The sequence below is a fragment of the Microcaecilia unicolor genome, chromosome 7, assembly GCF_901765095.1.
Source record: "Microcaecilia unicolor chromosome 7, aMicUni1.1, whole genome shotgun sequence".
NCBI lineage: Eukaryota > Metazoa > Chordata > Amphibia > Gymnophiona > Siphonopidae > Microcaecilia > Microcaecilia unicolor.
Window position 1 is genome coordinate 239510513 of NC_044037.1, and position 288358 is coordinate 239798870.

Genomic DNA, 288358 nt, shown 5'->3' on the forward strand with positions numbered 1-288358 from the left:
ATCTGATAGGCAGCATCTCAAAGAGAGTCTTATGATGATATTAAGGTTATATTTGAAAATAATGGTCCCCCCATTCATAGAGAGGAATATTAGAGGTTAAATGTTAGTAAAGTAAATAAGATGGAAAATGACTAAATGTTGTCTTTACCAGATGCAGGAAACTGTTATTAGACATATACATGTTTGGAAGAGAACAGGGAAGTGAATGCAATGACAATGTCTGAGCATACAGATGATGTATGGAATAATGTATGATAGTTCCGTATTTCTATAAATGTTAGATTAAATGGTGGAACCACTAGCAGTTTTGGAAAGTACCCTGAATCACCTGAACTTGTAGATGTAAGCAGAGTATAATTTAGCCAATAATTTTTCAAAGTTTGTGTCCCATGATTTGTGATGTAACCAGTTAATTTATGATTTAATACATTCTTAATAAAAGAGCAGAGGACCTGAGGGATTTTGAGACAGTTCTGGGTGGCCTCACTTCCATTATGTGAGAGCCTCCGTTCTCTCTCTGAAAGGCCTTTGATCTCTATATTTTTTTATTTATTAGTGGTGTGCATGTGGATTTCTTCCCCTTGGTCTCCTAGAGTTGAAAATAAAGAGCCAGGTATATTCCTGTTCTGGGTGGGGTCCCAGGTAATCAGTTACACAGCCCCAGGCCTAACTCTATCCTGGACATACAAAATCAAGACTCTCATGAAAAAAGACAGTTCCTACCTTTGCAGTCTTCTATTCTTATATATACGTGTGGTGAAGGATTAGTTCCATTCTTCCCTGAGTTCATCTTTGGACACTGCAGCCTTTCCTGGGAATCTCCTAGAGAACCCTTCTTCCCTATTCTGGCTATCACTATTCTGTTCCCACTTTAGGGATTTTAACTGTCTCTGTGCCTGAGCCCTGCCCTCTTGATTAGCTAGCTCTGCATCCCTTAAGATGATCCTGTGATGGAGTGCAGTTAAGGAAACCTGGGCTTATTTCAGGCCCTTCATCGCAACCAGTATTCTAATTAATTATGTACATACTCAGTGCATAAATGTTCGGGCCTTCCTTATAGAATTACCTGCAAAATACCTATCCCCTTCACCTCCATTTCATTAAGGACAGACAGGACAGATATCAAGTCTGTTGTTGCTGTGTTCCAATGAATACTTCCAGTTCCTATTCCAAGGCAAACCTCTGGAGCTCACTCCCCCATCCCAAGTAAAGGGAGTGATGTCATCATTCTGTGGTGGTGCTACTTCCAAGGGGGGGGGGGGGGGGAGAACAGTACATAAAGCTTTTTAAGGGGGCAACTGTGTGCTTCCGTCATGTTCTTCCCTCTTTTTCCTTTTATTTTTGCATATATCCGGGCTGTTGGCAGCTATGAGTGTGCCAACGTTGAGCCTTCTAATTGTTGTATGTCTCCCGAAATTAGTGTGGAGACATACATATGTCACTACTTATGAGACTTCCAAAGGCTTTGCAATTGAATATTTAAATGTTATTTCTAAACTTGTTTGAATCTGTTGGGAACACAGAAACAATTCCACTTGTGTTCTGAAACCATACTTGTTAAAAATGCAGAGTAAATGCATTTCAGAATAAAATGTAAAAATGACTCACATACTCATCAGCTAACAGACTCAGACGTTAATATATGAGTATGTCGTTAGGTATATTTTATGTAGATGAAGAGGTTTTGAAAACTCTAGAATCCCTGGGTCACCAACAGTTCAGTCCAGCTCCAAGAACGCCTTGAAAAATCTGTTTTCAATTTCAGACTTAAAACTTGCAAAGTTTGCCAAGGTTTTTTCAACATATGTGGAGAAGTCTGCACTGGGCTTGGCTTATGACATCGCTGTATAAGCAGACTGCTCTTCCTTTCCTGTAAACTGCTCTCATTGATTCGGAGACCACCACCTAAAGCTCTCTTGTCTTTCATCCACCATAAAAAATGAAGGTCAGTATATTCTGCTTAAGGGTAGAAGTTTAAAAACATTTAGCAATTGTTTTAGGGTGTTCTATTGTCTATCGGTTCAACTGCAACCTGAACTACAACAATCGCTTCACAAGATATTCAGTGACCAGACTGTAAAACGTTTATTGTTTTATTGCTTCTTAGCTGAATCGGTGTTGCCAAGAAAGTTAATATTGCATGATAGGGGTAGGAAGAAAAAAAATTTAAAGTCATTTTCCTGTACTTAGTTCCAAGGAAATGTCCCTTTTTATGAAAAATCTACAGCAATGGCTTTGGTCTATACACATGGTAGACAAACAGCCATAGAATTTGTAATCTTGTGTGGAATGACTAAGAAACCTGAAAAGAAGTTTTTTTTCCCATTATATTTTGCAGACTCCACAAAAATTATTACTTGGTATAATTGCCCTTACTGTGATTTCAATTTCCATAGCATGTATTGTGCTACTGGCATCAGCAGGTAAGTTTGACTTAAGGTAACAATGGTGGTAAATCCAAAAAACTAACAGATCTAGTATTCTTGCTTTCAAGCTACATAAATGTGTTCATTTCTATCTCCCTTACATGGCACTCTACCAATCCAGCTATGCTTTATCACTTTGTAGGAATGTTGATTTGGCATGAGAATAACGCTGCAAATTACAGATCTTAGAAAAAAAAATACTGTAATGTGATATGCGTTACAGCCACAACTGAAGCATACACTTTGATTCACAGCATAAATAATGTCTTCTAACAGGGTTGAGAATGTATGTTTTCTCTTTCCATCCATCACTTTCATGTACTTTCCTTTCTTAATCTTGAATAAAGCTGATAGGTTATGCCAAGAGGCCATACAGCAGTTAGGTTTCCCTGCTTAAAATATTTTAATAATTTCCTCACATGATAGGAGAAAGGAGAAGGGGAGCGGCCAGGGTGCTGCAAATAGACTGGCTGGCATTCTTTGTTGACTGTTTCAGGACTGGTTAAACTGCTATAATCATTTTTCACTTTTTTTTTTTAAACTGCTTAGAAAGGGTTAGTGCTTTGATTTTTTTTTTTTTTAACTTTCTGATAAATTATAGTATAGAAGAAAAGGCACTGCTGTATGACCTCTTTTCTCTTAGAATTTCTACTGCTGTTCCCTGGGAAGATGGAAAGTGGCAATATCCCATATTATTGTTCTTCAGGAATCAACTGGGAGGAGGCTGTTGAACAACTGAGAGTCATGACAAAAGTTATAGCTGAGTCTTCCACCATTTCAGCTTTCTGGCAACAAGCAAGTGATGTATTATTAGTATTTCAAGGTTCAGTGTCAGTTGGTACTGCAGCAATACAGCTGATAAATTATTATTTTAGAGAAGGAGCAAGAAAAGAGAGTGGCAGCAGTCACCCTTGGACCTCTATATGTGGTTATTTGTCTGGCTACATAACATGGTTAATTCCAGGGTCAGTGCAGGGCATTATGGGCCAAATTGTATAAATGGTGCTCAAAATTAGTGCTGGAAAAAAATCGGCGCTAAGCACTATTCTGTAAAGGGCACGCACCCTTTATGGAATAGCGCTTAAGCGTAGATCACGTGCCTAACTTTGGGTTATGCCTGCTGAAATCTGGTGTAAATGCTGGTGCCCAAGTTAGGTGCACAGACCCAGTATTCAATAAGTACACTCACGAATTTTTGGAATGCACTGACATGCCTATCCTCCTCCTATGGCCATGCGTCCTTTTGAGATACATGCTGTGAGTTAGGCACCTTGCCTTAAAGTTTTTAGTTACCTAGCTGGGTCTGGGTCCGGGGTGGGTCCGAGTGCAGGATCGGGCAAAGGCTGTTGGTTTGAACTGAGGGGTCTGGTGGCAGCTGAGGGGTCCGGCGGCAGGCAGAAAGAGGAACAGGAGAAAACTTTGGGGTTGCGGAGTGGCGATGGTACTGGTGAGCTTGCTGGGTGTCGCCCTGCGCATGCCCATGACATCACCATCTTGGTGTGGTGGTGACATCATGGGTCGCATGCAGGTCATGCATTTTTAAAAAATAAAATAGGACCCGGATGCATTCTGGGAGTGAGTGAGAGGCATTGAGGAGCTGGAGAAGTACTGGGCAGTGCTGAAGAAAGCTTGGAGGCTTAGCATTGGCAGGACGTTAGGGAATCTGGAGAGCTTCCCCGAAGACTGGAGCGATGTGGGTCTAATAAGCTGTACACGCATCGCATCGCGTCGTGGGAGTGTCAGGTGCCAGTGGACCAAAAGTAAATAGAAGATGGAGAGTTTGCTGTTTAAAATATCCTGGCAAGGTAGGGGAAGATAAGGGGTTTATTTGTGTTGGTTTTGCCAGGGGTTTAGAAGTTCAAAAAGGGCAAAAGCAGCCTGCTGTAACTTGCAGCACAAGCTGTCCTGTGAGAAAAAGAACTCTAGGGCAGAATTCTAAACTGCCAAAATGGGCAGTTGGGAGGGAGCCATGATTGCGCGAAGATGTGGGTGAGTGAGATTTTATGAGAAAACTTTATCTACGAAGTCAGAATTCAGTGATTTGTGGAGCTAGTGGAGGGTTTAGTGACTATCAGGCTTATTTTTGAAAGAGAAGGGCGCCCATCTTTCGACACAAATCGAGAGATGGGTGTCCTCTCAGGGTCGCCCAAATCGGCATAATCGAAAGCCGATTTTGGGCGTCCCCACCTGCTTCCCGTCGCGGGGACAACCAAAGTTCCCGGGGGTGTGTTGGAGGCATAGCGAAGGCGGGACTGGGCGTGCCTAACAGATGGGTGTCCTCGAGCGATAATGGAAAAAAGAAGAGCGTCCCTGATGAGCACTTGGGCGACTTTACTTGGTCCATTTTTTGTTACGACCAAGCCTCAAAGAGGTGCGCGAACTGACCAGATGACCACCGGAGGGAATTGGGGATGATGTCCCCTTACTCCCCCAGTGGTGACTAACCCCCTCCCTCCCTGAAAAAACCAACTTAAAAAACTTTTTTTATCAGCCTTAAATGTCATACGCAGGTCCATCGCAGCAGTATGCAGGTCCCTGGGAGGGGAGGTATGTGTGTGTCAGTGGAGGCATAGCGAAGGTGTGGATGTCCTTCTTTCAGACATTTTGGACATCCTGAACTGCCCCCCCCCCCCAACAGGGATGCCAAATTTCAAGGGAGTGGAGTGGAGGAGTGGCCTAGTGGTTAGAGCACTGGTCTTGCAATCCAGAGATTGCCGATTCAAATCCCACTGCTGCTACTTGTGATCCAAAATTCAAATAAATAAAGGGGGTGTCAGAAGCATAGCAGGCATGGATGTCCTTCTCACAGAAACATCCAGCCACGGACGTCCTTCTCACAGAAACATCCACATTTTGGACGTCCTTCTCACAGAAACATCCACATTTTGGACGTATATTCTTAAAAAAAAAAAAAAAAGACATCCCTGACGAGTACGTGGACGTTTTCACCTGGACTTGTATTTTTCTAAGGTTGTAGATGGCAATTTATTTAAGGTTGTAGACGGCTATTATACCCGCAGCTTGTATGCATGTATGAAGCCATCTTTGGCATGCACAGAGCAGCCACGCATAATGCTTGGCTGCTCTGCCCTGGCTTCCCCTCCTTAGGAAGGAAATCGTGTGCAAATGAGCTAACAGTGAGCAGCTCATTTGCATGCGATTTCCTTCATGCATGCCCGTTCCTTTCCGAATCACTAAGGGATCGGTAAGGGAAGGGCTTTTTCCGTTCAGTTAGTCCACTGCAGTGCCCCCTAGGGTGTCCGGTTGGTGTCCTGGCATGTCAGGGGGACCAGTGCACTACGAATGCTGGCTCCTCCCATGACCAAATGAGTTGGATTTGGTCGTTTTTGAGATGAGCGTCCTTGGTTTCCATTATCGGTGAAAACCGAGATCGCCCATCTCTAAGGTCGACCATCTCAACATTTTTAGGTCGACCATCTCTTAGGTCGACCTAAATATTGAGATTTGGGCGTCCCCAACCGTCTTATCGAAATGAAAGATGGATGCCCATCTTATTTCGATAATACAGGTTTCCCCGCCCCTTCGTGGGACGTCCTGCGAGGATGCTCTCAGGAAAACCTGGATGCCCTGTTCGATTATGCCCCTCCACGTGAAATGTTAAGTGAGTGGAGTTTGACTGTGAAATACTTTTAAATGAGCTATATCTGTAACTGCTGAAGAAATGGTCTATTGTGAGTTGTAATAATTAATGAGAGATACTGCTGGGCTGTTGTGGGCTGGGATTAATTAAGGATTTATAGGGATTTATAATCAATTGTTTATTTTGAAAGGTTAGTTAGAAACACAAATAGTAATAAGCCAAGGCAGGACACATTTAGAATGCATACACTAGGGAGACCTTGGACTAAAGCTAAATAGTACTTGCATTAAAGATTGTAATATTAAAGACATGTAAAGAAAGCAAAGAACAGGAAGATAGAAAGAAAACCAAACTTACATGATTCTGGGGATATCCTCCAGTGGAATCAGATGAACCTAAAAAACAAAATATTAACACGCAGAATTGTGTTCAGGGAAAGAAAAGTTAACTTTTGAAGATTACCTACTGTGCTTTTTTGTTAGACTTAAGAAAAAGAGGGGCCCATTTCGGGGCAAGGCCGCCTCCCCCCCCCCCCCGAGATCGCCGCCACTGCTCCCCCCTCCACCCCCCAAGGTTACCACCACTCCCCCACGAGATCACTGCAGCCACTGCTCCCCCCTCCACCCCCACGAGGTCGCCACCGCCGCTCCCCCCTCTGCCCGCCACCGGGCCGGGCTCCCTGCATTGAAATCGCAGTCTCACCTACGTGAAAGCAGCGCTGCAGGCAGCAGAACGCCTCCCTTCGGCCCTCCTTCCCGCCTTGTGTCCCACCCTCGCGAAAGTTACATCAGACGAGGGCGGGACACAGGGAGGGAAGGAGGGCCAAAGGGAGGCGTTCTGCTCCCTGCAGCGCTGCTTTCAAGGAGGTGAGACTGTGATTTCAATGCAGGGGGCAGACGGTCGACGACGGAGGGCGGGTGGGACTGCGGTGCCGGGCCCCCCTTGGAGGCGTAGGCCTGGGGAATTTTGTCCCCTCTGCTCCCCCCTCTCGGCGGCTATGCACACATGGCCATGCGATGGAAAGCCCTTACTGTCACCTGTTGAGGTAGGGTAATAAGGGCTCCTGCGCTAACCTGGGATTAACCGGGTAGCATGTGGCGATGTCCAATTACCGCCGGGTTATCGCCGCACAAGCCATTTCTGGGGGTTTTCTTTTTCCCCCAGAAATGGTGCGCGCTTGGGATTGGACTACCGCCGGTGGCCACGTTGGGCCGGTGGTAGTCCCGAAATAGCCCCAGAGTTACTTATTTGATGTAGGTCCAGAAAATTGTGAATTGTTCAAGAATGGTGCTGTAGGATATCTGAGGATTCTGTGCAAGGAAAGATGAGTAAACACTGGTTTTAGTTTGCTTTAATGATAATTTTCCTGGTTTGGTGTAGAGATAATTTTGGGGGAAATGCCGTGACATATTTTTATCATCAATGTAATACCTTGCGCAAATATTAATGACTGCCAATTAATATCAGTAATTGGTTGTTAGCACCCAATTATTGATGTCATTGAGCTTGTTAAGTAGTTACTTTGCATGCATATCTTGAGCATGTGCACAAATTTGGGTGTGCAAATCTGGGCACCATATATAGAATTCAGCTACTAGTGCCCTAGGTGAATCTTCAAGCCTACTGCCCCTCAATTACCTTTCAAGCCCTTAGCCCAGTGCTTCCCAATTTTCTTGTACCTGTGACCCCATTATTGCAGTCAAAGAAAATTGTGTGACCCCCTGGAGGTGCAGAATAATGATGTACCTACGGAGAACTCATCTAGATCGTGACCTGAAAATCAGGTTTTGAAACCTCATTTGGGGTCTCAACCCACACTTTGAGAAGCTCTGCCTTAGCCCCTCCCCCCATGATTTTGATTATTTTACTGCTTTAATTGTGTGTTGCCTATGTCCAGGTTACTATTGCTGTATACTGCCTTGGGTGAAATTCTTCAAAAAGGCAGTAAATAAATCCTAATAAATAAATACATTTAAAAGGTCAGTGCCGAGTTGTGCAGTTTTACAAAATTGTTTGTGGAATGTTTTCATGGAGAAGGGTAGTTAGTGGGGTTCCCCAGGGGTCTGTGCTGGGACCGCTGCTTTTTAACATATTTATAAATGACCTAGAGATGGGAGTAACTAGTGAGGTAATTCAATTTGCTGATGACACAAAATTATTCAAATTTGTTTAATCGCGGGAAGATTGTGAAAAATTAAAAGAGGACCATACGAGACTGGGAGACTGGGCGTCTAAATGGCTGATGATGTTTAATGTGAGCAAGTGCAAAGTGATGCATGTGGGAAAGAGGAACCCGAATTATAGCTATGTCATGCAAGGTTCCACGCTAGGAGTCACGGACTAAGAAAGGGATCTAGGTCTCGTCGTTGATGATACGTTGAAACCTTCTGCTCAGTGTGATGCTGCGGCTAAGAAAGCAAATAGAATGTTAGGTATTATTAGGAAAGGAATGGAAAACAAAAATGAGGATGTTATAATGCCTTCGTATCGCTCCATGGTGCAACCGCACCTCAAATATTGTGTTCAATTCTGGTTGCCGTATCTAAAAAAAGATATAGTGGAATTAGAAAAGGTGCAGAGAAGGGCGACGAAAATGATAAAGGGGATGGGACGACTTCCCTATGAGGAAAGGCTAAAGTGGCTAGGGCTTTTCAGCTTGGAGGAAAAGGCGGCTGAGGGGAGATATGATAGAAGTCTTTAAAATAATGAGTGGAGTGGAACGGGTAGATGTGAAGCGTCTGTTTACGCTTTCCAAAAAAACTAGGACTAGGGGGCATGCAATGAAGCTACAATGTACTAAATTTAATACAAATCAGAGAAAATGTTTCTTCACTCAACGTGTAACTAAACTCTGGAATTCTTTGCCAGAAAATGTGGTAAAGGCGTTTAGCTTAGCGGAGTTTAAAAAAAGGTTTGGATGGCTTTCTAAAGAAAAAGTCCATAGACCATTATTAAATGGACTTGGGGAAAAGCCACTAAATCTGGGATAAGCAGTATAGAATGTTTTGTTCTTTTTTTGGGATCTTGCCAGGTATTTGTGATCTGCATTGGCCACTGTTGGAAACAGGTTGCTGGGCTTGATGGACCTTTGGTCTTTCCTAGTATGGCAATACTTATGTGCTTATGTACTTGAGGATTGTTGAGTTTAAATAACAGAGCACACTTGACATTGGAAGTAGCATACTATGTTATAAAAAACACATATTGAAACTTCTTAAAAACAGCACAGGGGGCTATACGAAGGTAGAGCAAATAGGGGCCCTTTTACTAAGCTGCACTAAAGTACGGCCAGCGCTATCATTAGCGCAGGGCTTTCTCACTCACTGAGGCCACTTTTAGCATGGCTATAAAAGGACGCATTTTCCATTTTCTCAATGGCCCTGCTGTAAAGTAATTTTCTCATTAGCGTGTGGCCATTAGCGCGTGAGTCCTTACCAACACCTAGTTTCTAGGGGGTAAGGGCTCCTGTGCTAACCACACGTTAATCGGTTAGCTTGCGGCAATGTAGCTGTGCTAATTGATTAGTGCTGGGTACGCTTAGTCCCCGCCCCCAATGCTAAAAAATATTTTTTATTTTTTAGCAAGTGGGAAACGTACACTTAACACAAAAGTACCATAGAAAGCCAGAGCACAGCACGTGATCTTACAAGGTTAAGATGAAGAACTGTTTATCTGATGAGTGGAGTAATCTTCGTGGTGTCCTATGGGGCTCCCCCCTTTATTGCCACTTTTATTTAATATATACATACATTCACTTGGCTTTGAATTAGAAGAAACATGGTATTTTATCTTACAGCTGTTCCAACGATATCAGTCCTTATTCCTGTTTTACTTCTGTTAATGTAGAAACATTTACTATTTGCAAGGCCATCAATATTTTAGAAAAATGGATGTGTGATCATAAGCTAAAATTAAATACAGAGAACATAAAATTCTTATTCATCAATAACTCTTCTGCCCCTAATGTTGCTAGTATTATAATAATTAAAAAAGAATATCAATTTTTTTCAACTATAAATATTTTGGATATATATTTAGATTCTACATTTTCTTTACATCCACAAGTCAATATGGTGACTAAAAGGGCGTTTATACTTATGCATAAAAATATTTTGAGGAAGATCAATTTTGTTTAATTGTGCGTGCTTTATTGTTGAGTCTTTTAGATTATTGTAATGTAATTTACTTGGGCAGCCCTTCTCAATAGTTGGAAAAAAACTACAAACAGTCCAAAATGCTGCTTTACGCTTGATGTATTCACTGAAAAGTTCTGACAGTTTGAGTACTGCATGTTAAGTAGAGGAGTGTGGTAGCCATGTTAGTCCACTCTTAAGGTTATCAATAGAAATCAAACAAAATAAAACATGGAAAAGAAAATAAGATGATACCTTTTTTATTGGACATAACTTAATACATTTCTTGATTAGCATGTTAAAACACCTTGGCTTCCTATACTGGCAAGAATTCTATTTAAATTTTTGTGTTTATTGTATAAGGTATTATTCAGGTTGGCATCTTATTATTTGATGAAACACTTCATTTTTGCAGAACCTACTAGATCAGTGGTTCCCAAACCTGGTCCTAGATACACCTCAGCCAGCCAGTCAGGTTTTCAGGATATTCAATGAATATTCATGAGAGAGATTTTTATGCAGTGGAGGCTGCAGGTCTGGAGGGGTCCAAAGTGGGAGGCCCAGGCCCCCAAAGTCCACCATGGCTACTGCACTGGACTAACCATCTAATTGGCTATAAGTGGTGCTAATTGGCAGTAATTGGCAGTTTCACACATAACTGCCTTTAGTCGGTACTCTATAAGTTGCATGCTCAAATTCTAGAGTACACAACTCCAAGAGAGGTATGGACCTGTGAGTAGACCCAAAGTCACATCATTTTATATATGGTGACGGAGTTCATACCCTCCTCATCATAGGTCACAGATGATAGTTTTTTATACATTTTTTATAAATTTATATATATATTTCTTATAATTTTGAAAAGCTATAAACATCAGTATCCATAAAGAAATGGTGTGAACTTACTTTACTTAGCTTTTATAGAATCATGTCAGCTGAAAAAGTAGGGCTGTGCAACAGCTTATGTAGGTTCTTATGAAGCTGATAAAGGGCTACACACTGACATGTTGCTGGTGAAACCTACATAGACTTCTTGGGCTTCGAAAACAATCCAGTTCACAGCATTTTTCTCTTTCTTCACCCCTGGAATTTGCATCATCCTTTTCCACACAGGATCAGCATCCATCTCTTAAGTCATACTCAACTATCCATCTTTACATTTAGTTATCTATTCTCCAGAAGTGGGTGGAGGAGAGGGATGGAGCGATATGCAAGGAGAGGGAAGGGAGAAAGAGGGAGATGTTAGATCCAGAATCAGTATAGCACTCTTGGTTTCAACTATCTACAGCAAGTTTCTTGTTGACTATTTTGTAATAAGTAGTTGGAAGTTAAGAAACAAGTCTTCTCTTTGGATGTTGAACTGGTTTAGCTTACTGTTACAAAACAACCACAAAAGTGGAAAGAACACAAAGTTCCCATGTTGTGGATAGAATCAAATAACATGGAGTGGGAACTGGATCAGGCTCTTCAAGAGCAGACTCAGGATGCCGGAATGGAATTATGGATGCTTATTTAAGCTGACTCGCCATGGAACCATGTTTCGGCACATGTGTGCCTGCCTTAGGAGTTTTGATACTTATACGTATGCTATTCTAAAGACCAGCTCATGGTCTTTTCACTAGAAGCATCATCAACGATAAATGTAATTATCAAGTATATGTATCAAGACTCTTGAGGCAGGTACGCATGTGCTGAAACATGGTTCCATGTCGAGTCAGCTTAAATAAACATCCATAATTCCATTCCGGCATCCTGAGTCTGTTCTTGAAGAGCCTTAGCTTACTTTTAAGCAGTGCACTATGAAAACAGTAGGTGCATGGGAGTTCATCACCTGTTTTCCTACAGTTGGGATTAACACAACAATATTGTACTTTCAATATTGTGGGGCAAGCTAGTGTTATGGGAATACCAGGTGACCTCCTTGCCCCCTGCAATTGAGCATATGATATGGCTACATCATTCCTGACAACAGAAATATAGGCCGGTATCTCATATCTTAGATGGAATGTTGTCTGTAGTCATCAACAGACGTGCAATACGTATGTGAAAAGGTTATTGAAAGTTAGTGTGTAATCATGTGCAGGTATTTTATTAATGATTTTGCAAAATTTCATAGGCAAGATTTATCTTGGCAGGAAATCTTTGCTTAGTCTGGACTGATGCCCAGATTTTTCCTTTGTCAAGGAATACTTAAATTGTTTATAGGCAGAAGCTAGTTGTGTGGATCTAATTTTTTATTGGAAGTGAAATAACTTCTGTTTTGTTCAGATTTCAGAGGACAAGTAATCAAATTGTCTAATCCAGGCAGCTTAATAAAGTAATAACATGGTCTCTGGTGTGAAAAATTCATTAAGGATAGATCTGACTTTGAAAAGTTAATGCTAGATTCATGGTCAGAGTAGGTAATTCTTCAAAACAATGTGAATCTCAGTTATACTCCACTAGATAAGGCAGAAAAGAAGTGGTAATGATGGGCAGCTAAAACAGCACAGGGAGAAACACAGTATTGGGAGAGCCACTGACTGTCATATAAGTCTTCATTACCTTCACAAATGTCTCTCATCAAAGGGTTGCTGACAGAGGCAGCGATTCCCACATGTTGGCCTTCGGCTAACCTGAAGTCTCCTCTCTGCTGCGTCCCACCCTCATTTGACACAACTTTCTGTTTTTGCCTGGGTAGCATGCAGCAGAGGGGATGCTTCCAGGTTAGTCACAAACAGCATTTAGGAATCACTGCTGGGGCCAGCAACTCTTTGTTGAGAAAAGTTTGTGAAAGTAGAATGGGGGGGGGGGGAGGTAACATATATTTTTAAACCTTTTTAACGTGTAATTGTACTCAAAATGCTGGCTGGTAGTGGTGGGCTTCTGGGTGGGGTAAGCACTTCACTGCCTACAGGGCAAAAAAAAGTATATTTAATGATTAAATATACTTTTTTTTGTTTTGCCCTAGGCAGTGAAGAGCCCACCCCCACCCAGAAGCCCACCACCTTTTTGATGCTCTTGTAATCAAAATGATGGCTCTGGTGATGGGCTTCTGGGTGGGGGTGGACTTTTCACTGCCTAGGGCAAAAAAAGGTATATTTAATCATTAAATATATCTCTTTTGCCCTAAGCAATGAAGAGCCCATCCACACCCAGAAATTCACCAACAATGAATTTTAATAGGTTAATTTTTAAAATGTCTATTTTTCATGTTGGTGGGTTTTTGGGTGGGGATGGTCTCTGCAGTGCTTAGGTAAAAATTTAAAAATAAACTTGTAGGTGGTTTTCTCTGGTTGGACCAGTGTGGTGGAGGTGGGCTCTGCAGTGCCCAGGATATAAAAAAAGTCTTATAATTAATTTCATGGGGGGTGGGTAGGGAGCAGGACAAGGCTGATGCTAGGCTATAGGGAAGGGTGGGGTGATAGGATAAGGCTGATGCTTCCCTATGGGATGGATGGTAGAGAAGGGAAGGGCTGATGCTGAGTTACAGGGATGGATAGGGAGTAGGGAAGGGAAAAGCTGATGCCAGGTTGCTGGGATGGATGAACGTCTACTACAAGAGTGCCAGATTTTTTAGATTTTTTTGAAAGAGACAGTTTTATACAATAAAAAGCAAGAATGCCAGAATTTTAGAATTTTTTTTGCATGTTTGAGGGTTTCACTTTTTTTTTTACTACACCAAGCTCTTTCTGAGATAATAGACCAGCATTTAAGAACATTGTTAGAACATAATCTGTAGAATATAAGTAACGTATAAGCTGTTAATGGTTAATGCTCCATCTGGTTACAACATGTCAGCATTTTTCTTAATTTTCTTATCTGTTAATAGATAATTTGCAACAAGTGGAATGCTTCTGACAGATGTTTTCCACAATATATTTTCTAAAGATTTCTCTAGTGGAAATTGCTACTTTTTAAAGTAAAGTAGTGTGGTAGCCGTGTTAGCTTTCAAAGGTAACCCTCCTTCTTCAGATGAAGGATTACCTTCAAAAGCTAATGAAAAAAATGTATTAGTCAAATAAAAACATATCTTCTTATTTTTTCTGTTTTGTTTTATTTCTATGTATTACCTTTTAAATAAAATTTAAAAGGTGGGGAAGTTTACTAAAGCTTAGCTTGAATTATTTGCAGCAGGGCCCATAGGAATAAAATGGGCCCTGCTGCAGATAACTCGAGCTAAACTTTAGTAAACAACCCCCAACTGGCAAGTCTCAGAGTTGTCACTTTTTGATTTTAGAGCCAAATTCTTTTTCATCAGACCATTGTTAACCTTCTCAGCCTCTGTAGCCTGATATTCTTTAATTTTCTAATTTTCCAGCCAAGGTCCAACAAAATAGAATCATAAATCATTAATGTAACATAAATCTCCTTGGAGAAAGATAAAGTTTCATTGAAATGTTTAGAGACTAATTTCCTAAAGTTTCAAAAGCTAGTCATAGAGAGGTAATTCTGTAAGTGGGCACCCTGATGCTATGCAGTGAAACCTACACTATAACAGCACCCTGATTCCTTTATAGGCTACTAGAGAAAAAGGCCCGTTTCTGTTAGCAATGAAACGGGCGCTAGCAAGGTTGCATGGCCCCCTCCCTACCTCTCTTCAGGACCCCCTCCCCCTGCCGATGACCCTCCCGCCGCCAACCCGCCGTCGTCTACTTTTGCTGGCGGGGGGACCACAACCTCCGCCATCCGAGGTCGTCTTCTTCATGCAAAAGGCTTCTACCTTCTGTTTCTGACGTCCTGCACGTTGTACAGAACGAAGATCAGCTCAGCAAGCCTTTGTTCTGTGAAGGAAGAAGACGACCTCGGCTGGTGGGGGTTGGGGTCCCCCGCCAGCAAAGGTAGGCGACGTCGGGTTGACGGTGGGAGGGTTGTCGGCAGGGGGGGTACAAAGTTGGTGGTGGCAGCGGGGGAGGGTATCGTGTGAAGGGCGGGGCTGTGGGCGGCTGTATGAGTGATGCTGAGTGAGGTTACGAACACTACAGGGCTTCAGTGGAACGGAGTGAGCTTCAGAATGTTGGAGTTGCGAATTATGTGGGGGTGGGCGGGACTGAGGGCGGGGCTATGAGTGGTGCTGAGACTGTACGAACACTACAGGGGGGGCTTCAGTGGCACGGAGTGAGCTTCAGAACGTTGGAGGTGGAAATTATTTATATAGATTAGCACAACCTGGTATTGGAGCATCTAAAATCTACACCAGGCAATGGGATTTGATATACCACCTTTCTGTGGTACAATCAAAGCGATTTGCATTTATTACATATGATGTGGTTGTGCGCATTTCTGGTCTGAAGAAGGTGGTGTTGCCTTCAAAAGCTAATCAAAAATGTGTTTAGTCCAATAAAAAAAGGTATCATTTTCTTTTCTATGTTTTGTTTTATTTCTATTTATTATATGCCTAGTGGGCTCATAATCTAACTTTTTGTATCTGGGAAAATGGAGGGTTAAGTGCCTTTGCTCAGAGTCACAGAGACTGCAGTGGGACTCAAACTCTTGTCAGGCTACTACATTGACTATTATGCTTCTCCTCCACTCCCAAATACTAACTCTATTTGTTCTGCCCCCATATACATGAAGGCAGTCTGTATGTTGTTTGTATAAAGTATTCAGTGCTTGAGCCTTTAACATATGAAATTATACCCTTGGACTACAAATCTATGTAATTTTGTAGTTCTCTCTGATGGGCGCCTTCAAAGCATATGTACAGCTGCCTGTTTTTTTTTTTTTTGGGAGGCTTCCCATTGGTTGCTTGCCTTCTAAGCATGCTGGGCTAGTAGTGCCCCCCTCTTTTATCTCCCCCCCCCCCCCCCCCCCGGAAAGCATGGTAGAAGCAGCTGTCTGAACTAGCAGCAGTGCATGCCTCCAAAATCACAGTCTTTTTACCACAACCTACTAATTTATTATACAGCATTACCTCTCAGCATGTGCTGAAATTACTCTCCCAGTTCCATGAGGCTACAGTACACTGGTTGAGATGGACTCTGATAACAGAGGCTACAATACTTTTCAAACAACAAAAATGTAAGTTATTTTCTCCTTGTTCAAGTTACTACATTAAAGAAGGTTTGCTTAAAAACTGAGACTCCATCCTGGTGATGTTGAATGCTTACAGTACTGGGTTTAAATTGCCGGATACTCATGACTTAACAGTATTTTGTAAGTTGTCTGCATAAGTTGCTGCTCTACCCATGTGAACGCTCTGCTTACATTTATGTGCTATACCACTTTTACATACACCCTTACATAATACTGCTTAGCCGCATTGCTACTCCTACACTTTAAGTGTACATTTACCCACAAAAGTGATAAACGTCTGTGCATTAATGTGCTCAAGTGGTGCATAAATGTTGGTGCCCAGTTATAGAATTGCCCTGAGGGTAGTTTTAGAACAGTTTGCCTGGATTGGAAGTCAAATCAGCACCTTCTTGGGGATATTTTATAAAGACAACATAGGACAAACCGGAGGCCTACCGACCAATTTCATTATTGAATGTAGATATAAAAATGTTAGCAAAAATCTTGGCCACCAGGTTGGCTCAATACTTACCAGATATAAGTGGGCCTGAACAAGTGAGCTTCGTGAAGGGCAGACATTCTTCTACTAATGTGTGTAAATTGCTGATGGCAATGAGCTACAGCCAAGTAAATCATGTACCTGCAGTCCTCCTCAGTCTCGACGCCGAAAAGGCATTTGATAAAATAGGATGGGAATTTTTGTTTGGGGTGTTAAAGTATATGGGCATGCATGGCTGGTACCTTCAGGCCATACAGACATTATACACTAAGCCGACGGCCTCTGTATTAATTAATGGAGTGCGAACAGACCCTATAGTCATAGAACGGGGTACTCGTCGGGGGTGCCCCCTCTCACCCTTATTCTTGCTGTCTATTGAGCCACTGCTCCGCATGTTGAAGACGGATGAGCAGATAAAGGGGCTAGAGGTGGGTGGAGAGGTAGTGCAGACTTTGGCATTTGCGGATGATTTGTTGGTGGTGATGAGGGACCCCCAGAATTCATTGAGGCAGCTCTGGGCACGGATAGAACAATACAGTGCTCTTTCAGGGTTTAAAATAAATGCACACAAATCACATTGGCTCACCATCTCTCCTGGGGTGGGAGGCACAGGGTTAGAGGAACTGGGAGTGGAAGAAGCTGAAGAGGCAATCAAGTACTTAGGAGTCCAAATCCCCCAGAACCTGGCTCAAGTGTGTGCCCAAAATGTGAACAGGCTATTGGAGGATATGGCGGACAAGTTGAAGCTGTGGCAATCCCTCCCGCTCTCTTTGCTTGGCAGAATAGCGCTATACAACTTGATGATTGTACCCAGATGGTTATATGTGTTCCAAACGCTCCTACTTTATCTTCCAAGGAAAGTGGAACAGCAAATAAACAAAATATTGCAGAAATTCCTTTGGAAAGGAAAGAAAGCAAAAATTGCTCTGCGGATTCTGCAGATCCCAAGAGAATACGGGGGCATGGGTCTCCTGAGTTTGCGATACTTAACGGTAGCCTGTGGAATCAGGCACCTAAATGACTGGTTTCGAAAGACAAGTGAATACTCTGCTACCACTATGGAATTAGGCTTGTTTGGCCCAGACAACTTTACAGGATTTCTGCATGGTAGCAAGCAACATCCCCCAGCAGTCCTACAGAAGTCACATATTTTGCCTACGATGAAAGCGGTGTGGAAATGGATCTGCTGCATGCATGGCTTTTTGCCTAAAACTACCCCCTACCTGTCGATTTGTGGCAACCCGGGGTTCGAGCCTGGGACAAGTTATACTGTATTCAACAGATGGAAGGAAAAGGGGATAGAATACCTATATCATGTGCTCACAGACGAAGGGCGTATCAGAACGTTTCCAGAACTGAGAGCTCAGTTCAAAATAAATTCAGCGGACTATTTCCATTATTACCAGCTGAGGCACTATGTGTCCAGTCTGACTTGGACAGACCTCACCGAGGACGTGAGGGAAGAACTGGCTGCTGATATGTTGCTGGGGGTGCAATTGAAAGTGCCTATGGCCTACCATCATCGCCACATCCGAGATACAATGCCAGAATTGGATTACAGGGGCTACGCGGCAAAATGGATCCAAGATCTGGGAAGACAGGTAAGTGAGACTATGTTTAAGGACCATGTGCAGTCGCTCTGGCAGACCACAAAACTGGCAGAGCACTGGGAAATACAATATAAATTCGCACTAAGGATATATGTGGCGCCTAGAAGAGCTTTCCATATGGGAGCATCACCGGATGAAGCATGTGGGAAATGCCATCAAGAAGGGGCTACATTGAGGGGCATAATTGAACGAAAACGCCTATCTCCATGGGCGTTTATCTCCGAGAACGGGTCAGTGAAGGGGCGGACCGAACCGTATTTTCGAAAAAAATAGACGCCCATGTTTTATTCAACAATGTGTGAGCTGGGCGTTTTTGTTTTTCAGCGATAATAGAAAATGAAAGCGCCCAGCTCAAAAACGAATAAATCCAAGACATTTATTCGTGGGAGGGGCCAGGATTCGTAGTGCACTGGTCCCCCTCACATGCCAGGACATCAACCGGGCACCCTAGGGGGCACTTTTACAAAAACAAAAAAAAAGGTCAAAGAGCTCCCAGGTGCATAGCACCCTTCCCTTGTGTGTTGAGCCCCCCAAATCCCCTCAAAACCCACTGCCCACAAGTCTACACCATTACTATAGCCCTAAGGGGTGAAGGGGGGCACCTACATGTGGGTACAGTGGGTTTGGGGGGGTTGGACGACTAATAAGCATTAAGCAGCACAATTGTAACAGGTAGGGGGGGATGGGCCTGGGTCCACCTGCCTGAAGTCCACTGCACCCCCTAACAACTCCTCCAGTGACCTGCATACTGCTGCCAGGGAGCTGGGTATGACATTTGAGGGTGAAAATAAAAATGTGTGAAACATCATTTTTTTGTGGTGGGAGGGGGTTAGGTACCACTGGGGGAGTCAGGGGAGGTCATCCCCGATTCCCTCCAGTGGTCATCTGGTCATTTAGGGCACTTTTTGGGGCCTTATTCGTGAAAAAACAGGGTCCAGGAAAAGTGTCCTAAATTCTAGCTAAAAACGCATACTTTCTTCCCATTATCGCTGAAATGCGCCCATCTTTGTTCGGCAGATAACCACGCCCCAGTTCCGCCTTCGCCACACCTCTGACACGCCCCCATAAACTTTGTCCGCATCCGCGACAGAGTGCAGTTGAAAACGCCCAAAAATCAGCTTTCGATTATACCGCTTTATTCGTTTTTGTGAGATAAACGTCCATCTCCCGATTTAGGTCGGAACTTGGGCGTTTTTCTCGTTCGATTATAAGCTGGATTGGCTCACATGTTTTGGACAGGCCCAAGAGTGGTTTGGTTTTGGAAAAGTATACTACAACAAGTGAAAGAACTCTGGTCCCGAAGATGGACATATGATCCAAAGTTGCTTTTTGGATACCCAAGGCTAAGCAAGCCAACGCCGAAGGGATTCACAGACTTTGTAAAAAGAGCTACAGTAGTAGCGAAAAAAGCAATCCTGCAGGAGTGGCTGGGGAACAAACCACCATCACTGCAATATTGGCGAACTCAAATGATTATACTTTTACGTACAGAACATCTGGCAATGCGGAACCAGCCACAGATAAGAAGACAACAATTTGAATGCAGATGGGCACCCTTTTGGGAAACCTTGACCCCAATGGTCCGGAGCCAGATATTGAACCTATAATCCCCGTTGCTGCTGCTCCTGTAACCTCTGCTTGTTAATGGATATATAAGGGAAAAATGGGGGGGGGGGAGAGGCTTTGGGGAGGGAAGGGGGGTAGGGAACAGGGAGGGGAGGGGGAGTAGTTTAGGGGGGGAAATACTAATATCAATAAAAATACAAAATGTGAAGATATGCCAATTGCTGTTATGGAACTTGCTTATGTAATGTGAAATGTTACAGCTGATTATGTTCACTTAATAAAAATGATTGAAACATAAAGACAACATAGATGCCTATGGGGCTCATTTTCGAATGTCAAGGGTCATAAAGCACCATTTGGATGGATTTCTTCTCAAAACATCCAAATCGGTATTTTCAAAACCTGTTTTGCAGATGTCTGTCTGAAGTGTGTCTAAATCACAAGGGGGTGTGTTGCGGGTGTTTTGAAGGCAGGATTAAATTGAGCTTAAAGTGTTCCAGTATGGCTGTAAAACGTCCAAGTGTTGGACGTTTTACAGCCATAATGGAACAAAACCAAAACATCTAGGGTGAAAACTTTAACATTTTGGTTTAGACCTGTTTTTCTAATGAGTAAGACACAAAAAGGTGACCTAAATGGCAGTGGCGTAGCGAGGGCGACTGCCACCTGGGGCGGTTTGCCGCTGTGCACCCCCCGGATGCAGCATGACACCCCCCCCTCGGCGCATCACCCAAGCCCCCCCCCCCCCGAGTGCATTCTTGTCTGCCGTGTGCACGCCATTGGGGGGAGGGGTGTCGGTTCCACTGGTTCCCTGCTCCCTCTGCCCCAGAACAGGAAGTAACCTGTTCCGAGGCAGAGGGAGCAGGGAACCAGCGGAGCCGACACCATCCCAGCGGTGTGCACCCGGGGCGGACTGCCCCCACCGCCCCGCCCTTGCTATGCCACTGCTAAATGGCCAAATGACTACTGGAAGGATTCAGGGATGGACACCCCCCACCTTACTCCCCTAGTGGTTATTGACACCTCCCACTCCCCAAAAATGTGAATAAAAATAGTATTCACCAGCCTTTGACAGCTCAGATGGTATAAACAGGTCCATTATAGCAGCATGCAGGTCCCTGGAGTAGTCTAGTGGTGGGTGAAGTGCACTGTAGACAGGTGGACCCAGGCCCATACCTCCTCTTACCTGTTACACTTGTGGTGAAGACCGTGAGCCCTCCAAAACATATTAAAAGATCACTGTACCCACATATAGGTGCCTCCTTCACTCATAAGAGTTATTGTAGTGGTGTACAGTTGGAGGTATTGGATTTTGGGTGGGTTTTGGAGGGCTCAGCAGACTAGATAGGGAAGCAACGGTGAGATGTGTACCTGAAAGCATTTATATGAAGTCCACAGCGGTGCCCCCTACGGTGGCCCATTGCTCTCCTGAGATGTCTGGGGGCCCAGTTTGCTAAAAATCCTGGCCCCTCCTACTCATCCCAGTCTCTTGATTTTTCTACGTATTTCACTTATGCGTTTTGTTTTGTTTTTTACGAAAATGGCCTGAAAAGATAAACACAGAGCACAAAACCTTGTTACAAATGGTATTTTCGAAAAAAAAAAAAAAAAGATAAATGTTTTGCTTATTCAAAAATGGTTATGTTTGCTATTTGGATTTGGGACGTTTAGCACAAAACATCCAAAGTTCGACTTAGATGTCATATCAAAAATGCCTCCACATGTGTCTTTAGAAAATGTACTCACAAAATTAGTCCCCTTATTTTCTTACTCCTGTTACTCTATCTTATCTATCTATATGTTCTATCTTTCCTTGCAACCTATGCTGTCAATTAAATGTGTTAACATTGTAATATAGCATACTATGCCATACTTCGTATTGTTATTTGAATATTTTTACTTCTGTAATTGTCTATGGCTTATATTTGACTTATTCTTGCTGTACACCACCTTGAATGAATTCCTCCAAAAGGGCAGTAAAGAAATCCTAATAATAAATAACAAGCTGCAATAATTCCATGCATATCTTATAAACGATGGAGGTAATATTCAGCCAGTGCTACTGCTAAAATTATGCCCAGATATTCAATTCCAGGCCATATTCAGGTGTGTGTGAATAGCCAGCACTTAACCAGATAATTGCTGCGATTCAGACCTTAACTGCTTAAGTTAAATTGGCCAATGATAGGACTGCTATTTATGAGGTATAGCTGGTTATCAACAAATATGAAACCAATGGCTACAAAACATCTTTGAATCAGTACTGAGCCATGATGTTCAACATAATTTTTAAACACTGGCCACTGTGGCTAAAAAAAAATGTATTTATTCAGGAAAGGGCAGTCCATGCCAGCACCATCTAGATAGTGACACTGTTGTGTTTAAAATCTAATTTATTGTCCTGCAAGTATTACAGTACATTGATTTTGCATAATTCTAATCCTTTTAGTAAATAGAAAAGTTCTACCAGCCTTCTAGAAGCTTCTCTCCACTTACCTTTATAACCTACTCTGGGGCCAAAGCAGAAAGCCATGCATTAGAGCCACTGACTGAATGGCTTTTAAATAAAGTTCCCTGCAAAAACATTTACCAGGTGATGCAGTAATCAGTGAGCATACAAATTAGTGCCATGTTAAAATCACAGCAGTAATCTACAGCTCATTGTGAAATACCATGCTTCCTGCAACTGCATGAGCAGTGATTGACTCGCACACTGACAGGAAGGGTGACATTAAAAAAAAAAAGAAGTTGCTAGTCTGTATTGGCCCCAGATCCTCTAACCTGAAGGTTGTCAACTGAATCCCCTCCCTCCCCAACATCCCCAGTGCAGAGCTGCCAAGTTACCCATTCCAGGATGGAGACTATTTGGCCAGTTCTGATCTTAAACTTACATCCCAAAGCAGTGTAGTACTTGAAGTCCATGATTCTATCCATTGAAATCAGTGCTGCAGGTACCATAATGCACCAGGATGAAGTTGACAGAAATCCAGGACCGACCAAAAAGTCTCCCTCCTGGAATGGGTAACTTGGCAGCTCTGTCAGTGGTCTAGTGGTCCCTGATCCCCCTACCTCACCACACTATTACCCCAACATTAAAAAAAATAGCATACCTGGTAGTCTAGTGTACCCCTTTCCCTTCCTAAACCTCCTCATACTTGCCTCACATACCTCAAATCTGGCCAGGTAGGAATGATGCCCACTCACTCGTGCCTTTGGCACCAACATGGTCAATCAATATAATGCCTTATTTGGTAGACTGGCCCATTACAATGCACATCTAAGGGATAGGGGGAGAGATCTGGTGGAATTTTGAGATGGGAGGGGGATATACTAGACTAATAAGGATGCTTTTGTTTTAAATTCTGGGGTAGGAGTCAGGGGCCACAAGACTAGGGATTGTTGGAGGGGGTTGGATCAACTACCTTTGGGTTGGGTCCTGTCAGAGGGAGGCTAGTGGTCAGGTCGGGTCGGTCGGGTGTTGGCTGATGTGAAAAACTACTGGGAAGTTGGTCTGATGGGTCTCCTATGCTGCCTCAGACCTGATGGTATTTTTTAGTATTGTGTTGGTGTGGTAGATATCAGCGCACATCTTAACATTGCTGTGGGTTACTAAAAAGCCTCCTTACCATACATTTTTTTTAAAAATTCTTTTATTTATCAATTTCAATTTTTTTCACAAGCATTTACATCTTGAATAAGTAAAGTAGTACATATTAATAATATAACCATAATATACTAAAGCAAAAATTGTATCACTTGTATTAGTGAAGGGAAGTCTTGCCTCACCAATCTAATGCATTTTTTTGAGGGGGTAAGCAAACATGTGGACAATGGGGAGCCGGTTGATATTGTATATCTGGATTTTCAGAAGGCGTTTGACAAAGTGCCGCACGAAAGACTCCTGAAGAAATTGCAGAGTCATGGAATCGGAGGTAGGGTATTATTATGGATTAAGAACTGGTTGAAAGATAGGAAGCAGAGAGTAGGATTGCGTGGCCAGTATTCTCAGTGGAGGAGGGTAGTTAGTGGGGTCCCGCAGGGGTCTGTGCTGGGTCCGTTGCTTTTTAATGTATTTATAAATGACCTAGAGATGGGAATAACTAGTGAGGTAATTAAATTCGCCGATGACACAAAATTATTCAGGGTCGTCAAGTCGCAGGAGGAATGTGAACGATTACAGGAGGACCTTGCGAGACTGGGAGAATGGGCGTGCAAGTGGCAGATGAAGTTCAATGTTGACAAGTGCAAAGTGATGCATGTGGGTAAGAGGAACCCGAATTATAGCTACATCTTGCAAGGTTCCGCGTTAGGAGTTACGGATCAAGAAAGGGATCTGGGTGTCGTCGTCGATGATACGCTGAAACCTTCTGCTCAGTGTGCTGCTGCGGCTAGGAAAGCGAATAGAATGTTGGGTGTTATTAGGAAGGGTATGGAGTCCAGGTGTGCGGATGTTATAATGCCGTTGTATCGCTCCATGGTGCGACCGCACCTGGAGTATTGTGTTCAGTACTGGTCTCCGTATCTCAAAAAAGATATAGTAGAATTGGAAAAGGTACAGCGAAGGGCGACGAAAATGATAGTGGGGATGGGACGACTTTCCTATGAAGAGAGGCTGAGAAGGCTAGGGCTTTTCAGCTTGGAGAAGAGACGGCTGAGGGGAGATATGATAGAAGTGTATAAAATAATGAGTGGAATGGATCGGGTGGATGTGAAGCGACTGTTCACGCTATCCAAAAATAATAGGACTAGAGGGCATGAGTTGAAGCTACAGTGTGGTAAATTTAAAACGAATCGGAGAAAATTTTTCTTCACCCAACGTGTAATTAGACTCTGGAATTCGTTGCCGGAGAACGTGGTACGGGCGGTTAGCTTGACGGAGTTTAAAAAGGGGTTAGATAGATTCCTAAAGGACAAGTCCATAGACCGCTATTAAATGGACTTGGAAAAATTCCGCATTTTTAGGTATAACTTGTCTGGAATGTTTTTACGTTTGGGGAGCGTGCCAGGTGCCCTTGACCTGGATTGGCCACTGTCGGTGACAGGATGCTGGGCTAGATGGACCTTTGGTCTTTCCCAGTATGGCACTACTTATGTACTTATGTACTTATGTAGACCACCATAAGGTGGGGGGTTAAGCAGTTACTCAGGAGATGAGATTCAAATTAAGAAAAACAATACAACATAATCTCTAACAGAAAGGCTTAGCCTAATTTAAACCAGTTATTACATTATGTTTCTTTAAATCTATTACTTGAGGCAAATTATACCTGTTAGTCACAACATGTATTAAATTATCTTTTTCTGAGCAATGAACTGTTTTAAATGTTCAGGATTTAAGAAAACATATTTAACCCCAAGATATTTGATGTTGCATTTACATGGGTAGTTCAGGTTGAAAGAGGCTCCTAGAGCCAATGTTGCAGATCGAAGTGCCAAAAACTCTTTTCTCCTGGCTTGCGTCTGCTTTGTAACATCTGGAAATACCCAGATTTTGCCCCCATAAAATGGGGTTTGTAAGTTTCTCAGCGCAATTTCCCTAACGTTTTCCAAATCCTGATGAAAAATAAATGATACCAGAAGAGTTTGGCGTTCAGTTAACTCTGTCAAAGAAGATTCCAATAGTTCTGATACGTTAAGGTCTTTTCTCTCTTGGTGAATATCACATTCTTTTTCCTTCACTTTTTTCATTGGAAGATAATATATTTTGTTCAGTGGAGGTATATTATCTTCAGAGAATTTCAAATTTTCTATTAGATATCTTTTGAAAATTTCATGCGGTGGGTAGATTGGAGTCTTGGGGAAATTCAAAAAGCGTAGGTTTAATTTCCTATTAAAATTCTCAAAATATTCCAACCTTCCATGTATCAAAGTATTATCTTGTATTAATTTTACAGTGGTTTCCTTCAGCTTAATATTTTCTTCAGATAAATGTTTTATCTTATCTGCAACATCATTTTTCATGGTAGTAAAGGAAGAAGTCAAAGTCTGAACATTTACTACTAAAGATTCTATCTTACTTGTTGATGCCAAAACAGTCTGGAGCGTCCCCCATATTGCCTCAAGTGTTACCGGTGCAGCTTGAGCCTCCGATGGTAGAAGGACCTCGGGAGAGGTTTCAGCTGTAGGGGGCCCAGATGAGATACCAGTCCTCCACTTTCGTGGGTTCGTGATTCACCTCTAGAGCTGATCTCTGCCGGTTGCGGCGGAGGAGAACGCTTTGGGGGGGACAACGATATGTCCTGTCCCTGGAGTATGGCTTCTCCTTGCGCACATTGCTCAGCGGGAACTCCCAACGCCTGACTGGTTCTCGCGAGATATCCTTCGATTGTTTGCTGGGTTGGTGTCGATGTGAGAACCATACATTTTAATATGATGTGTGCTGATGTTTACCGCATGAGTCAACTTCAGCACTGGGACTAGGGTTGCCAGCTGGATCTGGACTCGCCTGGCAGGGTTGATTCAATCCTGGGTTTACCCCATTGCATTCAGGGACTTGTAGGTTTACTTTTCTTAGGGAACGTAATAGGAAAATCAAAACTACAAGTCCCTGCATGCAATGGGGGTAAATCTAGGACTGTTGAGCAAATCTGGATCAGTTGTCAACCCTAACTGGGACACGTCCTGCATCCTGTGGCCACTAACAAGTGCTTAGACTTCTCGTTAACTGTGCGCTTCTGCCCAAAGTATCTTTCGGCATGAGCCCTTCTGTGGTGACCACATATATGTCCTCAGTTACTCTAGAAAACAGGTTGGCTGATGACACTGGTCTTTGGCTGCATAAAAGCCATCAGGTAAAGCAAGTGTGAATCAGAGTTAATGTGTAAAAACACATCCATTTGAAAACAAATATTGACTCTGGTGATAAGCTCAGATAACCTCTATAAAAGTACATGAAGAACTTATGCAAGTCACCATTGTGAATGGGATGTTAACCTCTGAATAGGCATTTTAAAATCTTTTTTCCTTTTTCCTTGTGTAGTTTGCGGACTTTTAGTGATGTGTATATACCGTGAGACACACGGAGCACTCTCTAGCCAGCAACCGCATCCAAGGCCATTGTGCCCCAGATGGCCAGTTTGAGCAGTGTGAGCTGTTATAACTATAATTTTGCATTGGACTCTGATATTTAACTGTCTGATACTAAGCAGATGGGCCTTTTCATCACCTTTGATGATGGGCATTAACAGTAAAAAGAACAATATGGAACACTATAGATCATGTTCCAATAAAGGTCATTTGTAAGGACATTGGAAACGCGCCAAATCTAGAGTAACTTGGCATTATCAGAAAAGTGATCTGAGAATTCAGCTGCAGTGAAAATAGATTTTTTTTATACACATTCTCAACTGTGACTGACTTTTGAAACATGTGGGGGTGGGGAGGGGAGAGGAGGGAATTGGCTTCATTTCCAAGTATAGGTTGTGAAAGTATAAACCAAAACAAGCAAGTAAACATTTTTATGACTATTCATTAACTGTTTTTTTAATGAGAGAATGTTTTTTCTCAACCTTGCTTCTAACTTGCTATTCAAAATTTTGCATAAAGTTCGTAGTTGACATTATGGGGAAGACAAAACTGTCGACTATCAGTTGAAAAGTTAATTTATTGTAGATTAGGTGCCCGGATATTTGAAATGAGGAACTATTGATGGATCATTTTTTAAATGCCAACTGTTACGTTTAAATAAATAAATATTCCTTGCCACTGTATGGATAGATGGCATATGTGTAAAGTGGTCACTGCTTGCAGGCTATACCTAGAATGAGAAATTCTATCTCTGGTAACCCAGAGAGAATTGCTGCTATTTTACAAACCAAAGATATTTAACCCTATGTTTACCAGTTTTACAGCACAAAAGGTAGGCGCTGGGAAGAGCCACGTTAAACTAGTATTCTGCAAAGTTTAGTATAGATCTTGTGCCTAACTTTGGGCGTAGCACTTAATGCCTGCAGAAACCTGTTGTAAATGCTGACGTGCCACTAATAGCAGTTGGGCGCATAAATAATCCTATTCTATAGCATTGCACCTAATTTCTGGGAATGTCCCTGACCCACCCATGCCCCTCCCATGGCCACACCCCACTTTGAGTTACATGCTATAAAAATTTAGGGCCCTGTTTACTAAGCCGCGCTATAGGCATGTTAGTGTCTTTAACACGCGTTAAGCTTGTACGCCTGTTAACCGTGTAGGCATCTACAATATCCCTATAGGCGCCTACATGGTTAATGTGCGTGCTAATTGTAGGCGCATTAAAAACGCTAACGCTCCTTAGTAAACAGGGCCCTTAGGCACGCATGTTAGAGACTAACACATAAACCCAAAGTAGTGCCAAATGAACACCAATTATTAATTAATTAACAACTCAATTAATTTACATGTAGATCTGAGATCCACGCCCAAATTTAGGCGCCCAGGTTTGGGTGTCCAATATAGAATACGGGGTATAGTGTCAATATTCAACTGACATATGAATAGTTAAGCAGTTTAATGTAGGACTGCTTTTTTGCAGGCTTAAATTAAACTATGAAATCATATGAATCAAGGCTGAATGCCATTACTGTTCGCATAGTTGGTCATTCCACCCTTGCTCCTTCCTCACTCCTCCTTGGCACTATAAGGGCAATTCTGCAATTGGACATCCACGTTTACATATCCCTTACATTCATAAAGTTATGGCATTGCATGTAAATGCATAAAATACATGGGTGGAGCAAGGGCAGGCTATGGATGGAGCTCTCATGCACATAACTTATAGAATATTATGTTATACATGTCCCTGCATTATTTACTTGACTGCAGTTAAACCAACTCTGTCAATATCAATCTAATGCTTATAGACCGCTAATTCCCCATGATGAGGATTTAATGCAGTGTACAGAGTCAGCAAAATATAATTTACAACAACATATTCTGAAAACATAGTTACAAAGAATCAAAATATCAACAAGCAATTAAAAATTAAAACATAGATCTATGGTGACTCAAACATGCAACATCTTAAATGACTGAAACATTATAAAAGCAAAAGAAAGAAACACCTTAAGATTGGCTGAACAAAAAAGTTTTCATGCTTTTGTGAAATGACAATTTCATTCAACTCAGACAGGAAGGGAATTCCAAAGCAATACTCTCATGGCTGAAAAGATAGTGCCAACTGTTAAAAAAAAAAGCGAAAATTAGCAATATTAATTGAGTGTAATACAAACTGATTTTGAAAATGGGAAAACTGACTAAACAGAAATCAATAATTCACAGGTGCAACCATATAAAATCTGAAAAAACAATTTTAAAAGAAATGCATTTATGTATCAGAATCAGTGAAGCCTAGCAACATTGGAAGAGATACTACTGAATTTACTAAGCCTGTCTAGCAGATGTATTTTAGATAAGTTTTAATTTTTTAAAAAGTTTGCCACCAAGTCCCAGATGCAAGACATTAGAGTAGTCTAGTTGGGGGAAGGATAGTCATCTGAACCAAGAGAGCAAAGACGTGCTAATCACTACTACTACTACTACTATTTAGCATTTCTATAGCGCTACAAAGCATACGCAGCGCTGCACAAACATAGAAGAAAGACAGTCCCTGCTCAAAGAGCTTACAATCTAATAGACAAAAAATAAATAAAGTAAGCAAATCAAATCAATTAATGTGAACGGGAAGGAAGAGGGGAGGGTAGGTGGAGGCGAGTGGTTACAAGTGGTTACGAGTCAAAAGCAATGTTAAAGAGGTGGGCTTTCAGTCTAGATTTAAAGGTGGCCAAAGATGGGGCAAGACGTAGGGGCTCAGGAAGTTTATTCCAGGCGTAGGGTGCAGCGAGACAGAAGGCGCGAAGTCTGGAGTTGGCAGTAGTGGAGAAGGGAACAGATAAGAAGGATTTATCCATGGAGCGGAGTGCACGGGAAGGGGTGTAGGGAAGGACGAGTGTGGAGAGATACTGGGGAGCAGCAGAGTGAATACATTTATAGGTTAGTAGAAGAAGTTTGAACAGGATGCGAAAATGGATAGGGAGCCAGTGAAGGGTATTTAGGAGAGGGGTAGTATGAGTAAAGCGACCCTGGCGGAAGATGAGACGGGCAGCAGAGTTTTGAACCGACTGGAGAGGGGAGAGGTGACTAAGTGGGAGGCCAGCAAGAAGCAGATTGCAGTAGTCTAAACGAGAGGTGACAAGGGTGTGGATGAGGGTTTTGGTAGAGTGCTCGGAAAGAAAGGGGCGGATTTTACGAATGTTGTAAAGAAAGAAATGACAGGTCTTGGCGGTCTGCTGGATATGAGCAGAGAAGGAGAGAGAAGAATCAAAGATGACCCCAAGGTTTCGAGCTGAGGAGACAGGGAGAATGAGAGAGCCATCAACAGAAATAGAAAACGGGGGGAGCGGGGAGGTGGGTTTGGGGGGGGAAATGAGAAGCTGCCTGAGCCTAGCAAAAGTCTTATACCATAACCGATGAACTTGGAAATTGTAGGATAGAGCAGAATCAAGCAACACACCTAAGACTCTGGATTCCAGTTCCACAGACAAGATCTTATCATCTGACAGGACAATTGAGGATGGTACCGTAACATTAGAAATTTTAAACCACAATACCTTAGTTTTCTTTGGATTTAATTTCAGTTTGTTTTTTTAATGCCCATTCTTGGATCTTATCCAAACATCTAGAAACTTCATTAGTAAAGTTGGAATAGTCAGAAGAAACCGGCAACAAAAGATAAATATCGTCCCCATATGAAAGTAGTAACTCCCTCTATGACTGGTGTAACTGTGAGTCACTAAATGTAAGGCGTGCAGGATACTGGGTTATGCTAGTATTCTATAATGCCATTATAGAATAGGACCTCATCACACATCCCCAGAGCACTTACATGGAGGTGTCCAGTTGTAGAGTAGGCTCCTATTTTTATAGTGCTATGGTGGTTAGAAGGATTTTGAGTGGCACTACCACTGAAAATCTATGAATAGGTGACATATATTTATCTTCTCATTCTATAACAGGTCACCTAAAGTTAGGAGCCAAAGGCATGTGCAAGTTGTAGAATTCTAGCACTTATACAAGTGATTGTTGCAGATACATGCTTAAGTGCTAGGTGTGCGCTCAATGGTATTCTAGAATATAGGTGCACAACTCGCTGAGCATGTAAATTGCAAAGGGGCATACGTTCAAGCAGGGAATGGGCAGGTCCCACATTTATGCACGTAACTTACAGGCTACAATAAATTACATTCTAATGTGCCACATTTAGGTATGCACTTTTATTGACATGGCATAACTGGACGCACCTCAACGTGGATGTATAAATGCTAATTTAAGCTAGTATTCTATAATGGAATCTGGGCACCCAGATGCTGCATCTTGGTACCTAACTTTTGGCAACTGTACCCTCAGTGGGAGCTGCTAAATGAGTATGGTATGGGTCATGTAATTCATCAACTGGTAGAGCCAAAACAGTTTATATATTACACACAGGTACTTTCATATAAGTCCTCTTGAATAATGAGCTCTGAGTTTTTGACTGAAATATTAGGGATAATGTTTTTTAAGTAATTGGGTCAGTAAACTCTCACTTCTCCAGTGAGTATCTCCTTTCCTGCTGAGTTAAAAGTGCTGGGCAAATTTCAAAAGCCCATTTCTACATGTTTCTCATTTGAAAATGAGCTTCATTGTTTTAACACGTGCTTGTCTCTGTTTTGGAAAAAAGGTCAGATGTCTGGTAACAATCCAAGGATGTTCACATTTGAAGATGTTTTCAATTCTACCTTTTATTACAAGCAATATTTTCATCAGTGGATTTCAGGTATTTAAGAGTTACTGTGTTTTTCTTTTGGACATTCAAGAATATTTCTGTGTGATAAGACTCTACTTTTTCTTTCTTGCAAGCAGACACCCTAGTGTATTTTGTGTAACGCAGTCTTTCAGTATGCATCTTGTTCTAAAAAAAAAAAAAAACCCTCCTTTTAAATATACTTATACTTCTTTAACTTTTTCTTATCCAAATGATTTGATGATGTCTTTAGCTCTGTTTCTATATCAGCCCCCTGATCTATATTGTATAAGATGGGTGGCAGATAAATAGAAATATATAAATAAACTGCTCTTTTTAATTTTATATTTATGCAATTTTAACAATATCAACAGGTATACTAATGTACAAGCTTGAAAAGAAGCATTGGGTATTACAAGAAAATCTGTATAGAGTAACATTGAAACGGAAATAATGTAAATTCCAAATAAAGTACTCTAACAGAGGTTCTACGTGCGTGCAGCATGTGCCAAAATGAGACTACTGTCAGGCTACCGCGCCTCCTGGCAGTAATTTCAGATGTACTGCATGTCCATAACGCCTAGATGATTTATTTCCTCCCATGCACGGTGTTTCCGGCGGTAATCGGCAGTTGGAGTGTGCCGACTGGTCACTGCACGTGAGCCCATACTGCTAGATCAATGGGTGACGTTGATGGCTTGGTCTGGTTTTAGGCGCGCGCTGGTTTCAGTTTTACTGCATGCCCTTTTTCTGTCCCATTAAAAAAGTCCTTTTTTCCAGATGCGGTAAAAATTGGCCTGGCGCGCACCTAATACATTTGTCCACACTACCGCAGGCCTCTTTTTGCCGCAGCTTAGTAAAAGGGCCACAATGTTTCTCAGGCTGATCTTTGTGCAATTCCTCCCCCCACATCTATTATCAATCAGCCTATTTTTCAGATATCCACACTTAATATGCACGAGATAGATTTGAATACACAACCTCCTTTACATAAAAATGTTATACATATTCCATGTGAATTTCCCAGACTGGGTAGGGGATATGCCAGGACTGGCTTGAGAAAATCTGTCCAATGGTATTAACTTAAGTGTTTATGTCTTAACCGGCTGAATATACCCAGATATTCAAAGTCCACACAGGCTTTGAATATTCAGGAATAATGCTTTTATGCAGCCCCATTTTTGCGGTAAACCTGGCCGCTTAAGGACTGAATGTCAGCACTTAAGTGATCAAGTGCTGACTCCACCCCCTGAACACCCCCAACATAGTTCAGCACTAACTGCGATATTCAGCTGGCTAAGTGCTGTTAAAGATTAGCAGCTAGTTCCAACCAAGCGATTTAACAGTCAGTGGCTGGCTAAATCACTTTGAATATCGGGCCCAAAATCTTTAGTAAAAATATTTGAGAGTGCCATGGAAACAAAAAAATGTGTATGCTGGCACATACAATGGCATAGCTACTGGGGGCCACGGGGGCCTGGGCCCCCCAAATTGGCTGGCAGGGGTCCCCAAACCCTGCCAGTTGAAGCGTTTGTCCTGCGCTGGTCTCACCGCATTGCCTGCCCTGCTCTGCTCAGTTGCACCATGCACGTTCGTTTTAGTGAAACTGAGCATGTTCAACACTTCGCGCATGCTCAATTTCATTAAAACTGGTGTGCATGGTGTGACTGAGAACAGGGGATGACAATAGGAGAGATAGTGCTGAGTAGATGGGTGAAAATGGGATCAGAGGAGCAGGTAGTCAGTTTGGAGGAGGAAAGAAAATGTGCATTGAATATCCATGGATATTGCTGATGGTGGCTAAAAAAACACTAACCACAGCCTGTTGAATATTGATCCCACTACTTTTAACTTTTAGAGGTATATCCCCCAAAATATCACAATAAAATGCATTTACTTAATCTATGAAGATTTCACTTATTAACACTTGGATAAGTACAAAGAGTCTGAACTTGCAAACAGTGCAGGGTAATATGAGGCTCATGCACTGCAGCCATGTTGGGCTGAAGGTTGCAATTTATATTCAAGCAAAAGATTCTGGAACTTTTACAGAGCATATTGGTTGTGGCTGGTACAAGTTTCAGCATCTCAACAGAGGTGGATTTTTCAGGGCAGGGAGCCAAGAATGGAAGCTTATCTGGCATGAAAATCTCACTGTGAAGTGTTCCATCTGCTCTTCACAGAGAAAATGATGCCACAGGAAAAACTAGGCCTCACCCTTCTTATGAAAATGTTTGACACAAAGCCTTTTGGGTTTTGATATGCAGAAACACATACAATGAAAATACATTCCATATGTGAGTTTTGCTAAAATTTTAATGACTTGGGTTTAAATTCACAAATTACAGATCCTTAGCAGAACAATGTCTTGTTTAACAGCAGTCTAAATCTCAAAGGGGCATTTTTCTAGGCATAAATGTTCAGCTGTTAAGAAAGTAACTATTCCCCATCAAAGTTACTTGACACCATTTGCCCTCTGTGCACTATATAATATTTCAGAAGAGTACATATAATACAACAATACCCATCTCTATAGCATTTTATACCACTTTCAAGTCATTCCTTTATTTATAATAATTATATCCCATGCCATCCATCATTCTGAGCAGGTTACATAAAACCAATGTAAAATTACCATAAAATAAACACAAAATGAAAACACAATAGATGGAAGAGGAGCTATAGGAGCTGCCCAGTTATCCTGTATATCTAGTATCCAAATTTCTATATATTTTGTGGTGTGGAGGAGTAGCCGAAATGGTTAGTGCAACAGCCTGAGGTCCTGGGGAACCAGGTTTGATTCGCACTGCAGCTCCATGTGAATTTAGGCAAAATAAATACCTGTATATAATATGTAAACAACTTGTAATCACAAAAGGCAGTATATCAAATCCCATCCCCTTTCCCTTTATAACAAATGTTTTCAGATGCTTCTTAATGCACTCTGTATTGGTCAGTGTTATCTCCACTGGTAGCCTTTTCCATTCAACCAGGGTTATCAATGAAAGTGTATATGTCAATGTCTCTGCTAGGTGGATTTCAAAACCAGATTGGACAATTTATGCAGGAAAAAGGATTTTGTGAATGTAATGATGCAATTGAATTCTAGAAAATCTAGCAGCAGTGGAAATAAAACTTGATGGACTACTGGTCTTTTCATTTAACCAACTATATAACAGTTACCTATCAGCCATATTTGAGAATGGTGTCATCAAACTAATTCATGAAATTGCTGTGCTGCTATGAAATTTAAATGATAAAATTAAACCAAGTGTGATAATATATCAGAGTATTAGAGGTTATTGACAACAGATTTCAAAGGATGGATTTTATAGTTTAACCACAGGGTTCCACTATTCAGAGACCCTGTTTACTAAGGTGCGTTAGTGTTTTTAGCATGCCGACACTTAGCACATGCGCTAATCATGTAGGCGCCTATAAGGGATATTGTAGGCACATACATGGTTAACGTGCATGCATGGTTAATGCATGATAAAATGTTAATGCATCTATAATGCTGCTTAGTAAACAGGGACCCAAGGGTTATACAATAGTATACTATACTAAAATGCTTCTAGTCTGCCTTATCCCCACCATAGTAGATTCAAGGTGGATATCAAATATTGTAGATACATACAAAGAAAACCCCTAAGGATGATGGTTCTACAACTTCATAAATTTCTTAAAACAGATGTTTCAATAACTTTCAAAAACTAATATAGGTTATCTATATATATAAAAGACACCTCCAACATTCCATTGAAGCCTCAAGCCGGAAACTTGAGGCGTCCGAGATATCCGGTTTGGCCTGCAGGCTGCAGTCACTGTAGCTCCGCCCTCGCATCAAAACACGATGACATTGAGGGCGGGGCGGGTCTGCAGTCAGTGTACCTACGCCCTCGCGTCAACACGTGATGACGCAGAGGGCGGGGCGGCGAAGACACAACCGACGACTTCCACACATTCTCTCACAGCTGCTGGGAGAGCGCACCGAACTTCGCAAACTCGCAACCACGTCACTGAGGGAGGGAGAGGAGAGGAGAGGTGTGGAACTCGGAAGGGAGGCACGGAGGGGGGTCTGGAACTCGAGAGAGAGGGAGGGAGGGAGAACGGTGGGGGGGGGGGATTATCCTGCTAGCGCCTGTTTCATTTTCCCCCGAAACGGGCATTTCTTACTAGTAACTAATAAGCAACATGAATATTCAATGGTAAACAATTCCAAATTTTCAGTGCATAAAAGGGAAAAGATTTATCATAAATTGACATAATCTTAGACCTTTAATAGTAGGAAACGTCAAAAACAAACAGGCAGAATTTCTGCTGGTAAAAGAGGATCCTAGTAATGAAACCCAGGAAGCAAAAACTTCAGGGGCCTGGCCAAATAGAGATTTATATACCAAGCAACAAATCTTAAACTCAACTCATGGTGCCACAGGAAGCTAGTGAATCTTCATCAACAGAGGCATAGCGCGGTCAAATTTCATTTTACCAAATATCAATTTTGCAGCCATATTCTTAATTAAGCATAGTCTCGCCTTTGCAATTTAAGCAAGATTCCTAAATATAAGGAGTTACAATAATATAAAGAAGACAAAATCACCATCAACATCATCAACCTAAAATGGTCTTGAAGAAAATAAGAACAAACCGATTTCAATTGCCAAAGTTAAAACAAAAACCTCTTATAATGTGATATTGATCTGAGGTTCCATGCTCAGGCAGGAATTGAGAAGCATTGAGTCCCAGAGGTTGTCTCAGCCTTCAAAGACATTCAATCTGTGGAGAACACTGTGGAGAACACTCCTCAAGGTGGACACCAGGCCTGAGAAAAAACACCATCCTTAAGAGTCTGGTAGCGTCTATTTTTCAAAACTCCTTCAAACCAGTTCAAAATGCGACCTGAGATCCCCAATTCAGAAAGTTTACAAAGCAATATTTCATGATTTACAGTGTCAAATGTTGCTGAAATGTCAAATTGAAGCCAGACTGCTTGGTACCCTTTACCCAATTAATTTCCTGATGCTCAATGTTAAAGCTATTAGTAAAGTTTCAGTACTATAGGAATATGGGAATCTATGTTGGGAGGAGCTTAATAGATCAAATTTCAATATATTATTTGATGGTTGAGAACTGACCAAAATTTTTATTAACTTAGGGGTACTTTTACTAAGGTATGCTAGCGTTTTTAGTGTGCACTAAAAATGAGCATGTGCTAAAACACTAGATACACCCCAACACCACACAAACAGATAAAATCCCTCCCCCTCTTATAAATCTAACAATATCAAGCTCCCAACCTCTCTTGTGCCAAATCCAACCAGCTGATAGTATCCCCCAGTCCCTTCCACCTTCCCCTCTCAGCAACAAGCTAACAGCAAACAAAATTAACTCCAAAGGTGCCTGTGAGCTTGGCCAAGTAAAATGCTCATGGCCATGAGTGTCCCTTATAGGATTGGAGTAGAGGAGTGGCCTAGTGGTTAGGGTGGTGGACTTTGGTCCTGGGGAACTGAGGAACTGAGTTTGATTCCCACTTCAGGCACAGGCAGCTCCTTGTGACTCTGGGCAAGTCACTTAACCCTCCATTGCCCCATGTAAGCCGCATTGAGTGGGAAAGCACGGGGTACAAATGTAACAAAAATAACAAATTAGGAGTTTATGCCCAAACATTGTTAAAGGGTTATTGCACATGTGTTGGAATGAGGTGAGCTCTTTGAACCTTGGCTCAGCCAACCTTTCTGCCATTTATAAGAAAAGTAATGGCGGCATCTCCTTTGCTTCCAACCAATATGTCTCCTTCATATCTAGCAACTGGTATCCTGAACATGTTTGAAACTTGAGGGTAGGCACTTCCTGAATTTCATGAGATACAGGAATTGTTTGTCATTGCATTTCAAACATATTCACATTGCTTGCATATGACAGGTTCCTGCTGCTGTGGAGTAAAAAAGAATCAGGTTCCAATGCTTGGGTAGACAAAACAGGCAGGCAGATATTTGTGGGTGGAGGAGAGGGGGAGGGAGAAAGGCTACGGGTACACGCCACACGTATAGATACAGTATATACACACACACACACACCAGACAACATGGCTACAAATATATATATGGCTGTTCATTTTGGATGTTTTCAGCACAAGAATGTCCTTCTCAAGTATTTTCCTGTTTGAAAATGGCTGTTAGATGGACTTTTATTTTTGGATGTTATGAGCAGGACGCCCCTTGTGAAGTAACATGCAAGCCTGCAAAAATAATACTTGGAACCTGTATAGGAAACACCTTATCAAAAAAGCACTAACTCCTAGGACTCAAAGTGCAAGAACCCAACCTATGAAAAGACAACAATGCAAATGTTACATCAGGTCCTAATGAAAAGAAGAAGACTGCCCCCAAAGCACAACATAAGAACAAAGAAAAACAATCGGAGGAAACCAATGTAATTCCAATCAGGGGGAATAATTTATAATATTTAAAAAAATGTAAGATACTAAGGCTGATAAGTCCAAAATATCAAAAAGACTGAATAGACTCACAATGTAACATTAATCTGAAACACTATCAAAATGATGAAACAACAACATGTAGAAATTAGATCATTTATGTGCTCTTATGCTGTCTTTATTGACACATATACATTCTTATTTCTACATGACGTTGTGTCATAATTTTGAAACATCATTTCAGCTTTATGTTATATAGTGTGATTTAATGACTGTACCTGTACTGGAGAACCGCAGGAGCAGAGGACCTTGTGTCACTACATAGAGGGAAATGGGTGGAAGGAGTAGTGAAGGTAGCAGGGCTCTTCCACAGAAGGTGAGGAAACTTTGATATTTAGAACTCTCGTCTCCTTGTCTTCTGTGGAAGAGTCCTGCTACCATCACTACTCCTTCCGCTTGATATACCTGTACTGCCATTCATTGGCTATCAATTTTCAATTGTCAAATAGACTGGAATATCTCTGACTCTTGAGGCAGGAGCTTGCTGCGCCGAAATGCAGGATTGCGTCAAGTCCATTCAGTCTTCTTGATATTTTGGACTTCTCAGCCCTACTATCTTACATTTTTTCCCTTGTTTGGAATTACACCAGGTCCTAAAACACCCATATTCCTCCTATTGGGTCACCCATATGCCTATTGGGGTACAGCAGATGAGACTGCTACAGTTCCTTACACAGGAACTACTTATTAGAAGAATACCAGACCTCAGTCACAGAGCAAACAACAGACAGACCCTCAGCAAATAGAGAACATAGTACCGTAAGTTAGTGACAGATATGAAGGCCAAATTAAACTGGAAATCTCACAAAAGTCCGACTCTCCATGCACAGCAACACTGGAGAAATAGAAATGCATTTCCATTTGTATTCAGCAAAATGGAAGGACCTCAGAGATGCATATTTCCCAAAGCTAACATAGTCTAATTAATACATTCAAAGTAAAATACTCTTTTCTACCTTTGTTGCCTGGGTATTTTATTTTTCCATTTGTGTTGGTCCCAGTTGCTATTTTCTACCTTTCTCTGTCTTTCTTCTAACTCTCATTCCAAGGTCTGCTATTTGATGTTTTTTCTCTCTTCTCCTGACTTCTTCCATTCCTCCCCCATATCTGTCTTGGACACTGAACTTTTTCAATTTTTTCCTCCATTTTTCCTTTTAAGCCTCTCTATCCGCTCAAGTTCTAAATCTCCCTCTTGTGACTTTTCAGCTACATATCAACTTTCCATCTCACCTCCCTCCTAGTCCATGTCTTCATTCTTACCCTTTTCCCTAGCCTTCCCATATCCTTGTCTCACTTCATCCTCAGCTTCTTATTCCTTTCTTTCACTCTTTTTTGAATTACCATATCTCCACCCCCTGTACTCACCCATAACATCCTAGCCATTATATAGTTTCTTCTGTCTCTTACCACTTCACCATCCACAGCTTCTTCTCTATTGATCACCCCCTCTAGTCACTTTCTCCTGTCTCTTACTCCCACGCAGTCTCCAACTAACTACCCCATTTACTACTTTAGTTCCCAGGTCTATTGCCATTCTCCTCTCTTTCAACTCCTTGACAAACCTACATGGTAACGTCATCATGGTTCCTATCTTTCCTAATCCAGCATCTTCCCTTTCTTTGTCTATCCTCACAGCTCATCTCCCTATCTCTTCTGCTTTTCCCTCCACCACCATAATCTAGCATCTATCTGCCTTTTCCCTCTCTTCTTCTTCTCCTTTTCCCCACTCCCTCCCTTCTCCCATAGTCCAGTATCCCTCTTTGTAGTCCAAAATATTCCTGTTCATCCTCCCAGGTCCAGAATTTCCTTCCTTTCTTCTCCAAGCAGTCCAGCATTTCCTTTCTTTCTTCTTCTTCCCCCCCCCCCCCCCCCCCGCACCACTAGTCTGGCATATCTCCTTCCCTTTCTTCTAGGACAGTAAACATCTCCTTTCTCTCCTTTTCTTCCTCACCTCCCTGGTAGTCTGGCATCTTCCACTCAGTTCCCCTGCCTGCTCCCCTCCATGGTGTGGCATATCCCATTCCCCCCTCCCCCCCCGAGGAGTCTACTGTCTTTTGTTTCACTCACCTTACCAACGTGGCATGGGCCAGAAGATAGCAGAACAAACAGCTGCAATTCAATATGAAGGGCAGCAGTTAAAACAAGAACACAGCATGGAGGAGCCTCAGCCTCTGTGTGCAGTGAAGGAAGGCTGCATCTCCGCCCACTCTGTAATAAGAAGTCTGCATGGAGTGAGTGTGGAAGCAGCCTGCCTTCAGTGCACATAAAAGCTGAGGCCCTGAGCTGTGTTGTTTTAATTACTGGCCTTCCTGCTTAGCTTTGCTGCCACTGCTTACTCTAATTATGTGGACTTCTAGCTGCAGTGGCCCGGTCCCGGATTCCTAACGCTCTCCTCTGTGGCCACAAACTTGGCCCAGCAGCTAGTTTAGCTGGAGCTGCAGCCCTGGTACCAGCCACAGGTTGCAGACTCACATAGGTTCTTCCTTTTTCTTTTCTACAGCCTCCAGGCCTGCATGTTTGAACCATGGGGTTTTGTGACTCTGGAGCCCTATGCAGTTCAAATAAGTCACAAAATCCTGCAGTTCAAACACAGGTTTCAATCGCACAGGCCTGGTGGCAGTAGGAAGGAAGAAGGGAGAACCTCTGCATGTCTGTGACCCATGGCTGATTCCAAGGCTGCAGCTCAAGCCAGATCAGCTTGCAGGTAGTACTTGGGGCCTTGTTTATTAAGGTGCACTAGCATTTGTAGCACATGCTAAAAACACTAGCGTGCCTGCAGCGCAGCTTAGTAAACAGGGCCTTTGGTCTGGTTGGGGAGGCAAGACATTTTATGGGGGTGATACTTCCCACCCCATTTATTTATTTATTTATGGGTTGCTTATATCCCACATTGTCCCACTCATGCAGGCGCAATGTGGCTTACAGAAAGTTAAATAAGAATTACAAAGGTAAAAGCGCAGAAAAGCATACAAGAAGCAAAAAGGGGGAGGAGAATCTAACAGTGTGAGCTAGGCAGGGAAGGGACAGGGAGGTGCATCAATCTACAGCGGAAATTAGAGAGTAAGTCTTGGCAAAGAAGTAGGTCTTTAACAGCTTCTTGAAGAGGGTACAGTCCTCTTGAGTTTTAAGGTGGCGAGGTAGAGCGTTCCAGTGTTTGGGACTCCAGTAGCAGAAGGACAAGGTGAAGATCTTCTTGTACATGACACCCTTACAGCTTGGGAAGTGGAGGTGGAGATAGGACCGAGCAGCAGGGTTGGCATTTCTAGGCGGAAGGTCGATCAAGGGGAGCATGTAATCCAGGGCAGCCCCATAAATGATTTTGTGTGTCAGGGAGCAAAGTTTAAAGGCAATGCGCTCCTGTACTGGCAGCCAATGAAGTTTAAAGCTCAAAGGTTCGGCGTGAGCAAAGTGTCGTTCTCTAAGGATGAGTCTCGCCACTGTATTTTGAGCTGTTTGGAACTTTTTCAACAAAGAGGCCTGGCAGCCCGCATAAATTCCACTACAATAATCCAGATGGGAGAGGATGAGCCAGTGAACAAGGGTACGGAACAAATCTCTGGTAAGGAGGTGTCTTATGCGCCGAAGCCTCCACATTGCCTGAAACATTTTTTTGCAGACCAAATGCACGTGATCAGCCAGCTGGAGATGTGAGTCCAGGTGCACTCCTAAAAGTCGCAGGCTGTTAGCAATCGGAAGAGCAGAGCCCAATACTGGAAGCATTGTGTCAGATATGTGGGCGTGAGCGGACGAGAGGATAAGACACTGGGTTTTTTCCCTGTTTAGTTTGAAGCACAACACCCGGGCCCAATGCTCCAAGGTGGAGAAACAGGCATCAATGAGGTTAGCAACTTCTGATACAGTGGAGTGAAATGGGATGTAGACTGTAATATCATCTGCGTAGATGAAAGGGTTGAGGTCAATATATCAACCTGGGAGTTCTCCAGAAATTCAATCAGGTCAGTACTAGCTGAAGGACTCAACTCTTATGGCTCACCCTCATCTGCAGTGAGGGCACTCTTCTGATTATTTTCCAGAGTGTTTCAGATATGGCATATTTTAACAATAAAAAGCTCTTCAGGTACAGAGGATACAGATATTCCCTGATGTGTCTTGCAACATTCAATTAGTCTGGAAGATTTTTTGGCCTTGAAGGCTAGCGTACTTGCTATGGGGTGTATTTTTTTTTTATTTCCTTGTGAGTATCTTATTATGAGGATAAGAATTATGTGTTCTTTGATCCTTTACATTTATAAAATTTTGTCAGTGAACATCAACCAGAGAGTAGTGCTTAGTATGGGGGTAGAAAGGGTCTTAACTAATAGGAACCCTTTAACTAAAGGCCGCCAAGCCTTTAAATTGAGGTTAGTGAAAGAGAACAGAATACTGCAAACACATTAAAGTGTTTTGTGGTAATTTGTCTTGTCAGTGCGTGAGTAACCTGTGCATTTTTGGAGGGGGTGTGCTGTGGGCAGAGAGTGGGCATTCCTGCGTTAACCAGCTAGTGCATTATGATTAGTGTGCATTATTTGCATAATGCAGAGTTGATGAGGGAGCCCCTAGCACCTCACCTCCTGTGCTCCTTTGTTAATTTTTTGGAGGTCTCATGCACTAATGGTAACATTAGCACATCACCTACAAATATATATATATTTTTAAACCCTAAAAACATTGAGGCCAATATTCAGACTGAGGAAGGGAGCCTGGCTAACACCCGTGGTTGGCGGTCAGCCTGGATATTCAATGCTGGGCCATTTCTGGTGACTGGCATTGAATATCCAGTTTATTTTTAGCTGGTTTAAACTTAACCACCTAAGTTAATACGCGGAGATAGCCAGTTAAGTTTAAAACGGCCAAAGATATTCAATTTATTTATATGGCCTGATGTTGCCGCTTACAATAGCCGGTTATATGCTGAATGTTCAGGGATAGCTGGCTATACTATGTGATATAGCTGGTTATCTCTTAGACACTAAGCAGGAATATTCAGTGGAGAATAGACGGCTATCCCCCGCAGAATATTGCCAGATACCCAGTTAAGTACCATTCAACCGTACAGGTGCTGTTCAAGCTAGTTAAATGGTTTTGAATATCGGGGGGATTGTAACTTTCTTGGAGGCAGTCTCAAGATGGACTCAAACTAGACGGAAGAAATTTCTTTATTTATGACAGCAGGTTCTTGATCTTGGAGCTAAATTTTAGCATCACTATCCTTGTAAATATGTAGTTCTCCTTGAGGATAATTCCAATATATTTTATGATCTGTCTCAATTGCAACAATTTACTCAGGGTAAGGGGTCTCCAATACTGCCATCTGAGTTATGACTTATTATGCTGTCACCACTCAAGTCTTTTGATAAGAAAAAAATCTGTTAACCACTGTTTTTTCCTTGTTATTTATTCCATGTGTCACGAAACGCCTAGCCACCCATCTTGGGTTACCCTGAGACCACTTAGAGGGTCTATCCCCAGCACAGCTCAGGTCCACCTGCACCTGCCGCTTATGCTCTACACTAGCACCCTACTCCCACCGACTGGGTCACAACTGCCTCTGGGCGAGTCTCCTGCTCTCAAATTATTCCCAGTGATTTCTAGTTTACTGGAGCTACACTCACAGTGGTCCCACAGTTCCCAGAAAGTGCTCACAGACCCAACACAGAAACCACCAGGATTCTTTATCAGTCCAGACAGGCAGAGTCAACAAACTAAACAGGTTTATTGTCACACTAGAACAATGAACAAAAGAAATGTGCAATCAGCAAACAATAACAGGTACCTGAATTATGGATCAATTATAATGCTAACTAAACATTTGCATACTGTCTAAACAGTACCTGGGAAGATCAGGACATATAATTCACCGAATCTCAGAAAACAGATCTGCCTCTCTTTTCTCCTGGGCTAAGACTGAACTCAAAACCAGTAAAGTCCAAATGAGATGAGCTCCTGGGCCAATCAGAGCCCAGTCAACAATGTTTCAAATATGTACTGCTTCTTGCTTCCTGTTTGTGTCAAACTAAAGAAAAAACATAGTGGTCCTTTTACAAAGGTGCACTAAAAAATGACTTGCAGTAGTGTAGTTGCAGGTTATGGGCATGCGCCATCCATTTTTTAGCGTGCCTGTAAAAAAAAGGCCTTTTTAAAATTCTTGTTGAAAATGGATGTGTGGCAAAATGAAAATTGATGCACGTCCATTTTGGATCTGAGACCTTACCGCCAGTCATTGACCTAGCGGAGTAATGACCTATGCACACCAAATGCCACTTGACGGGTATCCATTACGCGCACCCGAAAATAAAAAATATTTTTCTGACATGCATATCATACGTGCGCCAAGAATGAAATTACCACAAGAGCCATGCGGTAGTCGGGTGGTACCTCCATTTGGCATGCATTGGGCATGTGTAGGTGCTTACACGGCTTAGTAAAAGGACCCATACAGCTTTACAGCACAGAAATACCACCTGCTGGCCAAATAGGAGAAATACACTTCAGAACATAATGCAGGAAAATATTCAGTACGTTTTAGAGACCCAAAACACTGTTTCTGCACACCATGTTCCTCTGGAAATTTGCCTTACCTTCATCTCTAAAGTGGAGTATTTAAGTGGAGTTATAAGACTTTCTTTTTGATTCATTGATTATTGCTATGTGTTAATTTCCATTTGATTCCTATTCAAAGTATGTTCTTTGATTGTAATTTAGAAATTTGCATAAATTAAAAAACCTAATAGAACACCATGTTAAATCCGGGTTTAGCACACAGGAAAGTCCCATGTTATAAAATATATTAAACCCAGATTTCACTGCTATAGTAGTAAAAGGGTCCCATAGTTAGATAGTGCTTTGTATTCGATCCCAATAATTTCTTTAACTTTTTGGGCTAAGGTTTTCAAACTGCTTCCCTTAATGTGGGTTTGTGCATTAAAAAAAATTATATATGTTTTGTATTTGTCATTTTTTTCTTAAATTTTCTTGATATTTTCTATGGACTATATACTTCTGAAATTCTAAATTAAGAAAAAAAAAAAGAGCAGCATCACTAGGGGTTTTGAACAGGCATGTCATGTCTATGGGAAAAACACAGTATGGCCCTATATTATGAATGCACAGTAACCTGACCATGTTCACTCTCCCTATTTTTTTCTGTAGAACATGAATATGTCCACAAAACTAAAGATGGCAATATTATCCTGTATAATATCGAAACTGGAGGCACTTCTGTCATCCTGACCAACAGAACAATGGCACGTATATTTCAAAGTATTAATACACCATGAGAGTGCTTTTCTATTTGATCCTTCTAAGCTTACAAGTGGCTTCTTCTAACTATCTGTATTGTTCTTTAATTTGAAGGATGATTTTAATGCCACCAATATACTGCTGTCTTCTGATCGAAAGTTTGCATCTTTGGAAAGCAATTACAGAAAGGTAATTATTATTTCATTCATATGCATGCTATCCTGTTAGTTAAATTGATATTTGGCAACTTATCATCATTTCAAGCGAGTCAGGTGAAAGCAGCAACGCAATCCAGCAACACAATCCAAATACAACCAAATGAAAAGTATAGTGTAGTTTGTTCCATCCTGGGCCTACTACACTCTTTGTTTGGTGAAATTATCATCATTTAACAAACTACTAGTAAAACTCCACTGTGATATCATAAAAAATGTGCCCAAATTCTTAAAATGTGTATAAGTTTATTAGTTTCAGCTGCATTTTTTCTTTCATGTTGTTTCTTTCATCAGAGCCCCTTCCCCCCAAGCTTTTAAAGAAGACCTCCAGGATTCTCTTATATCTCTCAAATGCCCATGCCCTCCCGTATCTTACCCTATCTTTGGATCTAATTAGGACAGGAACAATCATTAATTATACCTGCTCCTTCTATGCATATGGTAGTATGCATAGAAGGGGTGGGGGAAGCACAAGAGAAGCCCAGGGAGGCTTTTCAAAAATAAATACATTTGGGGGCTGATTGTCAGCTTTTAGAGGGTAATTCCACAAAGTGGGCACTAACATTTATGGATCAAATATGTTTAGAATAATAGCATATGAGCATATATTTCAAAAATTTGCCTAAGTGCTATTCTGTAAATATGCACACACGTTATATAGTACACTTATGCGTGTAACTTGTAGAATACTAAACATTATGCATGTGTCTCTGGCATTTAGGTGCAAGCTCTTACAACAGATCTATGGCATATACGTGGTCACATATGGGTGCCTATATATAGGAACACTTTTATAGAATTATCTCCCTAGTCTGTACCAGTAGTGTACCAAGGGGGGGGGGGGGGGGGGAGACGTTTTGTGCGTTCCACCCTTGGTTCAGGCAGCAAGGGGTACATTGAACAGTTGCATGCTGTCGGCTCTGCCGGTCCCCTGCCCTAGAACAGAAAGTTGACATCAGAGGGGGCAGGGGACCATCAGAGCTGACAGCTGCATGACTGCTTAGTGCATCCCTTTGCTTGGAGGAGGAAGGGTGGTGTGTGTGTGTCACACCTGGAGGAGGGGTGGCAACCAAACTAGGTACGCCACTGGAGATAAAAATGGTAACAGAATTTAAAAATGTGTGGGATAAACACAAAGGAATGGATCCAAAGATGCTTAGTGGAGATTAGGTAGCAACACTGCAAATTGAGAAGCAAAGCCAGTGCTGGACAAGACTTCTAAGGTCTCTGCCCTGATTGTGGCTGGATAGATTTGGGTGGACTGGAGTGAAGCTTTTCAGAGACTTCAACAACTTCAGAAATCTAGAACAAGGACAGTGCTAGGCAGACGTCTATGGTCTATGCCCTGAAAATGGCAAGTACAAATCAAGATCAGGTATACATATAAAGTATCACATCATCAACTCATTACATATGGTATCTTGTTGGGCAGGCTAGATGGATCATACAGGTCTTTATCTGCCATCATCCACTATGTTACTGTTATAAAATAGCTTATATTGAAACAAAATGTAACAAATTTCTAAAAATAAATAAATAATAAATTAAATAAAAACACTGATCAATGCAAGAGAACAGCCTGATTAGTTAGATTCCCTATGGTGAAAATTGCAGCCCTCAGACTGGTTAAACCTAGCAGGAAGATTTAATTGTAGCAAATATTGTCTGTTTTGGTGATGCAGATATGCTGAGATAATAAAACATACATTTCATTTTCAAATCTATTCACATATATTCTAGTATACAGCTCACCTGCAACTAATGCAAGTGTCAGTACTTGCTACCTATGTTCTTTACTTTTGAAAATTGGTTACAAGGTATGTGGTGCAAAAGTACTCAGAAATCTTGTACCCAAGGTTTCTTTGAAATAGCCACATGGAGGGCAATTCTGTAAAGGAGCACCTATATTTAGGAGCCTAGAAAGCACCCACTTAAAGTCATGGATTCTTAATTGCTTTACTAGATTGGGACAGTTTGCACAGAAGTCATTACTACAATTCCATCAATCATACAATTCCATCAATATGTCATCTGGTTTTCATTTTTTTTCCATGTCAGGTTTGATGGGTGTGGACAATATATAGACATTTCACAGATCTTTTGATTGCGAATTTGGGTTTGCTGCAAGATAGTAAATTATGCCCTAATAAATTCAGTTATCGCACATAAATGTGTATATATGTATTGGCTGCACTTTGTAGTATTCATTTATACATTTATGCATTAGTGATTGATGGAATGTAAATATTTGACTTTCATTTATTCGTTTTAATGGAACATATAGAGGGGCATAATCGAACGGGGATGACCATCTCTAAGGGCGTCCATCTCTAAGGACGTTCCGGCGAAGGGGTGGGGAAACCCGTATTATTGAAACAAGATGGACGGCCATCTTTCGTTTCAATAATATGATCGGGGACGCCCAAGTCTCAACATTTAGGTCGACCTTAGAGATGGTCGTCCCTGGCTTTTGGCCATAATGGAAACCGAGGACGCCCATCTCAAAAACGACCAAATCCAAGCCCTTTGGTCGTGGGAGGAGCCTTCATTCGTAGAGCACTGGTCCTCCTCACATGCCAGGACACCAACCGGGCACCCTGGGGGCATTGCAGTGGACTTCACAAATTGCTCCCAGGTGCTCAGCTCCCTTACCTTGGGTGCTGAGCCCCCCAAACCCACTCCCCACAACTGTACACCACTACCATAACCCTTAGGGATGAAGGGGGGCACCTACATGTGGGTACAGTGGGTTTCGGGTGGGTTTTGGAGTGCTCACATTTACCACCACAAGTGTAACAGGTGGGGGGGGGATGGGCCTGGGTCTGGGTCTGCATGCCTGAAGTACACTGCACCTACTAAAAACTGCTCCAGGGACCTGCACACTGCTGTGATGGAGCTGGGTATGACATTTGAGGCTGGCATAGAGGCTGGAAAAAATGTTTTTTAATTTTTGGGGGGGTGTCGGAGGGGGTTTGTGACCACTGGGGGAGTAAGGGGAGGTCATCCCCGAATCCCTCCGGTGGTCATCTGATCAGTTCGGGCACCTTTTCGAGGCTTGGTCGTGAAAAAAAATGGACCAAGTAAAGTCGACCAAATGCTCGTGAGGAACGCCCTTCTTTTTTCCATTATGGGCCAAGGAGGCCCATCTCTTAACCACGCCCCCATCCCACCTTCTGTACACTGCCAACACCCCCCCTCCCCCCCGTGAACTTTGGTCATCCCCGCGATGAAAAGCAATTGAGGACGCAAAAATTCGGCTTTCGATTATGCTGATTTGGGCGACCTCGGGAGAAGGACGCCTATCTCCCGATTTGTGTCGGAAGATGGGCGTCCTTCCCTTTCGAAAATAAGCTAGATAATGTTCTATGATGGTTCCAAATCAAGGTCTTACATTCTTCATATTATTGGTGATTACACTGGTGAACTGAGTACATTGCACTAAATATTTATAAACATTTTTGTTCCTTTATTATTTATATAATTTATGGAATTGTTATATTTAATTTGAATGATGAAATATGTAGGCACTGTTTCTTATTGTTAAGAATTTGTTAAGTACTTGTTTATTTAGATAGGTCTATTGCATTATTGTTTTAAGTTATCTGAGTGGCAGGCTGGATATCCTTGTTATTTGGATTTGTTCTGACACGCAACGCTTTATCTGGGTATTCTGATCTAGCCAGTACCTAGATAGTGATGGTGAGAGGTGAATATCTTGATAGGTTTTGGCTGTCATGGCAGCTGTTTAAGAAAAACTCTGACTATAATGATTGGTTACTGACATGAATAGATATTTCATGTTTTTACTATTGCTAGGTGTTATTTTTTGCCCTGTCTGAAATAATTTGTGCATAATTAGTGTAGAATTAAAATGCAGACAAACAAATTCCATTTACAGCACTGCATTAAGTGTTTTTAAATGACCAGATTTTCTATGCTTCTTGAAACACTGTTATGTTAATAACTCCTGCATTTGCCTTATAATAACTCAAATAAATCATAAGGACATTACAGCATCATTTGTGTTCATTCCAGAGTATTACAGGCAGAACGATGAAGGGCAACGGTCCTTGTAAGCCCCAGAGCTTTATATTGCTATTGTGAACAAGCTAAAATGACAAACAGAATTTAATATCTGTGAAATGCCCTGCAAAAATATTTGTCTACTTAAAGTCAATGCATCCTTCCTAGATTTTACATGTGGCCCCCAGACTGAGACTGTCTTACCATGTCATTTGCACCCTTATCATTTATCCGGGCAACTAATATGTCAACAAGGGGTTATTATTGCTCTTGAGACAAAACATATTCTTTTAATTAATATAAAACAGAGAAACAAGAAAATGCCATGAAAACGGCCACTGTTAAAGCATGATGAAATCAAACCAAAGGCTTTTCCTTGTGCCTGTCACTAGTTATATCGCAGTTAACCTCTAAAAGAAGCTCAAGAGGGTATATAAGAGTTCTGAAAAGAAGTGAGCTCATGGATATACCCCTAGATGATTCTATATAGCGTGCCTAGCACTACATGCCAAAATCCAAGGGTATTCTATAACAATGCATGCAACTTAATTGGCTTAACAAACCATTCAGTGTTGCTAACAGCACTTAACAAGCAATATTGAGCACTAATTTGCAATAATTAGAATTTACGTGCACAACTCACTAAGTGTATTCTGTAATGCACTGTGCCTACATTATAATGCATGCAGGCAAAAAGGCGAGTGGTTATGGGCGGGGAAATGGGCATTTCATTGGCATTCCAAATGTATGCACGTTGTTATAGAATATGACCCTCTGTGCCTAAATCTACACACCAGGATTTATGCCACATTTTCGCTGGTGTAAATAAATGCGTGTAGTTTTGGGCACTAGGATATCAACTAAGCATATTCAATTTACTGTGCCTAAATCTAGGCTCCGCTTATAGAATAGGTGGAATTATTTTCCGTGCAGATTTTTTAAGCGCCATATATAGAATCTGCCCCTTAATCCATAAGGGGCTAATTCTATAAGAAGGATGCCAACATTTAGGTGCAAAGAACACGTTTAAATGACCAGAATTTAGATATATACGTGTGCATGTGAGCACATACATATATTCCAATATTCTGACTACCTGCAATTTCATAACAAGCAAGCCAGAGTGAAACAGCAACACAAATCAAACAACACCACTGCACTTTTGCATTTGGTACCCACTATTGCATAAAGTGGGACCTGTGCTAAAACAGCACGCATTAATGATAAAATAACATGTCTTAACGGTAGCCCACGTTGACAGCTATGCCTCTGAATGTGTTATTGGACCTCACACAAAGTAATTTCATTGCCTGAGCAATGAACACAAGTTAACTAATTGGAATGATACCAGTAAGAACTTACAAAAGGGAGCAATAATGAAAGTATAGCTTCAGCTTTTCAGCTGCTATACCATCCATTCACTGGGAACAGGCTAAAGGTATCCTAAACCTTACAGGAAGTTCTTCCTGTGCAACAGGAATTCTAGCTACAGTGCAATGCAGACAAATTATCTTATTTTATGATACTTGTTTCTACTATTCCATCATGAAGCAATCTTTTACAATAACTTGAAGCACGATGATCAGCACAAGAGCCTGGTATGTGGGATACTCACTTACATTATCAAACTCCCCCGTACCTCTTCCTCCAAAGTACATAAAAAAATCAGTAACAAAACAAACAGGAAATACTGGTGGAAACAAAATGGCTGATGAATGTGACATGGTGGTCCTTTTTTGTTATGCCACAATCCGTAGAATTCACTTTTGTTTTGTTCTGGGAGCAAAGTATGTAAACTGCAAGTATCACAGAGGCCCTGAATAGCTTCTAGCTGATCACAATTACACATTCCTCATCATATTTCTATCAGCTTTTCCAAGTGAGGGATAATTTTGTATAGGTTGGGTAGGAAGATGTGTTTACCAGGGAGCAGATCCAAGATCATGGTATAAAGGTGTGTAGGTTCTGTTGAAATCCTGAGAGATCAAAATTCTGGCTGTGGGCATAGGCGCCCGATATAAGAGGCTTGGAGAGGCTAAGCCTCCCCCCTGCTGCAGCAGAATGGATCAGCTGTGGAGTCCAGCTGCTCTGAGGGGATTAAATTGTTGATTTACCTCCATCCTCACAGCAGGAGCTGCGGTGAAAGCCCTCTAGCAGTTGTAGAAATTGGTTTATGGTTTGTTTACCTTACTGCTGGGAAAGCAGGGGGGGTTGGCTGGAGGTGTCCTGGATTGCCAGGGAGATATTTAACGAGGATGACTTCCTGACCTGCACTGAGGACAGATAGCAGCAGAACGAATACTGGGCCAGCATGATCAGAAAAATTCACCAGACAACAAAGGTAGAAAAGATCATTTTATTTTCATTGTAGCGTTTGAAATATGTCCACTTTGAGAATCAGGTGCTCAACATTAAAAATTTATATTTATTTACTTATTTATGGCATTTTATCCCACATTAAACATGAATTAGGGTGTTTTGTGGCTCTACATGAGAATTGTGATGATATGATCCCTTGTTTCATATTGTTGACAGTCTGCATTTTCCGTATGGGTGGTATATTGGTGTATTAGGTCTGCTCAGTGTAATATTTATGGTACAGTAAGGTTCTGAGTGTGTTTTTGGACAAAGTTGTTCATAGTGTTTTGCAGTTGAGCGATTGTGGTTAGAATATGCTTTGAGCAACCACTTTATTCTTTGACATATGATACATATCTAATATCTAAATTTAATAAAAGGTATTAATTGTGACTTTTATTTTTATTTATTTATTTTTTCTGTGTGTTATCAGACAATTATGGATTTAAGCTCCACTCCTGGCCCCACCCCTAACCCCGCCCCCTTTAGCCTCCCCAAACAGTTGGGCCACCGACCGTCTATGGCTGTGGGGAAGTGTAAGACAGCCTGTGGACTTACCTCTCTCCTCTGTCAGTGATAGTTTCCTTGGTCCTTAGTTAATGATTGTGGTACAGTTGGAAGCCTGTAGGTTATAGGATCTGTTGGAAATGTGGCTTAGGAACAGCATCTCCACTGAAGGAAATATTATCCCTGAACTCAGGTGACCATTCTGCTCCTACCCATCCCCCACCCACCCATCTGATGCAACCAGCATTCCAGGGGTTTTGGAAATGGAGATGGTAGGTGTGCTTCCCTCTCTCCCCATGGAGGGCAGCATCTGGTGTGGATAGATATACACTATGTCTGGAATCTGGAGAAAAGTGAACCTCCTAAACATTTTGTAATAACAACCGCAAACCTGCACCAAATTAATTAAAATTTTACAACCTGACCTTCTCTTGACAACATTTTGTTTATCAATGCACAATGACATCACGGATATTCTCTTAGCCATTTCAGGGAGTAAACAAAAATTCTGCATGTTAAGCACACATTATTAGAAGGTTTCATTCATTGGACCACTTTACTTTATTTTATCTAGGACTTTTATTCCGTTGACACCCACAAATGCTTGAAATGGATTACAGTCTGATAATTCAGTAACAAAAACTGGGTCAAAGTACAGTTGTCTCAATTAAACTAGCAAAAATATCCTAATGTAGCAATACATGATTCTCAGGTAGTCAAATTTTTATACCTATAGCAGTACATTATTCTTAGATAGTCAAGTTTTCATATCTATACAGGACAGAACAAGAGTAATAAATATTACAACTTCCACTTTAGAGATCCATCATACTTGTGTTCCATCCTGAACCTTCAGCCACTATGGCTACCACTAGGCTCCTACAGTTCATTAAAAGACATCACTAACAAGGAAAGTAAAGAGAGGTGCAAAGGGCTCTGTCTAAAGAGTATCAAACATTTAGAGCGAGCATTATATCTGGTCTCCAGAGATTCCCATCATTTGCCCATACCTAGATCCTCTAAGGAACAATATTTCTCCGCTATACAAATCGTACTATCATCACTGTAATGAGGTTACACTACTGGCATCTAGTTCAGAAGCTGCAGGCAGTACAAGGCAACACAAGTGAACCACTTAAAAAGGCTCAGGAAATACTATTGACCTTCCACTACTACTACTAATCATTTCTATAGCGCTACCAGACATATGCAGCGCTAGCCACATGGTAACCATGTGTGCCAACATGGGCACACTGCTGGTTACCACCAGGAATGCTCCCCCCATGCGCCAAAATCAGATTTTCAACCAGGCACATGCGCTACCCCAGCGGTAGTGCCTATTGGTCGTTCACTATCCATGCATTAGCCCTTCCATGCCTTTGTAAAAGGGCCCCTAGGTGACTTGCCCAAGGTCACAAGGAGCTGCAGTGGGAATCAAACCCAGGTCACCAGGATCAAAGCTCACTGCACTAACCCATTAAGCTACTTGTCCAGGCACAAGCAGATGAGATTTTAAAAAGATGGAGTTGGCAGAAGCTAATATGGAGATAGCAAATACATGGCACAATTATGCATGCAGCAGACTAGAAGAAGCACATAGACCCAACTGGACAAAAATAAATGTTACATCTATTTTATAAATTAGGATGTAGCATAAAGAGAGATGCCTAAGTTCTACAAACAATATATAAGAAAATGACAGGGTGTGCACCAAAGAGCATGTGTCATGCAATATGTATGTTTATATTATCCTCCTCTCAAATAGTGCTGAACCATACCCCTGTATAAAATTACCCTCATAGCCATCACTGTAGCAGTGGGCATTATGGTTTGGGCATGTGGCTGAGCTGCTCTGAAGTGGTTATTTAAAAATCAGATGCAGGCCAAACCAGGTCGAAACACCAACATAATGAAATAGCAGTATCTTAACCAATAAGTGGAGTTCCTGTGTCTGATTTTAAGATTAATATACAGAAAGGGGTATAGGCTAATGCAATACTATCTGGATTTTCATTTATTTTGATATATTCCAATGATCGGGTTTCCTTCTCTGTCATCATTTGTCGATATAGCACATGATATTGCATGGTAATAATGTTTTATTTATCTTTGTCTTTACAGCAATGGCGATACTCATACACGGCTTCATACTACATTTATGATATCGAGAATGGGTCAGCATTGAGATCTTCTTTTACCATGCTTATTACACGCTGTTGTGTAACACTGCATGTCCAATGACTTTTATTCTGTTTTATTTCAGTGATGTTGTGAGAAAAAATGAACTGCCACATGGTATTCAGTGCATATCCTGGTCACCTGTAGGGCATAAGTTGGTCAGTGAATTGTTATTACAGTGTTGAAATAGCTCTGCTAAAAAATTATGATGTTTTGGTACGGTGTGTTCATGGGGGTGGGGCAATGGTCACTGAAATTGTCTAAGGGGCCCTTTTATAAAGCGGCGGTAGAACTACCTCTGCTTTGCCATTTACCAAATTGGGATTACTGCCAGTCTACCACAGGAGTCCGACGGTAGTTCCTGCCCCCTGCGCATAACATTTCTGGCACAACAAAAATATTTTTTAAATTTTTGTAGTGCCGGGGCTTACCAGGTATGGAGCTGCCCAGTTAGCGTGGGAACCCTTACCGTCACCTAAATAGGTGACGATAAGAGCTCCCCCCCCCCCCCCCCGGAAATGGCCTTACACCAATCTCTGTGATTAGCACAGTGCCATTTCTTTTTTTGGGCTAAAAATGACCTTTTACTAGCTGCGGTAAAAGGGGGCCTTGGTGCACAGCAAATCCACATGCCGACGCCACTGCAGGCCCCCTTTTACCACAGCTTGGTAAAGGGGCTCTAAATGATATATTTTATAATCTGTTAATGTCATGAAATATGATTATATGATTGTACTGTTACTTTCTCAGTGAAATGCTTAAATTCAACACATGCACTAAACCAGGCTTGTCCAACCTATGGCCCTTGGGCTGGAATCTGGCTCACAAAGTGCTTTTGTTCTGGCTCTCAGAAGCTTGTCCGTTTTCATGGTGTTAACAGTGAGATTCCTGCTTCCCCACCATTACTCAGCTCCCTGTAAGTTTCAGCCACCTGGTACCAGAAGTTCAGATTGGTCTTGCAGTTTCAAGCCTCATAAGACTTGAAACCACAAGACCAACCCAATCTTCTGGTACCACATGGCTCAGTCATGTAGAGAGCTGTGTCATGGTGATGAAGCAGGAATCCTGCTGCTTATTTTGCAGCTGAAGCCAAGTGAGGGGAAAAAGACTGTTTGAAGATGGGGAGGGGGATTACATGAGAGAGAGAGAGAGAGAGAGAGAGAGAGAGAGAGAACAATGCGCCTTTGTATTTTACCACTATTTGACAAAAGATGTGGCAAAATATGATGGTGAGTAGGTTTGGCCCTCTGAATGTAAAAAAAATATATAATGTAGCCCTTGATAGAAAAAGGTTGGACAAGCCTACACTAAACTATGAACTATATCTTAAGGTGAGGTAGATAACGAGAGAGAAGGGTAAGTGTAAGAATTAATAAGTGTAAGAATTAAAGTGGAGAATAGATGCAGAATGCTGTGGGAAATCTCAGATTATCCCATTCTTAAAATGTGAAAGCTGATTTTAGAAAAAAACATATATACTGGGACTGAGACAAGTTGAGTTGTGTCAATTTCTGCTAGTATTTTAGAAAATGATCTGCCAACATAGAGCCTTTTCTAACATACATGCAGGGATAGACATGTATGTTCTGGCTTCCTATGATGTCAGCATCCATTTTGCAATTGTTAACATCTATAATATCTATGAGGTCAGTATGGCAAGATACACTTATATATCTGCCATTTTAAAAAATATAAACATGTATGTTTCCCAAAGCTTAAAACAGTGCCAGACAGAATTTGCCTTTAGGGGAGGACAAAAAAAAAACATTGGGAGATTAAGGGGGCAACTTCTCTTAATCCTTCTAGAGCTCTACGGTCTCAAGATACACAGTGTCAGACTATGCTAATGAAATGTAAACCATATCTTTCTGCTATGTTGTTGGGGGGTCTTTTCTGTAGCAGGTCTGCAGGAGTGAAATACTTTGCCATTTGAGCTGAGTGAGATTAATCCCAACAGAGTCTGTACTTAAAAAGCATCTTAAGGCATATCTTTTTACGCAGGCCTTCTCTTAATTTGATTGATTCATGATACTTGTTTTGTTTTTATTTCTCTGTTTTAACTGAAGGATTATGTATGTATTTTGTGATTTGCTTAAGCAAAGTTTAAGAGCCCAATATTCAGCTGGTGGCAATCAGCATTTTGCTGACCTTCTGGCATTAAAACAACAGGGTAACCGATCTGCAAACTCCAAGATGGAAACAACAAAAAAAAGCAGATAAGTGGATAAAAAAAACACTTATCTGCTTTTTTTGTTGTTTCCTTCTGGCATTAAATCCAGAAATGCAATACCAGGCCATGTCCAGGCACTGGCATTGAAATTCCAAGTTTCCGGAGCCAACTAATGCATAGCCAGTTAAGTACGATATTCAGCACAAAACCAGCTATGGGTTAAATCATAAGATAAGACTGACTTTTATGCAGTTTTATTTATGTGATTAACATGGCTGGTTAAGTGCTAGATACTGGCACTTAACCAGCCAAGTTCCCACTCTGCCCCCGGAAAGCCCTCAAAATAGCTGGTTTTCAGTTTGGTGCTAACCTGTGGTGTAGCTAGGTGGGTCGCCAGGGGATTGGCTGCTTCCCCAAATGGACTTCTGATGGTACTGGCACCTATTTTTGTACATGGTCCCACCGGTCCGTCATGCCTATGCATGCCTACGCAGTCTGTTCTCGCTCCCCCCGACGTCTCAACCTGGCTACACTTCTGGTGCTAACGGGTTATTTTCAGTGGTATTAACTAGTTAAGTGCCGCTAAAAATTGACGGTTAGCCCCAAACAGGTGATTTAACCGGCCAGGAGCCTTTTCTGGCCAGTTAAATCACTTTGAATATTAACCTGAATATGTTTTTGATGAATAAATTAAATAGTAGGGCATTGCACAAAACGAGCACCTTTCTACAACCTAGATATCCAGTGGACATAAACATGCTTTTCCCTTCTGAAATGGGAAATGCATATCTAATGGGTAATTCTATCAACTAGGTACTAACATTTATGTGCCTATCGTGCATGTAAACATTAAGGGGTCCTTTTTCTACGGCGTGAACGAAGGTCCATTTTTAAGCGCACCTGCAAAAAAGCCCTTTTTTTCTTGGCTGAAAATGGACCTATGGCAAAATGAAAATTGGCACACGTACATTTTGGGCGTGAGACCTTACCGCCACTTAGCGGTAAGGTCTCACGTGTTAACCGGGCAGTAATCATCAGTGCGTGTACAATGCTGATTACCACCCAGTTAGCGCCGTACGCTGGAAAATAAAATATATTTTCTGGCATGGGTACTTGTAAAAAATGCAAAGTAAACAAGCCACACAGACATCCCACATGGTAGTTCTGAATTGGTGCACATTGGGTGTGTGTATGCACCTATGCTGCTTAGTAAATATGCCCCTTAGAGTAGTAGCATATCTGTGCATATATGCCAGTATTTATTTAGATTTTGCTCACACCTTTTTCAGTAGTAGCTCAAGGTGAATTACATTCAGGTACACTGGGTATTTCTCTGTTCCAGGAGGGCTCACAATCTAAGTTTGTACCTGAGGCAATGGAGGATTAAGTGACTTGCCCAAGATCACAAGGAGCAGCAGTGGGTTTTGAACCGGCCACCTCTGGATTGCAAGACCAGTGCTCTAACCACTAGGCCACTCCTCCACTCCTGAATATGCTGCCTGAGCACTATTCTGGAAATATGTGGCTATCTTGCATAGCACATATTTGCAAGGGGGCATACACATGGGCTGAACATGGGTGGCGCTGCTGCATTTAGGATGTGGTAACAGTGGTTAGTGTATCTGGGTTTAAAAAAGGTTTGGACAAATTCATAAAGGAAAAGTCCATAGTCTGCTAATGACACAGACATGGGAAGCAACTGCTTGCCCTGGGATTTGTAGTATAGAGTGATGCCATGATTTGGGTTTCTGCCAGATACTTGTGACCTGGCTTGGCCCTGTTTGGAAAACAGGATACTGACCTAGTATAGCTACTCTTAGGACATAGGTGCCTTACTTATGCCAGCTCTATAGCTGGTGTAAGTGTGTGTGTGTGTGTGGCGGGGGGGGGGGGGGGTCTAAATGTTAGGCACACTGATACTGGATTCCAGTAATATTCTATAATGGAAGCTAGGCATCTGAGTTTCAGCAGGCTCCTTCCACCTGCCCCCAGGGCATCTAAATGGAGAATACCCAGTTATAGAATTACTCCCTTATGTTTTAGCTCTACCGTAGTCCTGCCCAAACTATGCCCACACCATGCCTCCTTGCAATATTCATGTATTTGTGATTTGGATGTGCTTACATGGGTTTCTAAAATAAGGATTTATACGTGTACACAATAAACACATCTAAATGCTGTGCTAAATTGTGGATAGGGCTTCCAAAATAATCAGTATACTGTCTTATATTCCCACTCTGCCTATTGCATAACATCAGTAAAAGAAAAGGACAGTATGCCATTATAGTTGCCTTTTTCAGGAAATTTGTTTATTACCTCCCATCATTAGGTTTATGTTTTGGGAAATAATATCTATCTTAAATATGAGCCGATGGAGCCAGCTATTCAAATTACTTCCAGTGGAAAGGAGAATGAAATCTACAATGGGATTCCTGACTGGGTTTATGAAGGTAAAACATTTCTTAAAGAAAATATTATTTGGTTAGTGCAGGATTTACCTAAGATGTGTTAGCGACTTCAAAGAGGGGCATTTTTGATATTTATTTTTTATTACATTTGTACCTCGCGCTTTCCCACTCATGGCAGGCTCAATGTGGCTTACATTGGGCAATGGAGGGTTAAGTGACTTGCCCAGACTCACAAGGAGCTGCCTGTGCCTGAAGTGGGAATCAAACTCAGTTCCTTCTAAGTCCAACTTTGGACATTTTGCTAAAAATGTCCAAAATTCAAGTGGGAAACATAGTCATTTTGAAAACAGTAAAACATCTATCTTTTTTTTTATTTTTTGAAAATGGCTATTTGCTAGATGTTTTTGTGCTCTGTGCGTGTATCTTTATGGTCCATTTTTGAAAAAGAAATGTCCAAGTGAACACACAAAATCAAGCCATTGGGATGTATGAAGAGCCAGCATTCTTAGTAAACCAGCCACACAGGAGAGCAATAGGGCACTGTAGTGGACTTCAAATAAATGCTCTCAGGTACACATCTCACTGATGCTCCCTTACCTTGTCTGCTAACCCCCCCCCCCCCCCCCCCCCAAAAAAAAAAGAAAATCCATCCCAAATGGTACACCTCTACAATAGCCCTTATGGGTGAAGGGAGCACCTATATGTGGGTGCAGTAGGTTTCTGGTGAGTTTTGGAGGGCTCACAGTTTCCACCACAACTGTAACAGGTAGGGGGAGGTATGTGCCTGGGTCCACCACCTGTCTTGAGTGCAGTGCACCCACCGCTAGACTACTTCAGGGACCTGCATGCTGCTGTAATGGCCCTGAATATAACATCTGAGGCTGAAATCTGGTCATTTAGGGCACTTTTTTTTTGTGGCTTATTCATTAGTAAAACAGGTCTAGACCAAAACGTCCAACTTACAGCCCTGGATGTTTTTGTTTTATTCCATTATGCCAGAGAAATGTCCAAGTAGTAGGAACAACCAGATTCTGCCCCTGACATGTCCCCTTGTGATTTGAACACACTTCTGATGGAATTTATAGAAAAATGTCTAAAAATTGGTTTTGAAAATAGCAATTTGGACATTTTTGTGAGGAAAAATGTCCAAATGCAGATTTATGCCACTGTTTGAACATTTTTCTCTTTTGAAAATGAGCCCCATTGCCAACTACTCTCTGCTAAAAATCCTCTCCAAGGGTATAACAACCTCTGTGAGGGGTAAACATAGTAAGTGACAGCCGATATAGATGTGAATGGTCCATCCAGTCTGCCCAACAGTCACATTCATTATCAATTCAAAATTAAATCAACAATGAACGTGATATTATATCCTTGATCATGGTCTTTCTTTGGTGTTTCTGGGACATAGACTGTAGAAGTCTGCCCGGCTCTGTTTATGTGTTCCAACTACTGGAGTTGCTGTCAAAAGTTCACTCCAGCCTATCCAAATCCATTTTATCATTTGTGGGATACAGACTGTAAAGTCTGTCCAGTACTATCCTCACATTCCAAATTGCTGGAGTTTCCATCGACACTCTCTCCAACCCATCCTACAGCCGGATTGCTATATGTGTGACTCAGATCATACAAGCCCAGCACCGGTCTTAGTCAATACAGGCAGAGTTACTATCTAAGCACCACTTGACATGCAAAGTTTTGTTTTTTATACCATTCATTTTCTAATTAGAGATCCTCTGTGTTCATCCCAAGCTTGAATTCTGCCACAGTTTGTTTTTCTCCACCACCGTCCTCAGAGGGCATTCCAGCCATCAACCACCCTCTCCGTGAAAAAGAATTTTCTGACATTACTCCTCATTCTACCACCCCGCAACCTCAATTCATGTCCTCTAGTTTTACCAGTTTCCCTTCTCTGGAAAATATTTGTTTCAATATTAATACCTTTCAAGTATTTTTAACGTCTGTATCATATCTCCCCTCTCCCTCCTCTCCTCTAGGTTATACATATTACTACTACTACTACTACTACTATTTAGCATTTCTATAGCGCTACAAGGCGTACGCAGCGCTGCACAAACATAGAAGAAAGACAGTCCCTGCTCAAAGCGCTTACAATCTAATAGACAAAAAATAAATAAAGTAATCAAATCAATTAATGTGAACGGGAAGGAAGAGAGGAGGGTAGGTGGAGGCGAGTGGTTACAAGTGGTTACGAGTCAAAAGCAATGTTAAAGAGGTGGGCTGTCAGTCTAGATTTAAAGGTGGCCAAGGATGGGGCAAGACGTAGGGGCTCAGGAAGTTTATTCCAGTCGTAGGGTGCAGCGAGACAGAAGGTCTTCCAGTCTCTTCTCATAAGATTTTCATGATAAACCATTAATGACAAATGCCGGTCCTCAAGTGTCTCAGCACTGATATAGTTTCTGTTTCTCAAACTAAGCAAATACAGCTGGTTCTTGGAGCAAATGTACACAGACTTATCGCACAAATCTTGGAAGCCAGACTTGTTTGTGGAGTTTCAGGACTAGAGTTTGACATCCATGGTATAAACAGTAGAATTCAAATTTCTAGTTTGCACTACAGTGTATACCTGAAGGACGCTGAGGATAAAAATACCGTAATTTTAAAGGAAATTTTGTTACTCGATTTGGGATTTGTACAAGCCAGGAAACTGTATTTTCTTCTTTTAGCCCTTTGATTCTTCTCAGTAGCTTACTTTGTATTCTGTGAACAGCTGACCTTACAGTTCTAAGCAGGTGCAGAAACTTGACCCAAACCTTGAACTTAGAGAAATAAGAGGTAACATATCATGAAAATGTTATGTTTACCCCTCACAGATGTTGTTATACCCTTGGAGAGGATTTCAGCAGAGAGTAGCTGGCTTTTGTTCAGCTGTGCTGCTTCAAGCATCATCTTAGGCTTTAATTAATACATTGAATATCAATATTTAATTTTAGAATAAATATTTATATTGAGAGAAATACAAACTGTTAACAATTAATGCAGAATTCAAGTCTGATATTTTTCTTAATCATATCTTGCAGTTTTTTTTCTCAGTCTGCTGCTAAATATTGCTTGAAACACCAAAAAGAAGGCCATTGCTTGTAATTTTGTGCTCGCTTCCTGTGTGTGTGCTAATTTGTTATTTACCAGTTTTCTGGTCATACAGTTCAGGTGCGAAAGCCAAGACCATATACCGTATTTTTGCGTATATAACCTGCACCATGTATAATCTGCAAAATTCCTTTTAGAGATGAACAACATAATGTTTGAGACACTATGAAGAATTAATAAGAAATATTTTATGCAAACCTTTTGGGAATTAAAAAAAATACAACATATATTTTGTCACAAGGACATTATATAAATTATATGATGTTTTTAGAATGACATGTTGTATTTTTTCTAGACTTTATTACTTTCATAGTTTGAGGATCGATCCATGTGTTCCCTTCAATTGTACTGTTACACCATTGGCACGAGCCACATTTATTATACTGAGCATGAAGTCCATTGTCGAATAGCTAAGCTCTGGAACTTGTTGCCAGAGGATGTGGCGGTTAGTGTGTCTGGGTTTACAAAAGGATTGGACAAGTTCCTGGAGGAAAAATCCATAGTCTGCTATTGAGATAGACATGGAGAAGCCACTGCTTGCCATGGGATTGGTAGCATGGAACTCTGCTACTATTTGGGTTTCTGCCAGGTACTTGTGACCTGGATTGGCCACAGTTTGAAGTTGGGGCTGGATGGACCATTGGTTATTCTTATGTTCTCTCTTGCCTGCTTAAACCATGCTGAATATTGACCCCTTTATTTATTTATTTTTACTGGATTTTGTGATTGTTTCATCCTATTATTCCAGTTATGAGTTTATCAGAATAAGGAAACCCAAGCTGAAGTTCAGGATAAATCCTGTTTTTAGGATGGTTGTATGTTTTTATATGGGGGTGTTTATATGTGAGTGTCTTGATCTTAAATGTATTGTGTCACGGAGTTTAACCTACTATGGAATGTTTTGTAGATTAGTAGGACAAAGATGTATTTTACTGTATTAGTAAAAGGTTTAAAATTCAACTGAAATAAAAGATGATACAATAGAAAGCATGTATAACTTAATTTGAGCTGCTACTTAACAGGACTATTTATTTTGTGTATCTTTAGAAGAGATGATGGGCACAAAGTATGCTCTGTGGTGGTCACCAAATGCAAGGTTTATTGCATATGTGGAGTTCAATGACAAAGGTGTACCTGTTTTGGACTATTCCTATTATGGTGATGAGCTATACCCAAGAACAATACACATTCCATATCCAAAGGTTGGTTATTTGTATTTTACATATTTTAATTACTTAACATTTCAGATTTCATTAATGATTTCCCTGTCTGATCTAGATTATATTCCATCATGTGTTATTTGTGACTATATTGATGGTTGCATATATGTTCAAAATAGCATACCACAATGATCCATCCTAAACACCAGACAACGAAACTTATACCAGGACTGACCAAAACTGAACTCTTTATACTTGACTGCTTAATTTACTCTGTCACTTATGATCCTTAATGCAACACCACTCTGTATTTCTCACTCTGGAAATGACGATCGCTATTAAGGCATCATGTAAGCCATATTGATCCTGCAAATAGGTGGGAAAATGTGGGATACAAATGCAACAAATAAATAAATAATAAATAAATATTTGTGTCATTTTTGTCCCACCTTTTTGCATCATTACTAATGACACTAATTCTATATGTAAGCACAGTTCAGTTCTTTAGTGTGCATGGTCCTTGTTGTAGTTAACTGCTAGCCTTACAGACACGGAAACTACAGTCAATCTTTTCTTCTTCTTAGTCACTTACTGTATATCCAGTAACAGAGATAGACTGCTATATCCTGTAATACTGAAGTCAATATTCCAAAGGTTTGTCCAGCTAAGATTAACATAAGAACATAAGAATAGCTATACTGGACCTGAGCCTTATCCTGTTTCCAAGAGTGGCCAATCCAGGTCACAAGTACCTTGCAGAATCCCAAAGAGTAGTAAGATACCACGTCACAGATCCCAGTGATAAGTAATGTCTTTCTTCATGTCAATCATAATAGCAGAGAATAGACGTTTCCTCCAGGAACTTGTCCAAAACTTTTTTAAACCTAGATATGCTAACCACTGTTACTACTGAAAAAGGTGTGAGCAAAATCTAAATAAATAAATTTGGGTTTCACTGCTCCTGTGGAGAGGATAACTCAGAATTCTGATTGGATGGATTTTCATTTGATTACAGATATGGATTTACTTAAATTGTTGCAAACAGTGTCTCTTACTGTCCATTAGATCAGTGCTTCTCAATACAGTCATCAGAGAATACCCAATCAGTCAGGTTTTCAGGAATATACATGAGAGAGAGAGGTCTGCAACACTGCCTCCTTAGTATATAAATCTCTTTCATGCATACTCGGTGTGGATATCTTGAAAACCCGACTGGCTAAGGGGCCCTTTTACTAAGCCATGTAGGCACCTACATGCGCCAAATTGGAGTTACCGCCCGGTTACCCCGTGGTCCTTGCAGTAATTTCAATTCTGGCGTGTGTGCGCTATGTGCATCTGAAAATTATTTTTTATTTTCTGACGCGCACCAGCTACACTCATCAAGTGGAATTTGATGTGCGTAGACCATTACTGCCCGGTTACCGTGTGAGACCTTACTGCTAGGTCAATGGCTTGCGTTAAGGTCTCAGACGCGTGGCAATTTTCAATTTTCAGCATGTCCATTTTCAGCAAAATTGTTTAAAAAGGTATTTTTTGTAGATGTGCTAAAAAATAATTCTGGGCGCGCCCAAAACACACGTCTACACTACCGCAGGCCATTTTTCAGTGCACCTTAGTAAAAGGACCCTTTGTGTGCCCCAAGGACTAGGCAGAGAAGCATTGCATTAGATACTTGCTCCCCTGCTGTTTTTTAAGCTTTGATGAGTTATGTCTTTTCAGACTTCTATTATAAACGCCTCTTTGCAGAATGGCATTGTTCCCAGTTTTTGAAATGTGTTTGTATTCATCCCATTCTGAAGAAGGAATCTTTGGAGCCTTCTGTTTTAGGACACTATCATCCAGTTTCCTCGCTTACTTTTTTTTTTGGCAAAGATTCAGGAGTAAGTTGTGACTCGTCTACAAGATTTTGTTGACATCATTTGTGTTTGGATCTATATTAAGTTGGTTTTCCACATGCACATAGCACTGAAACATTATTGCTTTCCAGCTTGGATGTTGTTCAGCATGGATTTGACTGAGGAATTGCTTCTTTGTTTGTTTAGACATCTCAACTGCTTTTGACAGGCTTTCAGCAAGTCTGGAAAGTTTGGACATAGTAGATACCTGGGGCAATGGAGGGTTAAGTGACTTGCCCAGAGTCACAAGGAGCTGCAGTGGGAATTGAACCCAGTTCCCCAGGATCAAAGTCTGCTGCACTAACCACTAGGCTACTCCTCTACTTATTTATTACCTTGTGAAGAATTTTGGCTGGACTTAATGTAAATTATAGGGTCTATGCTGATGGCATTCAATTTTCCCCACAGTGTTTCCTCTGAAGATTATGCTATTGCATGGTTTTGTTTTTTTGCTGTTCAGTCATGGATAGAGAAGAATATAGATTAGCCTTAAACCTCTCAAAAACTTAGGTTATGTTTTTAAGTTAGTTGAATACTCTTTCATATCTTTTAACAGTTAACATGCTGAAATGTCAGCAGAAAAGGATCTTTATAGTCTATCCAGTCTGCTTTAAAAGGCGGCCAGAACTGTCACTACCGATCTGTGCTGGTTACACTCCTCTGGGCCCTGTGTAAGGTTATTTAAGTTTTGTTGTGATTCCATCCTCTCTCCATTTTGGGATCCTCTGTGTTTATTCCACATGTCTTTGAATTCTGTCACTATTTTTGTCCCCACCACCTCCACTGGGAATGTAATCCAGGTATCCATTACCCTCTCCATAAAAAAATACATTCTGATGTTACTTGTTAATCTTGGTCAGGGCTGGCTCATGACATGGACCAGGAGGCTCAAGGCGTCAAGGCTCAAGGGTGACAAAAGCCTGCCTCACCATCCAAGCCTTCACAGCGGCAAGGAGAACATTTTCCTCTTATTGCTGTTTTTTTCATGTGCTGGAGGTGGCTGGAAGACAGCTGATATTGTTAGGTGGGTGGGGGTTGCTGGTTGGTTGGGATCCAATGTGGGTGGGTTCCGATGCTGGTTGGGGGAGTGCCAATGAAAAAGTTGTTTCAGGGCACTACAATTCCTTAAGCCGGCCCTGATCTTGGTATTTGTCAGAATCCAGATTTGTTTTTAGATTAGAAGTTTGGGGATAATACTGAACCCTGCTCTCTCCATGAAATCTCAAATCAATGATGCTGTCAAAAACAGCATTTTTAAAGTCACACTTATTGTTTTATGGACACACAGATGGCATAACTAATACAGAACACTTTAGAGTGCCTAATACAGCTTAATAAAAGGGCACCTAAATAATAACCCACCAATATAGCATATTGGTTCCTAACTGCGGATATTCAGTGGGAGATAACCGGTTATCTCCTGCTAAATATCCATAGCTTGAGGCTAGCCGCTGACTGGCTATATTGCATGACATAACTGGTTAAGGGCAGATATTCAGAGCTTAACTGGCTATATTCAGCTGTTAAAACAGAGTGCATAAATAGCAGGCCTATCTTTAACTGCTAAAATGTTTACTGGCTAGTACTGAATATTGGCATAACTGGTTAACTTTTTAGTGGTTAAAAGCCCTCCAGATATTCAATGCCGGTTGCCAGAAACAGCCCGGCATTGAATATCCCAATTTAATGTTGACAGTGGACAGCAAAAGCACTGCCCACCGCCAGCTCAATATCAGGCCCAAATGTATGGTTGGGTAGTTAGTTCTGTAAAAGTATTATGAACTGATTTGTTGAAAACCAGAAAAATGCAAATTGCAATGGAATGACATTATACTATTTAAACATTCATATCCTAATTAATACTACATATTTCTGTCAAGGGAATGCCTTAGAACAATGCACCTAAGGATATGTATTTTCTTTCCAGGCAGGGGCTAAAAATCCTACTGTTCGATTGTTTATTGTAAAGGCATCTGACCCTAGAGACTTAAGCGTTGCAGAAGTGCCTGTTCCTTCACAATTAGCATCAAGGTAGTGCGTTCTGAAATTATTTTTTCTCAGTATTTTTTGCCACATGACTACTGTATTTTGGAATGTTATTGCATAGTGAAGCACTACGTCCTGGAGTCATCACCTTCGCATTGACTTACTTTTCATTCATTGGCAGTGATTACTGTTTTGTCTGGGCAACGTGGATATTGGATGGGCGTATCTGTGTGCAATGGGCAAACAGATTGCAGAATTTTTCAATCCTGGCCATTTGTGACTTTAACGAACGAACAAACACATGGAACTGTCCAAAGGTATGTTTATAGTATTCATGTTTCGGACTTTTTTGGTGGAAATTAACCATTGTGGTATAACCAATGCTGTTCTAGAATTATCGGGCCTATAAGAAAGAAAAATTGCTCTATTTACCTTTCACCTCTCTTGTGTGAGTTTGCCTAATTTTATCTAGAGAACTAAGGGGTCCTTTTACTAAGGTGCACTGAAAAATGGCCTGCGGTAGCCTTTTAAAATTTTTTGCCAAAAATGGATGTGCGGCAAAATGAAAATTGCCGCATGTCCATTTTGGGTCCAAGACCTTACCGCCAGCCATTGACATAGCGGTAAAGTCTCATGTGGTAACTGAGCGGTAATGACCTACGTGCGCCAAATGCCAGAAAGTAAAAAAAATATTTTTCAGGCGTGCATAGCGGATGCGCACCAAAAATGAAATTACCACAAGGGCCATGTGGTAGCCATGCGGTAACTCCATTTTGGTGCGCATTGGGCATGCGTAGACGCTTACGCGACTTAGTAAAAAGGCCCCTAACATTGCAGTGGTTGAATTGTTGAGCTATTGGGTTTGAACTAATCAGGGAGGCATATCCTGTCCTTTAAATTTATTGGAAACTAGTATAAAAGGCCCGTTTCGGTAGGCAATGAAACGGGCGCTAGCAAGGTAATCCCCCCTTCCCACCAATCCTCCTCTCCACCTGCAGCCACCCATGTCCAGCGACCCTCCTCTCCCCCTGCCCCCCCTGCAGCGTCCGTTCTGTCTCCCCTGCCCTCCCCTGCAGCTACCCATCTGGTCTCAGGACCCCCTCCCCACCTCCCTCTTCCGTGCCCCCCCGCAGCCACCCATGTCCAGCGACCCTCCCCTCCCCCCTCGGCGCATCACCCAAGCCCCTCTGCTCCGGCGCATCACCCAAGCCCCTACCCCCCCTTCGGGCACATCAACCCCCTCGCCACCCGCAGCCGCCAATACTTACGCTGTCTGGCCGCTGCTGTGTCTCCTGTTGAGCAGCAGCGGCCGGTACAAAAAGAAAAAAGCCAAAAAAAGATTTTAAACCTGAAACACGGCTCCGTAGACAGCCATCTGGCATTGGCTGTCGTCTCTGCAGCCGCTCCTCCTCTCTCCTCTGACGTCGCTGCGCTCCTCCGGGGTCTTCCTGCAGGGGCAGTGACGTGGAATCAGCTGTCAGTGACATCACTGATGTCAGTGCATTCTAAACTGCCTAGCAGACCACCTCCGAGGGAGGCACGGTCCCAGGCACATTAGAATGTTGAAGGTGAGAATTATTATATAAGATGGGAAGGGCAATTTTCAAAGCAATTTTCATGGGTAAAAGGCATGATTGCTACTTTGGTGTGTATGAATATGCTTGTTCGTGGGGCTTATCGAAAAGTTGCAAAAGATGACAAGGACCATGGACTTCTTTAGTGGTTGATCGCCTATAGTTTGATACTGAAATATGTTCTTTCACCAGTGAAAGTTCTCTACTCAAATAGCATAGGTGTTTTGGTTACTGATATCTTAATGTTTATGAAATCCCGTTTGTTGTCTGTTTCTCTCTGTTGAGGATGTTTTTTGTATTTTGTATCTTGTTGTGGTAGTAATAACATATTTTAAAAGGGGACAGCATTTTGCTTATGAAAACGGGCTTTCTGAAAATTACTCACCTTGTATGCGAGTAAACAGTTGTACTTGCATTTACTACTACTACTATTAAACATTTCTATAGCGCTACTAGACTTACGCAGTGCTGTACAAATTAACATGAAAAGACAGTCCCTGCTCAACAGAGCTTACAATCTAAATTGGACAGACGAACAGACAGCTAGGGGTGGGGAAATTGCAGTGGTAGGGGCAGTGGCGTAGCAAGGGCGGGGTGGTGGGGGCGGTCCGCCCCGGGTGTCATCGGGTGGGGGGGGGGGGTGCTCCGCTCCTGCTGCTCCGGCTTAAAATTTTGTTTTCGAAGCGCCGGAGAGTGGCAGGCAGCGCGCCTCGCGTCTGCCATGCTAGTAAAGAAGATCTTGCTGATGTCGTCACCCTTCCCATATTGAGTCCCACCCCCCTCTAAGGCAACTTCCTATTACCAGTGTGGGAAGGACGACGACGTCGACGAGATCTTCTTTACTAGCAGGGCAGACGCGAGGCACGCTGCCTGCCACTCTCTGGCACTTCAAAAAAAATTTTTTTAAGGCAGGACAGGGTAGAAGCAGCAGGAGAATGGATCTCAGCTGTTGGGTTGGGGGGGGACTCAGAGGGGAGAAGGGGATTGGGGAGGGGTGGGGGAGCTCAGAGGGGTGCTTAAAGGGGATTAGGGAGGGGAGAAGGGGATTGGGGAGAGTGAGGGTGCTCAGAGGGGGGAGAGGAGTGCTCAGATGGGAGAAGGGGTCTGAAGCTGGAACTGGGGTCTGACAAGGGGGCAGGAGGGAAAATGGGTTCATGCCTGGGGCAGGTGGGAGAATGGGTCTGGGGCTAAAAGGGGGGATGCAAGGCATGTGGTGGATGAAGGGGGCTGAAACTGTGGGGACTAGGGGCTTTAAAGGGGAGGGACAACTGGCTGGGGCTGAAGCTCGGGACTGGTGAGAGAAAAGGGCTGGGGTTGAAACTAGGGGCTGAAAAGAGGACAGGGAGAAGTGGTTGAGGGCTGAAGCTCGGGACTGATGGGAGAAAAGGGCTGGGGACTGATGGGATAGTGGGGCTGAAAAGGGGGACAGGTGGGAGATGTGGGCTGGGGCTGGAACTAGGGGCAGGTGGAATAAGGGGGCTGGAACTGGGGGCTGAAAAGAAGGGGCAGAGAGAGAGGGGATAGAAGGGGGGAGCGTGAGGGAGGGCAGACCCTGGATGGATGGTAGAGGGAGGGCAGACGGATTGAAGGGGCAGAGAGAAAGGGCAGATGGTGAGTGGAAGGGGAGAGAGAAAGAGGGCAGACTGGGGCAAATAGTGGATGGAAGGGGCAGAGATAGAGGGCAGATGTTGATGGAAGGGGGAGAGAGAGATGGCAGACTGGGGCAGATGGTGCATGGAAGGGGCAGAAGTGGATGGAAGGGAGAGAGGGCAGACAGTGGATGGAAGGGGCAGAGAGAGAGGGCAGACACTGGATGGCAGAGAGAGAGAGCGAAGACAGATGCTGGATAGAAGGAAGACAGTGAAAAGATGAGGAAAGCAGAAACCAGAGACAACGAACTGTAAATATATATTTTTATTTTATTGCTTTAGGATAAAGTAGTATTGTAGCTGTGTTAATAAATGTTTATAATAGAACATGTAAATAAGGTAATCTTTTTATTGGACTAATTTTAATACATTTTACTTTCGGAGAACAAAACCCCCGTCCTCAGGTCAGGATAGGACACTGTAACAGTACTATACTGAATTGATCTGAGGAAGGAGGTTTTGGCCTCTGAAAGCTAAATGTATTAGTCCAATAAAATGATATTATTTGTTTTATTTCTATTTGTTAATTTGTAAAGTGGTGATTGGTATTTGTTAGTTTTTTCAAATTTACATCTGCTGTCTTTATATTTTGCACAGTACTAGAGGACATTTTCTGTTTCTGTGGTGTTGCATTGTATGCAGAGTCTGGCATCGGGGGTTCAGTTTAATTTTTGTCTAAATAGAAAGTTTATGATTACTTATTCTATAGTGGATTAGGGTGTATCTGTATTTGTGAAAAAGACATGGCTTTTGGTTGGCATTGACTGTGCAGGATCGACGATCTGTACTAATCTGTCTGTTTTCGTTTTACAATAGGTGAATTGATGTCCTAGTGCTCACTGTAGTATTTAAGATGCTTTCCTTTTCCTTGTGTGACTCGTACAAATTACTGCTTATGGTATGGTAGAATTGCTCTACAGGTCCTGAGTGTTTTGTATTTTCGGTATGCCTAGTACTGGATTTCGGGGGGGTGTTAAAAAATGACCGGCCCTGGGTGTCAACTACCCTAGCTATGCCACTGGGTAGGGGTGATAAGTGAGGGTGTTGAGTAAGAGAGTCATGGTTAGGAGTCGAAAGCAGTAGCAAAGAGGTGGGCTTTAAGCCTAGACTTGAAGACAGCCAGAGACTGAGCTTGACGTACTGGCTGTGGAGTGGGAACTGGGTACACAATCCAATTTTTTTGGTTAAGGGACCAAGGTCAGGACTGGAATTACTCCAGGAGGATGAATAAGCAGTTCAAACTTTTTTGAGAAGTAATGTTTCTTAAAGGAACAGCAATACTTTCCAAGAACTTAGAGCATAATAAATTTTAAACACATACCCAACACTCCAAACCCCTCTCCCCCTCCTCCCCAGCCCCCACCCACCTCCACTCCTTCACCCACAAGTAAATGAATACAAAAAGTCTTCCGGACCTGATGGATTCTTATCCAAGTCTGGAAGTATAGTATAAAAGTGGTTTGAGTATCAAAAGGAGAAAATAATAATTAACAATTCAGAATCAAACTACATGTCCTATGTGGTATAACAGTCTACAAAGGTTCCCATATCAACTGATATGTACGCCAACGAGCAGGATGGTGCCATCCAGTTTTATAATGCTCTAAGATCATAACAGCATATAATAAATTCAACCCTTGCGTCTTCTTAGGGGCCATATCACTCGACCATTGGGACAATATAGTTCTTCATGCCACTAAAAACATGTAACGAAACAATGTATATTTAAACTTGTTCAGTTTAGATCCAACATTATCATAACAATCGAACAGAAACACTTGAGATTGCAATGGTAGGCAAAAATTAAATATTTGATGAACTTTGGTAGCAACATCACTCCAAAAACAATGCATTGCTGGACAAGACTAGAACATATGGCCCAACTGTGCATCACTCTATGGGCATATGCAACAGCGGCCATCCAGGGCCACCCCACAAGGAAACTCAACGAGGAGATATGTAGGCTTTGCACATTAATTTATATAGCTGTTCTCGATAAATTATTAAGTTAATTTCACTAGGGGCTTACAGAGTAAACGATGAAAGAAATACGCTGAAATGGGGATCAGATCCCTGGACCATGCCTCCGTCTGGCATTGAAAACTCAAATGTGGCAAGTCATCTCTCAGCACTTTATAATAAAAGGATACCCTGGGGGTACTGTCACCACCCAGTACAAATGTTTCCTCCACATAATCAGTAGCATCGTCCGTTAAAGCTGCAGTTGGTAAAGAGAAAACATAGTGTTGCATTTGCGAATAAGCCAAGCAATCAGTTCAAGATAATTGGTATGCATGCATTACAAAGCTCAGCAAACGGTAGTGACATTTCATTATCGTCAACGCAATGCTTTAACAATAATCTCTTTTGAGCCCACAATTGAAATGAGCGGCTCACTGGAAAATCTTGATTACCCTGCAGAGGTAACCAGGATGTGAAACAAAAATATAATCAAGTCTTGAAGCAGTGTTGTGTGCTTGGGCCAGATGGGTATAGCATTTCTCAGTTGAGTGTAGCGCTTCCAAGTATCTACAACATCTAAGTTGAAGCTCGAATATGAAAGACCCCTCACAAAACTAGGTTTTTCCATTGAGAGGGGCAATTTATCAATAGAGGGGTCTATAGCCATACTGAAATCCCCAAAGAGAAAAATAGGAAAATCACCAGGTGACCAACATTTGTTAACGATCTCTAATAAAAACGCATGGCCACGCTGTCAAGGGCAATAATATTGGCTACCAATATATTGCTATGTTGCCACTTCAGTACCACCATGACATAATGATCTGAAGGATCAATATGAGTTTTTTTTTAACGGTATGAGGAAAAGATTTACCTATAAGAATGGCCACTCCTGATCCAGCTATGCTGAAGTTTAGCATGTTCAAAGTCTGTTAACCGCATCTCTTGCAAGCAGGCCAATTGGATCGTCTTTCTTTTTAATTCTGTTAAGATTTTATGTTTAAGCAAAGAACCAATCACTTCTCTCCTGTATTTAATGCAGCACTTCATTCTTGTACTCCTAGCCTCTACCACCAAGATGACAATGGTCAACACAGTTTAAGAACTAAGCAAGTTACTTCTCTCACTTTCTCTTATAATAAGATTATCAGTGCTGTTAATAGGTAGTCATCATTTACAGATTAGCAGGTAGTAAAACAGAGTGACTCTGAAGACAGATGTTACTTCATTAGAGGTCCTTTTAGTTGTAAGGGGAAATCTTGGAAAACCCTGCTTGTGTGATAAAGGTGGTTTCTCTCTGTATGTCCTTGGGTCACAGGTGCCCTATTAAGGTTCACAGCAAAGTCTAGTTTTTCCCCTTTATGGAGCAGAATAGAAGGGAATAGAGGGGTTCCCACACCCTATACTCCAGGCAGGGCAGTGATCCTGCTCACTTTGAACTGTCTCTTGACACAATTCAGCAAATGGGCTATGTAGCCCAGGTACCTTTGCTGGCAGGTCTCTCCCTGTCTTTAAGATGGTTATCTCAGAAAGGTTCAAACCCAGGCAATTGTACTCTTACTAGTTGATAAGAATATTGTCCTTCTGCTTTAGATGTTACCTGAACCACAAGGCTTGTGGACAGGGTGCCTGGTTGTTGATAACAATGTAGCTCAGTTATCCCATTCTCCTTTCTTGTAATTCTTTAGGCTGCAGAGGTTCCCTGATTTCTTTGTAATGTACAAGGCAGCAACTTTGCAGGTTCTGGTTCTTGCACTTCCCTATCACTTTTATGCTTTTATATATGTCAGTCTGGTGCCCCTGGTGCTCAAAACATAATACCATTCTAAAGACCTCAAACAGTAACTTATGTGGGGACTTTATATATATAATTTTAAATCCAGGGTCCCAAACACTTATTTTAAACGTTCCTCATCAAGCACATATCATAAATATTTGCAGCACTGCATTCAACATTTAACTTAGCAAAACTGATTTTTAGTATTAATTTAAGCATACAGTCATTTTTTTAGGGATCCTCAGAATATCCTGCAGCACACACCATTTGAAATATTCATTTCTTTGTATTCATGGCGTGGCGCAAATCATCATTGATCCACTGTTTTTTTCCCCGTTTTTTTCAAAATTCTTTTCAAAATGCTTTCTATCATCCTCAAAAAGGTTTTTTTTGTAACGAATCAACAATTACTTAAAATAAAGCTGTAATTCTATGCATATTGCATCACTTAACTGGCAGCATTATTCACCAGAAGAGGTGGAGGTTCTCTTCTGGTGAATTTTGAAAAGCATTTTGAAAAAAAACGGGAAAAAAACAGTGGATCAATGATGATTTGCGCCATGCCATGAAGGGTTTTGAAGAGCTCACATTTACCACCACACCACTGGGGAAGTAAGGGGAGGTCATTCCCAATTCCCTCCGGTGGTCATCTGGTCATTTAGGGCACATTTTTGTGGCTTGGTCATAAGAAAAAAAGGATCAGGTAAATTCATCCAAGTGTTCGTCAGGGATGCCCTTCTTTTTTCCATTATCGGTCGAGGACGCCCATGTGTTAGGCACGCCCCAGTCCCGCCTTCACTACGCCTCCGGCATACCCCCGTGAACTTTGGTCATCCCCACGATGGAAAGCAGTTGAGGACGCCCAAAATCGGCTTTCGATTATGCTGATTTGGGCGACCCTGTGAGATGGATGCCCATCTTGCGATTTGTGTCAAAAGATGGGCACCCTTCTCTTTTGAAAATAAGCCTGAAAGTATGGGAGCTATGTACCTGGAAGCAATTTATGAAGTCCACTGCAGTGCCCCTTAGGGTGCTCGGTTGGTGTCCTGGCATGTCAGGGGGACCAGTGCACTGTGAATGCTGGCTCCTCCCATGACCAAAGGGCTTGCATTTGGTCGCTTCTCAGATGGGTGTCCTTGGTTTCCATTATTGCCGAAAATCAGAAACGACTAAGTCTAGGGATGACCATTTCTAAGGATGACCTAAATGTCAAGATTTGGGCATCCCTGACCGTATTATTGAAACGAAGGATGGACGTCCATCTTGTTTTGATAATACGGGGTTCCCCACCCCTCCACCGGGACGGTTTGCGAGGACGTCCTCAGCAAAACTTGGGCGTCCCTTTCAATTATGTCCCTCCAAATAAACTCAATGGTCACCATTATCTATCATTGCACCATAACAGGAATGTTCATATTGACCATACAGACTCAGTTCAAAACAAAATGGAAGGCTTATTAAAATCAGAAACTTATTATCCTTCTTGACAGTCCTTTTATTCACTTCTGAAGTGCTCCACCAACATCACTTGTGATTCTCTTGTGGAGCACTTCAGCTGTGGATGAAAGGACTGTCAGGATAATAAGGTAAGTTTCTGATTTTAATAAGCCTTCAATTTTGCTTTGAACTGAGTCTATATGGACAATATGACCAATATGAACATTTCTGCTATGGTGCGATGATAGATATTGGTGACCATTGAGTTGGTTTGGTCACCATGTTTTTTCTGAGCACTAAAATTTTTTTTTAATTGGTTCTAACAAAGAGATTGATGTTTTTATGGATAAACTATAGCATGAGCATTTGTGAGTAAAACTTTAAGGAAGTCTTTTACTAAAGCTTAGCTTTAGCTAAACCATTATACCTGCATTCAGGAAATCTAGACTGCCCCAATTTGTTTGTCTGCACTTTTTGTCCTTTAGATTGTAAGCTCCTTTGAGCAGGGACCGTCCTTCTTTGTTAAATTGTCCAATGCTGCGTAACCCTGGTAGTGCTTTAGAAATGTTAAGTAGTAGTAGTAGTAAACTTTAGTAAAGACCCCCTAAATCATTTTCCTCAGGATTTGCAAGAGTATTTTGATATGTCCCGAATAGTGTTTTTTTGAGTTTTTCTATTATACCTGAGAAATGAAAGTAATCCTGCTAAACTTAAAAAGTTTGTCAAAACATATTATTTCAGTCTAGTTTTTCTGAATGCTTAGTTGGTTCTAGGAGGATAGGGCCTCCTTTTTCTTTTTGTACGTTGCCATCTCATTTTTGTATGTGTTTTTTGAATATGCCTTGTTATGAGTTAATTGCTTATGATATAAGTAACATTGTAAATTGCTTAGCCCCCTAATTCTATAAACTTTCTCACCCAATTTAATGCTTAGGACTAAATTCTATAAATGGTGGCTAAAAAATTAGCGCCGAAAAATTAGTTCTTAGTGCTACACGCGTCAACCTTCTCTCACATAAGCACGCAGTTTTGGAATACACTGCCGCGCAACTTAAGAACGATCCACAAACAAGCTTCCTTCCGCAAATTATTGAAGACCCATCTTTTTGAAAAAATCTACGGAAAGAGCCAAAACACATAAAGTCCACACTCACTGTTCACTAATGCATCATAATCCACTTCTGCAATCTCATCCCCATAATCTCACATCACTCATACCTCCACTCAGAGAAATATGTATACCATATGTCTTCATGCCTTAATATTGCCCTTTAAGCCTCCCATTGTCCCCTTCCAATGTTTCAATGTCTATGTTCCATCGTTATATTCCTTAACGTTACTTCGACTGTCTCGCTTAACTCTACACAATGTAATCCATAACCAAGTTGTAACAAATTGTATTTCCATCATTTATATCATATTGTAAGCCACACTGAACCCGCAAAAAGGTGGGAAAATGTGGGATACAAATGCAATAAATAAATAAATAAAATATTCTATAAATGCCACTAAAGTTAGGCACTGTTTATAGAATAGTGCGTAGTGCCGGGAACCACGACTACATTTAGGTGCGATCATATACACCAATGAAACCTTGGTGTAAATCTGGATCCCTTTTATTCTAAAAAAAAATGTGCATACATTAAAGGAACGCCCTTGATCCGGCCATTTCCTTCCCATAACCACACCCTCTTTTTGGACCCACACGTGGATCTTAGCACCTAAATTTATACATGTGATTTCTAAATGAAATCAATTAGCAAAGATAATTGTTAGGGCTGCTAACTGGCTTATTCAATTAAATTGCACGCGTCCAAATTTGCACTTGCAGTCTTCAGCGACTTAACGATTCAGGAGTTAGCATGCAAAGTTGCATGCACAAGATAGAGAATAGTGTTAGTTGTAAAATTAGCTGCTAATTGTCATTATCAACCAATAAATGGTGATAATTGATGCTACTTGGCAATACTGAGGTACACAAAATTTCTCCCTCTATCCAAATTCCAAATGAGAACTCTGCTGACAGTTATTGTGCATGGAGCAGGTTTAAATGCCTGTTTCTAAAACAGAAAATATATGGGAAGTAAGGCCAGTATTAGGCAGACTTTTCTGTGTCTCAAAAAGCAAAGGCAGATCAGGATGGGCTGCAGTGGACTTCAATGGCCTACCAACTGCCCTATTTGTGATGCTAGTGTTTAATCATAAAAGAGTATAACCTGCACAAAGTGGAGGGTGCAGCTCTGGATGCCTTGTTGGCAGACTGCACGGACCGTGCATGTCTTTATCTGCCTTCATTTACTTTGTAACTATGCTACTTTTCAGGTCTGCCAAACCAAGCCCAGAACATGCCCTTTAAAAACTATAAAAATAATTTGTTGCTTTGATTGCATATTATCCTCATTGGAATTCCCATATGCAACTTATATCATGTTATATTTTAGGAATATTGACTTAAACACAAGAAAAGATGAAGGCAGTCCATAGACCATATAGACTATCCATACTGCCCATCCATGCCATCTACTATCCCTTCCTCTCCCTTTGAGATCCTTTGTGCATGTCCTAAGCTTTCTTGAATTCAGATACAGTTTTTGGCGTTACCACCTCCACCTTGAGGCTGTTCCACGAATTCACCACCTTTTCCATGAAGTAGTATTTCCTCAGGCTACTTCTGAGTCTATCCCCTTTCACCTTCATCCTATCCCATTTCATTTCGGAGCTTCCTTTCAATTGAAATAGACTCACCTCCTGTACATTTATGCCACATAGGTATTTAAACTTCTTTAACATATCTCCCCTCTTCCGCGTTTCTTCCAAAGTATGTATATTGAGACCTTTAAGTCTGTCCCCCTACGCTTTATGACGAAGACCATGAAGACTTGCCTATAGAGTTGGAAATCACCCTAAAGTGTTTCAAAGTGTCGTGATTCAAAAGATCATACATCAAAACTGATAACTTACCTTGCTTTAGTGGAGCATGAGTAGACTCTCATTGCAAAGACCTTAAGACAATAAACGTGCCAAAAAGCTCACAGTAGCTTTGAAACACTTTAAAGCGATTTTAGACAATTTCACATTGGCCCAACAGTTATATTCTCTTGCCTTCCATATAAAACTAAAGGGAAAATAAGTTATATGATGGTCCTAAAAATTCTCTATAAATAGTTTATATTTCATCTGAGGTGTTTTTTGATGCTTTTATAAAAAAGGCATATTTTTGAAATTCACACATAGGAGTTTTGATATAAAGTGAAATTGATAAATAGGTAGAAAAATGATAGAGGAAATTAGGAATGCTGAACTCATTTGTTAGCATAAATTGCTTTCCTTGCATCTCTCTGCTTGCCTTTGATCCCAAAAGCTGCTCGTATTTAAAATTACCATCTGACTTCCATATATGTGCCAAATCCTGCTGTTTCTCTGTAGAGGTGTGAAAAATTCTCCAAAATACATTTATCGAACAGTTCCATAGACCTGGAAAACTTTAGATGTTCCATCAAATTGTTTCCTGGACCCTTTTTGTTAAAGAAAAATCTAAAACTAAATTTGAAAACGTGGATTTATTTTTTTTTTTTGGGGGGGGGGGGGGGGGGGGGATCTGCTTTAGAATTTTCAGTTTTCCTTAGTACCAGGAGAATTAAGTGAATATTGTCAATGGGTACAAGTGAAATTAAAAATTTCTTTGAACTCAGACTACTTTAAAATCCGCTTGCCTTCAGTTTGACTTCCAGTCACTCATGCGTTGCTAGTCCTCAGGAACTATTGAAAGGCTCCTTCTAATTGAACACTATGGGGTTGGGTTCTTTCACTAAAGTACAGTAGGGTTTTACACTTACCCCCTAATTCTGTAATCTTACATGCATGTTTTCACACTTAGTGCACAAAATTGCATTCTTAGGTTATAGACATGTTTACCAATAAACATGTGTAAGTTTATTGGTAAATTGGGCACTAATTAGTGCTGACAACCAATAATCAGTGATATTTGGACTTGGTATTAATTGGCTCTAATTTGCAGATATGAATGTAAGTGCACTTAGTCGCTATTCTAAAAATGTAGCACAACAAAGCTTCTGTGTGTAACTGCAAGGGGGGTGTGCATGAGGGAGGGGCATGGGCAGGATTCTAGAATACTGTCGCGCATTAATCTGCAACATTTAGTCACAGATATTTACATCAGCCATTGAACAAGTGTAAGGGGTAGTGCATAAATGATGACTCCTAGTATTCTATAATGTCAATTAGATACCTAATTAGAAACATAGAAGCATGATGGCAGATAAAAGCCAAATAGCCCATCCATTCTGCCCATCTGCAACATACACTATCTCTTTCTTTCCCTGAGTGATCCCATGTGCCTGTCCCATGTTTTCTTGAATTCAGAGGCCATTCCGTTCATCCACCACCCTTTCAGTAAAAAAGTATTTCTTTAGATTACTCCTGAGCCTATAATCTCTTAAATTCCACCCATGGCAACATCTCTGCTAAATGCAAGTACAACTCACATACAAGGTGAGTAATTTTCAGAAAGCCCATTTTCATAGGCAAAATGCTGTCCCTTTTTAAAATATGTTATTACTACAGCAACAAGGTACAAAATACAAAAAAAAATACTGAATAGAGAGAAAAAGACAACAAACGGGAGGATTGTATAAACCTTAAGATATCAGTAACCAAAACACTTGTGTTGTTTGAGTAGAGAACCTCACCTGGTCAAAGAATATATTTCAGTATCAAACTATAGGTGATCAACCACTAAAGAAGTCCATGGTCCTTGTCATCTTTTGCAACTTTTCGATTTGCCCCACAAACAAGCATATTCATACACCCCAAAGTAGCAATCATACCTTTTACCCATGAAAATTGCTTTAAAATTGCCCTCCCCATTTCCAATTAATTTATAGGACAGGATATGCCTCCCTGATTAGTTCAAACCCAATAGCTCAACAATTCAAACACTGCAGTGTTAGGGGTCTTTTTACTAAGCAGCATAAGCGTCTACGTGTGCCCAATGAGCACCAAAATGGAGTTTGTAATGAAACAAAATCTCACATTAGGCACCAGCGCATAAGCTTATTTATATGGTTGGTAAAGAGGCTATTAGCTATTCTGCTCCAATGTAGAGAACTGCTGCAGAAGACTTTAAGGTGAACACAACACAGAAACCTAAATGCCAGGTCAGAGGAGGTGTAGAAGACTCAGCTGACCCTTCTGCAGCAGTGCATCAGAGCAGAAAAATAATAGCCCACTCTGTCAGCTCTCCAGACCCCAGAACCTTCACCCTCATAAGGTGACACTCTGATCTGTCAACTTCCACACTTGCCAGCCCCCTTATCACTCACTGACTCACCCCAAGGAATAAAAGCTTTGGTGTCTAGGGGATTCTCTCCATCCCCAACCCCCCCCCCCCCCAACAGAGTCTTGGTGTCTAGTGGGTCCTCCCATCACCTGTCTCCCAACAACAAAATAGCTGATTTCTATGAGCATCCTCCACCCCCTCCTGTCTCCATCGGGACTCCCCATTCTTTCCCCTCCATGGCATTCCATGCCCACTGACTCCTGCCTGCCTGATGCTATCTTGGAAAGTGGCACTGCCTAACCTCACATATGCATCCTGGGATGCACAACATGGAGTCAACCCCCTTACTTGGTAGTCTGGGAGGAGACCACTAGACACCAGAGCTATGTTTTGTTTGGGGAGTATGGAGGGATTTGGGGGTCATTTCAAGTGGGAGGGGATGGGTTCTCAAGGTAGCTGGGGGGGGGGGGGGTCACATGTGCCACCGGACACCAGGGTTGTTTCCAAGCAGGTTGGAGTGGGGTCCACCAAACACCTGGACCTTTATGTCTCTCTTTTTGGAGGAGGGGTCGTGGGGGGGGGGGGGGGGTCAGAGGATTGGGGCAGTGTCTTTGGGTTTTGGATCAGTTGATCAGGAGTGCTATCTCAGATCAGGGTTGAGGATCATGACAATTTTTGCAACAACAGTTTTTTTAAAAATGTCTGTCTTCCTGTCAGTGCTAGAGTCCTGCGCACTTCAGATTTGCATATCGTTAGTTACTGCATCAGTGCTGTGTAATGAAGACTTTTTGTTCATGTTGGGAAATATGCACTCGCATGGCTCTGTCACACAGCTTTTTGCATTGACCCCACAGTTTGGGAACACTAGACCAAGCAATCAGCAAGCAGATAAATCAATGTATCCCTTATTAAACATGCAATGGCTTGTCTTATTTACTAGGTGCTTATTAGGCTGGTTTGCATCACTTGTCAAATTCCTTACAGCAGTCTTGCAACTGTCAATTTAATGAAAGATTTGAATTTAAAGGGAAAATCTGAGCATGACCAAATTCTAACTGTTACGTTGCTTTTATTTTCAGAATCAACAGCATATAGAAGAAAGCAAAATGGGCTGGGTTGGTGTGGTATGTATTGGTTTAAGTTTATAGCAAAAATTGCTATATTTGGAAAGTCTGTTTTGCTTTTCCATTCCAAGCTCTAGTGGTGGTGTCCTGCAGCGACAAGCAGGTTTCCAGTTTCTGGCTTGCATTTCTGATTCTGTGCAGTAATCTACAGGCTTAACCTTTCACAGCACAGACTTTTATTATTCTTAGCCTATTTTCCAAAGGAAAAGAAAACTTAGATTGTTGTGTCTTTCTGTGTGTTCCTCCCTCACAAATGCTTGTATGGTATCCTATCCACACCGCATTTGAAGGGCTCATCAGCGAGAGAAAAGGACTGTGAAAAGGGTGGATTTTTTGATCCATGCAAATGAAAACTGCACACATGGGTCCAGAAATATGCTCCTTGATTTCGGGATGGAACTTCTTAATTGTTTTCTTCCCCTGCTTGTAAGCAGCCAGACTAGAAAAGGTGGAATATTTTGTGTCCCAGACATTAACCCCAGAGTTTAACCCTATTTAGCTGGTTAGCAGGGAAATATTTTCTGAGGTTTGCCTGTGCAATTTATGAAATTAGTCCAGTAAATCATTTGAGAATTGACTTTTAAGAGAACACCAAGACATTATTGTAAATTTTCTGGAGTTAACAGTAAAATAGCATGTCTTAACTGTAGCCCATGTTGATAACTTCCTCCCCCTTAGATGTACAGGTTGAAGCAATAAAAAAGTAACTTCTTGAGATTTTTGCTGTTTTTTTTCAGCAACTGCTAAGAATTTCAATAAGAAATTTTACATATTACTATTAAATAACATTTAATTATCTTAAGCTATGTTGAAGTTACTGACATTTTAGAGTAACTAGTGAATTTTGCACATTAAATATGTTCATGCTAAAACACAGTAAAATAACGTCATTCAAACGATGCAGTTAACAATGTGTCAGAATTTCTCAGTCACTTTGAATGCTCAATGTGTTCACCCTCAGCATTAATAGAGGCCTTCAGCCACTTTGAGAAGTTCTTAACAGCCTTGTCAATCAATCCTTGTGGCGGGCTGTCCCAGGTCATCTACAGTGCTTCCTTGAATTTGGCAATTGTTTGCGGTTTTGGGTGGAGCTTGTGATAGGACTCCATCATTGTTTCCCAGACAAAAGTCTACATCACTATGATGCCATTGACAGTAAGCTGGTGCCCTCCCCCCCCCCAAAAAAAAAAATAATGGTGGTTTTACAGTACAAACATTTTCAAATGCATGGACATTGCTGGGTGGTCTGTAAATTCACTGTGTTTAAAGATAATTTCATTCCACTTGGAACATAAACATAGATAGTAACAACAAATAAAGCTATAAAATTTCATGTTGAAATTCCAAATGGTTGCTGGGAAAATATAAAAAAAAACAACTCTAGGGAGTTACTTTTTTTTTGCCTCACCCTATATATGTTGCTATATTGCCCCATTGATTTTTAGTTGTTGTCAATTGTAAAATGGCTGTTCTCACTATATATAGCTCACACATATACAGTACATTTATTCCTTCATGTATTTTAGAAGAGGATCTATGTCATCAAATCATTTTCTAAAATACTACTGGAATCTGAAACGTCCTGACCTGGATGTTTCAATTCCAGTTTTATCTAAAATCTGACTTCTCATTATTATTAATTTGGGGGGGTCTTTTACTAAAGATTAGCTTGAGTTATCTGCAGCAGGGCTCATTTATTCCTATGGGCCCTGCTGCAGATAACTCGAGCTAATCTTTAGTTAAAGACCCCCTTGGATTTAACTCACACCTTTACTCAGTACCCCTGGATTCTATATATAGCACCTAATTTGCACACAAATTGAAGATGTGCAAACAAATTAGCCATTAACTAGCAATAAATGGAAAATAAACAAGCAATAAATGGAAAAGGGTGGTGGATGCATGGAATGGCCTCCTGGTGAAGGTTATGGAGATGAGGACTATGTCAGAATGTAAGAAAGTGTGGGACAGGCATGTGGGATCCCTTAGGAAAGGAAGAGTTAGTGGCTACTGAGGATGGGCAGGCTGGATTGGCCTTTTGGCCCTTATCTGGAGTCATGCTTCTATGTTTCTAATAAATTGATGTTAACAATCAATTATTGCAGGTAATTCTATAGCCTGTGCACCAAAAGAGAAACACATATGGCTCTCAAGAATGGTACAAATGTGCTTTATTTATGACCTGACACAGGCCGTGTTTTGGCATACAACAATGCCTGCCTCAGGGGTTAATATCAGCAGTAATCACATGAGCTGTTACTCAAAATGTAAGCCCTTTGTGCTTCTTTTTTGGATTGTATGTACCGTGTACTTTGACCCTCCTCATTGTATCCTGATAACCCTGTGCACCTAAATCCCCTAGTGCACAACTCAAAAGGGGGTGGGGGGTATGGCCAGGGGTATGGTAGAGGCATTCCAAAAATCTATATGTGGAGTTACAGAATACTTCCATTCATGTGCCCAAATGCCAAGAGCTGGGTGCCCAATAAATCCAACAAGATAACCAAAGAGGTAGAACAATAACTCTAACGGTGGGAGAGCTTTTAGCTACCTGTTACATTTTCAATTGCTATTTGGCACAAGATAAATACTATTTTTGAAAGACAAATATTTTTTCTCAATAAAGTTTATTCTATGCACTTTATTTACTTGCAGGCGACACTCGTGTTTCTGATTTGCAGCGGATGTACACATTTTTGTGTTTGGTTATTTCATTTAAGATTTTGTTTTGCTTGGGGATGTATCTAGGCAGCAAATGAGAGCCCTATACAAAAGGCTCATAGTTCTTGTTTGCCTTAGAAGCTTAAAGTGTGGGGGCACCATGGCTTAGATAACTGAGAGCAACCATTATCTTTTCACAATTATTCTTTGAGGAACTTTAGTTTTCAATGTGTACATCCCCTGCCATTTCTTCACATAGGGGGTTTCAGCTAGCATACATACCGGCGCCAAATTTGGATGCAGGGATGAGCTCTAAGCTCTGTTTTATAAAGAACTCTCAACTCAGTGTGCTCTTTATAGAATAGCGCTTTGTGAAGATTTGTCTGGTGCCCAAATTTTGGCAGGATCAAAACAGGAGACAACCCGCTACAGTATCCAAGCAGAGAGTACAAATAGCAGCAGTGATCCAAGGAAGGATCAGTCAGCAAAAGTTCACTCAAATTAACTTTAATGGAAACTAAACCCAACCTGGCCAAGTTTAGGATAACCGTCATCAGGGGTCTACAAACAATAAATACAAATACGTATAAATCTAAACATAAAAATCAATAAAAACATCAGTTGACCATCTATCAAATAAAAGACGCCAAAATAGAAACAGAAACATTACCACACTGTTTTCCAAATATATTCACTGGTAAATTCATAAGTGGTCAATATATACTGCAATTCCCTGTTGACATATAAAGATCACATGTAAATAGTTTCCTTAATAACATTTCTATAATTTTAATACAAAATAACCTGCCTTAAGTATAGGTTCTAAAATTATAAGAAACTGTGGGGCCCGTTTACTAAGCTGCATAAGCATCTACGTGCGCCCAACGCAAGCCAAAATGGAGTTACCACCCGGCTACCACTTACGGTAATTTCATTTTTGCTGTGCGTCCGATCTGTGCATCCAAAAAATAATTTTTATTTTCGGACGCGTGTATTGGGTGCGTGCCAAGTGGCATTTGATGCACGTAGGTTATTACTGCCCAGTTACCCCATTAGACTTTACCGCTAGGTCAATGGCTGGCAGTAAGGTCTCAGACCCAAATGGATGCGCAGCAATTTTCATTTTGCTGCATGTCCATTTTTGGAAAAAATTTAAAAAAGGCATTTTTTATCGGTGCGCTGAAAAATGATTCTGTGTGCACCCAAAACATGCATCTACACTACCGCAGGCTATTTTTCAGCACGCCTTTGTAAAAGGGCCCCTGTATATGCAGTGGCTACCTTCAAGAATCAATGAAATAATGTGTGAATCTTCTAAAAAAACCTTTTTAATCACTGAGTTCCCCAAAACATGCATATCAACATAAAATATGGACCTTAAACCGCTTGGATGAAAATATATGAATGAGAAAGTGGGTCTGAGGCATTCTCATTCATATATTTTTATCAAGGCATTTTAAGGTCCAACGCTGGAGGGGGAGATGATTGCTGCTGATCAGGGCTCAGGCTGATTTCAGTATCCCCTATAGTTGATGCTTCATGCGGCTGTGCAGGAGAGATCAGCATTTTAGCTGCCGAGAAGGCGTCCGCAATGGGGGTAGAAACCTGCCGGTAAGGAGTAGCTAGCTAAGACTCAGCAGTATCTTAAATAGACACTGCTGTAGTCCTGCACTGTGCTGGTTGAATTGTAACTAGGAGATCTTCTTTTTGTCTTAGTGAGGATCATCGGTGATGTCTATAGCAGTGTTTATTTAGCACATTTGCTTCAGCATTACTCTTCACTGTTGCCAACAGTGTACATGACTCCTGAGGCAGGTGTTTCTCTGCCGAAACACGGTCTTGTGTTGGGTCTTTTCATGTGAAGTGCTTTGTTTTTGTTTTTGTTACATTTGTACCCCGCACTTTCCCACTCATGGCAGGCTCAATGCGGCTTACAGGTACTTATTTGTACCTGGGGCAATGGAGGGTTAAGTGACTTGCCCAGAGTCACAAGGAGCTGCCTGTGCCTGAAGTGGGAATCAAACTCAGTTCCCCAGGACCAAAGTCCACCACCCTAACCACTAGGCCACTCCTCCATATTTTGACAATAAAAGTTTGTGAACATATTTTTTGGTTGCTAGAGGTTAGTGACCCACCCCTATTTTGTTGTGCAACATTTTTGTCTTAGGGGTTTTTCTGTTTTCTTCCTGGATATTGACTATTTTCATCAGTGCCATGTTGCAAATATCATTAGTAATGTTTCTTTTGTGTTTCAGTTCTACATTTCACTGCCAGTTTTCACTTCAGACAGCAGATCATACTACAAAATAATAAGTGATAAGGAAGGCTATAAACATATTCATTATATTAATGACTCCATAGTAAGTACAAAGACTTGATCTAAAGTATTCTAATTCAGTACTTTTGGCTTCTTAAATGCAAATATTTATGACAAATTTCTTTTTAAGGCTAATGCATTACCAATTACAAGTGGAAAATGGGAAGCCATATATATTTTAACAGTAACAGATGACACAATGTAAGTATTTTGTGTTGTTCTCTAGAAAAACAACACTTTTAATCAAAATATGAATTACATATATATAATATAGCGCTGCTTTTATGCTTAATAATGTCAATCTTGCAACATATAAACATCATTTGTAGTGTTGAATATACTCAATATTGAAATGAATATTATCTTTTCTTGTGGATGTTTCTGGAAGTGTTGAACTCAGATTTGATGTCTCTATTTTCTATTTCTGTGCTCTCCTCCCTATCTTCTATTCTACATCTCCCACCTCTGCTTCTCTATTAGTCGCATTTCTTCCATCTGTATCTCATTAGGCATCACACAGGATATTAGCTGAGAATGTCAAATAGCATGTGAGCTAAAAAGTGAACACCTGGTTTCTGGCAGGTGTTATATTTTAGGCCTTAGCAAGCATGTGCAAGCAAGAGAGAAATTTCCCCCAAACAAACAAACATTTAAATAAATAGGCAAATATAATACTATTTTCACATGCTTGCTAAAGCCTAATTAGCATCTTGTGTTCCTTCATTAGCATGTGAGTCATTAAGGTCTGGTTAATCAAGTTCAATAGTGCAATGGTTACTGCTGGTATAATTATAGGTCTACAAAAAACACATTTGCAGAAAATAACATATAGTAATGCATTTTCAAATTCCTTTCATAAGCTTTTTAGAGTGCCATTCCAGCCAGTGGCGTACCAAGGGGGGGGGGGGCAGTCCGCCCCGGGTGCACACTGCTGGGGGGTGCCGCGGCGCGTGCCTGTCGGCTGCGAGTTCAAATCGCTACGCTAAATTCTCTCATTCGCTGCAGCTCCCTCCCTCTGCCCCGGAACAGGTTACTTCCTGTTCTGGGGCAGAGGGAGGGAGCTGCAGCTAACAAGAGAATTTAGCGTAGCGATTCGAACTTGCAGCTGACAGGCGCAGGCCGCGGCACCCCCCCCTAGTGGCGTGCACCCGGGGGGGGTGTCATTTCACCGGGGGGGGGGGGTGCGCTGCACCTGGGGGGGGCGCATTGGCGATCCGCCCCGGATGTCGTCGACGCTAGGAACGCCACTGATTCCAGCTGCAGTCTTGCTCTTCAAACAATCACAAAGGTCCATGTTTAGGACCAAGCTCTGCAATAGGCTATAAATTATTCATACAAAATGAGGCACCATCACTTTCTCACAGCATTTTATACAGAAAGGCTCAATTAGATAGCACAAATAAACAGTATTACATTGCTGTGACAGAAAAAACCCACTCTGGTCAATATTCAGCCAGTGCTGACTATTGCCTGCTAAATTAGACTTGGATATTCAATGCTGGTCCATGCCTGGGCATCAGCATTGAATATCCAGCTCTGACTGTACTACTCCTGGCCACTGGGACATATGCGGGTCCCTGACAATATTTAGAAGGGACCTGCATAAGATATTTATGTTTATTCCTCCCCACCTGATTCCACTCCCGTGAAGAGCAATAGGCACTCCCAAACTGCAATCGACTCCCTCTCAAAATACAATAGACCCTGTCCTAAGGTCCCCCCAACCCCCTACCCCTCTAGGCCTTCTGGGACCTACCTTAACCTTTCCTGGTGGTCCAGGGGGTCCTCAGTGCAGAAGAGGCCCTTATTTGCTCCTGCCCATGTGGGCTGTGGACTCAAAATGGCTGCTCCAAACTCTACTGGCAGTCTCGCAGGCACCAGGCACATATTCTTTTTTTTTCTTTGGGGGTGGGGGCGAAGAGAAGTTGCTTCTACTGTTAAGACATGTTATTTTACTTTTAACACCAGTTATTAGTATCTGGGTCTCACTGCATAAAATGGGATCTGTGCTAAAATAGCATGAGTTAAGAGTAAAATAACACGTCTTAACAGTAGCTCAAATTGATGCTTCCTCTCCTTTATTATCAGCAGTGTATCTGTCTATTCTTCTATCTGTACACATATTAGAACTTGGAAATTACTGTATGGGTCTGCTAAAATTCAGCATGGATAATTGAGGGTAAAAGAATTATGATTTTGATTTCAATCAGTGAAAATTGACAGTTACCTGATAACTTTTAGTTTCCATTTCCTTTACTGATTTTCACTCGCTGAAGGAAGAGAAACACATCTGTGCCATGTTTTAAGCATGCTCTTTCCAATGAACTAATATTTAATTTCAGAGCATTCAATAATATATGGATGATTTTCTAGATACTACATCAGCAATGAATTTGAAGGATACCCAGGAAGGAGGAATATTTACAAGTAAGTTGTTCTTTATTACTTTATATAGACTAGTGCTATTATTACTAATATAGTTTTATTATTGATAATAGAGTAATTCTAATGTTTACCATAATTTAATTTGTCATTTTTATCTGTTTATGCCCAAAACGGTTTAAAGTGGAATACAGCATGAAAACTCTGAATCAAAATATAAACAAAATGCTTACACCCTCTCAACAAAAAAAATACAAAACATAAAACCATTAAAAGTCAATCTAAAACAGTACAAACATCAAAGAATATTACATATCCAATAACATTAAACCAAATCCAGGAGACCCATAAATAACCAATGAAAATGAAAAACATACAATACAGTAATAATTGTACAAACTTAGGGGGCGATTCTATGATTGGGCACCACATGTTAAGTGCCTTGATAGCAAGCACTGAACCCTAATTCTAAAATGGCAGCTGTGTGCACAAATGCTTTCATAGAATACAGGTGTAAACCCCCATTTGTGTGCATAAAGTTAGGTGCTCTCACTTACGTTAATACACTTACATGTTACTTTATAGAATAGCACTTAGTGCAAATACATGTGTAAGTGCCAATTATCTTTGTGCCTATGTGCGCCTAGTACACATAACTACACATGCACAGTTATAAAATTGCTTTTTTAGACTGTAAGCCCTCGCAGGATAGGAAAATGCTGTACCTGAAAGTAACTCAGCTTGAACTACTGAGAAAGGTGTGCACTAAATCCAAATTCAATTCTTGAGCTTAACCAATGAACAGGCAAGAAAGTGTTTCAGCATAACGGCAGCATTGCACATGCTATCCGTACTTTTTTTCACTCATCAATGGTCTTTTTAAAGACCAGCTTATGTTTATTTTGCAAGACGTATAGTCAAGGATAGATGTGATTGTCAAATATACGCATCAAGGCTCCTGAGGCAGGCACGTGTGTGCTGAAACATGGTACCTTGTCGAGTCATCTCAAATAAATGTCTCTAATTTCACATTGAGAATCCTGAGTCTGTTTTGAAGAGCCTGATCCAGTTCCCACTCCTTGTTTTTGACTTTGTCTATCCCATGGCACTTTGGTGTTGTCTCCACTTTTTGTGGTCTTTTCTCAGCTGCTTCTTGACCATCATATAATGTGGACAAGTGCAAAGTGATGCACATTGGGAAGAATAATCCAAAATATAGCTACATGATGCTAGGTTCTGCAGTAGGAGTCACCACCCAGGAAAAAGAGCTAGGTATCATTGTGCATACTATTTTGAAATTTTCTACTCAATGTGGTGGCCAAAACAGCAGAATGTTGGGAATTATTAGAAAAGAAATAGAGAATATCACAATGTCTCTGTATTGCTCTGTAGTGTGACTATACCTTGACCAAAATGATTACAGGAATGGGATAACTCTCATACGAGGAAAAGATAAAGTGGTTAGGGCTCTTCAGCTTGTAGAAGAGATGGCCGAACGGGAGCTATGATAGAGGTCTATAAAATCGTGAGTTGATTGGAATGGGTTGACATGAATCAATTGTTTACTCTTTCAAAAAGTACAAAGAATAGGATAAATGCTAGGAAGTTACATAGTAAAACTTTTAAAACAATTAGGAGAAAGTTAAGCTCTAGAACTTGTTACCAGAGGATGGGGAAAACAAAACAATATAAGGAAGTACTTCAACAGAGCAAAAATGGCAAAATCCTTAAACGTGTAAAACAACTAAAAAAACTACATGTATATTAACTAATTGTGCATTTCCTAAATTCTATTCCAGAACATTTTTTATTTTTATTTTATAGAAATTTTTTACTTTGTAGAAAATGGTGGCTCAGGGGCATCATATACCATTTTCATAGGCTATGAGATCTCTTATAGCCCGCAGCTATTCCAGATCTGTAGCACTTGCACACATTATAATCACCTGCCTCCAATGCCGAGTGTATAATTTTATTTTTTATTTTTGGTTCTTAGCAACTGTTTATTCCACTTTAAGAGTAAAAATGGAAATAAAAATCAGTGACCCCAGTACTTAACTGACACAAAGGGAACACAGCGCTGGAGATGATTAAAACTCCTGATGCCCACTCTCAAAACATCAAGGCATTTCGGTTCCAAAGAACCTGCTTCTGAGGTAGTTACAAACAACGTTACTGGACAATACAACAAGCCATGTTACATACATGGCAACCTTCTAAGAGGCTTTAAATTATAGAATCTCTTGGAAGGTTGCCACAAACAGGCCAGGTTTTCAGTGTATCTCTAATGAATATGGATGGAATAGATTTGCATACAGTGGAGGTAGTATCCAAGCAGATATATCTCATGCATATATGTTAGCAATATCCTGAAAACCTAGCCTGCTTGTGGCACACAAGGCTTCAAGTTCTGCATCCCTAGCATAACGACTAACAAATTTTAAGGTCTGTTTACTAAAGGAAGGGATAAGTAGGGATTTTGGATTTAGCTCATGCCTCTTTTCAGTTGTAGCTCAGTTCAAGATTTCAAGCTGTTTGGTGGCAATAGCACACATTAAATAGGGATTAAAGCACATTAAAATCATACAGCGGGGTCATCTTACCAAACAGTGGTAAAAAGTGGCCTTAGCATGCCCTTGGTCATTCTCGAACATTAAGGCCATTTTTATCACTGCGGTAAAATGACTAATTTTCCTTCTTTCTTGAACCTACATCCCCCTCCATCATCCTTGGTGACTTTAACATCCACGTTGATGATTCCTCTAACTCTTATGCTTCCCAATTCCTTGCCTTAACGTCCTCATTCAATCTTCAATTATGCTCCTTTGCATCTACCCACCAAAATGGTCACTGTCTCGACCTTATCCTCTCCTCCAACTGCTTCCCCTCCAGCTTCTGTTCCTCAGCTCTCCCCCTTTCTGACCATCACCTATTAACCTTCACACTTAAACACCCTCCTCCCCAGTCCCACCCAATCTCAACCCCCACATCTAGGAATCTTCAAGCTATTGACCCCCTTACTCTGTCCTCTTGTGTCTCTAACCTTTTCTCTTCCACCAATCTATCTAAATCCGTCAATGAGGCCGTTTCTTCCTATGATACTATTCTCTCCTCTGCTCTAGACACTCTTGCCCCTCCCATGCCCCATCCTACTAGGTGTACCAAACCCCAGCCTTGGCTAACCCCTAAAATCCGCTACTTTTGTTCCTGTGCCCACTCTGTTGAACGTTCTTGGCTTAAATCCAGCACCCTTGCTGTCTTCATTCATTTTAAATTCATGCTTAACTCATTCCGGTCTGCCCTTTCGCAGGCCAAACAAGATTACTTCACCCAATTAACAAATTCCCTTGGCTCTAACCCTCGACTTCTCTTCGCCACACTGAACTCTCTTCTCAAAGTGCCTCCATCCCAATTCCCCCTTCTCTTTCTCCTCAGACCCTAGCTGAGCACTTCCACGATAAAATCCGTAAGATTAACCTTGAATTTTCATCCAAACCCCCCCCCCACCTCTCTCTCCCTTAATCCACACCCCCTACTCTCCTTTCTCTTCTTCTTTTTCCTCCTTCTCTGAAGTTTCTACTGAGGAAACTGCCCTTCTTCTTTCCTCCTCTAAATGTACTACATGTTCATCTGATCCTATCCCCACTCAGCACTGTCTCTCCTACTATCATCCCTGTCATCTGTCACATCCTTAATCTCTCACTCTTCATTGCAACTGTTCCTATGGCCTTCAAACATGCTGTTGTCACTCCACTCCTTAAAAAACCCTCACTTGACCCTACCTGTCCCTCCAACTATCGCCCCATCTTCCTTCTTCCTTTCCTCTCCAAATTCCTTGAATGCGCTGTTCACCACCGCTGTCTTGACTTCCTTTCTTCTCAACCTATTCTTGACCCACTCCAATCTGGTTTTCACTCTCTTCACTCTACTGAAACTGCACTTATCAAAGTCTCTAATGACCTGCTGCTGGCTAAATCCAGAGGTCTCTATTCTATCTTTATCCTTCTTGACCTATTTGCTGCTTTCGACACTGTTGACCACACCATACTCCTTGATACGCTATCCTCGATTGGATTCCAGGGCCCTGTTCTTTCCTGGTTTTCATCTTACCTCTCACTTCGCACTTTCAGCATTCACTCTGGTGGTTCCTCTTCAACTTCCATCCCGCTTTCAGTTGGTGTCCCCCAGGGTTCTGTCCTTGGACCCCTCCTTTTCTCCATCTATACCTCTTCCCTTGGTACCCTGATTTCATCTCATGGCTTTCAATACCATCTTTATGCAGATGACTCTCAGATCTACATCTCCACCCCAGAAATCTCAACCGTAATCCAGGACAAAATTTCATCCTGCTTGTCTGACATTGCTGCTTGGAAGTCTCAACACCATCTGAAGCTTAACATGACTAAAACTGAACTTCTCATTTTTCCCCCTAAATCCACCTCCCCTCTTCCCCCATTCTCTATCTCTGTTAATGGCTCTCATATCCTCCCTGTCGCCTCGGCTCGTAACCTTGGAGTCATCTTTGATTCCTCTCTCTTCTTCTCTGCGCATATTCAACAAATGGCCAAAACCTGTCGTTTCTTTATCTACAAACAAAAAAAACATCACCACGGGCCTTTAAAAATGGAACACAGTTCTTTAATGAATGAGCCTTGTCAAAAAGACCCGACATGGGCCATGTTTTGGTGACTAGCACCTGCGTCAGGGGTCACAGTGATGACGTGGAAAACTTGGGGAATAACTCAAATATATTCCTCTACAATATATTATTCCTTACCCCATGTCTCATATAGTAAATCACAAATCACTAAACCCAAAACACATACTAGGAAATGTAGTTGGAAAGCAATGACCACAAATGCTCACAGTCTAAGCAATAAAATTCATGACCTTCAAGCCCTGATGTTGGAGACTGACTTGGACATAGTTGCAGTCACAGAGACATGGCTCAATGGTTCCCATGAATGGGATGTAAACATACCAGGCTATAATCTTTTTAGGAAGGATAGAGAGGGACGTAAAGGTGGAGGAGTAGCTCTGTATGTGAGAAATGATATCGCAGCAACTGAAATGACAGGGAAGTGGGGAAAGGAAGAAGCGATATGGATCACCTTAAAAAGAGAGGATAGAACCTTGGTCCACGTGGGTGTTGTCTACAGACCCCCGACACAATTGGAGGAACTGGATAAAGATCTGATCGCTGATATTCAGAAGTTGGGGAAGAAAAGAGAGGTGCTGTTATTGGGAGATTTTAATCTGCCGGATGTAGATTGGAAGGTTCCTTCTGCGAAATCAGAAAGAAGTAGAGAGATTGTGGATGCTTTCCAAAGTGCTCTGTTCAGACAAATGGTGACGGAACCCACAAGGGAGGGCGCGACGCTGGATCTGGTACTCACGAATGGGGATAGTGTATCAAATGTCCGAGTGGCTGCGCACCTGGGAAGCAGTGACCATCAAATGGTTTGTTTTGATATAATGGCTCATGTGGTTAGCGGCCACTCTAAACTCAAAGTCCTGGACTTCAAGCGAACTGACTTTAACAAAATGGGGGAATACCTGAGGAAGGAGCTGATGGCTGCGAGATCGCACAACACGTGGAAGGACAGTGGTCCAAGCTGAAGGAAGTAATAAACAGGGCCACAGACCTTTATGTAAGGAGAGTAAATAAAAGCAAGAGAAAAAGGAAACCGATATGGTTTTCAAAGCAAGTGGCTGAGAAAATAAAGGCTAAAGAGTTAGCATTCCAGAAATACAAAAAATCTCAAGTAGAGGAACACGGGGAGGAATACCGGATGAAACTGAAAGAAGCCAAGAGAGAGGTACGTCTGGCGAAGGCGCAAGCGGAAGAACAAATGGCTAGAAATGTACGGAGGGGAGACAAAAACTTCTTCAGGTATATTAGTGAAAGGAGAAAGACTAAAAGATACAGCAAAACGCTATGTAGAAAATGATGAAGAAAAAGCCAATTTGCTAAATAGATACTTTTGTTCTGTTTTTACTGAAGAAAATCCTGGGGAAGGACCGAGAGGGACTGGCAAAAGTACACCTGAAAAGGAAGTGGATAGAGCACCGTTCACGGAAGAGAGTGTGTATGAACAACTTGGAAAGCTAAAGGTGGACAAAGCCATGGGGCCGGACGGGATCCACCCCTGAATACTGAGGGAGCTCAGAGAGGTTCTGGCGGGTCCTCTTAAAGATTTGTTTAATAAATCCTTGGAGACGGGAGAGGTTCCGAGGGATTGGAGAACGGCAGAGGTGGTCCCTCTTCACAAAAGTGGTGATAGGGAAGAAGCTGGAAACTACAGGCCGGTAAGCCTCACTTCAGTTATTGGAAAAGTAATGGAAGCCATGCTGAAGGAAAGGATAGTGAATTTCCTGGAAGCCAATAAGTTGCAAGATCCGAGACAACATGGTTTCACCAAAGTGAAATCGTGCCAAACGAATCTCATTGAATTCTTTGACTGGGTGACAGGAGAATTAAATCAAGGACATGCTATGGACGTCATCTACTTAGATTTTAGCAAGGCTTTTGACACGGTTTCCCACAGGAGGCTCTTGAATAAACTAGAAGGGCTGAAGATAGGACCTGAAGTGGTGAACTGGATTAGGAACTGGTTGACGGGCAGATGCCAGAGGGTGGTGGTGAATGGAGTTTGCTCGGAGGAGGGAAAGGTGAGTAGTGGAGTGCCTCAGGGATCGGTGCTGGGGCCCATTCTGTTCAATATATTTGTGAGTGACATTGCCGAAGGGTTACAAGGTAAAGTTTGCCTTTTTGTGGATGACACCAAGATTTGCAACAGAGTGGACACCCCGGAGGGAGTGGAAAACATGAAAAAAGATCTGAAGAAGCTGGAAAAATGGTCTAACGTTTGGCAATTAAAATTCAATGAGAAGAAATGCAAAGTGATGCACTTAGGGAGTAGAAATCCAAGGGAGGCATATGTGTTAGATGGGGAGAGCCTGATAGACACGGACGGGAGAGGGATCTTGGGGTGATAGTATCTGAGGACCTGAAGGCGATGAAACAGTGCGACAAGGCGGTGGCCGTAGCGAGAAGGTTGCTAGGCTGTATAGAGAGAGGTGTGACCAGCAGAAGAAAGGAGGTTTTAATGCCCCTGTATAAGACGTTGGTGAGGCCCCACCTGGAGTATTGTGTTCAGTTTTGGAGGCCGTACCTTGCGAAGGATGTTTAAAAAATGGAAGCGGTGCAAAGAAAAGCTACGAGGATGGTATGGGAGTTGCGTTCCAAGACGTATGAAGAGAACATGTATACTGACCTGAACATGTATACTCTGGAGGAAAGGAGGAACAGGGGTGATATGATACAGACATTCAAATATTTGAAAGGTATTAATCCGCAAACGAATCTTTTCCGGAGATGGGAAGGCGGTAGAACGAGAGGACATGAAATGAGATTGAAGGAGGGCAGACTCAGGAAAGATGTCAGGGAGTATTTCTTCACAGAGAGGGTGGTGAATGCTTGGAATGCCCTCCCGCGGGAGGTGGTGGAGATGAAAACGGTAACGGAATTCAAACATGCGTGGGATAGGCATAAAGGAATCCTGTGCAGAAGGAATGGATCCACAGAAGCTTAGCTGAAATTGGGTGGCGGGGGGAAGAGGGGTTGGTGGTTGAGAGGCTAGGATAGGGGAAGGCAGACTTATGCGGGGTCTGTGGCGGAGCCGGTGATGGGAGGCGGGACTGGTGGTTGGGAGGCGGGAAATACTGCTGGACAGACTTATACGGTCTGTGCCCTGAAAAAGACAGGTACAAATCAAGGTAAGGTATACACATATGAGTTTATCGTGGGCAGACTAGATGGACCGTGCAGGTCTTTTTCTGCCGTCATCTACTATGTTACTATGTTACTATGTAAAAGCTACAAAGCAACAAGGCACTTTCACTGGATAAAGAATGTGAAAGTGCCTTGTTGCTTTGTAGCTTTTACTATATGAGACGTGGGGTAAGGAATAATATTTTGTAGAGGAATATATTTGAGTTATTCTCCAAGTTTTCCACGTCATCACTGTGACCCCTGACGCAGGTGCTAGTCACCGAAATATGGCCCGTGTCGGGTCTTTTTGTCAAGGCTCATTCATTAAAGAACTGTGTTCCATTTTTAAAGGCCTGTGGTGCTGTTTTTCTGTTTGGACTTTAGTTTGTACTTCGTTCCCTCTCTTTTGTTTCTTTATCTTCAACATTAGTAAGATCCGCCCCTTCCTTTCTGAATACGCTACCAGAACCCTTATCCAAACCCTTGTCACCTCTCGTTTGGATTATTGCAATTTACTTCTCACTGGTCTTCCTCTCAGCCATCTCTCTCCTCTCCAGTCTGTCCAAAATTCTGCAGCATGACTTATTTTTTGCCAAAATCGTTATACCCACACTAGCCCACTCCTCAAGTCATTTCACTGGCTCCCCGTCTGCTTCTGCATACAATTCAAACTTCTGTTACTGACCTTTAAGTGCATCCATTCTTCAGCTCTCCATTACCTCTCCACTCTCATCTCTCTCTACATTCCTCCCCGTGATCTCCACTCACTGGACAAATCTTTCTTGTCGTCCCCCTTCTCCTCCACTGCTAACTCCAGGCTTTGTTCCTTTTCCCTTGTGGCTCCTTATGCCTGGAATAACCTTCCTGAGCCTGTACGTCTATCTCCATCTCTACCTGCTTTCAAATCTATGCTGAAAACCCACCTTTTCACCACTGCGTTTGGCTCCTAGCTACTACTCAATTGCCTCCCCTTGTTCCTTCTCACCCAGTACTCCCTCGCCCTTAATTGTCTTGTCTGACTGTATTATTTTTAGATTGTAGGCTCTATTGAGCAGGGACTGTCTCTCTATGTCAGGTGTTCAGCGCTGCATACGTCTGGTAGCGCTATACAAATGTTAATAATAATAATAATAATTTTCTAATTTTTGTATTAATGTCCACACGCTAATTTTCCCTGATTAGCACAGAATAAGCCCCACTCTCTGTTCCCAGACCCACCCCCAGTGCTAAAAAATAAATGTTATTTTTTTTGCATATGGGTAACATGCACTTCCCCAAATTACCATGTGATGACTCAGAGTGCTCTGTGGTAAACCATATTTTGCTGCAATAAGCACATATTAGTGCTTACCGCAGCTTTGCAAAAGGGCCCTAATGTGTGCTAATTGCTCTTAATATACGTTAGTTCACTATAACATACAAAATTAATGTTTTATAATGCATACTAATGCATGCAAAACAGCTCATTATTGTGCAAAATGAATAATGCAGTTTATATTACATTTAACAAGTTGTCTTATTCATAGAAAGATAACGCCAGAGGAGTTGTTTACCTACTTCCAGGAGCAAGTTATAGAGACACATGAAAAATAAAAATTTCCCTCCCCTCCTAGGAATACCATACATTCCTGGCTGCAGAAATGCCAAGATAGTTGACTCAAAGGATCAGTGAAGAATTTTGGTTCCCAACCCTGATTCCTTTACAAACCCCACTCTGATCCCCAATTGCTTTTAAAAATAATGGTGCCCCTTCCTTCAATGCTCTACACCCTGATTGCCCTGATGTCAAGGATGACATCCCCTTACCCATCCAAACTCTTAAAAATAATTTGGGCTTCTTTGAATTCACCTGCCTCCCCCCCCCGGCACCTGATGGGTAGTGGGGAGAAGAAGTGATCCCTGGTTGTTCCTCACTTGAAAGTTGCCACCTCAAACAGAGAGTAGGAGGTGGGAGACCTTTATCACCAGCTTCCAGCAGAATAGGTGCTTGAGATGCAGGAGGAAGACCCTGAGCCAGATAAGACTCCTACACTTGACAGTAATAAAGAGGATCACCATCTTTTTCTTCTTTTTTTCCTTTTTCCTTTTTTTTCTGTTCAACAGGGCATAGTTTCTGTGCTGTCACATTTTCCCTCCATGCCATGTTGACCACCAACTCACTATGTCCAATGTCTGCTGAAACTGATGTCCCTGTTGAAATTTTCTGTTATTCTGAGGGTGGAGTCAGCACTTGGCAGGTTAAGTGCCGATATTCAGCACTTAATAGGCCATGGTAACTACCCCTACCTATTATATCTACTGTCCCTTCTTTTCTATTATTTATTGTAGTTCCGTTTTTCTCCTTCCCTATACTGCAACCCCCCCTTTTCATTTCTATTTCTCTTTATTTCATATCTTTCTAAATATATTAGATTTGTAAGCCACTCAGATACTATATATGATGTGTGAGATATTAAGTACCAAATAACTTGGAAACAAACTAAACTTGTAAACATAAATAGGGCCACATAAAAGTCAGTCCTATCATATCTTTATAAGGTTCATCATAGACCACTGGTTAAGTACATAAGTATTGCCACACTGGGACAGACCAAAGGTCCATCAAGCCCAGCATCCTGTTTCCAACAGTGGCCAATCCAGGTCACAAATGCCTGGCAAGTACATAAGTAATGCCATACTGGGAAAAGACCAAGGGTCCATCGAGCCCAGCATCTTGTCCACGACAGCGGCCAATCCAGGCCAAGGGCACCTGGCAAGCTTCCCAAACGTACAAACATTCTATACATGTTATTCCTGGGATTTTGGATTTTTCCAAGTCTGTTTAGTAGCGGTTTATGGACTTGTCCTTTAGGAAACCGTCCAACCCCTTTTTAAACTCTGCTAAGCTAACCGCCTTCACCACATTTTCCGGCAATGAATTCCAGAGTTTAATTACACGTTGGGTGAAGAAATATTTTCTCCGATTTGTTTTAAATTTACTACACTGTAGTTTAATCGCATGCCCCCTAGTCCTAGTATTTTTGGAAAGCGTGAACAGACGCTTCACATCCACCTGTTCCACTCCACTCATTATTTTATATACCTCTATCATGTCTCCCCTCAGCCGTCTCTTCTCCAAGCTGAATAACCCTAGCCTCCTTAGTCTTTCTTCATAGGGAAGTCGTCCCATCCCCGCTATCATTTTAGTCGCCCTTCGCTGCACCTTTTCCAATTGTACTATATCTTTCTTGAGATGCGGCGATCAGAATTGAACACAGTACTCAAGGTGCGGTCGCACCATGGAGCGATACAACAGCATTATAACATCCTCACACCTGTTTTCCATACCTTTCCTAATAATACCCAACATTCTATTCGCTTTCCTAGCCGCAGCAGCACACTGAGCAGAAGGTTTCAGTGTGTTATCGACGACGACACCCAGATCCCTTTCTTGGTCCGTAACTCCTAACGTAGAACCTTGCATGACGTAGCTATAATTCGGGTTCTTTTTTCCCACATGCATCACCTTGCACTTGCTCACATTAAACATTATCTGCCATTTAGCCGCCCAGTCTCCTAGTCTCGTATGGTCCTCTTGTAATTTTTCACAATCCTGTTGCGAGTTAACGACTTTGAATAACTTTGTGTCATCAGCAAATTTAATTACTCGCTAGTTACTCCCATCTCTAAATCATTTATAAATATATTAAAAAGCATTTAACCCCACTCTCTGTTTCCTATCCTTCAACCAGTTTTTAATCCACAATAGGACATTTTCTCCTATCCCATGACCCTCCAATTTCCTCTGTAGCCTTTCATGAGGTACCTTGTCAAACGCCTTTTGAAAATCCAGGTACACAATATCAACCGGCTCCCTTTTGTCCACATGTTTGTTTACTCCTTCAAAGAATTGAAGTAAATTGGTCAGGCAAGATTTCCCCACACAAAAGCCGTGCTGACTCGGTCTCAGTAATCCATGTCCTCGGATGTGCTCTGTAATTTTGTTTTTAATAATAGCCTCTACCATTTTCCCCGGCACCGACGTCAGACTCACCGGTCTATAATTTCCCGGATCTCCCCTGGAGCCTTTTTAAAAAATGGGCGTTACATTGGCCACCCTCCAATCTTCCGGTACCACGCTCGATTTTAAGGATAAGTTGCATATCACTAGCAGTAGCTCCGCAAGCTCATTTTTCAGTTCTATCAGTACTCTAGGATGAATACCATCCGGTCCAGGAGATTTGCTACTCTTCAGTTTGCCGAACTGCCCCATTACGTCCTCCAGGTTTACCGTGAAGTCAGTAAGTTTCTCCGACTCGTCCGCTTGAAATACCATTTCCAACACCGGTATCCCACCCAAATCTTCCTCGGTGAAGACCGAAGCAAGAATTCATTCAGTCTCTCCGCTACGTTTTTGTCTTCCTTGATCGCCCCTTTACCCCTCGGTCATCCAGCGGCCCAACCGATTCTTTTGCTGGCTTCCTGCTTTTAATATACTGAAAATTTTTTACTATGTTTTTTTGCCTCTAATGCTATCTTTTTTTTCGTAAATCCCTCTTGGCCTTCTTTATCTGTGCCTTGCATTTGCTTTGACACTCCTTATGCTGCTTCTTGTTATTTTCAGACGGTTCCTTCTTCCATTTTCTGAAAGTGTTTCTTTTAGCCCTAATAGCTTCCTTCACCTCACTTTTCAACCAGGCCGGCTGTCTTTTGGAGTTCCGTCTTTCTTTTCTAATTCGCGGAATATGTATGGCCTGGGCCTCCAGGATGGTATTTTTGAACAGCGTCCAAAGATCCTGGCAAAAGAGAGATTTGCATGCAGTGGAGGCAGAGCATCCAAATCTCTCTCATGAACAGTCATTGTGGACAGCCTGAAAACCTTACTAGCTGGGGTGCCTCCAGGACCAAGTTCGGGAGCAACTGCCATAGACAGTTAAATGCTGAATATCACACATAACCGGCTATGCTTTTGCTGTCTCTGCTACAAGAAATTCAAGGGCATTTTTACTAAATCTGCAGGAAAAAGGGTCCTATGCTGGCAGCGGGGGCTGTTTTTCTTGCACGCAAAGGCTCTTTTTTACTACAGTGGGTAAAAACGCCTCCAGCACACATGGCCATGTAGTAAGAGAACTCTTACCGCATGGCCATGCGACAGGGAGCCCTTACCGCCACCCATTGAGGTGGCAATAAGGGCTCCTGCGCTAACCTGGAGGTAACTGGGCAGCGAGCGGTGATGCCCGATTACCACCAGGTTACCTCTGCGCAAGCCATTTCCAGGGATTTTCTTTTTTCAGGACCATGACACTGTACCAGTGACTTCACAGTGAGAATCCTGAAAGGTAACTTTAAAACCATACAAGAACGTAAGACCTTTGAAGTCAGAATGATTGAATATTTTAACACCCAACAGAAAGGACTTAACAAGGATCTGGGGTTCCTAGCCCATTATAAACCATAAAGCTGTATTTCTCTGTTGATCACCCCACCCCTCACCTATCCACACCCATCCTGTTAGAATATCAATGATATGCTTTGATATTATGCATGCATACCTCCTACCCACCCCCATCCTCCCACCCTGTCAGACTGTCATAGTAATGCTTGAATGTTTTCACTTATATACACTGTCAGCTAGCACATTTGCTTATTTCCGATCTGACGAAGAAGGGCAACCTTCGAAAGCTAATCAAGAAATGTATTAAGTTATGTCCAATAAAAAAGGTATCATCTTATTTTCTTTTCCATGTTTTATTTTGTTTTGATTTCTATTGATAACCTTTTTTCCCTGGAAATGGCATGCGCTCGGGGTGGGACTGCCACCAGCAGCCGCATCGGGCTGTGGCAGTCCCGAAAGAGCGAGCGGAAAGCCCGCGTTGGGCTTATCGCCGCTCTGTAAAAGGGCCCCTCAGTATTTTAGTGCAGACATGGCCTGGCATTGAATTTCCGGGGATAATGTCATCAGTCAGCATAACGCTGATTGCTGCTGGCTGAATATTGGGCCCTTAAATATTTGCATGTAATAAACATGTTTCTTTCTTTTTTTTTAAATTCCCCTCCAGAATTAACATTAAAAGTGGTCCTTCAAGCAAGCAGTGCATCAGTTGTAATGTAAGGAAGGAACAATGCCAATATTATACTGCAAGATTTAGCAGAAATGCTAAATATTACTCATTGCATTGTTATGGTATGTATGTAACTAGAAAACAAATAGTTTTCAAAGTAGAGTAGCAGTAATATTTTCTATTCTGGTGCAATTTTCCTAAGCGTAAGCTATTATTATTATTTTGAACTGAGTCATAGAAGATAGCTTAGCTAATTATTAGGGTAATTTTCAAGTAACCCATGCAGCTGCAAACTATGCAGTCAGTTTTAATGTACACAGTTTAATATTGCTTCTCTTTGAACAAGCTGAAAGTGCAAAGATTAAAAGTTTGCATCTACTAATTATGCACAGGAAATCAACATATATTCTGCCAAGCCCTGCCTGCCTGTGGAAGGCAGGGCCTTGGAGAATGCGTAATGATGGCCACAAGCATCCCAAAATTCTTTTGCAACTGCTTCTACTGCTATTTGGACATGTGCAGGGGATGGAACAATGGTTAGGGCAGGGTGAACTGACCATGCGGGCAACTGGGCAGTGCCCAAGGGCCCAGAGGATCTAGGGGGCCTAGAGGCTCTTCCCGGTTGCCTGCTACTGCCACAGTACATTGCAGTTCTCACCTGACCTACCTTGAAGGGTTTGGTGGTCTAGTGGCTTCTGCAAGGGCAGGAAAGAATTCCACTCTTTCCTGCCCACTGCCGCTACTCTGCATGGCAGCGCTGGCACCGCTGTGTTTTAGATATGGCTGCCGAGACTTCCGAGACACACAATACTACTGCGGTAAGTCTAAGCAGCCGTTTTGAAAAACATGACAGCAAGTTTTATTACGCACAGAAATGCAGGACTGTATTGAGTCTTGATATTACGTTTTTTATGGATTTTATAGATCTCTATGGACTGTATGTTTTTTCATGTGATTTTTAATAAATATCCCTTGGTTGGTACTTCTCTGGTCATTCCCATTTTTTGTTCTGTTGTTTCTCCTCAGGAGGTTTCCCACTAATTCTATATACTCCTCTCAACTCAGCCTTACCATTCTATTATCAGACCTCAACCAGTGGTTGAAGGATAGGAAACAGAGAGTGGGGTTAAATGGGCAGTATTCACAATGGAGAAGGGTAGTTAGTGGGGTTCCTCAGGGGTCTGTGCGAGGACCGCTGCTTTTTAATATATTTATAAATGATTTAGAGATGGGAGTAACTAGCGAGGTAATTAAATTTGCTGATGACACAAAGTTATTCAAAGTCGTTAACTCGCGACAGGATTGTGAAAAATTACAAGAGGACCTTACGAGACTGGGAGACTGGGCAGCCAAATGGCAGATGACGTTTAATTTGAGCAAGTGCAAGGTGATGCATGTGGGAAAAAAGAACCCGAATTATAGCTACGTCATGCAAGGTTCCACGTTAGGAGTTACGGACCAAGAAAGGGATCTGGGTGTCGTCGTCGATAACACACTGAAACCTTCTGCTCAGTGTGCTTCTGCGGCTAGGAAAGCGAATAGAATGTTGGGTATTATTAGGAAAGCTATGGAAAACAGGTGTGAGGATGTTATAATGCCGTTGTATCGCTCCATGGTGCGACCGCACCTTGAGTATTGTGTTCAATTCTGGTTGCCGCATCTCAAGAAAGATCTAGTAGAATTGGAAAAGGTGCAGCGAAGGGCGACTAAAATGATAGCGGGGATTGGACGACTTCCCTATGAAGAAAGACTAAGGAGGCTAGGGCTATTCAGCTTGGAGAAGAGACGGCTGAGGGGAAACATGATAGAGATATATAAAATAATGAGTGGAGTGGAACAGGTGGATGTGAAGCGTCTGTTCACGCTTTCCAAAAATACTAGGGCTAGGGGGCATGCGATTAAAATACAGTGTAGTAAATTTAAAACAAATCGGAGTTAATTTTTCTTCACGTGTAATTAAACTCTGGAATTCATTGCCGGAGAATGTGGTGAAGGCGGTTAGCTTAGCAGAGTTTAAAAAGGGGTTGGACAGTTTCCTAAAGGACAAGTCCATAAACCGCTACTAAACGGACTTGGAAAAATCCAAAATTCCAGGAATAACATGTATAGAATGTTTGTACATTTGGGAAGCTTGCCAGGTGCCCTTGGCCTGGATTGGCCGCTGTCGTGGACAAGATGCTGGGCTCGATGGACCCTTGGTCTTTTCCCAGTATGGCATTACTTATGTACTTAGTGGTCACAAACTATAGCTTCTTCAGAGAACCCTGATAATATGGATCTTCCAGGGCCAATGAGCACTATCGTCACAGCTTCTCAACTTTGGCTAATCCTAGGGAATCCTGGCCCAGCCTAGGAATCAAACTCAGGTCTTCAACAGGGTATCACACAAAGAGGGGCATAATCGAATATGGGACGACCATCTCTAAGGGCGCCCATCTCAAAGGACGTCCCGGGAAAGGGGCGGGGAGACCGCTATTATCGAAACAAGATGGGCGTCCATCTTTCATTTCGATAATACGGTCAGGGACGCCCAAATCTCAACATTTAGGTTGACCTTAGAGATGGTCGACCTAAATGTTGAGATGGTCGACCTTAGAGATTGTCGTCCCCAGTTTTCGGCGATAATGGAAAACGAGGACGCCCATCTCAAAAATGACCAAATCCAAGGCATTTGGTTGTGGGAGAAGCCAGCATTCGTAGTGCACTGGTCCCCCTCACATGCCAGGACACCAACCGGGCACCCTAGGGGGCACTGCAGTGCACTTCACAAATTGCTCCCAGATGCATAGCTCCCTTACCTTCGGTGCTGAGCCCCCCCAACCCCCCCCAAACCCCACTCCCCACAACTGTACACCACTACCATAACCCTAAGGGGTGAAGGGGGGGCACCTACATGTGGGTACAGTGGGTTTCTGGTAGGTTTTGAAGGGCTCACATTTACCACCACAAGTGTAACAGGTAGGGGGGGATGGGCCTGGGTCCGCCTGCCTGAAGTGCACTGCATCCACTAAAACTGCTTCAGGGACCTGCATACTGCTGTCATGGAGCTGGGTATGACATTAGAGGCTGGCATAGAGGCAGGCAAAAAATGTTTTTTATTTTTTTTTTTTAGGGTGGGAGGGGGTTGGTGACCACTGGGGGAGTAAGGGGAGGTCATCCCCGATTCCCTCCGGTGGTCATCTGGTCAGTTTGGGCACCTTTTTGAGGCTTGGTTGTGAAAAAAAATGGACCAAGTAATGTCGACCAAATGCTCATCAGGGACGCTCTTCTTTTTTCCATTATTGTCCGAGGATGCCTATCTCTTAAGCACGCCCCAGTCCCGCCTTCGCTATGCTTCCGACACGCCCCCGTGAACTTTGGTTGTTCCAGCGAGTTGAGGGCACCCAAAATCGGCTTTTGATTATGGCGTCCCTGAGAGAAGGACACCCATCTTCCGATTTGTGTCGGAAGATGGGTGCCCTTCTCTTTCAAAAATGTCCCTGAAAGAGGGTGTTTTACTAAAGATTAACTCAAGTTATTTGAAGCAGGGCCCGTTTTATTCCTATGGGCCCTACTACAGATAACTCGAGCTATTCTTTAGTAAAAGACCCCCCCAAAACCTCCAGTTTAGTACTTCCTGCACCATTTTGACAGAATTCTAGTGCTATCCCAAGCTATTAAACCTTTATCTTTTATTTTGAACGTAGTTTCAAACTATGTATGGGCAGCTATTTTATAAGCTCTAGTTACAATTTGGACATGCATAGTATTTAGGCATGCACACTGCATAAACGTTTAAAGTCCAATTTTAGAATGACTGGAAAAGCATGTTCAAATCATTAATATATGCATATTGCATGGGGACATGTTCTGGGTGTCTAGCATAGGGCAAAAAACCTAATCAAACCAAAAAACAAAAACATATGATACTCGCAAACAAGCCTTCTCTGGAGTAGCCCCCACACTCTGAAATGCACTGCCTGAAAGGCCTACCCTAGCTGAGATAATATTTAACCATCTCTCTGACCCCATGTGCAACTTTCTTTAAATAAGTCACCTTACTTTCTAACTCTTCTTACTCTCTTATCTATCTATATGTTCCATCTTTGTTTTACCCTACACTATCAATTAAAATATTTCATTACATATTGTGTTGACATTGTAAATAGTATACTTTGCCATACTTTATATTATTAATTGAATATTTTTACTGCTGTAATTGCTTATTGCTCATATTTGATCTATTCTCACTGTACATTGCCTTGAGTGAATTCCTTCAAAAAGGCAGTAAATAAATTCTAACAAATAATAAATAAATAAAATAATTAATGTCAGGATTTACATCCTGTTCCTGGGGACATCTAGGTTATACAAAAGTTCTCATTTTGTGCAGAACTCTTCTGGAGGAATTAGGGGTGATCACCCCGTTAATCTTGCAGTGATTTTTGACCCCTCCCTCTTCCCGCCCCAAAAATGATACTGGCATGTGTTATCTGGCACAATGACGGCTTGGAAAGACATAGACCTGTGGATTTCTAAAATGGCTGACAAAGATCAACATACTTGTGTACACATACAGTGGGGGAAATAAGTATTTGATCCCTTGCTGATTTTGTAAGTTTGCCCACTGACAAAGACATGAGCAGCCCATAATTGAAGGGTAGGTTATTGGTAACAGTGAGAGATAGCACATCACAAATTAAATCCGGAAAATCACATTGTGGAAAGTATATGAATTTATTTGCATTCTGCAGAGGGAAATAAGTATTTAATCCCTCTGGCAAACAAGACCTAATACTTGGTGGCAAAACCCTTGTTGGCAAGCACAGCGGTCAGACGTCTTCTGTAGTTGATGATGAGGTTTGCACACATGTCAGGAGGAATTTTGGTCCACTCCTCTTTGCAGATCATCTCTAAATCATTAAGAGTTCTGGGCTGTCGCTTGGCAACTCGCAGCTTCAGCTCCCTCCATAAGTTTTCAATGGGATTAAGGTCTGGTGACTGGCTAGGCCACTCCATGACCCTAATGTGCTTCTTCCTGAGCCACTCCTTTGTTGCCTTGGCTGTATGTTTTGGGTCATTGTCGTGCTGGAAGACCCAGCCACGACCCATTTTTAAGGCCCTGGCGGAGGGAAGGAGGTTGTCACTCAGAATTGTACGGTACATGGCCCCATCCATTCTCCCATTGATGCGGTGAAGTAGTCCTGTGCCCTTAGCAGAGAAACACCCCCAAAACATAACATTTCCACCTCCATGCTTGACAGTGGGGACGGTGTTCTTTGGGTCATAGGCAGCATTTCTTTTCCTCCAAACACGGCGAGTTGAGTTCATGCCAAAGAGCTCAATTTTTGTCTCATCTGACCACAGCACCTTCTCCCAATCACTCTCGGCATCATCCAGGTGTTCACTGGCAAACTTCAGACGGGCCGTCACATGTGCCTTCCGGAGCAGGGGGACCTTGCGGGCACTGCAGGATTGCAATCCGTTATGTCGTAATGTGTTACCAATGGTTTTCGTGGTGACAGTGGTCCCAGCTGCCTTGAGATCATTGACAAGTTCCCCCCTTGTAGTTGTAGGCTGATTTCTAACCTTCCTCATGATCAAGGATACCCCACGAGGTGAGATTTTGCGTGGAGCCCCAGATCTTTGTCGATTGACAGTCATTTTGTACTTCTTCCATTTTCTTACTATGGCACCAACAGTTGTCTCCTTCTCGCCCAGCGTCTTACTGATGGTTTTGTAGCCCATTCCAGCCTTGTGCAGGTGTATGATCTTGTCCCTGACATCCTTAGACAGCTCCTTGCTCTTGGCCATTTTGTAGAGGTTAGAGTCTGACTGATTCACTGAGTCTGTGGACAGGTGTCTTTCATACAGGTGACCATTGCCGACAGCTGTCTGTCATGCAGGTAACGAGTTGATTTGGAGCATCTACCTGGTCTGTAGGGGCCAGATCTCTTACTGGTTGGTGGGGGATCAAATACTTATTTCCCTCTGCAGAATGCAAATAAATTCATATACTTTCCACAATGTGATTTTCCGGATTTAATTTGTGATGTGCTATCTCTCACTGTTACCAATAACCTACCCTTCAATTATGGGCTGCTCATGTCTTTGTCAGTGGGCAAACTTACAAAATCAGCAAGGGATCAAATACTTATTTCCCCCACTGTATATGCTGCCATATTGATCCCTTTGATATTTTGGATATTGATAGTTGTAAAATGGATGCTCTTGCCACCTGCAACAAGCATGTATTTTAGAACATGTTCCAAGTCTGCAGATTCTATTCTAAAAAAAACTTGCAGAACATGACACATCCCATCCTGGGCGTCTCAATTCCAATTTGTGTGTTCCAACTAAAATGTGCCTTTACATATATATCTTTAAACAATATAAAAACAACTTTTATTTTTTTAAACCAGGTCCAGGCATTCCTATTTTTACTCTTCATGATGGAAGGAGTGATAAAGGTAACCTTGCATTTGTTATTTTTCGACTGTTGTTGTTCTGACTGTAACACTTTTCTACATTAATATACCTCTACTCTTTATTAATTTTTTTATTGTTTATGTGCTAGAAAATTATCCTTCAAGAATAATCAACAAGATGTATTTTGTGACAAATGTTTCAAAATGGAATAACAAATTCAACCAGCTTCAGTAAACTAATGTAATAAAAGTAGTGAATTAAAATCGTGATTTTATTTTAGCATATTGTAAACTACTTTGAATGGCATTTTTCTATTAAAGCAATGCAAAAATTGTACGTTAATGAATAAGGAAAATGCTTTAGCTTGTGGAGTAGGCTTGGAGGAGTAGCCTACTGTTTAGAGCAATGGACTGAAACCTGGAGAAGCATGGTTTCAAATCCTCTTTTGTGACAGATGCACTTTGTGACATTGGGCAAGTCACTAAGGGGTCCTTTTACTAAGGTGCACTAATGATTAGTGCTTGCTAAATGATAAGACACCCATAGGAATATAGGGCCAGATTCTATATATGGTGCCTAAAAAATCCACGTAGTAAACATTTCCGCCTAAGCATATTCTATAAGCAACACCTAGATTTATGCTCAGTATATAGAATACGCTTAGTTGATATCCTAATGCCTAAAACTACATACGTCCATTTACACCAATGAAAACATGGCATAAATCCCAGTGTGCAGATTTACGCACACTGGGCCATATTCTGTAACTATGCACGTAAATTTCAGAATGCCCATAAAATGCCCATTTCCCCTTCTGAACTGTGTGCTTTAGAATTTAGTCACAGTTCATTACAGAATACGCTTAGCAAGTTGTGCACATAAATTCTAATTATTACCAATTAGTGCTCATTATTGCTTGTTAAGTACTGTTAAATACACTAATTGGCTTTTTAAGCCAATTAAGTTACGCATGTTGTTATACAATACACCTGGATTTCTGCGCGGATCTCTAGATGCGCTATATAGATAATGGACATCTTGTCATTTAGCTCATGTTAATCATTAGTACACAATAAATCCATCAGCGCATCTTAGTTAAAGGACCCCTTCCATTGCCTTAGGTACAAACTTATAGGTTTATTTATTAAGGGACCTGTTTACTAAGGGGTCTTTTTACCAAGCTGCAGTAGAAAGTGGCCTTAGGAAATCCTTCCACTAAGGCCAATTTGACTGCAGCAATAAAATGGCTGATTTTCCATTTGTTAAATTAATGGCCATGTGCTAACGTTCCTACTTCATATAACTCTGGAAAACCAGTTTAGGAAAGCAAAAGACAATTAATCCTAAGGAGGAAAATGCCTCAAGAAGCACCTCTTCTGCTCATTTGCAAAAGGAGGGCTAGGCCTTCTTCATCATCGACTAAAAACCTCCTAGTCTGTATGACTTGTTTAGATTCTTCTACTCAACTCTTCCTTCTCAAATTTACATTAGCTTTATGTAAATGTACTTAGCTTAAAGATGTGTGTTGTCCTTCCGTCTTTCACCGCGGTCACACGTCTTTAAGCTAAGTACAATTACATAAAGCTAATGTAAATTTGAGAAGGAAGAGTTGAGTAGAAGAATCTAAACAAGTCATACAGACTAGAAGGTTTTTAGCCGATGATGAAGAAGGCCTAGCCCTCCTTTTGCAAGTGAGCAGAAGAGGTGCTTCTCGAGGTGTTTTCCCTCCTTAGAATTGTCTTTTGCTTACCTAAACTGGTTTTCTAGAGTTATATGAAGTAGGATTAATTAGTGAAGAGACCTGAGCCCCTTTTAGAAGTTTAGTTCATGTGCTAACGTTGCCATTAGCGTGCACCCATTAAAAAAATTACCATTGAAGCATACAGGAACCCCCACTATCCACCCCTCTGACCCGCCCCTCCAACAAAAATGAAAAATAGTTCTTAGCGCACTGGTAGCATGCGCTGATTAGGAAATTACCACAGGACACTCGAGCATGTCCTGTGGTAAAGCCATTTTAATATGCAGTAAGTGCTTACCACAGCTTAGTAAAAGGGACCCCTAAGTGTAATAAGCAATTAGGGCCAAATTCTATATATGACACTTTAAAAAAATCCATGCAGAAAACATTTGCCACCTAGGCACATTCTAAGATTTAGGTGCGGTATATAGAATACGCTTAGTTGATATCCTAATGCCTAAAACTATGCACCTCTATTTATACCAACGAGAACATGGCATAAAGCCCTGCATGTAGATTTACGCAGACTGGGCTATATTCTATAACAACGTGTGTAAATTGCGGAACACCCACAAAATGCCCATTTCCCCGCCCATGGCCACACCCCTTTTGAACTGCATGCTTTAGGATTTAGGCACAGTTTATTACAGAATACGCTTAGCGAGTTATGTGCATATATTTTAATTATTGCCTATTAATGTTCTTTATTGCTTGTTAAGTGCTGTTAAAAATGCTGATTGGCTTGTTAAGCCAATTAAGTTACACGTGTTGTAATGTAATACACTTAGATTTCAGCATGGAACGCTAGGCACGATATATAGAATCCAACAGCTAGTGAGCAGTAACAGATGCCACATGGCTGCAACACTTACCACATGTTAATTTGTGTGGTAACCCTCAGATTCTATATATGGTGCCTAAAGTTGCACATGCAAATTCAGCAGTACGGCCAAATTGCGTGTGCAACTTAATTGGCCATTAACAAGCAATTATTGGCACTAATTAGAATTTACACACATAACTTTCTAATCATATTCTGGAAAGTGGTGTGCGTAAATTGTAACATGTACATCTCAAAAGGGGACGGGGCCATGGGAGGGGCATGGGTGGGTCACGGGCATTCCTAAAAATGACACACTCTGTTATAGAATATGCCCAATCCATGCCTAAGTTAGGCAGGGGCATGTTCACCGGGTTTTACTTGGCATAAATGGTCACACCTACATTTTAGTCACTGGAATGGGCGCTATGTGTATTCTATAAACTGTGCCTAATTTTAGGCAATATTTATAAGATATCGCTAAGCGCTGTTTTTTTCAGTGCCAATGTTTTTGGCACCATATATAGAATTCACCTCTAACTGCTTGCTATAGCGGGGGCAGTAAAGAAGTGGAAATGGGCAGCTTACGAACATGCTTGCGGTTAGTGCACTGTGAATTACTGTGTACCATCACTGCCGCAGATAGCACCGGCGCACTTACCTCTCCATTCAGCTTGTGGCCATATTCACCTTCCAGATGCCACAAAGATTTGGGATGAATCAAACCTTTTAGTTATAAATGTAAATGACTTGAAAGTCCCAGAGAAGTACTTGAGCTTCTTTTGCCTTGCACCATAATTCATATATTTTGTTCTGATCAAATGACACATTTTGACTGTAGGGTAGCACCATAAGTAGAACTATTTTAATGCTGAATTTTGAGAAACTATATATTCATTTTCCCTTAATGTTTGAAAACTAATAGAGTCCCTATGAACTGTTCTTTAACTTTGATATAACAAAAGAGAGGGAACAAAGTACAAACTAAAGTCCAAACAAAAAAAAAAAACCAGCACCACGGGCCTTTAAAAATGGAACACAGTTCTTTAATAAATGAGCCTTGACAAAATGACCTGACACGGGCCGTGTTTCGGTGACTAGCACCTGCGTCAGGGGTCACAGTGATGACGTGGAAAACTTGGGGAATAACTCGAATATATTCCTCTACAATATATTATTCCTTACCCCACGTCTCATGTAGTAAAAGCTACAAAGCACCAAGGCACTTTCACTTTCTGTATCAAAATGGATGAAAAAAAAAATGATACAGAAAGTGAAAGTGCCTTGGTGCTTTGTAGCTTTTACTACATGAGACGTGGGGTAAGGAATAATATATTGTAGAGGAATATATTCGAGTTATTCCCCAAGTTTTCCACGTCATCACTGTGACCCCTGATGCAGGTGCTAGTCACCGAAACACGGCCCGTGTCGGGTCTTTTTGTCAAGGCTCATTCATTAAAGAACTGTGTTCCATTTTTAAAGGCCCGTGGTGCTGTTTTTTTTGTCTGTTCTTTAACTTTACCATTATAGCAGACTAGATTCTATTTTTGTCATAGACACAGAGTGAAGCCCAATTTGTGTATTTTTGTCTTGTTGTATGCTGAACATTAATAATATATTTGACATATAACAATAGACCCAATTTCTTGCAATTTTCTGCTATAAAAAATTATCACCACATTTGGGTCATGCCACAAGAAATGCCCTCCCATTAAAGGCCTTTTTTGGGGGGACGAAAGTAGACGTGCGGCAAAATGAAAATTGGCACGCGTCCATTTTGGTCCTGAGACCTTATCGCCACCCATTGACTTAGCAGTAAGGTCTCACGCGTTAACCGGGTGGTAATCATCAGCGTGCGTACAATGCCGATTACTGCCCACTTAGTGCCCCACGCCGGAATATTTTCCAGCACACATAGTGGGTGAACGTAAAAAATGAAATTAACTCCTGGGTCATGCTGTTGCTGAACAGTAGTTCAAAACGGATGCACGTAGGATGTGCGTATGCACCTACACAGCTTAGTAAAAGGGCCCCTTAACTGGTTAACATCCCAAGCTTCCTTTTGCTGTAGAAAATTGTCATTTGATCTGTTGAAATCAAAATACCTTTTGCCACAATAGAAAAGTTATCACAATTGAATCAATATCTACCTGATGCTGTAATTTATTTGAATATTTGATTATGCCCACTCTTATCTTATTTTCTTTTGTATGGATTCAAATTGTATAGAAATAGTGAAGGAAAATCCTATAACTTTGGTGCCTAAAAAATCGGTGTAAACCTCCCCCCCCCCCCCCGCTCAGCGCTATTCTATAAACCATGCTTAAAGTTAGAATAGCGCTTGCGCCTAGGAACCACAAATACATTTAGGCTTGGCCATTTACAGTTGGTGCACTGTTTCCCTTGATAAATTTCTATTTTCTACTGCAGGGGCATTCCCGGTGGTAATTGGCAGTGCGACCACATTGCCACACGCTGCCTGATTACCACTTGAGTAGCGTGTGGGCCCTTACTGCCAAGTAAAAAGGTGGTGGTAAGGGCTCAGGCAGTAAAATAGCCATGCACTGCTTTTAATATTAGTGCACAGTCATTTACTGCCCCATTTAAAATGGCCCAGCACGTGCCAGTTTCACACATCCAATCTAGCGCAGGCCACTTTTTACCCCAGCCTAGTAAAAGGGCCCGAAATCAGGTGCAGATCCCACCTTATTCTATAATTGTGCGTGTAACTGAAAGGAATGCCCCTGATCTGCCTTTCACCTTCCCATTTCCATGCCCCCTTTTTTGACTTGTGCATAAAATGTAGGCATAGAGACCACACCTAAATTTACATGTGTATATTTTAATTAATTTTAACTAGTGCCAATAATTGCTTGTTAAAAAGCCAATTAATGACACTAGTTAGCTCATTATTTAAATTGGGCATGCAATTTTTAGTGCTTTTATAGAATTCTGGGGTAAGTGTGTGTGTATGTTATGGAATAATAACACTTATGCACGTCAGAGACGCAGATAATTGGCAGTTCTATGCAAATGTGCTAGGCAATGTTTTATAATGTATGCACCAAAGTCACTTATTGTGAATTTGAAAGGGGGCGGAGTATGGGTGAGCCATGGATGGTTTAGGTGTGCCAACTTACACCAACCATTGATTTGTCATAAGTGGGTGCACTTAAATTTCAGTGTGCCAACACAGCTTTGCCACTAGTATTCTCTAATGGCTAAGGTACACCCTGAAACTGGTATAGAATTGGTGCTAAATGTGCCCCCTTGTGGCACTTAAGTTATAGAATTGTCCCTTCCCCGTTTTGTTTTTGGCTAGCTAGGACCACAGAAGAGGTCTTTGTTCTATTTTGGTGGTAGCTTATCTATATTATAAATGTGGCATAATGCACTAGGGGGTATGTTTACTAAGGTGTGTTAGCATTTTTAATGCGCCTTTAAAGTTAAGGTGCATTAAACGCTAACACGGCTAAACATTTCTACGGGCACGTTAGCGTTTAACGTGCATTAACCAGGCTAATGCGCCTATAGTGCACCTTAGTAAACATAGGCATAGGGGTGTAAACATCCCCTATCCTCCTCCCCCCTCAAAATTTGATTCATTTTAAAATTTTATGATTTTTTTCTGATTTTCAAGGTGTTTTTTTCCAGTTTGTTTTACATCTTCATGTTGTAATTTGTACAATGTATGGATTCCATAGGTTTGTATGCTTTCAAATCAAACATACATGGGTTAATTCATTGGTATACTCAAATGCAATTGGTTTGCATACACTAAATAAGATAATTAATCAAATATATGCTACCAAATGCAAATCCCTACTATATACTGGCTCACTTGTGTAGAATGAAAGGATTTATTTTCATTCGAGTATGATTTTCTGCCTAGAGCTTGAAATTTTAGAAAACAACAAAGACCTGGAATCCACGCTGAAGACGATCCAAATGCCCCGACAAGAAATTAAGACAATTGAATTGAATGGAAATTGTAAGCCTTGTCTTTTTTTTTGTAATTCTTTTTTCTCTGTTTTGGCCAGTTGCATACAGAGATCAGTTTTTCAGAGGGATGTAAGCAGGGAACTGTCAAAATATCCAGCTAGATGCCTTGGGAGGAAACCTTCACCCAATTAGAAATTAAAAACACAAAGGGGTCCTTTTATTAAGATGCGCTATAAAGTGGCCGGTGCTGCGAGTAGAGTGTGGGATTGCCTAGTGCTCTGGGCACTTTCTAGCACAGCTGAAAAATGGCCATGGTTGGCTTTAGTTTTAATGGCCATGCGTTAATGTCCTCATTAGCACGTGGCCATTGCTACCAGGAGCCATTACTGCCACCTATTTAGGAGGCATTATGGGCTCCTATGCTACTCCTGTGTGAATTGGGTAGCACTTGGTAATATACCCGAGCTACCTGATTAGCACAGGCACACCTACTCTCTGCCCCCAGAAACGCCTCCCACGCTGGAAAATAAAAAATATTATTGCCTGGGATTATTGCACGCTAAGTGGAACACTACTGCGGGACACCTCGGCGTGTCCCACAATGGTGCTTTTTTAGCATGCGGTAGACTAACCGCAGCTTAGTATAAGGCCCCATAGAGGGGCATAATCGAACGAGGATGACCTTTTCTAAGGGCGCCCATCTCTAAGGACGTCCTGGCGAAGGGGCTGGGAAACCCATATTATCGAAACAAGATGGGCGTCCATCTTTCGTTTCATTCCATTTCGGTTGGGATGCCTAAATCTCAACATTTAGAGATGGTCGACCTAAATGTTTAGACGGTCGACCTTAGAGATGGTGTTCCCCGGTTTTTGGCCATAATGGAAACCGAGGGCGCCCATCTGAAAAATGACCAAATCCAAAGCATTTGGTCATGGGAGGAGCCAGCATTTGTAGTGCACTGGTTCCCCTCACATGCCAGGACACCAACTGGGCACCCTAGGGGGCACTGCAGTGGACTTCACAAATTGCTCCCAGCTGCATAGCTCCCTTACCTTCGGTGCTGAGCCCCCCAACCCCCCTAAAACCCCACTCCCACAACTGTACACCACTACCATAGCCCTAAGGGGTGAAGGGGGCACCTACATGTGGGTACAGTGGGTTTGTGGTGGGTTTTGAAGGGCTCACATTTACCACCACAAGTGTAACAGGTAGGGGGGGATGGGCCTGGGTCCGCCTGCCTGAAGTGCACTGCACCCACTAAAAGTGCTCCAGGTACCTGCCTACTGCTGTCATGGAGCTGGGTATAACATTTGAGGCTGGCATAGAGGCTGGCAAAATAAAAATAAAAAAATTTAGGGTGGGAGGGGGTTGGTGACCACTGGGGAAGTAAGGGGAGGTCATCTGGTCAGTTTGGGCACCTTTTTGAGGCTTGGTTGTGAAAACAAATGGACCTAGTAAAGTCAACCAAATGCTCGTCAGGGATGCCCTTCTTTTTTCCATTATCGGCCGAGGATGCCCATCTCTTAAGCATGCCCCAGTCCCGCCTTTGCTACGCCTCCGACATGCCCGCGTGAACTTTGGTCGTCCCCGCGATGGACTGCAGTTGAGGACGTCCAAAATTGGATTTCAATTATGCTGATTTGGGCGACCCTGAGAGAAGGACGCCCATCTCCCGATTTGTGTCGGAAGATGGGCGCCATTCTCTTTCGAAAATGCCCCTGATAGTTCACAGTGAATGCACTTTTAACCAGACTGGAAAGAGATTTTCCTAAGGGGCATGTTTAGAGCAGGGGGAATAAACTGCACATAAAAGAGCATCGTGAAATGCTTGTGCATAAAGGACAATTCTATAAAGGGTGCCTACATCCCCTGGATTCTATAAATGGTGCACACATTTACTCATGCAAAATTACATGCTAACCTGAGATGTGTGCGCAACTAAGGGGCCCTTTATTAAGCAGCGGTAAGCCCACTACGGGCTTCCTGCATGGCAATCTAGAACTACCGCCGGCCCAACACGGGCGCCAGAGGTAGTTTCACCCCCAGCATGCTGGCATTCCGGTGCTAGTGGAAATATTTGAAAAATACTTCCACAGGGGGTTACTGCTGGGTTAGTGAAGAAGACCTTACCGCCACCTCGATGGGTGGCGGTAAGTTATAGAATATGGGCCAGTGTGCCTAAATCTACGTGCTGGGATTTGCGCCATGTTTTCATTGGTGTAGATGGATGTGTGTAGATTTAGGTGCTGAAATATCAACTAAGTGTATTCTATAATTGGCGCCTAAATCTAGGCACCGATTATAGAATATGGTTAGCTGGCACTGATCTCCACGTCAGTTTTTTTAAATGCCATATATAGAATCTCCCCTTAGTGAGTTGTGTGCATAAATTCTAATTATTGCCAGTTAGTGCTCACTATTGCTCGTTAAGACCTGTTATCAACGCTGATTAGCTTTTTAAGCCAATTAAGTTTCACTTGTTCTAGAATACACTTGGATTTTGGCACGGATCACTAGGCGCGATATATAGAATCTGGGTGATTGCGCCTAGAAACTCACACACCTTATAGAATAGAATCAGATGCAGGCCTTGCAAGGCGCAATTAGGCACGTCCACTTATGTCTGCCAATTGACCTGGTGTAAGCTGTTGTGCAAGTTCTGGTGCACCAAAATGGCTTTGCACTACTGTTCTATAATGGGTTAGGTGTGCCTTAATGTCATTATAGAATTGGCTTTAAACATGTTTCTTTGTTGCACCTACATTTAGACATCACTTTATAGATATGTCCCATAGGTTTTTAAAAATATGTTTATTAGTGATAGGTATGTGCAGTGGGGAGGTTGGGGGCTGGGGTAATCAATGTAAATGATACAATCATTGGAATATTCATGTATGCTTGTTTGATGGAAGACTATTATTTGTTACTTCTTATTTGTTCTTTTATGAAGTTCTGTGTGGTCAATATGTGCATAGTTTTAACATGTGCTCTTTTGTATCCTCATAAGTATTCAATGTACTTCCAAAGGGACCCACTTGAGTAATTTTTCTTTGAAAAATCCTGAAAATTATAAAGCCAATATTACCCCCCCCCCAAAATCCACACACACATACATTGAAAAGGTAAGCTATCCAGAAAACATTCTCCAGATAATTAGCAGAACTTAACTGTGCCACTGAATATATTCAGATGAGTTTAATTGGATAAAGCTAGTCAGTAAGCTGTCCTTAAGTTATATGGCCAATCAGATTTAACTGAGTGATTTTGATTGGTCAACACGGAATATACATGACCTGGAATCAACCTGAGCCACATTTTGCATCTAGAAAATATTCTATAGTCAATAATTTGAGCAGACAAAATGTCACCAGTGAACCTGGGGTTAGAAATATCTAATGCCTTTAATCTCACTTTGAAATACGGTAGCTGCATTACTTCTGCACTGATGAGGTTCATTTTCACTTACTACTTTAGTAAACATTGAAATAAGCACAGGGAACATGTCATTTCATGAATATTTACCTTAATTTATTTATTTTTGTTTTTAGCATTCTGGTACAAGATGACTCTCCCGATGCATTTTGATAAATCAAAGAAGTATCCTCTACTTATCTATGTGTATGTAATATTTCCTTTAAATCTTTTAGAAATCATCTAGCAATTGTACATCTTTCAATTTGTCATAATACTGTTGTGAAAGCAAGTGATATGGTCATGAACTTTGTTATTTTACTTAATCACATTGCAAATATACAATTATAACATGAGCTCAAACACTGAAAAGCAGGGATTGGTCCTAGGGATTAGTGGTAGTACACTAAGCAGAGGACCTGCTAATTTAGAAAGCTGGCCTTCCTTCCCTAAAAGTGTGGAAAGTCAAAGAGCCTGATATTCAACAGATCTGCCAAGTCTCCTGTATTCAGTGGAAGACACCTGCTTTTGCAGGGCATTTCCCACACTTCCACTGGGGAGTCAAGAACTCCTGCTATGCAGTCTTCCAACTGGCCAGTGCCAGTTTTGCTGTTCCACTTTCCCCTACCCCCAGGTTCAGCCAGTGTGTCTCTCTCTCCCTTTCTCTCTCTCTATCCTCTGCTCCCAAGTCTGGCATTTCTCCCCACTCTCCCCTGCGAGTCCAGAGTTTGTCTCTTACCTCTCTCTCCTCTGGGTCCTCTCACCTGGCCTCCATCACCTGCAGCAGTTGTGATTAAAGCAGACTGCCTCTGCCAATGTCAGACCTTTCCCTGTACAGTGACCTGCCTCCTATGATGCAACTTCCTGTTTCCACACGGGCAGGACACTGTATAGGGAAAGCCCTGACATCAGCAGAGGCACTATACTTCAGTTACAGCTACTGCAGGTTATTAAGCTGGAAGACTCATAGCATGGGGAGAAACACTGGACTCATTTTGGGGTGTAGAGAGAGGTAGAGATGCTGGAATTACGGAGGGGTGGGTGAGTGGGAGAAAGATGTTAGAACTGGAGGGGGAAGGGAGGGAGATTGAGATGTATTGGACTGGGGGAGAAAGATGGAGATGGCATGGGCTGGTGGAGAGAGGGAGATGGAGATCCGCTGGACCTGGGGTGGGAAAGGAGATGGAGGTATTCTGAACCTGGCTGGGGGAGGGGGGAGGGAGATGGAGATGTAGTAAGACTGGGGGGGGGGGGGAGGATATGGAGATGTGCTGCTATGGGAGAGTGAAGATATGGTGGACTGGGGGAGAGGGAGATGGAAGTATGCTGGATCTTTGGGGAGGGGGGTGAGACAGATAGAGTGATGGACCTTGGGGGGATGACAAAGACTGGGAGAGGGAGGATATGGAGATGTGTTGGAATGGGGGATAGAGATGTGTTGGATTAAGGGGGTTGAGATTGCTGGGCTGGGGGAGGGAGATGGAGGTATACTGGATCGGGGAGGGGGAGACAGATGGAACATAAGAATATCCATACTTGGTCAGACCAATCATCCATTTAGCCCAATATCCTACTTCTAACAGTGTCCAAGCACTACATCTCCCATTAGACACAGCTTCCTCCTCAGGCTGCCTGCTGAGCCTCTCTCTCATGTTTGGTTTCTAGCTACCTCTCCCCCAAGGCTCCTTTGCTTGGTCAAAGGGATTTTTGCTGGAAGCAGATGGCACACTTATAAGACCAATTCTTTTTAAGATTCATATATTGAGGATCCAATTTTTTGACAAGTACACATACAGTGGGGGAAATAAGTATTTGATCCCTTGCTGATTTTGTAAGTTTGCCCACTGACAAAGACATGAGCAGCCCATAATTGAAGGGTAGGTTATTGGTAACAGTGAGAGATAGCACATCACAAATTAAATCCGGAAAATCACATTGTGGAAAGTATATGAATTTATTTGCATTCTGCAGAGGGAAATAAGTATTTGATCCCCCACCAACCAGTAAGAGATCTGGCCCCTACAGACCAGGTAGATGCTCCAAATCAACTCGTTACCTGCATGACAGACAGCTGTCGGCAATGGTCACCTGTATGAAAGACACCTGTCCACAGACTCAGTGAATCAGTCAGACTCTAACCTCTACAAAATGGCCAAGAGCAAGGAGCTGTCTAAGGATGTCAGGGACAAGATCATACACCTGCACAAGGCTGGAATGGGCTACAAAACCATCAGTAAGACGCTGGGCGAGAAGGAGACAACTGTTGGTGCCATAGTAAGAAAATGGAAGAAGTACAAAATGACTGTCAATCGACAAAGATCTGGGGCTCCACGCAAAATCTCACCTCGTGGGGTATCCTTGATCATGAGGAAGGTTAGAAATCAGCCTACAACTACAAGGGGGGAACTTGTCAATGATCTCAAGGCAGCTGGGACCACTGTCACCACGAAAACCATTGGTAACACATTACGACATAACGGATTGCAATCCTGCAGTGCCCGCAAGGTCCCCCTGCTCCGGAAGGCACATGTGACGGCCCGTCTGAAGTTTGCCAGTGAACACCTGGATGATGCCGAGAGTGATTGGGAGAAGGTGCTGTGGTCAGATGAGACAAAAATTGAGCTCTTTGGCATGAACTCAACTCGCCGTGTTTGGAGGAAGAGAAATGCTGCCTATGACCCAAAGAACACCGTCCCCACTGTCAAGCATGGAGGTGGAAATGTTATGTTTTGGGGGTTGTTTCTCTGCTAAGGGCACAGGACTACTTCACCGCATCAATGGGAGAATGGATGGGGCCATGTACCGTACAATTCTGAGTGACAACCTCCTTCCCTCCGCCAGGGCCTTAAAAATGGGTCGTGGCTGGGTCTTCCAGCACGACAATGACCCAAAACATACAGCCAAGGCAACAAAGGAGTGGCTCAGGAAGAAGCACATTAGGGTCATGGAGTGGCCTAGCCAGTCACCAGACCTTAATCCCATTGAAAACTTATGGAGGGAGCTGAAGCTGCGAGTTGCCAAGCGACAGCCCAGAACTCTTAATGATTTAGAGATGATCTGCAAAGAGGAGTGGACCAAAATTCCTCCTGACATGTGTGCAAACCTCATCATCAACTACAGAAGACGTCTGACCGCTGTGCTTGCCAACAAGGGTTTTGCCACCAAGTATTAGGTCTTGTTTGCCAGAGGGATTAAATACTTATTTCCCTCTGCAGAATGCAAATAAATTCATATACTTTCCACAATGTGATTTTCCGGATTTAATTTGTGATGTGCTATCTCTCACTGTTACCAATAACCTACCCTTCAATTATGGGCTGCTCATGTCTTTGTCAGTGGGCAAACTTACAAAATCAGCAAGGGATCAAATACTTATTTCCCCCACTGTATACCAAGACTCCTGAAGAAGGCACCTTATCTGCTGAAACATGGTACCTTGCTGAGTCATTATTTGTTCAAAGTTTACTATCCTCATCCAGTGTCTCTGGTCTGTTTTGAAGAGCCTGACTACTTTCCCACTCCTTGTTTTCTTCATGCGACTTCTCGTGGAATATCGGTGTTCTTTCCACTCCTGTGGTTTTCATTGTGCCTTCAAGTACTACTACTACTACTACTATTTAGCATTTCTATAGCGCTACAAGGCATATGCAGCGCAGCACAAACATAGAAGAAAGACAGTCCCTGCTCAAAGAGCTTACAATCTAATAGACAAAAAATAAAGTAAGCAAATCAAATCAATTAATGTGAACGGGAAGGAAGAGAGGAGGGTAGGTGGAGGCGAGTGGTTACAAGTGGTTACGAGTCAAAAGCAATGTTAAAGAGGTGCACTTTCAGTCTAAATTTAAAGGTGGCCAAGGATGGGGCAAGATGTAGGGGCTCAGGAAGTTTATTCCAGGCGTAGGGTGCAGCGAGACAGAAGGTGCGAAGTCTGGAGTTGTCAGTAGTACTCTGGGCCGTTTCCTTTAAGAGCCTTGAACAGAGTTTTAAATTTGGCCCTGTGTATGCTTTTACTCTGGGTTTCCAAAAACACATGCCCCTTATGTTTCATCATCGATTTTTACAGGACACCACTGTGGACATAGATTATGATTTTGTGGCATTGGCCAGAGCATGGAGTGCAGATTTACGGATGGAGATTTCTTCCTCATTATTTCAAACATTTATTCTTGCAATTCAAAAATGGGTTGAATCAGTGCAGTGAACTATTGTACAAATTTGCTCTCTGGTTGCATACAGAAGCGTAGCTAGGTTATGACGCCAGGAGGAGCAGAGAGTGGACCATGTAGATGTGTGCATGAACTGTGTAGGCACAATGGACTGCCTGAAAAATAGGCACTGGCACCCTCAAAAGTCCATTTGGGGAAGTGGTCACTCCCCTGGTGCCCTACCTAGGTACACCTCTGGTTACATATCTCTCCTCATCAGGTGGCGAGAGTTGGTCTTGCACCCGAGGGGACTTGCCTTAGATGCCAGACAATGCCTGCAACCCTAGGGCATATATTTTGGACGTGTGTAGCAGTGAACAGATTTTGTAAGCATATTTTGGGTGCCTTTCTTAATATGTGGATTTTCTCTGTTCACTGTACGTCCTTAATTCTGTTTGACTCTTACGTTTTTGATGCTGCAGTTCTTCCTGTGGGCAAGGCCTTCCTTCTTATTGCTATCCTGATAGCGCTGAAAGTGATCTTGTATAATTGGATGGCCATAGTGGAACCCTTTCTGCAGTATTGGAGATCCTACCTGATTTACCAGATGCACCTGGAGCGTCTAAGAATTCGGCATTTTACTGATTCCTGTGGGACTAAGTTCTGTTCAGTTTGGGAGCCCTTTTGGCAAACATTGACTGTGCAGACCCATAGTCGGCTTCTAAATATGTGATTGTCGGGGTTTCCCATTTTTCTTATCATGGTGCCAGTGTGCCTGGGGTGGGGGGGGGAGGGACTTAATAAAAGAAAAATTAGTCTTTCTTTCACTGTTCCATTGCTGTTGATTTTGGATGCTTTGTCTGATCGCATTGTTCTGTATTTCCTTTAGTGGTTTGTTTAATAAAAATAATTGAAACATAAATTTGGCCCTGTGTTATACCGCTTGCCAGTGAAGTTTTTGCAAAAATGTTGTGATGTGGTCACGCCACTTACAACCTTCTATTAGTCTTGCTGCAGCATTCTGAATCAATTAGGCCTGGTGCAGACCTTTTGTAGTCAGACTAGTGTAGAGTGCATTACAGTAATCCAGTCTTGATGTTATCAAGTCATACACAACAGAGACAAGACTTGTCTTCTCAATGCAAGGAGACAGTCAGCGTAGTTGTCGCAAGTGGTAGAAGCTGCTCTTGATGGTTGCTTAGATTTGAGGGACCAGAGTAAATGTTGAATCTAGCTGTATTCCAATGTTTCTGACTTGTGATTGAGGGGGAGTTTATATTTCCCAAAAGAAATTTTGATGTTCAGTCTGTGCCCACTTGTGTTAGGAACCTAGAGAGTCTTGGTTTTACTTGGGTTCAGGCAAAGTTTGATGTTTTTAGCCAATTCTTGAATCAATGTTAGACAGATGTTTATTCAGGGCTGTGGGTAAGTCAGGTTCAATGTGTATGAGTAGCTGCATGTCATCCGCATAGATGTAGAACTGAGTGTCCATCGACCAAATCAGCTTGGCTAGTGGCTTGAGGTAGATATTGAATAGAATAGGTGACAGTATTGATCCTTGTGGTTCCACACAGATCAGTGCCCATGATGGTGATGAGGTGCTGCTGAACAGTATGGACTATTGCCTGTCTGATAGATAGGATTTGAACCAGGCAAGTACTATTCTACTGATACCTGTTTCTTGCCAGTGGTGCAAGCATGATATATGATCTACAGTGTCCAAAGCTGCTGAGAAATCTAGCAATATTACCACCGAGGCAAATGCCCTGTCTTGGTTTCTGTGAAGGTCATCTAGTAGGCATACAACGAATGTTTCTGTTCCATAACTAGGTATCCAGTCTGACATGGATCTTGCCAGTTTCTCTCTTCTAGCCAGTCACTGAGTTGATCACAGACTTTGTTCTATAACTTTTCCAAGAAATGGGATGTTAGATACTGGCCGGTAACTATCCTGGTCAAGGTTGATCTTCTTTAGCAAAGGATATACCACTGACCTTTTTAATGCTGTTGGTAGTTGCCCATTAGAAAGAGAGGAGTTCACGATTTTTGTGATGCCTTCTATGAGGCCCCTGCTTGCCTGCTGCACTATCTTTGATGAGCAGGGGTTGAGGGGGTAAGTAGTTGGTTGAAGATCTTAGGATTTTGTCAAGGCCCTCCTCTATTATTGAGTTAAAAGAGTCTCATATGTCTGTGTCAGGAGGGGGCAAGTTTGTCCATTCCTGGTTAGCTGATTGGAGACCGGGTGAGACTGCCTGTAAATCCTGGCAGAGACTTTCAATTTTGTTGGCAAAGTATGCAGATCTTAAAATCTACTCTCTTGCTTTCAACATCAGCTCCCTTCCTTTACTGGGTCTACTATTTCAAATTTTAATATGAGCATTTTGGTCCTATGATTTTTATTATAATTTTACTTGCCAGTAGCCAATTTAAGAATTCTTCTGAACATCTCTGTACTTTATCCTTGGCAGTGTTCCAATTTTTATTGATGAGATGATCAATTGGATATTATCTGCATAAGAGCACCCTTTCACTCCCAAGGTCCCTAATAACAACTTTGACAAAACAGTGTTTTTTTTTTGAAGCCTGTGATAATTGTTTTGATATTTTCCTGCAACGTATTTCTTTAGTTTGGCCAGCAGGTGGTGCATGTTTATGTTTAAAGCTGTTATAAAGAACTATCCTTTCCTTCTTTAGTTAACACAGATAAAAGGAAGTGCCTGCTGATATGGCCAGCTATTTTCAAATGTTGTTGCTCTGGGTTGTGATTGGCCTGGAGTTTGAAGTTATCCAGGAGTTACTTGTTTTGCCTCCAGTTTCGGCCAGGGAGAAGAGAATGAGAGAAATCTCTTTGCTGAAGCCCTGTGAAAAATTATATTTGATAACTTTTGAGCAGCTATATGTCCTGTTTCCCCCAGGTACTATTTAGATAGTAAACAAATATTTAATTGATGTGAGTGGAGTGGCATGGAATGGAGGGGAGGGGAGGAGTAGCCTAGTGGCCAGTACAGCAGACCTTGACCCTGAGGAACTGGGCTCAATTCCCACTGCAGCCCCTTGTGACTCTGGGCAAATCACCTAACCTTCCATTGTCCCAGGTACAAATAAGTACCCATATATATTATGTAAACCACTTTGAATTTAGTTGCAAACAAACCACAGAAAGGCAGTATATCAAGTCCATTTACCTTATAATTGATCCATATTTCAGTTACCTGCTATTGTTCTGCAAATTGCACCTTTTCTGTTCATTGTTCTAATTTTAAGACAATAAACCTTTTTAGTTTATTGACTCTGCTTGTCTGAACTGATTAAAAATCCTGGTAGTTTGTGTGTTGGGTCTGTGAGTGCTTTTTGGGAACTGTGGGACCACTGGAAGTGTGGCCTCCAGTAATCTAGAAATCACTGGGGATAATCTGAGAGCAGGAGACTTGCCCAGAGTCAGTTGTGACCTAGTTGGTGGGAGGAGGGTGCTAGTGTAGAGCACAAGCAGCAGGTGCAGGTGGACCTGAGCTGTTGTGGGGATAAACCATCTAAGTGGCCATGAGGTAGCCCCAGATGGGTGGCTAGGCATTTCATGACAAGAACTCTAAAATGTTTAAGATAGATTTTAAAAAGAATGGGAGATATAGATGAACCCTGCAAGACCCTCTGTATAGTACTCTGGGTCAGGACATGTATTGCTTCATTTGCACTCTTTTAGACCTCATCATCAGGAATACTGCTATCTGTTTTAATATCACCCCCTCCCCCAAGTACCTAATTCAGTGCATCTCTTTTCCAGAATCTGATGATTCACCAAGGTCAGTGACAAGTCCCACAGTACTATTAACATTGTTTCCTTCTGATCCAAATAATGGATTCCATTCCTACTGCATTTCCTTGTGACCCTGGGCAAGTCACTTAACCTTCCATTGCCCCAGGTACAAAAAACACCTTAGATTTTGAGCACACTAGAGACAGAGAAAATACCTGCATATCATGTTACAGCACTGTGTACGTGTAGTAGTGTTATGTAAATGATAAGTAGTAGTATTTCATAAAAATTTTATAAAAAGTGAATTATATAAAAAAAAATTTAGACACCTAGCCTACAACTTAGTTAATGGGAGCGGATTAGCCGCTGGTCTAGGAAGCTCACATTCCTCTTTCTATACTAAAAGGTTCTTTGGTCATGGTTGAATAATTGAGCTTTCAATGATTCAGGAGCACAACCTTTTGTTGGTGACATGTTAACAATATATCTTACATTTCCTGTAATTCTAATTCAGGTCGTTTCACTATGCTGACTAGGCAGAGGTTCAATTTACAAGATGTTCTGATCTTCCCTAAATAAGGGCATACTTCTCTTTGGAAAATAAAAAACAGATTTAAACAATTCCACTTCTTCTCCCATCCTTCCTATTATCACATATAGTACTCCTTGTACTATCCCTGTTATCTGAGGTGTTCTGTATCTTTTGTCTTATGTTGTAATTCATCAGGTGTGTGTTAAATATAGGAGCCAAAATTCTCCAATGTAGGAAATAAAGACCTACCAACAGTGACTTAACCACCTGAAAGAGTTCTTTTGATGAATTTATGCCCTTGATATCTTCTTAGAAAGGGATTACTTTCTTTTCAGGTTGATAAATATACTATCAGATCTATTTATTTCAATCCACCTCTTTTTTCCTCCATTGTTTACTTCCAGTTTTGTCAACTCTGTGGTAAACCATGTTTCTTCTCTAGATCTCTTTCGCTGACTGATTTTATATGGCACTATCTAATTTGCAACCAAGAACATTTCTCAGTTCTAACCATTCATTAAGTTTACCAACTCACTTTTGAAGTTGATTCAGCTGCTTTAACAGTTCTGCTTGTAATCACCTCTCATCTATTTTGCCTTTGGACTTGTACAGTTCCCAGTTCCTCTTGGACTTTTTTCTCTGTAATTAAACAATTCAACCAGAGGACCTCCAGTGAGCAGATTATGTAACAGACCTCTCTTTTCATTATCTCCCAGTGGCCCTATCATTAAGTTCAACATATACCAGAGCCCATCTATGGTACAGCAATGTAGTGCTCCAATTATTACCTTTCAGTCATAAAAAACCTGTCTTTTCGGCAACCCCCATTCTGCCATGTAAGTTAATTATCTCCTATCATCCAGAAAACTTAAAGCCTACACTTAAGTTCTTTCTTCAATGCCAACAGAGTATCTAACACATGGTATTCTAGCCCTGGAGGGAAATAAACTACTAATAATTACATCCCCTTCCCTCTGTCACCCTGCATACACAGACACTATACTCTTGCTATTGCACCATCTGGATCCTTTCCATTCCTAAGATCTCTTGATGGGCCACATTAAAGAAAAGAGAGCTATTTCTCCCTTCAATTTAATCTAAAATGCTAAAATGCTATAATGGCTACAATATCTAAATTGTGTTCAGTTTTCAGATCATGAATATTGAACTCTTTGGTATTAGTCATCGATCATATATTCAACAAATTCACCTGAATCATCCAGAACCAGTAAATTTGACCACATTACCTCCTTATTAAAATCAGCCCATTGGCTTCCTATTTCACATCATATTGTTTATAAATTACTTCTTTTGGTATTCAAAAACCTTCCTACCTCTCCTGCCAATTACTACTACTACTACTTAACATTTCTAGAGCGCTACTAGGGTTACGCAGCGCTGTACAATTTAACAAAGAGAGACAGTCCCTGCTCAAAGAGCTTACAATCTAATAGACAAGTGAACGGTCGGTCCGATAGGGGCAGTCAAATTGGGGCAGTCTGGATTCACTGAACGGTAAGGGTTAGGTGCCGAACGCAGCATTGAAGAGGTGGGCTTTAAGCAAAGACTTGAAGATGGGCAGGGAGGGGGCTTGGCGTAAGGGCTCAGGAAGGTTGTTCCAAGCATAGGCTGAGGCGAGGCAGAATGAGCGGAGCCTGGAGTTGGCGGTGGTGGAGAAGGGTACTGAGAGGAGGGATTTATCCTGTGAACGGAGGTTACGGGCGGGATCGTAAGGGGAGGTGAGGGTAGAAAGATAGTGAGGGGCAGCAGACTAAGTGCATTTGTAGGTAAGAAGGAGAAGCTTGAATTGAATGCGGTATCTGATCGGAAGCCAGTGAAGTGACCTGAGGAGAGGGGTGATATGAGTATATCGGTTCTGGCGGAATATGAGACGTGCAGCAGAGTTCTGAACAGATTGAAGGGGGGATAGATGGCTAAGTGGGAGGCCGGTGAGGAGTAGGTTGCAGTAGTCCAGGCGAGAGGTGATGAGAGTTCGGGTGGTGTGTTCAGAGAGGAAAGGGCGAATTTTGCTGATGTTAAAGAGGAAGAAGCGACAGGTCTTGGCTATCTGCTGGATATGCGCAGAGAAGGAGAGAGAGGAGTCAAAGATGACTCCGAGGTTGCGGGCAGATGAGACGGAGAGGGTGAGGGTGTTATCAACTGAGATAGAAAGTGGAGGAAGAGGAGAAGTGGGTTTTGGTGGAAAGACGATAAGCTCAGTCTTGGACATGTTCAGTTTCAGGTGGCGGTTGGACATCCAGGCAGCAATGTCGGATAAGCAGGCCGATACCTTTGCCTCGGTCTCCGCGGTGATGTCTGGTGTGGAGAGATACAGTTGGGTGTCATCAGCATAGAGATGATACTGGAAACCATGAGATGAGATCAGGGAGCCCAGGGAAGAGGTGTAGATTGAGAAGAGAAGGGGTCCAAGGACAGATCCCTGGGGAACACCAACAGATAGCGGGATGGGGGTGGAGGAAGATCCATGAGAGTGAACTTTGAAGGTGCGGTGGGAGAGATAGGAGGAGAACCAGGAGAGGACAGAGCCCTGGAACCCAAATGAGGACAGTGTGGCAAGAAGTAAGTCATGATTGACGGTGTCAAAAGCGGCGGATAGATCGAGGAGGATGAGGATGGAGTAGTGGCCTCTGGATTTGGCAAGAAACAGGTCATTACAGACTTTAGAGAGTGCTGTTTCTGTCGAGTGAAGAGGGCGAAAACCGGATTGAAGCGGATCGAGGATGGCATGAGAGGAGAGAAAATCAAGGCAGCGGCTGTGGACTGCGCGCTCAAGTATCTTGGAGAGGAAGGGTAGGAGGGAGATGGGGCGGTAGTTGGAGGGACAGGTAGGGTCTAGTGATGGTTTTTGAGGAGTGGCGTGACTACGGCATGCTTGAAGGTGTCGGGGACAGTTGCAGTGGAGAGAGAGAGGTTGAGGATATGACAGATGGAGGGGGTGATAGTAGGAGAGATGGTGTTAAGTAAGTTGGTGGGGATGGGATCAGAGGAACAAGTGGTGCATTTGAGGAGGAAAGAAGGCGGGCGGTTCCTCCTCGGAGATATCAGGAAAGGAGGAGAAGGAGGTCTGGGTTGGTTGGTTGAGGGAGAGGGTTGAAGGGTGAAGAGGAGGAGGTGGCTTGGTAGTGAACTCAAGGTTGATCTTTTGCACCTTGTCGCGGAAGTAGTCAGCCAGTGATTGAGGAGAGAGCGAGGGGGGGTGGGAGCGGAGGGCACTTTGAGGAGGGAGTTAAGGGTGGCGAAGAGACAACAAGGGTTAGAGCTGAGAGAATTAGTCAATTGGGTGTAATAGTCCTGTTTGGCAAGGAATAGTGAGGACTGGAAGGAGGATAGCATGAATTTGTAGTGAAGGAAATCTGAATGGGTGCAAGATTTCCTCCAGAGGCGTTCAGCAGATCGGGCGCAGGAGCGAAGGTAACGGATGCAAGGGGTCAGCCAGGGCTGGGGATTAGTACGCCTTGTGGGACGGGAGGTGGATGGTGCAAGGGTGTCCAGAGCAGAGGAGAGAGTGGCATTGTAAGCGGAGACAGCCTCGTCGACAGACTCGGAGTACATGATGGAGGGGAGGAGATTAGAAATACTAGATGATAAGGTGGGAGGGTCAATAGCCTGGAGATTCCTGGAAGTAGTGGTTAATGTTGGGCGGGGCTGAGGGGGAGGGTGAAGAAGTGTGAAGGTGATCAGGTGATGATCAGAGAGAGGAAGAGCTGAGGCATGGAAATTGGAGGGTGAGCCGGAAGAGGAGAGGACGAGGTCAAGGCAATGGCTATCATGGTGAGTAGGGGTGGTGGAACACAGCTGGAGGTTGAAGGAGGATGTTAGAGTGAGGAACTGAGGAGCGTGAGAGTTGGACGGGTCATCAACGTGTATGTTAAAGTCTCCGAGAATGAGGGATGGAGATGAGGGTTCAAGAAAAACAGAAAGCCAGGCATCGAAGTCGGTGAGGAAGGAAGAGAGGGATTTATCAGGGGGGCGGTAAATGACTGCCACTCTGAGTGGCAACGGGTAGAATAGACGGATGGAGTATTCCCCTTCTCGTACTCTCAGATCTCTCAGAGCCAATTATCTGTACCCAGTTACAAAGATATAATTCATGGACACACTAGAACATCTATATTTTCTGTTCAAGAGCCCCGACTTTGTAATTTGCTGCCCCTACACCTCTGTCTACAAGCATCTCTCACCCAATTTAAGGCAGATCTTAAAACCTTTGTTTTTACAGATGCATTCAGTTTACTCCCATTTGCTGCTGAATCCCATGGTGGCTTCCAGTACAAGACAGTTGAGCTTACCTCCTGTATGTTCCCTTCCCCCTTTCTGATCATTAATGGAGTTCTGCCCCCTCCTCCCTATTACTATGTGTCTCATGTGACATCTCTTTCTCTACCCCTTTTATTATAGATTGTAAGCTGCCTAGATGGCTCAGCCATATGACGGGATAGCAAATATAAATAAAACTTGAGTAGAGAGGTGTGGTAGCCGTGTTAGTCCACTTTTAAAGGTAATCAATAGAAATCAAACAAAATAAAACATGGAAAAGAAAATAAGATGATACCTTTTTTATTGGACATAGTACATTTCTTGATTAGCTTTCGAAGGTTGCCCTTCTTCTTCAGATCGGAAACTTTGTCAGATAAAACTTGGAAACTTCCTCCATTGTATTAATTCTCCCTCCTTTTGGATGAATTGTTAGTTACAGCATGTACCAAATGCTGCTCAGTTCTCTGCTTCTTAGAATTAATCATACCTTCTTTCCCATAGTATCTACTCTATCCATAAATAGCTCTAATAGCATGCTACTTTGGACTGTTTTCCCCAATACTGACATATCCTATGAAAACATCCAATCCTGCTTAAACCAAATGGTTCTTAACTCTTGATGCACAGTTCTCAACCACTCTTGACCTTTCTTTTTGCTAAAAATGATCAATAGTTAGGGTTACCAACTAGATCCAGATTCACCTGACAGGGTTGATCCAGTCCTGGGCTTACCCCCATTGCATGCAGGGACATATGGTTCTGATTTCCCCATTAGATTCCCTAAGAAAAACAAGGCTACAAGTCCCTGGTAAGCCCAGGACTGGATCAACCCTGTTAGGCGAATCTGGATCTACTTGGCAAACCTATCAACAGTCTTTCTTTTTGGCCAGTTCTCCATGACCCTTGGACTTCAAAATGGACCTGCAAAGGGCTCTGCCTCTTTGTCTCCTCCTTTGGTATGACCATCTATAGATATCAGGAACACAGTTAAAACAGAGAAACCCAGAAATGATGCTACTGGGGCAGGCCAACCCTCCAGAACTGTGAAGAATAGCACTCGATTGCAATGCATATCACTAAAGCACAGGAAGAGGAAAGCAGATTAACTCCATTCAGTTCTCCTGGGTAGAACTCAAGGGATATTTGTGGACACCACCCCTCAAATTAGGTTTTCTGCTATAGCTGGGATAAATTGGGAGATGGTATAAAAACAGTTTGAAAAATTTAATGCCCAGATGATTGAAAGCCCTGCGCTGCTCCTAACAGCGCTCTAATAATAGCGCTGGAATAGTGTGGGGCTTTAACACCCCTATGATCAGAGATAATAGCATGCCAATTTATGTGTGCTATTATCTCTGGTGATAGGGCAAAGTGCAGGAGGATTGTGCCTAAGCTTGCACTCAGGCACAATCCTTCTGCACTTGTTTGACAGGTCTGGTGTGAAGCCTCACCCAGCGCACTCCAGGATGAACTGGGCAGGGCTGAGCACCACCATTTTTGAGGCGGCACTGCTGGAAGAGGAGGGAGTTTACCTCCCTTCTCCAACAAAGGTATGGATGCGGGGAAGAGGGCCGCCAGACCACAAGGTGGGGGGGGGGGGGGCTTGATTTGCAGCCTTTTTGGGGGGATGCTAGGGGGGACCCATCATATCTCCAGCCCCCCCACGAACTTATGTGGAGGGGAGGTCATGGGAGACTCTGTCTGCTGGTCCTCCAGCCCCTGTGTTGCTGGTTTGGGTGAGTGGTCGTGGTTCCTGCTCCTGGAGGGGGTGGAATGCATTGGGGGGAATGGGGGGCCTGCTATCATGCAAATGCATGCTGGACAGGGCTCACCATTCCTCCCCAATGGTCTGCAAACACAAGCTGGTGTAGGGTTTGCTGCGGACAGAGTGCCAATGTTTGGCGTGCTGCTTGCTGATCATTGGGGAGGAATACGTTTAGCATGCATTTGCATGCTACTTATGCTAAGAGCCCTGTTTTGCAAGCATTTGCATGCTAGTTGTGTTCAGAGCCTGCAAGCATGTTGTTTCATGCCTCAGGGGCTCTGATCATGGGACAGTAGCAAACACAGGTGCTAGTATGGCACTAATAGCCTCTTGCGCCTGCGTTTGCTTCTGATCATCGGCCCATCAGTGACTGTGAATAAAAGGTGATGGTATTATAACCTCACAGAAGTTGGGTCTGATTGAGCTGGAACCCAAAAGAAGCAGAAAGAAACTGCCAGGTAAAAAATTAAATACATAAACAGAAAAGAGATTTAAGTGGCAATCCTCAATTATAACTGAAGGTTGTTAGACAAATCAATATTTCTATAAATAACAGTAAAACTTGGTATGGAAGAATATCAATATATTTTGATAGTCTTTGAAAGTTTGTGCAAGTATACATTTTAGCTGGTGATTTGTCAGCATATGACACATTCACTGTTTTCAGACAACATACACAATGGATATGCACCAGCATTAAGTGATAAAGAAAATAAAGACACCCTAAGCCGAATATTATGCAATAAAAATAAACATTAGTAATCTCTGGTCTTTGCTTTTCCCATCAGTAAATTTAAACTAAAATAAATTCAAATTCAATGATATGATTGCTTCTTTTAGATATGGCGGACCTTCCACCCAGGAGGTGCTGCATTCATTTTCCATTGATTGGAAAACCTATCTTGCCAGTTCAGAAGGAATTATAGTTGCTACCGTGGATGGCAGAGGAACATCTTACCAGGGTGACAAGATCTTACACGCGATTTACCGAAGGCTGGGAACCTATGAAGTTCAGGATCAAATCTCAGCAGTCAGGTGAGACATTATAGTGAGGTTCTTCTCAGTAAATACACTTTAATGACAGTGATATTATATATATTGAGAGACTTTCTTAATTAAGAGCTTACCTTTTCTTCCTCAATCCAGCTAAAAAGACATGGATTATTCTATAGCATACATGTTATTAGTAAAATTGAGGGTTAGCATTCCCTAGACTGCACTATCTATTATTTCTCCCATGTCTGGCTCAGTACATGGGCGTCTTTAGCGTTTAGCGCGTGACTATTTTTAATGCACGCAAAAACGCCAGCGCACCTAAGTAAAAGACCCCCTAAATTACTTGCCCAGAGTCACAAGGAGCTGCAGTGGAAATATAGGGGGTCTTTTACTTAGGCATGCTGGCCTTTTTAGTGCTCGTTAAAAACAGGCATGCGCTAAATGCTAAAGACGCCCATGTAATCCTATGGGCGTCTTTAGCGTTTAGCATGCGCCTATTTTTAATGCACACTAAAACACCAGCACACCTAAGTAAAAGACCCTCCAAACCTGGTTAACCCTGATTCTCAGGCCACTACACCAACCTTGGGCTACTCCTCTGTCAATGATGTAAAATTCAGATTTTAGGTCTCCCCTTTTTATAATGAAAATCTTTGTTTTCTTCTGTGTAGTGGAATGTAAGCCAGATGTTAACAATAAATGTTGTTCCCTTTATCCTTGGAGGATCCCAGCTGAGTAGTTTATTGCTTTGCTGAACTGTTATGTAGCTACTGAGATTACCCTCACTTAATCATGCTGTGCACTTTTAACCTGTACACTCTACACTCTAGTGTTCGCTTAGGCTTTTCTCATCTCGTGGTCTGAATATACCTTTGAGAGTCCAGTAAAGAGGCTCCGCATTAAACATAGACAGGGCTACAGGGATGAGTTAAAGTAACTAGGAAACTGGAGGAAGAAAAAAAAAACACTTAGGGAAAGAGTCATTTTCAAATGGTCTGCACCAATATTAAAAAAAAAAAAAGCAAATCAGAGTGAATCAGCAACACAATGGAATGTATAGAGCCACAGATGGAACCACGAGGCAGAGCCAATATTCCGAGCTCATTGAATGTAATTCGCAAAAGCTGTCAATGCCAACAAAAAAACTGTACAGAATGCTTTGTTATGAATTTCCTAATAAAAATTTTACATAAAAAATGTCCTTTCTCTGAATATTGGCTCCATCTCATGGGTCCATCTGTGGCTCTATACACTCCTATTGCTTTACTGCTCCAATATTCAAAAGGAGAGTGTACTTATCTTTCCCTTTTAAAGCTTGTCAGGTAGGAAAGGAAGGGATTTTGAGATTATGCTCATGCCTTTTTCAGCTGTAGTTCAAAATAAGTTACTTTTAGGTATAGTAGGTGTTTACCTGTCCATGGAGACCATTTGTAGTATGGAGTGTTGCCACGATTTGGGTTTCTGCCAGGTACTTGTTACCTGGCTTGGCCACTGTTTGGAAAACAGGATACCGGGCTAGATGGACCATTGGTCTGACCCAGTATGGCTACTCTTATGTTCCTTTTACGAAGCCGCGGTAAAAAGAAGTCTTAGTGTGGCCTTACATGACCTTCTTATTTCCACACCCCCTTTTCTGGGGCATGCGCAAAATTTAGGCACAGATCACATGCCTACATTTACATACATACGTGTTAATTGATTTTAATTAGCACCAATAATTTATTGTTAAAAAGCCAATAATGGCTCATTATTCAAGTAAATTGCATGAGCAAATTGTACAAACATCCAAATTTGCACATGCAATTTTTAGCGACTTATAGAATTAGGGAGATAACTCCTATTACTGCCAATTTAGCACTTATGGAATGGGCAGGTCGTGGGTGCGTTGTTATAGAATATATTTGCTCTGCATCTAATTTAGTATTGGCATTTACACCAGTTTTACTTAGCATAACTGCCCACAACTAAATTTAGTCACTTGAATTGGTGCTTGGTGCATTCTAGAAACTGTGTGGAAATTTAGGCTCATTCTATATTGATTATTATATTGATTGTTAGCACCATTTTAGCTAATTACTTTACATGCATATTTGCGAACCGCACCCAAAATTGATTGCCTAACTTACCTATACAGAATTTGGGTGTAAGAGATGTGATAATGCCACATATAGGAGTTCTTTTCTTCCTCTCAAAGTAAGCATGCCCCTTCCCTAGTGCATAACAAAATGTTTTTTTATATTGCAAGTAAAAATCTGCACATGGTGCAGGTGAAAGGCTTTGTAATCGTTCTGTGTAATGCACAAACTGACTGACCCAATAAAAAGGGGAAAAAAGGGCAAGAATTGCCAAACAAAAGGGATTTGTTTGATTGTTCCCATGTCTAGTTCAGAGCATAGGTTCTCAATCCAGTCTAGCTAGTCAGATTTTCAGGCTATCCAAAATGAAGATGCACGGGATACATTTGCATACAGTGGAGGTTGTGTATGCAAATTTATCTCATGCGTATTCATTGTGGCTATCCTGAAACCAGGCTAGCTTGGTGTGTTCCAAGGACTGAGTTGACAACCCCTGGTTCAGAGCAATAATATACTGTATATTAAGAGCCCCACACAAATAAATAAAGCATATACCTAACATAGAGACATATTTTGCAATAACAAAAGAAAGGTCTCTTTATTGTGTTTTAACTAATATGAATACTTGTCTTATTTGTATGCATCAGCTTGTCCTAATATTGACCTTTGCTTCTTAGAAAATTTATAGAAATGGGCTTCATTGATGAAAAAAGAATAGCAATATGGGGCTGGGTAAGTAGGTTATTACTGTGCTGTTTTACATTTGTTTCGCTTGAGCATTTGCTACACTTGGTGTTATTTCAAAGGGGTCTTGAACATAAGCTTGGTAATGCCATGGAAATGGGAATTCTGGCTCTGCTGGCTAGAGGTCACATACCTTACTCTAGCACAGCAGTCAGGAACAAGGGTGTTGCCTGGGATTTTGCCAGAGATTGCAAGAAATCTGCAACCAAAACTTCAAAGCAATAAGGGAAGGGGAGGGGAGTTATCCATATGGGCTACCGTTAAAAGGTGTTATTTTACTGTTAACCGCAGTTCTTAGTAATTAGGTCTCATTAATGGGACCTGTGCTAAAGTAGCATGAGTTAGTGGTAAAATAACCTGTCTTAAGAGTAACCCACTTTGATAATTACACCCCAAAGACATTTCTGACTCTGGATGCCGTTGTGATATTTAAATGAAGATTTTTGTTTTGTTTTGTATTGTTTTTTTGACCTGTCAGTTTTTTTTCTCTTCCTTTTACATAAGTACTTTTAAGCAATTTTACTTCCAACATATAATTAGAAGTATTATTGGAAGTTCTGTGTTTGAAATTTGGTCATGTTGGATTAACGATTGCTTTGATTAAGCAAGCTTTCTCATTCCCATACCTCTGAATTGAGAAGTCAAATATGCATAAAATGTTGTGGTCATAAGTATTTATATCAGCCAAGAAGAAGTTCCACCCACAACTAATCCAGCTTTATTTATTTATTAGGATTTATTTAATGCCTTTTTGAAGGAATTCACTTAAGGTGGTGTACAGTAAGAATAGATCAAACATGAGCAATAGGCAATTACAGCAGTAAAAATATTCAAATAACAGTACAAAGTATGGCATGGTATACTACTTACAATGTCAGCACAATACATAATAGAACATTGTAATTGATAGTGAAGGGTAAAGGGTAAAGCAAAGATGTAACATATAGATAGGTAAGAAGAGTTATAGAGTGCATGCATATCTCAGCACTCTAGACCTATATTTGGATCTAAAAACTTTATCTGTGTTATAATTCTGATGCACCCCACTTCAACCTATACAAATTTCATGTTGATAGGATACCAAGCAGCCCCCCCGGGGGGGGGGGGGGGTGGTGGTAAACAGGTACATGCACACACATAGATAAGGCAACCTCAGAAGCCTTCTTTTCCTTCAGTAAATAGGCTTAAAAGAGGATCAATGAAATCCACACAATGTAAAGACTTAAGGGCCCTTTTACTAACCTGCAGAAAAACTTTCTAGTTACAGGGGCAGTAACTGTTGAGAGCATTCCCAGTACCTGTCCATGCAGTTAATAGAAAGAAAATACTCTGAGGACATGTTAAAAGCACTGCAGAAAATGCAGATGAACTGAATGCCACCTATTGAGGTGTATTGTGATCTGCATTATCTGCTACAGTAACAATGCAGATAAATCACCATGTGTTATCTGCAAGGCACAGTCCATGCTCATTCCTCACCCCATTCCAGACTATGCAGTTACCCCCAGATTCTATACAGCGCGACTTAAGTTTGCATGCAAATTCAGTTGCATTCTGGATTGGCCCATGCAACATAATTAGATAACAAGCCAATCAGTGCCGATTCTTGCCACTTCATAATCAACTGTTGACACTAATTGGCATTAATTAGAATTTACTTGCAGAACTGTCTAAGGTATTCTATAATGTGATGTGCGTAAGTTCTAAGTCGCATAGTTGAAAAATGGCTGTGGCCATTGGGGTGGAATGGGTGGGTTGTGGGTGTTTCTTCAATCTATGCACGTTGTTATAGAATACACTTAGTCTGCACCTAATTTAGACGTTGGCATTTACACCAAGTTTTACTTGGCATAACTGCCTGCAACTAAATTTAGTCACTTGAATAGGTGCTTGGTGTACTCCACCTACAGTCCTGCCAGTGGGGGGTGCTGTTTCACTATTATATTTAGCAAACAAACAACGGGGGTGACATGCAAGATGATGCAAAGCAAAATGTCCAATGGACTCAAAGCTTCTGATGTGAACTCTTTGAGTCCATTGGACATTTTGCTTTGCATCATCTTACGTGCCACCTCCGCTGTGTTTGTTTGCTGTGGTTTTCCTACACAGAGGACTTTTGTTCTTCTGTATTTCACTATTATATTTACAATAGTGAGGGACAGGCAAGCTCTGTGGAACTCCAGGGAATCTGCTTGTCCATAGTGATTGAAAACATAATATTGATGCAGCGCCCCCCACTAGAAGAAATGCTGTTGGAGACTCCCGCTCACATGGGATGTGACAGCACATGAAACGTAAAACCATGCATGCTGATTTTCAGAGAAAAGCTATCTACAGAAAAAGAGGTGCAAATCTCTGATGGTGCAGTTTTCAAAGGCAGAACTTGGTGCAAAGTCAATCAGGCAAAGTATCAGTGGAATTTTCACCTACTTGCATAGGTTTTTTCTATGGTATAACAGGACGGTATAACAGGTTTGGAAATGTACACGAAAAAATTTTCAAAGAATTGCAAACAAATTGTGATGAGGTGCGGAATAGCTCCTTATGGTCTCCAAACATGATTCGCGCTGGGTAACAGACCTACACCAGGGGACATTTACTTATCAAGAACTATTCACAGTTGCTCTAAGAGTAGTGATATACATTCCTGAATTCTAAGCCTTTTCTGATTTCTAGGTAGTAGAAACCAGTTCTTTTTCTGTGAAAAAACCTGACCCTTTTTGAAAAGAAAAGATTCATATTACTTGCAACTTAATAGTGTCTTTAGCTCCACAGCAGAAAGATTCAACTCTGTCTGACTGCTTTCCAGGGCTTTTTTTTTTCAACTAAGGCACAGTATGGTTTGTTGAACCTCTGCTGGTTTGCTCTCTTACTATTTTGAGTTCAGTGTGAATTAATGCTTAGACCCCTTAATATTCTGACATAAGGAATGTATTAATGCTTCTAGTATAAGTCACATTTCCATCCGGTACAACCCTTCTTTTCTTCGCTTTATGGGTTTTGCTTTCTGGGACTGTTATGACTCATATTTATACTCCCCCCGTTTCCTATAGGGAATTACAAAATCATAATGCTTTGGGGGGGGGGAGGGTCTGTCTCAGGCAGTGGGTCACCCATTAATAGCTTTTGAATAATAATTTCATTTACATTTCTACTATAGAAAACAGAGCATGCTGTGATCACAGGCTCACACTTTTCACATGTCTTGTATGCTCTGAATCTTCATATATTTCCAATAGGGAAATAAATGTTCAGGTGATATCTCTGGTAGGTTGGAGACACATGGTGATGCCACTGATCATTTTGAAAGGGACTCAGGTATTGGTGGACCTTGAGAATTTTGAAAACTGCACTACCCTTATTTATTTGTAAAGGGTAAAGTTAAAGGGTCGTGGATTTGATACACCTCCTTTCTATATACAGTGGGGGAAATAAGTATTTGATCCCTTGCTGATTTTGTAAGTTTGCCCACTGACAAAGACATGAGCAGCCCATAATTGAAGGGTAGGTTATTGGTAACAGTGAGAGATAGCACATCACAAATTAAATCCGGAAAATCACATTGTGGAAAGTATATGAATTTATTTGCATTCTGCAGAGGGAAATAAGTATTTGATCCCCCACCAACCAGTAAGAGATCTGGCCCCTACAGACCAGGTAGATGCTCCAAATCAACTCGTTACCTGCATGACAGACAGCTGTCGGCAATGGTCACCTGTATGAAAGACACCTGTCCACAGACTCAGTGAATCAGTCAGACTCTAACCTCTACAAAATGGCCAAGAGCAAGGAGCTGTCTAAGGATGTCAGGGACAAGATCATACACCTGCACAAGGCTGGAATGGGCTACAAAACCATCAGTAAGACGCTGGGCGAGAAGGAGACAACTGTTGGTGCCATAGTAAGAAAATGGAAGAAGTACAAAATGACTGTCAATCGACAAAGATCTGGGGCTCCACGCAAAATCTCACCTCGTGGGGTATCCTTGATCATGAGGAAGGTTAGAAATCAGCCTACAACTACAAGGGGGGAACTTGTCAATGATCTCAAGGCAGCTGGGACCACTGTCACCACGAAAACCATTGGTAACACATTACGACATAACGGATTGCAATCCTGCAGTGCCCGCAAGGTCCCCCTGCTCCGGAAGGCACATGTGACGGCCCGTCTGAAGTTTGCCAGTGAACACCTGGATGATGCCGAGAGTGATTGGGAGAAGGTGCTGTGGTCAGATGAGACAAAAATTGAGCTCTTTGGCATGAACTCAACTCGCCGTGTTTGGAGGAAGAGAAATGCTGCCTATGACCCAAAGAACACCGTCCCCACTGTCAAGCATGGAGGTGGAAATGTTATGTTTTGGGGGTGTTTCTCTGCTAAGGGCACAGGACTACTTCACCGCATCAATGGGAGAATGGATGGGGCCATGTACCGTACAATTCTGAGTGACAACCTCCTTCCCTCCGCCAGGGCCTTAAAAATGGGTCGTGGCTGGGTCTTCCAGCACGACAATGACCCAAAACATACAGCCAAGGCAACAAAGGAGTGGCTCAGGAAGAAGCACATTAGGGTCATGGAGTGGCCTAGCCAGTCACCAGACCTTAATCCCATTGAAAACTTATGGAGGGAGCTGAAGCTGCGAGTTGCCAAGCGACAGCCCAGAACTCTTAATGATTTAGAGATGATCTGCAAAGAGGAGTGGACCAAAATTCCTCCTGACATGTGTGCAAACCTCATCATCAACTACAGAAGACGTCTGACTGCTGTGCTTGCCAACAAGGGTTTTGCCACCAAGTATTAGGTCTTGTTTGCCAGAGGGATTAAATACTTATTTCCCTCTGCAGAATGCAAATAAATTCATATACTTTCCACAATGTGATTTTCCGGATTTAATTTGTGATGTGCTATCTCTCACTGTTACCAATAACCTACCCTTCAATTATGGGCTGCTCATGTCTTTGTCAGTGGGCAAACTTACAAAATCAGCAAGGGATCAAATACTTATTTCCCCCACTGTATGCAGGTACTTTGTCCCCACTGGGCTTACAATCTAAGCTTTGTATCTGTGGCAACGAAGGGTTACAAATTTTCTATATGAAACAAGGAAATCAGAAATGAAATATTCATTGATATATTTGTCATTATTCCTTTCAAATTTGCAGGTTTTCAAATTTGAAACTTTACCTTGTGTACCAAGTCAGCATTCCATTTTAAAGGCACTATTCTGTAAAAAAAACCTCTTAGGGAGTTAAGTATTCCCAGTGAAATACTGTCTCAGCCTAATACCAGCTTGCAAAATATCATGACTTCCTGCTTTCAACTAGATTTAGAGTTGCATGCCAGTTTTCCATGTCTACACCACAAACCATTAACCTCAAATGTTAAAATAAATAAGTGCAGCACATGAATCAGTAATTACTCTACATTGTCAGCTCTGCTCATGAAAGCTTCAAAGGATTTTAGCTATTCAGTGAGGCATAGTTTTCCTGTTATGAAATCTGCTTTTCTTAAAGCTCTTTTCAATGTTTTCTCATGCAGTTGTTAGCAGTGTCCAACAGTATCCTTATCTGTCATTGGATTTAGTTTTTACAAAGTACAATCTTCCACATTTTATAAAAAGTCATCTACAATTAGGTGCCAGGGGCTAGATTCTATACATGGTGCATGAAAACTCCACGCGGAAAAAAGTACACCTACATTTTATAGAATAAGCTTAAATTTCTGAGTGGTATATAGAATAACACCGAACACCTCTCCACGTGGCCAGTTACACCATGTTTTTACTTGACATAAATCCCGAAGCCTAAATTAGGCACAGAGGGGGGATTCTATATATGGTGCCTAAAAAATCCACGTGGAAAACTTTTCTGCCTAAGTACATTCTATAATCCGTGCCTAGATTTAGAATATGCTTAGGCAGCAATTGTAGTGTCTCCATTTACACCAGTGCAAACATGGCGTAAATCCCAGTGTATAGATTTAGGCGCCGAGGGCCATATTCTATAAATATGTGCATAAATTTCAGAATGCCCATGATGCGCCCATTTCCCCACCCATAACCACACCCCTTTTTGTCTACACAGTGTGTTACGGAATATGCTTAGTAAGTTGTATGCGTAAATTCTAATTATTGTCAATCAGTGCGCATTATTGCTTGTTAAGTGTGGTTATCAACACTAATTAGCTTGTTAATCCAATTAAGTTACACACGCTATTATAGAATTCGCTTGGATTTTGGCGTGGATCTCTAGGCATGCTATACATAATCAGGAGGAGAGCAGGTGTATTCTATAAGAGCACGCATATATTTTGTAAAAAACGCTCATGCCCCATCCATGGCCATGCTCCCTTTTCAACTATGCAACTTCAATTTATGTGCACCATGCTTCAGAAAATGCTTAGCGAGTTTTGTGCTTCAATCTTAATGCCAATTAGTGCTGATAATTTCTTGTTAACATCTAATTGAAAGCGCTGATTGGCTAGTTAACCAATTAAGTTACGCACATTGCTATAGAATATGCTTTGATTTGCGTGTGGAAATTAAGGCACCATATATAGAATCCTGGGGCGGTTGTGCATATATGTTATTTAATACTAGACCATACATGTTTTATTGTTACAGTTATGATCACCAATAAATCTAAAGTAATAAAGATACCACCAACGAGTAGGCTCTATTAATACAATCCTCAAATAATTATGAGACTGAATACAAAATACATTCAAAAATATAAAATGTTCATATAAATGTATGTGTTGCTCAGCACTGTGTAACCCAGCCGATAGGGGGCGTTATTTCAATATAATCATTGCACCTCCTAGTGGTGACATTAAAAATAATGATAAAACATTGATTTTAAAATTCACTTATCTGTTGTACATGTCAACATCTATGCCACTAGAGGATGGAAGTAATGTCCAGTCTTCCTTGCCAGTTGTGAAAATAAACTCCCAATGTGATCATAACAAGTGAAAAGTGAAAAAAATCCAAAGTGTTAAAACAATTTCCAAATTTCATAAAGCCTTAATTCCTTCCAAATCTTGACATAGAACCATGTTTTGCTATATATGAGTCATCAGGAGATTCTAAAACAATGATATATATATATAAAATATATATATAAGCCTTGTCCAAATTATAAGAATACATCTACATTGTGCAAATGAGAACTAATCCAAATATGTGTAATATCTTGAATTCATTATACTAATAGATTGACACCTGCCCAGGTGTGCTAGGACAGGCTCTCCACACTCAAACCAATTTGACAAAAACGTTAACACAATGATTATATTGAAGTAATTTCCCCTTGCTGGCTGGGTTACACAGAAATGAGCACCCCATATATTTATATGAATATTTTATATTTTTGAATGTATTTTGTATTTAGTCTCTTAATTATTTGAGGGTTGTTACGGTTATGCACATAGGGACTGAAATTAAGCCAGCAGCGATCAGTGTTTTGCTGACCGCAATAGAATTAAACCTAGACCATGTGTGGGCACTGATATTGAATATCCGATTTCCAGAACTGGCTAGCGCATTGCTGGTTAAGTGCAATATTCAGCACTTAACCGGTTATGGGTTACTTCATAAAGACAGGACTGCGTTTTATGTGGTTCTATTTATGTAGTTAACCTGGCTGGTTAAGTGCTGACTCTGTCCCTGGAACATCACCCCTCCCCCCCCACACACACACTTTTTGACACTAACCAGATATTTTCGGCGACACTAACCAGTTAAGTACTACTGAAAATTAGCGGTTAGCCCTGAACAGGCGATTTAACTGGCAGGAGCCATTTCTGGCTGGTTAAAAAGCTTTGAATATTGACCCCATAAGTGCTAAACAGGATTCTATAACTGTAGTACGCAACTTGCTTACAGTATAAAAAATAAGAGAGTGGGGCACGGGTTGGTCCCACATTTAAGGCTGTAACTGTCGCGTTTTCAAAGCTGGAACCTGGGTTTGTGAGCCCTTGAACCACTGCTGAGGAGTGGCAGCGGCAGGCAGAACCACCCTCAATCCAATGACAGGGCAGAACAGGACTGGAACACCGGACTGGGGTTGCAGCAGAGGCAAATAAGCTGCAACAGGCAGAGCAGGAACCCTAGTCTTCACCTGCGCTTAGCCGCTTTTTCCCAGGAGTTGAGCCCCTGGGTGCAGGCGGCCGGCAGGGCTTTGCAGGACAGGGCAGGGGAAAGATACCAACAGGAACACACAATAGAGTAGGACTAAAAGCTGCCAGCGCAGCCACTAAACAAGACACACAAACAGATATAGGACTGAAAGCTGCCAGGCAGCCAGAAAACAAGACAAACAGAGAACCAATAACTAGACACAGAAATACAAACCAGAATCAAGTCTAGGACAGTACAAGCTAAACTACACAAAGACTAAACTAGATGCAGGCAGGGAACTAGAACAAGAAACTAAACTAGGCAGAAGTGCCACAAGCACCAACATACCAGGGCCTTAGGCGATGCAAAGGCAAAGCAGAAAGATTTCAGAATGGCTAATAAGCCCAGCAGCAGCTGAGGCTCAGCTACAGCAATCACCAGGCAACTATGGGAGCTGTGCAGGTTCAAACAAAACAAGCAAGTCTGGCAGCCCGGAAGATCCGGACCGGACTGGGCTGAAATGTGGAACGGGTGACAGTAACCAGACAGTCCATTGCAGCCACCAGGTGGCGAGAAGAAGGAGAGCACGAAACATGGGCACAACCGTGACACCTTTATAGAACCTCTCTCTTGCCATTTTGAGTAAAGTGATTTAATTTTTTTTCAACGTATGTAGAGTAGCTTCTTCATAAAAATATCTGCCATTTAATTACCACCAAAACACAGAACAAAAGAGTAACTTTTCTTATATACTACTTAAGGCCACAGTCTCCATAGGTCCATGTTTTGCAAAAAGATTCATGAGGGAGACTCTTTTCATGGTAAAAATGTCAAAAAGTAATCATCCTAAAAAAGCAAGCAAAACACAGTGGGGATAGTTCTCAACAGGTCACCTAAAGTTGGGAGCCAGGATGCTTTGTGCTGAGCCCGGGCTCCATAATGGCAATTGTGCGCGCAGCTGCTATTATAGATTCCTAGCTTAAATCCACATTTATGCACTTAACTTTAGGTGTGAGCACTTACACTAGCCAAATGGCTGATGTAAATGCCCATGTCTAAGTTAGGAATGTAACTGCATGTATTCTATAACCTGCACATGCAACTGCCAGACACACCCTTGACGTGCCCATGCCTCTCCCAGGTTCACTCTCCCTTGCAATTGTGCTCTCTGGAATTTATGTGTACAATACATAGACTACCATCTTGGGGCAGTTATGCTTGTAACTAGTAATTACTGGCAATTAGAGTCAATTAACACCAACTTTAGTCAATAATTGGCCATTAACGGCAATTAGCAGCTTGTTAGCTAATTAAGTAACATTGGCAACTGTCTTTATTAAACATAGAAAAATGTAGGCAGATAAAAACCATATGGCCTATTCAATCTGCCCATTCATTCCATCTACTCTCTCTGTCACTCTCTTAGAGATCCTATGTACTTCTCCCAAGCTTTCTTGAATTCAGATACCGTTTTCGTCTCCACCACTTCCACCGGGAGGCTGTTCCACGAATTCACTACCCTTTCCCTGAAGAAGTATTTCTTCAGGTTACTTCTAAATTTTATTTATTTATTGGTTTATCATTTCTTACACGATTAACATGCAATTGAAACACATTGTATGACTTGTATACAAAAAAAAAAAAAAAAAACGAAAACATTTGTTATAAGTTCCGAAATTACGGGGGCATTTACTGAACCCATTAGGAAAAACAAGTTATACAATTCTTTAGACCACAATTAAAATTGAGGAGGGGGGGAGTGATTTAGATAATAGGAGATCATAAGGAAAAAAAAAACAAAAAAACCAAAGTATATGGCCTGGCCTTAATATATTCCCTTATATCTTTAATAATCAGGTGACATCATCACTTACTCTTTAGGTCTAATGGCTACTTTTTTCATTTCCAAAAATGCTTTAAGATGTTCTGGCTCAAAACAAATTATATTTTATACCCATATATTTAATCAGACATTTACATGGGTATGCAAGCAAATATGTTGCCCCCAAAGCTCGGGTCTCCTCTCTATACAGCAAGAATTTTTTCCTTCTATCTTGAGTTGTTTTACAGACATCGGGATATACCCATACTCTTTGACCACAAAAAGTTTTCAAGGAATTCTTAAAATATAGTTTCAGCACTGAATTCAAATCCTGTTCGAAAACAAATGAAACCAAAAGAGTTCTACTTTGTTCTATTTCAGATAGAGATGTTTCTAATATTAACGATATATCCAACAGATCCCGTGGGTTTTGTTGATCAGAAGGTAAATTCCTTGAATTAACAATTTTATTACCACTATCACCAGGCTCAGTTTGCTGTGGAATTGGTAAATAATAAGTTTTATTTAAAGGAGGAATAGCTGAATCCGGATACAGCAGAATTTCTTGTAGGTATTTTTTGAATAGTTCAGTAGAACTCAGTTCTTTAATCCATGGAAAATTGAATATTCTTAAATTCAGTCTTCTGTTGAAATTTTCAATTTGTTCTATTTTTCAATGTATAGTCATTTTATCTGTTATCAGAGATTCAGTCACTGTTTTTAATGATTTTACTTCTTGCTGAAACTGTTCAATTTGAAGGGCTGTCTCCTGCTTAGTCTTTTCTAAGGAAGAAGTCAATGAATCAATTTTACTCACTAGCTGAGAGGTATCCCGAGCAGATTTTAATACAGTCTGATTCAAGCCCTGAAGTGCCTTCCATATCGCCTGTAGGGTAATCTCCGCGGGAGGAGATTCCTCCAAAGTTGTTTCCTCAGTGCTCCAGGCAGGGTTAACGCCATCCGAGGTTTGGCCTTTGACGACTTCTGTACTGGCCTGAACCTCCTCACTCTGCCCTATGAGCGCGGGACACGGAGGTCGATTATCTGGCGGCGAAAGAAATGTTTCTAACTCCGAAAGGGCCGTAGTTCCTCCTATGGCCCTCAAATCGGATTCGCTCGTCTTTGCAATGGGAATAAGCATTGCAAATCGATCTAGTGTTTGTTGGGACGGGGAGGAAGTTCGTGCCACTGGCGTCTGGCATTTCACTATCCCCTTCCTTTTAGTATGAGGCATATTTCCAGCAGAAAGGTAAGCGTAGAAAAAGGTTTCCAACAACTTCACCACGATCGATCAGCACAAACGCTCAGTCCGCCATCTTGACACGCCCCCCCCTCCTCTTCAGGTTACTTCTGAGTCTATCTTGTTTCACCTTTTGTTTTATATTTATATGATTTTAATGTTTTTAGCATTCTGTTTTATTTGTTTCAAAGTCTCAAGGTATACATAGTTACTTTTGTTTATCCATTATTGCTTTTGAATTACATTATATTGTGTTGCTAAAGTAAGTTGTACCATTTATGTTTGAATTGGGTTTCACACTGATCATTTCCCATTTTGGGTTTCTTTTATTTTGTAGACTTCTGAGGCAGGCACGTAGTGTCAAAACATGGTGCTGTATCGAGTCATTTATATAACAGCAACATGAGAAGTATTTTTATGCAACTTGTTTAAGTTATATGAATTAAAGTATTGTTTGTTCTTAAGTCCCCTGGTTTGAGCCTTCTTCGATTTCCCACTTTTTGTGTCTTGCACTTGTTCCATTGGAATCTTGTGTTCTGCTACCATGTGGCTTCCTTTCTTCGAAAGTATACATATTGAGATCTTTAAGTCTGTCCTCATATGCTTTATGATGAAGACCACTGACCATTTTAGTAGCCACCCTCTGGACTGACTCCATCCTGTTTATATTGTTTTGCAGGTGCGATTTCCAGAATTGTATACAATATTCTAAATGAGGTCTCACCAGAGTCTTATACAGTGGCATCATCACCTCCTTTTTCCTACTGGCCATTCCACTCCCTATGCACCCATGCATCCTAGCTTTCGCCATCGCCTTTTCTATTTGTATGGCCACCTTAAGACTATCACATGCAATCACACCCAAATCCCACTCCTCTTTCGTGTACAAAAGTTCTTCACCTCCAAAACTGTATCATTCCCTTGGGTTTGTGCTGGCCAAATGCATGACCCTGCATTATTTTGCATTAAATCTAAACTGCTAAATTTCAGATCATTCCTCTAGCTTCGATAAGTTCTTCCTCATATTATCCACATCATCAGGGGTGTCTACGCTATTGCACATTTTGGTATCATCTGCGAGGAGGCCTACCAGATAGCCCTTCAGCAATATCGCAAAAAAAATGTTAAAAAGAACCGGCCCAAGAAGTGAACCTTGTGGCACACCACAGGCGACATCCTTTTCCTCAAAATGAGCTCCATTTACCACTATCCTCTGTTGCCTTCCACTTAACCAGTTCTTAACCTAGTTAATCACTCTATGGTCCATATGCAGAACCATGTCAAAGGCTTTGCTAACTACTACTACTACTACTACTACTACTATTTAGCTAAGATCTAAATACGCCACATCTAGCGCTTTCCTTTGATCCAACTCACTGGTCACCCAATCAAAGAAATTAATTAAATTTGTCTGACAACTTGCAAGTGCAATTGCATGCTAGTTGCAAAGTTGGACACACAATTTTATAGAATTAGGGAAAACAAGTTTCCATGAAATAAAAGTGCAAGCAACATTATTAATCCAAGAAAGGGGGAACACCTTATGATGTTTCAACAAATATGAGTGATTCAGCATCTACATTGGTGTCTATCTGTTGTCTTTTATACATGTCTCCTCAAAGTGCCTTCACCTCCAACTCCCCTTCAATCTCTCCCCAGACTATGACTGAGTACTTTCATGATAAGGTTCACAAGATTAATCTTGAGTTCTCAACCAAGTCACCTCCACCTCTCCTTCCTCCATTTCATTCTGTCAACCCTCCTTCAACCCCTGACTCCTTTTTCTGTAATCACTGAAGAGGAAACTGTACATTTTCTTCACTCCTCTAAACTGCTTACCTGTTCCTCTGATCCTATTCCTATCCATCTACTCAGCACTATCTCTCCTACTATCATCCTTTCTATCTGTCATATCCTCAATCTTTCACTTTCCACTACAATTGTTCCTGATATCCTCAAACATGCCGTAGCTATATCACTCCTCAAAAAACCTTCATTAGATCCTACCTGTCCAACTATCGCCTCATCTCCCTCCTTACTTTCCTATCCAAGATACATGAACGTGCTGTTCACCGCAGTTGTCATGACTTTCTTTCATCTCAAGCTATTCTTGATCCACTCTAATCTGGATTTTACCCTCTATATTTAACTGAAACAGCCATTGCTAAAGTCTCCAATGACCTCTTCTTGGCCAGATCCAAAGGTGTATATTCTATTCTCATCCTTCTCGATCTATCTGCTGCTTTTGACACTGTTGATCACCGCCTTCTCCTTGATACACTGTCCTCACTTGGATTTCGGGGTTCTGTTCTTTCCTGGTTTTCTTCTTATCTATCCCATCATACTTTTAGTGTATGCTCTGGTGAATCCTCCTCAACTTCTATCCCTCTATCAGTTGGTATACCTCTGTCTTGAGACCGTTTCTTTTCTCCATCTATACTTCTTCCCTTGGTGCTTTGATCTCCTCCTCCTCTTTTCAAACATTAATGACATAAAATTGCCAACTTACATATGTAAGTTGTGAAATACCGACTTACACATGTATGTATCAGCATGTACACATGTATACCAGCCACTTCACAACCCTACATGTGTGACCACTTCTAATTAGACACAAGGCTGCAATCATCATGTATTTTTAATTCAGAAGGGGAAATAAAGAATGGGGGATTAAGATAGATACCTTCCTTAATTCCTTCAGTCAAGGGCTGACCGAGAAGGGCACGTTTGAAAAACTTCTACATGTGAAGGATCAGATATGAATCCGGATGTGCGAATTTTCCCACATGCACCATGGATTCCCTCTGTGACAGAGGGAATACACATATAGAGTTTAGTCCTCCACAAGGCCTACCCATATCATGCTCAAAATACTCCTCCTTGAAATCTCTGTATACTGTGGATTTCCACATGTAGATATTTGCTTTCTAAAATTGGGTTGTACATGTGTAAGCAATATACACCTGTAAATACCAGTATTTACACATGCAAATCATACATAAGCCTTCTAAAATAACCACATCTTGTTGATGAACATGACTTCTGCAAGGCATTATGTGGAATGAAAATGGCTGCAACAATACTCTGAATAAATTTTGCAGTAGGCTCTCTCTCTCTGGTAAGAGTGAACTACAGCATCAGTCTTTTTCTCACTACCATGCCACACCCACTGACAGAGATATGAGACGCCCCTGCTAGTCAATCCCTCTGAACAATTGCATAGAATGGAACACTGAATCCCATTCTTTACTCTTTGGAACACTTCATGACAAGTGTCACAACATAATGACTTGTTCGTTCCACATTTATGCCTAGTTAATCATACTATTTTTTTAGCACTACAAATACTAGCCAAAGAGCAACAAAAATGGCCATGTTTACCCAGATTACTTTATGTAGCTGTATGAAATTACAACATTTTCTAGAAATAATGTTTCAGATCAATATGGATTCTATTACCTTAATCATCCACAAATCTCATTTTGCTAATTTCAGAATATGTTACTTTTGCCAGAATGCCTAATGAGCATTGTTATTTCAAGGGAAACAGGGCTAGCCTTAAGCAAGGACAACAGGGATAGCCACACAGGGCCCCATGCTCCTAGGGGTTCTGTGTTTAACCGAGTCAGTTTTGCAACTGGAGGCTGAACAAAAGTTAAAGCACCTTCTCCCTTTCCATCTTCTTCGCCCTCTCCATCTCTCTCCTCCTCCCCCTCCCTCTTGGTAATTGTGCTTCTCAGCATTGATGCTCTATGCTCTTGTCACCACACCACTGGCAATGTATTTAAAACATTTCTACCCCACCTAGTCCTAGGCAGGTTACAGTAAAACATACACAAAACATATTTCCCTCTCAATCCCACTCACCCTTTGCTTTTGTGTTTCTCAGAGGGTAAGCACTATTTTACTGCCTTTTGGCTTCACCTCCTCACAGGACTAGCCTTAAATACATCTTGGACATCTCATTTGCAATATTAAATCCTGAGGGGGGGCAACAAACTGGTTCATACTGGGCTCCACAATTGCAAAGGCTGATCCTGATGAGAAACAGGCAGTGAGCAACAGACACAAGTTGTATTTCATGAAACTAGACAAAATTGCATATATAAGTGTTAATGATACATTTGCTTTGAACAAAGCATGCTATCCATACTCCCTTGAATCAAAATATCGTGATTCCACTTCAAGGGGGATTTGGACAGGAAAACATTGTGCTAGAGAGTTGATTCCCTTGTTCCTAAAAACAACATTTTACCCAGTTTCAAATGATGCAGCATACAGCTTCCAATCTATTATTTTCCCATATACTCAGCATGTGAAATATGGAAAGGAGATGATAATCGAAAGCAGACTTCCTGTTGCATCTGACCTCCTTCTCCTCTACATCTGTCACATTCCTGTGGCAAATCAGTGAGGAGCCCAGTGCCATGTTAATGACATCATAGGAAAAAAAAAGCCTATTTTTGTCAGTAATCGTTGCTTACCAAAGTTTGTAAATTTTTTCATAAGCTTTTTAAATCCATAAAAAAACATATGTACGTCTCTGCTGACTTCCTCTCCATCTGGTTCTGTCTGATTTTCTTATTAGACATGTTTCACAATGAAGAACTGTAGAAACATTTTATACCTCTGATAATGATGTCCCTCTGTCTTTTTTATGTGTGCATGCATGGAGAGTTTAGGTGCATAACATTTCTGGCTTCAGGAAAATTAGATATAAAGCTCAATGAGTAGGGCATTTATGCATATGGGAGATTCTGTATATGGTGCCTAGAAAATCCACGTGGAAAACATTTCCGCCTAAGCTTATTCTATAAGCAGCACCTAGATTTAGGCACAGTATATAGAATATGTTTGAGTGACACCCTAGCACCTAAATCTGTACACCTCCATTTACACCAATGAAAACATGGCATAAATCCCGGCGCATAGATTTACGTGCAGAGGGCCATATTCTATAACATGGTGCATAAATATTGGAACGCCCATGAAACTCCCATACTGCCTAGAAAATAGATGTAGTTAAGGGCTCATGTACTAATGGCCACGCGCTAATGAAAAAAATAGCACATGGCCATTACTGCCAATGTAGCCTAGTGGTTAGTGCAGTGGACTTTGATCCTGGGGAACTGAGTTCAATTCCCACTGCAGCTCCTTGTGGCTCTGGGCAAGTCACTTAACCCTCCATTGCCCCTGGTACAAAATAAGTACCTGAATATATGTAAACCACTTTGAATGTAGTTGCAAAAAACCCAGAAAGGCAGTATATCAAGTCCCATTTCCCTTTCCCAATATACAAAAACTTGTGTATTAAAAGGTGGCCTCAGCACATGAGAAACTATATCTAGGTGCCCCTTTTTAGAATTGCCCTCCAAATAGGGAGTGGGGAAGGGTTGGAGGACTGATAGAGAAATCATCTTGCAGATGTAAAGAATGGAGTAGAGGATGAACACCCCTTAACAATCTCTGCTTTCTCAGAACTCTATGTCCATCTATCAGCTTCCTGTTTTTACTTCCCTGAAACTCATATGTGGGACTCACAAATTTGATTATATCCCTCCTCTTAGTTGGCCATCATTGGTTACCAGTGGCCTACAGAATTAAGTTAATGATTCTGATAATGGCTTTTATTGTTCTTTATGATTTTAAATTTATTAAGTCATCATTAGAACAATCAAGCAACATACTTGCACAGAAATATACATTGGTATTAGCAAAAAAAGAAGCAAATAAAATCAAGAGGCAAATTATCTATACCAACATATACATCCAATCCACCACTGGCATCAAGAGTGAAATGTGAGAGAAAATGAAAGGAAAACCAAATTTTGATATTCATTTCACTAAATAATATAGAAATGCAAAACTGTATCTCTCCTTATCAATTTAACTAAATCAGTGATTGCTCCTACCCATATTAGCTCCAGCCTTAAAATGGTCACCATAAATTGTACTGCAAGATCAAGGCTAGAGGTCACAGCTGCCATTTTGAGACCAGAACCAGCATGGGCAGGAGTGATTCGCCCTTAGACCATCAGGGACCATTAGGAAGGCTGGGGTGGGAGGATTCTACAAGTAGGTGAGGAGAGTCTTCGAAAGAGGGGATGCTCTTAGGGGGGATCTGAGGGGGGTTGGGGAGAGGGAACCAGCTCTTGGGGGAGGGGGAGGGGAAACTCTGAATGTAACCTGATATTCAGTCTGCTGCCTAGTTAGCTCATCAGGTAGCAGGCTGAATATTGTGACTGTCCTTAGGCATTCACTACACAGTTGGAGGCTGGCCAGAACTCAGATATTCAGTGCCAGTACCTGGTATCAGAACCTAATTCAAGCTTAAAATATTCAGGTTTTTAAAAACGCTGGCTGCTGCTGGCTGAATATCATTGAGTATATCTGTCTCTCTCTCTCTCTCTCTATTTTTTTATTAGATGACAGATCAATCTCTTTCTCTATGTATAACCATTGTAGTTCAGGATAACAGTTTTGATAAGTATAAGACGCTGGAAAAACATAATTTTCAGAATTATAATGAACTACTCTATTTGTAGTTTGCTATTGATGATCTCTAGATATACAGGCCTAGATTTTATGGCACTGTAAAAATCATTGCCGAAAATAATACGCCTAGGCATATTCTATAAACCGCGCCTACCTTTAGGCACAGTTTATAGAATACAACTAGGGCCTGTCCATGCGACTAAATCTAGTCATGGGAATTTACGCCAAGTAAAACTTGGTGTAAATGATGACAATTAAATTAGGCCTGGAGTGGGTGTATTCTATAACAGCGTGCATAATTTTTAGTAATGTCCATTATCTACCCATTTCATTCCCATAGCTATATGCCCCCTTGTTGGCAGCACACATTAGAATTTACATGCATCACGTTATAGAATATCCTTAGCAAGTTGTGCATGTAAATTTTAATTAAAGCCAATTAGTTTCAATAATTGCCTGTTAATTGGCAATTGTCGGCACTGATTTATTTATTTATTACATTTGTACCCCACACTTTCCCACACATGACAGGCTCAATGCGGCTTACATAGTAACAATATAAATAATTACAAAGTCGTAAGAAGAATATACAGTTTGTGGTAAACGCAAAACTAATGGGGTTAAAGGAAAGTAAGTTAAACATAGGAGGAATTGGGTTCAGAAGGAAAAGAGAGTTGGGAGGTAGGCGTAGAAAGATGGAAAGGAATGGATATGGGGTAGTAGAAAGGATATTGGGGAACATGGTCAGAATATAACTATTGTCAATAAGAATCGTATAGGCAAGTTTTGGTTAGGTTGGATTGTTAGGGTAGGCTATCTTGAAGAGATGGGTCTTCAGTGCTTTTCTGAAGGGCAGAAGGCCGTTAATGGTACGGATAGATCTTGGTAGAACATTCCAAAGCTGGCTACCTAAAAAGAAAAATTGGATGCGTGGAACGATTTGTACTTAATACCTTTGCAGTTGGGGAGGTGTAGATTGAGGTAAGTACGGGAAGACATCAAACTAATTAGCTTGTTAAGATAATTAAGTTGCGTGCACAATAAAGAATACGACCTGAATTGTGCGCGCAACTTAACTCACACTACATAAAATCTGGAGGACAATGCAGAACATGCTAGATGTAAGCTCTTATTTTAGAAGCCCTAATCAGGATTTCCACATGTTCTTTACTAGGATTTCCATATATATATCGTATACACATGTAAAACATTAACTTTTAATTTTATTTTTTTTTTAGTCTTATGGTGGTTATGTCACGTCAATGGTTCTTGGATCTGGAACTCGACTATTCAAATGTGGAATGGCAGTTGCTCCGGTTGCAAGTTGGGAGTACTATGGTATGAAAATATTAATAAAATTAGCATGAAATGAAACAATATGTTATTGCTCTATAAATCAAGTCCAGAGGAGAACAAATCAAGTATCTACAGTTAGGGACAAAGTTCAAACTACTCACATTACTGCAAAGTATTCAGGTACTTTGAAAGTAGGAATGTAGTACAAATTCTTAAATTAAAAGCACATGCTCACTTTCTCTTTTAAAATTTCCAAAGAGAAAGTGCCTTCCATCCTTTTTTTTTCAAATAAAAACACAAGTACTTTCAAAAATATAAAAGTAGATGTGTTATTTCAGCGCATGCTCCTGGAAACACCTCCTCCCAATGCATGTGAAAGTATGCATTGTTGCTCTTTGTACATTCTTTTACTGATTTGTAGCCAATTTTTATCTCTGGAGCTCACTTTGAAGATTACTCTTCCTAAAATAATTTGGAAGGAAAAAATGCAATAAATTCTGTAACTTAAATCGGGTCTCTGGCTATGACAGTGTATTCTTGCTTGCAAACCAACAGCTGTTTGATTCCAAATTCTGTAATCTTTGGGATCAACATTACTCAGATGAGAGGGACTTGACACTGAAAGCTGGTTATCTGGGCCCACTCAGTAATTTTCAGCAGCATTACCCAGATAATGCCGCTGAAAATCATATCTGATCACCTTGGCACTGTCTGGGTAGTGCTGAATATTGGGGAGACCTAGATAACTTCCATGGCCACTTTATATCTGGATATTCAATACCGGTATCCGCGTCTGACCTGGTACTGAATATCCAGGTATAAGTTTTAACACTGCAGTCAGCACTTGAAGTCAATGCGGACTGCTGTGCTTACATATCAGGGGAACAGTTTTTGTAGGTTGGCATAGGGAGAGATATTTAGTGCACATTTATACCCAAATTCTATCTAGGTCACCCATAGTTAGGCATGCAAATTTGGGCACAGATCCTAGATCAGCATGCAAATTAATTAGTTAATGACCGATTAACAATCAATAATTATTGGTGTTAATTGGCGCTCATTTGGAGTTATTTGTAGATCTGGCCCGTGCCCTATTCTATAACATGTGCACCTAAATTTTATGACGCACAACTCAAAAGTGGGCATGGCCATAGAAGGCGCATGGATGGTAGGGTTGTTGCTGGAATTTAAGGGTGATGTTATAGTGCCATTTACGTGCCCAACTGCTTTTAGTTGCATGCCAACATTTACACCAGGTTTCAGCAGGCACAAGTGCTGGTGCCCAGAAATACACACAAGATCTGTGGTAACCTAGTATGCTGCAAAGGATGCTCTGTGCAGAGTAACCTTTGCAGAATACTAGTGTCTCGTTCTAATGGTGAGCCCTTAGATTCCCTAAGGCCCGCAAGGCCTAAGAGGACAGCCGAGCACCCCGAATCTTCACCCGCGGCGACCGCCGTTCACCGAGGGTTGAGCCCCCAGCTGCGGGCGGTCAGCAGGACTGCTGGAACCGCAGGGTGACGGCTGACCCGGCTGGTAGTCAGAATGCAGTCTTAGAAGCACGACTGGCAAGGGCGGCCAGCAAGTAGCACAGTCTCTGGAAATGGACTAGCAGACCGCTAGCGAGATTACAGTCTCTAAAGAAAGGCTAGCAGGACGGCTAGCCGGGATTACGACTTCTGGAGAAAGGCTAGCAGGACGGCTAGCTGAGGAGGGACACAGTCTCCGCAGGAGGGCTAGCAGGACGGCTAGCTGAAGAGGAACACAGTCTCCGCAGGAAGGCTAGCAGGACGGCTAGCTGAAGAGGAACACAGTCTCCGCAGGAAGGCTAGCAGGACGGCTAGCTGAAGAGGAACACAGTCTCCGCAGGAAGGCTAGCAGGACGGCTAGGCTGAAGAGGAACACAGTCTCCGCAGGAAGGCTAGCAGGACGGCTAGCTGAAGAGGAACACAGTCTCCGCAGGAAGGCTAGCAGGACGGCTAGGCTGAAGAGGAACACAGTCTCCGCAGGAAGGCTAGCAGGACGGCTAGCTGAAGAGGAACACAGTCTCCGCAGGAAGGCTAGCAGGACGGCTAGCTGAAGAGGAACACAGTCTCCGCAGGAAGGCTAGCAGGATGGCTAGCTGAAGAGGAACACAGTCTCCGCAGGAGGTGGGAACACTCCGGGGTCCTCTGTGTCGGCTTCTGAATGAACGAAACGGAAGCACTGGACCTCTTCCGTTTCGTTGTTTAAATCCCCCGCCAACCATCCCTTCACCGGGGGAGGAGCCAATCCCCCCGGTCCTGGCAGGCAAGGAACGCCTGGATTGGCCAGCCTGCCTTGCGGGCGGAGTCTCAACATTAAAGCGCCAATCCAGCGCGAGTAGGCGAAGCTTCCTCGTTGGTCCGCTCCGGCCCAGGAAGACGATGACGCCGGCGCCGCCATCTTGGCCGGCGTGCTCCCTTCTTTGAGGCCGGCGCTTGTTCCAGCGGGTCGCCGGCCTCGGCCCGAGCCGCGGCCGCGCTGGCTCCGTCGGCGCCGCGTCTCCGCTGCCCGGAACCCCGCGAGCCCCGATGACCATTGCTCCCCCCAGCGGGAGCACAGGTAAGGGCCCGGAATGGGACAGTATCCTCCCCGGATGCCCCCTTCTCCCTGGGCCCGGGTTTGGAAGGATATCGGGCGTGGAAGGCCTTGACCAAGGAGTTATCTTCGGGACCAAAATACTTCCAAGATAATAAGTAATACAGCCTTCCCCGTCGCTTCTTAGAATCCAGCACCTCCTCTACTTCATACTCCGGATCTGGGTTAACCTCGAGAGCTTCATCCTCGGATTGGTGAGGGTGCCATCGGGACCCACGAAACCTCTTCAGTAAAGAGATGTGGAAGGCGTTGTGCACGCGTAGGGTCCTCGGGAGCTGCAACCGATATGTTACGGTTCCAATTCGTTCCTGGATAGCATAAGGTCCAATGTACCGAGGTCCCAGCCTCTGGGAGGGCACCCGGAGTCTCAGGTACTTTGTACTTAGCCATACCTTCTGCCCCGGCTGGAGCACTGGGGCGGGTCGCCGGTGGCGATCGGCAAAGACTTTATCCTTGGCAGCGGTTTTCTGTAGTTGTTCCCGAGCCATTTCCCAAACCTTCTGCAGCTCCGCTAGGGTTTGGTCCCCCCCGGGGGTTAACGCTGGAGAAGGGAACGGCCCTGGAAGCCTAGGATGTCGCCCGTATACCAAGAAGAACGGAGAATGTCCTGAGGATGAATGGTCACTTTGGTTATAGGCAACCTCAGCCCATGGAAGTAGAGAGGCCCAGTTATCTTGACGTTTGTTGATAAATGCCCGCAAGAATCCTTTCAATGTTTGGTTAATCCTCTCAACCATGCCGTTGGTTTGCGGGTGGTAGGCGGATGAAAAGTGAGTCTCTACCCCCAAAGCCGTACACAAGGCTCTCCAGAAGCGTGAGGTGAATTGAGGTCCTCGGTCACTGACAATCCGACTGGGCAGCCCATGTAACCGAAAAATGTGCTGAATGAAGGATTGTGCTAGAGAGGCCGCCGATGGAAGGCTCGGTAATGGAATAAAATGAGCCATTTTAGAGAAACGGTCTACCACGACCCAAATCACGGTGTGACCCTGGGAGCGGGGAAGGTCAGTGATGAAATCCATGGATAATTCCGTCCAAGGAGCGGTCGGTACCGGCAGTGGTTGTAGGTCCCCCACGGGGGCCCCAACTAGTGGCTTAGTCCGTGCACACACAGGACACGAAGTGACAAATTGGAGAATATCTTGCCTCATCCGTGGCCAGTGATACTGTCTCGCAATGAACCGGAGGGTCTTCTGATACCCGAAATGCCCGGCCCATCTAGATGAGTGACCCCATTGCATTACTCTGTCTCGGTCGGCGGCCGGCACTAACTCCTTAGTCAGTGCAACCTCTCCTGTAGCCGCACTGAGACATGTTGGGTCTAACATGGGGTGGATCTCCGTGGTTTCCTCAGGAACTTCAAATACTCGAGAGAGCGAGTCCGCCGGGGTATTCTGAGAAGCCGCCCGGAATACTAACTGAAAGTGAAACCGGGCAAAGAATAATGACCATCGGGCCTGTCGGGGATTTAACCGCTGGGCCTCTTGAAGATACAGGAGGTTCTTGTGGTCAGTGATTACCGTAAATCGGTGCTCCGCTCCCTCCAGCAGGTGCCTCCACTCCTGCAGGGCTAATTTCAAGGCCAAGAGTTCTCTATCCCCTACCGTATAATTCCGTTCTGCAGGGGAGAACTTACGTGAGAAGAATGAGCAAGGTTGACGTCGGCCTTCGGGGTTGACTTGCGAAATGACTGCCCCAGCCCCCAGGGCGGACGCGTCCACTTCTACAATAAAAGGTTTCTCGGGATCCGGCGCCAACAGGATGGACGCTGAATTGAACGCCTCCTTTACCTGACGAAAAGCCGCTTGCGCCTCTGGCGGCCAATCTCGGACCCTCGCGTTCTTTCGGGTGAGCGCCGTCAGCGGAGCTGTCAGTTGGGAATACTGAGGAATAAATTGGCGATAATAGTTCGCGAACCCCAGGAAACGTTGCAGTGCCTTTAGTCCCAGCGGTTGTGGCCACTCTCGAATCGCCCGGAGTTTGTCCGGCTCCATCTGTAAGCCCCCGGGTAACAAAATATGTCCTAAAAAGGGTATTGATCGCTGATGAAAGGCGCACTTACTGAGTTTAGCGAATAGACGGGCTTGTCGTAACCGGTGCAGCACTGCACGGACGTGGCCCGTATGCTCAGCGGGGTCTTTGGAATAAACCAGGATGTCATCCAGGTATACAATTACCGTGGAGTTCAGCAAATCCTCGAGCACATAGTTGATAAGTCGCTGAAACACCGCAGGGGCATTACATAGGCCGAATGGCATCACCCGGTATTCGAAATGTCCCTCGTGGGTGTTGAAAGCCATCTTCCATTCGTCCCCAGACCGGATTCGAACTAAATTGTAGGCTCCCCGCAAATCCAGCTTAGTAAACATCTGTGCTCCTTGTAGCCTGTCAAAGAGCTCGGGAATGAGCGGCAGAGGGAAATGATCCTTCACTGTGATGGCATTTAACCCTCTATAGTCAATACAGGGCCTCAAGGATCCATCCTTCTTGGTGACAAAAAAGAATCCCGCCCCCGCTGGGGACGTGGAGGCCCGGATGAACCCTTTCCGCAGGTTCTCCTGGATGTATTCTTGCATTACCTTGGACTCTCCTCGGGACAGGGTATACAGTCAGCCCCGAGGTGGCATGGTATCCGCCTTTAAATTAATGGCACAGTCGAAAGACCGATGCGGCGGTAGCACCTCCGCTTCCTTTGAATTAAACACATCTGCGAAGTCTCTATAATCCATTGGTAGAGAGTCCAGCTCTACCCGTCCCCCACCGGGCCCTATATTTAATGCCGGGCAGCTGCCAGTCCGGGTCTTACAACAACTTTCCTGACAGGAGCAACCCCAAGCCTGGATACTTCCCCCGGTCCAGTCGATAACCGGACTGTGACACCGCAGCCACGGCAGTCCTAGGACCACTGGGTGAATGGTCCGGGATAGTACCAGGAATTGGACTTCCTCCCGGTGATTCGCCCCCACCTGCAATTCCAACACGGGGGTGATCTCCGTGACCGGTTGGGGTAGAGTAGTTCCTTGGATGGTGGTTATTTGCAGCGTCGGCCTGCGCGGAAGCGTAGGCCAGCCCATTTGCTGCAGCAGTTCGAGCCCGATGAAGTTACCCCCGGAACCAGAGTCCACCAGGGCCCGGGTCTGGACCGTGGCCTCTTGCCACCATAACATTACTGGCAGTGTTATCAAGGAGTCCGGTAGGGGAGCAGAGTGCCCCAAGAACCCTCCCCTCAGGGTGCCTTGGGGGAAGCGTTTCCCGGCCGGACGGGGCATGTCCGGATGAAATGTCCAGCCTCACCACAATAGAGGCACAGTCCATTGGACAAGCGTTTCTTTCTGTCTGAGGGAGCCAGCCGTTGGCGGCCCATTACCATCGGCTCCTCCCCATCCTCCTTGGAGTCCCAGTTCCCATGGCGAGGGGACGGCCCTTTGCCCATCCGGGATGTTCCCCGCGCCCACTTCTGTCGCTCCGCCCGGGCTCTAGCCCGCTCCTGGAACCGGGTGTCGACTCGTATACAGAGCGAAATCAGGGCATCCAACTGTCCGGGAACTTCCCGTCCAGCCAGTTCGTCCTTGATCCGCTCTTGTAAGCCTTCCATAAAGATGGCCATCAAGGACTCCGGATTCCAACGCAGCTCCGTGGCTAGGGTCCGAAACCGAATGGCATAATTGGCCACCGTCCCCTCTCCCTGATGGATCCGCAGCAGTTCCGACGCTACGGAGGATGGTCTGCCAGGAAGGTCGAACACCATCCGGAACTGGCGCTGAAATTCACTGTAGTCATCCAAGATGGGGTCCTGTTGTTCATTTAGGGGAGCCACCCACGCCTGGGCTTTCCCTTCACAAAGGCCCATAATGTAGCCCACTTTACTTTGGTCCGAAGCAAATGCCTCTGGTTGCATCCGGAAGGCCAGGTTGCATTGGTTGAGGAACCCCCGACAACCTCCGGGAGTCCCATCATAACGTGCTGGTTCAGGGAACCGAGGTCCCGTGCGGAACCCTCCCAACCGGGGAGCTGCTGCGGCCCCCTGGACCGCAGCGGCCTGGTTCTGTACCTGAAGTGTAGAAAGTTGAGAACACACATTCTGGAGCGCCCCAGACAGGGCGTTCAGCTGCTCCTGCTGCTGCTGAAGTACCTTGGCCAGGTCCCGTAGGTCAGGTTGCGTCGGCGAGCTCATGGCTTCCGTTTCCTGTCTCGTTCTAATGGTGAGCCCTTAGATTCCCTAAGGCCCGCAAGGCCTAAGAGGACAGCCGAGCACCCCGAATCTTCACCCGCGGCGACCGCCGTTCACCGAGGGTTGAGCCCCCAGCTGCGGGCGGTCAGCAGGACTGCTGGAACCGCGGGGTGACGGCTGACCCGGCTGGTAGTCAGAATGCAGTCTTAGAAGCACGACTGGCAAGGGCGGCCAGCAAGTAGCACAGTCTCTGGAAATGGACTAGCAGACCGCTAGCGAAATTACAGTCTCTAAAGAAAGGCTAGCAGGACGGCTAGCCGGGATTACGACTTCTGGAGAAAGGCTAGCAGGACGGCTAGCTGAGGAGGGACACAGTCTCCGCAGGAGGGCTAGCAGGACGGCTAGCTGAAGAGGAACACAGTCTCCGCAGGAAGGCTAGCAGGACGGCTAGGCTGAAGAGGAACACAGTCTCCGCAGGAAGGCTAGCAGGACGGCTAGGCTGAAGAGGAACACAGTCTCCGCAGGAAGGCTAGCAGGACGGCTAGCTGAAGAGGAACACAGTCTCCGCAGGAAGGCTAGCAGGACGGCTAGGCTGAAGAGGAACACAGTCTCCGCAGGAAGGCTAGCAGGACGGCTAGCTGAAGAGGAACACAGTCTCCGCAGGAAGGCTAGCAGGACGGCTAGGCTGAAGAGGAACACAGTCTCCGCAGGAAGGCTAGCAGGACGGCTAGCTGAAGAGGAACACAGTCTCCACAGGAAGGCTAGCAGGACGGCTAGCTGAAGAGGAACACAGTCTCCGCAGGAGGTGGGAACACTCCGGGGTCCTCTGTGTCGGCTTCTGAATGAACGAAACGGGAGCACTGGACCTCTTCCGTTTCGTTGTTTAAATCCCCCGCCAACCATCCCTTCACCGGGAGAGGAGCCAATCCCCCCGGTCCTGGCAGGCAAGGAACGCCTGGATTGGCCAGCCTGCCTTGCGGGCGGAGTCTCAACATTAAAGCGCCAATCCAGCGCGAGTAGGCGGAGCTTCCTCGTTGGTCCGCTCCGGCCCAGGAAGACGATGACGCCGGCGCCGCCATCTTGGCCGGCGTGCTCCCTTCTTTGAGGCCGGCGCTTGTTCCAGCGGGTCGCCGGCCTCGGCCCGAGCCGCGGCCGCGCTGGCTCCGTCGGCGCCGCGTCTCCGCTGCCCAGAACCCCGCGAGCCCCGATGACCATCGCTCCCCCCAGCGGGAGCACAGGTAAGGGCCCGGAACGGGACAACTAGTTTAGCATGGATCTTCTTGGCACCTAACTTTGAATTCTATAAATAGCGATTAAAGTTGCATGTGCAAAAAGGTACATGTAGCCGATTTGTGTGTGCAACTTACATTTTTTAACAACTTAATCAGTGCCTATAATTGGCCGCACACAAGCAATTGTTGACACTAATTTGCACTAATTAGAATTTACATGCGCAACTTTCTAAGCATATTCTGTAAAGTGGTGTATGTAAATTCTAATGCATGGATGACAAAAGAAGGTGTGGTCATGGGCGGGTCATTGGTGTTCCTGAAAATTATGCAGACTGTTACATGCTATTTTATCATCCTCACTTTAATATTCCCTTATCTCTTGTTTGTCCTGTTTGTCTGTCCTAATTAGATTGTAAGCTCTGTCGAGCAGGGACTGTCTCATCATGTTCAAGTGTACAGCGCTGCGTACATCTAGTAGCGCTTTAGAAATGATAAGTAGTAGTAGTAGTAGAATATGCTTGATCCACACCTAAATAAGATGTGGGCATTTACACCAGGTTTTAGTTGGTGTAAATGGCGCCAAGTTACAGAATTTGGCCGGTGTGTACCTGACTTGGGTGCTGTTTCTATCAGATGTAAGTCCAGTGCTTAAAGTTAGGTAGGATCTGCGTGCTATGCCAGTATTCTATAAAGGTTGGGTGCCCTTATAGAATACCGGCTGAGCAATGATCTTTTCAGCATGTAGATTTTAGCACTATTTATAAATTTACCTCTTAGCGCCTCCTTAATTGGAGGCGGAAAGTGGTCCCGCATTAACTCTCAACGGGTACCGTGGGAACATTAATTCATGACCTGCAATATAATATATAGGGAATGCTCCTTCTTGATGCACCATTAGTTCTGGGCTTTCCACACGTTAAAATCCTGCATTAAACGCATTAAGCCCAAAACTTAATGCACTTTTTAAAAGGGCCCCTTTTTATCTTTCCTGAACATGCTTAGTCTGTCACAATTTGGTCTCTATCACCTTTGCTGGTAGGTTATCCCAGGCTTCTAGAGCTCAGTGAATAAATATTTATTCTTATCTATGCTGAGCTCCTACCTGCAAATTCATATCATAACCCCCCTAACCTTGAATTTCTTTTTACTACAGAAAATTACAACTTCTATTTTATTGAAGCCTGCTAAATATTAGGCAAGTGCTTTACTGGAAATTAAACAAAATTTAATTGAATTACCATTTTTAAAAAAAATTTTGAAATGAAACAAAATGAAAAAAAGTGTCCACTTTCATTTTACATCCTGTCCTACCACATAAGAAGAAAAAAAACCCCTCCAGGGTCATCTCCACATCTTACCACCTGTCCCAGAATCTTACCCTCATTTGCCCTCTATAAGGGGCCATTTTAGTAAAGGGTGTGTGGCAACCCGGAACTACTGCTGTGCACACCTTTTCCGGCACAAGGAAAAATATTTTGTAATTTTTACCATGGCGTTAACCTGGCAGTAATCAGGCAGTGCCATGCACTGCACAGCTACTGCCAGGTTACTGTGGGAGCCCTTAACCTAAGTTCTCCCCACTGCATGGCCACATGGTACGAGTAATCTTACTGCATGGCTATTCTTATTAGGGTTTTTTTACCTGCTTAGGTAAAAAGGGCCTTGGCATGCAGGAAAAACAGCCCCTACCGCTACTGCAGGGCCCTTTTTACCGCAGCTTGGTAAAAGGACCCCTAAAGGGAGCAGAAGTGATATTTCCTCCCGCCCACTTTAAAGTCAACAAAAGGGATACAATTCCAAAATGTTTCTGTGAGCCTGGGAAGATAGCAGCAAGACTTGGGAGGGTTTAAACATTTTTTTTTGTTTGTTTTAATGCTTGCTATTCTAAAATAGAGCACACTACAAAGAAAAAAGAAAAAAAAGAATTAAAAAAAAATGGAAGGAAATGAGAAAGAAGACTTAAGGAATGATATTTAAAGCCCCAAAATGAAACAAACCCTTAGGAGACAATTTAATAAATGGCGCCCACAATTGCGTGATGAAAAAATTGAGCGCTAAGCACAATTCAATAAAGGGAATGCACCCTTTATAGAATAGCATTCAGTGTGCATCCAGCACCTAAATTTTGGTGCTGCTAAAAGCCAGTGCTCCACTTTGGTCCACTTCAGGCGAATTCTGTAATTCCACGCACAACTTTTTGAAATGCCTTCTTTTTTAGGTATGCACTATGAGAGTTAGGCACCAAGCCTTATAGAATAGCGTGCAGCCAGTTGCGCAAGCAAATTCTAAGGGGTCCTTTACTAAGTTGTGGTAAAAGAGGGCATGCGTTAGTGTCAGTGCATGTTTTTGACATGCACTGAGGCCCCTTTTTCCTGCAGCGGGTAAAAGGCTGTCACTTTTTTTGAAAAGAAATGGCCATGCGGTAAGTGAACCACGTACTGCACGGCCATTTCAGGGGGGACAACTTACCACCACCCATTGAGGTTCTAATTAGTACATGCTATCTGCTGGATTCTATATATTGTGCCTAGCATGCTGTGCTGAAATCTAAGCGTATTCTATAACAACGCACGTAACTTAATTGGCTTAAGACAATCAGCATTTTTAACAGCACTTAACAAGCAATAATGAGCACTAATTGGCATTAATTAGAATTTACATGCATAACTTGCTAAATGTATTCTGTAATTCAGAGCGCCTAAATTCTAACGTGCTGAGCCAAAAAGGGGTGGGAAATGGGCATTTCATGGGCCTTCCAAAATTTACACACACTGTTATAGAATATTACTACTACTATTACTATTTAGCATTTCTATAGCGCTACAAGGCATACGCAGCGCTGTACAAACATATGCCCTTTTGCATCTAAATCTACGCACCGGTGTTTATGCCACATTTCCCTTGGTGTAAATGGATGCGTATATTCTAGTCACTGGGATATCAACTAAGCGTATTCTATATACCGCATCTATATCTAGGCAGTGCTTATAGAATACGCTTAGGTGAAAATGTATTCCGCCCAGATTTTTCAGGCACCATATATAGAATCTAGCCCTAACTGGGTAATGCAGAGTTAGCAGTAGGAGGCAGTACATACTCCCTCATTAACTTTTTATAGGTACCATTCGCTAATGGGAACATTAGAGCACAGCCTGCAAAAAGTACCATGTTGAATGGGCTTAGCGCACAGGAAAGTCCTGTGTTAAGCGCTCACTAAGCCCAGATTCCAACTCCCTTTAGTGAAATGGCTTTTTAATATTTCTGTTAGATTTGCCGTTCTCTTATCACTTCCAAGGAAGGCATTTTGAGCCCTTTCAACCTTTCTGTGGATGGTTCATGTTGCTGGCCCTATATCATTTTGATAGCCATTGTTCCAATTGTTTCCGTCCTCTCAATATCTGTCCAAGGGTATGGTGTCCATATGGGCAGAAGATAATATGATTGATGAAATTAAATAATAAGCTGTTAAAATTTCATTGTTTGGCTAGAGCACTGTGTCTTATGGTAATAGAAACTCAGGTTTGATTTTACCCTCCTTTGAAGCCTTTAGGGCTCTGGTATGTAGGAGAGGTGATGCATTCAGTTTTCAGGAAGGAGACATTGCCTTTTATCCTTTACCACTACCGGTAGAAGAGTAATACTGAAGGGTTTGACCTCAGGATACTTCTCCAATCCTTGACAACCATCTTGTGTAGGATGGGGAATAAATACAGTAAAGAGCAGAAGCGCAAAGACATATGGTTGCAAGATGTTACAATAACTTTTGTCTATTGTGTATTAAATACTACAGCATCCATCTACACCGAGCGTTACATGGGTCTCCCAACTCAGTCAGACAATCTTGAACATTATAAGGTAAGAACTGAGAATTGTATTAGCTGTTCACATTACTTTACAGGGCTCTTTCACTAAAGTTCAGTAAAATGTTGTACTTACCACACTATAATTGCCCGAGTTTCCACATGGTAAGTGTACATCCTGTGTAGTAACTTCTGGGGGCATTCTTAGCATCTTCCCATATAGTTACCACACAGAAAAAACGTTTACTGCATTGTAAGTATAGTGATAGGAGGTGGTAAGTGCATACTACTAAACATTTCTATAGCGCTACTAGATGTACGCAGCGCTGTACACAAGGAGGAGATTCTATATATGGGCCTAAAAAATCAGTGCTGAAATCAGTGCTGAATAAGTGTATTCTATAATCAGCACCTAGATTTAGGCGCCAATGATAGAATATACTTAGTTGATATTTCATTGCCGATATCTGCGTGCATCCATTTACGTCAACGAAAACCTGATGGAAATCTCAGCACATAGATTTAGTCACACTGAGCCATATTCTATAACTAGGTGCCTAAATTTTGGAATGCCCATTTCCCCTCCCAAAACCACACCCCCTTTTGCCTCTGCATGTTAGAAGTTCGGTGCACATCATTACAGAATACGCTTAGTGAGTCGTGTGCCTAAATTCTAATCAGTGCCAATTAGTGCACATTATTAAGCCAATTAAGTTATACACGGTGTTATAGAATCCATGCCGATTTCAGCTCCTAAATCTAAGCACACTATACAGAATCCAGGGTTATATGCAGGTATTTTTTCTGTCCCTAGAGGGCTCACAATCTAAGTTTTTGTACATGGTAAAATGGAGGTTTAAGGGGTCCTTTTACTAAGGTGCGCTGAAAAATGGCTTGCAGTAGTGTAGGCATGGGTTTTGGGTGCGCGTCAATCCATTTTTCAGCACACCTGTAAAAAAAAGCCCTTTTTAAATTTTTGCCGAAAATGGACGTGCGGCAAAATGAAAATTGCTGCGAATCCATTTTGGGTCTTACCACCAGCCATTGACCTAGCGGTAAAGTTTCACACAGTAACCGTGCAGTAATGACCTACGCGTGTCAAATGCCACTTGGCATGTGTCCAATACACGTGTCTGAAAATAAAAATTATTTTCCAGATGCACGCCAAAAATGAAATTACTGCAAGATCCACATGGTAACTCCATTCTGGCACACATAGATTTATTTATTTAGCACATTTATACCCCACTTTTTCCCACATTGTGCAGACACATTGTGCAAGTGGCTTACAATGAACTGATTAGGCTATCGCCAGACCAGTGGTTATACAATTTCAATTAAATTAGAGAAGATAAAAGAAACAGAGTAAAAGAAAATAGGGAAAGGGTAAAAGAGACTAAAATGGTCCATGAAATGTTGTTAAGAAGGACTTCAGGTTATAAGTTGAATCCTTGAAGTAGCCTGTACACTGCTTAGTAGAAGAGCCCCTAAGTGACTTGTCCAAGGTCACAAGGAGCTGCAGAGACTTTAACCCATGTTGACAGGATCAAAGTCCACTGTATCAACCATTCTCCGAGGACAAGCAGGCTGCTTGTTCTCACGACTGGGTGACGTCCGCGGCAGCCCCCACCAACCGGAAAAGCTTCGCGGGACGGTCGGCACGCAGGGCACGCCCACCGCGCATGCGCGGCCGTCTTCCCGCCCGTGCGCGACCGCTCCCGCCAGTTCCTTTTTTTCCGCGTCTGGAGAGAGTTGTGCTTTGCCGCTCTCTCTGTTTTCAGCCGCCGGAATTTTCGATCACGTTTACGCGGATCGTTACTTTTGATTTTCTCTTTTATTTTCTCTTTGTTTTTGGTTACCGCCGGTTTCCTTTTCAAAAAAAAAAAAAAAAAAAACCTGAACGTGTGGAGCACGCGCTCCCCTTTTCCCTCGCTTCCAGCGGGGACGCCGCACGGTCGTTTTCTTTTTTCGAGGTGTGATTTCAGCCACCATTGACGACTTTGACTTCGCCGACGCGATTTTTCCGTCGATGTCCTCGAAGGTCCCGAGTGGATTTAAAAAGTGTGGTCGCTGCGGCCGGCCGATCTCGCAGACCGACACCCACGCTTGGTGCCTCCAGTGCCTCGGACCGGAGCACAATATCAAGTCGTGTTCCCTGTGTCTCGGTCTCTGGAAACGGACTCAGGTTGCGAGGCAAGTTCTGCGGGACCGTCTTTTTGGAACTTGCGCCGGCCCCTCGACGTCGACCTCGACGGCATCGGTATCGACGCCCGGTCCTTCGGTACCGGTATCGATGCCTGAGACATCGGCACCGATGGCATCGACCCCAGGAGAACAGGTCCCGTCGGCCCGCCGGTCCGCTGGCGAGGGTGGAGGTGAGCGGCCGCGTGGGCAGTCGGCCCCGGTTACTCCCTCAGCCCGTGGCCCACGGGACCGAACCCTGTCTGACCCGGCTCCTCGGGACCGAGGGGGATCGTCCTCCTCCTCCTCCATACCTCCCGGCGCCGGTGACGCGCATCGAAAGAAAGACAAGAAGCGTCGTCACCGGTCGCCCTCGGTGCATCCGGACATCGGAGAGGAGGCGACGCCGAAGCGTCATCGTCGAGAGGAGAGGTCCCCGTCGGTTGTGGAGGTACCGACGCGTCAGGGTTCCGGCACCTCGGTGCCGTCTCCTGGCCCCCATCAGCTTCTGGCACCGACACCCCTACCGGCCCCACCGCCTTTCCCGGCAGCGGGCCTGGACGAGTGCCTCAGAGCCATCCTTCCGGGGATCCTGGAAGGGCTGATGCGCCAGGCTGTGCCGGCGCCGGGGGTGCTTGCGCCCTCGGCGCCGATGTCTGTGGCGCCGGCGAGCTCTAGCCCGGCGCCGGGGCCGTCGACACCGCCGCCGCGCAGGTGGAGTCCCCGTCGACGTCGATGGAGGGAGCTCCGTCCCCGCTGGCGCGGGAGTCCACCGCTCGACGACACCGAGACCTCGGTGCCTCGACGTCGAGCCGGGCCCGGTTCAGGACTCAGCTACATGAGCTTATGTCCGATACCGAGGATGAGGCCTCGTGGGGGGAAGAGGAGGACCCTAGATATTTCTCCTCAGAGGAGTCTACGGGCCTTCCCTCGGACCCCACGCCTTCACTGGAGAGGAAGCTCTCACCTCCTGAGAGTCTCTCCTTTGCCTCCTTTGTGCGGGATATGTCTATTAGCATTCCCTTTCCCGTGGTCTCTGTGGAAGAGCCGAGGGCCGAGATGCTCGAGGTCCTCGACTATCCATCACCACCTAGAGAGTTCTCCACGGTACCGCTGCACAATGTCCTCAAGGAGACACTGCTTCGGAACTGGGTGCGACCATTAACTAACCCCACCATTCCCAAGAAAGCAGAGTCCCAGTACAGGATCCACTCTGACCCAGAGTTAATGCGGCCCCAATTGCCCCATGACTCGGCGGTCGTGGATTCTGCTCTCAAGAGGGCACGGAGTTCGAGGGATACCGCCTCGGCGCCCCCGGGGCGGGAGTCTCGCACTCTGGACTCGTTTGGGAGGAAGGCCTACCAATCCTCCATGCTCGTGACCCGCATCCAGTCATACCTGCTCTATATGAGCATCCACATGCGGACTAATGTGCAACAACTGGCGGACCTGGTCGATAAGCTCCCGCCGGAGCAGTCCAGGCCTTATCAGGAGGTGGTCAGGCAGCTGAAGGCGTGCAGAAAGTTCCTGTCCAGGGGTATCTATGACACCTGTGACGTGGCATCTCGTGCTGCGGCCCAAGGTATAGTGATGCGCAGGCTCTCATGGCTGCGTGCCTCTGACCTGGACAACCGCACCCAGCAGAGACTGGCCGACGTCCCTTGCCGGGGGGATAATATTTTTGGTGAGAAAGTCGAGCAGCTGGTGGACCAACTGCATCAGCGGGAAACCGCCCTCGACAAGCTCTCCCACCGGGCGCCTTCAGCATCCACCTCAGCAGGTGGACGTTTTTCCCGGGCCCGGCAGGCTGCACCCTATTCTTTTGCAAAGCGTAGGTACAACCAGCCGGCCCGAAGGCCTCGTCAGGCACAGGGACAGCCCCAGTGCGCTCGTTCCCGTCAACAGCGTGCGCCTAAGCAGCCCCCTGCGCCTCCACAGCAAAAGCCGGGGACGGGCTTTTGACTGGATCCACGGGAACATAGCCGCCCTCAAAGTGTCCGTACCGGACGATCTGCCGGTCGGGGGGAGGTTAAGATTTTTTCACCAAAGGTGGCCTCTCATAACCTCCGACCAGTGGGTTCTCCAAATAGTGCGGTGCGGATACGCCCTGAATTTGGCCTCCCTGCCTCCAAATTGTCCTCCGGGAGCTCAATCCTTCAGCTCCCATCACAAGCAGGTACTTGCAGAGGAACTCTCCGCCCTTCTCAGCGCCAATGCGGTCGAGCCCGTACCACCCGGGCAGGAAGGGCAGGGATTCTATTCCAGGTACTTCCTTGTGGAAAAGAAAACAGGGGGGATGCGTCCCATCCTAGACCTGAGAGGCCTGAACAAATTCCTGGTCAAAGAAAAGTTCAGGATGCTTTTCTTGGGCACCCTTCTGCCAATGATTCAGAAAAACGATTGGCTATGTTCCCTGGATTTGAAGGACGCATATACTCACATACCGATACTGCCAGCTCACAGACAGTATCTCAGATTTCGCCTGGGCGCACGGCACTTTCAGTATTGTGTGCTGCCCTTTGGGCTCGCCTCTGCCCCACGAGTGTTTACCAAGTGCCTCGTGGTGGTAGCGGCCTACCTACGCAAGCTGGGAGTGCACGTGTTCCCATATCTCGACGATTGGCTGGTCAAGAACACCTCGGAGGCGGGAGCCCTCCGGTCTATGCAGTGCACTACTCGACTTCTGGAGCTGCTGGGGTTTGTGATAAATTACCCAAAGTCCCATCTCCAGCCAATGCAGTCTCTGGAATTCATAGGAGCTCTGCTGAATACCCAGACGGCTCAGGCCTACCTTCCCGAAGCGAGGGCCACCAATCTCCGGGCCCTGGCTTCGCAGACCAGAGCGTCTCAGCAGGTCACAGCTCGGCAGATGTTGAGACTTCTGGGTCATATGGCCTCCACAGTTCATGTGACTCCCATGGCCCGTCTTCACATGAGATCTGCTCAATGGACCCTAGCTTCCCAGTGGTTCCAAGCCACCGGGAATCTAGAAGATGTCATCCGCCTCTCCACCAGTTGCCGCACTTCATTGCTCTGGTGGACCATCCCGACCAATTTGACCCTGGGACGTCCATTTCAAATTCCACAGCCCAAGAAAGTGCTGACGACGGATGCATCTCGCCTGGGGTGGGGAGCTCATGTCGATGGGCTTCACACCCAGGGTCTGTGGTCCCTCCAGGAAAAGGATCTGCAGATCAACCTCCTGGAGCTCCGAGCGATCTGGAACGCACTGAAGGCTTTCAGAGATCGGCTGTCCTGCCAAATTATCCAAATTCGGACAGACAATCAGGTTGCAATGTATTATGTCAACAAGCAGGGGGGCACCGGATCTCGCCCCCTGTGTCAGGAAGCCGTCGGGATGTGGCGTTGGGCGTGTCGGTTCGGCATGCTCCTCCAAGCCACGTACCTGGCAGGCGTAAACAACAGTCTGGCCGACAGACTGAGCAGAGTCATGCAACCGCACGAGTGGTCGCTCCATGCCAGAGTGGTACGCAAGATCTTCCAAGAGTGGGGCACCCCCTCGGTGGACCTTTTCGCCTCTCAGACCAACCACAAGCTGCCTCTGTTCTGTTCCAGACGTCAGGCACACGGCAGGCTAGCGTCGGATGCCTTTCTCCTCCATTGGGGGTCCGGCCTCCTGTATGCTTATCCTCCCATACCTTTGGTGGGGAAGACCTTACTGAAGCTCAAGCAAGACCGCGGCACCATGATTCTGATAGCGCCCTTTTGGCCCCGTCAGATCTGGTTCCCTCTTCTTCTGGAGTTGTCCTCCGAAGAACCGTGGAGATTGGAGTGTTTTCCGACTCTCATCTCGCAGAACGACGGAGCGTTGCTGCACCCCAACCTTCAATCCCTGGCTCTCACGGCCTGGATGTTGAGGGCGTTGACTTCGCTGCGTTGGGTCTGTCTGAGGGTGTCTCCCGTGTCTTGCTTGCCTCTAGGAAGGATTCCACTAAAAAGAGTTACTTTTTCAAGTGGAGGAGGTTTGTCGTGTGGTGTGAGAGCAAGGCCCTAGAACCTCGTTCTTGCCCTGCACAGAACCTGCTTGAATACCTTCTGCACTTATCAGAGTCTGGTCTCAAGACCAACTCAGTAAGGAATCACCTTAGTGCGATTAGTGCTTACCATTATCGTGTGGAAGGTAAAGTCATCTCTGGAGAGCCTTTAGTCGTTCGATTCATGAGAGGCTTGCTTTTGTCAAAGCCCCCTATCAAGCCTCCTACAGTGTCATGGGATCTCAACGTCGTCCTCACCCAGCTGATGAAACCTCCTTTTGAGCCACTGAATACCTGCCATCTGAAGTATTTGACCTGGAAGGTCATTTTCTTGGTGGCGGTTACTTCAGCTCGTAGGGTCAGTGAGCTTCAAGCCCTAGTAGCTCATGCTCCATATACCAAATTTCATCACAACAGAGTAGTGCTCCGCACCCACCCAAAGTTCCTGCCGAAGGTGGTGTCGGAGTTCCATCTTAACCAGTCAATTGTCTTGCCAACATTCTTCCCCAGGCCGCATACCCGCCCTGCTGAACGTCAGTTGCACACATTGGACTGCAAGAGAGCATTGGCCTTCTACTTGGAGCGGACACAGCCCCACAGACAGTCCGCCCAATTGTTTGTTTCTTTCGACCCTAACAGGCTAGGGGTCGCTGTCGGGAAACGCACCATCTCCAATTGGCTAGCAGATTGCATTTCCTTCACTTACGCCCAGGCTGGGCTGGCTCTTGAGGGTCATGTCACGGCTCATAGTGTTAGAGCCATGGCAGCGTCAGTGGCTCACTTGAAGTCAGCCACTATTGAAGAGATTTGCAAGGCTGCGACGTGGTCATCGGTCCACACATTCACATCACATTACTGCCTCCAGCAGGATACCCGACGCGACAGTCGGTTCGGGCAGTCGGTGCTGCAGAATCTGTTTGGGGTGTAAATCCAACTCCACCCTCCAGGACCCGAATTTATTCTGGTCAGGCTGCACTCTCAGTTAGTTGTTCTTCGTAGGTCAATTGTCTGTTGTACCCTCGCCGTTGCGAGGTTCAATTGACCTGGGTTCTTGTTTTGAGTGAGCCTGAGAGCTAGGGATACCCCAGTCGTGAGAACAAGCAGCCTGCTTGTCCTCGGAGAAAGTGAATGATACATACCTGTAGCAGGTGTTCTCCGAGGACAGCAGGCTGATTGTTCTCACCTACCCTCCCTCCTCCCCTTTGGAGTTGTGTTTCATATTTTATTGCTTGTCATTTAACTGGCGGGAGCGGTCGCGCACGGGCGGGAAGACGGCCGCGCATGCGCGGTGGGCGTGCCCTGCGTGCCGACCGTCCCGCGAAGCTTTTCCGGTTGGTGGGGGCTGCCGCGGACGTCACCCAGTCGTGAGAACAATCAGCCTGCTGTCCTCGGAGAACACCTGCTACAGGTATGTATCATTCACTTTAGGCCACTCCTAATGCATAGTGCAGTAAGTTATCATAGGCTAACTGCAAGTGCAGTCCATACTCATTCCCCACCAATAACCTGTCCATTTCCCACCCCATAACATGGAATGCAATTAGCGTATGAATTAGCGGAAAGTAGTTGTCATGCCATTGAGGATCACAGTTGTGCATTAACAGGTACTAATTCACACTGTACCTGCTTACCAGATATTAGTAAAAGATACCCTACGTTGACTTACTTTATTAATTAGTGCTAAATCAAAGGGAATCAACACCACAGCGTTGACAATGCACCAGAGATGCATAATTGGTCACAAGAAGAAGTAATACTCAGAACAACATCTTTTTTTTATGGATTACTCATTCAGTAACTAAAAAGGAGAAAAGTGTTAGGATCAATCACATTCTTTTCCAATTTCCCCCTTTTACAAAAGTATTAGTTATGTTATTAGACTTCGAGGGCCCCTTTTACATAGGCACGTTAGCAGTTTTAGTGTGTGCTAAAAATAAGCGTGTGCTAAAAGCTAGAGATGCCTATATATTCTAATGTATCATCAAAACGTCTTTATATCCAGTTAGAGTTCATCCACCATCCTTTCATTCAAATATAAAGCAATTTCCCGATTTTCCAGTTCCTAATATATGAAAATCTGTACTTATTAGTGATCTCTTATAAAGTGACCTCAGTGACGCTCACTGTCCACCACCCTCTCAGGAATTACGTGGCGGTATCATAAGTGTCAATCATCTTCACCGGTACACTTTTCTCACAATATTTTCAATATCAAAAACTTCTTTCGATAATTATTCATTTGATTACTTATCTTTTTAAGACTTTACTTAGTTGGACCCAGGGGTTCAAATGTCCGACATGTTTCGCTCGCTACACGAGCTTCCTCATGGACAACCCCCTATGATCTTTATCAGCGCCAGCTCTGCAAACTTTTCTTAACAGCACCTCAAATCTTTAAAACCTGTCCTTCCCACGTGCCATTCCCTCCTCTTATTGTAATATCCCCTTAATTCACCCAACATCCCCCAATCCTTCAAAAATCCTTCCAACCAAGTAACTCCTGATCCATCAAACATTCCTCATACCTCTGTTCAAACTCCCCTTCCCCAGCTCTCAGCCTCTATCATCCAAACTTTCAAGTCCTACCCTCACTTTGTAACCCTTCTCCTTCAAACATTACTTTGTCCTCTCCCACATTCTCTGATCCTTCAAACCCCCTCTCCCATCCAGTAATCTAATGCTCCTAACACATCCAACTCTCTGTTTTGGTACCCTTCAGTCCCTCAAACATCTCCCCCTTTCCCCTTCTGTTCCTGTGATTTCTTTCTCCAGCCCAGCTTAGTGGCATACCCCTGCCTTTCTTTGAGAGGCACAACTTTACACTCTGAGTCTTATTTTGGAAATGATGTGTAAGTCAGCTGGAAATAATACAGTCTTCTTCTGCCGGTGAGGGGAAGGGAATGTGAGGATGCAAAACGTGCTAGGGAGTTCATTGTTGAGCCAAGCAGAGGGAAATCTAAGGAAAATGGTTTTGATTTTGACGTCCAGGGGGAGTTGGAAAAGGTCAGAGGGGGAAGAGTGGACATATGAAGGATATGGGGTGATAGGTGGGCATAGAAGAGACAGTTGCAGGAAAAGCAAGTGCCAGGGAGGGAGCCTCAGTCTGCTGTCACTAGTACTTTAGAGCCAGTCGGTATTGCAGATGGAAAATAGAAAGACTGACATGGAAATCTTTATCTACTCTCAGTTCCTTGACATCAGTGTTTTTTTTTTTCCTGTCATAAATGAGAGATATATCCACTTTCTCTTAAACATTTTCAGTTTCTGTCACATTATTAACCTGATGAATTTAATGAATGATCCTTTTTACTCCTGAAGTAATGTAGACTTGTGCATGATCCATGGTAGTTCAGATTTCTTAGACTTTATATAAGGTGATGATTTCACTAAGCAAAAGCTTTTAATATTAAATGTGCATCACAGATCACATCTGCTGAACTAATTATGCTTTTACCTTTTTCAGAATTCGACAGTGATGGCAAGAGCAGAAAATTTCAAAAATGTAGATTACCTGCTCATTCATGGAACGGCAGATGGTGAGGTTTCCGGAGTACAAATCCTGAGCCAGCATAACTGTGTTTGAGAAACATTAAGCACCCTCTTTTAGTTCAGATTAAGTGCAATTCGTGGAAGTGCTTAGTACCTTTTTATATATAGTGATGATCACTCAATGATGGTAGTGTCAACTATCTCAATAGGTAATTGGTGAAGATCGTTTCCAGTTAATGTGCTATAATTTCATCTGTTAAATATTTAACAGGCACACTGTTCTGTTCTTTTTTCCCCTCCAGATAATGTACATTTCCAACAATCAGCTCAGATATCTAAAGCCCTGGTTAATGCACATGTGGATTTCCAGGCAATGGTAAAGTGCCAGAAGTATTTTTAGAGCATGATTACAAATGTGTTACCTACTCTCTATTTGCTTATTCAGTGGATACTTTTATTCTATATAATTTAATACTTCAATCCCCTAATTCTACGTGTCACCAAAAATTGGCGTATGCAATTTAATTGAATGATGAACCAATTAGTGCTAATAATTGGCTTTTTAACAAACAATTGTGGCACTAATTAAAATCAATTAACATGTACGTACGTAAATTTAGGTGCCTACATTTTACATGCTTCCCAGAAATGAGGGTGTGGAAATGGGAGGGTCATGGGCATTTCGGGGTGGAGCATGGGCGTGGTTTCCAGTTACTTGCACAGTTATAGAATAAAGGGGTTCCGTGACTAAACTTAGGCAGGGGCATTCGCACCACATTTTCATTGGTGCAAATGGACATGCCTAAATTTACATGAGACCCCTGCACTTAAGCACTATTTTACAAACCATTCGTGACATCTAGCCTCTTCTTAATAGCAGCAATAATATTGTCATAAGTTATCTGAGGGTAAGGAAGCCCCTTCTAGGCATTAAAGCCAAGAGTGGCCCACCCTCCCTCCATTTTGAAAGTGGGGTTCTTTATTTCCAATATCTATGCTAAATGTTTGCTATTTCATAGCATGTCAAGGTAATAAATAAAAAGAAAACAAAACATAGAAAAGAAATAAGTCAAGCATTGTATATGGAAGAGTTTCTGCTGCATTCATAAAAATATCTACATATAGAGGGTGTTTCTTTGACAGGGTGCTTTTTAATAGTGTTGGTTTTGGCATCTATTTACAGATTTTTGAATAAAGAAAAGTAGGCTCCTGCTTTTCTTTACAGAATATTAGCACAAGTAGCTGAAAACATGCATACATTTAAGGAGCGATCATATATATCAGACCTATAGCTGGTGTAAATGCCCAAATCTAGATTTTAGCACTAACACACATAAATGATAGAATTCTATAATTTATGCAAACAAAAATATAGATAGTGGGGAGATCCCAATAATAAAGCATGAGTATTAGATTGTAATACTCAATTAGATTGTAAGCTCTTTGAGCAGGGACTGTCTTTCTTCTATGTTTGTGCAGCGCTGCGTATGCCTTGTAGCGCTATAGAAATGCTAAATAGTAGTAGTAGTAGTAGTAGTAGTAGTATGTCTGAATTTAAGAGGAAAGGCCTCGAGAAGCCCCTAGCTTAACTTAGCTTCAGGGGTTGGACTTCATCATCATTGGCCTAAAAACCTCCGTTGGGTCTAAACAGTATTGTATGTTAAAGCACTTTACTTTGCATAATTTAAATAATTAGACCAACTTCTCTTGCTAGTTCCAATTGCTGTTTCATTGTCAGGCTGTGGCCTGAAGCATTGCTGAAGCCTGCTTCCAAGCTTTGGAGTTCTGAGAGCTCTGTTCCAGTGAAGCCTGCTTCCATAGGCGGTCGGTGGCCCAACTGTTTGGGGAGGCTAAAGGGGGCGGGGTAGGGGTGTGGCCAGGGGTGGAGCTTAAATCCATAATTGTCTGATAACACACAGAAAAAATAAATAAATAAAAATAAAAGTCACAATTAATACCTTTTATTAAATTTAGATATTAGATATGTATCATATGTCAACGAATAAAGTGGTTGCTCAAAGCATATTCTAAGCACAATCGCTCAACTGCAAAACACTATGCACAACTTTGTGCAAAAACACACTCAGAACCTTACTGTACCATAAATATTACACTGGGCAGAACCTAATACACCAATATACACCCATACGGAAAATGCAGACCGTCAACAATATGAAACAAGGGATCATATCATCACAGTTCTCATGAAGAGCCACAAAGCACCCTAATTCATGTTTAATGTGGGATAAAATGCCATAAATAAGTAAATAAATATAAACTTTTAATGTTGAGCACCTGATTCTCAAAGTGGACTTATTCCAAACACTATAATGAAAATAAAATGATCTTTTCTACCTTTGTTGTCTGGTGACTTTTTCTGATCATGCTGGCCCAGTATCCGATTCTGTTGCTATCTGTCCTCAGTGCAGGTCAGGAAGTCATCCTCGTTAAATATCTCCCTGGCAACACAGGACACCTCCAGCCAACCCCCCCCCCCCCCCCCCCGCTCTCCCAGCAGTAAGGTAAACAAACCATAAACCAATTTCTACAACTGCTTGCAAAAGGCTAGAGGGCTTTCACTGCAGCTCCTGCTGTGAGGATGGAGGTAAATCAACAACTTAAACCCCTCAGAGCACAGCAGGGGAGGCTTAGCCTGTCCAAGCCTCTTATACCGGGCGCCTATGCCTGCTTCCAAGTCTTGAAGTCTTGATAGCTCTGTTCCAGTGAAGCCTGCTTCCAAGCTTTGGGAGCATTCAGCTAAGATCACATGCGGACCACTGAACCCTGATGCAGGTCTACAAAACGATGGCCATTGTTGGTCATGGCCGACGTGCATAAAGAATTCGCAAGATAAACCACACCAGATAAAGCTAAGTATATTCTGGTGTGAGTTTTGTCGTTTTCAAGAGACGTTGGTCTAATTATTTAAATTATGCAAAGTAAAGTGCTTTAACATACAATACTGTTTAGACCCAATGGAGGTTTTTAGGCCAATGATGATGAAGTCCAGCCCCTGAAGCTAAGTTAAGCTAGGGGCTTCTGGAGGCCTTTCCTCTTAAATTCAGACATACTCATGCTTTATTATTGGGATCTCCCCACTATCTATATTTTTGTTTGCACCAATAGGGAGACCACCTCCAGTTTCATTTAATAGAATTCTATAATTTATGCCATATACTTGTGCATTCTGCTCAAGCTCTTCCCACATTCCATCCATGTGCATTCCCACCAACAAAGTAAGCACCATCAAATCATGCTGTGTATTTTTCTGTTAGTCAATACTATTTAAAAGGTCATTTATGCACTAGAATAATGCCATGCCTCCTTATGGCATTATTCTAGGTGGCTCCTTATAGAAATATCCCTAAAAGGCCGATTACTCTATTGCCTCCATTTCTACTGTTTTGCAAATATGTTCACAAATGTTTATTTATAAACTATTGTTTTACAGACATTTGAATTATAAGGTTTTATCTGAGTTGCACAGTATCCATCTGTTATCATCAGGAAAAACTCTCTGTTTATCAGAAATTTAGGACAGGTTGGCAAAGTGCCTCTCGCACTAATTATATGATTGGCAGGAACATGATACAGTTGATGATTACTTAAAATAATGATTTGGCAGCAAAGTTGTTATTGTCTTAGAACAGTGATATTATTATTCTAGGAAAAGTATGTGTCATATCTGCATGATACATTGCAACATACAGAACAAAAAAAATTAGAAAAAGACATTGCAAAGCAGGGGCGATGTGAAATGTTTTCAAGACTGTTGATATAGCACAAATTTGAGACTTGCATATGTTGTAATAAAAACAAAACAAAGCAAAACAAAAAAAAAAAACCCACGAGCCTGAATAGTTTCACCACAACACTCATTTGCACAAGTTTTAGTTGCCAGTTGAGTATGGCATTCAAGACAGCAAAATTTCCAGAGTAAGGCATTTGTCGACTTCAGCATATGAACATAACCACATCCTGTATTAGAGAAAACACAGTTCAAACACCCTGCATCTCTCAGAGAAACTAAGATCATACTTCACATATCCAGGCTTAGGAGTGAGGTTCATTAATGTCATGGTATGAGCAAAAATAACCTATTTGGAGACATTGCCCAAGATACCAAAGAGAAAACATAATGAGAAAGATCCAAAACATCAAATGAAATATAATGAAATCGAAAACAGAAATATCAAAATAAATTAGAACACAAAATTGTTCTACTTAGAACTGGGGAAGATCATTAGTACAGTGAAAATACTACCAAACATTCTGGAGAAACTTGTAGGAGGACCTTGTAGAGTACAACTGAGAAGCAGAATGGCTACCCTGCATATAGGAGAATTTAGAAAAGATAATGACCTGCAGCAACAACAAAAATAACAACAAAAAGATAGAAATCAGATTTAAAAGTCCCAAACTGGAAGAACCCTTGCTCAGATGGACTCACAAATTTTTGACTTATTTATTTATGCATTTATATCCCTCATTTTCCCACCTACTAGTAGGTTCAATGTGGCTTACATGTGTTAAGGGTAAATTGGTTACACTTTATGTTCAACAAGAGGTTATAGTTGTCTTGCATGATGGGAGTCTAGTTCAGTTCTATCCATTGTTGTGTTCATGCAGTGTTTTCCAGTGATCCTCTTGGCTGGGTCAGATCAGCGGTAAGGAATATTCTGAATAGATGGGCTTTTAGGTGCTTTCTGAATGTCCATGAATTTTAGGTCTTTCAGAAGTGTGTTCCAAAGTCTGGTGCACATGTATGAGAATCTAGAAGCATATGTTGATTTGTATTTAATGCCTTAGCATCTAGGAAAGTGGAGGGTAAGGTAGAAATATTAGATTGGTCATTTAATGCGGTGAGAGGCCAAAGATTTTTCTGTTGGCCATAAAGCAGATCTTGTAGGATATGTGTGCTTTGATTGGTAGCTAATGTAGTTTTCAGAGTAACGGTTTAGCAGTTTTGAATCGTTTTTTCCCAAAGATGAGTCTAGCAGCTGTATTTTGTGCTGTTTGTAATTTCTTTAGGATTTGGTCCTTGCATCCTGTGTAGATTCCATTGCAGTCCATCAAGACATGGTAGACTGCAAAAATCAATTGGTCAGGCAGCTAAAATTAAAACCACAGTGCTTAATAATAGGAAGAACACTTTTTCTTCCAAAGGGAGATCCAAGTAATGTTCCCAAAAGTTATAGACCCATAACTTGTTTACCTACAGTCTATAAACTGTTCTTTGTGATGCTGATAAAATATATGATTATACTGACTCTAATTACATCATGGTAATAGAGCAGAAGGGAAATAAGAGGGGAACATATGGAACAAAAGACCAGTTAATGCTAAATAAAATCATCATGACTAGTGCTAAAAAAAAGCATAAATCTTAGTACTGCATGGATTGACTATAAGAAAGTCTTTGATAATATTCCACATATTCTTGGATAATTAAGGGCCCTGTTTACTAAGGTGTGTTAGCATTTTTAACGCGCCTACAATTAGCGTGCATGCTAACCGTGTAGGTGCCTATAGGGATATTATAGGTATGTACACAGTTAATGTGTGTACGTGGTTAACGCACATTAAAAATGTTAACGTGCCTATTGTTTTGATTCTGCTGGATAGGCAGGGGAATGGTTGGGACTCACTCCTGATTAGCTTTTCAGGGGCTGAGCCAGCAGATGTCAGAAGCCTGATCCAATTAAGCCTGCCTTTACCCTGCAATCATTACTTTGGCATTGATTGCTCTCATTGCTTTGCTGAAGCCAGCCTGCGCTTGGGTGCTTGTGTTCACCTTGGAGTTTAGCCTTTCTCCTCGTGCTTGCTTATTTTGTGTGTGTGTGTGCTGGGTATTCCCAGCATGAGCCTGATTGCCTCACTCCCCACACCTGGTTTATTTTCTCCTACTGTCTGGGGTAAGCTTGAGCCTTGAGTTGTTTCAGTTTGTTTGTTTAGCTTTCTCTCCCTCAGGTGTTCCCTTTGTTGTGCTGAGCTTCTGCTATGCTCCCTGTGGTTCTGCCTCCCCCTGTCCTTGTGTCTTGCTCTTATTTGTTTGTTTTAGTTCTCTTTGTTTGCTGTAGCTGTCTCCTGTGTACAGGGAGCAGCGTTCCTTTTCTGGTCTGTGGGGCAGATGCACTAAGGTCCTCGGAAGAGCCCTTCCCTTACCGATTCCATAGCGAATCGGTAGGGAACGGCCATGCATCAAGGAAAGGGAATGCAAATGAGCTGCTCGTTGTAGCTTACTTGCATTCTCTATTCCCTCGGAAGCCAGTCGGCCGGTCGAGCATGCGCAGAGCAGCCAAGCGTTATGCTGGCTGCTCTGCACATGCCAAGGACGTCCTTTATGGACGTCCTTCACTCAATCAAAAAACAACAACAAAAAAAAGATGTCCCTGATGAGTAGGAAACTTGCCAGCAGCCCAGAAACAGTGCTGAAAAGAGCCCCAGGTAATTTAAGTGCTTCTGCTCTTAACATTTCCATTGTTTACAGCTTTGCATGTTAAAGGCAGGCTTACATCAGGCAACTAGGAAGGACTTCTCTGAAGAAAAAAAAAATCCAAGTGCTAGTCAGGGACATCTAACAAGAGCTGGATGTCTTCCTGCAGCTTTTGTGATGGGCATCCTTCTTGGACATGTTTTTCTTACCTGCAATTAGGAAGGACTTCTCTGAAGAAAAAAAGGACGTCCCTGTTTTTCTTACCTGCCTAAACTGACCACAACCACAGTTCTCTCATCAGTCCCCTCCAAGGTTGCTTTCATCTTGCGCCCCCCCCCCCCCCCCAGGATCGGTACGTGCGAGGACGTCCAAATCAAAACTTTTTGGACGTCCCTCCCTCCAGGTCTCTCTCAGCCAATCCCAGCGTGTTTAGCTAATACTGGTAACAGCTAAACGCGCTGTGATCACAGCAATGAGGGGGAGGTGCATGCCCACGTGGGGAGTGCTGATGCAAGAGAAGAGGAACGCTGATGCTAGAGGAAGGCACTAAAGCAAAAGTTGGCTCACGGCACCACAGCTCTTAAGCCAGCTCTGTACTTACACAGGTTGCTGCCGATATTCAACTGGAACCCACTAAGTATCTTATGTAGGCCCTGGCTGAATATTGGACACGCCTCGTATAAGTCCAGGCAGCCAGCAGCAGTCTGGACAGACCCAGATATTCAGTGCTGGTTCTTGGACATAATCTAGCATTGAACTTTTGGGTCTAACTTCATACTTCAGATGGAGTGTGGTTTGCCACATTTTTATGGTGAACTTTGTGTAATCAATCAATCCAGTGCTTATTTTATACATTTCAAGACACTTAGGGGCCCTTTTACTAAGCCGTGTAAGCACCCACATGTACTCAACACGTGGCAATTCTGAGTTACCACCCAGCTACCACATGGCCCGTGCGGTAATTTCATTTTTTACATGCGCCCACTACGTGTGCCGGAAAATATTTTTATTTTCTGGTGCATGGGCAGTAATCAGGTGGTAAAACAGAAAACATAAAAGGAGGAAGAGAAAATCTTTTGGGTGCATGCTTTAATGACAGCCCTCACTTGGAAGACTGCCCACATATCCAACTCTGCTTTTTTTACCCTACCCCCACCTTTAACACCCACCCATGAAAACACCAAACTAGAGGCCAGTATAAAGGAAGTAAATTGGCCACAGCATTATTTATTTATTAGGATTTATTTACCGCTTTTTTGAGGGAATTCACTCAAGGCAGTGTACAGTAAGAATAGATCAAACATGGGCAATAGGCAATTACAGCCGTCTGAGGTATTGGAGAGCAAATTGACTAACCTAAGGACCCAAAGAGCGCCAGTTGGAAAAATTGTGATTTGAACCCTGGCTTTTCTGCAATCCTGTTCTCAAATTACACCAGTTGTTCACTATTTGTGCTTTGGCTCTGGATGAGTTGAATGGAGTACTTTCAGCTTGCTTGCATCATCCTGTTTACCCTAGACTCTTGTTGAACCTTAGATAACCGTCTATTCTCACCAAGAGCAAAGACAGATACATTCCTCCCCCCTTTTACAAAGCCGCACTAACGCCTGCCTGCGTGGCTTCGTAAAAGGGAGTGGGGTGTTGTTTGTCTTCCATCCCCACTGTATTTCAACGTTCTAGCTCAGGAATATATCTACTTTCTTTGTACTCTTATAAATACTGATCAAAATGTCTCGGCCAGTGTTGGTTAAGTGTATCCAGTTTTGCCAATAGAGCTCCAGGCAATCTTTCAATATAATAACGTGTCTTAGTGATAAGCTCCTTGAAATAGATCTGCTTGATTGGAAGTGGCTAATGGTGCACAAAACTTCACTTTTAGAAAATTACATATGCCAGTATAATTTAAAATAATGCAGTCATATGCTTCCATGGTAAAATTATGCAAAGTTATTCAATGTTTAAGATGGCTTATACATTGAAAGATGTTCCTTTGTCTGTCTTTCCCATATAATAAAATTAAGCTGTTTCTAAATATCTAAATAAAACACATACAGAATCACAAGTCAAAGAGTATTATTGTGCTGTGGAACCAACTACAAGTAGTGCATCTTATTAAAAGACTATTTTTCTTCAGCACTGCAGTTTTATTATTTATATTGTTATATATGGGAAATCTGCACCTTAATATATGAAAGAATAGCCTACCTATTAATTACTTAAGATAAACTTTTCCAAAACCAAGTATTAAAATGTTTGATGCATCAAAACATTTAGATTTACTGAATATCCCCTAACCATTGTTGATTACTGTTATAAGACACAGAAAAACTACATAATTCTTTAATTCTAATTCTCTTTATCTTTTCCAGTGGTACACGGACAAGGACCATGCCATCTCAGGTTCTGCAAGAACACATCTTTATGCTCATATGACTCATTTCCTTAAACAATGTTTCTCTCTCCCATCTTAACAAGAACAGAAAAAAAATTGTTCCCAGTTTTTCTATCTAGACATCTTCTTTCTAATGATTAATTTAAATCTTATTTAAGCTGCCAGTTGATGAATGGCACTGAAGTTGCAACTGATTACATGACATACAGCCCAGAGACTGTTAACAACTAGTGACTTAGAAATACTTGGCATAAATGTAACACATTGATGTTAGCACAAAGCATGAAATCATGTGTTATGACCGGCACTGTGTTGTGTTTTGTATCATACATGCTTTATTAAATGTGTTTTTCATAAAATGTTGTGTGAAATATGACACCTGAAGTAAAATAAAATCAATATTTAAAAAGATCTGTGAACTCAGATAGCAGATATGATATCAGACATTCCTGATTTTATGAACATTGGAATATAAAAAAATAATACTACAAAAATTTAAAAAAATCATAAAATTAATGTTCAATATGTTTGCCAGATAAATAATATAACAGAAGCAGAGCAGAGATAGGCCAGCAAGTTGCTTGGCTCTACCCCTTACTCTGCACACCTGTCAAGAAAATAGCAATGCCAATTCCCCCCTCCCCCCCCCCTCACCCCCACACACACTTCTTGGAGACTAGTGGGAGCAGATAGAAGTATAAGGAACCCTTTTACCATCTATATTGCAGAAGTGCTGTTGTGTTTTTCTTAACTTCTGCAATATAGATACTGACTTTGGAGCTTTAATCCTGTAGAGTTGATTTCAACTCTATATTTTGGACACTGTGGGGGAGATTCTATATGTGGTGCCTAAAAAAATCAGCATGGAAATCAATACGACTACGCATATTCTAAAAGCGGCGCCTAGATTTAGGTGCAGTATTTAGAATGCGCTTAGTTATCTCAGTGCCTAAAACTATGCGCTCCCATGTACACTAATGAAAATGTGGTGTAAAACCTGGCTTGTAGATTTAGATGCACTGGGCCATATTTTATAACTATGTGCATAAATTTTGATCCACTCATGAAATGTCGAGTTTTACTAAGCGGTGGTAAGCCCAATGCGGTTTACCGCTTGCTATACAGGAAGTACTGTTGGGCTACCACAGCAGCTCGGCATACTTCCCACTCCCAGTGTGCTGTTATTTCTGGTGCTACTAAAATTTATTTATTTTTGTAGCACCAGAGTGTACCTGGTGGTAATCGGGCAGTGCCACATGCTGCCAGGTTAAAATAGGAGCCCTGACCGCCAACTGAATGGGTGGCAGTAAGGGCTTCCTCCCGCATAGCCATTTCCTGCAGGAAGGCGTGACTTCCCTTTTACCAGCTGCGGTAAAAGGGGGCCTCAGCACACACGTAAAACATGCACCGATACCAGCGCCGGCCCCCTTTTGCCGCAGCTTGGTAAAAAGGACCCTCAGTAAGTTGCATGCAGAAATTTTGTCCCTGCCATGGCTTGCCCATTGTTACAATTTGGCCCATGTTTCATGCTCTCATTCATCTTTCCACCTGGTGGCTAGACCTGGTGGCTGCTATGGATTGACTGCTGGCTGTTTCCCATGTTCCAGAAGGTACTCCGGTCCGGTCCGGATCTTCCAGCCCTCCGGACTGTCTTGGGAGTTTTTGGAACTAAGCAGTACCCGTACCTGGTGACCACCCTTGTACTTTGCCTTCATTAACCACCTGGATGCTTTCTAGTTTGCCTTGCAACAGAGGTCCTCAGAGGAGTTTCCCTCGGCGAGAGTTGTTGCAGTGCGTCTGTACTATTTTCCGGTTTCAGCTTTGGCCCTGCTTATCTCCTGGTTTATTCTACTGTCTGCTGCCTGCCCAAGACCTGGCTTATCTCCTGGTTTACTCTACTGTCTGCTGCCTGCCCAAGACCTGGCTTATCTCCTGGCTTATTCTACTGTCTGCTGCCTGCCCAAGACCCAGCTTATCTCTTGGTTTATGCTACTGTCTGTTGCCTGCCCAGGACCCGGCTTGTCTTCTTGTTGGTATCCTGTTCCTGCCCTGTCTGGTAAGTCCTGCCGGCCGCCTGCACCCAGGGGCTCAACTCCTGGGGAAGGGCGGTCAAGTGCAGGTGAAGTCCAGTGGTTTTCTGTCAGAGGTCTGCCTTGTCTTGTGTTTTGAGTGATTCTCCTGCTGATGCCACTCCTCAGCAGGGATCCAAGGGCTCACTACCCAGTGGTTTCACAGGAAGTCTGACACCCATGTCCCTCCCTTGTGAACAACCCTCTAACAGTTATGCGCTATGCTGTTTAAGTGCATAGAGACTTGCGCTTAGGCACAATGCTGCCAGTTACACAGATAAATCTGCACTTACCCTTGAGGATGGCAATACTGTACAAATTATGGGCTACCGGTTCCCACGCGTCAATATTTAAATGATCTGTGAACTCAGCAGATATGATATCAAAAATTCCTGGTTTTATGAACATTGGAATATTAAAAAAATAATACTACAAAAATTTAAAAAATCATAAAATTAATGTTCAACATGTTTGCTAGATGAATAATATAACAGAAGCAGAGCAGAGATAGGCCAGCAAGTTGCTTGGCTCTACCCCTTACTCTGCACACCTGTCAAGAAAATAGCAGTGCCAATTCCCCCCCCCCCCCCCCCACACACACACACACTCACCTCTTGGAGACTAGTGGGAGCAGATAGAAGTATAAGGAGCCCTTTTACCACGGTTCCCATGTGTCAATGCCGACGGAGCCCACTAGCGCGGCTTGATAAAAGAGACCCTATGTGAAAAATAGGGGGTGAATTCCATAAATGGTGCCTAAAAAAATCAGCACCAAAAAGCCCCCTGCTTAAGCAGTATTCTGTAAATCATGCCTAAAGTTTAGCATGGTTTATAGAATAACGTGTAAGCAGAGACATTGCTCATAAAGTTAGGTGCCACCATTTGCACCAATGAAAATGTGGTGCAAATGCCTTCACCTAAAGTTACATGTGGAGCACCCATATTCTAAAATTATACATGGAACTGGAAACACCCATGACCCTCCCATATCCATGCCCCCTTTTTCGGGCTTCATGCAAATTTACAAGTGTATGTTCCAATTAAATCTAATTAGTGCTATTAATTGCTTGATAAAAAAACTAATTATTGGCACTAATTAGCTCATTATTCTATTATATTGTGCATACAATTTTTGCTGATTTTTATAGAATCAGGGAGTAGTAACACAGTAAGTGATGGTAGCTAAAGACCTGAATGGTCTAGCCAGTCTGCACAACAGATTTAAATCAACAATGAAAGTAATATTATATACTTGATCATGGTCTTTCTTTGGTGTTTCTGGGACATAGATCATAAAAGTCCACCGGCTCTGTCCTTATGTTCCAACTAATGGAGTTGTTGTCAAAGCCCACTCCAGCCAGTGGCGTAGCTAGGTGGGGCGCCAGGGGAGCGGCCGCTCCCCCAAACAGAGTTTTGCCGGCGCATATTTTTTTTCGTCCTGTTACAGTGAAAATGTGCACCAGCAACGGCAGAAGTTTGCTCTCGCTCCCCCCGTGCCATCAACTTTGCCTCATCCTGGCTCCGCTTCTGACTCCAGCTTGTCCAAATCCGTCTTGTCATTTGCGGGACAAAGACCGTAAGAAGTCTGCCCGGCACTGTCCTTACATTCTAAATTACTGGAGTTTCCATCGAAGCTCTCTCCAGCCCATCCTAAACTGGATTGCTATATGTGGGACTCAGACCGTGCAAGCCAACCCAGCACCAACCTTAGTTAATATAGCTAGAGTCGCCATCTAAGCACCACTTGACTTGCAAACTTTTAAGTGTTGTTTTTTATGTCATTCATTTTCTAATTAGAGATCCTTTGTGTTCATCCCATGCCTTTTTGAATTCCTCCACAGTTTTTTCCCCTCCGGAGGGCATTCAAGGCATCAACCACTCTCTCCACAAAGAAGAGGTGTGTAAATTTAAGTGATCTGTTATGGAATAAGGGCGCTAATGAGTATGGTAATTAGGAACCTATGGTGCTCATTTTTGAAGCAGATAGATGTCTCAAAATACCTAAACAAAAAAAGGTCCAGCTACTGAAAAAGACCAATTCATGATTTTCAAAAGACAGAATCTGGACATTTTATACCACAGTTTGTTCAAATAGCAAGGAGGTGTGTTGGAGGCATATTTTGGGCATGACTAGGGCGGGCCTAAAATGAGGGCATTTTTCAGTGATAATGGAATGGGAAGGAACATCCAAATCGTAAAAGAACAATCTTTTTATCTAGACCTGTTTCAGTCATGTCCAGGGTACAAAAAGGTTCCCCGACTCAGTAGCTGACCACTGTCCCAGTATGGCAATACTTATGTACTTATGAGATAGCGGAATTAGAAAAGGTTCAAAGAAGAGCAACCAAAATGTTAAAGGGGATGGAAATCCTCCAATATGAGGAAAGGCTAAAGAGGTTAGGGCTCTTCAGCTTGGAAAAGAGATGCTGAGGGGGATATGAATGAGGTCTACAAAATCCTTAGTGGTGTAAAATGGGTAAAATTGAATCTATTTTTCACTCTTTCAAAAAGTACAACGACTAGGGGACATTCAATAAAATTACATGGAAATACTTTCAAAATAAATAGGAGGAAATATTTATTCACTCAAAGAAGAGAAGCTCTGGAACTCATTGCCAGAGGATGTGGTAATGGGGTTAGCATATCTGGGTTTAAAATAGGTTTGGACAAGTTCTGGGAGGAAAAGTCCATAGCTATTATTGAGATAGACATGGGGAAGCCACTGCTTGCCCTGTGATTGGTAGCATGGAATTTTGTTACTAGTTGAGTTTTTTCCAGGTACTTGTGACATGGATTGACCACTGCTGGAAATAGGATACTGGGCTAGATGGACCATTGGTCTGACATAGTATGGCTAATCTTATGTTCTTATATGGGCATTGGCACTGAATTTGGTCAGTGCCCTCACATAACTGCTGACTCCTCTCCCATTTCACCCACAGGACTACTCAGTGCTAACTACACAGTGCCACAGTGGTCACGGTAGATATTCAGCAGCACTATATCTGGGGATGGCCTTCTGAATGGGGACTAACTGGACAGGAGCATCCCCTACCCTGTTGACTATGGGCCCCATTTTATTCATCTGAATGGCTTGTTCTAGCTGTGAACAGTCAACAAACAGTAAATACAAATATATTCATTAAAAACATACAAGATAATTTTGTGCCCTATTTGAGAACTTACAAAGGTCTGTTGATTTCACGTCCCTGAATTGAATTTGGGACATCAAGTACAGATAATATGATTCGGTTTGGATTGTTAAACTTGAAACAGACTGTCCTGTTGTAGAAAAACTTAAAAAGTACCAAATAATCTCATGTGGTCAAAAATTAAACACAGAGGTGAGAGCAGGCTTTAATATATAAAACCAATGCATTTTTAGTAAAATACTAAAAACAGAAATACTTTCATGTTTACAGCTTGACTAGCTCGTGTCTTAAGAAATGAAAACTAATTTGTCTGCTTTAAAGTGTGCTTTGAGCTTCCTGCAATTTTTTTTTGAAAGTTTCAGCATGGAACCACATTTGTTTCTTCTCTATTTATCAGTTAATTCTTCAAAGTTATTTGTAATAATATAATTTAATGAGAACTGTAACGTGTTCTTTTAGAAAATACAGAATTCAGTTCAGATTGTTTGGAACTATGTCTAATTAACTGCCTGTAATAAGCATTCACAGACTTTCAGACTCAGCTGCAATAATTGTGAACAAGTAGTATAATGGAATTCTATACAATCTTAAAATGCAATCTTATTAAAACAATTACCACAAAAATAATTAATATTGTGATTGTATGCTTATAGGTGGTTATTCTGCCAAGAAGAAAAAGAAATATTCATAGGTTTTAATTATAGAAAATTGAACCATTTTGGTCTTTTATAAATAACTGGGATCTGCGAATAATGATATTTGAAGAGCTAATTTGTGGACTCAAATCTTGTAAATGTGTACTCTGTCATGTGTTATGGCCTATTTAACTCCAAAGCTATTCATAGATTCCACCTACAAATCCAGCACAGTGTGCTTTTACTCCTGTATTCATTTTTGTGCCTCCTTCCCATAGATTCTTCTATACTTTCCTTTCCTTTCCTCTTGAAGCTTCCTCTTTCTGCACATGCACAAGGGCATATGAAGATAAGAAAGCCCATTACGTTTGCTCAGTGTACTTCCCGTTTTAATGCCAGATGTTCTAACTTAGTTCTGACACATTCCTTCCCTTCTCTGCAGCTAAAGATCCATTGTGTTTATTCCAGTCTTTCTTGACTTGTTTTTGTCTCCCTCATCTCTCCATCTTCCTTTCTGAGAAGACACATTTTCTGTTACTATTTGGTATAGATCCATAGAATCGCATGGCCTTTTTTGCTGGAATTTTATTTTTACTGAAAAGTACTTATTGGTCCTTATATAAATGTTTGAGGTATTTGAATGTCTCCATCATAGACTCCCTCTATTGTCTCTAAAGTATGAATATTTAAGTCCTGGGGAGGGGGTGTTATCAAAGTGGGCTTATACCCTACACTGTATTGTGTTGATATTATAAGTAGTATACTATGCCATGCTGTGTATGGTTATTTGAATATTTTACTGCTGTAATTGTCCATTGCTTATGTTGAATTTATTCTTAATGTACACTGCCTTGAGGGGCCCTTTTACTAAAGGGCTGCTGCATGGCAACTTCGAACTACTGCTGGCCCAATGCGACTACCAGTGGTAGTTCTGCCTCAAACGTATGCCATTTCCAGTGCTACGGAAAATAATTCCATAACTTCTAGTATGGTGCTAACCCAGCGGGTTACCATGGGAGCCCTTACCACCACTTCAATGGGTGGCGGTGTTTCACCCCACATGGCCATGTGGTAAGAATAATTATACCACATGGAGGGGCATAATCGAACAGAAACGCCTATCTCCATGGGCGTTTATCTCCGAGAACGGATCCGTGAAGGGGCGGACCCAAGCGATTATTTTCGAAAAAATTAGACGTCCATGTTTTATTCGCCAAGTTGTGAGCTGGGCGTTTTTGCTTTTCAGCGATAATGGACAATGAAATCGCCCAGCTCAAAAACGAATAAATCCAAGGCATTTGTTCGTGGGAGGGGCCAGGAGTCGTAGTGCACTGGTCCCCCTAACATGCCAGGACACCAACCAGGCACCCTAGGGGGCACTTTTACAAAAACAGAACAAAAGGTAAAAGAGCTCCCAGGTGCATAGCACCCTTCCCTTGTGTGTAGAGCCCCCCAAATCCCCCTCAAAACCCACTGCCCACAAGTCTACACCATTACTATAGCCCTAAGGAGTGAAGGGGGGCACCTACATGTGGGTACAGTGGGTTCGGGGGGGGGTTGGACGACTAAGCATTAAGCAGCACAATTGTAACAGGTAGGGGGGGGGATGGGCCTGGGTCCACCTGCCTGAAGTCCACTGCACCCCCTAACAACTGCTCCAGGGACCTGCATACTGCTGCCAGGGAGGTGGGTATGACATTTGAGGGTCAAAATAAAAAGTTGTGAAACATCATTTTTTGAGGTGGGAGGGGGTTTATGACCACTGGGGGAGTCAGGGGAGGTCATCCCCGATTCCCTCCAGTGGTCATCTGGTCATTTAGGGCACTTTTTGGGGCCTTATTCGTGAAAAAACAGGGTCCAGGAAAAGTGCCCTAAATTCTAGCTAAAAACGCATACTTTTGTCCCATTATCTGTGAAATGCGCCCATCTCTGTTTGGCAGATAACCACGCCCCAGTTCCACCTTCGCCACACCTCTGACACGCCCCCATCAACTTTGTCCGCATCCGCGACGGAGTGCAGTTGAAAACGTCCAAAATCGGCTTTCGATTATACCGCTTTATTCGTTTTTGTGAGATAAACGCCCATCTCCTGATTTAGGTCGGAACTTGGGCGTTTTTCTCGTTCGATTATAAGCTGGATAGCCATGTCCTTTTTTTAGAGGATTTTTACCCATGGTGGTAAAAAGGGTCCTGGCACGCAGCAAAAACAGCCCCCATTGCTACTGCAGGGCCCTTTTTACCACAGCTTGGTAAAAGGACCCCTCAGAGAATTCCTTCAAAAAAGCTGTAAATTAATCCTAATAAATAAATAAATTAATTAAGATGGGCTATTTTACCAGAAGTTATGCTAATTTGGCACAGGGTCACATTTTATGCAAGGCGACCCTGTGTTAAAATAGCACAACTTCTGGTAAAATAACCCATCTTCATAGTAGCCCATGTTGATAACTTTCCCCCTAAGTCTCATTTGAATGAGTTTTTGCTTCAGATATTTTGGTAGAATTTTTCATCTCTACTATGTCGGTGTGTGTTACCGACAGTAAAAAAAAATGGTGGAAAAAGATCGTGTCTAGAAATATAATTTTATATTAGTAAAAATACCCCAAAATTTACAAAAATATGGCTATTTTATAAATGCAATATAGCTGGTTATGGAGGTTTTTGACTAAGATGTGGTAGCGTTTTTAACTCATGGTAGAAATCAGCTGGTGGTAAATGCCGAGACGCCCATAGAAATATAATGGGCATCTTGGTGTTTACCAACAGCTGATTTCCACCATGAGCTAAAAATGCTACCACGGCTTTGTAAAAGATCCCCTATGTATCTTTAAAAACAAGGGACCCAGAACTATGCTCAAAATCCATTTTCCCATATAACATTTATCACACATGTAGGAAGGAATTCAATAAACAACACCAAATGTTTAGTGCCAAAACAATTCAGCACTAGAAGTGTTATTCTATAAAGGGTATACACCTTTTTTAGAATAGAATTTAGCACAGATCCTGCACCTAACATTGAGTGCCAGACGTACACCTCCTGAAACCTGGTGTAAATGCTGATGCCCAAGTTAGGCATGGTTAGGCAGTATTTTGTAATTCTGTGTGCAACCTTTTGGAATGTCCAAGCCCATGGCCACATCCCCTTTTGAGATACATGCCATGGGAGTTAGGTGCCATACCTTATAGAATAATGCACTTCTAGATGCATGTGCAAATTTTGCAGTTCACACCCAATTATTGATGGTTCAGAGTTCATTACCCAATTTATTTGCACACACATCTCAGAAGTGTGCCCAAAGTTGGGCGCCAAGGAGGAGATTCTATATGTGATGCCTAAAAAATTGGTGCTGAAATCAGTGCCGACTAAGTGAATTCTATAATTTGCACCTAGATTTAGGTGCCAATTTATAGAATACATTTAGTTGATATTTCAGTGCCGATATCTGCATGCATCCATTTACACCAACTTAAAGATGGCGCAAATCCTGGTGCATAGATTTAGGTGCACTGGGCCATATTCTATAACTAGGCATCTGAATTTCGGAACACCCACAAAATGCCAATTTTCCTGCCCATATCCACACTCCTTTTTGTTTGCACATGTTAGAAGTTCAGCACAGATCTTTACAGAATATGCATAGCGAGTTGTGCACCTAAATTCTAATCAGTGCCAACTAGTGTTCATTATTGCTTGTTAAGTGATGTTATCAGCATTCATTAGCCTGTTAATCCTATTTAGTTATGTGCAGTGTTATAGAATCTGCGTTGATTTAGGCTCCTAAATCTAAGCACACTATATAGAATATGGGGGCATATATAGAATCTAGGTGGTACAGTACCTCATGGCACTTACCTGGCAGTAATCAGCAGTGTATGCGCGCTGATGATTACCATACGGTTAATGCGTGAGTCTTTACTGCTAAGTCTCACGTGTTAACCGTAAGGTAATCATCAGCGCGCTGATTACTGCCAGGTAAGCGCCACGAGGTAGAAAACTTCGAGCGTATGTTTTTGACATGCATCAAAAATGGAATTACCACCCGGGGCACGCAGTAGCCGGGCAGTAGTTCCAATTTGATGTGCATTGAATGCACTTACGTGCCTATGCGCCTTTGTAAAAGGGCCCTTAAGAACCAATTGTATAATGGGAATTGTGTGCAAAATTACAATTATAGAATAGAGTGAACGCTCATGCCATATCAAAGGCTGGTGTAAATGGTCACATCTAAAGTTGGCAGTTGAGTGTATGATAGCATGCTATAACTTAAACACACACCTGCAAGACACATCTCTGACATGTCCATATGCACACCCCCTTTGTAGTTACACATTATAGCATTTAGGTGCTAAATTTAGAGAATAGTGCCTAAGGGGCCCTTTTACTAAAGGGTTGGCACATGCCAATCCGGAACTACTGCCGGACTACCCCAGAAACCCGGTGGTGGTTCCCACCCCCAGTGTGTACCATTTTCGATGCTACAATAATTTTTTAGATTTTTGTAGTGACGGAACTTAACTGCCGGGTTAGCATGGGAGCAGTTACCGCCATCTCAATGGGTGGTGACAAGTGTTCCTCACCGAAATGGCCAGCCTTTTACCCACTGCAGTAAAAGAGGGACTCGACGAGTGTCACAAACAAAAGTAAAAGGAGCCCTTAGCGCAGTTACATGTGTAATTATAAATTAGTTCTAATTAATGCCACCTAAGGGCTATTATTGATACTTAAGGCCACTGGCGCCTAATTTTACAATTACTGTTTGTTAGGTACACAACTAGCACTATTCTATATACACAGAAGACATGACCCCACTTGCAGAAAACAACATCATACCCATATTACACAATCATCATAGATTGATCAAATACACCACACCTCACCGAACTGATAACAACCTAAACAAAGGAAAAACACTTACATGCGAACAACCACAACAGAAGGGAAAGAAGGGCCCAAACAAACTCACCTCAACAAAGAAACGACAACTACAAAAGTCCACTTAACACCAAATACCGAAGACCCATTCCAAACAATCCAAGTGGGCTACATCAACGCCAGATCCGCTGTAAATAAAACAGCAATACTAACATAGTGGATCATGTCAGAAAACCTCAACCTACTCTTCCTCACTGAAACTTGGATCCATGACCAAAAGGACCCTATAATCCTAGACCTGTGCCCTCCAGGATACAAAATCACACACTGGACCAGAAAAGAAAAGAGAGGCGGAGGCATAGCACTAATCTATTGGTCCCACTTTACCACCAAAACCACTGCTGAGCCCATAACACCTCAACTTGAAATTGCCTGGATCAGAATCCACAACAAAACCCTACGTGATCATTTGAATTGTGTCTTGTTTTACAGACCTCCAGGTAATTGGAGTGAAGGCCAGACCAATTTCATGGACTTCATTTCAAACACATGTGTAACCAACTCCAATACACTAGTACTAGGAGACATCAACCTTCACTTAGAAGACCCGAACTCTATCAATGCATGAGAATGTAAGGAGTTTCTCCGTTTATGCGATCTCAAATGGCCACAAATGCAAGCAACCCACGTCAAAGGGCACACACTTGTTCTCACCTCACACAAACTCTCAACAGACCAGAACCTAACAATAACAAATACGAAATTGTCAGAGACACCCTGGACCGACCACTACAAACTGAACATCCCTATATTGGCAGAAGAAGGGTATACAACGAATACTAGAACACACATCCTACAGCACAAGAGGTCAAGTAGACATGAAAACATTCTGGCAACTAATATACAATAACGAATGGGCAACACAAACAGACTCTATATACTACCTCATAGAATGGGACAAAAGATGCAAAAGCATACTAGATGAAATTGCGCCCTTACGAACAAGAACCCCACGCAAGCATAACTCAACACCATGGTTCAACGATGAACTGAAAAAGTTAAAAACATAAACCAGGAAACTCAAACGAGCTTGGAATAAAACAAAAGATGAACATACACTCAACACATGGAAACAAATACAAAGAAAATACAAATACGCAATAAGATAGGCCAAAAGATCACACTATAAAACCAAAATAGGGACAGATTACAAAGACATGAAGAAATTATACCAACTCGTGAATAAACTTCTAGACACCAACTTGGTCACTACCATGAATACAGACATTCTATCTGCAGATAAACTTGCGAAGTACTTCAATGAAAAAATTGTAAGCCTACGCAACACGCTACCTCAGAACAACACCAACATTGAAAACTTCCTTAATGAATTGGACCCAACCATTGGAGAATACCCGGCAGATTGGACCTGGTTAAACTTCGCCCTCCTTACCGTTGAAACAGTTACCCAGGTGATTAATAGGTTTTCCAACACTCACTGTAAACTAGATACCTGTCCCAGCTACCTAATGAAATCTGCCCCTGACCACTTCATAGCAGACCTCACATCCCACCTAAATTACATGCTTCAGCAAGGCCTCTTCCCTAAGGAAAATGGCAATATCCTACTCACCCCAATACCAAAAGATGCCAAAAAAAAAAAACCGAAATCACTAACTACTGTCCAGTAGCATCTATCCCGTTGGTGGTCAAACTGATGGAAAGCATGGTAACCAAACAACTTGCAGATTACATAAACAAATTCTCAATATTACACGTAAATTCTAATTATTACCAATTAGTGCTCATTATTGCTTGTTACATGCTGATTAGCTTTTTAAGCCAATTAAGTTACATGCATTGTTATGGAATACGCTTAGATTTCAGCACGGAATGCTAAGTGTGCTATATAGAATCCGGCAGTTAGTGGCAATTATATAATGGCACTTTGGTGCCAAGATTCTGATATGGAATGCTAGTATAAAGTCAGCATTGGCACATCCCTCTAGGCATGCCCTCTTATGCCATGTCAATGCCAGGCATAAGTAGGCACATCTAGGTACCCCAAATGATGCACATAGTTATAGTATTTTATAAGCTATGTGTGTTACTGGGTACCATGCCCACACCTTGCCCATGCTCAACCCATGTGTATGCAAACCAAACCACCACGAGGGTGGAGGTACACAAATTCCTACAAAAAGTGGAGTCTGAGGAAAGGGGGGAGTAGGAGGAGTAGGCTCTTCAAAAACACCAGTAGGTGACGTGGTGAGGAACAATCTCTTTATAAAATTATACACTCGACACAGGCGATGTGGGTGAGTGTATAATTTAATAAAGAGATTGTTCCTCACCCACGTCACCTACTAGTGTTGAAAAGTCTACTCCTCCTACTCCCCCCTTTCCACAGACAACCCATGTGTATGCCCATCCAAGTGTATGGCACTTAAGGGGTCTTTTACAAAGGCGTGCTAGTGTTTTTAACGCATGCAAACAATAAGCATGCGCTAATTGTTAGAGATGCCTATATATTTCTATGGTCATCTCTTGTGTTTAGCATGTGCTAATCATTAGCATGCACTAAAACCGCTAGCGTGCCTTTCTAAAAGACCCCCTTAGGCTCTGCCTTATAGAATAGTATCTAGTGCACATAGGTGCCTAGCTGTCAATCTAATGGTGTCTTTGATGCACACAGGTGGCACTTTATAGAACTGCCCCACCCTTTAAGCTGAATACTTTTTTTTTACTTCAGCATGTATATGATACCTCATTATAACACTAAGTGGATGCTTGTGATACTAAATAGATGCCTCGTCAGTAGTTCAGAGGTTCCAGGAGGAAGCAGTCACCCTCTGCTGTCACCTGAGTCAATACCATCCTCCAAAATGATGCCTCTATCCCCTAATGGTACTCACATGGTACTACGGTAAAACTGTGGTAGTCTCAGGGAGGTTGGGGTGAGGAGGGTAGGGGTCTGAAGGAGAGGTGTTCTGATGCTGGGGCAGCTTAAAGTCAGGAAGAGGATCAGGGTACTTGGGTGATGTCGGGGAAATGATCAAGGCATTTGGGTGAAGTTAGGGAGAGGATTGGGACAATTGATGATGTTGGAAAGAGCAAAGGGAATTTCGGTGATGTTGTGGAGAGGATTAGGACACGTGCCTAAAGTTGGGGATAGGATCAGAGCCTTGAGTGATGTTGGGAAGTGGATTGGGGCACCTGGGCAAAGTCAGGGAGAGGATCGAGCACTTGGGTGAAGTTGGGAAGGGGATCATGAGGGGGGATGCTTGGAGGGGGAGGTTGCTATCTGTCACTCCAGGTGGCACAGTGCCTTGTGTTTGCAGTCTTTCCTGTGTGCTAAATACAGGGTAGATTCATAGCATGCCCCTGCATTTATTGTGCAGGCTTTGCACTTTGCACACGTTAATGTTTTGCGTTAAATATGCAGTAAGTGCAAAATTTACCGCAGTTTAGAAAAAGAGATCCAAAGATTCTTAATGATATTTTTTCCAGCTTCATGCTATATATTTGAAAGGTTACCAGGCTGCACCTTGGATAGGTTTAAGCTGGTCAAGATACAATTGTTCATGTTTTGAAAGATGGGAAATGGATGGATGCCAATTGAGTTAAATGTACTGTTTGTGAAATTCTTTTTTTATTTGGAGTAAGACATTTTCATTAGAAAATCAGACTTCTATAGAGTGTGATGACTAGACGTTTGCTACCTTGATTTCAGAGACATATAGATACCAAGAAAGCCCTAAAATGTATTTTATCTTCTAAGGGACTTCCCCTCCCTCCCAATCAATATTATTTTTTTAATATAGAGGATCCAGGAGGGTTACATTATAGCACTTGCAACTGATCAGTTCTTCAATGTAGGGGTCTTAACAGATACAGAATTAACATTAAACTCACAAATTTCAGCTGTGGCAAAGAACTAATATATTTTTATCACTTGTGATAGTTGCATCCAATTCATTCCATTTGAAAAAGCTGCTTTGGCATCTGTTGTTCATGCAATGTGTTATATCTATGGCTGCTTTTAAAGTCACTTAAATGACTTCTACTTGTACAAAATGCTGCCACTCTCTTAAAGTAGGCTGCAGTTTTCAACAGCATATGTCTCTGGTTTTGGTAGAGGTTCACTTACTGCCTGTAGGCACAAGTTAACTGTAAAACTCTTGATTCTGGTTTTTTAAAATTGTACATAGATTGGGACTAGTTTATTTAAAGGAAAGGTTCCTGCTTGTACACTGTACTCAAATGAGGAAGGCTACTAATTATTCTTGGCAGGATATTCATACAGCAGTAGATAGCCTCAGCACAGCACAGGGAGGTCCAGAGGATAGAAGGAGAAGCCTTCCACCCTATGCCTCTACCACAGAAGTGCAATCTGCAGAAGCTCTACTCAGGAGAAAGCTCTGATGCTGCACATTGAATCTATTAGATGTTAAGACACCTTTGACTCTTGACGCAGGCGCTATGCACCGAAACACGGTCCGTGTCGGGTCATTGAAGGAAGATTGATGTTCAAGTCATATGATTAAAAGAACTGTGTCCCGATTTTGAAGGCTCCTGGTGCTTCTTTTTGCTATTTGGACTTCTTTCTGTACTTTGAACCCTCTCTGTGCTGTTTCAGAGATGAAAACAGTAACAGAATTCAAAAATGTGTGGGATAAACAAAGGAATCATGTATAGAAAGCATGGAACCAAACGAGCTTAGCAGTGATTAGATGGCAACAACAGTACTTGAGAAGCAAAGCCAGTGCTGGTCATATTTCTATGGTCTGTGCCCTGATCATGGCTGGACAAATTTAGCTTCAGTAGCTGGAGAACAAGGCCAGTGCCGGGCAGATTTCTACGATCTGTGTCCTGATCGTGGATGGACAGATTTGGATGGGCTGGAATGGGGCTTCAATGACAACTTCAGTAGTTGGAGAACAAGGACAGTGCCAGATAGATTTCTATGGTCCGTGCTCTGAAAATGATAAGAACAAATCAAGATCAAGTCTACATATGTAGTATCACATCATACTTTATACTATGAATTTATCTTGGGCAGACTGGATGGACCGTACAGGTCTTTATCTGCCGTCAACTACTATGTTACTATGGGGGCTCATGTTCAAAAGAGAAAAACATCTAAAAAGTGGCATAAAGCAGCATTTGGACATTTCTCTCACCAAAACGTCCAAATCGGTATTTTCAAACCCATTTTGCAGATATTTATCTAAGCAGTTCATCTGAAATGCGTCTAGATCTCAAACGGGCATGTCAGGGGTGTATTAAGGGTGGGATTTGGGTGTTCCTAAGAAATGGATGTTTTTCAACTATAATGGAACAAAACAAAAATGTCCAGGACTAAAACTAAGATGTTTTTGTCTAGACCTGTTTTAATAATGACTAAGCCTCAAAAAAGTGCCCTATATGACCACTGGATGTATAAAGGAATGAACCCCCTTTTTCCTCCAGTGGTCACTGATCCTCTCCCACCCCCAAAGATATGAAACAGTGCATACCAGCCTCTATGACAGCCTCAGATGTTATGGCTAGTCCTATTAGAGCAGCAAGTAGGTCCCTGGAGCAGCCTAGTGGTCAGTGCAGTGTACTATGGAGAAGGGGACCTAGGCCCATAATCCATTCAACTGTTACACTTGTGGTGGAATGTGTCAGCCCACCAAAAACATATTGTACCTACATATAGGTGACACTTGCAAATATAAGGGCTATTGTAGTGTCACCTATATGTAGGTACAATATGTTTTTGGTGGGTTTTGGAGGGCTCACCATACAATACAAGGGGGTAATGGTGAGATGTGTCCTGGGACCTTTATGTGAAGTCCACTGCAGTGCCTCCTAGTGTGCCCCACTGCTCTGCTGGGATGTTTGTGTGGCTAGTCTACTAAGAATACTGGCTCTTCCTACATCCTTATGGCTTGATTTTAAGCTTTTTTCACTTGGATTTTTTTTTCAAAAATAGACTAAAAAGATAAATGCACAGGTCACAAAAACATCTAGCAAACAGTCATTTTCCTCCCCCAAAAAGACATTATTCCCAACTTGAATTTTGGACATTTTGAGTAAAACGTCCAAAGTCGGACTTAGACGTCATATTGAAAATGCCTCTTCATGTTACTCTACGTAGCTTTCAGAATGTATCAGTAGTATATAAAAAATGTAATTAAACAAAACAGTTGTTCTCTCAGCTGTTATTAAGGAGAAATAGATAGAACTCAATATTTTTCTACTCCAATAACTGTTTAGATAAATACAACATTTATTTATGAAAGCACTTTTCATGGAAGGCAAAAGCTTGCCAATCATTTACATTAATGTTCTCTAACAAGCAGTAAAAGGAGCCTTTACAGTTAAACATATCTTCTGCAGATTGAAAAAGCTCCATGTGACACAATAGCAATCAAAAAGGAAAAGCGAATATTCTGGTGAAATGTTTGTTTCATTCCAGTTCATTACCCTTATAAATATGATTATAATTTCAACACCCCCCATATAATCATGTAAAACAACCATTTACTTAATAATGTATCTTATTTATATAACCTGCTTTGTTTAGTATAGTTTACATTAATAGTTTATATTGTCATGCAATGGAGCTTACAGTGGAAATTCCCCAATGATTTTATCTATAGAATATGTTTATATGAAAAATATGATTTTGTGTACTAAAACCACCTCTTTTCTCAGAGTTGCAGATTTCTGGAGAAAAGGACCCCGGAGAACTCAAAAGCTAGTGTACAAGAATTTATAATACAGATATGGGTGGCAATGTTCAGCTCACAGTGGTCAGCATTTTTTTAAAATACTGGCCATAACCAGCTGAAGTAGACCCAGCCCCTAGACCCAGCTGAACTAGATCCAGACTATCCAGATCTGAGTCAGCTGCCTGGAGTAACCCAGGTACCACTGATGTTCAGTGATGGCACCACAAAAATTACCCAGTTAAGGGGCCCTTTTACTAAGCCACATAAGTGTCTATGCGCGCCCAACGCGTGCCAAAATGGAGTTACTACCCGGCTACCGTGTGGCTCTTGCAGTAATTTCATTTTTGGTGCGCGTCCGATACGTGCGTCTGAAAAATAATTTTTGTTTTTGGATAGACGTATCGGACGCTCGCAGGCCATTACCGCCCGGTTACAGTGTGAGACTTTACCGCTAGGTCAATGGCTGGCGGTAAGGTCTCAGACCCAGAATGGACGCGTGGCAATTTTCATTTTGCTGCACATCCATTTATATAAAGGCATTTTTTGCAGCTGCACTTAAAAATGATTCTGCGTGCACCCAAAATATGTGCCTACATTTTTCAGCGCACCTTAGTAAAAGGACCCCTCAGGACAACCTTTTTGCCCAAATAATTCCCATCCCCACTCCAGACTGCCCTGTCACTAACTAGAGAGCGCCGTTTTGGTCAGAGCAGTAATTCAATGGCACTATTTGCTCCTGTCCTGTTCTGCCTAGTTAAACCACACTGAATACTGAACCTGTGGGTTGTTTTTGTTTAGTCCTAAAACTAATATAAGAGCCTATAAAATACCTGGTATGGTCCCAAACATTTTAGTGTTCTGTTTTAAGTCAAGGTGTAGCTTTCACTGAGGCCTGTAACGCAATTGTTTTTGTTCTTCATTTATTCATATATAAAATATTTCAATTTTACAAAATAAAAATGGGCTAATTTTTTTCTATCAACTCCTAGTGCTATAATTATTTTTTTTATGAAACAGCTATAGAAAATGTGAAACATTACAGAAAATATACTGCATTGAATTCAGGTAAAACACTATACCTTGTTGGTAAAAACCAATTGTTTCACTATCAATTTAATGCTGCAGTGTCATCCTAAGTGATGTTTGCACATTGTGAATTAGGCACCTTGTTCCTACTGACATTTTACCAGGAAACTTACTCAAATGGAGATCTGGTACCCGAAAGGAAGCTTTCTGAATGTGTGTAATTGCTTGGAAAGAAAAATCCAAATAAAAAGCAGTGATATGTAAAACACGAGAAAAGAAGTGAATCATATTATTTGCAAAGAAAATCAGGAAATGGTGTCAGAAATAATGCACTTCTCTTAATGCTTATTGGAGCTGAACAGTATAAAAAGCCGTGCAGCTGAAACAGATGTACAGATCTTAGGATCCTGAAGATTTCTAGAAGTTCCAGAGCAAAGAGGACCAATTTTTCCACAAAATACTGTAGCTCATAGCCTGCAAAGGTAAGAAGAGATATGATGGATACATTCACATTTTAATGTTGGGTCCATAGATCAGGATGTAAATGATCTGCAAAATCAAGTTGTTCATGGTTTATGTATTAAAGTGTTCTGTTAAGATGTGGTATAAATGCTTAATAATTTAAAGAAATATAGAAGCTGAAGCCAGCTATGTAAATATTTTAAGAAAATAAAAAGTGAAAAAAACCCAGCCTCAAAACTAAGATATGGGTAACTAACAATAAACATAATGTGAAGTATTATGCCCATAGAAACGCCTCTGATATGGAGTTGGAGTTTTCGAAGGGTAGGTACCCCTTTTGTTTCCTCACTCACCAGTCTCTACCTGGTGAGAATGTAAATGAACACGTCATGTGAACAGGTTAGTTAAACATGAAGTATATGTATCTTGAAAAGCCACTGTTTGCCAGTCCTACCATGCCCAAATGAGATTACTCTCAGTTTTGAAGGTGTATTTCTTATCTTCCAGAGTCTGTACAGGCTTTAAACATTATGTTCGTGAGGAAGTAAAAACCACCTGAAGGGGAGAAATACTAGATTTGCAGTTTGAGCAGAGTGTGGTGCTTATTCATTTGATGATAAGTAATGGTAGTTTATGAATGTGCTCACTGCAAATAGTGCTCATTTCCAAAGTCAGAAATTTCAAGAAAGTTCTATGTAGCTTGTAAAGATATTTTTTTATGTTCTGATTCTCATGTATATTAGTGCTACGTTAATTGTTTCAGAAAGAAGTCATTCAGACCACAAAAGGTGACAAATGTTACTACTTTTTCCGGAAGTGATTAGAAAGAGTGATTACTATAAAACACAGGTGACTTGGGGAGGGGGGAAGTTATCAACATGGACTACTGTTGAGTCTGGTTGTTTTACCATAAGTTGGGTTATTTTAGCATAGGGTCTCATTGCATAAAATGAGACCCTGGCAAAACTAACCTGATGTGTGGTAAAATAACCCGACTTAACAGTAGCCCACTTTGATAATTTCTCTCCCCCCCTTAGTTTAATGTTTATTACTTTCAAATAAAGAAATAGCCATGATACTAAGGGGTCTTTTTACTAAGGTAAGATAACAGATTTAGCACATGCTAACAATTAGTGTGCACTAAATGATTAGATGCCTATAGGAATACAATGGGCATCTTATCATTTAGCACGCTCTAAATCTGTTAGCACATCTTAGTAAAAGGACCCCTAAGCATCTCTCTTTTATTGTAATCACTCTTTCTTGTGTTCAAGTTTCAAGTTTTATTAAGACTTGGTATACCACTGATCAGGACTCAGTGGTACATCATTATAATAAAATCCCTTCCTCCAAATAAAACATAAAAAGTAGTAAAATTTGTCACCTTTCCTGTCTGAATTAGTTCTTTCTAATAGAAATAGATATCTTTACTTATTAGGCAATGCAGAATTAAATAATCATCACTTTCTCCAGTGTCTCCTCATGAACAAAAAAGGATATTTATCACTGCCATTGCAGTTTATAGAAATCAAATACACCTCTCTTGAAAGAGCAACATTGATTACCTGCTATTGGTAGAATCAGAATTATGATTTATACACTAGTTCATCATAGTTGGTTCCCTGGTTTGTCTGATTTCAAATCATCTGTTATGGTTTTTATGCTCTTCCCACGCTAATGGCAATCCCTTCTTACACAAAGCATTGTCTGGACTTTGTTTGCTAAGCTTGTTTTGCTGACCAAGCCCCTACTCCATGAAACACTATCTAAACCTCTACATTTGGACAGTTCTTATCATAAATTTAAAGTGAGACTTATAGCTTAATTTTGAACAATCCTTCCCAGAATTCTGATTTCTTGGATCCTTGGATCTAGCAGCTACATCTATACTCAGGATTACGTTTACCTATACTAATACTTATCCCTGCACCCATACCTTTTTTTTTTTTTGCCTTATTCTACCTTTATTCTCTCCATTTACTTTATTTACTACACTTTTGTGTCTCAGGATTATCTTATTCATTGATTATTTTATGTTGTGCTATTATGAAACCATTATTATATGTTTTTGTTGCTTATGCTATTATTTATTGTTTTTTCAGATGTTTTTCTTAACGTATAAACCTGTTATTTATTAATCTTGAATGGTGGTACGTCAAATTTTGGTAAATAAATTCATCAATCAATTAATTCAATCATGATTATTTGGGTTTGAAATGTGCAATTTTGTTCTATGATCCCTCATTTTGCCTGACCACTTAAGGAACAAACAGATTCTAGAATAGAAATGTATCCTCTTCTGTGAGATCCATGTAAGAAACAATTTGGAATGTGATAAGAGCAGATTATCTACCACTTGTTGCTATTGGTTACTCAAACTTTATCATTTTGTTTGCTTCCATCTGTTTTAACAGTATCACTGGTATGGCTTTGAGGGCAATTGCATAGCAGGATGCCTTGACAGGATAGGCACATATGTTGCACTATTTCATAAGGCTCCCACACAAAGTTACACCTGCACCTGGGTGGTATAACACAGTGCATGTATGTGTAAGTGAAAATTGATGCATATGCATGTATTTTCTAACTTACATACGTGCCAATCTTGCCCCTCCTCTGTCCATTATTTATCTACCTCAGGAATGCTTATGCAGATATCTCAATTTTATTAGTGCCTATTTGAGCATGAAGAATGTTGTTCTGCACACTCAGGTTAACTATAAAATGATCCTTTATTATATATAGGTTGCTTCTATTTGATGAGGATACCTTAACATTACTTAAATATTGTAGCATAAATTAAACCAGAACTGCATTACATCAAGTATCTTTCCCATTAAAAACTTTAAGCAGTATTCATAGAAAACCTCAAAGAAGAATCTTTTTAAAAAGAACATGATTAATTGATAAAGGACCCTGTTTACTAAGCAGTGCTAAGGGCGCATTAGCGTTTTAGTGCATGCTAATGATTAGCATGTGCTAACTGCTAAGTCACCCATAGGAACACATAGGTGACTCTTGCATTTAGCACATGCTAAAAACGCTGGCGCAGCTTAGTAAACAGGGCTTTAAGTTTCAAATCTATTTTTTCTGATCTGAAGAAGAAGGGTTACCTTCAAAACCTAATCAAAAATATATTGTTAGTCTAATAAAACAAGATATCATCTTATTTTCTCTTCTATGTTTTGTTTTATTTCTATTTATTAAATCTATTAGGTAAATTATTTAAAGAGTACTGAAAATCATGTGTCTTATTTTATTTTTGTTGTGCTAGATAAAAATGAAAATAATCTGCTGTCTGGCTGGGATGCTTTTAATGCTAATACAAGGCAGTTGGCAGAATCCTCTTCAAGACATAGAAGATAAATCCAGGTAGTGCAAAGGAACCCTCCAGTCATATGATCCGAAATCTGTAACAGAATGGTTCAAGACACTAGAATTTAAGCACTAATGTATTTTAAAGAGCATAACCTTAAATGGTGAGAAATACAATAAAGGGGTATGCGTTTCTGGTTGCTCAAGCACCACAGAATAAATGAAAATGATACATTTTTAAGTGACGTAGGTGGACAAATGGTCATCATGACTATTATTGAATGTCACCATTTTCCTCTATTCTAGATTCCCATAGAACAGGATATAAAGCAAAACTTAGTGAATTATAAATAGTCTTCAGCAGCCTTCAAACTAAATCAGATTTCTGTTATGCACAGGCTATTCACACTTTCTCAGTTTGAACCTTTCGATGAATCCAGCCAAATGATGAATGCAGTCAAACGTCATTCACAAGGCACATTCACTAGTGACTATAGCAAGTATCTGGACAATAAAAAAGCTCAGGAGTTTGTCAACTGGTTGATGAACAATAAACGAAATGGGTAAGGATACCAGAAGCAATACCATATTCCACATTGTTGATGAAAAACGGGGCTTTGTAAATTTTAAATAACTTCAACTTGTAACCCTAAATCCCACCCAGATGTGTTGCTATTGTATTGTGTCTGAGATTCTCTTTCTTCTGGGAGCTAAGAGTATTGTCTCCAAAACATCCCCAGCCTCTACCTTCTGAATGAGCAGAAGCCTTCTGGGAATCAAGATCAAATCTCTTTCCTGGCAGCTACCACTTGGTTCATCAATCAGTCAGTGGAGAACATTTTGACAGTTAACAATGCACATTAGTATTTTACTGATATTATCACATTTTTATTGATTTTTAAGATTATATAAGTTGGTTGTCCCAATAATTTTATTTGGCCATTACATAATTTGAAATAGTTTATTTAACTATCAAACTACAGCACCTGTTTAAATATGGAGATGACTGCCCAAAACTCTAGAAATTAGTTGCTGCTTTGAAAGAACTTTAGGGTTGTATAAGCTAAAAGTGGGGGTGATAATAAATGTTGCTTTTATTTATATACTTATGTACTACAACCACAATATTTCTTTTTTCTTACAAATTACTTTAAAAAATGAATTATGAGAGCTTTGGAGTCAAAGGTATTTTTACATTTCTTTGAGCAGAGGAGTTTCAAGACGTCATGCTGATGGAACCTACACCAGTGATATCAGTTCTTACTTGGAAGGACAAGCTGCCAAAAAGTTTGTGGATTGGTTATTAAGTGAAGAAGGACGAAGGCTGTAAGTATGCTGTATGGTTTAAAAATAATCATATGTTATGGCCTACATATGATGAGTTTGTGGTCTTAGTTCAGGGCTCAGCTGACAGGTATTCACATTTTTAAAGTGCTATTATGACAGACATTTATTGGAATACACCTTACTGGAAAATTTAAGGAGATGTAGAAACTATAGCAACCTCTCAGCTTTGGAAGTGATCTTTGTTGTGTACAGCTGAGCAACCTTGAGAAATTGGAATGAGAAAGCTGATATACTTCTTAACTAGGGGCCCAGCTGAGCAACCTTGAGAAATTGGAATGAGAAAGCTGATATACTTCTTAACTAGGGGCCCTTTTACAACACAAGTGTCAAATTGGCACTACTGCCTGACTATCGCGTGTCCTGGGCGGTAATTCCATTTTTGGCATGTGCCCAAAACACATGGTAGAAAATATTTTCTATTTTCTACCACAGGGCCCGGTTAGCGTGTGAGAGCTTAGTGCTAAGTCAATGGGTGGCATTAAGGTCTCGGGCCGAAAATGGACACACGCTGGTTTTCATTTTGCCACACGTCCATTTTCTGACACATTAAAAAAAAATCCCCTTTTTTCTAGGCACGCTCAGGAAATGGACCAGCGCTCATCCAAAACACATGCCTACACCAGCACAGGCCACTTTTAGGCACACCTTAGTAAAAGGGCCCCCTTAGTTCTTTTGATTATCTGGTTGTTAAATGGAAGACTCTAGTTTGGAGTACTGTCTGCCACTTTAAACCAGCATTGACTAGATAACATACAATAATATCAGTGAGTGATGATATTGGTAGAATTATTAGCTAGGTGACCATATTGAATTCTTGATCAGTCCAGATAAGACATATATAGCAAGAGATGCCAATTATTTAGACCATTTTTGCCTAGTTTTCCCATATAGAAACCACTGAAATTGCACTGCATTGATCCACCATGCAACCATGTAGCATTCCAAAGCAGTGTTCAAGGCATATAAACTTTAGATACTGGTTTATCGCCACTGAAGTATTTTAGCTTAGAGATATGGGGTGTTAATTACAAACTTCAATGCAGAGGTCAGTGCACTGATGCATTTTCCTGCACCAGAGCACCAAAAAGAATAAGAAAGAGATTTATAAAGTTTCCTCAATTAATGGAATACCATTAATTTATTATGAAACAGAGTCTGTTGGTTAGAACAACAGGCTGAGATCCAGGAAAGAAGAAAAAGAATTCATGTTGAAAAGGACAAACAACATATTACCAAAATGTTTAAACTTTATTTTAAAATGCATCATATCATAAAACTATGATCACATAAAACCCAATATGACCATGTTTCGGCTTAGGCCTGAATCAGGGGTTAAAAAAAAATCAAAGAAAAATAGATAGAAACAGGCTAAATATATAAAAAAAATTGCAAAAGTAAATATAAAAAAAATTACAAAGTAAAGTTTTATGATAAACTTTTTAAATGAAATTTGCATTTTTAGTAATATGATTGTTTTTTGTCCTTTGGAATGCACACTCTTTGGAGGCAATTCTATAATTGGACACCCCAATTTAGACATCCACTTTACTTGGGTTGTGAACTTATTCTATAATGTCAATAACATGTGTAATTTCCAAAGAAGAATATTAATATAAGCCGACATTTAGGCATACCCACTTATGCCATGTCAATAGCAGACATAAATGAGTGCACCTAAATGTGGCACTTATATGCATAAATTATGGTATTCTGTAAGTTACACGTGTAAGTGGGAGTTACGCCCATGCCCCATCTCTGCTTCTCCCCCTGTGAATGTCCCTTTGCATTTATGTGCTAGGGCAGTTGTGTACGTATGTTCTATGTGTACTGCAACCGTTTCTCCTTTTCCCCTTGATGCAAAGCTCAGTCTAGCTAGGTCACTTCTCTCTGTTTTTTTTTGTTAAAGAGAAAATAAAATAATTCTAGTTATCAAAATATCCAGACATTTATATGCTCACCACAAAGCTACACAATACTATTTACACATTTTATGACCTGTAGATAATTCTTGACACTGCTAAGGAGAGCATGTTTTGTGCCCTGTATTGATTCTCCAGAATTCCTTACCAAAGCACACCAGTATATCCTAATCATATACTTTGCTATGCCCGCTATGGGACATATGTAACTAAGCAATAGCATCATACTACTGTAAAATAAGATATGTTTCTGATAGTCCGGTGCTTAAGAAATAAAAGAGAGTCCTAGTTACTCCCCCAATGGTCACCAATCCCCTCCCACCCCTCAAAATCTTTTTTTAAACATTTTTTGCCAGCCTCAAATGTCATACCCAGCTCCATCACAGCAGTATGCAGGTCCCTGGAGCATACTGCAGTGCACTTAAGGCAGGCGGACCCAGGCCCATCCCCCCCTACCTGTTACACTTGTGGTGGTAAATGTGAGCCCTTCAAAACCCACCCGAAACCCACTGTACCCACATGTAGGTGCCTCCCTTCACCCCTTAGGGCTATGGTAGTGGTGTACAGTTGTGGGTAGTGGGTTTTGGGGAGGTTTAGGGGGCTCAGCACCCAAGGTATGGGAGCTATGTACCTGGGAGCAATTTGTGAAGTCCACTGCAGTGCCCCCTAGGGTGCCCGGTTGGTGTCCTGGCATGTCAGGGGGACCAGTGCACTACGAATGCTGGCTCCTCCCACGACCAAAGGGCTTGGATTTGGTAGTTTTTGAGATGGGCGTCCTCGGTTTCCATTATGGCTGAAAACCGGGGATGACCATCTCTAAGGTCGACCTAGATGTTGAGATTTGGGCATCCCCGACTGTATTATCGAAACAAAAGATGGCCACCCATCTTGTTTCGATAATACGGGTTTCCCCTCCTTTTCGCTGGGACGTCCTGAGAGATGGGCACCCTTAGAGATGGGCGTCCCCATTCGATTATGCCCCTCCATGTGTGTCCCAAGGTCTGGGTTGAGAACCCCTGCTTTAGCATATCCCGTTAGGCCATTTCTGCTGCATTAGAGGTGCATTAGTGCCTAATGCAGCTTAGTAAAAGGGCCCTGTAGTACTGATGTGCACAATTACAATTCGACATTTCTATCCCACAATAGCCCCAGGGCATTTCACTCAGGTTTACAAGTAAGAGGAATACCTAAGAAAAAATACGTTATTAAAAAGGAGTAGCTGTCAATTATCCAAGTACAATCTACCAACAAAAACGCTTGCCTATAACGAGCATTCATAATGCAAATTTACTAAATAGATATGTTTTTTTAATGTTTAAAAAAATGATTATAGTTCAATTCAGATCAGATAATCATCGTTAATGAATTCCACCAAAAAGTGGCTTGGTAGCATGCTGCAAATACACTTTTATACTTAACCTTCTTGAAATGAGGGTAATGTAATATCATGTAGAATCTTGCTGAAACCTCAGTTGGTAGATCAGTAAATTGAAACATAACCAGGGGCTAGTTCTTCAGCATCCAAATAAAACAGGTTGACGTGAGAAAAAAAGATTATGCTTTCTCTTAGCATAAAGGCAATAATGTGCTCATATTCAAGCAATGGACCCTGTTTACTAAGCTGCTCTGTAGGTGTCCTAACATTTTTAGCAAATGCTAAAAATTAGCGCACGCTAACACTAGAGACACCCATAGGAATATATGTGTTTCTCTAGCATTAGTGCATGCTAAAAATTAGCATGTGCTAAAAACGCTACTGCATCTTAGTAGACAGGGGCCTGAGGGGTCCTTTTACTAAGGTGCGCTGAAAAATGGCCTGCGGTAGTGTAGAAGTGTGTTTTGGGTGTGCACGGAATTATTTTTCAGCGCACCTACAAAAAAATGTCTTTTTAAAAATTTTGCCGAAAATGGACGTGCAGTAAAATGAAAATTGCTTCGGCCCAACTGGCCTGCGTCAGGAGTCTGTTGCACCATATACCTGTTGCACCATATATGTCTTCTCTGGCAATCAAAGTCCTTATAGAGTATTCAAATGAACACGCTTTTATTCAGTAACACTCTACCTTTAAAAAGGCTGTGTGCACAGTTTGAACAAAATTCGTTGTGGAGGACTCTGATGTTGATAATATATGTATATCTCTTAACAAGGGAAGTTCCAAAGATACTTGCGTTTGCTGGCAGTATCTTTGCCAGCGAACGCAAGTATCTTTGGAACTTCCCTTGTTAAGAGATATACATATATTATCAACATCAGAGTCCTCCACAATGAATTTTGTTCAAACTGTGCACACAGCCTTTTTAAAGGTAGAGTGTTACTGAATAAAAGCGTGTTCATTTGAATACTCTATAAGGACTTTGATTGCCAGAGAAGACATATATGGTGCAACAGGTATATGGTGCAACAGACTCCTGACGCAGGCCAGTTGGGCCGAAACACAGCTGTGTCGAGTCATATCACCTTAATAAATCCATTTATTTTTTATTCTTTTTGTGTCGTCTCCTTTTTTGATTTTTATATTTTCTATATTCTTGATTTTCATATTTTCTATATTCTTTATTTTAATTTTCAATTATCTTTTTTTCTTCGGTTCCCCTTTTTTGTGTCATCTTCGCTGTTTTTTGATTACTGTTGTCGTTGCGAAGACAGGTTTCTTCTGTATTTTTGACAGTAAAATGAAAATTGCCACAGGTCCATTTTGGGTCTGAGACCTTATCGCAAGCCATTGACCTAATGGTAAGGTCTCACATGGTAACCGGGCGGTATTGGTCTTAAAGTGCCAAATGCCACTTGAAGTGTGTAGCTGCCGTGTGTCAGAAAATAAAAAATATTTTTCGGATGCGCATAGTGGACGTGTGTAAAAATTGAAATTACCGCAAGGGCCACGTGGTAATTGGGTGGTAACTCCAATTTGGCACACGTTGGGCATGTGTAGCCACCTACATGGCTTAGTAAAAGGGTCCCTACGCTTTTAATGTGAAAGAGTAGTTAAGCGTGAGGCCATTTAACAAACAATGTCAAAAGACCATTGTGCACAGTCATAAATCTGAATTTTTTAAAAATATGTTTTCTGTATCAATAATTACTTAAGCATCTGCCGCTGTCTTTGTTTTGCAGGGACCTTTTAGGCGAATATTAGTTCAAGAATACACAATTTTTCAAAGTCTTCTACTCTGCATCAGGCTGCAACCTACTTGATCACTTCAAATTTGCATTCAAAAGAATTACAGCAGGTGTACCATAAAGGCCATACCGTATCACATTGCATGCAAGGGAAATGAATTTACCCCTAGTGTATTGCCAAAGGATTGAACATGGAACTGAGTTTCATAAAAGGACATCTAAACTAACAGGAATAAATTATAAGCATGTAAAGTCCTCAGACTTGCTGTATATTTAGAGCTCAAAAGAGAGTCTTTTTATGCTTAACAGTGAAATTATTTTTCTATAAGACAGACCTGTACATATAAATGATTCAAATCTCATAATGACTCTATCAATAGTTTCGAGGGACTGTGCTGTCAAACTGCCCTGAAAATTGACGTACCCTACTGAAGTATTTATTATGAGAATGCTAAAGCTTTCAGGATATTAAACAGTAGCCTTAAATAAACATTTTCAAGCTTTTTTAATGTGTCTTTTTTTTTTTTAGCAATGAATTTGATCACTAATAATGGTGTTGTCTTCACTGTAAAGCTTTATTCTATATCCTTTTCACAATTTCTCTTTTTCCAAACTCATGGTGCACACATTTTTGCCTGCTTAATAATTGTGAAATTTAATTTATAGTCAAGATTAACTCTCACAAAATGGGGCCAAACGGCTACAACCAAAATGGAAAGAGAATATGGATAGTGTCCCTGATCCCACTGCAGCTCTGTGTGACTCTGGACAATTCACTTAACCCTCCATTGCCCCAGGTACAAAATAAGTACCTGTATAAAATATGTAAACCACTTTGATTGTAACCACAGAAAGGCAATATATCAAGTCCCATCCCCTTTCCCTTTCATGCTGCCTTGGCAGTATTCCGAGAATGCTGGGCAGAGCATGGGTGGAACATAGGCATTCCTTGAAATCATCCGGATAGGGTGAATTTCAGAGGGGAAGAATAATCTGAATCATAGTTACCTGATGCTGTGGTCCACCTTAGAAGTCAGCACTGAAGAAAAATATCTAGGTGTGATTGTAGACAAAAGCTGAAATCTTCTGCCCAGTGTGCGGTGGCTGCCAAAAAAGCCAACAGGACGTTCCTGTAGTAACCAGTTAGCGTGTCTGCATTATCATGCGCTGATTAGTGCACAGATAATGCAGGAGGCCTTACCACCTACAGAATAGAAGGTGGTCAGTACTGCTGGCAACATAGCCATTAATACAAAAATAGAAAACTGACCATTTTAAGGATGAAATAAAAGTGCCACATATCTTTAGGAGGGTGCTGCTAAATTGGCACAGTTCCCAACATCTCCTTCCTAAACAAAGCTTTGTTGGAGCTTAGGTAGATGTTTATTGACTAGGGATATAGATACTGCACTATGACCTGGATGTCAAGGTCTTAGAGAGCAGGGCGTCCTTACCATGCCCTAAAGATAAAGCTAGACATTCAGAAGTACTATTTTGCCAGTTTACCAGGAGCACCTAACACATAACCTAGATTTCCAATGTATGCATAAGAAACTTGGTCATAGTCCCCAGAGACACAGATGAACTTACTGTAACTAGGGCTGCCTCTAAGGCTAGCTAGGGCTGAAGTCTCAGAGGTTACAGCAAGCCTGGTCTTAGAAGTCACTCAAAGGAGGATAAGCCTTTGGCCTGTCCTATCTGTAGGGAAGGAGGTATCCAGGTTGCTTATCTTGAGACATAGAGGGGCATAATCCAACGGCGCCGGCCATCAACATGGCCGGCCATCTCCGGGGCCGGCTCCGTAAATGGGCGGAGCCAACCATATTTTCAAAAAAGATAGCCGGCAATCTTTTTTTCGATAATACGGTTGGGGCCGGCCAAATCTCAACATAACTGTTGAGATGGCCGGGTTTGAGATGGCTGGCTTCGGTTTTCGCCCCCATAATGGAAACCAAAGCCGGCCATCTCAGACCCGGCCAAATCCAAGCCACTTGGTCATGGGAGGGGCCAGCATTCGTAGTGCACTGGACCCCTTCACATGCCAGGACACCAACCGGGCAACCTAGGGGGCACTACAGTGGACTTCGCAAATTGGTCCCTTACCTTGCGTGCTGAGCCCCCCAAAACCCACTCCCCACAACTATACACCACTACCATAGCCCTAAGGGGTGAAGGGGGGCACCTACATGTGGGTTCATTGGATTTGTGGTGGGTTTTGAAGGGCTCACATTTACCACCACAGGTGTAACAGGTAGGGGGGGGATGGGCCTGGATCCGCCTGCCTAAAGTGCATTCTACCCACTACAAACATTTGAGGCTGGCATAGAGGCTGGCAACAAATGTTTTTTAAAATTTTGGGGGGGTGGGAGGGGGTTGGTGACCACTGGGGGAGTAAGGGGAGGACATCCCTGATTCCCTCCAGTGGTCATCTGGTCAGTTCGGGTACCTTTTCTAAGCTTGGTCGTGAAAAAAAAGGGACCAAGTAAAGTCGACCAAATGCTCGTGAGGGACGCCCTTCTTTTTTCCATTATTGGCCGAGGACACCCATCTCTTAACCATTCCCAACGTGTGCCAAAATGAAGTTACCGCCTGGCTACCACGTGGCTCTTGCTATAATTTCATTTTTGGCGTACATCCGATACACGCTTCTGGGAAATAATTCTTCTTTTCGGACGCGTGTATCAGACGTGTGCCAAGTGGCATTTGGCGTGCGTAGGTCCTTACTGCCCGCGTACCACGTGAGACTTTACCTCTAGGTGAATGGCTGGTGGTAAGGTATCAGACCCAAAATGGACTCGTGGCAATTTTGATTTTGCCGCATGTCCATTTTCGACAAAAAGTTTAAAAAGGCATTTTTTGTAGGTGCACTGAAAAATGATTCTGTGTGCACTCAAAACATGTGCCTGCACTACCGCAGGCCATTTTTCAGCGCACTTTAGTAAAACGACCCCTAACTGATTAGTGCAGGCTTAGCACGTGAGCCCTTACTGCCTAAAAATTAAGGTGTCATTAAGGGCTCAAGCGCTATTTTTTAATTGCTGCACACTAATGGCAAAATTAACTCATGGCTGTTAATTTTGAAAATGGGAAAATTGGCCGTTTTCTGGCTGTGGTAAAAATTGTCTCATTGCACAGAAAAGACCAGTGTAAGGTCTCATGAAGACAACTTTTTATTACAGCTTTGTAAAAAGACCCCTGAGTGGCTAAAAGGGGATATTGATGGTAGTGGAATGGTAAAATAGAAAACAGTTGTTTTAACCTTTCAAACAACAGAAAAACAAGAGGACACTCCATGAGACCAACAACCATCAAATTAAAAACAAATCTTAGAAAGTATTTTTTCCTCACGTTGTGGATAATTAGCCCATTAGTGCCCAATGTTCCCATAATAAAATCACATATAAGTCCTGTACTCTGATGACCCTCCACCCCATTAGTTACAACCCCTTTCACTTATAAGGAAAGGTAACCAAGCAATACCGAATTCAACCCATAATCCCCCCACCCTACCCCACTTCCGCCTGTGGAATTTCAAAGGTCAATTATAAGATAGGGGATTGGGGGGGGGGGGGGGGGGATAAAAGTTAAAAGTTTAATGATGGTTTGTCTGACTTGACCAGTATTGAAGTCAATGTCCAATACTTGAATGTTATGGAAGTATAAAGTGTATATGTAATTTCTGTGTCATCATTAATAAAAATGGTTGAACCTTAGCAATACACTGCAAGGTTCTCTTCTTAAAAAAAAAAATCACATATGGTAGCGTTGGGCACTAATGGGTTAAGCTGTGGATATCTGCTACCAAAGTGTACGATACAGGCAACATAACAGGGCTTAAAGAAGTTTGAAAATTTCCTGGCGAAAACATCCAGAAAAAGTTATTAGCCAGATAGATTTGGGAGCATCATTGTTCATCCCTGGAACTGAGCTATGAGAAACTACCACTTTTAGGGATCTACCAGGTACTTGTGACCTGGACTGTCCACTGTTGGAAGGATAATGGGTTTGATAGATCTTGGCCTGTCTTAACATGACTTTCCTTATGTTCTTCTGTTTTTATATTAAATTGTGACAGGTGCATAAATGTTTACAGTGCAGAAGACAACAGCTTATTAAGGTTAACATTTATTTTTTTCTAACAAAGATGATGATAAAGGAGACACACAAAAAAGCTTGAAAATATTTATTTAAAGCTACTGTTTAATAATCTGAAAGCTTTAGCATTCTCATAACAAACGTTTTCATGGCAATCTTTAATTTTTAGGAATGTTTGAAAATTCAGCCTTTTGGAAACAATATTAGAGACAATATAATATTGGAATTACTTATGTGTAAGGTCATCTTTATAGAAAAATTATTTCCAAGTCAATATTCAGCCACCTTGGTCAATTGTTTTCTAAACACCAGCTGTGGCAGTCAAAATATATCTGAAAATTCAGGACCTCTACCCAGATAAGACAGGTGCTGAATATCCAAATAAGCTGGTTAGCACCAGAACTTACATGGATAAAGGCAATATTCAGCCTGTTATCTGCATATCTTATTTAGCATTCTACCCTAAGGGGCCCTTTTACAAAGGCGTGGTAGGCTCTAAGCATGTGCAACAGATTCCAAAATGAGACTACCACCTGGCTAGAGAGCCATCCTGGCGGTAATTAAAGATTTGGCATTTGCCCATACCGCTTGGCTTAAAAGTGGCAACATATAGACTCCCAAAATCTCAAGAGAAGAGCAGCTTTTCTATGACTCGGGACCATTGGCATTGGTAGTACTGAACCCATCTCTGAACTCCTGTGAATGCTGCACTTCTTCCTCCTCCTTCCCTCCTACTTTTTGGCATTCTGGATATGCACTGAAAAGCTGTGCTTGGTTCACAACTCAATGGTGAATGCGCCAGGCACCATCCTCCCGCTTTACTTCCTCATGCTCAAAGCTAATAGTGTGCATAACATTTGCATACTATTAACTTTGAGCATGAGGAAGTAATTCATCGGTGCTGTTGTGGCAGTAAAACACCTGGTCTGTTTCATACAGCACTGGAGTTTGAGCATCTGGGCACTAACTTTCATAGTGTGCAACCCTAAATGGGGAGGGGCATGAATAGGCCTGAGGGGAGACACCCATGCTTTTTAAAAATTCATTTCCAACATTTGTTGTAATAAAAATAATTTTAATACACATTACAATTTTTTAATGTGTGCAAATCAACTTAACAAGCATTAATTTGTAGATTAAATATATAATAGATTTAACATGCATTACAATTTTAAAAGCAGGCTAATGATCTATGGCCCCCTTTTACCGCAGTGGGTAAAAGGTTTTTAAAAAAAAGGAAATGGCCGTGCGGTAAGTTAAACACTTGCTGTGTGGCCATTTCATGGGAGATTCCTTACCGCCACCTATTTAGGAAGTGGTAAGGACTTCTTTGCTAACCTGGTTCCAGAAATGGCACAGAGTGGGGGTGGGAACTATCGCCAGGCTCCTGCACTAGCCCGGCGATAATGCCGAATTGGTGCACAGCAAGCTCGTGATAGGCTTGCTGCACCTTTGTAACAGGGGCCCTAAATGCATGCTAATGAATGTACATCCCTAACAAACAAAAAGACAAATTGAAGTTCAAGGAAGAACAATTAGATCTGTAAGGGAGCTAGAGTTCATACCACAAACTAAAAGACTTATAAATTTATCATTTTTTCATGGGGATAAACACAGTTCAAGGAGAAATACTAGTATAAAACATTTAAATAGATTGGATAAAATAGCTCTAAAGAACTTAAATCAAGTTATTTCCATTGATTTGACAGATTTGGATGCAAAACAAGGAAGAACAGTTCTAGGTATAAGCACTCTTAACGCGCTGCTGGTCCAGAAACAATTTTCATCACGGTTGAAGTTTCCTGTCCCACAGGTGATGCAGACTGCTGTCAAAACTAAATCTTCAGAAATTGAAATCAGGATTATTTTCTGTAACATCTGAGGTGTCTTGAGTTTTACATTACTTCCATGATAGTTCAGTCTTTCTAGGGGATTGTGTGGGTGTAGAAAAAAATCTTTACTTAATTTAAAACACATTTACATTCCTCTACAACCCTCACAAGACCAGGGCAGATTACAAACCGAGCATTGGAATTGGGAAAAATCCACAATTCCAGGAATAACATGTATAGAATGTCTGTACATTTGGGAAGCTTGCCAGGTGCCCTTGGCCTGGATTGGCCGCTGTCATGGACAGGATGCTGGGCTCGATGGACCCTTGGTCTTTTCCTAGTGTGGCATTACTTATGCACTTATATACTTATGTACTTATCCTCACTTTAATATTCCCTTGTTTGTCCTGTTTGTCTGTCCTAATTAGATTGTAAGCTCTGTCGAGCAGGGATTGTCTCTTCATGTTCAAGTGCACAGCACTACGTACATCTAGTAGTGCTATAGAAATGATAAATAGTAGTAGTAGTAGAGTTGTTGTTACCCTCCCCCGCACCCCCGGGTGTGATGTTATAAGAGAGCAAAATTCCGATTGCCTGATGTTTGTAGTCGAGGCAGCTTCTCGGAAAACTCAGCACCCAAGGATGTGGAGAGAGTACAACAACTAACCTCATCACCTAGCCTCTAAGACTAAGTGAGGAAATGGAAACTAAATTCAGGATTTCTTCCCGTTTTTAGGCAACAAATACAAACAATATTAGATACTTCCAATGTGACCAAATAACATTTATTAGAAATCTTTTCCAAGTAGGGTTAACAGAGTGTTCAGAAACTTCAATAAGCAACTATGTCACATAAAACATGTATCGTGTTTTAGGATTAACATTCCACTTTCTTTCCTACCTACAGGTGCCTTTTCCCCGTCGTACAGGGTGACTATCAGATAAGTTTTTCTAAATATATTTTTATAAAGTTCTCAATCGAATTTTACTTTACTCTCTTTCAATGAAATCTCCCAAGAAGTTGATTCTTTGTATTTTTTTCTCCCCTTATCTTTTACAGGTGACCAACCTCCCACTCTCTTCAGGCTCAGGTAAGTGTTTTTTTCCCCTCTGGTTACCCTGTCCAACCTGAACTTTTTTCCCACTTTTCCCTCTAGTTCCCGTGTCCCACACAGTCACTTAGCTGCTGGCGCTCCAGTCCTCTCTGGCGTGCCGGTAGATCTTTCTTGAGCTGGGGTGTCACCTTCCAGTAGTGCTGCGATTCTTCCTCCTAAACCTCACTCTTAAAGAAATAAACTAAGGCAAAACCCTCACTGCACTAACCTGGAAACAGGAACTTTACACTTTAGGAGCTTTAGGCTTTACACTGTGGCCAGCTAATGCTACCAAAAGAAAATAATTTAAAATTTCCCTCACTTCCAGGCCTGCTCTTTTGGGCTAAACTTAAATTTTACCTAACTCTGAAGCAAGCGCGTTTGTCAGTATTTGCACTCACAGCTCACTCACACCACATTCCAACCGCAGCCTTAACCCAACATTCCTTCCTATTACTTCCCATGCTAACCCCAACCTCCTTTGATTTATTTTTTTCAACTAATATTTCCCCTGCAATTTGCCCATATCTCTAGCACAGCCCTCCTCCACAGATTTTCAGTACCGCTTGCGCCTGATACCCTTCCAAACCCCTTACAATTAGCCCAATCCCCAAAATTCAATTGATTTAAACAAAACTTCCCCCAAACCACAACAACACCCTTAACAGTACCCTTCCCATTAATTTTCCCCCAAAATTTACGACAAATTCCTCCAATTTTAACCCTTCAACACCTTTCACTCACTCCCACCACACACAGCACCACCTCTCACCTTGAATGACCAACACACTCTGGCAACTGCCACCAACCACCGTCACCTAGGAGACCAGCTCGGCTTGCCATTCCAAGATCCCCTCAGCCAATCACCATCCCTCTTTAAAGTTCTAAATTGGCTTAGCTGACCCACGGAATGTTGGCCAGCGCTGCTCCAACTCCATTTTGAAATCCCCTTTCCCCATAAACAATAATGGGAATTTCACATTTCTACCCAAATGTTACCCTAAAGTTTTCCCAAAACACTTCAAGTTCAACCCAAAAGCTTAACCCTTCATTCCCTATACAACCCTATTTTCCAAATTTAAAAATCCCAACATCCAATGTCCGCCCCTAAATAAGCTATCCTAAACCCTTTTTAAAAATGCCAAATCCGACCAAAAACCATCCCAAAATTTCAAAACCATACCCCTGACCTACCCCATCGAATTTGAAAAATTAACCCTATCCTAACCCTTTTTAAAACAACGTCCGCCCAAAACCCCTATTTAAAAATTAGCAATTTAAAAACTAAATTACCATAAAAATCCTAAAACATCTCCCGATCCCAAAACCGAAAACCAAATTCAAAACCGACCTATCTCTGATTTTTAAAAAATTTAAAACCCAACTTTTACAATTTAAAAATAAAATAAATAAAATTTTTGGTTAAAAACCCTCTTACCTTGACACAGATTTTCCCTTTACTCAAAGACTGCCATTGTATCCGGTCCCGGGAGTCCTCAACCCAAAATGAAACTTAAAATAAAAAACTACCGAAGTCCGGCCAAAATTTAGGCCCCGGCTTCGACCTTCGTGGAAAACGCACGCCACCGATTCGTGCATGAGGCGCGCCGCCTCATGCACATGCCGCACGTCCTTCTGCATGCCGGCCATTCTCCCAACAGCCATTAAAATGGCCCGAAGATGCCAGGTAAATCCCGGTTAGCCTCACTGCCTAATCGCACTTCTCCTCACTGGAATTCCTGGCCAAACAACCCCCCGAATCGCCCAGCACCCTAAAACGGGCCCGGAAGCCCTGAAAATGTCCCGGGCTCCGCTCCACAACCGCCACCAGAGTGGACCCAAAATCAGCCCCAAAACAGTTGGTGCTGTTATCCGCCGAGCATCTCACCTCCGGCAAACATCCGGAACCCTGGAAACCGCGTCACCAGCTTTTCCAGCGCCAGCTCCCTCATCCTTCCTCCAACAACTCCCGAAACGGCCCAAAAACAGGGCCAGAAGATTTCCTGCCACTTCAGCTACTTCCAGACGGCCCCATTCAGCCAGCAGCCCCCCAAAACCGGCGGCCCTGATCCTCTAGCCTTCAGAAACCCTCCCAAAAAATACAGGTAAGTAGGAAAAAAATAACTTTATTTTTTCCTTCCTTTCTTATTCCACTAGGTTACATTGTTATCAAAGCCCACACCAGCCTATCCAAATCCATCTTGTCATTTGCGGGACCCAGACCGTAAAAGTCTGCCCGGCACTATTCTCACGTTCCAAATTACTGGAGTTTCCATCAAAGCACTTTCCAGCCCATCCTACAACCAGATTGCTATATGCGGGACTCAGACCATACAAGCCAGCCCAGCACTAGCCTTAGTTGATATAGCCAGATTTGCCATCTAAGCACCACTTGACATGCAAACACATATGCAACCCTTTAAGTTTTGTTTTTTATACCATTCATTTTCTAATTAGAGATCCTTTGTGTTCATCCCACACCTTTTTGAATTCCACCACAGTTTCTTTTCTCCACCACCTCCCTTGGGAGGGCATTCCAGACATCAACCACTCTCTCCATGACAAAGAATTTTCTAACATTACTCCTGAGTCTACTACCCCACAACCTCAATTCATGTCCTCAGGTTTTACCATTTCCCCCTTCTCTGGAAAATATTAAAGTATTAAAATGTCTATATCCTATCTCCCCTGTCCCTCCTCTCCTCTGAGGTATATATATATATATTAGGTCTTCCAGTCTCTTCTCATATGTCTTTTGGTGGAAGCCCCATGTCATTTTTGTCCCCTTCCTCTGGACCACTTCAATACCCCCAGATTCTATATAGGTGGTCCAAAGTCAAGGACGAAAATTTGGGCATGTAACAAGATCCGCATGTAATCCCACAATGAATGCCAACTAACACCAATTATTGATTGTTAATGGCTCATGAATTAGTTTGAACATGGATCTGTAATCCATGCCCAAATTTCCTTGCCTTGTCAACAGGATGCCACAGGGGGGAACTCTGTCAGCTACATGTACTGCCAGGTTGCGAAGATGCCACAGGGGAGCTATGGTTCCCTGATTATGGGTTAAAGTTAAGTGTAAAAGAAACGGTAGTTTCCCTTTTAATATAGGGGAGGAGAAATTAGAGAAAATTAGCCTAGGTGAAAGAGATATGGGAGGAGGGTCCAAGGGTGGAGACAGGGAAGTCTTGCTAACCACACAGGAAACTAGGCCCATATTAGTAGAGGCTAGGTGGAGCTCAGCAAGGTCCTAATACAGAATAATAATGACTCATAGGTGAGGTGCTAAAATGAAGGGAGGAGTTGTTTGATTTGAACTCCCTTAAAAGAGTTCCCAGCAAGCACAGCGAGAAAGAGAAGCCTGTGGAACAGGGCTGTCCACAGCCACAGCAGAGAGATGAACTGGGACGAAGGAATAGGTGCTCACCTTAATGGATTACAGTGTGGAGAGTTTTACAACTTTGGACTAAGTTTTGAGACTAACAGCCAGGGGTGGAGGACAGGACCACAAGGTCAAGTTGAGTGCTGTGCTGTCCTGGGAGTGGTGGCTGCTACCCATTAAAAAAGGGCTCAGAATCAATATTTTGCTGCTTCGTAAAGAAGTGCTTTGAAGAGAATTACCCCCCATGGAACTGGTTAGAGGAGGCAAGGGAGCTTAATTTGTATAAAGCTTGATTATGTAGAAACTCTAATTTATATATCATCTCAAGCTTTAACCAAGTTTAGCCTCCTAACTTGGCCACCCAAATCTAGGCACTGCATGAGCTGGCCTAAATCTGGACATCCATTTTTACTCCCAATGAAACCATCCTGGGGAGGGGGCTGAGAAATTGAAGGAAAAGAAGAAATCTCTGGTTAAAGTGATTTTGGACAGCAAAAATTAATCTCTTTGGCTGAGTTAAACTGTTTGAGAGAAGAAGGGAGCATTATAATTAACATTCTGGAAGTAGCCCTGAAAAGTAACAGTGAACTAGGTGAAATGTGAGCAGCAGAGTGGGCTGCATATGTAAATTTCTGAGCTCACTAATGATCAACATTTACAGACTTTGAGGATGATTATCTATTAAACTTGGTGAATATAGCTGGTGGTAATAAAGTACACACACACACTAAATGAAGATAACTGAAGAATGCTCAGGGGGGTCACTGAAAACTTCTCACCTGAACCCAATTACTGTAGGCTGGTCAGGACCACCTCCCTGGGGTTCTGACCCATCAGACAAAATTAATATAGAGATTCTGTATAAGATGATTGTCGCTTGGCCTTTTGGTTGAGAGAGAAGGGTATCCTTCATAGGGGAAAACCTGAGCTGCAGACCACAGACTTCTGAGGGCTAGAATCAGGGAGAGTACTCACAAAAAAAAAAAAAAGCTAAGAGCTGTGAATATGGAAGGGAAGTGACCCTTGGAGGCTTCTGCTGAAGACAGCAGACTGGCCCACCAGGATGAAGAGAGGGCCCAGCGGTAGGACTAACCTTGGGAGCATTCTCAGGGCAAGAAGGCCTTTGGAAACATGATCAGGGCAAGGAGGACAGTCTTTTAGGACACAATCAGAGCTTGGGTCCCAGCAGCAGAAAGGCCCCTTGGAGCACAATCAATATTTGGAACTCAGCAGCAGCCCCTGGAATCATAGGCAGTGCTCAGGGTTCAGCAAAGGGCCCTGGGAGCACATCTGGCACTCAGGGCCTGATGGAAGTGATACACCACTGAGAGCATAATTGGTGCTTGGGACCCAGTGGAGGATCCTAGGAGCACAATTGATGTACAGGGTCTGGCAGAGTAGCAGAAACTGCCCAGGCCAAGTTGTCTCAGATCCTCAATGGATGTCCAGAAGTCACTGCACCAGCAGGAGGGTGAGATCTGGGGACATGGTGGGAATGGACAACCCGGCAGAGGTAATATGTCCTGGGAGCACAATCAGTGCCTGGGGCCCAGCGAAGGCACCTGGGAGCACAATCAGCACTTAGGGCCTTCTGGAGCAAGCAAGACTGGCCAGGCCAAGTTGTCTTAGACCCCAGCAGCCACCGGTCTAGAATGCACCATCAGAAGGGTGAGATCTGAAGACATAGTGAGGATGGAAAGGAGAAAACTCAATGAAGAAGCAGGGAAATATAGTTAATACTGTCACTCTAAATAAAAAAAAAACTTAATGAAAAAACAGAGTACCTTTCAAAGGTTATTTAATAGGTTATTTATCAAATACTTTTCATCAAGAATGCTTAATAAGTTGCTCATCAAAATACTTCTTAAAAAGAAAATGTTTTACTGGTTTCATATAAGTAGCGAAAGAGATGGTCCAAAAGTTCACAAACAGAACAGGAAAAAGAAGCACAAATGAACCTTCAATAGTGGAATAATGGAGAGTCTTAATTATATCAACCCTTTTAGTGGAACAATGGAGAGTCCTTTAATTCAACCAACCCGACATGGGCCATGTTTCGGCACAAACTGCGCCTGCCTCAGGGGTCAAATAAATACTCTCTGTATAAGTTGTAAATAGTTAAATAAACTGTTTATCAGTTCAGTCAGCTTTTGTTCACAGAGGTTTGTTTGGATTTTTCCTGGGGAGAAAGAAGGGAAATCCTACCCACTGACACCTTTCTTCCATAGGTGATGGCACCAGGCACCAATCATTCAAGGGACCGACAGAGCCTTCCAGAGGGGGACTACCACCAAGTCAGCCCCGCACCCAGGGATGCTCACAAGGGGTCATTACACCTATATTATAAAAAAAATTTTCAGGACACTAGTCCTTTCTCTCTTTGTTTAGAAAATCAAGAGCTGCCAGCCATTCAGAATTCCCCCACCAAAAGTTTTAAAAAATTATTTAAAATATGGGAAGTGACTTCTCATTTGCACTGATATATACACCAGTGCAAATGTCCCAAAACTCTTCAGCAGTGGGTGTCGGGTTATTGGAGTAGAGAGGTATGTACTCTCACGGGGTGTCAGATTATGATGCTCCGAGCCTGGTGGGGGGAGGGTTTCTTGAGGTATACATTTTGGGGGGTGGGCAATTATTTGCAAAAGCTGTGGTTTTCAGATAAGTGATTGTGATTCATATTGGATTTCCAACTGCTATTTAGATTTGTATTTTAAAGTGCTTTTTTAAAAAACACTAAACAAAGTTTGTTTTCCGACATTTGAACTGCATTATAAATTTGTTTTTAGCACTGCTTGGTTTATATAGGGGGTTTGTTTATGTTTCTGATTATGAATTTTACTCTCTGATTTGGGTATCATCATGTTTGGAAGTTGTGCTTCAGCATCCTTCTGTTGACCTCCTTTCTCCTTTCTGTCCCATTCAGGTATAAAAAGAAAATGCTGACATCTGGCCCAATGGATCCCCTTGTTAATTTCATAAGGACTTGTGTTCTGTCCCCCTTTTCCAGACCTAGCCCCCAGCCCCACCCCATTATCCCTCAGAACCTTCCCAGAAGTTACAAAAGCCACCATTACACTGAGCAGGAGGACATGGCCTTAGCTCCTCCCATTTCAGCTGAATAAGTGCCAGTAGCTCTATGCCAGCATATAACATTCATTTATTCATGGTACTGACAGTGAAGGGTCAATCTCTGTTCAGAATCTGACATTTGATATCATAGGAGCCAACTTTTGAAAATGATTGGTGATGCTGAATACATGAACTCAACACAAATGTCCCCTCACCCAGCAAAAAAAAAAAAAGAATGTACAGAAGGTTGGGAGTGACTAACCCATATTTTAAGTGTCAAGAGTAGGGTCAGTATTGTTGCCAAATCAAAAGTTAGGGTCTTGCCAGTTTCTCTTCTCCCTTTCCCTCCACAACCAATCCATATCGCCATCTCTCTCTCTGGTTCACCCATACAGTACACTTCCTCCCCCTTCCCCAGTCCTCCCCAGTCTCTCTTTACTCCTAGCCCATGTGCACTGCAGTCTCTTTCCCCCATACTATTACTGTCTCCTAATTTCTTCTTCCTCCCTCTGCACTTTTAATTTTTCTCCTCTAGCAAAGGCATAACTTTATGTTTTATATTTGGGGGCAGGGAATTTAATAGCTCTCTACTTGCTCCACTTTCTATTTCTTTTTAGCCTGTACTGTTTCTCACTTCCCCTTGATCCAGCCTTCTATTACCCTGTACTTACCAGCAAGCTGTAGTGCACCGTCCCATAGCCAGTTGCCCTTCCATGCAAGTTTGGCTCACCTACCCCTACTGCTTCCCACTTCTTCTGAAGCATGGAGGGTTGCCGGAGATGAAAAGGAAGAAATACGTGTATCTGGCACCAGAGATGGGGATAATTATTAGAACATCAGATATTTGTAGGATGAGGGGGAGGAGAAGCTCCTGGGAATTGGGGAAAATATGTAAGTTCCTTTTAAGATCTGGTAATGGGGGTCAGGAGGGAGGTTAACGACCAGGTTCTGAGGCACATGAATAGCTGGCGAGGTTTATGCCTGTTGTTCACATGCCCGGGTCTTGCTGCCCAGTGCTGAAAATCAATATTAGTCGACTAGGCTTTGCCACCAGGCTAATGAGCTTTTTAAAAATCAGCCTTTTCAAAATTTTAGCTCTCCATTAGGAATGTTATGCAAATGGAGATCCGTACTGCAGTGGCGTAGCCACAGGTGGGCTTGGGTGGGCCAGGGCCCACCCATTTATGGCTCAGGCCCACCCAACAGTAGCACATGTTTAGTGGTAACTTGTGGGAATCCCAAGCTTCGCCAGCTGAAGATTTCCCCCTGATGGTAACAAAAATGCTACCAGCACCTGTGCATGCACAGTTTTCAGTGCATTCCTGCTGCCAAGATGGAAAGAAGCGTTTTCCCACCAGCTGAGATTTTTTTTTTTTTGGGGGGGGGGGGGGGGAGAACACTTGGTGTCCACCCAATTCTTGCCTAGGCCCACCCAAAATCTGGTGTCTGGCTACGCCCCTGCCGTACTGTAAAGGAAGCATTTTCAAAATGTGTAATTGTTTGGAAAAATATCCATCAGTCATCTGAAATGTTGGGAAAAAAAAACATTGCCGATCACCTGAAATGAAAGAAAATCAGTCGTGTAATCTACTGGGAAAGATGTAGAACTGTCAGAAATAATTCATTTGTCTTAAGGTCTCCTGGAGCTGAAAGTATAAAAGGCTTTGAAGTTGAAGCAATTATACATATTCTAGAATCCTGAAGATTTCTACAGCTTGCAGTATTAGCTGTTCCTCAAGACATTATTCCAGGTCACAGTTGGAGAAGGTAAGATGGTTACTATTCCTGGCTATACATATGTGGGCCAATATTCCGCTGGTGGCAGTCAGCATTTTGGTTGCTGCCGGTAGTATTCCAGCTTATTTTTCAATGCTGGGCCATGTCTGGGCACTGGCATTGAATATCCGGGCATACTTAGCCAGATAACACTTATCCAGTTAAGTACAGCATTCAGAAATTAACCAGATAAGTTAAACTTGAAAAAGATAGGACTGTGTTTTATGTGGTCCTGTTTATCCAGTTAAGTTCTGAATATCACACTTAACTGGATATGTGTTGACTCTGTTCTTGGACTGTCCACAAAAGAGCCACTTCCGGCTTAGGCACTATCCCCCGGATTCTATATAGTGTAACTGGAGTTGTGCGCGCAACTTAATTACCTTTACAAGCCAATAAGAGCAATTATTGACACTAATTGGCATTAATTAAAATTTATACACAGAATTTGCTAAGCATATTCTATAAAGTTATGTGCATAAATTCCAAGATGCAGAATTGAAAAGGGAGCATAGCAATGGGCGTGGAGTAGGCATTTCTAAATCTATGTGCACTCATATAGAATACACTTGCTCCGTGCTTAACTTAGGGTTCCTTTTAATAAGCTGCGGGAAAAAGAGCATTGCGCTGGCGGCTGGGGCCATTTTCCCCACGCACCAGAACTCTTTTTCCCACAGCCAGTAAAACCCGGAAAAATAAATGGCCATGCAGTGAGATAACTCTCACCGCGTGGCCATGCTGCGGGAAGCCCTTACCGTCACCCATTGAGATGGCGATAAGGGCTCCAGTGCTAACCTGGTGGTAACCAGGCAGCGGGTTACCGCCGCCATACTAACCATTTCCAGGGGCTTTCTTTTTCCCCTGGAAATGGCACATGCTTGGGTTGGGACTACTGCCAGCAGCCACGTTGGGCCGATGGTAGTCCTGAAAGAGCGAGCGGTAAGCCCACGTTGGGCTTACCACCACTCTGTAAAAGGGCCCCTTAGTTGCTGGCATTTACACCAAGTTTTACTTAGTGTAAATACATGCAACTAAATTTAGTCTTGCGGACAGGTACTAGGTGTATTTTATAAATTAACTAGGTGTATTTTTCGGTGCCAATTTTTATGGCGCCATATATAGAATCTAACCCTACCTGATTAAGTGACACTGAATATATGCGGTTAGACCTGGACATGAGATTTAGGGCCCTGTTTACAAAGGCGCACCAGCATTTTTAGCACGCGCTAGCCATGTAGATGTCCATAATGTTCCTATGGGTGTCTATACGGTTAATGCGTGCTAATTTTTAGCAAGCACTAAAAACGCTAGTGCGCCTTTGTAAACAGGGCCCTAAAACATCTAGGAGCCTCTCTTGGCTATTTAAATTGCTTTGGATATACTCACACACACACACACAATATTTTTTCCGCTGATCAGAAAGCTATACATACAAGGAATGTCCATAATTTAATATATGCTGTTACGATATGGTATAATTACTTAGAAGCCATTTTACTAAGACGCAGGAAAATCTGGACTTAGCACATCCTAACATGGGATTTTCCTGCATCCTAAAACTACTTTGACCACGTCTCCAGAAAAGGTATTTTTTTCTAGTTTATTTTTTTAGGTCTCATGCTAAATGTTCTATTAGTGTGAGGGACTTGCAAAAATTATAACACGAGAGCACTTACCGCCTCCTATTTAGGTGGCACAACATGCTCCCTCATTAACCTCACATTAACCTATTACTGCAAGGTCATATAAACGCACTAGCTGGTTAGAGCTTCCATGCCTACTCTCTACCCATGACATGCCCTTGAAAAAAAAAAATATTTAATAAATAGTTTATACATGATTACCAAAAGGAAGATACCACAAGAAGCGTATCTTGCGGTATGCTTTTTTTGGCATGATAAGCTCGCATTAGGGCTTACCACACTTTAGTAACAGGACCCCTAAATATTTTAAAGTTAATAAACTACTACTACTATAAATCACTTCTATAGCGCTACCAGTCGTATGCAGCGCTTTACAATTGAACATGAAGAAGACAGTCCCTGCTCTAAAGAGCTTACAATCTAAATCAGGACAAACAGACAGGACCAAAAAGGATAAGGGAAGGACAGACAGAAGGACACATAAGGATAAGATAAAAGTTACAAGTCAGGAGTCGAAAGCAGCATCAAACAGATAGGCCTTTAGCCCGAATTTGAAGGCAGCCAGGGATGGAGCTAGACGTAATGGCTCAGGAAGCCTATTCCAGGCATAAGGTGCGGCGAGATAGAAGGAGCGGAGTCTGGAGTTAGCGATGGAGGAGAAGGGTGCAATTAGGAGAGATTTGCCTAGTGAACGGAGTTCTAGGGAAGGAGTGTAGGGAGAGATGAGGGTGGAAAGGTAGTGAGGGGCTGCAGAGTGAATGCACTTATAGGTCAACCAGAGGAGCTTGAATTGTATACGGAAATGGATAGGGAGCCAGTGAAGTGATTTCAGGAGAGGGCTGATATGGGCATAACGACTTTGGCGAAATATTAGTCGTGCAGCAGAGTTTTGAACAGATTGAAGAGGAGAGAGATGGCTGAGTGGAAGACCTGAGAGAAGCAAGTTGCAGTAGTCTAAGTGAGAGGTGATGAGAGTGTGGATGAGGGTTCTGATAGCGTGTTCAGAAAGGAAAGAGCGAATTCTGGCGATGTTATAAAGGAAGAAACGACAGGTTTTATCAATCTGTTGAATATTGGCAGAGAAGGAGAGGGAGGAGTCGAAGATGACCCCAAGGTTGCGAGCAGACGAGACAGGAAGAATGAGCGTGTTGCAATGCAATCTATCAGGTAAAACTACTTAGTAAAACTACTTTTACAAACTGAGATGTGAAAATTCAAATTCCAAAGATATTCCATTAACAGCTATTAAAGAAAATAAGAATAGCTACACTGGGTCAGACCAATGGTCCATGTAACCCAGTATCCTGCTTCTAACAGTGATAGATTCAGGTCACACAAACCTGACAAAATCCCAAATAGTAGTAAGATTCATGCTACTGCTCCCAGGGATAAGCAGTGGCTTATTTCCATATCTAGCAGACTATGGATCTTTCCTCCAGGAATTTGTCCAAACATTTTTTTAACCTTAGATACACTAACCGCTGATACCACATCCTCTGGTAATGAGCTCCAGAGCTTAACTGTTTATTGAGTGAAAAAATATTTCCTCTTGTTCATTTTAAAAATAGTACCATGTAACTTCCTTGAGTATTCTCTAGTCTTTGTACTTTTTGAAAGAATAAAAAAATCGATTTACATTTATCCATTCTATACCACTCAGTATTTTTTAGACCTCTTTCATATCCCCCCTCAGCCATCTTTTTTCCAAGCTGAAGAGCACTAACCTTTTTAGCCTTTCCTCATATGAGAGGAGTTCCATCCTCTTAATCATTTTGGTCACTCTTCTTTGAACCTTTTCTAATTTTGCTATATCTTTTTAAAGATATGGTGACCAGAATTAAACACAATACTCAACTTCCACATAGGTTGCAGGATGGAGATGGAGGGGAGGGGGAGGGAGAGAAAAGGAGTGATGCCAGACCTGTAGGGAGTGAGGTAGAAGTGATGCCCAGGGCGGGCTGATGTGTGTGTGTGGGGGGGGGGGGGGGGGGGGGGGCAAGGGTGCCAATGCAAGCTGTCTCAGAGCTTCACAAGCGTTTGAGCTGACCCTGTTAAGCGTTCTCCATCTTTTCCATAATAAAATATTATCATCATCATTTATTAATTTGATATACTGCAAGGGACAAAAAAAATGGTATCTAAGCGGGATACAATATAAGGGTAAAGGGAATGGGACTTGATATATTGCCTTTCTGTATGTCATGGTCTCAGGCTCTTAGCAAAATGTCACAGACTCAGGGACAACTGAGCTCTTTGGCTGGCTGTCGATGAACGGCAGCAGCAGGCAGACCCTCCAACCAGGACTGGACTGACCAAGCAGGACTGGAGCAGACTAGAAGTGCAATAAGTACACAGGCAGAAACAGACCAGAAGTGTACAGAGCACACAGGCTGTACTAAGATACAAACCAGGACAGGACTGAACAAGCAGGACTAAAGCTGACTAGAAGTGCAATAAACACACAAGCAGAACAGACCAGAAGTGCATAGAGCACACAACCAGTACTAAGAAACAAACCAGGACTGGACTGAGCAAGCAGAACTGGAGCAGACTAGAAGTGCAATGAGCACACAGGCAGAAACAGACCAGAAGTGCACAGAGCTGGACTGGACTAGGCAGGAAACACAGGAACAGAACCAAGTAAAGCCAGAAGAAAAAACACTCAAATGGGCCAGAAAGCCGAACTGGAACCCAAACACAATAGCAGAAGGCAAAGGAGACTAGGCAGAGCTCTAGGCTGGGCCACACAGCCACACAAACAAATAACAGAACAAACAGGCAACAACCAAGACTGAAGTGCTAACACTAGCACACAGACAAACTGAAGAACTAGGGCAGAAGTGATAACCCTTGCACACAAACAGAAGAGCTCAGGCAGAAGTGCTAACGCTAGCACACAGACAAACAGAAGAACTAAAGCAGAAGTGCCACACAGACACACTAACTAGGAAACAAGACAGAAGTGCTACACAAGCACACTGACTAGGAAACAGGGCGGAAGTGCTACACAAGCACACCAACAAACCTGGAGACCTTTGGCTTTGCAAAGGCCCTGAATGAATGTCCTCACCTTCCTTATGAGGGCCTTCACTGATGATGTCACAACTACAGGAAAGAGGCTTGAAATGCATTGAACACCAGAGTGAGGCTTGGAACACACAGAAAGTGGAAGCACTACAGGCAAGAGGCTTGAAACATACTGAACACCAGAGTGAGGCTAGGAACACAAAGGAAGTAGTAGCAGAGGCAACAATGCAATGCAAAGAACAGATTGGAGTCACTTCTGAAGCTGACCACTGGAATACAAGGTGAGACTGAAAGTGGAGTCATGACCACAGTTGTGACACTGTGGTTTTTTTTCAACTACATTCAAAGTGGTTTACATAGTATATACAGATACTTATTTGTACCTGGGGCAATGGAGGGTTAAGGGGCCCTTTTACAAAGGCATAGAGGCATCTAAGTGCATCCAACACATGTCACATTGGCACTACAGCCTGGCTACCGCATGCCCCGGGTGGTAATTGCATTTTTGGCGCATGCACCATGGGGTGCTTACCTGGTGGTGCGTAAGCACCATGGGGTGCTTACCTGGCTGTAATTGGCAATTGGTGTACGCTGGATGCTTACCACCCGCTTAGTGTGTGAGACCTTACTCCTAAGTCATTGGGCGGCATTAAAGTCTCAGGCCGAAAATGGATGTGCGCTAGTTTTCATTTTGCCGCACATCAATTTTCCGGCACATTAAAAATCCCTTTTACCCAGGCACGCTCAGGAAATAGACCAGCGTGCATCCAAAACACACACCTACACCAGTGCAGGCCACTTTTGAGCATGCCTTAGTAAAAGGTCCCATAGTGACTTGCCCAGAGTTACAAGGATCTGCACTGGGAATCAAACCCAGTTCCCTAGGATCAAAGTGTGTTGTACTAACCACTAGGCTACTCCTCCACTCTATAAAACTGTGGATAGCTAAGAAGAGAAAAATAAAACATAGAAAATAAGGCAAAGAGGCAGGAAGACAACTGGAAAACCCAGTCTGAACAGGTGAGTTTTAGGTGCAGTTTATAGAATAGTGCTTATGCCCAGGAGTTGCGCGTAAATTTAGGCACAACTATTTGTACCAATGAAAATGTGGTGCAAATGCTTCGACCTAAATTTATGTGTGGAGCCCCCATATTCTATAAGTATACATGTAACTCAAACCATGACCCTGATCAGTCCTGAAACACCCATGATACTCCCATTTCTGTACCCCCTTTTTTGGGCTGTGTGTAAAATTTGCACATGTAAGTTCTAATTAAATGTAATTAATGTCATTAATTGCTTGTTATAAAAGCCAATTATTGACACTAATTGGCTCATTATATAATTAAATTGTGCACACAAATTTGACACATGCCCAAATTTGTGCACGCAATTTTTATAGAATTCAGGAGATAATCCTTAATTTAAAATTAATTTGGTGCGGACTGGGTGTATTCTAGAACAACGTGTATGGATTTTAGAAATGCCCGTGACCCACCCATGCCACTCCCATTGCCACACCTTTTTCAACTACGCAACTTAGAATCTACGCGCTTCACATTACAGAATACACTTAGACAGTTGTGTGCATAATTCTGATTAATGCCAATTAGTGTCAATAATTGCTTTTCAGTTGGCAATTATCAGTACTAATTGGCTTGTTAACTAATAAAATTGCACACGCAAATCCAGAATACGAACAAATTTGCATGCGCAAACTAAGTCGCGCTATATAGAACCTAGGGTTTAATGATATTTTATAATAGGCACTCATCTTTGAATACACATTTTAGAGAATAGCATTGGCACTGATTTTTGAGCACCATTTACCAAATCTAGAACTTTTCCTTTCTGATCTTATATATATGAGATATACTCATGGTGGTGAAAGAAGTAACAAGTATGCAATGATTGAACCTCTGAATAGACACACAGAAGATCATTTGGATACGTGGTGGTCCTTTCATTACTACAATCTACTACTACTACTACTACTATTATTTATCATTTCTATAGTGCTACTAGACGTATGCAGTGCTGTACACTTGATCATGAAAAGACAGTCCCTACTCGACAGAGCTTACAATCTAATTAGGACAGACAAGCAGGACAAAAAAGAGAAAAGGGGATATTAAAGTGAGGATGATAAAATAAGGGTTCTGAACAAGTGAATAAGGGTTAGGAGTTGAAAGCAGCATCAAAAAGGTGAGCTTTTAGCTTAGATTTGAAGATGGCCAGAAATGGAGCTTGACGTACCGGCTCAGGAAATCTATTCCAGGCATATGGTGCAGCAAGATAAAAGGAACGGAGTCTGGAGTTAGCGGTGGAGGAGAAGGGTGCAGATAAGAGAGATTTACCCAGTGAACGGAGTTCCCGGGGAGGAGTGTAGGGAGAGATGAGAGTGGAGAGGTACTGAGGAGCTGCAGAGTAAATGCACTTATAAGTCAATAAGAGGAGTTTGAACTGTATGCGGAAATGGATAGGAAGCCAGTGAAGTGACTTGAGGAGAGGGCTAATATGAGCATAACAACACTGGCGGAATATTAGTCGTGCAGCAGAATTTTGAACAGATTGAAGCGGAGAGAGATGGCTAAGTGGGAGACCTGTGAGAAGCAAGTTGCAGTGGTCTAAGCGAGAGGTGATAAGAGTGTGGCTGAGGGTTCTGGTAGTGTGCTCAGAAAGGAAAGGGCGAATTTTGGTGATATTATAGAGAAAGAAACGGCAGGTTTTAGCAGTCTGCGGAATATGTGCAGAGAAGGAGAGGGAGGACTCGAAGATGACTCCAAGGTTACGAGCTGATGAAACAGGAAGGATGAGAGTGTTATCCACAGAAATGGAGAATGGGGGAAGAGGAGAGGTTGGTTTAGGTGGAAAGATAACAAGCTCAGTCTTGGTCATGTTTAGTTTCAGATTGCGGTGAGACATCCAGGCAGCGATGTCAGATAGGCAGGCTGATACTTTGGCCTGGAGTCCTGCTGAGATTTCTGGTGTGGAGAGGTAGATCTGGGAATCATCAGCGTAAAGATGATACTGAAAACCATGGGATGAGATCAGAGTATAGATGGAGAAAAGAAGAGGTCCCAGGATAGATCCTTGAGGTACACCAACTGACAGTGGGATAGAAGTAGAGGAGTATCCACCAGAGTATACACTAAAAGTACGCTCGGAGAGATAAGAAGAAAACCAGGAAAGAACAGAGCCCTGAAATCCAAATGAGGACAGCATATCAAGGATTAGGCTGTGATCAACAGTGTCAAAAGCAGCAGATAGATCGAGAAGGATGAGGATAGAATAGAGACCTTTGGATCTGGCCAGGAACAGGTCACACTACAAACATTCTAAAAACTTTTTGTGATATAGGTGGTATATTTTGATTCATCTTATTTGTCATTTATCTGTGGGATTGTTTCATATGTATTAATCTCATTTCCTCCAGAATTTATTTCTTCAATTTTCCCCATTTTATTTATTAGGTTCCCAATAAATAGATCATTCAGATCCAGAAAATCATAGATGTACCTAAAAATTGAAAGACAGATGAGACGCATGACACTATTTCAATTGTTTTTTTTTTTTTTTTTTACTTTTGAAGCTCTCCAGAAGAAAATGGTGCTGTTAAGGGATTGAGCAGAAGGAACCCTGCTGAGGCTGACACAATCAAATATGTACTAAAACTTCCTGTGCTTGAAAAAGCAACAAACTGGTTAAGAAAAATGTTTGGTCAAGGTAAATGCGTGCTATGAATGTGAAGAACACGATTTCTTTTCAGGTTTCAATTTCCAGCATTATAGATTTTTTTCCATGCTATTATTTGGGGATAAAAGTGTTAGGTATAATGAAAGATTAGTCTATTAGCAATGGAACATTTATTGAAATCTGATACAAAAGCAGAAGGGAAGAAGTAAACTGTATAGAGAGGTTTACCTAGGACTGAACGGGCCACAGGCCTCAATTAAGATGGGCCTCAATAACACCATATTATTGGCCATGGCAGTGGAGACTTCAGAGCTCAAGTCAGGGAATGAAGAAATGGTGTGCAGAGGAGGAAATTCTGAGTAGGTGCTCTATGGGTGGATAGAGAGGCCAGGGGTGGTGTGTCAGTGTCAGACAGGAACATATATTTATTGGCTAAATTTATAATGCGCACATTCAGAGAGCCATCAAGGCAGGGTATAAAAGGTATAAAAAATACAGAACATATTCACACCAAGCCAATCAACTTCGAGAGGCAAACATATTATCTCTCAAACACAAACCTCCTAATTCTATATATAGTACTGAAAACTGCAATTGCAGACTTGGCCATGCATCCAAGTTGTGCATGCAATTTAACTGCTTAATGAGCCAATTTGAGCTGATAATAGGGCACAATTATTGGCGCTAATTGGCAATAATTGGAATTTATGTGCACACCTTTATAGTTGCTGTTCTACCAAAATATGCATGCAAATTTTTCTACATGGATCTGAAAAGAGGGCGTGGCCATGAGAGGGGCATGGGTGGACCAGGGCCATTTCTAGGATTTGTGGCTGCTGAGGGATCAGTGAGGATGCAATGTGTGCATGTGAGTATGTGTACATGGTGGATGTCGATAGTATGGGGTCTGTGGGGCATCTGAGATGGGATGAGTGTATGTGTCAGAGACCAAGGAGAGGTGCACAGCTAGAGTGTGAGTACAGGTCTAGGGCAGTGGCACATAAAGGGGGGTGTCTGAGATAGGTATCAAGGGTACATTGGAGGGTACAGAGCAGGGTTAGGCAAGCTGTATCCTCAAGGGCCGCAAACTAGTCAAACATAAATATGCATGAGATCTATTTGCATACAGTGGAGACAGTACGTAGAAACAGATCTCATGCATATTCACTGTGGAAATAATGAAAACACATCTGAGTTGTGTCCTTGAGGACCAAGGTTGCCTACCCTTGGTTTAGAGGAATAGCCTCCATCAGCAAATAAAGGTTTCCATCCTCAATAAATCCTCCCTTTTCTATCCTTCTCTCCCTCCATCAGCAATAAAGTCAGCATGCTAGACACTTTACTTACTACACTGCCTCTAATCTTCTTTCCTTCTATCTCTCCATGATGGAAATGCCAATATCAGAAAAACTTAAGCATTCTCTCTCTCTCTCAATCTCCTTGCTGCATGGAGCCGAGGCATGGTTCCATATGGCAGGATGATAGGGGACATGTTTAAGAGCTTCTGATACTGCCTGACTTCATCAGGGAAAAGATGAAAGGAAGGAAATCAGATGTAAGAAAATACAGTGTCTGCTGCGATGACATTTCAGTGGTCCAGCATCATACCTAAACATTTGATCCATAAGTTCCTCTCATTGGAAAGTGGCTCCTACCAGCAGTCACTCCCCAGCTTTTTGCCAGGCTCACAAAGTGGTGGCTATACCACTGATTATAACCAAAGTCCCCTACTGGATAGGCTCGTTGGACCATTTCAGCCTTTACTTGCCATCATGCTATAATATTGATATGGGGCATGAAGTGAAGTTTTGCACGTACCATGCATCAAATGCAAAATGTAATTCATGGTGAGTGGAAAGGCTGTGTGCTAACTGTTGTAGTGTGCTCTAAGAATGTCCCCATACAGTTCCTGTACAGTAAAGTAAAATTACCACTCGTTATATGTATTCATAATTAGTGCAGATGCACTTGCTGCCCTTTGTTTCAGAGACTTTAACTATATCTGCACTAACTGTAAAAATGACAGCATAGAGTAAAGCACTGTTAGCTAACTGTAATTCTCTCAGGTTTTATCCATTCCCCATGTATAACCTGCTCCGTTCCTGCCCCATAACATACTATAAGCACCATTTTACAAAGAACGTAGAGATCAGAATGGAGACATCCAGGTTATGAGATGCTCAGATCAGATCTGCTGATGTACTATTACTAAATACCTGCAGCTGGCATGTGCAGAGGAAGCACTCATTTTACAAATATACAGGTTGGAAAGATGAACAGCACAGATCTGGCAGCTTCCACATGGAGGTGTCGGCACAAGTGACAATTTTGCAATTTCCACTTGTGTGTGCCAACACTTTCAGGTGTAGCTGCCCCATTTTACAAACCTACATTTGTAAGTACTCCCAATGAAATAGTGAGGCTGCAATAAAATACACTACACAGGATTAAGGAGAATGATCCCTTCATATCTGTAGTAATGTACTGGCCAAAACAATCCCTTTTTAAAAACCCACATGTACCACTGACCAAATGTAAAATCTGAAGTGGAACTTTTTTGCCAAACACGTTTTCCCTTTGTGTAATGAGGAATACACATGTCGATTTTAGTCCTAATCAAGATCTGTCTTAACCACACCCCCTAGAAATCTCTACCTAGTGTTTTCTCCACATGTAAATAGAGGCTTTCTGAACTCGGTCTCCACACGTATACTGCCAGTTATTGCAAACAGAGCTTCTAAAATAACCTCCTAACCAATTATACTGAATTAGCATGTGCAGTCATGCCTGCAGAGTAATGGCTACCAGGAATGGCATGTGCTAATTCATGCACTTAGGGCCAGATTTAGAAAATGACGATCATAAATCAGTACTGAAAAATTGGTGCTCAGGTTGCTCCAGGCTGAGCGCCCTATATAGAATAGCATGTAGTACCAATTTCAGCGCCAAATTTTGGGTGTCCATCCCCTGTATACTATAACACTAAGTGCAAATTTTCAGAATGCCCCTGACCCGCCCATGCCTCCCCTGTGGATACACCCCCTTTCAGGTTGTACACTTTTGGATTTGGGCACCCAGTGTTATAGACACTAGGATGCCATGCAGAGGGAACAAGCTGAGGGACCCTTTTATAAAGCGGCAGTAAGCCCAACGTGGGATTACCGCATGCTAATCTGGAACTACTGCCGGCCCAACGAGGGCATCGGTGATAGTTCTAGCCCCAGCGTGTGCCATTTGTCGTTCTAGGGAAAATAGCTGGCTATTTTCTAGCATGGCACTAACCTGTTAGTAATCGGCCAGTGTCGCATGCTTCTTGGTTACTACCAGGTTAGTATGGGAGAGGGTGGCGGTAAGTGCTCCCCCCTCCCCCCATCATGGCACCACAGTATGAGCAATCTTACCTCATAGCCATGGCTATTTTCAGGCATTTTTACCCGCTGCAGTAAAAAGGGCCGCAGCGCATGGCAAAATAGCTCTCGTGCTAGTGCTGGGCTCTTTCTACCGTAGCTTAGTAAAATGACCCCTAAGTGTTTTACTGATGATATTGTACTTGTATTTGCCAACTTCAGTGCTTTCAAAGCTTGTGAAACGACTATAGAGGAGGAAAAGTATTAGCAACTCAGCAGAAAGATTTGTGGAAAATAATGTGGATTTTTTTTTTTTTTTTACTTTCAGAGAAACCCAGCCTTTGATGAACATAGCATTGTGAAGTCTGCTGAGTAAGCTTGGGATATTGCTTCAGACTTAAGAAGCACTTGTGTAAGGTGGTTGTATGACTACTTTTAGGGATTCACTTTGCTTTTTACCTCTATTAGTTTTTTGTACCCCTGACGCAGCTTGAGGGCGAAACGTGGCCATGTCAGGTAACCTTGTAATAAACCACTTCTTCCGTTACCCTCCTGTTTCATTTTTTTGTCTTTTTTGATCTGCTTTTTTTCCTTTTGGTTTACCAAAATTTGGGTGACCTTTATAGCATCCAAGGGTTAATGCTTATTGCACTTTAGTAAACATGTTGCTATATCTACCTAGATGATCTTAGACCCCCTCAGGTTACCCTGTGAATACAAATATGTCTCATATAGACAATATGTTAATCATTTTAGAAGCTTTTTTTGTGATTTAGAAATTCATAAACCTGTTTTCACATACATGTCTAAACACCAATTTTAGAAGGCCAGGTTATACATGTCCAAAACATGCATACATGCATATTGCAAGGTAGCATAGTCTGGGTGTGTTTTGGGTAGGATTAGGGTGGTGCTAAAACATACACGGCATTTCCCTGGGGAATGCACATTTCTGTCCACCAAGATTGTTGTTGGAATTTACACCTCTTCCGAGTGACATCTACGTTATATAAAAGTGCTCATGCCATGCAGTGCTCTACTCTATTGCATAGATTGAAAGAGGTCACCGTCTTAATCTCCCCAGTTTTTTGTGTTCCCTGAGCCAATATTATAACTTTTATCTCTTTTCTACTTTTATTGATTCAATCATAAACCACCCAGCTGCACTCTAGTGTGATTTGTGGTAAATTAAGCCTCCGTAATAAAGAAACAAAATCAATAAGATGATTATTGGGTGCTGTGACAGCTTCAAGAAACACAAATGTGTATATTTCTAAAATGGCAGACATACATGTATGTATGTGCAGTGTTAATTGTCTTGATATTTTAGACATTGACAAGTGCAAAAAGAGTGTTGCTACCACATGAAACCACCATATACACGTCCATTGATGTGTGTCTTTTTGAAAAGTCTCTATTGAGGCAGATCCTTTACTAAAATACCAGCAAATCCAGATCTGGATGCCTCAAAACTAATTTGCACATTTGTTTTCTAAAATCTTTCCATTACATGTACTAACAAATAAATTCATATATCCAATCAATTATTTCACCAGAGATAGAGATGTTACCACCATATGCAGCTGTATCACTCTTTAGTGAATATAACATGATTGTAGTTCCAATAACTGTGCATTTGTTCAGCATTCAAATAAAAGAAGTTGATGTGTGTAAAAAGATTGCACTTTCTCTTACCCTAAAGGCAATAATATATCAGATCTAAGCTATAATTTAGATGTGGAAAAAAGCTGTTAAGGCCTTTTAATTACTAGACACCAACTACGTTTCTGTAAGACATCACAAAGAAATCTGAATTTATTCATGGTTCCTGTTGGAGTAATTAATGTTTGTCATTGTCTTTACTTTGTAGCGGACGTTTAGGCAAGTACTGGTAAATGGAGGCAAGATTCGTCAAAATCTTCCATGTTGGAGCAGCTGTCATCTTCAACAATTTCAAATTTGAATTAAAAAAAAAATCACAGCAAGTTTATCATAATGCTACATAGTATTGCTTTGCATGCAAAGGAAATTAACCTTATTGTAGTGTATTGCCAAAGGATTGAATATTGAATAGCATTTTCATAAGAGGACATCTATAGTATAAAGGAATAGTTTCAAGTTTATTAGGGATTTACTATCCCACCCATCGTGGAAGACATCTAGGTGGCGTACAGTCTAAAATTGTAACGAGAAAGGGAGGGAGAGGTGATTGGAGGAGCAGAAGGGGTGGACACCTTGGGGTAATACAAAATGAGGGGATGAAGTCATAAGAATGTAAAGTTCAGACTTCCTATATATTTACAGCACAAAAGAGAATCTTTTTACACGCAACAATGAATGGGTCAAAATTCAAAACACATTTTTCCAGACAATAGAACCTGCTATCCAGATAAGTGCAGATGATTGGGTTATTCAGTCTGCTATCTGCTTTTGCGCTATGCAGATAGTGGTGGGGTGGGGCCTGGGTGGTCCCAGAATTTATCCAGATATTAGCATTATTTATGGGGTCTTTTACTAAAGGTTAGTTTGAATTATCTGCAGCAGATCCCATTTTATTCCTATGGGCCCTGCTGCAGATAACTCAAGCTAATCTTTAGTAAAAGACCCCCTTAGTTTGCTGTCTGGATAACTTATCCAGAGTTCTGCCCTAAGGGGTCCTTTTAACTAAGCTGCGGGAAAAGGGGCCTTGCAGTAGCATTGGGGTCTGTTTTTCCCACATGCCAGGGCCTTTTCTACTGCAGCAGGTAAAAAGCTCCTAAAAAATGGTCACACAGTAAAATTACTCTTACCGCGTATCCATGGGGGGGGGGGGGGGGGAGCACTTACCATCACAAACTGAGGTAGAGGTAAGGGCTCCCGCAGTAACCCAGTGGTTACCAGTCAGCGTGTGGTGATGCCCAATTACCACCACGCTATAAAACATTTTTTTCTGGCACACTGGAAATGGCATGCACTTGAGACAGATCTACCACCAGCGGCTGCATTGGGCCAACAGTAGTTCCATGTTAGTACACGGTAAGCCCGCATTGGACTTACCGATGCTTTATAAAAGGGCCCCTAAGTTATCCAGATAAGTTATGCAGATAGCAGGCTGAATATTGCCATTTCCCAGAAGTTCTGCTACTAACCAGCTTATCTGGATATTCAGCATCTTCTATTATACAGGCAGTGGCAATGAATATCTGGATATATTTTGACTGTCACATCTTGTGTTTAAAAACAAAATCATTGACTGGGAAATAATTTTCTCTATAAAGCTGACCTTACACATAAATGATTCCATTCTTATATTGTCTCTTTTATTGTTTTCAAAAGACTAAGTCCCAAATGGACCTGAAAATTAAAGGCTGCTAAGGAAACATTTGTTATAAGAATGTTAAAACTTTCAGACTATTAAAGAGTAACTTTAAGTAAACATTTTAAAAGATTTTTTATGTCTCTTTTATCATCATCTTGCTTACAAAAAATAAATGCTATTCCTAAAAGCTGTTATCTTCTGCCAATAAAGGTTTATGTGCCTGTCACAATTTAAGATAAAACACAACAATATAAGGAAAGCCATGCTAAGTCAGACCGAGATCTATCATCCTTCCAACAGTGTATAGCCCAGGTCACAAGTACCTGGTATATCCCTAAAAGTAGATCTGTTTCGCATTGCCAAAAGCAAAGAACTCATTTAGTTTTTCTGCTATTTCTTTGTCTTCCTTGATTGCCCCTCTTACACCCCGGTCATCCAGCGGGCCAACCAATTCTTTTGCCGGTTTCCTGCTTTTAATGTATCTAAAAAAAATTTTTACTATCAGTTTTCGCCTCTAACGCTATCTTTCTTTCAAAATCCCTCTTTGCCTTTCTTTATCAGTGCTTTACATCTGACTTGACATTCCTTATGCCGCTTCTTATTTTCCTCATTCAGTTCCTTCTTCCATTTTCTGAAGGATTCCTTTTTAGCTCCAATAGCCTCCTTTACCTCACATTTTAACCACGTCGGCTGTCATTTGGTTTTCCATCCTCCTTTTCTGATACGTGGAATATGTTTGGCCTGGGCCTCCAGGATGGTGTTTTTGAACACCAGGAAACAACAAGTCAAGCGGAAGATATTCAGAAGGACCAGACTGAAGTCACAGATGTTAACAGTCAAAAACAATGATTTATTAATAAATCATCGTTTTTGACTGTTAACATCTGTGACTTCAGTCTGGTCCTTCTGAATATCTTCCGCTTGACTTGTTGTTTCCTTGTGTGTTTTTGCGGGAGAATTGGACTCTCTTTGTTGTTTTTGAACACCATCCATGCCTCTTGTAGGTTTCTTACCCTCTCAGTCGCTCCTCTAAGTTTTTTTTTACCGTTCTTCTCATTTTATCATAGCTTCCTTTTTTGAAGTTAAACGCTAACATATTTGACTTCCTATGCTTACCTTTTTGAAAGCAAATTTCAAAGGTGATCATGTTATGATCACTGTTGTCAAGCGGCCCCCGGACCGCTACCTCCTGTATCAGATCATGCGCTCCACAAATGACTAAGTCTAGAATTTTTCCTTCTCTCGTCGGCTCCTGTACCAGCTGCTCCATAAAGCTGTCCTTTATTTCATTGAGGAACTTTACTTCCCTAGCGTGCCCTGATGTTACATTAACCCAGTCTATATGGGGGTAATTAAAATCACATCAAATTCAAAATTTCTACATTTACAAAAGTGTGGAAAGGAGAAAAAGGACTCTCACACATGAAAAATCGTGGAGAAAAAAAGACCTCAGTATGACCGGCAACACCTCCTTTCAAAGGACACGCCTTATAATAAGAGAGGGTGCCTCTTTAATCATAAGTCTTAGAAAAAATGTTTTTTGGTTGTTACATTGTATTTAAACAACTGTGTCTTCACCTATAAGTGTTGGATAAGGTGCTTGGGCATATATCTCATGAAGTTATCTAATGTGGAGTTTTTTTCTAAGACTTATGATTAAAGAGGCACCCTCTCTTATTATAAGGCGTGTCCTTTGAAAGGAGGTGTTGCCGGTCATACTGAGGTCATTTTTCTCCACGATTTTTCATGTGTGAGAGTCCATTTTCACCTTTCCACAGTTTTGTAATTGTAGAAATTTTGAATTTGATGTGATTTATATTCTACATATTCCAATTTTCTCGGTAATTAATATCACCCATTATTATTGAGTCACCCAATCTCTGCTAAGATTCCATGGAACCATTCCTTCTAAACAGGATTCCTTTGTGTTTATCCCACACATGTTTGAATTCCATTATCGTTTTCATCTACACCACCTCCCATGGGAGGGCATGCCACGTATCCACCATCCTTTCTGTGAAAAAATACATCCTGACCTTACCCCTGAGTCTGCCCCCCTTCAACCTCAATTCACGTCCTCTAGTTCTACAGCCTTTCCGTCTCCAAGGTATATGTACTCCAAGTGGGGCCTCACCAATGACTGTAGAGGGGCATCAACACCTCCTTTCTTCTGCTGGTTATATCCCTCTCTATGCAGCCTAGCATCTCTCTCCTGGGGGTGTTGGTGTCTGAGGATCTGAAGGTGAAGAAACAATGTGACAATTGGCAGTGGCCAGAAGGATGCTAGGCTGCATAGAGTGGTATAACCAGCAGAAGAAAGGAGGTGTTGATGCCCCTCTACATGTCATTGGTGAGGCCCCACTTGGAATATTGTGTTCAATTTTGGAGGCTGTAACTTGCTAAAGATGTAAAAAGACTGGAAGCGGTGCAAAAAAAAAGCTACAAAAGTGGTATGGGATTTGCATTGCAAATCGTATGAGGAGAGACTTGACGACCTGAACATGTATACCTTGGAGGAAAGGAGAAACAGGGGTGACATGATACAGACATTCAAATATTTGAAAGGTATTAATCCACAAACAAACCTTTTCCAGAGACAGGAAGGCGGTAGAACTAGAGGATATGAATTGAGGTTGAAGGGGGGCAGACTCAGGTTGAAGGGGGGCAGATACAGCAAATGCTGGTGTTTCAGTAGTACTGTAGTAGGGATTGCCTCAGAAATATTCCATAAAATTCAACAAAGAAATGACCTCCACCAAATATGGCTGAACAGATTATTAGCAACATGTTAATTTCATGTTTAAGCTCTTTCAAGGCTGTAGGGTGAATACAATCCGCTCCTCATAATTTGTTTGAGTATCAATTTGATCAATGACATCTTCTGGTCTTAAAGTGATGGGCGTTGATTGGTACGAACCACCATCATCATCAAAGAGGATTTCTGATGTGGTAATGACCCCAACATCCTTCTCAGTAAAGACTGAGACAAAGAAGTCATTTAGGGACCCTTTTACTAAAGCTTAGTGCACGTTAACAGACATTAGCATGTACTAACTGCATTGTGGATCATAGATATACAGTATAAAAGTCATCACATTTTTGCCTGCTTAATAATTGTGAAAAATTTGGGGTAGGTATTGTCAGGCTTTCAAGGCAGAAACTAGGTTCATGAGCCCTTGGGCCACTGCCGAGGAGTGGCAGTGGCAGGCAAAACAACCCACACCTGAGACAAGACAGAACTCTGACAGAAACAGCTAGACTTCACCTGCGCTTGACCGCCGTTCCCCAGGAGTTGAGCCCCTGGGTGCAGGCGGCCGTCAGGACTTACAGGACAGGGCAGGCACTGGATACCAACTAGGCTGAACAGGGATTGAGGGTCAGAGGGGAAAGGAATATACATGGGCAGCAAGGCAGGAAATGGGGCTAGGACTCACAGACAAACAATAATACACAAAGCAGGAAATGGACAAGCTAAAGGACAGGAACTGAAAGCTGCCACACAGCCACTGAAACCGGGTACAAATACTGACAGACAAGAGACAGGACTGAAAGCTGCAGAGCAGCCACTAAAACAGGGTACAAATACTGACAGACAAGAGACAGGACTGACAGCTGCAGAGCAGCCACTAAGCAAGAGACCCAGACAAACGGAAACTAGACAAGGAATACAGACCAGAAACAAGACTAGGGAAGTAAGCAAATAAACCTAAGCTAAACTACACACAGATAACTAGAAACAGACAAGGAACTAAACAAGAAACCAGACTAGCAGAAGTGCAACAAAGCACCAACAAACCAGGGACCTTAGATGATGCAAAGGCAAACTTAGAAGGTTCCAGGTGGTAATAAACCCATCAGCAGCTGAAACTCACTGCAGGAATCATGAGGCAGCTACGGGTGAGGCTAGCTGCCAAACTTCAAATCAAGTCTGGAGGGTTGGAATACCTGGACCGGACCAGAAAGAAAGTCTGGAAAGTCTATGGCAGCCACCGGTTCTGGCCAACAGAGGGCAAGAGGAACACAAACCAAGGCACAGGCAGAAAGCATACTGAAGCACAGAGAGGCTTAACACATACAGGTGCAGTATAGTGGAGTAATCAGAGTCATGCTGGAAGCAGCCAGCACACAGAGACAGAGACAGAACTAACTCAGGAAGAACAGACAGAAGCCAGCTCAGAAGCTGACTGCCGGAAATAAGGTGAGTCTGAGAGGGGTCACAACCACAATCGTGACAGATATTCAGAATGTTGTAAGTGGGCAGGAAAGGCTCCTACCTACTTATTCAGCAGCACTTACTTGGGCAGTGCTGCTGAATATTTGCTCTGACTACTGAGGCACTCTTTGGAGAGTGCCAGGGTGGTTTGTAAGTGAGTTAGGGTGGTCCTGTGCCAGAGCCCACGTAGCTAACCAGACAAGTAGGATTGGATAAATAGCAATTCTTTTTTTTTTAAATTCTTTATTTATAAGTTTTGACATTTATCATCAAACATAAATGCATTGAAATATCAGAAATATAATAAAATGTATGACATAATACTTTATATCATTCAAAAATAAGGAAAAAAAATATTATATAATTTGTCCACAATTATTTGGTCAAGATACTAAGAAATAGTTCAAATGGAAAATTATAGTAAATTAACAATTTACTAACAGATGGGAGCAACAAATGTACACAGCCGATATTCAGCATATTTAAACTAAGGGAGTGCCTCCACGGTAGGAACAGCCTTTTCCCTTGATTCAATAAACTCCAATAACTTCTTGGGAGTAAAGAAGACATACTGTAGTTCACCAGATCAATTGAAATACAACATTTACAAGGAAATCTCAGCACCAATGTGCCTCCTAATTTTAACACCCTAGATTTATACAAAATAAATTCTTTTCTCCTCTTCTGTGTGACCCTTGCTAAATCTGGGAACACTTGAATCTTTTGTCCCATGAAAGAATCGTTAATATGTCGAAAATATAACCGAAGAATATTGTTTCGGTCAAACTCTAGGGCAAAAGTTACCAACAATGTAATTCTTTCAGATATCAGTTCGAGAGAGTTCTCCAAGAATTCTGTTAAATTTAATGTAGTGCCAGAAGCTATTTGAGGTTGTTCATTTGATTGAGCAGATCTACCAGTTATGTATTGGGTTCTCGTTATGGGGGGAAACCCCTCCACTGGAATCCCCAATACCTCAGTACAATATTTCTTAAGCATATCTGTAGGATTTATCAATGGTGATTTCGAAAAATTCAAAAGTCTCAAATTGTTCCTGCGCGCATTGTTATCAAGGTATTCCATTTTTCTATCTTGGATTTCTCTTTCTTTAATCAAGACTGAGGAAATATTCTGTAGTTTTTCAACCTCTCCTTCTATTTTCATAATTTTAACTTGCTGCTCCTGAGTTTGAGCTAACAATGTTTGATTAGCCTGTTTCAGGTCCGTTATATCACTTTTAACTGAGTTATTCCTCAAGAGTAAAGTATTGTTCATTGCCTGAATGGCATCCCAAAGTGTATTCATAGTTACCACTGCTGGTCTCTTTAGAACTCCGATAGACGCGGCTGCAATCTCCCGAGAAACAGGAACAGCGGCCTGCACTGAGTCCTATAATGTTGTTTCCTTTCCCGGGGTTGAAGTGCTCATAGGTCCTCCCTCTACGAGTACCACCGGTCTGGGTAAATCCAGAACCTCAGGTTGTCGTGACCCCACGAGCAAAGAATCGCCTCCGGGTCGCGGAGGTGCAGTGAAGGAAGGAAGACTTAGCGTCACTCCTTCTATGCTGTGCTCGGTACCATGAGAGACCGAGCCAATCGAAGTGGGCATTTGTTCTCCAAGAGGCACCACTCGAAAGCTCTCCAAGGTCATCTGGCGAGTGGCGGGGGTTGACGGCGGAACCGCGGAGGAAGGAGCCGTCGTTTTCCCCTTTCTCTTCCCCATAATAAAATCGGGAAGATCAATCCTCACGCCAGAGCGTTTTCGAGTCTCAGGAGCTAAGGTGCCTCACTTCCGTTCCTGACGCCATCTTGACCGACCTCGGATAAATAGCAATTCTAACTGTGCCCGAATGTGACTACAATAGAATATCAGCTGTACCTGCATAATTTCTGGGTATCACCATTCACCCAGATACTTAATACCATTTCCTAGATATGGCTCAGCATTTAACAAATTGTTAAAATCTCAAACCTTTTACCCACTGTTTTGTGTTTGATATCAACCGCGGCTCACTCCTTGCTTACCTTTAACTCACGGCCCAGTAACTGATGTCTATTCTGACGCTGTATATGTATATATATATATATATATATATATATATATATATATACAGTGCAATCCGCTTAAGTGTAAGGGTCTGGGACCAAAGAAATGCTTGCAGTTAACCAGAGCATGCACTTAACCGTTGTGACCCAAAGAAGCTTGACATCTGATAAACATATGTACAGTACTGTTTATTAATATACGTACTGTATACAGTCTCAGTTAACTGACATTAGGCTTACTTGAAGTAATCAGTTATAGTCCTGTGTACACTCTTGGGTCTGTGAGTCCCATAGACTATGTCTGCCAGACGGTAAAAACTGTCATAGCACTGACATCCAGTGGCCTTCAGATAGGCCCGCATGGTGTTGAGACTCTCCAGCGCTCTTGCAAACGTGACAGGAGGAGGTTGTTGAATTTCATCAGCATGTGCCTCACTGCTCATTTCTTCATCTGTTCCATCATCAGCCGTTGTTTCCTGCGTGTAGGAGCATATCTCGACATCAGTGCTGTCTTCAGCTGTTTGTAGATCGTAATCAACAACTACATAGCGATGGAACTCCTCTTCAGTAAAACTGGCTGGGATGTCAATAGCCTGTTCATCTGATGCGTTTGCAACAGCTGCATCTGTTTCATCCCTCTCCACATCCTTAACAAAGCTTGCCCGCTTGTAGCAGTTCACAATGGTTGCCTGTGTAACATGATTCCAGGTTCTTTCTGCATATGTAGGGAATTCAACAGTGATAGATTACGAGCCAGTTCAACAGCACGTTTATCCTTCCCAGCCTGGTCATCCATAACGCTCATCAGACGACGTAGCACAAGAGCCCAATAATGTTGTTTTCAAATTGGCTATTATGCCCTGATCCAGAGGTTGGATCAGAGAGGTAGTGTTTGGTGGTAGGAAGACCACCTTGACATTAGATAGCCTTACATCATCCCTGTGTGCAGCACAGTTATCACAAAGCAGCAAAATCTGATGCTTTTGTGCCCGCATTCTAGTGTCTAACTTCTTTAGTCACTGCTTCCAAATTTCCCCAGTCATCCACGAATTTGCGTTAGCCTTGTATGACACAGGAAGTCGCTTAACTTTCTTGAAGCAACGGGGCTGTTTGCTCTTTCCAATGACGAGGGGTTCCAACTTCTCACTCCCATCCATATTGCAGCAAAGGAGGATTGTCAGTCTGTCCTTCGATGTTTTACCTCCAGTAGTTTCGGCATGTTTGAATGCAAGTGTTCCATCAGGAATCACTCGCCAGTAGAGACCATTTTCATCAGCATTGAAAATGTCACGAGGTATAAACTCGTTCAAGATGGTAGGAAGAACTGAAACAACCCAATTTTCAGCACCAAAGTCATCAGCGTCTTGTTTCTCACCATGCTGTTTCTTGAATTTTATGCTGTTCCTCTCCTTCCATCTTTCCAACCATCCAACAGTGGCTTTGAATTCAGTCAGTCCAAGACTTTCTGCTACCTGGTTAGCTTTCTCCATAAGCAGTGGACCACTGACAAGAAACTGTCTGCTCCTGACTCGAGAAAACCAATGAAGAAGAACATATTCTACATCCTCAGCTTTTCCCGCACGTTTTCGTTTCCATTGTGGATTTGTATTGTTTTGCCAGTCTTCCAGAAGCTGGTCTTTCTGCTTCAAAACACGTGAAATTTGACTGGGTTTGATACCATATTCTTTAGCAATAGATGCTTGATTTTCTTTGTTTTCTAATTTTTTAAGAACTTCTATTCGTTCAGCCAGTGTTAAAGTCTTACAGTTCCGCCGCCGTGATGATGACGATGACCCCGGTGCATGCTCCAACAACATTCTTTCCCCTAATCTGCCTGGGGCAGTTAAAGAGGTTGTAAATTTGAAATCTCAGTTGTCATGCGCCAATCGGCTTCCATATTCCATGCACGCGCTTATGCTGAGTCTTTCCTGCAGAGGAGCGGTCTTGAACCATGCTTATAAGCGAATCTTGCACTTATCAGTGGTGTGCTAAAATGAACTTTGTCCCCATAGAAATTGATAGTGCCAAAAACGGGACCGAAGTACGGCATGCAGTTAAACAGAGCATGTTGAGTGGCCTAGTGGTTAGGGTGGTGGACTTTGGTCCTGAGGAACTGAGTTCGATTCCCACTTCAGGCACAGGCAGCTCCTTGTGACTCTGGGCAAGTCACTTAACCCTCCATTGCCCCAGGTACAAATAAGTACCTGTATCCAATATGTAAGCCGCATTGAGCCTGCCATGTGTGGGAAAGCGCAGGGTACAAATGTAACAAAAATAAATAAAAAATGTTCATATATAGAGAATCTTGCTTTCCTGCAGGAAATGGCCAGGCGGCAAGTAAAGCACTTGCTGCATGGCCATTTCGGGAGGGAGTCCTTACCGCCACCCATTGAGGTGATGGTAAGGGACTCCCATGCTATCCTGGTGGTAACCGGGCAGCTCATGGCACTGCCCGATTACTGCCGGATACTATCAGGTGCTACAAATTTTTGTAGCGCTGGAAATAATGGCGCGATAGGGGTGGGAAGTACCGCCCGGCTGCTACAGTAGCTGCTATAGTGAGCGGTAAGCCCATGTTGGGCTTACTGCCGCTTAGTAAAAGGAGCCCTTAGTTAATTTGTTATTTCAAAATGAATCATTTTACTGCTTGGATGTTTTTACTTATTATTGTTTTGTATTTTCATTATAGTTCTTTTATTGTAGTTTGCTTTAAAAGTTTGATGTAAGTCACATTGAACCCGAACTTGTGTCAGATAATGCGGGGTAGAAATGCTAGAAATAAATAAATAAATAATACTGTGACTTCCTTACTTCCTTCAGTGGAGAATTGCTCAATCAGAGCACCTTTCTGTAACCTGGATGTGCCAACTATCATGTCTTTCTTAGAAAGAGGCTGTAAATAGAGGAAGTCAAAGAAGGCTGTGTGTGTTGAAAGCTGACCATCTAGCATTTGAGAAAATCGATAAAGTCTGTAATAAAAATAAATATATATATAGCATGCGGGTTTACAAAATCTGCTACATAGGTAAGTGATGGCAAAAACATGTATATGTAGCAAAACTATCACATACACATTTGTAGGCTGTAAGTTAAAATGTTTCTATTCTCCATAGAATGCCATTTATTCTTTGAATATGCTCATTTGTAAAACTATTTTTATGTACAGCACTCAATATATGTGTTTTGTCAGTGACACTTTAAAATATTTTATAAGAGGCTCATCACTTGCTGAGCCTTTTATAAAACACTGGTATAGTTTTAGACAGGTGGCTTTGGGCATCCATTTAGCAACCTAGATGATCTATACAGTTATCCTGCCCATGATGGATTTAAAAAAATAAATCTTGATTGTATTATGTAAACAGCAAAGATCTTGAAAAGCAAATCACACTTTTTCTGATTTCAGTTTTTTTTTTGTGGATGTGGGGAAACCCAGCCTTTTATTTTAATATTTATGAGTACTCTCCTTTGCCACTGTTGGATCTCATCCTCGATAAGGAAGCAAAGCAGGAAGCAGCTGTTTCATCTATTATCAAAACCATGCGCCTCAGGAAAGAAGAGGTCTGAGGGATGTAGCAAGCTGTAAAATTTAGTACGGTGGTTTTTAAAGTGATATTCGGGGTGCATAGAATAAGAACTGTAACCCTCCCACAGTTTCTACAATTTTCTTTATCTATATCTTGATACTTGAAAACTTGTTATCAGCGGATAGTGTATCTGGGTTTAAAAAAAAGGTTTGGACAAATTCCTGGAGGAAAAGTCCATACTCTGCAATTGGGATTCTGTCAGGTACTTGTTCTTATGTTCTAAAATGTAATATGTACAGACAACTTGCCAAAATGTGCTCAGAAATTGTTTTTAGTCAGGCCTGTGGCACCCACTACAATTAGAAATATTTCTTTCACAATTCTCTTGATCTATTTCTTGATACTTGAAAACCTTTCCCCCCCATGCCTTGCATTCTACATCTGCTTCACATGGGTGCAAGCTCTTCATGTAGCCCTTACCTAAGCAGGGACTCCACCTTCCAAAGTATCCCTTGAGTCTAAAAACTCTCTTTCTGATAACCAGACTGTTCATCCTAGTTCTCAAAAAGCTTTACTATCCAATTAGTTCCTCTTCTGAGCCCATTGACCATATAGTTCCCTTGCAGTCTGAAACTTACTTAGAAAGCCTCACCAAACATTTGTTAGCTTGATAATAGAATATGCCTTTCATAGTCTAGTTTGGAACCAACCCAATTTGCATCTCACTCCAACCAAACAAACATTCACAAAAATCCAGTCTTAGGCTACACACTACAGCAAATTGCAAGCCTTTTAATTCCTTGTCTCGAATAATAATAGGGTATGTTTTTATTTTATTTTATTTTACATTTAAGTCTCCTGAAGATAAATGCTCAAGTCTCTGGAAAGTTCCATATGCCCACTAAGGTCAGAAGGGAAGAGGAGGAACAACTTCTTCAAAGAAGAGCTTTCATTGCCTATACACCAGTATCCAGTAATCCAATCTCTCCAGAGATGTTCTGGGATTTCCATCCAAATCAGCCAATGCATAATGTTCCATTTAACTGCAAGCTGGTTTTGTTTCCACAAAGGAATACATGGAAGAGATATCAACTGAAAAAACATGATCTTGCATGGCTCTTTCTGCTTGATGTACGCACCAGAAACATTCTGTCAATCAATGATGATCCAGGGTTGCTCCACCTGGAGACATGTTACAGACAGACTAATGGATCATGAGAAGTCCCAGTGTCACCAGCATTCCAGCAAGGCATACTTCAACAATGTCTGTGGCAAATCTATTAGGGGGGTCTTTTACTAAAGCTTAGCTTGAGTTATCTGCAGCAGGGCCCATTTTATTCCTATGGGACCTGCTGCAGATAACTCAAGCTAAGCTTTAGTAAAAGACCCCCTTGATCACAGTTATTTCTGAGGAATAAGCAAATAATTCACATTGGGCCGTCTAAAGCTGCATTATTCATATTCTGTTTTATATTGGGTTTTAAGCATTTCCTTACCACAGCAAACACACAGAAGCTTTGTCAATTGAATTTGATAAAGACCAAGTTGAAAATCTTGGAAATTTCATGGGAGCTGTGAAGCTTCTTGCTGATTACAATCCAGATCTTCAGGAACATCTAAAGAATGTAATTCAGAAGAACAAGAAACATGTTAAACATACAGGGTTATTTTCGAAAGAGAAGGGCGCCCATCTTCCGACACAAATCGGGAGATGGGCGTCCTTCTCTCAGGGTCGCCGAAATCGGCATAATTGAAAGCTGATTTTGGGCATCCTCAACTGCTTTCCATCGCGGGGAGAACCAAAGTTCCCAGGGCATGTCGGCAGCATAGCAAAGGCGGGACTGGGGCGTGCTTAAGAGATGAGCATCCTCGGTCGATAATGGAAAAAAGAAGGGCGACCCTGACGAGCACTTGGGCGACTTTACTTGGTCCATTTTTTCTTGCGACCAAGCCTCAAAAGGGTGCCTGAACTGACCAGATGACCACTAGAGAGAATTGGGGATGACCTTCCCTTACTCCCCCATTGGTCACCAACCCCCTCCCACCCTAAATTTTTTTTTTTTTGCCAGCCTTAATGTCATACCCAGCTACCTGACAGCAGTATGCAGGTCCCTGAAGCAGTTTTAGTGGGTGCAGTGCACTTCAGGCAGGTGGACCCAGGCCCATCCCCCCCTACCTGTTACACTTGTGGTGGTAAATGTGAGCCCTTCAAAACCCACCAGAAACCCACTGTACCCACATGTAGGTGTTCCCCTTCACCCCTTAGGGCTATGGTAGTGGTGTACAGTTGTGGGGAGTGTTTTTTTTTGGGGGGGGTCAGGGGGCTCAGCACACAAGATAAGGGAGCTATGCACCTGGGAGCAATTTGTGAAATCCACTGCAGTGCCCCCTAGGGTGCCGGTTGGTGTCCTGACATGTGAGGGGGACCAGTGCACTACGAATGCTGGCTTCTCCCATGACCAAATGGCTTGGATTTGGTCATTTCTGAGATGGGCGTCCTCGGTTTCCATTATCGTCAAAAACCGGGGACGACCATCTCTAAGGACGACCTAAATGTTGAGATTTGGGCGTCCCCGACCGTATTATTGAAACAAAAGATGGACGCCCATCTTGTTTCGATAATATGGGGTTCTCCACCCCTTCACAGAGCCGTCCTGCGAGGACAGCCCCAGGAAAACTTGGGCACCCCGTTCGATTATGCCCCTCATAGTTATTTCAGGTTGCTATTAATCCAGCTGATTTTTCTTTTAAACGCTGACTGCTGCTGGCTAAATTAGCCTCAGATATTCAGTACCAGGCATTGCAGTGGTGCTGGCCACTGGAGCTTATTCGGGTTTGAGCCAATATTCAGCCAGGGTCCACATAAGACAATTATGTGGGCCCTGGCTGAATATTGACTGGGACACACATAAAAGAAAAAAGTGCCATGTTCCTACTGATTCCCCCCTCCCTTGCTGGTAAAGCTAGAACCTCCCACCCAGCCTGTCCACCCTCCCACCTCAATAAGGTCAGACCACTTCCCAACATTCCCTGCCACTCAGGACAGCCCCCTCCAGGTCTACTTGAAGTCCCTGGGGGTCCAGTAGGGTGATGTGAGCAGGAACGAAGCCCACTTGCTCCTGCATCTAGTGGCTGGCTCTCCAAATGGCTACCACAACTACTACTACAAATCATTTCTATAGCGCTACCAGTCGTACGCAGCGCTTCACAGTTGATCATGAAGAAAAGACAGTCCCTGCTCAAAAGAGCTTACAATCTAAATCAGGACAGACAGACAGACAGGACAAAAGGCATAAGGGTAGGACAGACACATAGGACACATAGGGAAAAGGGACTATTGAAGAGAGGAAGACAAGATAAAGGTTATGAGCAGGTGACAAGTTAAGAATTAAAAGCAGCATCAAACAGGTAGGCCTTTAGCCCGGATTTGAAGGCGGCCAGGGATGGAGCTTCTTGTGTCAGCCGCACTGAATATTACTGGCACCCACATAACTGCCAGCTGCTCCCCAGCTCCACCCCCTCTACCATCCCTGAATTACCCACCTCACCCATGGCCATTTTATGCCAATATTCAGAGGCAGTGGCCAGTTAAGTGCTATTGAATATTGGCTGTTAGGCAGCCATAGTCAATTTAAATGAGCAGGAGCCTCTTCTGCCTCTTAAATTGCTTTGAATATTGGGCAGAATTTCTCTATTAAAAAATATATACATGTTCATAGACTACTTTGCTGGAATTCTATTATTCAGATTTCTAGTCATTTCAATTCCTTTTTAATTGTCTTTCCCTGGAATGAATATAATCCTTCCAGGTTTTATGATCTCAAGATCAGAGATGTCTTTCAATTCATTATGACATGCACAATTATTTGAGTCAGTTCTTTATAGGAAAGATTAAGGGAATTTGCTTCCCTAAAACCCCATTCTTATTTTTCCCTGCATAACTAGCATGAAAAAAAAGAATTACAGCCTCTTGTTAACTAGCAGCATGAACATATGTAGGCTTGCAAAATGGTAGGCATATGCATGAAACACCGATTTGCAGGTGTAAGTTACATCTGAAAGTTAGTTTTTCACAATTTATATGTGTAAGTGATATGTGTTTCACAACTTATATGTGTATGCCTGCCATTTTGCAAACCTACAAATGTATGTTGTAAAATACCCATTTGAATGTGTAACTTGCATGTGGAAGTTGCCATTCCTCCCTTCAGTTTTTCAGTGTGTATGTACACTTGCCTACAGGTGCAATCAAATGCACATATACCCCAGCATGTATTATAGAAAAGGCTCTATGTCAGCAAATCCTGGTTAGAGAATATATCATTATAGCTTATAGTACTGCTATTAATGTCAGTTTAATTTCCTTTCTGCTAATTTCTGTTTCACCCTGTACTCTCTCATCCTGCTTCACAGATCATTTATTAAGTTCAACATTCATATATGGGATTTGTTTGTACCACCAGCTCTCTTTCACAAATCACCAGTTGCAATATCTTACAACAGCTTGACAGTTCTAGGGAAGAGCTGGCCATTATGATACAAGTGAGTACCGATGATATAGGAAGGTGTGGGAAACAGAATATACTGTAGAAGCCACATTTAGGGGGGAAGTTACCATTAAGAAGTCTTATTTTACTCTAAACCCCAGTTTTATTATATAAAATGAGATCTGTGCTAAAATAGCATATTAGTGGTAAAATAACATGCCATAATAAATGCCCCTTAGGCTTTTAGAAAGAAATTTGAAATCCAGACCCTCTAGGCAGCAGTCTCAGAAATGTTCCATGTTTCACATACAGATCACAAAGACAGGCTGAACTCTAGAGTCTCAATGTGTGGATGGTGCAATTGCACAGGTGATGGGGCTTTAGATTTGTTAGGAATGGGACATTTTGGGGAAGGAGAGGCCTATTCCAAAAGAATGGCCTGCACATTAACCATGGTAGAACCCAGCTTCTGGAGATAACATTTAAGAAGTAGAAAGAGTAGCTTTTAAACTGGAACACAGAGGAAAGACAATCGTGGCAAATCAGCACATAGTTCACAGTGAGATATCGTTGAACGATACTAACAAAACAGGGGATTTAGAGAATGCTGATAGAGAGATTGCAATAATGGCAAAAGTAGCTTAGGTGCCTATAAGTAGAGGGCAAACAGAGTTTAAAGATTCCACATTATCCCTCTGTAATGCATATCTCTATTGATGACATTTTAACATTTCTGACCATGCATGGATTAAGTTATCCATTTTGGCGATGGCTCTTGAACAGGTCAGGCCTATTTGGTGGTTCATTAACGCTCTGCTTTCCGATACGGCCTTTTTAAAACTTATATTGACTGCCATTTCAGATTATTTTACATTTAATGACCCTGTACTTGTTTCTCAGGTGACAAAATGGGATGCATTAAAAGTTACTTTAAGGGGGATATTTCGCTGTATACTAGACAGTTGCATGCTAGGTCTTACGTTCTTGTATGGTTTTAAAGTTACCTTTCAGTATTCTCACTGTGAAATCACTGGTACAGTGTCCTGGTTCTGTGAAGTGCTGTCCCACCGGGGTGGGGGCCCTACTGGCTGTATTGTTCATGTGATGTCTATGTAAATTGAATCTTGTCTTAAGCATCTGGCCTGTTTCTCCAATATAGCATCCTTCGTTACATTTTTTACACTGAATGATATATACCACATTGGAAGATGAGCAAGTGAAAGATCCCTTTATGTTGAATATCTTTCCTTTGTGGGTAACTGTGGGGTCCTGTGATTATTGATAAAACTTGAATATCAAATGTTAAATACTTGTCTATAATTATATCTAGAATATTCAGATTATTGTCAATGGGGAATGAAGTGTTGTCAATTGTGAAACTGTTGTAGTCATTTTGGTCAAATAGGTTGGTAATGACCATGAATTTATTTTTTTCTGTATTTAGCTTTAGTTTGGATTCTGAGGCCCAGGTTTCCATCAAATTTAAGCCAAGTTTTGCCTTTTGTAAGATGTCTTTAATGCTCTTTTTGAAGGTTATATATATGGTAACATCGTCAGCATATATGAATGTTTTGAATCCTGCTGTTTCTAGTCTGTTATCTAGTGGTGACATCATTACATTAAACAGAATGGGTGAGAATGAAAAGCCCTGAGGGATGTCATAGTCCGGTGACCAAGGAGAGAATAAGGTTCCTTTCATTTTCACTTTGTAAGATCTTGATTTCAGGAATCCTTGAAACAATTTGTGGACTGTGCCACATATACCAATCAATAGGAGGTCTAATTGTTCTTCTTCTAGCCGTTCTCTGATTATCTGTGTTTTGTTTATTGTAGAGCTGGCATTAACATATCCAGTTGGGACTGGTGTAAATGAGAGTGAATTATGAGTGTTGCATTTAACATTTATGAGATATTTTCTTGTTGAGAAAGGGTTTTGTTTTTGAACAGGGTGTCTTTGAGTCAGGTGTTTTTTGATTGATGTTGTGTGTATGATTTAGTTGATTACAATAATTGAATTTGTCATATTGTGTGCTGTGGTTTTCTGCTTTAACTTTAAACCTGTTAGAAATAATGACTGGGATATTAAAGTAGGTTTCTAAAGCGATGGAGGGAGAACCAGTTTAAATTTGACATAGAATAGTAATACATAGCTAATTAACTGAATAACTGGAAGAACATTTTTAGACTAGTGTGAGATAATGTTTGAAAGTACAGGTCTGGTGCAGAAAATTGTTGTATATCACAGCTTGTCAAGCATTAGACTATTGATCTGTGTAGTTGTTATAATACTTGTAATTGTCAACGAACCTTATTTATGTATTTATTTGTTGCATTTGTTTTCCACATTTTCCCACATATTTGTAGGCTCAATGTGGCTTACATAGTACCGGGAGGCATTTGCCAGCTCCGGTGAGAACAATACAAAGTGATATTGTGGTAAGATAAAGTTCTTGTGGCGCAGTCACATTTGAGGAAATGTGCAGCGGAGAAGTTTAATTATGTCCATTACGTGCTTTAATTTTGATGTATCGCAGAGATCAGGCATTTAGGTTGGATCGACAGGGTATGCCTTTTTGATGCTGGATGTTCTTTCTTAAAATTGCATTAAACATAAGAACATAACATTAGCCATACTGGGTTAGACTAATGGTCCATCTAGCACAGTATCCTGTTTTCCAAACAGTGGCCAAGCCAGGTCACAAGTACTTGGCAGAAACCCAAATAGTGGCAACCCTCCATACTACAAATCCTCAAAAATAAAAAAATGTGGAAAGTGATCTCCAGTTGATTAAACCTGCAACTGACATAACATCACAATCATCCAATATAGCTGTAGGAACTAGTGTGAACCATACAAAACTAGTGAGAACATTTGCACCTCCATCGGTCTTTATACCCTTGCATGTCCCAAAACTCTTTGGGGGTGGGGGAATCATATCTTCCCCTGTGTGCTAGGTATGGGAGTACAGAGGTATGTGTTCCCCAGGCCGTGTCAAGGTATGATGCTCCAGAGGCAGGCACTTATTTGCACACAGCAGTTGTTTTACACAAGTATGTGATTCATGTATTTTCAGGTGTTTTTTATTTTTTTTTGAAACACTAAACAAAGTATGTCTTGGGACGTTTGTACTGCATTTTAAATAAGTTTTTAAAAAAAAATTGTAGAATTTGTTTTTAGCATTGCTTGCTTTATACAGAGAGTTTGCTTATGTTTCTGATTTTGATTTTTACTCTCTGATTTGATTATCATCATTTTTGGAAGTTGTGCTTGAATATCCTTCTGATTTCCCTCTTCCTCCTTGCAGCCTTTTGGACTACAATTCTGACTTGTAGCCCCAAGCCCCAGCCCCACCACCCCTCTGAACCTTCCTGGGAGTCACAAAAGCCACCATGACACTGACCAGGAGGACATGGTCTTAGCTCCTCACATTTCAGCTGAAATAGTGCTATGCCAGACAGAGCACAACATTCTTTTATTCATGGTACTGGCAGTGAAGGCTCAATCTCTGTTCAGATTTTGGCATTTAACATACAATCATGCATTAACAAGGATAGTAGTTCTAAAATTAGTCTAATATCAGATCAAAATGCCCTCTGGACTTCATCACCTTCATTGCTTTCCTCCAATCCTCCCCCTCATCTCCTATTACTGAAACAATAAACAGAGCATCAATCTTTCTCCTTTTCTCCAACCCCCTGAACCCTAATCTGAGAAGCAACCCCTCTCCCTTCCAGACCCGCTGATGGTCTCCTACCCTGATTACCTCACCTAGTCCATCTGTGGTTCCTGCTGTCCCCTCACAAAAGGAAAAGCAGGTGTACTTATTCTTACCTGGCTTCTTTGTCCATTTTTGAATATTACAAAAAGGAAATGCTGTGTGCTCTAGTACTTCCTATTAATGGCATCTGAAACTAGAGCATGAAGAAGTTATGTAGATCTCCTTTTGCTGCTGGGGCAGTAAGTGGACTGTGGAGGAGATATCTGTGATTGGGATTTGGAGGAGGGTGGAGGGAGATCTTTTGGGGGTAGTTTGCAAAGCATCAGTGGATGAAAGAATGAGATGGGGAAGGTAATGGGACAGGGAAGAAAGTTTATTTATCTGGGTTAAAGATTCCTTCCCATTCAAGATTCCTTCCCATTCCCTTTTCCTACTCTGTCTCTCCATGACCAACAATAGTTTTATTGGTATCATTCCTCCCCTATGGAAAACTGTCAATACCTACCTAGCACTTAAGAAGCTATAATTTGACACCTCTTTACTCAGTAGTTATCATCCCATCTGACTGAGAAAATTGTGTATTCACAACTCCTACATTATGTGAGGCTACTAATATCCTCCACCAATGGTGATTCAGCTTCAGGCAGAGCCACAGCATTGAGACCATACTTCCTTGATGCTAAATGATTTACATTTTGCTTTTGATAATGCAACACAGTGTTGGTTATCTCTTTAGATTTGAGTGCTGCCTTTGACTTCATCGATCACTCTCTGATTTGTCTAGTCTTTCTGCCATAGGTATTACAATTCTACAATAGCTCACTTCTTTCCTCTCTGAATGGACCTTTATTGTTTCACTGCCTTCCTCTGAGTCTGATTCTCCCCCATTTACCTGTGACATCCCCAGGGCTCAGTTCTTTCATCTCTTCTCTTCTTTTTAATATTTTCCTGAGCCCCCTTGCATCCCTGATCCAAGAATCTGTCATTGCTTCTTACTTCTAAGCCGATGATATCTTCCTGCTAACTGTGAAAGATCCCTTCACTCTTGACCTAGCTCCCTCCAATCCTGTTTCAACTCTGTTGACACATGCCAATGCTTTCTGCTTAACCTGGCACATGAAGAGCTGACTAGGTCTAAGCAGAGGCATATCTAGGTGGGGTGCAAAGGGAACAGCCGCTCCCCCAACGGATTTTGAATGAAATGGTGCCTATGCAGATCGGCCCTTCAGCCTTGCACTGGCACCTATTTTACAAAAGGTCTGCTTCCCTGACATCAAACCTAGCTATGCTTCTGGCTAAGGCTGCTGTTCACACACACAGGTTTTGCCAGTCAGTACTGAAAATCAATGTTAATTGACTAGGTTTTGCCACTGGGCTAATGATCATCTCTTTGAAAATCAGAGTTTTTCATTTTAGCTCTCCATTAGGAATCATATGCAAATGGAGATTTACTGTAAAGGATGTATTTTCAAAATGTGCAATTGTTTGGAAAAATATCCATCAGTCATCTATAATGTTGGGAAAATCATCATTGGTCACCTGAAAAATGAAAGAAAAGCAGTCATGTGTAATCTACTGGGAAAGACATGAAGAAATCAGAAAACTGTCAGAAATAATTCATTTGTCTTAGTGGCTCCTGGAGCTGAAAAGTATAAAAAAGGCTGTGAAGCTGAATCAGTTATGCATATTCCAGGATCCTGAAGATTTATACAGCTTCCAGCATCAGCTTTTCCTCAAGACAGACTTTAGTCCAGGTCACAGTTGGAGAAGGTAAGATATGGTTACTACTTCTAGGTAGACATGTTACAGCCGATATTCAAAGCAAGTTAACCGGACGGAAACTGCCGCTGACTGGTGAACTTACTTGGTTGTGGCTATCTGGTCATTTTCAACGAAGCCGGATATATTGAGAGCATTCAGGGGGAGGAGTCCAGTTAGGTCCCAATATTCAGATCTAACCGACCAGGTTTAGCAAATAAATAGGACTGCATAAATAGCTGTTCTATTTTGGGGGGTCTTTTTCTAAGCTGCGGTAGTGTTTTTATCTGGCAGTAGAAATCAGTTGGTGGTAAGTGCCGAGATTTCCATTATATTCCTATGAGTGTCTTGGTGTTACAGCCAGCTAAAACCACTACCACAGCTTAGTAAAAGACCCCCTTTATTCGCTAACCCATGACCAGTTTAAGTCTGAATATTAACTTAACCGTTCATGCATTAGCCGGCTTTAAAAAAATGTAGGTTTTCAATGCCAAAGCCTGCACAGGGCTCAGCACTGAATTTTTGGTGTTGGCACTGGTGGCAGACAAGAGGGAGTTCTCAACATGGGCTAAGGTTAAGATGTGCTATTGTACTGTTAACCCCAATAAAATAGCACTATTTAGTGGTAAAATAACACATCTTAATGGTAATCCACATTGGTGGGGGTGGGGAAGTTATCAATGTGAGCTATCATTAAATAAAATTGCACGTCTTAACAGTAGCCCCCATTGAGACAAGCAAACATTGTGACAGCAGTGCTTTAAAGACCTGCAGGTTAGCTCACATAATGTGTTTTTGAACTGTGTGCGAGTTGGCTGTGTTTTTTTTTAAACTGGACTACAAACCTGCTCTGAATGCAGGAAGTAACTCAGATGCTGCTAGGAGAGGTGGGAGGGCATAATGATGGTAAAGTTAGCTCTGTCATGAGGAGATTGTGAGTAGGTCTTCTAACCTGCTTGGCAAGACTTGGAAAAGTTAAGCAGGAGTTTTGTTTTTTTTTGGCCCATTTGGGAAAGAAAAGGACTGTCAACTTACTGAGATTCAATATGTAAACAGGAGTGTTGGGAATGATGTCAGAGGCCACAGTGAGCCTCCAAAAGCCATAGAGGAACCAAACCCTTCACACCATGACCCAAGCTGCTGTGATCCAGTGTCAGTTCTCCTAGGGGTGGGTGGCCATCATCCTCATCTGTGTCTATTGGTGGCTGCTGTTGTGGTACTGGCAGGGGATGTCTTCACTGTTGGGCATAATTTTGCAGCATGCAACAAGTCATGAATACCTTGCATACTTTTCAGGTATGTAGAGTAGTTCATCGCCAGAGCAGTTGAGACAAAGGTGTATTCTATTACGGAGCATATGGTGTGATGTGCTGCATTGTACCATTCCTCAGCCTCATTTTGGGGGTGCACAATAGGTGTCATGAGCCAACTACTTTGGTTGTAGCCTCTGTTATCTGTAAGGAAGGGAGCAAAGGGTACATACATTGGTGTGTCTCCCCAGCTAAGGGCACCTTGGAGTAGGGGAGAAGGTTTGGGATGAGGCCAACAAGGTGGTCAGATCATCTGTGGAAACCTGGGAGGGGGAAGGTGGATGGGTCACAGTCATACTTACCCAGGAGCCACCCGCCTATGATTTTACCACTCTCAAAACACTAGAGGATTCCCGAGTGATGCAGGATGTAGGAATAATGACAGGACCCCAGTTAACGGGCACAGACATCTACTATTTTCCCATGTGCATTACACACAACCTACATGTTCAGGGAATGAAAGGCCTTTCTATTTTTATAGGTGGTCTCCCTTCCTCTTGGGGTCTGAGGGCCACATGGGTACAGTTTATTACTCCAAAGACTGAGGGGAAGCAGTCCTTGTCATAAAATTCAGTCTTGGTGTCTTGGATCACCTGTACTGTACTGGGAAGGACTATCTACTCTGAGTTGTGTATGAAGAAAGCATCTAGGAACCGGGCTATACAGTGTGATACAGCAGGCTGGCTATGGCTTGCTGTGACTTAAGTTTCCAGTAGTGAGAAAGGAAAAGATGGCTGTGACCTTGAGTTGGACTGGCACAGGATTGCTCCTACGTATCCTGGCCTGAAGGAGGGGTTCTAGCAGCTGACAGAACTGATAAATAGCAGGCCTATCAAAACAGAACCTTGTTATGTACTCCTCACCAGTGAAGTCCATGAACTGGGTTCTTGGCCTGAATATTCTTTGATAGGTGTGCCTCCTCCAAGCCCTCCCCTCCAGATTCTTTGTCACATCCAACAATGTATGCCTATTGTGCAGCTGACCCACCACCACAGCAGATGCAAAACACTAATACCACTGTGTGCACTACCACCTATTGTGGACCACCCACCACTTTGTGAAATACTCACCCAGCACATAGCATAGAGCTCAAGCACACTATGCATGATACTTGCACAATAACAAACAGGAGCTGCACGAACACACAAGTACTGCACACAGGGACCATGGGAAACACGGTACAGGCAGGTCATGGGCTACAGTAGGATGTGTGTGGTGTTGGGGACAATGAGTGGTTGGTATAGGCTTGATACAAGAAAGGGGGATGAGGCCTAATATACAACAAGGGATGGGTATGGATGGGAGGAAGTGAGTGTGGGCAACAAGTTCTGGGAGAGACAAACACAACAGGCAGGAGTTCAATATTTCAAACTGGGGCACACAGAGATGGCAATCAATCCACAATCCTCCTCTCCAAACTCCTTTACTCAGCCACAACACAGACAGGTCACAAAAAACAAGTCATAAGAACATAAGAATAGCCATATTGGATCAGACCAAAGGTCCATCTAGCCCAGTATCCTGTTTCCAACAGTGGCCAATCCAGGTCACAAGTACCTGGCAGAAACTCAAATAGTAGCAGCATTGCATGCTACCAATCCCAGGGCAAGCAGTATCTCAATGTCTTTCTCAATAGCAGACTATGGACTTTTCCTCCAGGAACTTGTCTAAACCTTTTTTAAAATTTTTATTTATGCATTTAACGCTGTTACACAAGCAATAATCTTGTTACATGTAATACAGGAATCAAAAGAAGTCAGATAAAGATTTAACATATACTGTTTCACAGAGATTAATCAACGGAAAAACAAAATAATTCACTTTTGTCCCTTCCTTAGACCACAAAAATTGGGGGGAGTGGAAACTAAATCAGAGCAATCAAAGAAAGGAAAAAAGATAAAATGGAGGAAAGGCTTCATGCCCACCCACTTATTATCTTTTAAGTCTTACTGATATTATAGCTCTGATACCTTTTTCAGGTCTATGAAAGTTCTTAATTGATCTGGTGTAAAAAAAGCATACTTAATTCCAAGATATTTTACTATACATTTCTAAGGATATGCTAGCAAGAAAGTTGCACCCATGGACCTCGTCTCTTCTCTCATATCTAGGAATTTCTTTCTTCTCTCTTGAGTAACTTTAGTAACGTCAGGAAAAACCCATAATTTTTTACCACAAAACTTTTGATGCATATTTTTAAAGTACAACTTTAGTATAGCATTAAAATCCTGCTGAAATACAAATGAAATCAGAAGCCTAGCCCTATTGGTTACTTCAGTTAATGAGTCCTCTAGAATCAATGAGATATTTATTTATTTATTTATTGCATTTATATCCCACATTTTCCCACCTATTTGCAGGCTCAATGTGGCTTACAATTTTCTGTCATGACTTATGCCATTTCAGAGTAAAGATACAATTGTTAATAGATATATAACATGGATGATCAAGTGAACAGTCAAGTAACAAAGGGAAGAACATACAATAGGTATCACATATTGAACATGAATGACATAATAAAATTAACCAATACAGTATAGGGAGAAAGTACTCCAATTGTTAAGTAAATGATGGTGAATTATGGTTCAGTCATGAGTCTTTCAATTCCTCAGATTTCTCTTGTTCTAATACTTCAGGAATCCCCTCCTGACTCTTTTTTACAGGAAGAAAATATCTAAACCCTTTTTTTAAACCCAGATGTGCTGACCACTGTTACCACATCCTCTGGCAATGAGTTCCAGAGCTTAACCATTGAGTAAAAAAATATTTTCTCCTATTTGTTTTAAAAGTATTTCTATGTAACTGGAATGTTCCCTAGTCTTTGCACTTTTTGAAAGAGTAAAAAATCAATTCACTTCTATTCATTCTACACCACTCAAAATTTTGTAGACCTAAATCATAATCTCCCGTCAGCTATCTCTTCTTTAAGCTGAAGAGCCATAACCTCTTTGGCCTTTCCTCGTATGAGAGGAGTTCCATCCCCTTTATCATTTTGGTCGCTCTTCTTTGAACCTTTTATAATTTGTCTACATTTTGTTTGAGATACGGTGACCAGAAATGAACACAATACTCAAGGTGAGATCGCACCATGGAGTGATACAGAGAGATTATAATATTCTTAGTCTTATTTACCATCCCTCTCCTAATAATTTCTAGAATCCTGTTTTTGGCCTCCGCTGCACACTGGGCAGAAGATTTCAACATATTGTCTACACCTGGATCTTTTTCTTGGTTGCTGATCCACAAGGTGGACCCTAGCACCCTGGTCACTTTTATATCGGGTATAGATATGGACACTCATATTTCCACCCCTGTATATAAGCCAGCTATACATTATTATGTTTAGACATCTAGATCATGACACTGTCCATTCCAGGAACGCCCATATTGGGACGCCTAATTCACTTGGATGTTCCTGTGTAGTTGTTGCAAAATTGGTATTTGGACATTCCTAGCACATGGACATCTATTTAAGCCTTTTGGGATGTTCATTTGCTTCAAAAATAAGTGCCGTGTGTAAATATCATTATAGCGATAATGAAGATTAACCACTAAAGTGTCAATTTCGTTACATATGAGTGGGGAGGTGTTTGAGCCCTCTGATACCTGTTTAGTAGGAGTGAAGATCAACAAACTTTCCATGACAGTTGTTTAAAGAAAAATTAAGTGAATGGTTAATATTCTTTCCCCGTAGTCACATATTTTTCTTATGATATATTTAAGGGTTTCAGGGAGAATATTTTTGTGGTATCCTAGCTTGTAATCAGTTTGAAAAATATCAGTGCCATACAGATTAGCAAAGGAATCCAAGGAATATAAATTAAAATAATATTGTAACCAAAATCTGGTATGGACAGTTAGAAGACCTTAATAAGTAAGGTAATCAGAAGGGGGAAAAAAGGATTGCAATTGTGGTTGAGAAAAATGAAGCATAACAACAATGATAAGAAAAAGGGAGGCTTAATGCTCACATCATGCCAGCTTTCTTCCCACCCACCCAACTCTAAACAACAATTAAACCCTTTCCTTTTATCAAGAAATTCTGTCCTAGGTCATTAAAAAAAACCCCATATATATTTGTTGTCCTGAAACCTCACAAAAAGCAAGCAAAGAAAATGTAGCACAGAGGAAGCACAAAAAGAAGCAAAAACCTGTCTATTAGCCAAGAAGAACCAGATCTCTCTTGTAAGATCCTGAATATTTCAAGAAATACTTAAATATAAGACCCAGAAAACAAATACTTGAAACACATCGTAAGTGTCCAACCCTGGTCATGTTCTAGAGTAAACATATTCAACAGTCTTAGATGTTTCCAAAACAATATATGCTAAACAGCCAAGAAATATCTAGGCTACCTTGAGAAACACCTATTCCTGCCCCATAAAGCAGCTGTGGGTATTTTTCCCACCATTATGAACAGTCTTTATTGGATATAGAAAGCACTGGAAATCAGAGGAATGGGCTTCATGTGAAATTTGCACAACAGAGTACCATCCACCAAAAGAAAATTCACAAACTGTTAAGTTGTGCCTTTTATTATAATTTTGAAGGTCCTCCAGCTTATGGTAAGCAATTTTAAGTTGGTATTTTTTAATTATATAACAGCTGTTTAACCATAAAAACATTTCATACTTGCCCTTGTTAAGTAGAAAAGTAAGGACTATTCATTGTTAAAATTATATGGACCAATACTGAAAGAGAGTTATGCATTAGCCACTAGCCCCTCAATATTAAAAGCTATTTAACCAGCCAGACAAGGCCGCTGACCAGTTAAATAGCATTATAGTGGTTAGCACCTAGCACATAAGCGTTTATATTACATGACTTACCTGGTTAGGCGTGGATATTCAGTGCCTAACTGGATAAGTTTTGCAAGCAAATAGGACCACATAAATAGCTGTCCTATCTTTAACCACTAAAACATTAACCAGTTAGTGCTGAATATTGACATTGCCAGATAAAAAAAATCCGGATATTCAATGCCAGTCACCAGAAATGGCCCGTCATTGAATATCTGTGTTTAACACCAGAAATGGGCAGCAAAACACTGCCCACCACTGGCTTAATATCAGTCATTCCATTATCCATAAATTAAAAAAATATATATATACACATGTGCTAAGTGCCATGTGGCTCATAGGTATAAATAGGGTATGAAATATTTAGTGCACACTAATGTCCATTACAGCGTTAGTGGAAGAGCTCCTAATTGGCCAGATGCTATCTGCATATTCTTGAACAAGGGTTAGAGATGTAGCAGAGGTGGGCCAAAAATATTATTCATTTAGCAGTGGTATTCACCCACTAAGAGGTCCTTTTAGTAAGGTGATATAATGGATTTAGCACACAGTAAATGATAAGATACCCAATATATTCCCATGGGCGTCTCATCATTTAATGTGTGCTAATTGTTAGCGCATCTTAGTAAAAGGACACCTAAATGTATACTTTATAGGTTTAGTTTAGGTGCTACAGCAATGGTGCAAAAAACAAACAAACCCCAGTATGGCAGAGGGTATGTGTATGTTTTTGTTTTTTTTAAAAAAAAGAAAACCATGTACTGATTACATTTTTAATTTGTAAAATTATACAGTAAAAGAACTTGAATCATTTAAAAATTATTGCAAATCATATATCTCTTTTTAGATAATGAAGATGAACATTTTTATCTGTCTGACTGGGATGCTTTTACTACTAATACAAGAAACTTTGCAGAAACCTGTTCAGAACTTAGAAGATGAATCCAGGTACAGTATGGTTTTCCTCCAGTCATTATGTTACAGACCTGCTACCTTAAACGCACCTGACCTTGTCCTGCCCATCTCTGAGAGATGCACTAAATATTTCATACCCTATTTATACCTATGAGTCACATGGCACTTAGCACATGTGTATACATATTTTTTAAATTTATGGATAATAGAATGAGAGTCTACGAATACTTGGAGTCATTGTTGACCGAAACTTAACACTGTTGGATCATACCAACTCAACCACCAAGAAAATATTCTTCTCTTCCTGGAAACTAAAACGATTAAAGCCTTATTTCCCAAAAGGAGTATTTTGTAATTTAGTCCAATCACTAGTCTTAAGCCGAACTGATTACTGTAATGGCATATACGCAGGGTGCAGAGACCTACTTCTCACAAAACTACAAACTGCCTAAAACACAGCAGCTCGACTAATCTTCAGTGCATCAAAGTTCAAAAGTTCCAGACCACTTCATGAGAAATTACACTGGCTTCCTCTACAGGAGCGAATAACTTTTAAAATTTGCACCCTAGTCCATAAGATCCTCCACGGAGCAGCTCCAGCATACATGGATGCCCTTGTCAACTTGCCACCAAGGAATTCGCTTAGATCTTCTCGTTCATACTTAAACCTCCATTACCCTGCGTGTTCTGGTCTCAAGTATAAAACCACATACGCTTCCACCTTTTCCTATATCAGCACTCATTTGTGGAATGCATTGCCTAAATGTGTAAAAACCGTTCAAGATCATCTGACTTTCAGGAACTCTTTCAAGACCTACTTATTTGGGCAAGCTTACCCTACAGATCCCATCCTGCCTCCGGGATTCCTGGACTCCAACTCCTATAAAGACCTTGTGAACTTAACTACTTTCTCGGAACCCTGTACCTTTACGCCACCCATATCGCTTTCAATTTATTGTACTTTACTGTTTGTTTACTAAATGTTGTAAGCCACATTGAGCCTGCCAGCGGTGGGAAACTGTGGGGTATAAATGATATAAATAATAATAATAATAAATTTTACAAACCCATTCAGGTCAACTAAATATGTGCTTTTCATATGCACAAACTATGCAGAAATTAACAACAAAAACTACCTACCTGTGCAATTTCCTTTTCTAATCTAGCACAGACTTGTACATGGAGAAACTATTCTACAGCTAACCATCAAATCCAAGACCAAGACATCACATCCTCAGTCCTCTAATCTGAACAACATGTTCAAGGCCTAACCAAAATAGAGATAACTTTCTACCTCTGTCCCTCTCAACTTATACCAACAGGAACTTCCTCATTATGAAAATGAATGATTATATAAATTTATTTTTGGTCCAGTAGTCTGATGTTATAAACTATGGCAGCTATTTCCATATACAACCCAGTATTCTGGTTTGATGGCTAAGGTAACCTTTTACTAAGCTGTGGTAAGCACTAGTGATTATGATTCGAGGCCCACAGCCTGGCCTGTTGTCTATGAGGCTAAGAAACAAGATGGCAAGCGATCCGCAAAATCCAACGTGGAGACAAACAAAGCAGATCAATCAGTGATATGGTTCAAAACTTTATTTTCAGAGATTCTCCTGACACAGACTGTGTTTCGCCCACAAGGGCTGTGTCAGGGGCTAATAGTCCAAGCAGGACATGATATTGAAACGTAAAAAACCAGCAGGGTGCTTTCCTCAATCAAGGTGAGGACATCAGCTCAATACACAGGGTAAGTCTGGTCACATCTCTCAGGAAAAGTCAGAAGAGAGAGATGAAAGATGGGTGGAAGAGGAGAGCCTAAGAAGCAGAAGAGATAAACATGAAAGGATGGTGATGAGAGAGAGGAGAAGAAAGATGAAGGAATGTGAAAGTGAGATAAGAGAAGAGCAGTCCATGTGAGAGATGGAAAATGAGGAATATGCATGAGGATAAGACCAAGGAAGAAGTGAAAAGGAGGTGGGGGGAGGAAATGAGTGCAGATAGTTTGAATGAAAGCAAAAAGAAAAAGGAAAACAAAAGAAATAGGATATAGGAATGAAAAAGGCAAAAGTAGTAAGATAGAAAAATCTAATGAAAATGACAAAAGTTGAAATGAAGTGTTTTCCTTGGTGCATTTTCCTGGAGCAAGAGCCAGTGGTAATGCAGTGGTAATGCATCTGTATGCTTGTGAGCTTGTGGATCACTATGGTGGTAGTATGTCTCTGCAGCGTGTTTTTGTCTTAGGCTAGTTTCTTTCAGATGAGATAGACTGGTATGGAGGAATATACTTTCTCAGAATCTGATGACTCTTCTGAGTCAGACTGAGACTGTGCACCTTCATGTGCTAGGGTATGGCCCTTCACATAGGCTATAGTTCACTGTGCACAATCTTCTGCAATAATGTGACTAAGCTGGCTCTCCCTGCCATCCTGCCTTGTGGCTTCTTCAAGTACCTTAACTTGGATCTCAATGGCTGCCGCCTCTCTCTTGTTGGAGCACCATCCTGCATTCAGAAGTGGCAGCAATCGTGGTGGCAGTGGCATCTGTAGTAGAAGTAGCAGTGGCGGCAGCAGTCACTGCTTTCTTTTCCTTATCTTCTAGTCTGAGTTTTTCAAGTTTTATTGCTGCTTCTTGCTTACTATAAAGAACTCGATTTAGCAGACAATGCCCCTATTTGAAATTCAATAACAATAGAGTCTGTAGCGGACCTGCTGGAATGGCTTGTCCTATGTAATTTTAAAGTTCTAGAAATTCTAGAGGTTCTAGAGCTATGCCTAGAGGTACCAGAGTATTGGGATTCATTCTGCCCTACAGGATCTGCATGAGTTTCTGTGCCTTTAATTGCCTCTTTCACCATAGCCTGGTGTGTGAAATCTCTAGCTTGATTCTCTCTCTGGGTTAAGTTATCTTCTGCATTTTTTTCTTTTTAGAAATTGGCAATATTCTTCTGACTTATGCTGGTACTGCTTACAAATAGGCTATAATTGCTCTGTATGGAGGCTATCAGCTTTGCCTTTTTTATTTTTAACCTCAAACATATCTTTCTACAATTTAAACCAGAGGTTGTCCAAAAGAAATAGATATTTGTCTACTTCTGTTTCATAATTTTCTCTGGTCTTTTCTGTAAGCTTGTGTGGTCTTTTTAAACTAGTAGGCTATCCATTCTATTTATGTTTCCAGCATCATCTAACTTGACTTGAACATTTTGTTCAGTCTGCTCAGTTACTTCACTCTGTGATAGAATAGAATCTGATACTACACTAAGGGTCTAAGGGTCATTCCTTGCACTGGGACCAACTAGAACACCAAGTTGGGCTGGGATTCAGATTGGGGATGGGTGGGAGTCATGATTGAGGGTTGAGGATGTGATCAGAGGAGTAAGAATGTGATTGAGAGGTGAGAGACAGCACTACAGGCCCTTTAATATGTGGCCCAGGAGCATTGGGCTATGATAAGTCATGTTATAGAATTTATACAGTAATTAGCATGGCTTGCAACTGTTGTGGAATTCCCTTCCGCAAACATTGAGGGGAGTTCAATCCCTGGCCCATTTAAAAGGTTTACTAAAGGCACATTTTTTTCTATTAGCATTTGATGTAGTCCTTCCAGGTGATTGAGGAGTGGATGGATAGGGGACTTTTTAGATTGTTTTTAATTTTGTGTTTTTTGGAGTTATTCTATTTTTAATGGATTTCGTTTCTTATTTGATTTTATTGTTATATTGTAAATAGCTGTGATCTTATGTATTTAAGCCTAGTGATATAGCAAATAAAATAAACTATAACTATGGCTATTTGAAATAGCCTATCTAACCATCAAACTACAACACTGATTTGTATACAGAGATGACTGCTAAAAATGCTAGAAATTAGTTGATGTTTTAAATCATTTGGTTCTATTCCACTTTAGAGTTGTATAAGTTGAAAAGCAGGTGATAAAATGCATGCTTACTATTTATGTACTGACCTACTGCTATCAGAACTTCTTTTTATTTTTGCATAATTTAAAAAAAAAATCAATTACTGGTGAGCAGGTGCAATTCTACTCAGAATAAGAGCAATATATTCCTTGTCTAGACTTAAAAATATTTTTTACATTTCTTTGAGCAGAGAAGTTTTGAGACATCATGCTGAATTGGAAAGGAATACTGATAACTTCTCCAATGAACTCAGTGATTTATTGCGTAGACAACTTTCCAAAAAGTTTGTTGAGTTGTCATTAAATAAAGGACTCAGGCTGTAAGTATACAATAAGGGTTGCAAAATAATCATTCCATGCCATATATGACTTAAGTTAGTATTCTATAAAGACAGTTTCACTGTATTTGAAAATTCTACTTGACTGCCATCTGAGATTTGAAGAGCAATTTCTAATGGGGTGAAAAGGGGTTTTCAGTACTTCATTCATTGATGCACACTTTACTAATTTACAGTTTGGACTATGGAAACATGGTATATGCCTGGTTGCCCAATTTCTTTCTCAAATGATTAAAAACTGTACTAAATATGACTATTCTATTGGGAAACAGTTCTAAATTTGACCATGTAATACCATTGTATTTGCAATTTCATTGGTTGCTAATATCCTTCCATATCAGATTCAAGTTATTAGTGCTTACTCATAGGGCATTCTTTGAGAATATGTACCCATATTTAGGGTCTTTAGCTATTCCTTATGTTCCATGCAGAACTTTCTCTGAACACATATTAGTTATTCCAACATAGACACAAGCACACTGGGCATCTACTTGTGGTTAGCACTCATGCTCTGGAATAAACTATCGACTGTTATTTGCGAATTAGAATCTCTGCTGAAATTTCAAAAAACATTAAACACATACTTTTTTTTCCAAGCATTTGGGCTACCCAATGTAGTTGGAGATGGGGAAAAGTGAATACATTATCTGCAGGATATATTTATTTATTTTAAAATTATTTTTAATTGTAATATTGTATGTATGAAATAGGTCTTTCCTATAACCTATGGAGTTCTTTTCTATTTTAAATCATTTGTAGTTGTAAACCTCCGTGATCATATGTAGCCAGGTGGTATAAAGATGTTTAATAAATGATAATTCACTGTGTGAGCCCTTATCAACACCTAATTGGTAGGCAGAAAGGGCTCACGTGCTAACCATGTGCTAATTGGTGGATGTGCGGCAATATAGCTGCGCTAAATGAATAGTGCTGGGTATGTCTACTCTCTGCCCCCCCCCCCAAACATGCCAGGGAAGCATGCACAGATGCCTGAACTACCACAGGGCGCCTAAGCAAACCCCGCGGTACCGTATTTTGGTGCGCAGGAAGCACACGGTAGTACTTATCACTGCTGAGTAAAAGGACCCCAAAGAAAGGCAAGAGGTATATATTTCAAAAAACATTCCCTTTGGAATATATATTTTAGTGCCACTATAAAATCAAATGGACGCTCTAAGTTGGCCAAATGAAAATATCTCTTTTAGCTTTTAAAATAGCAAGGAATAAGTAGTGTTCACAAAAGAGTGTGTAGCTTTACTAATAAAACTTTTATAAAGCCCAAAATTATTGCAGTGTTGTTATTCATACCTCTCAGCCCTCAGCTTCAATTTTTCATGATAGATTAAACAGGGAAAGATGTTAAAAATCAGTCCTAAGTTATATGTTGTAAATCAGTATTAAATTATTTAGGTTTACTTAATAATGCAAGCAGTAGATAGGCAACTAATTTTCTTCATAAAATACTAATGTAAGTAGTTGAAATGACTTGATTAAAGGTGCTATCACTTACACTAACCCTAGGGCTGGTGAAAATGCCCATGCCTAGATGATAGTGAGAATGCATGTACATTATAATAATTTACATGTGTACATATATGGTCTGAACATAAGTTATTCACCACATTATTTAAAATAGGCCCATTTTAAATAATGTGGTGAATAAATTATTTTTCTCAACATTGTCATTGGTGATTCGAATCATTTTTTTTCTATTCCGTGTTGGATCTTGAGAATCGCCTGCCTATTTGTTTTCTTTGGTCTGAACATAATAGTAGCCATACTGGGTCAGACCAATGGTCCATCTAGCCCAGTATCTTGTTTTCCAAACATTGGCCAAGCCAGGTCACAAGTACCTGGAAGAAACCCAAATCGTGGCAACACTCCATACTACAAATCCCAGGGCAAGCAGTTGCCCAAACCCTGCCCACATGCACCCTCACATTAAAAGCATGTATCATACAAACAAGATGTGCTCTTTTACACTTTTATAAGACTTCATTTATGTGTGTATAAAATTAAATTTATGGTATTTATGCACATTCCTGGTGCCAAAAACCAGGCAGCTCCTTATAAAATTACCCTTAGATGTTCTGTAAACTGACATTAAGATATTTGGTTCATGAAGCTTTTGAAAGATTGTGTCCAATAATGTAGATCATTCAGATCTAGAAAATCATAGATGCACCTAAAAATAAAAAACAGATGAGAGGCATAACACTGTTTCAAAATTTTTGCCTTTGAAGCTCTCCACACAAAAATGGTGCTGCTGAGGAGTTGAGCAGAAGACACTCTGCTGACGATAGGACCAGAGATATTGGCTCATTTCTAAAATCTGCGGCCAAAAGTATGGGAAACTGGATTTCAAAAAAGCTTGACAAAGGTAAATGCATCCTATGAATTTGAAGTGCATGAGTTCTCTTCAGGTTGAATCACAGATTTTCTTCACGCCACTACATGAGGATCAACCTGTATGTATAGTAAAAGCTAATTTGAAATAGTTTTCAGCATGCCCCCATAGCCTAAAAGCAGCTGCAGAGTGCCCTTACTGTCCAGGGCTGGAAGTGCAAGTCTTCATGTGCAGACCTCGAAAGGGAATGGAAAAAAGCCACGTTGTTTGCACTTTTGCTAATACTGCAGGGGGGGGGGGGTAAGGAGGAGGATCAGATCAGGATGTGGGCCTTTGGCCTAGAAGAGGAGAGGTTGGATTTGGGGTGGACCTTTGACCTTAAGGACAGAGAAAGAGGGGAACTGGAAGCGGAATCGTGAGGGATGTGTCATGTGGGGGAGATTCAGTTTTAGGGGGTCTGGGGTGTTCGGATTGCTTGAGAGAGTGTCAGGTGAGAGGGTAACCTGGGAAGCTGCTACCCAGAAGCTATGCAGGTACCTACAGATATTCAGCAGCAGCACCTGCATAGCTAAGAGACCAAAGTTAGGGCAGCCTTTTATGCAATCCTATTTGGTCACTTAGGTATGTGGACACTGGCACTGAACATTGCTGGCACCAGCATAGTCATCCTCAACTCTGCCTCCAGAACATTACTATCCTGCCCATTTTAAAAATGGCACTGACAGGGGTGTGTGAGCTCGTAGAAATGTACAGGGCCACCGAATGGTAGGTGCCATGTGCTGTTGCAATCCCACAGGTCTCGGCATTTCTTCCCTCTCTCTGCCTCCTCACCATCCCAGGGCCCTTAAAAATTTTAGCGGGCAGCTGACAGAGGCTGTGAGGTAAACAGACTGTATCTGCCACCAGGGCCTTTTTACTGTCGCTTCCTGCTCACAGGATGTGGCACCGGCCAGAGGCAGTCTGTTTACTTCACTGCCTCTGCCGAATGCCTGCTGCAGATAAGGGTCCTGGGGGTTAGAGAGATGCCAGGACCTGTGGAGGAGAGGAGGAGCAATGCCAGATCCTGAGGGAAGAGGGGGGTTAGAGAGATATTGGACCCTTGGGGGGCAGAGGAAGAGAGGGATATTGGACCTCCTAGGGGAAGGAAGAGAGTGAGAAAGAATTCTGGGACTTGAATGGGGTGGTAGAGGCACAGGGAAGACAGCAAGATCTGGGGAAGAAAAGGTGAGAGATGATGCTGGCAGTGAGAGAGCGAGAAATATGCTGGTCCTGGGGTAAGGGTGTACAAGGAGGGGAAGAGAGAGGCTGCAAGCTGGATAAGCAGAGAGACAGGGACATCGAGAAAAGATGCTGTACATCAAGGAAGGATAGGGACACTGAGGGCCCTGTTTACTAAGCCGTGCTGTAGGCGCACTACCTTTGTAGCGTGCACTAAAAATTAGCTCACGTTAACGAGAGGGACACCCATTATATTCCTAAGGGTGTCTCTAGAATTAGTGCGCGCTAAAATGTTTGCTCGCCTACAGCGTGGCTTAGTAAACAGGGCCCTGAGATGGCAGGTGTGGAACATAGTAAGGGATAATGGATAGGGATGAAAGATGGATAATGGACATAGATAGGAAATTTCAACAATGGGAAACCCTAGAAAGAGAACTGAGAAAAACAGAGAAAAGGAGAAAAGAGAAACAACAAAGGTAGAAAAAAAGTATTTTTTTTCTGAATTTTTAGGGGTTTCTTCTCCACCCCCCAGTCCCTATTACCATAGTCAGGGCGCATCTTAATTTTTCTGCCAAGAGCCCATTCAATCCTAGCCATACCACTGGCCGCTGAATATCAACAGGTGCCTCTTCTGCCCACTTAAATCACTTTGAATATTGATCAATAGGTATTTCCGTGTCCCCAAAGGCTTACAATCTGATTTTGTACCTGAGACTATGGTGGGTTAGGCATGTTGCCCAAGATCACAAGGAGCAGCTGTGGAATTTGAAGTGAGCTTCTCTGGTCAGCCCGAATCTCTAACCGCTAGGCTACTCCATCTATCTATCTACTCCATCTATAATATTATATGTTGTCATGCACCATGGCCAGGGTGCCTCCTACTGGCCACAGGGGCAAGTGCATTCCATGCCTTTCACATTGCTCTCTCACTAGGGCTCTTGTTCAGAAGGACCAAGGGCAAGGCTCATTTAGGCTTCCACTTTTATTGAAACATAAAAACAACAGAAGTAGGTGTCCTGTCTTAGGGATTCCTCTAATAGGATTCTTTGGCCTAGTCAGGAATTCTAAGAAGCTCTGACCCCTTTTAGTTTATACCAGCTTTTTGTATATAACTATCTACTTTATTTATTGGGATTTATTACCCACCTTTATGAAGAGATTCACCCAAGATGGTGTACAGCAGGTACAATTCAACTTAAAGCTTAAACAATTTTATTAACAGCATAGCAATGGTAAAATGTCTATATAAAGCATAAATACAATCAATGAGGTAAACAGGGAGATGGCAAACTGAAACCTAGTAAAATAACTAACAAGATAAATGTTTGAAATATAAACATTTAGCAGCACTGTAAAACAGTCATAGGCAGGATATAAATTTGATAATTTGATGATAAATGTCAGTAGAATACAAATGATACCCTAATAGACAGCATGGACGAACATCCACATTACACAGATACGATACAATTTCAGCACAATACTAATGAAACACCTAACAGGCCTTAACATTCAAATAACATAAATAGGATTCTAATGCTGTTTGTAAATACAATGAAACGTCTTAATATGTCACCGCAGGGGCAAGTGTAGTTGAGATCTAGATGGGACAAGACGGATAGTACAAAGTCAACTGGGAAAAATAGATGGGTGGCTAACTGAAGGCAAATTATACATTCAGTTGAATAAAATATGAGGAACTGATCTAAGCTACAGGGTGGGCAGCAAGCTAGCCAGGTGTGGAGTGAGTGGATTGTCAGTTACCACATGCATTAAAGGCTTGGGAGAAGAGCCAGGCTTTCACCTGCTTCCTGAAGTAGAGATAATCTTGGGCTAGACAAACTTCCTCTGGGAGTAAATTCCAAAGTGTGGAGCTCCTTCTGAGAAGACTCACTGGTGGGTATCACACTATATAATTTCTTTTGTTGAGGGTACAGATAGTGATGCAAGGTGTGTAAAGGGCTAACTTATTCTTTAAGTACTCTGTCCATTTTGTCTGGGGACCTTGAAAATCAAACATAGAGTTTTACATTTAGCCCTGTAAAGTAGTGGTAGCCAGTGTAATTTCTGCAGGAAAGGTGCTATGTGGTCACGCCGCTTGTAGCCTTCTATCAGTTGAGTTGCAGCATTCTGAATTAGTTGGAGCTGGTGCAAACTGTATTTGGTTTGGTCAGTGTATAGGGTATTACAATATTCCAGTCATGCCATTATTCTTTCAGTATATGGAGAAAGATTTCATAGTTGCTGCAGGTGATAGAAACAAATTTGAAAGGCTGTTTGAATTAGCGGGATCAAAGTAAGTGATGAATCTATCAGTATCCCAAGATTCCTGACTTGTGATTGAAGGGAGAGTTCATACTTCCAAAAAGGTATGTTAAAGTCAGGTACTTGTCCACTTCTGTTAGGAATCCACATGTCCGAGCTCCAGCATTGAATTTCCAGGTTTACAGAGCATTCAAAAACATAGCCATTTAAGTGCGATATTCAGCACTTAACCAGCTATGGTGAACTGCATAAAGATAGGTCTGACTTTTATGTGGTTACCTTGGCTAGTTTAGTGTTGAATACTGGCACTTAACTGACCAAGTACTGGCTCTGCCCATAGAACACCTTCAAAATAGCCAGTTTCAAGTTGAGTGCTGAATGGGTAGCTGAATATGACTGGTGAGCCTCGAACAAGTGATTTAACTGGCCAGGAGCTGTTTCTGGCCAGTTAAATCACTTTGAATATTGACCCCTATATCTATGCCAATGATGTGCAATTACTCTTACCTACTGAACCAGATCTTCCCAACTTTCTGGACTACTACCTTGTCTCCAAACAGGCTCTTTCCTGTTTTTGCACTCAGGCTAGGATCCCCTACTTCCCACCTGGAGCACACCTCCACTTCACAGTTAATAACTTGTCTGGCAGAAACCTCTCCTATGGCCAGCCTTAGTTTCTTGAACCAATCCAGGACACCCCCTCTTCACAAGGGTCCCGGCAGGTAGAGGCAACCAAAGACTTGTGCAAACCCCAGCAACAACATTTATTAACTCCCAACTCCTCCCCTACTGTCATTCAACAACCAGGAACATTTCCCTTAGCACTTTCCCACAAACATGCCACTTTTGGCTGGGCTTCTCATACTCAGTTTCCAAACAGAGTCTGTCCCCCACCTCAGTGACTCCAGGAAAGGAGTACCACCACTCCCCATTATAATGGGGGGATTACACAGGGAGAATGAAGGCGGTGGTCATCTAAATGCTGATCGCTGCTGGCTGAATATTGAATTCATAGAATTTTGTGTCCATTGATTCAAGTAGCTCAGCTAAAGACTTGAGGTAGATATTAAATAATTTAGGTGACAGTATGGATTCCTGAGGCACCCCATAGTTCAGTGCCCAAGATGATGATGTGCTGTTGCTTAACAGAACTGATTGTTGTCTTACAAATAGTATCCACAGAGTTGAAGACTGAACCTGTTCCTGAGTCAGACAAGCAGCAGACATCTTCAAGAAGGGATGCAAGCTATCCAGGTATGAAGCCAGATTGACTTTCAGTTTCTGCTTATACCACAGTGGCATAGCTATAGGGGGGCCTCAGGGGGCTGCCCCCCCCCCACTTTGGGCTCAGGCCCCCTACAAAATTGTTGAACTAAATGTGTGGCTGGCATGGATGCTCATGCCCCACCAGCCAAAGAGATTCACTGTCAGAGTCCCCACCTGTGCTGTCTGAGCATCAGGAAATCAGCATATGCGTAAGGCCTGGCATTAGAGGCTGGAGCAGCCGGCTTGCTTTTTTGCTCCTCAGTCAGCATGACCCAGGCTCCGGCAGAGAATGTCTTTGGTTGGTAGGGCTTGAGAATCCTCGTCAACAAAGGAATGATTGGGAAGGGGAAGGGGCAGCAGTGGAGGGGGAAGACTGAGAGGGAATGTTTGACCCCTCTAGTCCATCCCAAGGCCTCCCCCAAAAATCAAGTTCTGGCTACATCGCTATTATACAGGATCCAGTCTAGCTTTTCTTCTTCCCTGTTTTCACTACCAGCTTCTGCTTAAAAGAGAGTTATTGTAAAATTTGCTTCTTAATTATGCTTGTTTCCAGGTAACTCAGCCTATCTACTTCTTAAATCCCCGTCTTCTTCTGAAGGCATTCTCTAGAGGCTACTCCAGCATACACATGCACACTGTTAGCAGCACCCCCTTCCCTCTCTTATCAGAGGAATATGCTCTTAAGAAAGCTTAAGTTATACTCCTTTTGGAGAAGCTTGGTGCCATTCACTGCCTTTTTCCTGCCGCTATGTGAGATCTGTCTCGCTCACTGCAGCAGCTGCAGAAACAAAGGTGACGTCTCAACTTTTTTTTTTTTGTTACATTTGTACCCCGCGCTTTCCCACTCATGGCAGGCTCAATGCGGCTTACATGGGGCAATGGAGGGTTAAGTGACTTGCCCAGAGTCACAAGGAGCTGCCTGTGCCGGAAATCGAACTCAGTTCCTCAGTTCCCCAGGACCAAAGTCCACCACCCTAACCACTAGGCCACTCCTCCACTGTGTTACTGCTTACTTTCACTTGTAAGCAGTAACACTTCCACGTGCAGCTACCCCATTATACAAAACTACATGTGTAAATGCCATCAATTAAATAATAAGGCTGCAACTTTAATGTGATTTCATTTTGGAGTTGCACATAAAACTACATGGAATTAAGGAGAATGACTCAAAATCCCTGGAGTAAAGCCCTGACCAAAACAAGCAATTAAAAAACAAACAAACATATATATCATTGAGTGGGTATACAAGCCAACCTGGATCTTTTCTCCATACACGTTTTCTCTTTGTGTAGAAGGGAATATACATGTAGAATTTAGTCCCACCCCAGCACTAATCAACACTCCCTTGAATTCTCTACATAGGGCTGGATTCAGTTAATGGCACCCAAAGATAGGTAGAAAAATATATACCAGCCCAATAAATTTTTCCATGTTTGGAATTACTAGCTGGGCTATTATTGTGGAAGAGTTCTTGTGGTTCACCCAAAGATAGGTGCCATTAAGATCCGCACTAAGCGCCAATTCCATAAAAGTTACTTAGCACTATCCTGCTTATAATCGAAATAGAAAAACGCCTATATTGTGACCCAGATCGGGAGATAGACGTTTATCTCACAAAAGCGAATAAAGCTGTATAATTGAAAGCCGAATTTGGACGTTTTCAACTGCACTCCGTCGCGGATGCGGACAAAGTTGATGGGGGCGTGTCGAAGGCGTGGTGAAGGCGGAACTGGGGCGTGGTTATCTGCCGATCAGAGATGGCGCCTTTCGCCGATAATGGAAAAAAAATATGCGTTTTAGCGAGAATGTAGGGCACTTTTCCTGGACCCTGTTTTTCCACGAATAAGGCCCCCAAAAGTGCCCTAAATGACCAGATGACCACTGGAGGGAATCAGGGATGACCTCCCCTGACTCCCCCAGTGGTCACAAACCCCCTCCCACCACAAAATATGCCGTTTCACAACTGTTTATTTTCACCCTCAAATGTCATACCCACCTCCCTGGCAGCAGTATGCAGGTCACTGGAGCAGTTATTAGGGGGTGCAGTGGACTTCAGACAGGTGGACCCAGGCCCATCCCTCCCCTACCTGTTACAATTGTGCTGCTTAATGCTTATTAGTCGTCCAACCCCCCAAATCCACTGTACCCACATGTAGGTGCCCCCCTTCACCCCTTAGGGCTATAGTAATGGTGTAGACTTGTGGGCAGTGGGTTTTGAGGGGGATTTGGGGGGCTCAACACATAAGGGAAGGGTGCTATGCACCTGGGAGCTCTTTTACCTTTTTTTTTTGTTTTTGTAAAAGTGTCCCCTAGGGTGCCCGGTTGGTGTCATGGCATGTGAGGGGGACCAGTGCACTACGAATCCTGGCCCCTCCCACGAACAAATGCCTTGGATTTATTCGTTTTTGAGCTGGGCGCTTTCATTTTCCATTATCGCTGAAAAACAAAAACGCCCAGCTCACATATTGTCGAATAAAACATGGACGTCTATTTTTTTCGAAAATACGGTTCGGTCCGCCCCTTCACGGACCCGTTCTCGGAGATAAACGCCCATGGAGATAGACGTTTTCGTTCGATTATGCTCCTCTATGTGACCTTTATAGAATAGCGCTTAGAATGGATTCCCGGCCTATCTTTGAACGTGAGGACTTTTGCCTGCTTAAACTTAGTAAAAATCCTCATGCCAAACTAATGGCAGTTGGGTACGCAAATCTAAGTATTCTATAACATCGCACCTCATTTCTGGAAATGCCCCTGACCCGCCCATGCCCATCCCATGGTCATGCCCCCTTTTGAGTTGCATGCTATGAAATTTAGGTGCAGATATTATAGAAAAGGAACTAGGGAAGATGCATATGCAAATCCAAATTGGTGCCAATTAACCTTAATAATTGATTGTTAAAACCTAATTAACTAATTAGTTTTATGGGCATCTGGGATTCACTCTAAAATATGGGCTTGGGCAATCTATATAGATAGTGTAGATCTCCACATGTAAATGACAGGTTTCTGAAATTGTTTTCTACACATTAATACAATAAACATATGTAAATATCGGTATGTCCATGGGTTTCTGCCAGGTACTTGTGACCTGGATTGGCCACTGTTGGAAGCAGGATACTGGGCTAGATAGACCATTGGTCTGATCCAGTATGGCTATTCTTATGTTCTTATGCAATTACAATGACTTAACATGTGCTGTCATGCCAGTGCAGTAATGGTTACCATACTTGGGCACTAAAAGTTGGCATATGCTTATTCACACACGTGCCCACTAATTCTATAAAATTGTGCACATAATTTTACACGTACCACCAGATTCTATATATGGCAAATAAAGTTAAGTGCATAATTTTGACCATGCAGCCAACTTGCCTGTGTAACTTAATTGATTAACAAGCCAATCAGCATTGATAATTGGTCACTATCAATTATTGGCACTAATTAGAATTTACATGCACAACTTGGTAAGTGTATTCCATAAAGTGGGGCCAATAAATTCTACTGTGCTGATCTCAAAAGGGGGAATGGCCATGGGAGGGACATGGGCAGGTCATGGACGCCCCTAAAATTTACATGCACTGTTATAGAATATGCCTGATAGGTGCCTAAGTTAGATATGGGCATTTATACGAAGGTATTAGTTGGCATAAATGGCCACAGAAATGGGTACTATATATATATTCCCTAAACAATGCCTAACTTTAGGCGAGGTTTATAAAATAGTGCTATGCGTGTTGTTTTTTGGTGCTGACTTTTAGGCGCCATATATAGAATTTAGTCCATAGTGTGCAAGTTGTGTGTGCAAGTTTTAGAATACCATAAGACATGAGCATCTTCACCAGTTTTTGAGCTAGCATAACTTCTTGTGCCTAAAGTTAGACCCTTTAATTACTAGTCCCCAAATACTTTCATGGAAGGTGTCACAAAGTGAATTTATTGATGTTTTCTGTCGGAATAATTAATATTTGTCATTATGTTTGCTTTGCAGGGCTCATTTAGGCAGGTATAAGTAAATGAAGACAAGGTCCACACTGGATCAGCTGTTACCTTCTCAACAATTTCAAATTTGCATTAAAAAAATTACAGCAGGTG

The 288358-nt window shown here is 42.0% G+C and overlaps 2 protein-coding genes across 3 annotated transcripts; both read left to right on the forward strand.

The window, feature by feature from the left end:
* Positions 1-1851: 1851 nt before the first annotated feature.
* On the forward strand, positions 1852-187634 carry FAP (fibroblast activation protein alpha). 2 transcript variants are annotated; one of them, XM_030209580.1, is made up of 26 exons: positions 1852-1945; positions 2339-2423; positions 31522-31617; positions 45230-45324; positions 45434-45508; positions 54544-54596; positions 54686-54758; positions 59100-59220; positions 63337-63491; positions 67272-67375; positions 67512-67647; positions 82108-82152; positions 87069-87173; positions 87261-87331; positions 89504-89557; positions 103325-103449; positions 109729-109776; positions 116189-116287; positions 119788-119857; positions 134965-135159; positions 137873-137927; positions 156851-156950; positions 168721-168785; positions 178370-178442; positions 178698-178771; positions 187201-187634. In XM_030209580.1, exons 1-26 carry the CDS (start codon positions 1940-1942, stop codon positions 187300-187302), a joined length of 2280 nt encoding a protein of 759 aa, XP_030065440.1. In that variant the 5' UTR covers positions 1852-1939; the 3' UTR covers positions 187303-187634. The 2 variants fall into 2 exon arrangements, with proteins under 2 accessions (XP_030065440.1, XP_030065441.1); XM_030209581.1 differs by lacking the exon at positions 31522-31617.
* An 18353-nt stretch (positions 187635-205987) lies between these two features.
* Positions 205988-216340, forward strand: GCG (glucagon). Its single transcript, XM_030209888.1, has 5 exons — positions 205988-206185; positions 209440-209537; positions 209879-210043; positions 210690-210806; positions 215862-216340. Exons 2-5 carry the CDS (start codon positions 209446-209448, stop codon positions 215881-215883), a joined length of 396 nt encoding a protein of 131 aa, XP_030065748.1. The 5' UTR covers positions 205988-206185; positions 209440-209445; the 3' UTR covers positions 215884-216340.
* The last annotated feature ends 72018 nt before the right edge of the window (positions 216341-288358 follow it).

Bases quoted from the DNA above. Each gene is read 5' to 3' on its own strand.
- FAP (XM_030209580.1), top strand. The intron at 89,558-103,324 runs GTAAGTTGTTCT...ATTCCCCTCCAG, and splicing joins GGAAGGAGGAATATTTACAA to AATTAACATTAAAAGTGGTC. The intron at 178,772-187,200 runs GTAAAGTGCCAG...TATCTTTTCCAG, and splicing joins ATGTGGATTTCCAGGCAATG to TGGTACACGGACAAGGACCA.
- GCG (XM_030209888.1), top strand. From the start codon at position 209,446: ATGAAAATAATCTGCTGTCTGGCTGGGATGCTTTTAATGCTAATACAA. The intron at 210,044-210,689 runs GTAAGGATACCA...TTCTTTGAGCAG, and splicing joins ATGAACAATAAACGAAATGG to AGGAGTTTCAAGACGTCATG. The intron at 210,807-215,861 runs GTAAGTATGCTG...TTTGTTTTGCAG, and splicing joins AGTGAAGAAGGACGAAGGCT to GGACCTTTTAGGCGAATATT.